Here is a 273,532-nt window from a genome sequence, read left to right as displayed (position 1 = left end):
AGACGCAGTGCCAAAGGAAGGGGTGCTGTGAGTGAACAAAAGGGGGAACGGACGCTGGGCTGATAAAAACAAACCCCAAACATATCCATCTCAACCAGAAAGAAAGAAAGGAACCTACCTTTAACCCCTTTCAATATTAGGGAGGAAAGCCTTCTCCCTGGCCAGATAGAGCCCTCGGAGTCACAGAGAGACACCCAGAGTGAGGCCCGAAGAGTCTGTAATGAGGAAGGGAGGGAGAGATGAAGAGAGAACATTTTTATTCCGCAGTGAGGCTGATTCCTGTACAAGAAAGAGCTATACTTGAGGGATGAGCGAGATAGTGGCAAACTAGAACCTAGAGAAAATTGATATTAAAACAAAGCTGTTTTCAGAGTTTGGCGGTATTTCTTTTTATTTTTTAATTTTGTTTTTTATGCCAGGTGAACCATTATTTCTAGGGGAAATAGAGGGTTAGGTTCCTGGGAGCCTCTGGTGACAACGCTTTTTGTCAACCAGTCAATACATAGTGGTAGTATTGTTTATTAAATGAAAAACACATTCCTAAATAAAAAGAATGTTGACTGGTAAGAATTCAACCTCAAACCAATAATGACAGAAAAAGTATGAGAAAGATCTGATGGGAATTTTGTTTCGGGAAATGAGAAAATATCCTGTGAAAGGACAAAGATGAAATGTAGTGAGTGAAGCCTCTCCTGTGAAAATTTTAATCATCTCTGAGCATATTACGGGAAGATGTTGTTAATTAGGCTAGCCCTGGCCGGCTGCTCAGTGGTTAGAGCACCAGCTGTGAACTGGAGGGTTACGGGTTCAATTCTGGTCAAGGGCACATACCTGGGTTGCAGGTTCAATCCCCAGCCCTGGTTCGGGAGGCAACCAATTGATGTTTCTCTCTCTCTCTCTCTCTCTCTTTTACTCTCTCTCTCCCCTTCCCCCTCCCCCACCTCATCCCTTCTGCTCTCCTCCTCTCTCCCCCTCCCTCCCTCCCTTTCTATCTGAAAATCAATGAAAAAAATGTCCTCATCCTGGCCAGTTTGGCTCAGCGGTTGGAGCGTTAGCCTGCAGACCAGAGAGTCCCGGGTTTCGGTTCCCGCTAGGGGCACATACCCTCCCCCGCCCCAAAAAAAATGTCCTCAGGTGAGGATTTAAAAAATAATAATTATAATTAGGCTCTGCAGTGATAAGTGAAAGGGTTGAGCTCTAAACTAAAACTGGATTTGTTTTTTGTTTGTTTGTTTGTTTTATCCTCACCTGAGGACATTTTTCCATTTTTTGTTCAGATAGAGTGGGAGGGAAAGAGAGGAAGAGAAAGAGAGAGAGAAACATCGACGTGAAGGGACACATCGAGTGGCTGCCTCCCGCACAACCCAACCAGGGCCGGGAACAAACTGCAACCGAGGTACGTGTCCTTAGCAGGAACCGAACCCGGGTCTCTCTGGACCGCAGGCTGATGCTCCAACCGCTGAGCGAAATCGGCCAGGGCAAAACTAAAACTGGATTTGATAGGAAGGTTATTTATCTGACGAGGCATCTGAAGAGAGGACTTTTACTTCAAGTTGGAGAGGAAAGAAGATATTTCACTGTAAAGGATTGACTAGAGATTTAGGAGACCAAGGTTTAGACATGGCTCTGTCCCCAGCTATGTGACTTAGGAAAATCATTTATTCTTTCTGAAACTCAGTGTTTTCACCTGAAAATAAGGTTATTAACCTCCCATTACTACTAATAATAGGTTCTACTCCACTTCAGTGAGTTGCTTGAAGATAAAATAATACATGTGAAAGTGTTTTGGAAAGCTAAGGTGCTCTTGGCAGTGACAACATTAGTATGCCACGAGAGGAGCTCGGAGCTTGAAGTGGGGGAAATTGCCCTGAACTTGCCATGAAAGTGGGAGGGGCTCTGAATGGCCCAGATGTAGAGAACATTCTCACGTCAATATGGAGTCAAGAACGCTGAAGAGTCATTGGAGGAGAGAGAAGAGAAGAAAAAAGAGAAGAAAGAGTGAATGAGAATGAATTCTCCTGACTGTACCTAAATTATAGGAAGGAGCAATGGCATAATGGGTGCCTGAAATAGACGGAGTGAGTGAGAAACAAATTGAAAGTGATTTCGTTGCTATAAACAATAGGAGAAAATACTGTCTTTAAAAAGAACAGAGCAATAATTCTGTGCTGGGCATGATGATGAGGTGAGGATTCAGAAATGAGAGTACTGGCAAACATACCCTTTTTGAGGGATGACCTGGGTTTCTTTTCACCTTTTGACAACTTCCCCCCATTGGTTCTGTATTCAGAAAGCTGAGTAGTTGACCTGATCAGTAGTATCAGGAGACTCAGTGCCCTGAGAGTGTTTGGGAAGTAGTTGGGAAGTGTGTTTTGCTTACCTACCTAGCACAGTCATCTTTGAAGTAGAGGGAAGAGAAGTCAGAATTGAGTGAATGGGGGAGAGACTTCTGGTCGGTGGATAAGAAAGACTCTTAATTTTATATAACTAGAACAGCAGGGTGGATGAAGGATGGCACAGGGGCCCTGTGAGTTCCTGCAGCTGGGATCTAAAATGATTCTCCACTCCTTGGGTGGTTTTCTGTGCCACAACCCAGGCTACCATCCTTGGTGCCCACAGCTGTAGGATACCCTTCTCTAGATGGTATAAGCCTGGTGGTATTGATCATTTCTACTGGAAAATACCTTCCATGGGTTCTTTGGCTCTTGATTTCTTCTCCAGTCTGACCAGACTCATTATCAAGACGGGGCTTCTCTGTCTCGAGCTGCATCCCTTACTTTTGGAAGGAAGGCCCCATGCAAGTGCATCTCTGCAGCCCGAGCGCTGCTCTCTGGAGGGGGATTCATGCCCTGGCACGGACTCTGGGACTAATTGTAGTTCAACTCTGGTCATTTCTGGGTTTTAGGATAATAGCATCCACCAGAATTCACATGAACTCTGGATGTATCCTAATAACCAATCTGCCCCACATTATTCCCCCTGGACAGACGCCAAGCTTTATTCACAGACTCTCGACTTACCCATAGGGAATAAGTTGAAAATGCAATATACTCTTCTATTACCAGCAAGAACATTTTCATACACAAAGGACAGAGCCTTTCTTTCTGTTTTGCTTACCTACCTAGCACAGTCAAATCATTTCCCATTTAAAGTTTTCCTTTTGCTGAAATTATTTTCATTAGAATCATTATTTCCCATGTAAAATTTCAAAGATGTCTTATTTTGTTGATCAAGTTTTTTTGTTTGTTTATATCGACCAGTTATAGCATCTGCAGTTAGAAATTTACTTTATGGACATGCTATCTAACAAGTCCAGTTATTCTAAATCAAATTTTGCCAATGAAAATTTTATCAAAAGATTTGCTTCTGTTAATTTTAAGTCAACACATTTTTCTATGTGTAATTTTTGTTTTATTTGATTTGATTATATTTACCATTAATATTCATTATAGCCCTGGCCGGTTTGGCTCAGCGATTGGAGCGTCGGCCTGCGGTACAGAGAGACCCGGGTTCGGTTCCCGCTAAGGGCACGTACCTCGGTTGCAGTTTGTCCCCGGTCCTGGTTGGTCGTGTGGGTGGCAGCCACTCGATGTGTCCCTTTCACATCGATGTTTCTCTCTCTCTCTCTTCCTCTCCCTCCCTCCCACTCTATCTGAACAAAAAATGGAAAAATGTCCTCGGTTGAGGATTAAAAAAAAAAAAAAAATTCATTATAAATTGGATAAAAGGAAATGGTTTGCATTTATTTCTTAGCTAACTCATGAGAAAATAATAAGCTGTTTCAGGATTGCCTTATTGTAAAGGACTGGGCTACTGTATTGCTCCTTCAGTTCTGAATATATTTCTGTCACTTACGTGTTACATTCTAATGCTCCACTGTTGGTGGAGCAAAGAGTAAATGGCAGAGCCAAAATGTTTGTTTTGCTCCAAATCAGTGGTTCTCAACCTTCCTAATGCCTGACCCTTTAATACATTCCCACATGTATGTTGTGTGTGGGTGTATCTGCATGTGGGCGGACCTACCTGGAGATGGACAGAGGAGCCGTGTCTCGGTTCCTAAGACCCTGGGAAATATGTGTTTTCCGATGGTCTTAGGTGACCCCTGTGAAAGGGTCGTTCAACCCCCAAAGGGGTCGCGACCCACAGGTTGAGAACCGCTGCTCCAAATGCAACAATGTTTGGATAAAAAAGGTAGGGTCGGGTTGTGTTTTGTTGTTGTTTCTTTAATGTTTAGAGAGAGAGGAAAGGAGAGGGAGAGAGAGATGGAAACGTTGATGAGAGAGAACATCGACTGGCCCCCTCCTGCATACCCCACACTGGGGATTTGGCCCACAATTTGGGCATGTGCCCTGACCAGAATCAGACCAGCAACCTCTTGGTTCATGGATCGAGGCTCAACCACTGAATCACACCAGGGGCGTATAGGGTTATGTTTTTCTTTTTCTTTTTTAAAGCTTTTTGTGCCCTTGTCAGTTTGGCTCAGCAGTTAGAGTGTCAGCCTGTGAACCGAAGGGTCGCAGGTTTGATTCCCAGTCAAGAGCTTGTACCTGGGTTGCAGGTTTAATCCCCAGCCCGGTTGCAACCAATCGATGATGTGTCTCTCTCACATTGATGTTTCTTGCCCCCCCACTCCACTTCAGCTAAAAATCAATGGAAAAGAATCCTTGGGTGAGGATTAACAAACAAAATGAATAAAAAGCTTATTGCTATTTTATCTCTCCATTATCTCTCTTCCTTCTCTAAACTTTTAGCCCCTTCAGTTTCTCTGACTTATTTAATTTTTCTGCCCCTGTGTCTACCCCACTTCTCTCTTGCCCACTCCTCTTCTGCCTGCGTGTCTTCTTCCACTCCTCAGTCTTACTGTCCCGGACTCTCATTCAGTTGTATTTTCCCCTCTTGGTTGCTTTCTTCTTTGCCCCACCCCCACCTCCTTGTAAGAGTTGCTTATCAGAGCCCTCAATGTCATGATTATAAAGGCTCAGAGAGCAACTCTTACCCCTGCCGCTCAGCATCCCACTGGGATCAAGTAACCAAGAGAGGTTGTGAACCTATGCTTCTTGTCTGGCTTTAAAAGCAGCACTGAGGGTGGCCCGCTTATGGGGCCTTGATTTTATGGAATCTGTCTGAAGACAGAGGGATGGATGATGTGATCTCAGGAGGGCCCTGCCAGATCAAGGAACCTGGGAGCCTCATCTCAGTCATCATCAATTTAGATTTATTGGACACCCCTTGAGTACTCGGAGCTGTGCTAAATGATTTCATCTTTCAAGCCCTGAAACCCAGTTTCTGCCTTTTTAGAAGCTGTTTAAAACATTGTAATATTGGGCAGAGTTTTTACAAGCTTTTGTTGCTTTTTTTTTTGGTTATTATTTACTGCAAACCATGTTTTAAAAATTAGAAGTTAGAGGATTTAGTAATGATGTTGGAGAATATCCTTCATTTCTTTTAGCATACAATTCTATAAATTCCTACTCCAGATGGGTTCCTCTCCAGCTACTGTGAGATCTGAGGGCAGGCTGAGTAGTGGGTAGGACACCATTCATGGAGAGGATGTCTTGCAGACACTGGAGCTGGGATGGGGTGGTTGTGTTGTGGGGAATGTCTTAAGAGAGGCTTGGGAAAGGAAGAACAGGGAGAGAATGAGACCTTGGGAATAGTTCTTTTTTTAGTCAATAAGTATTTATTGAGTGCCTTTTCTGCAGGTAATTTTTAGACGCTAAAGATACAGCAGTGAAAAAATATACTAAGACTTTCTACCTTTATGGAGTTTATATACTAATAAGAAGAGAGAACCAACAAAATAAGTGAATAAAGTTGGTGGTTTTACTATAGCCACAAATAAAAGCAGTATTAGGGGGTACTGGGAGTTTTCGTTTTAAAAAGGTGATAAAGAGCCCTGGCCGGTTTGGCTCAGCGGTTAGAGCGTCGGCCTGCGGTCCTGAGAGACCCGGGTTCGGTTCCCGCTAAGGGCACGTACCTCGGTTGCAGTTTGTCCCCGGCCCTGGTCGGTCGTGCGGGTGGCAGCCACTCGATGTGTCCCTTCACATCGATGTTTCTCTCTCTCTCTGTTCCTCTCTCTCCCTCCCACTCTACCTGAACAAAAAATGGAAAAATGTCCTCGGGTGAGGATAAAAAAAAAAATAAAAATAAATAAAAAGGTGATAAAGTAAAAATCTAAGGAGATAGGAAATGAGCCAGTGCAAAACTCTAGGTGATAAGTGTGTATAGTATTCCAGGGAGCAGACCCTGGGGGAGGGAGAAGGCCGAGCAGAGAGACCAGTTTGGAGAAAGTGTCAGCGAACCAGGGCAGACATGATGGTGACCTGGACTAGTTGGAGACGGAGGAGGTGGCGAGAAGAGGTAGGATCTGGGTGTATTTTATTGTATTTATTTATAGTGGCTGTTATCTGCATTTTATTTTTTTCACTTTGTTTTTTTATTGTTGAAAGTATTACAGATGTCCCCCTTTTCCCCCATTGACCCCCTCCTCCCCACTTTCACCCCCTTAATAAATTGTATTTATTATTATTATTTTTAATCCTCACCCGAGGACATTTTTCTTTTTATTTATTTACTTTTTTTTTTATCCTCACCCGAGGACATTTTTCCATTTCTTATTCAGATAGAGCGGGAAGGAGAGAGAGGGAGAGAGAGAGAGAAACATCGATGTGAAAGGGACACATCGAGTGGCCGCTGCCCACACGACCCAACCAGGGCCGGAGACAAACTGCAACCAAGGTACATGCCCTTAGCGGGAACCAGACCTGGGTCTCTGTGGACCTCAGGCTGACGCTCTAACCGCTGAGCCAAACCGGCCAGGGTGACATTTTTCTATTTATCTTCAGATAGAGTGGGAGGGAGGGAGAGGGAGAGAGAAAGAAACATTGATGTGAGAGGGACACATTGACTGGTTGCCTCTGACACGACCCTGACTGGGCTGGAGACAAACTGCAACCAAGGTACATGCCCTTGACCAGAATCGAACCCGTGACTCATTGATCCGTGGGCCGATGCGCTAACTGCTGAGCCAAACCGGCCAGGGTGGTCTGGATGTATTTTAAAGGCAGCAACAATACCAGGACTTGCTAGTAGATTGGGCCTGGGTTGTGAGAGCGAGTAAAGGTTTGAACAACAGGGAGGATGGATTTACCATTAACCAAGATGGCAGAGACGTGGGTGCAGATGGGGAAGAACTAGCTTGGAAGGAAGGTCACAAGTTCAGTTTGGGACATGGAAGTGGAAAATGGAAATAGTATGAGGAAGCCCTTAGTGAAATGAAGGAAACCAAGGATGTGAATCTTGCAGAAAATAAAATGGATTTGGCTAGGGATGAGATAAGGGAGAAAGCATGGGGTGATGAGAGGTGCATGTTGGTGGAGCACCTTGTAATACAACAGAGCTGGGTGTTCTGAAGTGTGGCCGGCTGTGAGGGAGGGAATGGAGGCCGCTTGCTGGTGAAAAGCAATGAAGAGTCGCATAGGAAGCCTAGGCGAGCCTAACCGGGGGTGTGCCACACAGGTTTTGAGAAAGTTAGATAATGAAATACTATTGCCCTGGCTGGTGTTCCTCAGTGGTTGGAGCATCTGCCTCGCACCTAAGGGTCTTGGGTTTGATTCCCATTCAAGGGCATGTACCCGAGTTGCAGGTTTGATCACTGGCCCCAGTTGGGGCGTGTGTAGTAGGCAACCAGTTGATGTGTCTCTCTCACATAGATGTTTCTGTATCCCTCTCCCTCCCTCCCCTCCCCTCTCTCTAAAAATCAATGGAAAAAGTATCCTCAGGTGAGGATTCACCACCACCACCCAAAGCACTACAGGGAGAAAAGGTGCTGGCCCGGGAGATAAAAATACCCTGGAGGTGTGAAGAAGCTGATTGAGGTGGAAGTGGTGATCTAGATGTGGGTCAAGGATTCTGGCCTCTAAGGGTATCAAGGTGGTTCTTATGGAAAAGGAACAGGTGTAGATTGCATCAGTGAAGGGATAAGGGACAATTCTGGGATGGGGAAGGGGATAGGAAGTTGCCAGGCTGCTCCTGGAGGCCCTCAGAGGTTCTTGCTGGCGTGAAGACGATGGAGAGGGCTAGAGAAGAGCGGCGGGTACGCTCCAAGTCCCGGGAGGGTTTCTAACCGTGTGTACACGTGCAAACCCCTTTTTCTTACACAGCATTTCGCCGTTCCCTGGAGTTAGATGGCTTTGGGTTGTATTCTCAACCTCGCAGTGTGCTTATGAGTGTACCTGTGACAGGTGGTGGGTGTAGATACATGCGCTCCCACGTTTGTGAAGTGCCCCCACCTTTACACATGGAACTCTTTGGGTAAGGAGCTAACTTATTAGTTTACAGATTATTCATGTTCTCCTCTTTCCTATTGGTTGGTTTTCTTTTTATATTGTTTGTTTGTTTGTTTGTTTTACTACTTATTGGTCTTTTGGGCAGAAAACAAGGGATTTTGTAAAACTCAAACACTGAAAACATTTATAATGCATTATTTGCAGTATAAGAAGAATAAACATGTCAGGGGATAGAAAGAATAAAACCAATGGTTTAATTAAATTTCAGAATTATGTATGGGTTAAAATGTTTATATGGCTGTGATTACAAATAATCAGTAGTAATCTACTAAATGAGTCAAAATTCCTTTTTCACCATCTATATTTTCCCTTGTTGCATTCCTATTTCTTCCCATATTCACTGCATGTTCCCAGCTGACATCAAGCTCAGGGTCCTCAGGATTCTGAACTTAGGCGGAAAGCAGATGTTGGTGCTGCTCAGCAACCTTAACGGGAAAGAGGGAAGGCGGGGAAGCAATCACATCATTTTTAAATAAAGAAAAGGACTGAGAGGAGCCTACGGGGACTAAGCAGTTCAAAGAAAAATCTGGTCACTGATAAGGTGGCATGTGGCTGGGAGGGTTCCCCATGGAGGCCTGGGGGTCTGGTTAAGGAGAATTGGGAAGGGGGTGCAGTAGGGAAAACTTCTGACTCCTAGGTCATTGGATAACACTTCTTGGACCCAGATTTTGGAGATAAGGGTAAGGATGGGGAATCAGATGACCCTGAAGTTCCCATCTGGAAATGAGATTCTAGATTCTAGATCTAAAGAAGAGAGAAAGAGGGGAGAGAGGTCAACACACAGCTCTTCCCACCGGGTCGGTTAGGGTTCCTAGAATAATGGAGGCCAACAGCCCCCCTTTCCCCCGTGTCCTGCGAAAGTATATTCTCCTATATCGCTCACTCCTGCCACAGTAACTGAACGGATCCTAAACCAGGTCCCATACTGCTTTACTCGGGCCTGAGGCTGCGTGATCTGGGTTTGGAGAAAACTGGGAAAGTAGTGGGTAGGCAGAATGAGGTGGGGTGTGGGAATGTTGAGGGGATACAGTCCTAGGAATGGGGTTCCTTTGACAGACACTTGCTGCCTGCTCCACTTGGCTGTAGTGAAATCTGTGCTGGTTAATACCTTTCTTCCCATTTCTTTGTCTTCCTGAACCTCTTCTCCACCCCTCACCCTCCCTCCCCATCTCACCCCTCCACATCTGTACCTCTGCCTGCTGTCATTCTGGCCATGCCTGGTCATGGTTCCACGTGCCTTCTCCCCCCCCCCCATCCATTGGTTTTCGCCCCCCACAGAGGGGAAGGTGTACAGCTCAGATGAGGAGAAGCTGGAGGCACCAGCAAGAGACCCAGCAGGCAGCGAACAGGAGGAAGAGGGTTCAGGCGGTGACAGTGAGGACGACGGTTTCCTGGACAGTTCTGCTGGGGGCCCGGGGGTTCTCCTGGCCCCTAAACCGAAGCTAAAGGGGAGCCTGGGGACTGGAGCTGAGGAGGCAGCCCCGGCGGCAGCAGGCGTCACAGCTCCCGGGGGCAAGAGCCGAAGGCGCCGCACGGCGTTTACCAGTGAGCAGCTTTTGGAGTTGGAGAAGGAGTTTCACTGCAAGAAATACCTGAGCCTAACAGAGCGGTCCCAGATCGCCCACGCCCTCAAGCTCAGTGAGGTGCAGGTCAAGATCTGGTTTCAGAATCGGAGGGCCAAGTGGAAGCGCATCAAAGCTGGCAATGTCAGCAGCCGTTCTGGAGAGCCCGTAAGAAACCCCAAGATTGTCGTGCCCATACCTGTGCACGTCAACAGGTTCGCGGTGCGGAGCCAGCACCAACAAATGGAGCAGGGGGCCCGGCCCTGAAGGGGCTCTGGAGGACTTCAGAGCCTGCTCTGAGACTGGATCAGGGTCCTGTGGACAGGAGGGGCTACCACTGTGATTCTGCCCTGGCAGGGGGCTCAGTTGGCAATTCACTTAGCTCCAGGTGTGCTCTCCTGGCAACCTGAGATGTGGGCACTTGACCCTGAGCCTATTCCAGAGACCTCAGGACTGAGGCTCAGGGTTAAAGGGGCTTGGGTTCTTTCTCATTGCCCAGGAGCTGTTGCGACTGAGGTGGACTCCGGGGAGACTCCTGGGAGGCAGTGGGTTCTAAAATGCCTGGGGCCTGAAAGGTTCCTGGAATCATTTCTGACAAGGGTGGGGAGGATCCAGGGTGATGGCCAGCCAAGCTGATCACAACTCCTTATTTATTTTGTGTAAAGTTTGTATATACGGACATATCTGCGTCTGTCTGTCTGTCTGCCTGCACCTGAGAGGGCCTGGGAAAGTTTCCTCAATACTCAACCAGAGTCTAGTTCCATCTTAATGCTCTGGAGTGGTTACCGTCTTGCCTGTCTATAATACAAGGACATGCAAAGAAACGAAATGGAACCGTCACTAGCTTCCTTAAAAACTCACAACACACCGCCCTGGCCGGTTTGGCTCAGCGGTTAGAGCGTCGGCCTGCGGTCCGGAGAGACCCGGGTTCGGTTCCCGCTAAGGGCACATACCTCAGTTGCAGTTTGTCCCCGGCCCTGGTTGGTCGTGCGGGTGGCAGCCACTCGATGTGTCCCTTTCACATCGATGTTTCTCTCTCTCTCTCTCTGTTCCTCTCTCTCCCTCCCACTCTACCTGAACAAAAAAAAATGGAAAAATGTCCTCGGGTGAGGATAAAAAAAAAAAAAAAAAACTCACAACACACCACCTCCTCTCATCTAAACTACCTCCACGTCTGTCCTTTCCCAGCTGGGGGTCTGCCCACTGTGCACCTCTAGACCTCATGCTCCTAATGTGGCAATTTTCTCTCCACCTATTAAACAGGCAAGCTTCGTCATCTCTGCTTTGTTCTTGGGAAGAGTTGGCAGACTTCAGGATAGAGGACTCACATTGTATTACAAGGGGAAATGAAGTACTTGGCCATAGTTTAGCTTGGGTGTGTCCAGGCCCCCTAACTAGGTAGAGGTTATTTAGCAGTTTGAGTTTGTTAGTGACTGGGGCAGGCCAGGGGCTCACCCTCATCACCTGTGAGCTCATTAATCTTTGTTTATGTAGAGGACACAGCAGCTTAGTGCACCTGCCATCACTTGTGTCCCAGACACAAGGGCCTGGAGTTAGACACATTCCCAATTGTTTATTATGGCATTCACTGTGGTCTCTGTCTCCCTGCCACAGTGTTTATGAAGGTCGGGATACCAGATTGTCTTCTATTGAGATTGGTTGAGAAGGCCCACAGCAAAGTGGAGGAGGCAGGAAAGAATCTATGATGGTTCTGGAAGGGTATGTACTATGGGGGAAGCTATGGAGATAGGAATGAGGCTTTGGGGTTGAATTTCTTTTTTTTTTAATCCTCACCCAAGGACATTCTTTGCATTCATCTTCAGATAGAGCGGGAGGAAGAGAGAGAGACACATCAAGTGGTTGCCATCCACATGACCCCAACCAGGGCCAGGGACAAATTGCAACCGAGGCATGTGCCCTTAGAGGGAACCGAACCTGAGTCCCCCTGGACCGCGGGCCGATGCTCTAACCACTGAGCCAAATCGGCCAGGGCTGGGGTTGGATTTCTAGGAGCAAATTAAGGACTGGCATTGGTGGACAAAGTTAGGGACCCTAACTTAGCAGGTTCTCATCCTTCATCCTTCAAGAATAGGTATGGGGGGGCTTCCCCTAGATCTTCTTTCTGGCATAACTAAGGGATAGAGGGAAAAGCAGAGGCCCTGGATTCTGCCCGTTTGGCAAGATGGTGGGCATCAAGAGGACTCTTCTGCCATCAGTGACCTACCGCCTCCCCTCCCCTCAAAAGCAAAGGCACTACTTCCCAGACCCTTAGGAAGGGGGGCAGTGCTTACACCCTCTCTTTGAGTGAACTTTGGCCAGCACAGGGCGTGGCAGGAGGTTACTGGATGAAATACTGATGAAGTAAGGCTAGCTGGACGAGTCCTGGGGGTGTGTGCGTAGAGAATGCTGCAGGAAGCTTCCAGAGCTCCTCCTGTCCGGATCCACGGCCGGTGCTGCTGACTAACAGTGCGCCCACAGCAAGAGAGGCCGAGAGACTCACATGGAAGGCTGGGAGACGGCTGGGCCCCAGACTAACCGAGAGGACAGACAGCACAAGCGAGAAGACAGGGCCATGAGGGACAGGAGAGAGCATTTGGGAAGGGCAGAGACATTCAAGGGGGAAGCAAGACCACACACTGTCTGGTTTATTGGCTCATCATACACACACACACACACCAAATATGTACACAAACATAAATATTCCAATGTACAAATTTACATGAGACCCACAGATCCCCCAACCCCCCAATCTTTTACCCAGCACCCCCAACCTGTGCTTTCCAGGTTCCGCTTTGGGATGAAGGCTCCCAGGGGGCTGGCACTCGAGAGCAGGAATCGGTAGGAGGGAGAGGCCCTGCTCCCCTCTCCTCAGGCGCCTCCAGAGGGTCCTGTCCGTTCTCACGGGCACCGCAGGGCAGAAGGCGAGGCCTCTTCAGTCCCCTTGCCAGCTCAAACCCCAGCCACCCCCGCCTCCTGCTCCCCTCTCCTCCTTCCTTCCTCGCGTCCCTGCTTCTCAGTCTCCTTGTCTTCGCTTCCCTCAGTGCCTGCAGGGAGGAGGGCCCGGGGTCTGGAGTCCTGGCCTCTCCGCCCTCCTCCTGTGCCTTAGAGGAGGCTGGGGCTTCGGTGCAGCTCGGCGGAGGCAGCGGTGCCGTTGGCAGGCTCTCTGCTGGGGGTAGGTGCTAAGCCCTCCCCGGGACAGCCGTGCTGGATCAAAATGTCTGCGCACTCCTGGCTGCCGGCGCGGCGAGCGTAGGCCAGGGGAGTCAGGCCCCGGGCGTCCCGGCTCCTCACGTCCACGCCGTACTGCAGGAAAAAGTGTGTTTTCACAGTTGGCATGACAGAGACGTTCTTGGGGAGACACAGGAGAGGTGGCTTCCAAAGGGCTGGGGTGAAACGGGTGTCAGGCCAGGCCGGAGAGGCCGGCTGGGGTGGGGCTGGGAAGGCGAGGGGGGCGCGGGACTCACCCAGATGAGCAGCTGTGTGAAGACGACATTGGCCATGGCGCTGGAGAGGTGCAGAGCTGTCCGCCCGTCCCCGTCCCCGTAGGTCTCGTTCACCTCCTCCTTGGACCCGTGTGCCAGAAGCATCACCAGCAGCCGCAGGTCGTCCTCCACCACGGCCCGGAGCAGCTGCTGCCCCAGCGGCACGTCCGAGCTCGGCAGCGGGGCCAGGAAGAGCTTCTGCTCGTACTTGGCCCGGATCCAGCGCTCCTTCTCTTCTCTGAAAGCACAGGTCCATCGAGGCATGAGCGCGGGCGGGGCCGGGAGGGTGGTCAGGAACGACATCAACATCCAGAAGGGGAACAGGGAAGCAACGGCGGGAGAAAGTGTCAGGGCAGAGAAAGAAGCCTGAGAGATGGGGCACACGGAGGGGCAGTGGGCACGCAAAGGTGTGGGAGAAGCTGAAGGGAGACCGCTGAAGGGAGGCCCCTGGGGGCAGCAGGGATGTAGGGGCGGAAGGGCAGGAAGATTCCAGGCAGGCTTGTGTGGCGGCTTATCTGGCCCTGCTAGAACAAAGGGGACAGGAGGCAGTGCTGGGGGCCACCACCACCCTATCTACCACCCATTCTCCCCATCTCGGAGCTCGGCTAGGGCCTTCGCACCACAGTGCAGATAGGGCCCTGCGCATGCGCCTCCTGCTGGCCCCCTGACCTGCTGATAACAACTCAGAAAGGGCCTGTTGTTGTGCGGCGCCTGAGTGACAGGCAGAGAGGGGGAGGGGAACCCCAAGGGGCCAAACTGCCAAGCACAGCAACGGCCAGTTTTAACCCTTCTCCTACTGTCACAGCCACGTGGCACCATTCCCGATCATCCCCAAACAGGAACACTGATGTCCCCTCCCTCCCTGGTCAACTTCAGGGTGCCATGTACTCACCTGCACGCATCAGGCCCTGGCTTCGCATATCCATCCAGGGCTCCCTCCCAGACACTATTGGCCAGGGCATTGCCCATGGCTGTCATGACGGCCAGCAGCTCAGGTGGCCAGTCATCAAGGTCAAGGGAACGGACCCGGGACAAGTGAGCCCCGAGATGTCGGTGGGTCCCTGAGCACTCGATACACATCAGGGCACCCAGGTTCAGGCTGGCCCAGTCTGGATCTAGGTAAGGAGAGGAAGCACAGTGAAGCCCACAGGCAACCCGTGAGACCACCCGCGAAGTCCTCCTCCTCCTCCCTGCCCTCCTCCCGGGCCCACCGGAAGCCTCTTGTCAAGCCTTCTCCAAGCCACCCCAGGCCCAGCCCGGCCAACCCGGCCCTGCCACTCACTGGGGGCGTCGCAGTCGATACAGAAGCTGTTGCCACGGACGGTGCGGACGGCCTGCACGGCCAGAGCCGCATTCTGGTGCCCCAGTCGGGTCTGCCACAGCGGGAGAGACAGGGGTGGCCGGTCAGACACGGGGCCACCTCTGGATCCCACCCCACTCAGGCCTCTGTGCCAACCTTGTCCTTGGCGCTGCGGCAGCCCTGCAGGCTGGCGAGGATCTGGGCCTGCACGCTCTGTACCCACAGCTCCCGCTCCTCCGCTGTCGAGGCCTCGAAGTGCCACGTCTGCCCGGTGAGGGACACCACCACAAATTCAAAGGACTCCTCCGCCTCTGTGGGGGACGCAGCATTTACCACCGTCACAGCAGGCACACCCCAAGACGTGCCACAACTCCACTCACCCCCTGCTTTCCTGGCATCCACCTTCCTTCCCCCACCCCAGCCTCCAGGACCGCGTTCTCCAGGGCAACCTGAAAGGTGGGAGGGAGTAAGCTTGCCAGAGTTTGTGGTGCCTCCGCCCTCCATTCCTAACCACCTGTGGAGCCTGGGTGAAAACAGAGGGGGGCCCAAGGTTTCAGCACAGCAGCAGTGGGGCTGGGGATCAGAGAGGTGCTTCCTGGAGCAACAAGAGCCGAGTATCTGGAGAAGGATGCGGTGGGGTGCGAGGCAGCAATGCTGGGAGAGGGTGGGCGAGGCGGGTGTGGGCACTATCCGTACATGTCAGCTGCAGCCGCCTCATTTTGCAGCTCATTAAACCCAATATTCCTGATGGCGTCAGCGTGGGGCTCCTGGGAGCTGGGCCCCTCCCCCACTCCCCTGGCATACACAGACAGGAAGGGCAAGTGGATGGGGAGAGGAGAGGTTTGCGCTACGAACGGGGATGTGTGAGCAGACAGGGACCTGAGGACATCTGCAGTGACAGCACTGTGGGCTGGACTGTGACCTCAGGCAGTGTGGTCCAGCTGTTCCCAGTTCTCCCTCAGAAGACAGCCACAGGAATCTCGTTCCCAGTGGTCACTGCCCCACGGGTGAACAGTTCCTAACAAGCAGTGAGAATGTGTTGTGGGCTCTGGAGAGACAGCTCGGGGACCTGTTGGAGGCCCAAGGCTGAAACCATGGCCACGTATTCCGCCCAGGGCAGCCTCTCGCCTCACGACACATGCCCTAGAAGACGTCTGCTGGACCCCTGCTGGGCGCCCTGGACAGAACTGCCTTCCTAGAAGACTGCGCCTTCTCTCCCTGCGCTCAGTTCCTCCTCACCCCGCCTTCAGCCCAGCCTTGGAGTTGTATCACTGCCATCCCTTGGGGCTCAGTTCCCTGGGACAGGTGGACCCTTTACATGAACGCCAAACATCATCCATCGCACACCGGGGTGGCTGGCAAAGGTGGCTCTTTCCCACAGAGGTCGTCTGTCCACTTACCCACACTCCTAACCTTGACAATCAGAACAGAAATGACAGACTAGGCGTCAATGTCAGAGAAATTCCAACCACTGAGTAGAGGGACGTTCTGAAGACACTTTAGGAAAAACCGGAGAAGTGGTACTAAGATGGACAAAGGATGATGTGAGAGGGCCTATGGAAGATGAGGAGCTGGGATCCCTTAGCCTGCAGCTGAGGAGAGACTCAGCCCATCGGTCCACATGTATTAAGCACCTACTATGTGCCCAGCATTCATTAAACTCAATGGGTGATACAAGAGACACAGAAAACAGGTCCCGCTTTTCCGCAAGTCTTGTAAGAGCTACTGGAGTAGCCGCCTGTGGTCTTTACCTTCCACGAGAATGAGAGGCAAAAGCAAGCTCACGTCTTCACAGAGAGGGTGAAGTTAGGCAGCAGGAAGCGTTCCTGACACCAGGTGTAGATTACCAAAGGAAGTGGCGGAACTCTCACGGGGACTCACTAAAGTGCTGAACCTAATACTTTCAGGGTACTGTCCCCAATTCCCACTGCCCACCTCCTGTGCCCCAGTTTCCCTCTGGGTCCCCCTAACCTTCGGCAGCACTGTTGGGGCCGTCTGGTCGGGGGGTCCCGGTGCTCTTTTTCCTCCAGTGCTTCTTCCGGTTGGAGTGGGGAGATGGGGGAGGCTCCAGCTTGGGGCTGGAACCGAGCACCTCAGCTGGGCCACTGGCTGGGGAGGGGAGAGTTGGAGAAGTGTGGGCAGAGGGGAGTGTGGGGGCAGGGCAAAGTCCTGCCTCGCGCCCCTAGGAGCGCCACCCTGGGTGCGCGCCTGCCCAGACAGCCCCCAGTCTCACAGCCTGCCAGCCCGGGGGAGGAGAAGGTGGGGAGAGGAGAACAGGAAAGGCAGGCAGAGCAGAATAAAGGTGAAGTGGGAACGTTGGCTTCTGCGCCTGGAGGGGTGGAAGGCGGCCCAGGGAACTCAGGGAGCTGAAGCCCCAGCAGCTCCGCACCAAATTTATCCTCAATCACACTCCCCGCTCCTCACAATTAATAGCAGAATTAGAAACAATCAGGGAGCTGCCTAATTACTGTCAATTAGAGCGCGCTAATCAAGCTCCCGTCTCCCACACCCCGCCCGGCGCTCACCACTAAATGTCAAACTTCATTAAAGGCAGACACGCTCCCTCCCTCCCTGCCTTCCTCCTTCCAGACTCAACAGAGGGGCCCCATCAAGGCCCGGAGAGGCCCGGGGATGGCGACCGAGGAAGGGCTCTGGCTCCCTTCTCAGGCCCTGCACTCCCTCCCTCAGGGACTGGACGTGGGTGGAGCTGGAGCTGGACGGATCCCCAGTGCTGTGGGTGCCCACTGCCTTCCTCAGAGCCCAAGCCAGGGGGCAGCACTTCCCTGGGATGGGCAGCCCGGACAGGGCAGCCCTGCGAGAGGCCGGCGGGAGGCAAGTAGGGGGAGAAGTCAATGCACAAGGCACTACTGCCCAGTGGGGGTGGGGGGCAGGGGGAGGCAGGTTTGCCTGGGCTGCTGCCCACCCCCTGGCGGCCTGGGGTCTCCTCCCTCTTACACCCTCACTTGGGAAAGGAGGGCAGAGTCGCACCCATTTTCCTTGAGACCTTCCGAACTGCTCCCAGGATCTGTGCCCAAAGGCTTAGAATACGGAGAGAGTAAGGAGAGAGAGGGGCTGTGTGTGTGTGTGTGTGTGTGTGTGTGTACCACGCGCGCGCACACAGAAGAGTTGAGATGCAAGCAAGGTACAAAGATGGACAGAGGGAAGAAAATAAAGAGCCAAGGAAAGAGGAGGGTGGAATGGAGGAGAGGAGGGTGGTTTTAGGCAGGGCGAGGCCTCAACCTGTCCAAAGAGGAGAGGGGACGGGTGGGGACACTACCTGTCTGGACAACTCCCTGGATCCTGTCTGCGGGGGACCACCCCCCTCCCTGCCGGCAGTTGCCACCTTCAGAAGATGTTTAAAGGCCCCAGCCTTCAACCTCCCTACTCAGCCCGCTTCCCTGCCCCCCCGCAGTGAGGCTGATGAGCTGGCTGCGCAGGGGGCTGATGGGCTGCGGAGCTGCCACCAGCGCTGCCTGGGGCCAGCGGCGGGCCGGCAGAGCCGCTGCAGAGGGAGGGTCTTCACCTGGGGCAGGAAGCTCACTGGAGATGGGAGAAGGGTGGGGCCTTTACACAGGCCCTGAGGGCTCCGCTGGGCCCCGCCCCTCGCCTGGGCACCATCCAATCAGAGCCACCCAGGCCAGACACAATGCATGCCGCCTTCCTCTGTCCCCTGGCCAGGTGCTGCATACCTGGGGGCAGGGCAGCGGCCTCACTCCACTGGTCGGCGCTGGAAACGGAGCAGGAGCGCTGGTGCAGCCCCTCGGGGCGCGGGCCAGCCCAGGCCGGACTGCTGGCTGAGTGGGGGGCACCTGGGGAGGGGGAAGGGTCAGACTGGGAGGGGAGGCCAGGGGAGGTGCACATAGACTTTCCTGGAAACAGGGCTGTGGGCACAGCCCGAGACACTCCAACCGGAGGCTGACCAGAAATTAAGGGGTCTTGGGTCCCAGGTATGGGGCCAGGCTTAGTGGGGAACTGGAGGCATCACATGGGCCCTCCGCGCCTTAGGAAGCAGCCAGTTCCAGACTTCACGCCCCTCCTCTCTGCATGCACAAGGAGATGCACACCTGTCCCTCCCTAGCACCCAGAAATGTGGGCAGTGGTACTGACACCCCCATCATCTAGCCGTGATCCCCAGCCCCTCTCTCCTGGTGAGAGTCCTGCACCCTACATTCTAGTCCACACATGCCATCTGCTTTGCCTCAGTGTTGCTGCCATTCTGACGAGAAATAAGTGTATCAGATTCAAGTAATTATGTCTAATTAGTATTAGTAATTATCCTGTTGGGCTGGAAAATATTAATCTCTCGTTCCCCATCAGGGAAGAGCAGCAGAGCCGAGGGGAACCGAAGGCTCCAGGAGTGCAGGCCGGGCAGGTAGGCCACACGCGCCTCAGACACAGTGCCTTCCCCCAGGCACTGAGCCACGTGGAGAGACTGCTGGGGACAGCCCGGGACCTCAGAGCCCGTGACACTAAGGGGCCTCCACAGCCCTCTTGCCTCGGTCCACCTAGGACAGGCTGGGACAGAGGCCAGAGGGCAGAGGCTGCAGGAGGTCTCAGCATGAGTGGGCCACACCCGAGGGGTTTGACGGAAAGCAGGACCTGGTTAGGTGTTGGAGGTTAGCATGGAAGCACAGGGCCTGTGAGCTGGACAAAGCTAGAGAGAGCAGGCAGCAAACACAAGGCCGCAAACCAGCCCTGCGAGCACACAGGCTGTTTCTGGAAACCTGGGGATGGGAAGGTCTGAGCAGAAGCCACTAGAAGGAGAAGGGACAGACCAAACACCCTCGTCCTCTGGGGACAGCATGACACCGAAAGGGCACGTTTTGTGTTTCTCTTGTATGTCATAACACCCAAGGCAGGACCAGGCACACAGTAGGTGCTTATTAATACACACGTGGCGCTGAAACTGCAGTTTCCAGGCCCCCCAAGGCAACGTGCTGACCTTCCTGTTCAGAATCCCGCCCCCTCCCGCTTTGGCTTCAGGTCCCTGCAAAGCCTTTCTCAGGGTCAGGAAACCTTCCAGGGGAGCAGCTCAGTTCCTAACTTCTCAGACACCTTGCTTCTCCCCCACCTCCTTGGTTCCAAATCTTATTCCCTCCTCCCCAGCCCCACCCAAAGATCACAGGCCCACCTTCCCCAAGCCCCCAACCCAAAACCCCAGGGAGGAAAAAGTACTCTCCCTTTTCTTTGTTAATTCTCCCCTCATTACGCCTGCAATCCCACAATCAGTGTGCACTGTAATTGTCGAATTTGATGCTAATGATTAATGAATTAAACATGGAGCCATCAATTAGTCCTCGGAGGATAATTCTGCATAAAGCAGCGGATAATGTAATTACAGTAACAAAGATAATGAGATGTTAACATCGCCCGGTGAGCGGGAGACATGTGTGAGTGTGCACGAGGTCGGTGTCAGCGTGCAGCGGAGGGGACGCGGGCTTGGGTAGATGCTGGTCCACGTGTTCTGGGGATGTCGGCAAGGGGCTGTGGGCGCTGGTAATGATGCAGGTGAGTGTGATGCGTCTCCCTTCTGCTCCCCAGGCGAAGCTGTCAGGGCTCAGGAATGTGACTGAGCAGAGGGTCTTGTTTTCCTCTCTTTGCGGTAACAGCCCAGCTTCTTTTGCTACCTGCCTTTAAGGAAAGGTTCCCCGTCGGGGCACTTACACTCCCTCCTCCTCTGGTACCATGTGGGAAACCCTGAGCCAGAGCACAGGCTGGCACTCACTGTCCCCAAGCAGCTCTGGGAGAGCTCCTTGGGCCTGACCTCCAGCCCCCTCCCCTGCAGCCAGGGATTCCCTGCAACCCTGACCTACCCTCCAGGCACTGCACTGGGGCTGCACATGGCCTCCCGTCTTTACCATTGAACCGGACGCTCCCCTAGTGCACCCCCACAGGAGCCCCCCCCCCCATGATGAGTGCTTGTCTTGCTTGCCTTAGCTTCCTTCCTGCCTTGTCCACTAGGGCTCCCTCTGCACAGCTCAAGGGCTTCTTTCGCTCAAGGGCGGAGGGCAAAACATAGCTTTTCAAGTCAGGAACACAGTTCAAACCCCAGCTCTCCCCCTTACTGTGGGATTTCAGACAAGTTTTGTAACCTCTCCGAGCCCTTATTTCCTCACCCGTAAAACAGGATGACCTCAACTTCACAGAGCTGGGAAACAGGGTGCAACATAGACTTCCTGCCCCTGGCTCTCCTCGCTTGGTGGACGGACGTCAGTGCCCCCAGCCCCTCCCAGGGCAGGAGCCCGGTGCTCAGGACCCTCACCTCAAACGAGGAACAGACTCAGGAGACTGTCATCCCACCTACTTCCCTTGATCCGAGTTGCTCAGTGTGAGGCCTTATCAGCACTTTGAGTGGGGCAACTCTTCAGGCTGTGTCCCATCCATTCCAGGGACTAAGTGTCCCAGCCCCGTCTACTGCATGTCCACTGTGGCCAGCGGAAACACCCACATCTGTGGGGACGGCAGCTCCCCCATGCTGAGAGCTAACCCTGGGGCAGGGACACAGCGGCACCCAGTAGGTCAGGACAGCCGGTTCCTAGGCCAATGACCTAGACCAACACTAGGGACAGGCCTTGGGACGCAGGGTCCAGAAGCCAAGGTAGGTCTGGGGCGAGCGGGGGAACCCTCCACAGCAACGTGGCCTACAGCTGGAGGGCCGAGGGAGGCAGACGGCATCTCGCCGCGCCCACAGCGCCACCCGCAAAGGGGAGGACAGGCCGAGGAAGAGCTGCCCCCCCCAAGCTCAGACTCTGGGCGCTAGCTCTCCTTTCCAGACCGTGGCCACGCTGCAGTCTGGAGAGACCCCACCTCTAGGCTGAGGACACTGCCAGGTGGGCCCAGGCAGCAGCTCTGTCCCCTTCCAGCCCCCCCCCCCATGGCACGTGTGCCCACGGTCCTGCCCCCACCATCGCCTGCCTTGAGACAGGGTCCCAGGACTGCTGAAGCCACCGGTCAGCATGAGGCTCTCTGGCTGCATTCTGCCCTCCCCATCGGCTGCTACCTCTAACTCCACCGGGCAGCGTTCCCAGACCCTCTGGGAGCCCCCAGGACCCCGCTGAGGAGCGAAGCCCCCGAGCGCCCTCCCCAGGCCCCGCCCACCCACGCAGCCCCCTCACCTGTGCCCCCGCCCAGCTGTGTGTTACTTCGATCCAAGGCCAGCCCGTTGGCCCGCGGGCTGGTGCCGGGGGCTGTGGCAGGCGTGGCTCGGGGCAGGCGCTTCCCTGGCACCTTCACGGTGGTCCGCAGCAGGTCGATCTCCTTGCCGTGGATGTTCTGCATGTAATCCTGGGGCATGTGGGCGGGACAGCCGGCCGTTAGGACAGGTCCTTCTTCGGCAGCTGTGTGTCTGGCACCGACCCTCTCGGCTCCTAGTCTGTCTCCACTGAGCCGCCTCGGGAGGCACAGGGAGGGACAGCTCGGGGGTAAAGAGGACTGAGTCCCACGGAATATCCCCAAGTCTGATGACACCTACATCGACATGCTGACCGCATGCAGCTTGGGGCTCAGCCAGGAGCGGGGCAGAGTCAGGGGAGAGAGAGGGGTCTGGAGCCAGGAGCTGAGGCTCAGGCCCCCTTCGGGGCGATGGCTCGGGAGACAAAGCAAAGGAGGCCAAGTATTGGACACGATGGGATTTAGGGCCAGAGGGCCCATGTGGTCAAGAGGAACCGACAGACTCCCCAGGAGGCAGGTTCCCCCGATTCTGGGTGGCTGGTCACCAAGCACTTCTGCCTCGTTTGCAGAGGCTCGCCCACCGCTTGAGCATAGAGAACCTTCACAGTCCAGAACAGCCCCAGGGCTTAGAACAGCGCCTCACAATACTGTCGACCAGTTCGGGGAAGCCTTGGCTTCTCTCTGCTGTTCTTAGAAACAGACAGCCCATGGTGTCACGGATGCGGGTGGGCCCTGTCTACCAGCATAATGAGGACACCATCATCATCATCACACCCCTCCCGCCGGGGGCCAGGCAGCCACTGTGCCGTAACTCTATATTATGCACCTCACGTAACCTCCACACCACCCACTCTACAGATGAAGACACTGAGGCTCACAAAGGTTGATCTGCCCCAAAGTCGCACAAGCAGAAGGTGGTGGAGCCGAATTCAAGCCCAGGCTTTTCCGATTCCCAAGGCTATTCACAGAAGGCAACTGCCTTCCACTCTGCCTTCCAGTCAGACCCAGAGGGACCCGGAGAGGGAGCTGCTTGGTGCTCGGACCCCTCCATCCCTGCTGCCGCCACCTCGCCCGGGCGCCCCACGGGGGAACGGCCACGGGGGCTGCAAAACAAGCCCTGCCCCTGGGTCTCCACTGGGCCCAGCTTTTCCCATTGCTCTGGTCTCTTCTCCCCGACGGCAGGTTCCCGTGTCCTCGCACAGGGGTCCCTGAGAGCAGAAGCCAGGTGCAGACTCCCCTTGATTAGGCTCGGCATCAGCGCCTCTTCCCTCAGGAGCACCTCTGGGACGCTTGCACCCGGAGAGCGCCCCCCGGCAGCACAGCGCCGTCTCAGACACGGCCTCGGGGCCCACCCTCCTACTGTGCGCCCGCAGATCTCTGTCCCTCAGGCCTTCTCCTGTCTCCTCACCTCTCAGCTCCAGGGAAGAGCACAGTGTCCTCTGCTTTAAAAAGAAGAAAGACAGGGGTGCTGCCTCAGGGAAGCAGGGGCTGCCACCACTCTGGGAATGACTGAGAGGACATCCAGTGGAAAGGGGTCACCCGGCCCCAAGGAGCCAAGAGAACGTGGGAGTTTCCAGTCAGGAAGAGGAGAACAAGGAAACTGCACCCAAGGCCAGCGTCCCTCCTGCGCTTCTGTCATTAGGCTGGATGTCACTACAGGATGGGGACCAGTGGGGGGACCATGGGGAGGCCTGGCTGGCCTGTGGTCACCTTTTATTCTCCAAGCAGCTCTGACCCCCTCAGGGGCAGATGGCCTTCGGAAGGCCCGGAGGGGCCTGGCCGGCCGGGGAGGAGCAGCCCCCTTCCCTGTAGCACTGGGCTGAGTACATGCCCTCTTGCTACCGCTCAGTCCTGTGCGGGACGGTGCTGCCCCCAAGGCATTCGCTTCACGCCTCAGAACCACGGACGATGTCACTGAGCAGTCTGCACCCACGGAACACCCTCTGACACTCATACCCGGCTCTGCTGAGTGCTGCCAGGCGTCTGTCCCCAGCACTGAGCCTCGCCACGGTGGCTGGGAAGGCAACGAACTCAGGAGCCCCTCTGCCCACTCTCGTCCCTTCTCCAGCAAACTCAGCCCAGCGTCCAGTGTGTGGCTTCACTGTCTCGGCCCTGCCGCCTCCGAGCCCCAACACCCCACCGACTCGGCTTCTGCACATACTGACCGAGTCCCCTCCTGTACTCATCCCGGGTCCCTGCACACAACCACATCTTGGACCCGCTGCTCCAGACAACTGTCAACAGCTGGCTGGGCCAAAGCCACAGCTGCAGTCCCTGTCCTTGGGGAGGGGCTTGGTCTGCTCTAGTTCACAAGGAGGTCACAGCAGCCGCAACGGTTTTCAGGCCCCGTGACAGCCTTGAGATGCCCGGGCTGGGACGTGGCAGGAGAAGCTGACCCTGTACGCCAACTACAAGAGCTGCCCGAAGGGACTCTTCGAGCCAAGGAGCCAGAACCTGCCGTCATCTCCGCCTCTGCCCACAAGGGCTCTCTGCGCTGCCAGGCCGGCTCCCGGGCCATGCCGCGGAGAGCCGAAGCCGGAGCGCGGCCCCAGGAGCAGCAGGGACAGAGCGTCAGGGCGGAGCGGCGGCGTTTCCCTCCGTCAGCAGAACGGGGAGCGCGGCGGTGGCTGTGGCGGCGGCTGCTCAGGAGAGCGGTCACCACGGCTGCCTTTATTACCCACCATCAAACAGCAATTTCTTCCCCAGCCTCCTCGCTAATTACCCAGCCAGCGTTCTCATCTCGTTTTATTACTGGAATTAACAACGAGTTCAGAGCGTGGAAAGCTATTAAGATGTGTGATTAAGCCACATTCAATTAGTTTCTACAAACAATTTAATTGATGTTGCAGATAGAATTAACAGAAGGTGATTGTGTGAATGGCTCCGCTGGCTGCAAAATGGGGGAGGCTGTGGCGGGCTCTCTTGGGCCAGGCAAGGATCGGGCACGAGGCCCGAAGCTTGCCCACCAGCCTTCCTCTGCATGGCCGTCCCGACTCCCCAGCCTCCCTGGCCTCCTTCAGCAGGAGAGTCCAGCACGGCTGCCTGCGGGTCTCAGGCAAGAGCTGTCCTGGGGGGAGCGGGCTGGAGTCCCCAGGGGTCCTTCCTCTGCAGAGCTCTGGGAGGGCGGCGCCCAGGGAGGCAGGGTGCCCGCTCACTGCTGGCAACCAAGAAGCTCGCTCAGGTTGGGGAAGACGGCGAAGGGGAGATGGAGGCAGGTGAGCCCGCCGCACGTGCGTCTCACGGCAACCCAGGAAGGAAATCAAGACGCAGGAGGGGTGGCCCGAAGGAAGCAGTCTCTGCTAGGACCAAACTCGGGCCCTGTTCCCGCAGCCGCACGCGGGGCCCTGCCTTGGCTGTCACTCAGCCTCCCACCATCACCACAGTCCTGAATCTCATTCGTGTCTTCTGAGCGAGACGAGAAGTGCCTGCAGGACCACCTGCGTGTGCCAGCTCCTCCTGGCATCCAGGGTAGGGGAAGGACAGGTACTCTGACCCCAGAGCCAAAGGGCAGCCAGTGAAGAGCTGACAGCCCAGGCTCTCAAAGGAGCTGCCCACTCCACCTGGTCCCGCAGCGGGGACAGCAGCAGCCTGGCTGAGGCCTGGCGTGCTGGGCCAGCACCGACACGGGCCAAGGAAGCAAGGACAGGACGGTGAGCCCCTGCGATCCTGTCCCAGGGCCCTGAACACTAAGCTACACACAGTTCAACAAGCATGGTGCTGGGAGGGGCCCCCACCAGCCCGGCCCACCTCCTCGGGGCGGTAGGTCAGGGCAACACTTGCCCAGATGCGAACTTTCAGGCAACTTTCTCAGCCAGCCCCGAAGGGACGTGCTTTTGGCTCAAACACACAGCCTGGGAGTCCTCTAGTCCAAGTCCCGGACCCAAGGCTTAGCTCAGCCACTGGCCAGGGGACTGACCATCCAGCGAAGCCCCCTGAGCCTCCGAACAAAAACCACTCCCTCACGCCTTCACCCCACCTTCCCAACCCAAACCCTGCACCGCACCCCCCCCCCCCCGGCTCCCTCCACAATCTGGGGCCTGGGGACAAGCATAGGGGACAGCACAGTGCCAGCTAAGGCAGCATGAAGCAGAGAAACAAGTAAGAACAAAGCAAAGGGGACAGGCTAAGGGCCCCCGCCCCACCCCCACACAGGTTCCGAGCGCATCTCCTGGGGGCTCAGCCCCAGCCTGGGCCTCTGTCAGCTGGAGACTCTGTACCTGCAGCCGCCCGTGACTTTCTGAGACCCCGTGCCTCAGTGCCAGTGCTTCCCTAGTAACCCTGTGCACTCTGGTGTCAGCGGCTCAGCGGCAGGACCAGGTCTGAGTGTGAGGAGGAGGCCGGAGTGGGAAAGGAGCCTTCATACTAAATAAATCCCCACGGACACCTGAGTGTGGCCCCTCCTCCAGCCGCCAGGCCTGCTGGCGCCGGCTCTCACCCTGTGGACTAAGGGAGACCAGGGGCAAATGGTCTAATTAGTGCTGTCCCCTGGGCCAAGGAGAAGGGCCAGTGCCAAGGACTCAAATATGTGCCAGGCTGGGCTCCAGCCAGACCGGAAAGGGACTGCCCCCCGGTCCTCCCCACGCCGGGCCGCCTCCACGTGCTTCAGGGCCCGGGGACCGCCAGCCCCTCTCGGCTGGGGCCTCCCTGACGCCCTGCACAGATCCAAAGGCAGGCGAGGGACCCTCTGGGGCAGGCCCTGGGCCTCTGGGCCGGGGGTGGGGCCGGCCCACATGCTGTGCTTGAGGAGCTTCACAGGAGAACTCATTAGCCCCACAGTGGGGTGGTGACAGAGATGGATTCTGGTGACAGCTGTGTGCTGGAGCCACGCAGTGAGGGGAGGGGGAAGAAGGAAGGGTGGGGAGCCACAATCCACAGTCATCGCAAACCCCCACCCCGCAACAGGCCATGCACCTTCCAGGCCCCTCTAACCACAGACAACGCCACCTCCCTCTCCTACCGAGACGACCTGGCCAAGTCCCCACGCCATTCTCCAGCGCTGCCTGCCCTGCCCTCTAGATCTGCAGCCCCAAGACACCTGGCTGGCCCAGTCGGCACCCCCAACTTTAGCCACTCTGTGTAAACTGACCCCATCAGCTCTTCAAATCGCTAGAATATAGGATACAGGACCTGAGTGCCCGCACCAGCCCAGCCTGGGTTACACGCCCAGGGGAGAGTTCTCTCCAGCAGGCTCAGCCACACTCAGAGCTTCAGCCCAGGCCTGGGTCTTGGGACCTGTGCAGTTCCCAGACCACCAAGGGGAAGTCCTCCTCAACCCAAGCAGGAGTGCACCTGAACTCACGAGGGTCCCTCCGTTCCTGCCCCCCCGCGCCCCGCCCCCCTTGGACTCACGTGCAGGCTGGGGTGGTAGGTGAGCAGCCCGTTGTCACAGAGTGTCACGTACTTCTTCTTCCACTCCTTGTTCAGGGACTTGCCACTCCGCTTCAGCAGGATGCCCTGGGGACAGAGGGTGGATCAGAGGCAGGTGCGGCCCCCAGCTCCCAGAGGGAGAGGTGTCCTTCCTCCCTTCCCGCCCGCCAGGCCTCTCCAGGGACACCGACACTTCCGGTGGGCCCTGGTCTACCCTCTGTGGTGGCCCCAGGTTAGGACAGAAAACTCCCCTAACCATCCCCAGAATGCCCAACTCCCCATGGTAGGCAGGGGGACACCCCACCCTAAAGGCCAGCAACCCGGTTCCCTGTGGAGGCAGGTGGGACACTGAGCACGGAGGTCACATGAGCACGAGGACGGATAAGGGCTCAGGAGAGCAAGGACTGCTGTGCTGTGTTCACTGACACTCAGCACCGCGACCACGCCTGGGACACAGCAGACACCCAGGACGCCTCTGGCAGTGGGCTGGGGAGAAGCCAGCCGCGGCTGGGAGCGGGACGGGAAACCACATACTCAGGCAGCCTTCGCTGCCGTCCTCTCAGGCCAACCCTGAGGGCGCCCGGACCGCTTCTGGCTCTCCCTGAAACAAGACTGTGAGGGGGTGAAGGCAGCAGCTGGGGTGGGGAGAGGACAGCGTGGCCCTGAGTGCACACAGGTGGCAGATTCCCCGGGACCAGCATCGCCCCCGTGGGCCACCTCCTCCCGAACTCAGGAGGGCTGAGAAGAGGCCGTGCTCTGTAGATGCCTGGACGAAACTCCTCCAGGGGGACAGCCACAAAGAGCCACAGACTGGGGGCCACGCAGGAACGAAGTAGGATCGGCGCGGCTGAGAGAGCAGAGAGCAGGAAGCACTCTGCGTCTATCCCAACAGGTGTCAGAGATGGGGGGAGGGAGGAAGAGAGACAGACAGACAGACAGACACTGTAAGGGCTTCTCCTTTAGGAAGGGAGGGCCCTGCTCTAAGACAGGAAAGTAGGGACTAAGAGATTCAGGTGTGATGATGTCACTTACGTGTGGAATTTAAGAGAAAGTAAGCTAACAGATCAGATACAGAGAACAAAGTAGTGGTCACCAGGTGGGAGGGAGTTGGGGGATAAGTGACAAAGGCAAGGCGTTAATAAATAGTCACAGGGATGTAAAGTACAGCAACCATATTGTAGTAACTATGGACGGTGTCTGGGAGACACGAGAAAATATCATCTTTGTAAGGTATGCAAATGTCTAACCGCTATGCTATACACCTGAAAATTATTTAATACTGAATTTCAACTGTAATTGAAAAACTTAAAGAGGTTCAGGTGTGAGAAAGCAGGGGGTCTCTCCAGGATCAGCTATGGCCCTGAGGGAAGAGGCGGGGGTGAGCCCGGATCCCATTACATCTCCCCTGAGTTCCTGGGAGTACAAGGCTCAGAGCAAGACCAGCAAACTGGTGATCTGGGATTTCCAGCCTGACCTCTCCCCCGGGGGGGCCAGACCTAGGCAAGGGCCCTCCACTCGCCTCTCACTTTTCTTTCTTTAAAAAGAAAAAGATCCTCACCCTAGGATATTTTCCCATTCACCTTCAGATAAAGTGGGAGGGAGAGAGAAAAAACATCGATGTGAGAGAAACACATGAACGGGTTGCCTCCTGCACCACCTGACCAGGGCCTGGGACGGAACTGCAACTGAGGCGCGTGCCCTTGACCCGAATTGCATCCGCGACTCTGGTCCGTGGGCTGATGCTCTAACTGCTGCGCCACACCGGCCAGGGCGGTCCTCCCACTTTTCAGTAGGCACTTCGCATCCTCGGTACCGCTCCTTCCTCCCTCCTCCTCCTGCTGCGCCCCCAGGAGACAAGGTGGAGGACCGGCCACCGGAGGACACGCCCTGGTCCCCATCGGCCTGAGACCCTACGCTCACAAGGTGCTTCTGAAGACACGCGGCGGTGACGGGGCCTTCACACCCTGGCAGGGCGGCTGGAAGTCAGCCTGGGAGGCCTTGGCAACCTGCATCTGGGGGTGGCACCCGTCCCCTCCCAGGCCTCCCCTGCCTCCCAGCCCTCCCCCCAGTCTCATCCTGCTCCCCTCGGGGAGGGCTGGGAAATGGCCTCCCGGCTCCCCTGCAGCTTCCCCCTGTCCCCCAGCCTTCGCTGGGAGGTCCCGCAGTGGCCTGTTCTCAAATTGCGAGAACCCAGGCCCTGCCCTCTCTCCCGGGTCCAGCCCCAGCCGCCACCAAGGGAAAGGGAGCGGGCTTTGCCCACCCGCCCCTGCTGCCACCAACCAGTCCTTAGTATCGAACAGGTGATGCCTTTGCCTGGGCCTCAGTGTCCCCTGCAGCGCGGATCACGCACGGCAGCCCCCCTTCCTCCGGGCCGGAGCCCGGGAGTCCCCAGGAGGCCTCCGGGGAGGGGCGGTAATGAGCTCGTTAGGCTGCAGCCGGGGCGTGGGAGGAGCGCCCGGCTCGCGGAGAGAAGCCGGCGAGGCGGGGCCCGCGACCTGCCGCCCACGCCCCGCCCCTGCCGCCCGCGGCCGCTCGGCGGAGAGCAGGGCCCGAGGCCCGCTGCCCCGGCCGCCGTGCGCCGTGCGCGCCGAGGAGGGAGCCGGAGCGGCAGGGGTTCCCGCTCCCGCCCGGCCGGCCGGCTGCGCACGGCGGAGCAGGAAGCAATCTGGGGCGGAATGGGAGCGGTGCGGAGGCGACAGCCCCCAGAGGACCCGTTCCCGCCGCCGCCTCCCTCCCAGCTCCGCCAGCCGGCTTAATTGCGGAGTCCGGATTGATTGGGAATGCAAATGGCAACTGAAATGCAATCTCCACTCCCAGCAGGAGCGGGGGGGAGGGGAAGGCGCGCGTCGGGAGACCGACGGGACGCGGGAAGAGGGTTGGACGGCCCAGGGCAGGGGGGGGGGGGAGCGGAAGAAATGGCCACCCACGGGGCTGGGAGACGCCTCCACCCCAACGGCAGGCACGCCCCCACAGGCCCGGCGGGATCCCTCGGCGTCTGCGGCACCTGCCTCTAGCAGGCAGGGTGGTCCAAGGCCCGGGACTGTGCTGGGCTCTTTCCCCGCAGGAGCCGCCCTCCTGCGGGACCCTGAGGTTTAGGGGACCTGTAACACCCAGGCGACCTAGCTGACTGCCCGGGTCCAGCCCAGGGGCCCAGGTGCCTGTTCACAGGGCTTCCCCTCCATGGGGGGGGTTCAGGGAACAGACACATCACTGGCCACCTTCACCCTAGACAGGAAGGGCTTGGGAACCCGTTCTCACTATTTATTAAAAGTTTGTGTGTACACACACTCAGAAAACACCTGTCCCCAGGCAGGGAGAGCTGGTCCTCCGGGAGCCCCATAGCCTGGCTAGAGCCCCACCCCTCCCCAGGCAGGCGCTTGGTTTCCACAGCCCCAGGGACAAGCGATCACGGGGCAGCCAACAGGTTTGTGGGGACCTACTGCTGCTGCCGCTCCTCTCAGCCTTCTAAGCTGCCCCCCTCCCCCACTGACCCAACTAGAGCCCCGACATCTCAGGAGGGCTGAGGCGGAAACAAAGGATGTTGAGCCACACAGTGTCCCCATTCTGTCCTCTGAGACCCTGACACACGCCCTGGGCTCTCCATTCTAAATGGACCTTCACACATGAATTCTGGTCACACTGCTCATGGGCCCCAGGAGCCCCAGCCTGGAGGGTCACACCTGACCACGGGGCCCTGGCCAAGCTGAGCTCTGGTGCTCTGACCACACCAGTCTCCTCTGTGGTCAGAACCTGACAACACGCCCCCGCAGACACGACCTCTCTAATCACCGGCTACAGGGTACAGCAGACTGACCACCAGGCCATGGCCCCATCCTCATGGGCACCTCACCCTGCAGACTCCTGCCCAAGCTCCGGAGGGCCACCTCCTGACTCCACCCTTGTCCAGCCAGCAGTTCTAGAGCCCTGCCCAGCACACCTCCACCTCTGCACAAAGGCACCCCCAGCATTCAAATCCTTTCCAGCAGAGGGACCCACAACAGGAGGTCTGGGGGCCCTGACAGGCAGTGACTTAGAAAGGAGTTAGGGAGAGACACCTCAGCTATGTTTTTTCTTTACAAATGAACAGAGATTCGTATGGGTAAGATTGCCATCAACCTAGGGGAAGCCCAGTCCTCAGTATGCCCTTCAGTGTGTAGTCAGGGCAGGCAGTGTGTCTCTTCCTCCAGGTCACCCAACTCCCGAGCCTCCAGCAGGAGCGCCACCGAAGACGGCAGGTGGTTTTCTGCTGCCCCCTGGTGGCGGTGAAGAGGTACCGGCGAAGCCCAGAGAGCGGGCTATGCCCGCTGCAGGCTAAAGCCACAGTCTCAGACCAAAGTGCGGCTCCCGCTCCCCTTCTCAGAGGTTAGTCCTTAGCAGAACCCCGGGCCTGACAGGAAGAGGTGCCTGCCTCGCACACCATCGCCCCTGCCCCAGAGTCCCAGAGAAGAACCACCGGCTAGCGTGCCCTGGGCGAGGGGTGCTGACCTGTTTAATGGGGATGGCCCGGCCACTCCCGATACTGTCCACCTTGCACTCGGCGGCCTTTTTCTCCCGTTCCAAGTCGGCACCCTTCCGAGACTGGAAGAGAAAAGAAGAGGCATGTTAAAGGGGCCCGGGGCTGCAGGGGACAGCTGCCCACCTGGGGCCCCCAGCCCTCCCGCCCTCCCTCGGCCTGGACAGGTCCTAGCAGTGGGGCAGGGCCGGGGCGGCGGGACCGGGAAGGAACTGAGACCACGAGTGTTCCAACGGGTTTATTCTTACACACGGCACCACACAGAGCAGCACAGGTTACTGAGCCGGGACCGCCCCTTACAAAAGAGCAAGGACACGGAATACCGAGGGCGCGAGAGGCGCACAGCCCAGGGGCTGGGGTGTAAGAGAAGGGAAGGGGCCAGGAGAGGTGGACAGTGGCACTGAGGAGTGGCCAGGAGCACAGGGCACGACAACCGGGGAGAGCAAAGTCCAGAAGTGAGCGGGCAGCGGCCCGCCTGCGGCACAGACACCACGCGGCATGTGGCACCGAGCTGGTCGGCGTGGCCCAAGGGGCACAGTGGATGGAGAGAGAGAGGAGAGAGGCCAGAAGAGGCCCTGCACCCCTGCCAGGCTGCTGGGGCAGAGCCGCCCCAGTGCGGATCCTAGGAAACGGGGAGCCAAGAGGGGAGAGGCAAGCGGGGGCGGTGCTGGCGTCCAGAGCAGAGCAGGAACGCAGAAGTCCATGCAGGAGGGAGCAGAGGGGGAGGGGCGGGAAAGCTCCCCCAGGAGCAGCTGGGCCGCGGGCGCTTGGACACCCCGCCCCTCTGGGCCTCGTTGCCGGGCTGGCGTGGGGCCGAGCTCCCTTCTTGTCCATGCAGCGAGCCTGGCGCAGCGTCCAGCCGGGCCTGGTCCCCGGCAGCCCCCAGCCGCGGGCTCCAGCTTCCTAGCCTTCCCTGGGGGTGGGGGTTAGTTACAAAGGCTCCTGTGGGTCTCTGGAGTGGGGAGCACGGCGGCCGCTTCTCATCTGAGAGCAGTCCCAGGGCCCGGCCCGCCTCCGGCCCCGCACAGGGGAGAGTCCAGAGGTGCTGTGTCACCACCTGGTCTTCTAATTTGGAAGGAGTTGGAAAGGCCTTTTTGTTGATGAAAAGTTGGAAACAGTGGCACATATCTGCAAATATCGAAAGAATAAAGATTTTGGCAAGTTATACTCAAGCCCCGCATAAGCTGGTCAGCGCTGGTGAGGGCAGAGACCCAGGTGCCTGGGGAGAGACGGCAGCGGGTGAGAAGGAAGAGGCGGGGAGGGGGCGCGGTCCATCCGGGCCGGCCGTGGGGATCCTTCGGGCCACGTCCCTCCTGTTGGTCCCTCCTGTTCGTCTAGGCTGCCAGGAGCCAAGGACGCAGGGGGGCAATGTTAGCAGCACAGGGGGCACAGCCGAGGAGCAGGGAAACTGGGCCCAAGGCCACCGCCTGGACTCCGTGGGGGCCACGCCCTCTGCCCCTTGGGCCCAGGGAGAAGGAAGGTGGACGGGATTGCTGCCCTGGGGGGTGCAGCCTGCCCCAGCCAGACTGGCAAGCTGAAAAGGCCCCCAACCACCAGAGGGTCCCCGGGAGCCCAGAGGGGCACACCCGCGAGGCGGGACCCGGGGTGAAAGTGGCAACCAAAATGGGTGCATGGAGTCATGGGGGCACTGGAGATGTCAGCAGCCATGGCCTGCGGGGGGGTCGCAAGGGCACCAGCCCCAGAGCAGGCGTGGTTCTGCCAGGGAGATGACGAGGGGAGGTCCCGAGACACACCCTCAGAGACGGGGACATGTCTCGAAGCTGCCTGGGGACAATGGCGCAAGGGAGGTCACCATGGAAACAATGGAAGGGAAAAATAAGGCCGCCACCGTGAAGATGGAGAGAATGAAGGGCCCGCGGAGGGTGGCAGGCGGAGGCAGCACCGTGCAGCAGGCAGCAGGGGCACAGGGCAGGAAGCACGACGGGGCCACGGCGAGGCGGCCGGGAGCCGGGCATGGCGCGGACAGAGGCGGCGCCGGGCGTGCGGGCCCAGCAGCAGAGGCGGTGGGAGGTAAGAATGGTGTCAGGGAGCAGGCACGGGGTCACCGCCCACACGGGCACCCACGGGCTCTGCAGGGGCGGCGGCAGCAGATGCGGCACAAGCAGGCAGCCCAAGGCCCTGGGAGGCTCGATGGGTGTGGACAGAAACGAGTCTCGGCAGGGTCAGGGCTGGGAAGTGCAAAGCGTGGACAGCTGTCAGCAGAGGGTCTCGGCATGGACAGGGGGAGCGCGCGGCAGGCACGGGACAGAGGCAGGCAGACGGACTGAGCGGAGGTGCGCTGGGTGGGGCGGAGGCGAGATGAATGGGCGAGGCCTGGCCTGGGAGCACTGGCCCTGCTGGGCGGGTTCTCGAGAGCCTGGCTGGGGCGTGGCCGGGCAGCAGGACCCGGCCAGGCTGAGAGCCAGGCCCTGACGCTCAGAGAGAGGCGCATGGAGTGACGCAGAAGGGCAGGGCGATCTCCTGAGAATCCACGCAGCAGCTCACCCACCTGTGTCTGACCCAAGATCCTGGAATGGTCCAGCCAAATCCCAGCTGGAGTGAGCCCTAGGGGTGGGCTGTGTCAGATGCTAGGTGGTGGTCCTGACAGACAGCAGGCTCAGGACACCTAAGAGCTTAGAGCTGGGCCAGCAGTGAGAGGCACGTGGGCCCCGGGCCTGAGGTCGGTGGCCTCTGGGGGTTGAAGGCGGGTGGTGAGGCACAGGCTGGGGCCTGGGGAAGGCGTCTGAAGCTTTGCTGGACTGGCCGCGCGGAGGGCGGAAGCATGATGGAAGACAGAATGCGGACAGGAGGCCTGGGCCCTGGCTCTCGCTCTGCCGCTCGCCCTGTGTGGGGCCCTGATGCGCAACATCTGAATCCAGGGTGTCAGGGCAGTGAGTGCAGACGCCCCAAAGCCTGCAGACTGGCCGAGAGGCCCTGAGGTGGCCAGGGAGAGGATCGGTGTGTGCGGCAAGGCGGGCGGGTCCGAGGGGTGTGCTGAGGGCTGGGGGCAGTCTGGGGGAGACTGGGGCACCCTCAGAGCCTGTGGAGATGTGTGTCCGTGTGGATGGAGCTGCGGCGGGGTGGAGGCGGTGAGGGGCGGAGCACGGGCACGTACCGTGAAGATGTTGGACCGCCGCTTGGACTGCTTGCGGATGGGTGTGGGGGTGGAGGCGGCAGCGATGGTCTCGATGCGCAGCTCCCGCTGGCTGATGCTGGGGGTGGAGGGGACTGAGGACGAGTAGTCGCTGAAGGCGCTGCCGCCGCCGTTCGAGGCCTAAGGACAGAGAGGGCTGCTGAGGACGGCTCTGCGTGGGGTGCGGGGCAGGCAGCAGGCGGGAGCCCAGTGTGGGGGGAGGGGGGGCTGCCGGGGTTCACGGAGCAGCAGGGGGCCACGAGCCCCTGCAGAGGACACTCAGGAGGCAGCACGGCCAGGAGGCCGGCGGGATCCAGCCATCACCGCGCGGGGCTGCCAACTGTGCCAACCAGGGAACTCATTGTGGGCAACAGCTAGCAAGTCAGTCAGTGGCTGAGGGAGCAAGTGAACTGTGGAGTCTTGGCTCACGGGGGGTGTGACACGAGGTGGCAGGTCACCCTGGCTGGGACATATGTCAGGGACGTGGGAGACCGGGGCTCGTAAGGAGTGTGTGTGACGGGAAGGGACGGAGAGAGCTGCGGCCAAGCACAGAGCAGAGCTCAGACCACTGTCAGAGGCGGCGGCAGGAGGGGACAGCGCCGGGAAAAGGAGGGAAGGCAGAAGAGATGACGAGATGGGGACAGAAAAGTGCAAGCCGGTGTCCGCGCCAGGGGTCAGGACCTGGTGCCCCTCGCACTCTGACCTCCGCCGGGAGCAAAGGAGCTGCTGCGCCCCCACCCACCAGAGCCCCCCGGGCAGGCCCGGTGCATCGCGTGGGCTGCTTCAGGGACGCAGCCGGGCTGCCCTCTAAGACGCCAAGGGAGGCATCTCTGAAAAAGCAGCCAGGCTGCCAGCGGGAATGGTGGCCAGGGTGGGCCCTCTGGACCACTCCACCCGCTGCGCCTGTGATGGCCCGGGGCTCCCTGCAGCGCAGGGGACAGAGGGGAAAGGCACTCACAGGAGGAAGCCCTGGCCCGTAGGCCAAGGGCCGAAAAATGACCAGGCAGTAGGCCGGGAGGTGGATGGGCGTCCAAGTGGAATTACGAGAGGGACGCTGGCAGGACCTGGCTCAGAAGCACCGCCCGCACCCAACCTGGCGCAAAGGCCACTGGTCCCTCCGGGGCAAGCACTGCCCCTCTAAACTCAAACACTGACAGGGCCCACGGGGGCCGCTCACTCCCGGTTCTGCCCAGGGCTGGCCCCCAGCAGGCCCACAAGAACGCCTCTGCCTCCTGAGTCTGCTCCATGGGCAGCGGCTCCGGAAACAGCCCTAAGGGCGCTGACCGCAGCGGAGGGGCTGCAGGGTGGAGGGGGGCGAGCAGGGGTGGGTGCTAGCAGGAAGGCAGTCACCACAGGGGTGCAGATGAGGCCAGGCCAGTGGCACAGCTGCAGGGAACCCTCTCAAGCCCTCCGCAAGGCAGGAGACCGGATGAGAAGGGGACAGGCAGGCAGACAGACAGCATGGTGAGGCAGGGCCGAGCGCGAGAAGGCGGCGGGACACGGGGAGGCTGGCCGCACCTGGTTGATGTGCACGGACGGGATGGAGGCGGCGGACACTGCCGAGTGGCTGGGGGAGTTGGGCAGTGACTTGCAGGGCCCGATGGCCAGCTGCTGCTTCTTCCGCAAGGCCACCACCTTCTGGGCCACTGCAGGGGACAGCAGAGTCAATTACCCCTCTGGGGAGAAGGGAGAAGCCCAGCTTAGAGCCGCCCCCCCCAGGGCACACAGCCCCGCCGCCAGAGGGCCCTCCTGACCGGCTCGGGGAAGCCATCCCGCCCGGAAGTTACCGTCCTGGAAGACACGCTCCACATTGAGCCCGTAGGTCGCGCATGTCTCATAGTAGGTACAGCGCTTCAAGTCTGTGGACAGCTTCCGGGCCCTGCTGTCATCGATGACCCGGGGGTTTGCAGCGCTGATGGCATCTGTGGAGGCGGGAGGGCGGGGACTCAGCCTGCAGAGAAGCTGGGGTGCTGAGGGGGAGGGCCTCTGGTCGGAGGGGTGAGCACAAGAACACAGGAGGCTGGCCTCGGTCCAGCTGCTCAGTTACTTCATCTCAAAACACATGGACCCGATCGTCCCAAGGATGGCAGAAGGCAGCTGGGGCAGATGCGGGGGTATGGAGCCAGGTGGAGGTGCCCGTCCAACACGGGGCAGAAGGTGGGGGCTGGGCCTCCTCACACCTGCCCACCGGGGAACCAGGCCCGCGGGCGTGCTCACCCTGCGTGCCCACCAGCACCATGGGCACCTCGCTGGCATTGCGGAAGCTGCAGAGGCGCAGGAAGTAGTTGTACACCGTCTGGAAGCTGATCTCATCCTCCAGGCTGAACACAAACACCACCGCGTCCACCCAGGCAGCAAACTGGGGGGTACCGAGCACAGTTACCAGCCTCACCTGGTCACGGGCGAACTCTCTCCCCCACTCCCGCGCACACACCGTGGCCAGGGCTCGGCAGGAGGCTCACCTGGAGCTCAGGTGGGCCTCCCTCGTCCCGGATCAGCAGCAGGTAACTCTGGCCGTCCACCACAATCTCCTTCTTAAACCGACCCCCTAGGACAGAGGGCACGGTCAGGCCCGAAGCCAGGAGGGGCGCCCGAGGGCCACCCAGGGAAGGCACAGCTTCCCAGGAGACAGGCGTACTGAAAAGGGGGCTCCAGCCCCCGTACAGACAACAGAAAAGAGGGCAGTGTGGCCAGCCTGTCGCTCACCTTCAGGGGACTCCTCCTGGACATAGGTCCCCGTCAGATAGCGGTGCACAAGGGCCGACTTCCCACTAGACAGGTTCCCCACAATGCCCTGCGGGAGAGGAAGGGGGGACAGTAGCGGTCAGAGGACACACAGGAGGGAGACAGGGCAGGAAAGGCAAAAACCCTCAGGACTGAGAAGGACCAGTGCGGAGGGGGGAAGGGGGCCAGAGGAAAGCAGCCCAGGCGGAGCCCCGCCCTCCCCACCTCACTCACCACTTTAAGCTCAGGCACTGAGCGGCTCAGGGTCCACTCCTGGCTGTTCACAAAGGAGTCTGCAGGAGAGAAGGCTGCCTGTCAGGACAGGTAGCACCCACCCCTGTGCTGCCTGCTGCCAGCTGTCTCCTGCACTGCCCCTTCCTGGGCCCAGGCCAGAGGCCAGCACTGGCCAGAGAGGACCCAACCCTCACCCCTAGGTCCCTAGGGAGCAGAGGGAAACGGAATGGAGTGATGACAGTCCTCAGGGAGAGGACTCTGAGGGGTGTGGGCTCGGTCCCCTGGCTAGGACGTAGGTCCCTCCTCTTACTGCTGCAACAAGTAGCTCCCACCTTGAGCCACACCCAGCCCAGTGCCCCTGGGGCCCAGACAACAGGCCCAGGTGAGAGGCAGCTCCAGCAGGTCTCAGCCTAGACCCAAGCGGGGTTGGGCACTTGGCAGCTGGGCAGGGGGGCCAACCTCCTGCAGCGAGTAGGAACAGCTCCCCTGTGCAGGGTGGGGCCACCCACCGCATTCCTGCCAGGGTAGAGAGGGAGGAGCCCTTACCTGGCCCTGTTCTGTGACAGCCTTCCACCCCCAGCTCCACCTGGTGGGGGAAGCCACCACCCTGTCTCCCCGACACCTGCCTCCCTCCTCTTCCGTCCACTCTCAGACCAGAGTGGCTGGCCTGACGCTGGCACTGTCCTGGGGAAGGGGAGCCCTGGGCTGCCCAGGGCCCTCTGGGGGCTTGTGCCACCTTCATGTTCTAGGCCGCAGTGGGCCCTGCTGGCTGCCCCGCCCCAGGCTGTCTCAAGAGTTATCCAACCGACCGGGTCCACAAGCAGTCCCCAAGTCCATCTGCAGAGGCAGCCATAAGGGACAGCTCCAGCCCCGCCGGGGGCTACACAACAGAACTGTGCTCTGGCCCCGCCTGGAGCCAGCCACTGCATCTGCTCCGCTGGCCCTCAATGCTGCACGTGCCAAAAGCCAGGGGGGGCATCTTCGGCCCTGGCCTCCTATGCCACCAGGCCGTGGGCCGGCGGCAGCACTGGGACCGCCCAGATGCCCCCTCTGTCGGCCACGGCAACCTTCGGGGCCGGCGGCGACCCCAGGGCCTGCCTGAGCGCTGCCCTCAGCTGGGCAGCCTGGCTGCACCCCGCCCTCCCGGCACGCCCACTCGCCCAGGTAGGTTCCAGGTTTCCCACCCGCTCTCAGCCGACAGGAAAGGACCCGCAGGAGGGGCTCTTCCCTTACCGCTGGGCGCTCCCAAGAGCCGGGGGGCCGTGGCCGCCCGCCGGCTCCACAGCGGCTCTGCGCGCGCGGGCGCGGGCTCGGGCTCCGGCTCCCTCCGGCGGAAGCGGCTGGTGAGCAGCTTCCAGAGGCCGGCGGCGGAGCGGGGGCGGCCGGGCTCCGGCGCGGCGCGCGGGGCCTCGGTGCCCAGCAGCAGGTCGCGGCGGCTGGGGAAGGTGCCCAGCGAGCTGGTGTCGCCGTCGCTGCGGGTGCGCGCCCGGGGCAGCAGGCCGGACTCGGCGCGGCGGATCTCCTGGCCGCGGCGCAGGCGGAAGCTGAAGCTCTTCTTCAGCGCCGACAGGCCGCGCCGGGGGCCTGGGGCCACGCGCCCCCCGCCGCCGCGCAGCACCTGCCAGCGCTGGCTGCTCCAGAGCGAGGCGCCCCGCAGGAAGCCGGCGCTGCCCGCGCGGCCCAGCCCGGCGCCCGCGCCCGCGGCCTCGGCCTCGGCCAGCTCCAGGCGGTTCACCTCCAGGAACGTCATGCTGGTGGGCCGCGGCCGCGGCGCCTGGGCACCCCCGGAGCGGCGGCGCCGAGCCGGCGCAGGGCTGGGCACCGGGCTGGACACGGCGGAGCCGGGGAGCCCCGAGGGCGCGGGCCCGGGGGCCGGCGGCCGGCCGTGGGCAGGGCCCCGGCGGCCAAAGCGCGGGCGCAGGAAGCCGAGCAGCAGGCTGCGGGCGCCGGTGGGCGGCGGCGGCGGGGGCCCCGGGTCTCCCGAGCACACGCTCCGCGGCCGTGCCGACGGCTCGCGCCCCACGCACAGGGCGGCCTGCAGGGCGGGGGCCGCGTGGTCGGCCGGGGCGCCGTGCAGGTCCAGCGAGTCGCAGACGCTGAGGGCGCGGCGGCAGGCGGCGGGCCGCTCCCGGCTGTAGGTGTACCCCGCCGGCCAGCCCTGCTCCATGGTCAGGGCCCGTAGGCAAAGGCCAGGCCCATGGCGAGGGGCACGGGGCGGGGCCCGGGCCGGGGCCGCGGCCGGGGCGCACGGACCTCCGGCCTCTGGGCACCTGGCGTCGGCTGGCTGAGGCCCACAACTCCTCCACCGCGCGCCCGGCAAGCCCAGACCTGGAGAGGCCGGGAGCCAGCCCAGCAGAGAGAGAGGCGGCAAGCCTGGCCTGGAACACCCTGGACCGGCGGCGCTGGGGAGCGAGCCTGCTGGGGCAGCCCGTGCAGCCCTCAGAAAACAGGAAATTCCAGCCCAGGGCTCCTCCTTGGATTGGGGCAGGTAGGTGAGGAGCTGTCATTAAGAGCAGGCCAAGTAAGTAACAGTCCTTACTGGGCCGGGCTTTGGACAGAGGTGGGCCACTCTTCCCCCAAAGGGAAAAGCTAAAGGTGATACATTAGGGCTGGAACTAGTAGGAGTGTAAAGTAACAGTCAGGCAGGCAAATCGTTAGCTCTTTCTAGGCCTCAGTCTCCTTATCTGCACAATGGGAAGCCCACATGGGGTGATCCTGTCTTCCTTGGAGGCTCAGGCATTCTGAGACCCGGAAACTTGGAAATCAGGGTTGCTGGGGTGTGCAGGGGCGTTAGCTGTTCTGTCGATGATGGAGCCTTTCTTCGTTGGCGATTATAAAATCATCTGGACTGGGTTAAGTGTGGTCCTGCCTAAGGGCAGTGGGAAATCCAAAGATAACCTCTGGGCCTGGACCACACAGTTCTAGACAAGGGACCTGACTTATCAGTCCCTGAACTCGCTGGTCTACAGCTCCTGGGTCTCACCTCCTGTCCAGAGGTGTGCAGAGGTTGACTGGCTGAGCAGAGGTGAATCGTTGGCTTGCACGACTGGCTGGAGCCTGATGCGCACTCCCTCCAAGCCCTTTGGATTTGACCAATGTCGGCTGCACCACTTATTAATGGCTGGGCTCTCCCAGTCTTCCCCAAGGCCCTGGAGACAGCCAGGAGACAGTCACCGTAACCCACAAGGGCCGCAGGCAGATCAGGAGAAACCAGTTCTGGCAGTGGCAAGGATGAGGGGACTTGCTTTTTCCTTTACCAAGGTAATGCTCCCAGGTTCCTGCCACGCTCCCCCACCCAGTCCAACCCAACTCCCTACTTCCCTCTCAGCTTGAGAAAGCCAGGGTCCTGGTCGGAACAAAGTACAAGATAAAAGTGGCACATTCCACAGGGGCTGGAGTGGGGGATGCCTGAGGAAGGCAGGGCCTCTCCATCCCGGGTCCAGCCAAGAGCCGGAGATTCCCAAGTCCTGGGCTGGATTCCCCGGAGCTCGAGGGGTGAAGTCGTCTTCCCCTGGGACTAGTCATTGACAGTGATGAGGGGTGCGCAGTCTTCACATAATAGATGGTTCAGCCGAAGGGCCTTTCCCAGGATCCTTCGGGCATGGGGACGAGCGTGGCCCAGGAATCCTGACTCACTTTTCCAAGTTTACAACTCCCACACTCAACTTCCCTATCTGCACATCTGTCTGCCTGTCTCTCTCTCTCTCTCACACACAGGGAATTACCCCTCCCCCAAAGAAGGCTGCTCACCTCAAACCCTTCCCCCAGCCAATGAAAATGCAAGCAGAGGACAGCAGTCTGGGGGCCCTCTGGGGACGGAGGAGGAACAGGGTATTCGAGGGGGGATGACCTGCTTGAGAATCTGACTGGCCCCTGGTGGGAGCAGCAGGAGGAGAGTGGAGGGGAACGCCCCTGCCCCCGACACAAACACTGGCACAGGAAGGCGGCAGCAGTACCCAGTCCCACGGGTAAAAGGACATCTCCCGTTCTTAGAGGACCGGCGCCTGGAACCAGCCCAGGCCCAATGGTAAATCAGACCTTCCTCTCCCTCAGCGGCTGCCTCCTTCCTACCCCTTCTTCCCAGAAACTGCTCCTGAGGGTCAGAAATGGAGCAGAGAAGGGCATCTGCCCACACATCAAAGCCCCAGAACATGGAGCGAGCTGGAGACCCCAGGAAGGAGCACAGGGCTGGCTCACAGCTCTTCCTCACTGGCGTCAGCCCCAGCCAGGGCCAAGGTCTCCGTGTCCTTTCCGACAAGGTTCTGCTCCGAAGAGAAGCGACAGACACAGTTCTGCTCAACACAGCCTGAAGGAACCAGGGCGGCCCCCAAACCTCCAAGCTGGGCCTTGCAACAGCACAGAAAAGTCCAGGAACAGCGCCGCTCCTATCAGCTGTCTGTCAGCCCGGAAACAGCAGGCGAAACCTGTCGCTTGGGGCTGAGAGCCACCAAAGCAGCTTCTGGGAGAACTCGAGGTGCAGTGTCTTGTGATGCCTGCAGTGAGCACTGGGTGAGGAGAGACAGGCCAGTCCCGGGGGCTGAGGGTGCAGAGGCTGAGCACACCAAGCCCCTCTGCTCCGAGTGTCTGAAACTCAGGACATGCTGAGTCTAGCCGCACACACAGCTAGTGCCGGGCCTCTGTCGTCCTGCCCTGGGCGCGTGTCTACGGCATCCGGGTAACTAAGGTGACGAGAGAGACCCCGGAAGGCCTGCCATGTAGGCACCGCATACACAGAACGCCGGTCCTGAGCAGGGCAAAGGGTGGCCTTGGGCTCAGGAATCCCGCAGAACCTGCACCTGGTGTCTCCGCTCCAGTATTTGCTGGGTGACCCGCTGATAAGCTGAGGTGTGCCCAGCTGAGGCCACACAACCCACAGGGCGCTGCGATGACCTTCTCCGAGAAGGGAAGAGCTCACTTCCTGTTGACACCAAGGTGCACGTGGGCGGCTCAGGGAAAGGCTTCAGCTTCTCCCTGCGCCCGGATGGTCCCAGAATTACACAGCCTTCAACGGCGCACGAGGTTCCTCTTGTCCACAAGGTGGCAGCAGAACATCTCCCTGCGGCGCTGGCCACCTGTGCAGTGAGGAGCAGGCCACCCCAGCAACAGACTTACACAGGTCTCCAGCCCAGAGAGAATATGGAGGAGACCTGGGGCTGCCCTCTAGGTCCCTGCTTGCCCAAAGCTCCCCCAACAACCCGCTGCTCATGACGGAGGCCTGCGGGACTCATGAATCTTTACAAGTGTCAGGGAAGTTTGTTGCAGCAGCAGCAACAATGAACCTCCAAATTCCATCCCCAAACGGCTCACCCCATGTTCTCCAACTTAACCAATGCACAGCCAGGAACTTTCCAGGTGCGATCCTCCGTTGCCTCCTCCTCCCTACCCGCCACCCAATCTGAGGTCAGCCCTGTTGGCTCCGCCTCCTCAAGGGGTCCCAAGTTCACGTCTCACCACCTCCTTTGCACAGCCAAGGCAGGCCGCCACTCTCGCCATCCAAAGCCCCCACTGCCAATCCAGAAGGGACCTGAGCCCTCCCCAGCCATTGGCCCCCAGTGGCTTTCCACTTGGTGCAGAATTACACCGAGCTCCTTATCATCTTCCAATGCCCGGGGTGCCTCTTTGAGCTCACCTCCTGGAGCTCTCCCCCTCCCACCTCCAGCAGCCACAGAGCCCTGAATGGCAGGGCCTCTGGGCTTGCTTGTGCTTCTACTCATCCGGGTCCCTTCCCCCACCAGCTGGGTGCCCAGCCCCTCTCCATCACCACCATCCTCCAGCACATCACTCAGATATTTTTCTGTGTGTTTCACCTGCCCCAGTAGAACTCGCAGGAGGTGTGCGATGACTGTGAATGAATGAATGAATGAATGATTGCATGCATGAATGTCTTTGTGAGTATGAACTGTGTGCGACCTTGCGGGGAGGGAGGTGGGCTTAGGAGAGAGAGTCCCTAGTTGGGAGAGTCTGTTGAGGCAATAAACCACAAACCATTCGCACAGACCTCAAGTCAACAAGCATGGCAGTGCATTGGCAAGACACTCACAGACTCTGGAGTTGAGGGCACTGGGTTCAAATTCAGCCTTAGGACCTACTAGCCGTGTGCGGTCACCTTCACTTCGCTAGGTCTCAGGGGTCAGTCTGTAATTTAGGGATAGTCCACCTTGACAGCTGGACAGTCACACCACACCGCCAGCGATGTGACTGGCAGGTCGGGCACGGTGCCTGGCTCACAGCAGGTGGTCAGCCAGAGGAGCCCGCACTGCTGGGCAAGAAAGCGTCAGACACACAGAGTGAGTTACGCCAGTGCCAGCTGTCTTCAGACCAGACCTGCAGCTGGACGCCTCAGCAGTCCGTCTGCGCGGGCCTGTCGGCGACAGGTCCCTCCATCTCTTCCCCAAGGGTGTGCAGTCTGGACCTCAGGGTCCCCAGGCCCAAGTGGCTCCCGTCTTCCTCTGAAGGTCTGCTGACGGCTGCTCGGGGCTGGAAAGGCAGATCCTTGCGGTGCAGCCCTCAGCCCCAGGGCCGACCTTAGAATGTTGCCTTATTTGGAAACAGTGTGGCTGCGAGTGTAATTCGCTGAGATGAGGTCACACTGGAGCAGGGTGGACCCCTAATCCCATATGACCGGTGTCCTTATGAAAAGGGGAAATGTGGACCCAGAGACAGTCATGCAGAGGGGAAGGTGGCCATCTACAAGCCAAGGAGAGAGCAGGGAACAGACCCTCCCTCGCTCCTTCCCAGCCTCCAGAGGGAGCCGGCCCTGCCAACACCTGGACTTCAGACTTCCAGCCTCCAGAGCTGAGAGAACCAACCCCCCCCCCCCCCGCCCCAGTTTGTGCTGTGGTTGTTACAGCCACCCCAGGAAGCACACAAAAGCCATTACAGACCCAAAGGGGCGGGCTCCAGCCCCCCCCAGGTGTGCTGCACTGGAACCTGCCCCCCAACCCCATCTCAGATCACCCCCCAGGGCTGCCCAGAGGAGCTGGGGAATTTTGTCCCCCATCTCCCACTCACTCCCCAGGGGCAGTGGCCCCTCCCCCCCACAGTAAAGCTGAGGGGATCAAAGGGGCCAGGTGGGGGTGGACAAAGGGAGGAAGCCCAGAGCATCCTCTGGGAAGCAGCGTCAGCCCAGCCCGGAAATGGCCTTCCAGCCCCAACGTAGCTACTCGGTAATGGCCTCTTCGTATCTCTCTCGCTGCTTCTTTCTTTGTTGTTGTTGTTGTTAGACCTCTCCCGAGGATATTTTGCCATTGATTTTTAGATAGAGTGGAAAGGAGGCAGAGAGAAACATCTATATGAGAGAGACACACATCGATTGGTTGTCTCCCTCATGATCCCGGCCAGGGCTGGGGACAGAGCCTGCAATCCAGGAACGTGGCCTGGACCAGGAATCAAACCTGGGACCCTTCAGTCTGCAGGGCCCATGCTCTAACCGCTGAGCCACACTGGCCAGGGCCCTCCGTTTCTCTTTCTTTTTTTATCCTCACCCGAGGACATTTTTCCATTTTTTGTTCAGGTAGAGTGGAAGGGAGAGAGAGGAACAGAGAGAGAGAGAGAAACATCGATGTGAACACATCGAGTGGCTGCCACCCGCACAACCGACCAGGGCTGGGGACAAACTGCAACCGAGGTACGCGCCCTTAGCGGGAACTGAACCCGGGTCTCTCCGGACCGCAGGCCGACGCTCCAACCGCTGAGCCAAACTGGCCAGGGCCGTTTCTCTTTCTGTCCACAAACTGTGCTGGCACGCTGGCGGACCAGGACAAGACCGTCCCTGGAAGACTTGGCCCCTCCCCTGGGACTCCCCGCTGGCCTCTTGACCCCCATTCTGACACCCTGAGCAGGCTGTGCTGCCTCCTGCCCAGACCAGAAAATATCCACGGGGCCAGCTGAGCTCCGTGGGCCCTGCACACCGCACCGGAAAGTCCGCCGCTTTCCACAGCTCACCCCCGAGAGAAAGGGGAGCCAGTGTGGCGAGACCCCACGCTGCCTGCCCCCTTACGGAGGGGCTGCACTCGGATGTAAGCGAGGGGACGCTCCTTGACGCACTCTGCTGCCTCACCCCAATTCTGATGCGTTTCCTGCATTTCCTGTTTTTAAGATTTTTTTTCCATTTTATTTTCAGACAGAGTGAGAGGGAGAGATAGAGATAGAGAGAGAGAGAGAGAGAGAGAGAGAGAGAGAGAAACATCGATGTAAGAGACACATCGATTGGTTGCTTCCTACATGAACTGCAACCCAGGTATGTGCCCTTGACCGGAATCAAACCTGTGACTCTGGTCCTCAGGCCAATGCTCTAACTGCTGAGCCAAACCGGCCAGGGTGCATTTCATGTTTTTAAATGGTCCAGCTGCCCCGGCCGGTGTGGCTCTGACTGGGCATTGTGCCGTGCACCAAAAGGTTGCTGGTTCGATTCCCGGCCAGGTCTCATGCCCGGGTTGCTGGCCGGATCCCCGGTGGGAGGCGTGCGGAGGAACCTGGGAGAGTTTATGCTCTCACAGTGATGCTTCTCTCTTCTCCCTTCCTCTCGCTTCTTCTCGCTCTAAAAATCAGTCAACTGCTCTTTAAAAACAACGGCCCAGCGTCTGTCCCATGCGCTAAGACTGCTTCTTCCAGCCCCATGGGCCCTGACAGACATGCGGTGCTGCGATCCCCGTTCCTCAGTGGTGCCTGTGCTCTGCTTTCGTCCTGTTTTTTGTTTGTTTGTTTGTTTTTTAATCCTCACCCGAGGACATTTTTCCTTTTGTTCAGGTAGAGTGGGAGGGAGAGAGAGGAACAGAGAGAGAGAGAGAGAAACATCGATGTGAAAGGAACACGTCGAGTGGCTGCCACCCGCAGAACCGACCAGGGCCGGGACAAACTGCAACCGAGGTACGCACCCTCAGCGGGAACCGAACCCGGGTCTCTCAGGACCGCAGGCCGACGCTCTAACCGCTGAGCCAAACCGGCCAGGGCTGCTTTTGTCCTGTTTTTACAGAAGTGAAGGATCTGGTCTAAGGGAGGATGGAACAGAGTATTCAAATAACTGCACTAATTTCCCTCCGAGGCGGAGGAGCTACAGAAACAAAGCTGCTGCCAGGTGACCCCCCTACCACCACCTCAGGGCTCAGACGCACAAGTTCAGGGTCTCACGTAAACGGGGCTGAGGCTGGGTGCGTACACACACGCGCGCGTGCACACGACAGGTGGTTTAAGGGTCTAACGGACAAATGTTTAAAAGCGTCTGAATTCTCATTACAGATTCTGAAAGCAGGGCAGCCACCTCCCCGAGGGGGAGGGGCCTATACGAGCCCAGGCCCAGCATCCCACACACAGGCCCTGGGCCTGGAGGCCTGGGGAAGCCGCAGGGCAGGGCCCAGGTGGACCAGCAGGACCTGGACATGGGGGCTGCCTCCTTCTACCCCTGCCAGCTCTGCGGCAATCCTGTCAACCCTGGCTCATGCCTCCGGTCCCCACAAAGCCCTGGGGGGGGGGGTCTCTCAAACTTGCCAGCCTCCCCTCAACGTCCCCGCTCATCTCTCTGCTGTAGAAGCTACGATCCAATCTGCCCTCAGTGTCTGGGGCTCCTGGCCACGTGCGGATGACAGACACCTGCCCTGGAAGCTCAGCCCACCTCTGGCAGCCCCAAGGACAGCAGGGCCACCTCTGGTGCCCCATACGACCAAGGCAGTGGCCATGGGGGACCCTGCTGGTCCCTGGAGAGTAACAGCCACTTACTGAACGTGAGAGGCCCCGCTCTGGGCACTTTACTCACATTGACCCACTGAAGCCTCACCATAACCCACTTTACAGATGAGAAAACGGAAGCACAGGCACCAAGCAACTTGCCTAAGGTCACCAGCTGGCACGTGGCTGGCATTCCAACCCAGGCTGTCTGGCTGGCCCCAAGCCCTTGGGTCTCCCTGGCCCGGCGAGACCTCTGCTAACACGGGGCCACCTTCCGCCCAAATTTCATCGGAGATGGCCCCCACCTACCTTCCTTCCCTCTGCCCTGGTACCCACAGTGGGGCAGACCAGATGGCCTTCCTAGCTGGGGCCCTCCTTCCAAAAATCCTCCCTGAAGTTCCTCCTCACCCAGCTTCCAAACTCCTGCCCCCACCCCACCCCCCTCCCGGCCCTGCATCAGTGCGAGGGGGCTGCCCTCTCGGGGACCTGTGGCACTTGCAAAGGAGAAAGCCACCTCGGATAACTACCTCTGACAACAAAAGGGAAACCACCAAAGGGCGGATGGGTTCCTGCTATGCAGACAGAGCCACAGGGCAGCGGGGCAGGCCCACCCGTCAGGGAAGGGAGCTTGGGACTCACAGGGCTGGGGTGGGGCACCGGGCTACCCGAGATGTGCCGGTTCACTATGCAATTCCCTGCTAAGCAAAACCACACGCGGTCGGCCCCAAGTTTTCCCACAGGACAGAGCCCGCGAATCGGATCAGAACCTCAGGCACCTGCCGACTGGGTTTAGACTTAGACCTTAATTCCACTGTCATTGGCCTTGAGCCTGATGACTGCGGCCTGGGCCAGCCCACCAGCTCTCAGGCAGGGGCCCTATGCCACGCTATCACTGTGAACTGGGGTCAGGTGACCCTGGTGACCGCGTGGGGGCCCACGGGAGGACAGAAGGAGCCCTGTGGCTGACAGAGGCCGGCCCTCAGCTTCTAGATGAGAAAGGCCAGGAGGTCTCTGGGCCATCTGGAGCCACTGCCCTCTGGGACTTACAGGGCCAGAGCCAGCTGACCAGGAGACCCCTGGCAGGACCCCTCCCTGAAGAGGGAAGAGACTGGGTCCTGGTGTGTGTGTGGCCAGTCTCGGGGCAGCCAGGCCCAGTGGGCCAACGACAGGCAGTGGTAGAGGGGGCGGGGTCCCTGGTAACTGTCCGCAAATGTCTGTTCACCGCATGGGAGACAGGTCTCTTCGGGCTCCCCTCCCCCACCGTCACCTGTGCTCCTCTGTGCGCCCTCTTTCCATCCTCCCCGCCAAGGCCCTGCTGAGCCAGCACCCTGCAGGAGGGCAGCCCCGGGATGCCCCAGACAGGAAGCTGTGCGTGGCTGTGGGAAGGAGTAGGCAGGAAGTGACAAGGCTCGCTGGAGTCACAGGACAGAGAGAGGATCACCAGCTTCAACTACATAGAAAGAAAAAACGCTGAACCATGAAAAACAAAACAAAACAAAAAAAACGCACAATTAAAGCGAAATCAAACCTGGGGGGGGAAAGGGACCGTGTCACTAGGTCATCAGTAACACAGGCAGGCCTGGTTACCGCCCTGTGCAGCCTCGTCCTCATCTCCTCATCGGAAGACAAGCCCTCAGGCGCCAGCACAAAGGCTTGACTCCCTGAAGGTTCAGGTGAGGGTTGGCATTTTAGCAATGAAGTATTTTGCAAACATGTTTTTATTGATTTTTTTAGAGGGGGAGGAAGGGAGAGAGAGATAGAAACATTGATATGAGAGAGCAACATCTATTGGCTGCCTCCTGCATGCCCCCCCCCACCCACCCACCAGTGGGGATCGAGCCCAAAACCTGGGCATGTGCTCCGACCAGGAATCTAACCGGCGACCTTTTGGGTCCACGGGACGACGCTCAACCACTGAGCCACACTGGCCGGGCAAGCAATAAAGTATTTTTTAAATTAAGGTATGTACTTGTTTAGACATAACGCCGTTGCACATTTCACAGACTGACTACACGGTAGTATAAACGTAACTTCCATGGGCACTGGGAAACCAAAAATTTGTGTAACTTGCTTTATTGCAAGATTTACTGCGAACAGGGTAAAACAGCAACAAAGAGAGTCTTTCAAGGTGGTCATTTTTCAAAATAAAAGGCTGGGGAAAAAACCTGCCAGACTTTTTCCTCTATAAACCCTGTCCGGCTTAGAAGGGTCCCTCTCACCCTAAGATGAAACAACACTCTTCCAATTTCCTCCCATAATTTAAATCTTTTTTCTCTTTTCTGTGGTTACCATAGTGCCTGCCAGCTCGGAACGTGGCCTCGGAGACCAGACTCACTGCCTCTGCCGTCACTAGCCAGCACCCTCGGACAATGCCTTCACCCTCCGTGCCCCTTCTCGGGACTGCTCTTCCCGAGGCCCCGAATCCGATCCTGTCCCCTCGGGATCCTGCGACGCCGTCACCCGCCAGAGCTGTCCATCTCGTGACGTCTGCAGCACGGACACCAAGTGCTGGAGTGTGGGGTGGCATGTCTGAGGAGTCTGAAAACACACTATGCCGACAATTTCCAGAATGAAATCACGACTCCGGGAACGGTGTCTGGGGTGCCACCGAGGCAGGCACACATTCGTTCACAGCGCAGGCCAGCCGGCGCCACCACGGACACCAGGCTGTGTCCTCGGCTCCTGACGCGCTTCCGGTCAACACGCTGTTTCTTTGGTGTCAGCTCACAGTGACCCGGCCCCCAGTCTCCTGCTCAGAGAAAGGGCCACGCTTCTGGGCCCTCGGCTGCCTGGGGCAGTCCTGGGACCTTTCCCCCCTGCAGCAGAAACCAGTTTTCCCGATGACCAAGCTTGGGGGGCAGCCTGGGGAGGAAAGGCTGAAGCCAGCCCAGGTGTGACCACTGCCCCGGGATCGGAACTGAGGGGGACGTCACCCCGCCCCCTCGGCTGGTCGCTCAGCGCCCTCTACCTGGACCACACCCAGTGCACCCTCACTTTCAAGACAGGGGGGCTGGGTGCCCTGGCCCCACTCTGGAGGACGGATTTTCTTTTGCTGCCATGAGGGACCCCGTGCGCATCTTCCCCTCACACCGCAGGTGGAGGAGACACCACACTCTGGGCTGGCCCACATGGCCCCTCCACCCCTCGGGGGCCTATGTCAAACGGTTTGGACTCAGGCAGGGTCTCATGCCTGTGCCACTGGTGCCCCCAACCTGGACTCCACACAGAGGGCCCCTCGCTGAGGCCCAGGCTTCCCCCCCAGAGGCAGCAAGGCTCACCCGCACCCCCACCCCACAGCGAGGGCCACACACCTGGGCCAGTTCACAACTGCCTCCTGGCCAGGAACGGGCTCCTCACCCACGTCCGCCCCCTGGGCCCTGGTGGAGGAAGGCCACTCACTGCCCGGGGCAGCCTGCTCGCTGGACAGGTCGGAGTTTTTACGGCCTGAGCCAGCTGACCTGTCAGAGTCTGAGCCAAAACGCAGGACTCCGGTGTTTCCCGTGATCAGCTCTGACCCAGCTCTGACCCCTCGGGGAGGACTGGGAACTCCGACGGGAAGGACCGAGAACTTCCAGCGCCAGCAGCTGGGCCAGCCAGAGAGCCAGCATGTCTGACCGCAGCGGGAGGCACCTCCCCACCCTCCCGCCGAGGGAAGACACAGGCTTGCAAAGAACATCTGGCCTCACCGCGAACGGCTCCCCTGCCGGCCCCGAGCACCTGCGCTGGCCCTGCTCCCTCGGGCACCTGACAGCCCACAGCCCCACCTGCCCCTGCACCTGGCTGAGAGGGGGCCCCGTGGCGAGTGTGGCCCTGGGGTGGGGCAGAGCAGTGGGACACGGGCAGGAAAGCCCCCCAGCACCAACAGGGCTCCTGGCTGGGGACTCGGGCTCAGCGTCTAGAGGGGAAGCAGACGGCAGCTAATGACAAATGCTCACGGGGTGTGGAGGGGTGGGCACCGCCTGCTGCAAGCCCCACGAGGTACCAGGCCCATGAAGGCTGGGGTGGGGGCACCCACCAGCCCTGGCCTCGAACCAGAAAGGTGGATGCCGGGGCTGGACTGAGCCAGGTTGAGACCCCAGCTCATCGAGGGCCTGGGTGGGCCACTCTTCTCGCAGATAAAGGGCAGGGACGCCCGCCCTGGGGGCTGCGATGGGGCCCGGGCCCGATGAGAGACACACTAGTGGAGGAGGACATGCAGGCCACCGCTGCAGGGCGATGGGGACCCAGGCAGGGACGAGAGCCTGTTAGCACAGGTTCAGGGCAGCAGTGACGAGGCCAGCGAGAACGACAGCTCTGTCTTCTCTGGGTTGGCTGGAGGGGCCTCAAGATGTGCCATCCAAGAGGTCACAAAGGGCACGACAGAGGAGAGGGCTGCCTGACCCAGGCCATCACAGGCTCCCTGCTGGCTCCCAGGACAGGCGTTAACACGGGGGCTTGGCCAACGGGATGGGCATGTATCGCTGCCACACTAGGGGATGCTCCTCCTGGCCAGGGCCACAGTGACGCATCTCCAGGCTGGGAGACGGGAGGAAGTTCTGATTTCAGTGCTGGGAAGGGGCTGAGACAGGGCCAGAGGCCAGCCTGGGGCTGCCTTTGGAGCCGTTTCCCAAGAGTAGGTGTATGTTCACAAACTTCCTGCTATTTTATGAATACGCGAGTTAGCGTAAGTTAAAGACAAAACAGAGCAAACAAAAATCTTATAAAAGCCACCCCTGCCTAAAATGCCCGGATGGGGTGAGGGGATACTGTGACATTTGCCGGTGACATGTGGCATCATGGGTCCAGCTGCGGGGAAGGTGGCTGGCAGGATCACCCAGCCCACCTCTCCGCTGGAAAGAGGTCACCAGGATATACCAAGCCCTGGGGGCCAGACGGGGCCCTGCCCGGCATCTCGGTTGCAAAACCAGCTCCCGATTCCATCTGCACCGCCCTACCTGTCTGCATCACGTGAGCCAGCTCATCTGAGCAGTGTGCAAAGCCGATACGCAGAGCCAGCCAGTCCACCGTGCTGTCCACACAAGTCTGCCCACCCACAGGCTCGAGGCTGGTCCAGCCCAGCAGTGGGCGGGAGCCGAGGGAACCCACATGGCCTTTCCCCCGCCCACCTTGCTTCCTCTCACCCTGATGCGAGAGCATCTCCAGGGAGGGAGGGGGGGGAGGGGACATGAATAAGGGATGAAACTGCCAAAGCAAAGTGACACGAGCCACACTGAAGCCAGTGGCCTACCCACTGGTGACAAAGACGCCGAATAATGGGGGCCCACAACATAGTTCCCCAGACATACACACTCTCCTTCATCTTCTTGCAAGAGTGGGACAAAGGGAATCGTGGTTCCCAAACTAGAAGCGTGGGAACCAGCTGACATGACAGAGTTTTGTGGCCGACCCTTCACAACAGTAGTTGTGTTCCCAGGTTTTAAGAAAATCCACAGTGACGAAAAGCTACTGTAAATTCAGTAACCATCTTCTCCTTTAAAAATTTTTTTTTCCTTTATTGATTTTATTTTATTTATTTTTAGTTTTTTATCCTCACCCGAGGACATTTTCCCATTTTTTTATTCAGATAGAGCGAGAGAGAGAGAGGAAGAGAGAGAGAGAAACATCAACGTGAAAGGGACACATCAAGTGGCTGCCATCCGCACAACCCAGCCAGGGCCGGGGACAAACTGCAACCAAGGTACATGCCCTTAGCGGGAACCGAACCCCGGTCTCTCTGGACTGCAGGCCAACACTCTAACTGCTGAGCCAAACCGGCCAGGGCCCTTTATTGATTTTAGAGAGAGGAAGAGAAGGCGAGAGAGACAAACATCGATGAGAAAGAAACATCGTTTGGCCGCCTCCTGCATGCCCCCAGTGGGGATCGGGCCCACAACCTGGGCATGTGCCCTGACCGGGAATCTAACCAGAGGCCTCTTGGTGCAGGGTCGACGCTCAACCACCGAGCCACACCGGCCGGACTCGGTAACCATTCCCCATGGATGTGTCTGCAGGCGGTCGCCACGGCCTTACCGGGTACTCGATCAACGAACGCTTGCGGAATGATTGACTGAAAACGGCAGCACGCTGTGAAAGGTACATCATTTAAAAATTTTAAATATGCTACTTTAGTAAGGTGAATCCAGACGGTGAATACTCCTGTATTCGATTTTTAAACCAGGTATTCTTTTGTTTGAAGCCAAAACGAGAGCCGTTCTGATAGCACAGCTGCCGGCCATGTGCGACTACTAGCACTTGGAACGCAGCCAGTCCAAACGGAGGCGCGAGGGTGTGAGGCAGAGCGGGATTTGAAGACTTACTATGAAACCAAAAAAAAGGTAAAGCATCTCATCGAAAATGTCTATATTGATTACATGCATAAATAATACTTCAGATATATGGGTTAAATAAAATACAGTATTAAAAACCAATTCCATTTTTTTTTTTTTTTAATCCTCACCCGAGGACATTTTTCCATTTTTTGTTCAGATGGAGTGGGAGGGAGAGAGAAAGAGAGAAACATCGACGTGAAAGGGACACATCAAGTGGCTGCACAACCCAGCCAGGGCCAGGACAAACTGCAACCGAGGTACATGCCCTTAGCGGGAACCGAACCCAGGGCATTTTTTAACTTTCTTAAGTGTGGCCACCTGAACTTTAAATTTGCACATAACTCACTGGGTGGGGCAAAAGTAGGTTTCCAGTTGTGAATACAAGAAACACAGAGTTTATGCTTGTACTATTAGTTATTAATTCTTACATCACTTTCCATATAAACGACAGTAAATCTACTTTTACCCCACCTTGTATGTGCTGAGTTAAAGGAAACACTAATCAACAGGCACACAATCAGTCCCGCCGCTGTGGCTCAGGGGTTGAGTGTCGACCCTATACCAAGAGGTCTCCGGTTCGATTCCCAGTCAGGACACGTGCCCAGGGGGACATGTGGGAGGCAGCCGATCGATGTTCTCTCTCATCGATGTCTCTATCTCCCTCTTCCTTCCTCTCTCTCTAAAATCATTCAAGGGAAAAAAAAAAATTTTTTAAAAACCAGGCAAACAATAGCCCTGGCTGGTTTTGCTCAGCGGTTAGAGCATGGGCCTGCGGTCCAGAGAAAAACCAGGCAAACAATCCATGAAGGCCATTCTGGCGGCTGTGCGACACACCCTTGCGACAAGCTGTGGTCCAGGGTCCGCGTCCACCAGCTGGAACCTCAGACAAATCCCGACTTGGCACCCCTGCCCCAGGACCTGTGGCACTATGCCAACTGACCCCCAACTCCTCCAGGTTCTGGCTAGGGTCAGGAAGCACCCCTGCGCGAGGCCCACTCACGAGCGCACCCTCACTTGGTGCTCACGCCACCCTCCACGGCAGCTCAGCTGCTCGTTTACGAAAGGGGGACCAGAGCTGCCACCTGTGGACACTTCCTCCAGGCTGGCGCTGGTCTGAGAGCTTCTTGTACCTGAACTTACTTCATCCTCCCACCTATACCATGAAACGGATGCTCATTAACCTCATTTCAGCAACAAGGCAGGCAAGGCACAGAGAGGTGAAGGAGCTCACCCAAGGTCACACAGCTGCAAAGTGGTAGGTCTGGGATTCAAGTCCAGTCAGCCTGGCTCCTGAGCTGAGATTGTAACCACGACCCTGCACAGGCTCTGACAGAGGAGGGGTAATGCCCAGGCTCCATTCCACCACAGCACCCAGTGCAGAACAGCCTAGAGGCAATAACCAGGCAGACCGGGGCTTTGCAGTGACGGAAAGCCACCAAACCTTCACAGCTTTTTACCAAAGGCTTTTGGGCCTTCATTTAGCGATGGTTTAACAAAACAGATCCTCCTGGGTCCCTCCCTGGAAGAGAGCAGGCAGACGGGGGGCTGGGAGCGCCCGGGAGCAGACAAGCACCCCTGCTCCACCACCACGCAGACACGCACACCCCGAGAGGCCACGAGTGGGCTCAAACCCCACTCTGGAGTTTGGGCTCCGGGTTTGCAAGCCACCAAGACATCAAATGAAAGGCGAAAGTAAAGCTGCTGCGGCAGGCACACCACAGTGGCCAGGGGTTGTAACAGGAGAGAGAGAGAAAACACACACGACGAACGGGCACAAACCAGCACAGGCACCCTCCCTCTGGGACCGTGCAGTGTGGGGTCACCCTTCTCAGGGCCCCAGGCGGTGCTTACCTCCAGCAAGCGGAAATACACACTTCAGAAAAACCCGTACTGAGAGATTACAATTGTCTTACATATAATAAGAAAAAGGGAAACAAACCAAAAAGAAAAGAAATATAGAATATAAACAGAATTAAACAAAATACAAATAACCCCCCCCAAAAAACCAGCAATGAAAATTATTCCATCCCTTTTTTAACCAATCCGGTGGGCAGCTGGGGGCCAGAGAACAGCTGGAACCGGGGGGCCTTCCAGGAGGGCAGTGTGGCCCTAAAAACGTGCACACCCAGAAGTCTCACCATTTTCTTCTTGGGAATCTCTCCAGAAGAAGTAACCGGACGAGCATAAGATCTACGTCCAGGAGATGCCTAATAAACTGACACCCTTACACAGGGCACAGCCGTGGAAAATGACGGGCATTCACTGGGTGCTTACCCCGTGCCAGGCACTGCCGAGAGCACCTTACTTGCACGACGCCTTCACACCTCGGCACACCCTACAGGTAGGTTTTGTTATTGCCCCTCCATCTCACACGAGGAAACTGAGGCACGGGGCCTCTTCAATTGCCAGCTCCTTGAGAGACCCCAGGCAGCACGTCACAGAAGCCAGGCTGTGTGCAAGAAGCCAGGTGCAGAATGTGGCAGAGACCGGAGCCTGCACCCCTGGACCAGTGGGACCCAAGGCCAGAGAGCCAAGACCGAGGTGGTTCAGATGCTCCTGTGCAGGGTGACAGCGAGCTGCACAGAACCACCAGAACCCTACTCGAGAAAGACAGGCCAGAGTGGTTGTGCGTATATGTACGTGTGCGCGTGTGTGTGTGCATGTGTGTGCGCGTGTGCCTGTGCGCGTGTGTGCATGTATGTGTGTGCATGTGTGTATGTGTGTGCATGTATGTGTGTGCATGTGCGTATGTGTGTGCATGTGTGTGTGTATGTGTGAGTGTATGTGTGCGTGTATGTGTGTGCATGTGCGTATGTGTGTGTGCGTGCATGTGTGAGTGTATGTGTGTGTGTGTGTGCATGCACATCTTGCCCAGGCTCCCATGGCCAGTCATCGGCAGAACAGGAATGAGGACCCAGGAATCCAGACTCCCCGTCAGGGAGCTGGCGGGTGGGAGGACAGACCCCGGGCCTTTCGTGAATCCGTGAGTCTCTGGTTCCTCTTCTCTGGCAGAGGGTTTTCCACGAACCCGCCCCCTTCCCTTGCTGTGAAACACCAATAACCTCACATCTGTCACAGAGCAGCTGACAGCAGGTGTGTGGGATGGAAAACGGACAGGAAGGGCGCACATCAGACAGTCGACGTAGGTACCTCTTGGGGGGGAGTGTGGTACACACATCTCTCCTACTTTCCTGCACGTCTGAATTTGTCATTTCAACATAAACTTCAACTTTAATAATGGTCAAATATTTGAGGTGTTTCTTGGTCAAGCATCTACTGTGCACGCTATCCACATCCAGGCCGCCCACGGAAGGAAGCGGCAGCCCCAGGAGCCACTGTCCAGCTGGGGAATCAAGACACCAGAAGACTGTGAAGCAGGAAAGAACCCTACACCGCCCTTAAGTTACAGTCTAAACGTTTCCAAAAGTTAAGCTCAAGGTCAAAAGCATCCCTGAGAGGCACCTCAGAAGGGCTGACCAGGGCCCAGCGTGGCCCCCAAAGCCCATCGGTCCACCCCTGAAGGGCAAAAAGGAGACTGGAGCAGGAAAGCCAGGTGGAGCCCCTGGTTCCATCACTCCTTGCGTAGCCTGAGGGAGTCCCCTGTAAGACCTAGGCTAGCTCGTCTGCAAGTGGGGAGACAGTCAGAGTTCCCAAGAGCCTGTGAGGGAAGAAAGGGGCCTGCAATGCTGCAAAGGCCGCCTGGGGCTCTCGGCAGGCAGGAGGATGCGAATCGGTGCAACTCTGCAGAGCAACGTCTCCACCCTCCAAGCAGGTGTCCCAGGTACCGCCCTTGCCCACTTCCACAGCCTCATGCTCAGCTCCACGCTCCAGCAGCCTACCCCGTACCCCCTGGCCTGCACGTGGAAGCAACTGAGGGTCAGGAGGCATGCAATCTGGCTGAACTGACTTCAAGTCACCTGCATAGTGAAAAGAGAACAAGCCAGAGGGTCCAGGTGGGTGTTTAGGAGAACCTCTTCGGGCCCTGTGCCTCCCCCAGGCCTCAGCTCACTCAAGCTAGTCTGCTTTTCAAGAAGGGCATTTTTGCTTCCTCCCCTCCTGAGGTTCTGAGGGCTCACAGTGCACGAGTCCACTTCCAACTGCCTGGTCACCTCTGATCCGCCCAGCATGGCATGCTCTCCAGTGCAACCCTCCCGGGACAGCCTGTCTCCTGAAGGATTAAGTGCCATCTAGAACGGTCTCCTGGAACATGGGAAGGTATAAATGGGTAACACAGGATGAAGCATTAAAACCCCTGAACTAGGGCCCCCTGCCCATCCCCCATGGACTCAGTACCCCAGCCTGCTGCTCCTTAAACATCACGCTATACTTTTACCCTCCCCTGCCGCCTTTGCAAACCTGTTCCTTCTCCTGGACCCCATCCATGCCTGGTATTCACATTCAGTTAAAGATACAAATGGTGGGCACCGGCCACGGGGTAACTGGGAGCAAGGACTGTCTTACTTGTGTGGTGTCTCCCGCCGTGCAGTGAATGAGGACTAAATGGGGAGAGGGGTTCCCCCTGCCGCCTGAGGTCAGGCTGGGCGGGTCTCTTCATCCCTCTCCTGTGACCTTAAGGAAAAGGGTCTTGAGAAGTCTTCCCCAGTACCTAACTTTCGCCCCGATTTTTTAAAACATCTGGGTTTGTTCCTGCCGATCCCAGATCCCAATCTGGTGTGCCACCTCCTGCAGGCTGATTCATTCACCTGGCTCTGGAGAGCCGCGTGCCCCTCCCCCCTCCCTTCTGCATTCCAGGGAGCTAGGTGCAACTGGGCCACACAGTAGGAGCTAAATAAATGTATCTGGAACACGTTCGGCTCTCCCTGGCCACCAGCACCTACATGGATATCCTCTTTTTCAGAATTCCTAGAGCTCTTCCGTGCCAAGTCATAAATAGGCAGCCAGCCCCCCACCAGGCACTCATTCGCTAAAGCAGCTAATTACCGGAATGGCCCCGGGAAGTTCCAAACACAGGTCCAGATCCCCACATCCTAGAGCCCTAGGAGGGAGCCTCGGAAACTGGTACTTGAGCAAGTTCCACAGGTGAGCAGCATCACCAGATGGCGAAGCCCCCCCCCCCAGCCGGAAGGGCCAATTACCTCAGGAAATAGCTTCCCTGCCTCCAAAGCGGATACACTTAGTCTCCCTGCATCTCGGGACTCTTGCCAGATCTAGCCACAGGACACACAGAGACAGGGGACAAAGGCCAAAGCCCCAGGCAAGCCTGCTAGGAAGTGTGGCTGCTGAGCCCCATTCAGCCCCCACCCCAGCACCCCTCTCTCTCTAGTCTAAGACTTGAACCAACAGAAAAACCCTCTTCAGAATGTTACCAAGCCCCCAGCCCACCAAGGCGGGGGGGAAAGTTCCTGGAAGAGCGAGGAGAGGGTGCGAACCAGCCAGCCAGCCTCTGGAATGCCTAAAGGAGCGTCGCCTGAAAAAAGACCCTACGGGGAAACAAGGAGGACAGGGACACGTCGCCCCGTGGACAAAGCCTCGTGGCACACCCATGGCCAAGGTCCACTTCCAGGCCCTCCCTGTGGACCTTGGGAGCCCAAGCCTGCTTGGGGGAGGAGGGGACACATCTCAGGGACAAGCTTGCCGTTCCAGGCCGCCTGCTGGGACCCCCAAGGGCTGCTTCTCCCAACAGCTCACCCGGCTCTGGCTCACATGGACCAGCTCCCTGAGTTCCAGGTGCCCAGGCTGTCCCCCATCTGGCCTGAGGCCCAGCTCCTCTGCAGCCTTGTTTCTAAGACACACAAGAGACCCAAGCAAGTGCCCGGGGCTCCTTTCCCTGATGGAGCCAGCCTGAGGCCCGGCCTGATCAGCTTGGCTCCCTCTCTCCTCTGATCCTCAGTTTCCCCACCAGGGAGGTAAGAGCCGCTCAGCGATTCTGCACGTGGGGACCCTTCCATCCTCGTCCCAGCTCCTGGTTATACTCCCTACATTCCTTAAGACCCTGAGGTGGACACGTTTTCTCTTTCTATGGCCTTTTGTGGGAAAAAGGAACTTCTCTGCCCTCACTCAAATCCTGTCCTGAAACCCCGAAGAGATGAATGTCCCTCGGCCCCCTCCTGCCCTAACCGCGGGTCAGAGGTGACCGGGAGCAGCAGAGCGAGTACAGGAGGGCAAGGTGCCACTGTACTTCCTCCGTCCCGGACGGAGCCCGACTGCATCTCCCAGGTCACCTTCAGAGCTGGGACACATAAACCCTTCACTTGAGTATTCCCAGAGTGAGGCGGAGGCTTGTTATACACCAGGAAAATGTCATTCCTTCCCACTAAGAGACTCATCCCTAGTAAACACAGGCTCTGCCTCCCAGGCCAGGAGTGTGTTTATGTAACAGCCGCAACCCAGGTCTGCTGGGCCTTGGCAGGGGGGGCTCGATCATGCTCAGAGTGAGCAGGGAACCGCCCGAGAAGCTGCTCCCCTCCCTCCGCCAAGGAAGGAGGTGGGGACGCTGCTTTGCAGGACAGCAGCAATATGGTTTGGCAGATGGAGAGAGAAAAGATATAGGGCAGAAATTGGAGGAGTTTTCTGGGTTTTTTTTTTTTTAATGCCTGCCTACAGCAGAAAAGCTGGGGAGACAGAAGTGGGAAAGCAGGGGTGAGGTGGGTAATAAAAATGGGTTCCAGGAAAGAGGCTGGGAGAAAAAGGGGGAGAGAGAAAGAGGTGGGAGGTCTTGCCAAGAAGGAACAGGGAAGCAGGGATCAGGGGAGCTGAGAACGGATGTGTGAGGAGCAGCTGGGCCTGGTGACAATGAGACATCAGGTCCCAGGATTCACAGGGGTAATACCAAGCTCCCGGGCTAAACAGGAACATGGGGTACTTCCGAACCACAGTGGGGAAGTTGGTCGGGGAGAGCTCTAAAAGGGGGATTTGCCTGTTGCGGTGAACTTAAACCTGGGTGAGAACCCAAGAGCTATCCGCCATCATGGCCTTTACATCCCAGAAGATGATGGGCCAGAGACTTCCTGAGCTGGGGGGCAGGGTTAATCACGGCTCAAGGAAGCGGAGTTAGATGTGGAGGCCAAGAATCCTGCCTCTCCCTGCTCTGGGACAGGCTCTGTGACAGATGTCTTTTCTGGCCCCTTCGGCGGCTATCCCTCCAAGACTTCACCAAAAGGGGTGGGGGTGGGATCTTGGAGCTGATCAGGGACTTCTCTTACTCCCTCCAAAGGACACTGAAACTGCAGGGAACGGTTGTTCTCCCTGCCCCACACCACCCTACCCCACCCCCTTCAGCTCTAGGAGGAAAAATTGGTCATCTCTCTTTGGGGCCCCAGGCTCACATAAATGCCATCTCCCAGTCCCCAGCCACAACGGTGATTCAGGCCATTTACTCAGATCCATGTTAATGAGTTTTTTTTTTCTGTCATCTAATTAGTTCACAATGAACTCAGCCTTGAGAGGAAAGAGGCTAGAGAGAGCTGGGGAAAAGACAGAAGGCAGTCAGACTGGGATGTCACAACAAAAGGGCAGGACCCCAGCTCTAATGGGGTCCCTTACTCCCCATAGACCTAATGCTCCTTCCCCAGCTACAGGGAGCTCCGAAAGCAGAGAGGGGGTGTTCAGGGGAGGAGCCCCCAGGCCTCACACACAGAGATGAAATGAGAGTTGGGCCCTAACTGTGAGGCTCCAATAGTGGACAGGCCCCTGCGCACAATTCCATGTCATCAGCAAAAGGCCCGGCACGCTCCCTGCATTTCCACTAAGGGCGGACCTACCACCTGCTGGTGGGCGTTCCCCTTCAAATGGAACCCGAGGAGGAAGCAGATGGCCCAGGGCGAGGCCCATCTGCCCACTGGGCACTCAAAGGTCACCATGCCACAGGGTGACTGCGGGTGGTGCCAGCCCCCACCACATCAGGGGTTGACGGGCATATGCCAGCAACTTGCACCCGCTTCCTCTGCCCCTCAACAGCTTAAGTCCAGGGTGGGTCCAAGAGGCTAGAAAACGGAGCGCTGGGCAGCACAGGGGCGCGAGCTTCAGTCACTGACGCCCGGCGCCGTGTCCCTGGAAGTTGGTCAGTGCCCCCAAAGAGGCTCCTTGGAAAGCAGCAGCAGGTCCCGGCGCGTGGGGCCCGACAAAGGCGAGAATGGACAGCCCAGTGCCTCCCACGCGATCGAAACGCCCAAGCCCCGAGCCAGGCCCGGCTCTCCGGGCCTCGGCAGCTTGCGGGATGTGCGTCGGGAGAGGGCGCGTCGGCGAGCGCCACCCTCCTCGGCCTGCGGGCGCTGGGCCCGGGAAGACTGCCATCCACTAACGGGAGGCTCCAATCCCCCGCCCCGTCGCGGGGCAGATCGCAGGCAGAGGCCGAGACGCCTCTCAGGCAGCGGCCCCACCTCCCCGCCCGCCTAGGCCCTCTGCCGCGCCCACCCTCCGGGCCATGCCTGACCAGCCCTGGCCCAGCCCCTCCGAACCTCTGCGTCTCCAAGGTTCCCGTCCCCGGAGACACTACCCTCGAGCCCTAAAGCTCTAAGAACAGAAACACACGCCGGCGTGGGGCTGGCCCCCAGCCCCAGAGTGTCCCTAGACGAGACATGGCGAAGCCCGGACACCGGCTCTGCAGCGCCAGCATTCAAAAAGCCGCGTGGCCCGGCCCTGAGGCGCGCGCGACCCCCAACAGGGAAAGCGTGGCCAGGCCCGACCCGTAGAATCCCGGCCGGAGCCGGAGGGGCCACCACGCCCCGGCTCCCGCAGCCCCGGCCCCGCTCACCCTCGATGGAGATGACGTGCTCCCGGATCTGGTTCTGCAGCGCCAAGTCCTCCATGCGCTCGATCAGGTCGTAGATGGCGTAGATGTTGGGATGCACGGACTCGAAGCGCTGGATCTCGGCCCGGATGGCCGCCGAGTTGGAGAGCGCGAACTGCTGTGGGGGCCCGCCGGCCAGCTGCTGCGAGGGGCCGCCACCGCCCCCGGCCCCCGGCCCCGCGCCGCCAAACTGCCCGCCGCCCCCCGCGCCGCCGCCGCCGCCGCCACCACCTCCTGGCGCCGCCAGGCTCGGCTGCTGCTGCGGGCTCTGTCCTCCGCCCGCCTGGAAGTTCATGTCTCCGGAGCCGCGAGGCCCGAGGCCGGGGCGGCGCGGCGGCGGCGGCGGCGGGTAGACACGCGGGGCTGGTGCGGCTGGGACTACGGTGCCGGCGGCGCGGGACTAGTGCATGGGGTCGGGGACCGGGGGCCTTGGCCGGGAGGCGCCGCCGCGCACTCTGGGGCCACCGCTGCCGGGCGCTTCCCGGCGCCGCGATCCCGCTGCCTCGGAACAACCTCCGGCGGCAACAACAACGGAACCGGGAGCGCGCGGCCCGGGCCCTCCCCCCGCGTCATGCGCACGCACTGCCACCCCCGCCGGCTCCTGCACACGCAGCCCGAGCCCCCCTCCCCGCCGCCCCCGCCCCTCCTGCGAGCCGGCCCCAGCGCCCCCGCCCCTCGCTCGCTGGCTTTGCAGCCTCCACCCCCGAGCGGCGCGCTCCAGCTTGGGCTCCGGCCCCTCCTACCACGCCTCGGCCCTTCCGCCTCCTCTCCAGCCCCCACCCACACCCGCCGCAGGGGCCACTGCTCGAAGGGGACAGTGGCCCTGGCCCCCTCGGGCCCGACACTTTCGCCTTCCTGAGCTGGTCTGGGTGGGGTGTCCGATCTCTGGGCACTGCCCGAACAGGGCCCTGCACCTGAGGGTGCTGATGAATGCGGTCGATTGGCCGAGGAAGGCCGCCAGCCCAGGCCCAGCTGCGCCTCCCTTACATCGTCCTGCCTTCCGTGCGGCACAGGCTCCCCTGTCCCCGGCCCGAGGTCATCCCTAGAGACCACAGCTCCCCTGGGGTTCTCTCTCTAGCCCTCCCCTGGACTCTCCACTGCCGGCTGCAGCACAGAGGCTGAAATTCTATTTCCGGTTCTCTCAGAGCTTCATTGGCAGGGGCTCTTGGAAATGACACTTTGAACAACAATGTCCCCACTCCTATCTTACAGCCTCTCCTTAGAAACCCTTCTGCTGAACAGGGGAGGGTTCCCAGACCACTGCCACACCCCACAGGTAGAAAGAAAGAAAGAAAGAAGAGGGAGAAATCAAATATTATGTCTTCTTCCCCAGCTCACCCCATTCAAGAGACAACATGACTCTCTTAATGTTCCTTGTCTTCACTCCTTTGTCCACCCTGTATTCCTGTCCACTCTTCTGGGGCCAGGAGCTCCCTTCACTGTCCCAGTCCTCTGCGTTCCCATTGCCAAAGCTGTCTGCACTTCTGCTGACACCCCTCTCAACAACCATTCCTAAAAGCCACAGGAGATGGCATGTGCAGGACACTGGCCCAGCCAATCAGCCTGCCAGGGCTGCCTCCCCCTCAGCATGTCTTCTGGCACAGCTGACCTGTGTTATCCTGTTTAAACACAATTCCACTTCCCAGGCCAAGCTAGGTCTTTTCCCAGCATAAAGCTGCCACCCACTTGGCTACCAACACAACTCTGCCCGAGTACCAACCCAGCCACCATTCCTAAGTGTCTTATACCTTCCAAAGAACCAGATGCAAGCTAATCAGCATTGGGGGCTCCTGAGAGATGTGGATTCCATCTACCTGTTTGACCTTCAGGACGTCTTATACATTCTCTGGGTTTCATCCGAAAAATATAGTAGTTGAACAGAACACCTAGCTCTGGTGTTCTGTAATTCTAAAAGCAATATCTAACATCTCTTTTAGTGCTTAATTAGAATCCACAGGAAGAAGTTGCCACCAGGTATCTCCCAGGAGAGATGCCGAGACTATAGAGCTTCTGAAATGTGTTGCCCTGCAGCCAGCACACACCTACTGTAGCACTGGTATGCTGCCTACATGTGTGCCCGCTAGGAGTATATGAGCCCCAAGAAGGCGGGGACAGTGCCTTATACATGCCTGGCATATATTTAATACATGTTTGTAGAAAAATGGGTGAACGGGAGGGAAAGAACTAGACATGTTAGTTCTCTGTGTTATAAAGCTACACTGACATTCTTAAGGCAATACTTGGAGTACTTGCTCCCACAAGTAGGTATGTACTATAGGAACACAAGGGTACATTACTTTTAAATCAAGGCTGGCCTGCCCAGGCCAGTTTGGCTCAGCGGTTAGAGCATTGACCTGCGATCCAGAGACACCCGGGTTCGGTTCGCCCTAAGGGCATGTACCTCGGTTGCAGGTTGCAGTTTGTCCCCAGCCCTGGTTGGGTTGTGGGGATGGCAACCACTCGATGTCTTTCTCACATCGATGTTTCTCTCTCTCTCCCACTCTATCTGAACAAAAAATGGAAAAATGTCCTCGGGTGAGGATAAAAAAAAACAAACCAAGACTGGCCTATAAAATCCAGGATGTGGGATCTCTGTGGCTATAGGAGGCCAGAGTAAGGAGGGAAACCCACAGAAATTGGCTGGCCTAGGCCAGGCTGGGGATCAAATCAACATCCTCTACACAGTAACATGTTAAGAACTCAATTTCCACGCCCAGATTTGAGTGGAGGGAGAGTACTAATACTAGTTGAGCAAGTATCTACCCTGAGACAGATCCCTTACATCGTTTTCACGTTTATTTAACAAAACATCTAATTTCTTCCTTACAATTGCCTTATGAGGGAAGTTTTAGAAATGAAGAAATTTAGGTTCAAAGAAATTCAGTAACGAACCTAAGGTCATTAAGAGATAAGGGATCAGCATTGTGTGGGGTTCCAAAGTCCCCGCTTCCCTTGTTCACAGTCTTGCAGGGGCAGGGCAGAAGAGGGGTCCAGGGAAGCAGGGCAGCCCAACCCGCGGTGGCCAGCCCTGGGGACGGGTATACTCAGCCAGACTGGTGGGGCCGCCCCTGGTTACTGGGCTCTGGGCGGAAGAGTCAACCTGGGGGGCGGGGGCAGCCGAGGTACCTTCTGGCGTTCACCTGACATAAGAGTAGGCCGAGCCACCTGGGTTCACCAGAGCGGCATCTCGGAACACAGGTGCTCTGACGTGCTCCAGCTGACGTCGGTTTCTGCAGTGACAGATGCCCTGGCTGCTGGCGGGGGGGAAGGACGGATCCTGCTGCCGCCCAGACGTCTGGGGGCTGTCACAACTCCCAGACCTGCCCTGCACTTCCCTCTGCAACTTGAGGGCACCGGAACCAGTCGGCCGAACCCCGCACGTGGGTCCGCAGGGCGGAGGGCGGGAACTGCGTGCTGCCAGGACTACAAGTCCCACAATGCTCCCGGCGGCGGCGGCGGCGGCGGCGAAGGGGGTGGGGGTGTCTTCAGGTGGCGGCGACCTCGGCGCCTCCCGCCCGGAAGTGCCCGAGGGTCCGCTATGGAGCTGGCGGAGCCGGGCGGTGAGTCCCCGCGCCGTGACCGCGCCCACCCCGCCTCCCCGAGCCCCGGCCGTCAGCCGCTCTCCGGTCCCAGAGTCGCCCGTACCCTCCCACGTCTCGGGGGGGCGGGAAGATGGGAGGGGTGATGGAGTTGGGATGGGGAGGGCGAAGTCCCGGATTCCCGAGCGGGATCTGGGGTCCATCAGGGGGCTGGGTTTGGAGAGGCTTCCAGAGGAGGCGCGGAGTCGGGCCGCGGGGTGGGGCCGAGTTGGGTCGGGGGGGCAGCCTTAGGAGGCTCCCAATTGCCGAAGGGCGGAGTTTGACGTTTGGTGTAGGGAAGCCTGGGGGAGCCGTGCTTGTGGGTGGGTGGGGTTTGGGTAAATGTAAAGGGGCGGGGGCGGCATAGAGGCCCATTTTCTTCCCCCTCGGAGAAACTTCAGCGACGGAGCAGGAGATAAGTTTGGGGGCAGATAAGCAGCTTTGGGGTGGAATTGGCGAAGGAATAAACTTTTGGGATGAAGTAGACAGAAGAATAGGTAAGATTGAGGGTGAAGTTTGGTGGGGGTTGAAGTTAGGGGAGAGGTTGCTTAGAAGGTCAAGGCCCTGATCTCTGGGGTAGGGTTTGGGTGAATTGGGGAGCTGGTTAAAGACCTAGAACTCAGGTTACAAAAGTGAGGACTTGGAATCTGGTGATGGGAAGTGGCATTGGAGGCAAGTTTGGGGCAACGGGGAGTCAAAGCAGTCTGTGCCCTGGGCTGGGACTTGGGTAAGGGGACAGCGGAGTGAGGGCTGTGGGAAGTTGGGGTGGGGTAGGGTCAGAAGCCTGTTGAAGTGCAGAGAGCCGTTGGCCCCTGTGAGCCAGCCCCTCAACACCTCATGGGTTCTTTGTGCCTCTCCAGCGCAGTAGTGCAGCGGGCAAGGCGGGTGCCATGGCCCTGATTGAAGGGGTGGGTGATGAGGTGACTGTCCTTTTCGCGGTGCTTGCCTGCCTTCTGGTGCTGGCTCTCGCCTGGGTCTCAACACACACATCGGAGAGTGCGGACCCACTGCCTCAGCCGTCAGGGACCCCAACACAAGCGCAGCCCAGTGAAGCCATGGTGGTCACCGACAGCATCAGAGGGGAGGACCCAGGAGCCGAGCCCCCCAGCCTGAGACACAGAGGCCAGGCTGCACACCCAGAGCCTGCCACAGGGCTCCCAACGACGCCGCCACCCCCGGACTCCCCCCAGGAGCCTCTGGTATTAAGGCTGAAATTCCTCAACGACTCAGAGCAGGTGGCCAGGGCCTGGCCCCACGACACCATTGGCTCCCTGAAAAGGTAAGCTGGGATACGGGGAGAACTCAAATGCTGAGGAGGGGGTGGGACTGATCACAGACCTGGAAGGACCACCGGAGACACCTGAGACTGACCCCTCATTTTAGATGAGGGATCTGAGATGCCCAAATCACACACTGTATTGATCCCCTGTAGCGGCAGGGGATCCCCTTGGGGGCCACGGCCGGGGTGGTGGCTGGGTGCAGGGCAGAGGTAAGGGGTGGGAGTGTTATTCTGGTCAAGGGACTAGAACTGCTGAGACCTGCTCTATCACCCAGGTCCCTCTCTCCTCAGGACCCAGTTTCCCGGCCGGGAGCAGCAGGTCCGACTCATCTACCAAGGGCAGCTGCTGGGAGACGACACCCAGACCCTGAGCAGCCTTCACCTCCCTCCCAACTGCGTCCTCCACTGCCACGTGTCCACAAGGGTCGGTCCCCCACACCCCCCCTGCCCACCGGGGTCAGAGCCCGGCCCCTCCGGGCTGGAAATCGGCAGCCTGCTGCTACCCCTGCTGCTGCTGCTCCTGCTGCTGCTCTGGTACTGTCAGATCCAGTACCGGCCCTTCTTTCCCCTGACGGCCACCCTGGGCCTGGCCGGCTTCACCCTGCTCCTCAGTCTCCTGGCTTTTGCCATGTACCGCCCGTAGTGCCTCCACCGGCCCTGGGCAGCGCGGCTGGGCCCTCGGGACCTCGCTCCCCACCACGCGGCGGGAGCTGCTGTCTGCCCAGGCCCCCCTCTCCGGCCTGCCTCTTCCCGCTGCCCTGGAGCCCGGGCCTGCGCCGCCGAGCACTCCAGGGGCAGGCGGAGGCCCCTGCCTGTGACCTCCACGGCTCGGAGCCGCCTCCCGGGGCTGCTGGCCCCCGGCCACCACGGACAGTCGGTTCCTCCCGTTCCTCCGGGTCAGCCAGCTGCTGTCGCTGCCTGGGCCCCGGGCAGAGCGGGGCCACACCCCTGGGCCCCGCTTAGTGTCCTGCCCGAGGCCCCAGCCACCTCTGGTCCCTAATTGCTCCTTGTGCTGATCTGGGGACCCAAGGACCGTGGGGGGCGGGGGGCGAGGGAGCTCTCTGGAACTTGTGCAGATTAAATAACTGTGAAGTTTTCACTCTGGGTGTGTGTCTGGGCGTGTGGGCCCGACAGGGCGGGGGCCCGTGCCCGCCCACAGGAAGGGAAGGAGTGACGGGCACAGCCCGGGCCCTCCGCCCGGCCCAGCGCTCCCAGGCTGGCAACGAACCGCCCTCACCTTTCCTCCACCTCGGCGCCCGGCTCCTCGGCCCCGCCCCTCCGCCCGGCGCCGCGCGCGCAGCTGCCCAGGCGCGGGGGCGGGGCTCGCGGCGCGCACGGCCTGACGGGAGCCACGTCTCTGCTGGCCCAGGACTGAGCGGCGATTGGCGTCCGGGGGCTGCTGGGAAGATGGCGGACTCGGTGGCCGGCCGATGAGGAGGCCGCGGGGGGAGCCCGGCCCCCGGGCCCTGAGACCGACTGAGGGAGCGACCTGCGCGGGGCCTGGGGAGTCATGTAGGGGGGGTGCCTGCGGGGCGGGCCGCGGGAGGGCGGCGGGAGTTGGTGTTGGCGACCCCGACCACGGTCCCCTGGCGTCCCCGGCCTGGGTGGGTGTGGGGGCCCCCGGCACCGCCGACTCCGCGCCCCTGCAGACCTGCGCACTCGGGCTCCACGGCGCCCGCCCAGGTGGGCGCCGCGCGCTCGTTTCACGGGCGAGGAGGCTTAGGCAGAGAGACGAAGCCACTTGGCCAAGGTCACGCGGCTGGTAAGTGGGAGCACCCAGCGTGGAACCCAGCGCCGCGCGGCTGCGGAGCCCGCGGTCCCCCCTGTGCCGCCGCCGCCTCCTGCGGGAGGGGGAGGTGGTCGGGAGGGCGCCTCGCTGGGCGCGCTGGGCCCAGGCTGGGCGCCACCACTAACCCGATTCGTGACCTCGGGCTTAGTAACCCCTTCAGCTCTCTGGGTCTTGGTTGCTCCTCCACCTGTGAAATCGAGGTAATGCCAGCCCTGCCTGCCGCCTCCCAGGCGTGTAAGGGGGGTCGGAGAGGCAGATGATGCATGTGGACTTGCTCTGTAAATGCCCCGCACTGAGGACGTGAAGGATTGTGGTTGCAGTTCAAGGATGGAAGGAGGCAGAGAGCGGGGCGGGAGGGGAAGAGGACCAGAGCGGTCGCAAAGGAGGGTGAGCATGAGCCTGGCTTGCTCTGACCCCAGGCCCTCTGGATGGGGAGTGAGGCGAGGAGTCGATAGCAGGCTTTTCTCCTCTTTGGAGAAAACCTCACAGCCTTTTCTGGGCCGCCCCTCAGGGTCTCCATCACCCAACTCCATGCTTCGAGTCCTGCTCTCAGCCCAGGCCTCTGCTGCTCGGCTGTCTGGCCTGCTGCTGCTCCCGCCAATACAGCCCTTCTGTCTGGGGCCCAGCAAGTGGGGGGACCGGCCTCCTGGAGGAGGCCCCCATGCAGGCCCTGTGCGGGGGCTGCAGCGGCTTCTGGAACAGGCGAGGAGCCCTGGGGAGCTGCTGCGCTGGCTGGGCCAGAACCCCACCAAGGTGCGCGCCCACCACTACCCTGTGGCGCTTCGTCGTCTGGGCCAGCTCTTGGGGTCTCAGCCACAGCCCCCTCCTGTGGAGCAGGCCACACTGCAGGACTTGAGTCAGCTCATCATCCGAAACTGCCCCTCCTTTGACATTCACACCATCCACGTGTGTCTGCACCTTGCAGTCTTACTTGGTGAGGAGGGTGCCTGGGGGTGGGTGTTAGTGAAAGACTAGAGGAGAGCAGTAGAGGATCCAAGGCCACTGACAGAATTCACCTCGTAGGCCTTGCCAGGGATGGCTGTACCCCGACCCACTGCTGCTCCCCCACATCCACAGCAGACGTCAGGAGTCAAGTAGCATCTGTTGCAGCTCAGCGAGGGTCGTACCCCATATTCCTTCTGTCACAGTGCTCTAGGAGTCACCACGACTTGTGACCATTAGTAAGAGATGACAGTGTATTTGCCAACTTTGTGTAGGGCCTTCCCCACAAACTGGTCAGATCCCTTCGTTCACGTGGTATTTCACATTTCTCCAGTTTCCACTTACACTGTAGCAACTCTTCCAGCCCAGAAAATGGAGATGAGAGAGGTCGGGGAGCCACTCACAGCCCCAGGACCGGAGCAAAGCAGAGCAACTCCCTGTGATCAGGACTGCCTCCTTGACCCTCTCCCTCTCAGGCTTCCCGGCAGATGGGCCCCTGGTGTGTGCCCTGGAGCGGGAGCAAAGGTTCCGCCTCCCCCCGAAGCCGCCTCCCCCTCTGCAGCCTGTCCTCCGTGGTGGGCAAAGGTTGGAAGCTGCTCTGAGCAGCCCCCATTTCCTGCGGCATCCACGGCAGCACCTCATCCGAAGCCTGGCAGGTGCTGGAGGGGGTGAAGGCAGGCTGGGGGTCGGGCTGAGGAAGAGGCAGGCGGTGGGGTCTGGGCTCTGGCAGACACTAGTCTGGAGGTCTGGCCCGAGGGTCCAGGGTGATAGGCTGTTCTTCACAGAGGCCAGGCCAGAGGAACTGACTCCCCACGTGATGGTGCTCCTGGCCCAGCACCTGGCTCGGCACCGGCTGCGGGAGCCCCAGCTTCTGGAAGCCATTGCCTACTTCCTGGTGGTCCAGGAAGCCCAGCTCAACAGCAAGGTGGGATTGCCTCCCACGCTTCTCAGCCACCCAGTCAGGCCCAGCGCGGCCAGCTTGATTGGCTGCTGCAGCCTACAGCAAACAGCCAAGCCAGGCCCCGTCCCCAGGTTTCCATCTTTGCTCACACCCTCAGCTTCTTCACTTCCCAGAACGTGCTTGGTTCTCTGCAGTCCCCCGAGCACTCTTAGCACTGTCTTAACTTGACGGATCCCGCTCCTCCAGGCCTTTGGGGCTAGGCCCCACCACGGCATCTCCTCCACTTGCTTGGTGACTGACTGCATGGGGCTCAGAACACTGCTTATGCTGAGAACCTCTGGTGTGTGTCAGGCAGAGGGGTGGTTCTGCTTTGCAGTGACGGTCTAAGCTTGCCGGCCGAGCCTCCCTCAGGCTCACCTCATCAAGGGTCTTGGAGACTGTTTCGTGCCTGGCAGGTGATGGCTGCTCTCCCTCCACAGGTGGTACAGAAGTTGGTCCTGCCCTTTGGGCGGCTGAACTACTTTCCCCAGGAACAGCAGTTTATGCCCTGCCTTGAAAGGATCCTGGCTCGAGAAGCAGGGGTAGCCCCCCTAGCCACTGTCAACATCTTGATGTCACTGTGCCAGCTGCGGTGCCTGCCCTTCCGAGCCCTGCACTTTGTCTTTTCCCCAGGTTTTATCAACCACATTAGTGGTACGCAGACAGGAAGGCTGGCTGGGACTCGGAGGGCTGGTGGGCAGGGCAGAGTGGGGCGGGGGGTCTGCAGCTCAGCGAGCCTCCGTCCCCTTGCCCACAGGCACTCCTCATGCCCCGATTGTGCGGCGCTACCTCTCCCTGCTGGACACGGCCGTGGAGCTGGAGCTCCCAGGATACCGGGGTCCCCGCCTTCCCCGAAAGCAGCAAGTGCCCATCTTCCCCCAGCCACTCACCACTGACCGTGCCCGCTCCAAGTACAGGTGGATGGGGCAGCCTAGGGAGGGGATGGGACCAGCCCGGAGGAGGCAGAGCAGGGAAGCCAGGGCCGGTCAAGGCAGATGTCCTCCCAGCCGCCATAAAGAAATGGGCCTGCCCTGGCTGGTTTGGCTCCGTGCTTCGAGCAAGGGCCTGAGGACCAAAGGGTCTTGGGTTCGATTCCCAGGCAAGGGCATGTACCTGGGTCGCAGGTCAATCCCCGGCCGTAGTTGGGGTCATGCGGGAGGCAACCAATCGACGTCTCTGTCTCACATCGATCTTTCTCTTACTCTTTCCCACTCTGACTAAAAAGTCAGTGGAAAAATACCCTCATGTGAGGATTAACCAAAAAGAAATGAGCCCTGCCCTGGCCACTGTGATTCAGTGGGTAGAGTGTCAGCCCAAGGACTGAAGGGTTGTGGGTTCAGTTCCCAGTCGGGCAGGTTGCAGGCCTGGCCTCAGTTGGACATGTAAGAAGCAACAAATGTGTCTCTCACATCAATGTTTCTCTCTCTCTCCACCCCCTCCCTCCCTTCCATGCTAAAGATCAATGGAAAAATATCCTTGGGTGGGGATTAACAAAAAGAAAGAAACAGGCCCTGAGGCAGCAAAGACATTTGCTCAGGGTTGCAAAGCTAGGGGGAGTGAGCTAGGACACGACCCCTGGGCCTTTCCACCATGTGGCCCTCTCCCCTCTCAGTCACAAGGATATAGTGGCAGAGGGGCTGCGCCAGCTGCTAGGGGAGGAGAAATACCACCAAGACCTGACCGTGCCTCCAGGGTACTGCACAGGTGAGCCCTGGGAGACGTGCCCTCCGGGCAGTGGGTGGGCAGTAAGCTGAGGACGTGGAGCCGGGTTAAAGCCAGTGGCCCTTTGTCATCTTCGACCTTTCAGACTTCCTGCTGTGTGTCAGCAGTTCTGGTGCTGTGCTTCCCGTGAGAACCCAGGACCCCTTCCTACCGTACCCTCCCAGGTCCTGTCCCCGGGGCCAGGCTGCCTCTCAGCCCACTACCCGAGACCCTGCCCAAAGGTAAGGGAAGAGGGTGGGAGAGCCTCCCCGGCTTCAGGGACAGTGACCCTGAGCCACAGCCCTCTCTCCAGGGTGGTGCTGATGCTGCGCGAACGCTGGCATTTCTGCCGGGACGGCAGGGTGCTGCTGGGCTCGCGGGCCCTGCGCGAGCGGCACCTGGGCCTGCTGGGCTACCAGCTCCTGCCGGTGAGAGCCTCCCCGGCCCCGCCCGCCCTCGTGAGACTGCCCCAGCCCCCCACCCACAGGGCCTGTGGGTGACCCGCCGCCCTCTCCCCGCAGCTCCCCTTCGAGGAAATGGAGTCACAGAGAGGCCTGCCCCAGCTCAAGAGCTACCTGAGACAGAAGCTCCAAGCCTTGGGCCTCCGCTGGGGGCCTGAAGGGGGGTGAGGGGATGCACATGGGGTTCACCATGGCCCCCCTATGGGGGGTGGACAGTTTGCACTTTGGTTCCCTCTGTTTTTGTTCATTAAAGTCCCTTTTGCTCCCCATCGCACATCTTGTTTCTGGGACTGGGAGCAGGCTGGGTCCCCCCCACCTCTTCATCCCTGCCCCACCCCCACACATAGACAGACAAAGGCCAGGGATAGGTGGGGGCCGAAGCACTTTACTGCAGGGGAGGGGAATAAGGGGACTTTAAATTATTCACTTAAATAAAAATAAGGAAAGGGGATGGGAGAGCATCCCCAGCCCCTGTCCCTCTGTCCATCGTCTGTCCCTCAGCTGTCCGTCCGGCAGCAGCTACACAGGCATGGGCATCTCATTGTACTCGTCCACACCCTCCCGCTCATCGAACACGGGCTCTGCCTCATTGGCGTCCAGCTGTGGGGAGAGGACGGAGTCAGGAGGCTTGACCCCCACCAGGGCTTTGCAGGGACCACTGGGGGACTGGGGAGGAGGGGCACGCAGTCTTACGCATTTCATCTCGCGCTCGGTGAAGATGCGGGTGAGCACCACCATGCGCAGCGGCACTGTGAGGATGAGGATGAAGGGGAAGGCCAGGGAGGCCGCCGTGGACATGACAGCCCAGAGCAGGGCCAGGCAGAGCAGCTGCAGGGCTGTGAACAGGTGCATACGGAGGGTCCGGACCTGGGGGTGGGTCGGGTGGGATGAGACTGGTGAGCCCGGGCTCCTCCCCAGCCACCGAAGGCCCTGGTCCCTGGTGGGACATCTGCTTCTGCCACATCAGAGGGAAGATGACCCCTTTCCCCTCCACGGGGGCAAGGACAGAAATGCCTTCCTGGGAGCTCACCAGAGTGGGGTGTGCACAGGCTGAACGGTGGCTGGGGGGCTGGAGGGTGGCCCACGAAGCCCTGGAGCAGGGAGACACCAGGCCTCTCCGGGTGGGGGGTGGCTCACCTTCTTCACGTAGGTGACGTCTGGGTGGTGTTTGGGCGGCATGAGCAGCAGGTGCAGCCGCTCATAGAACTGGATCCCGTTAAGGGAGGTAACTCCCATGTACAGGAAAATCCCAAAGAGCACGGCTAAGGGTATCTGCCGGAGCAGGTCCCCGATAACCATGGAGAGGCCTGGGAAGGAGGAGGAGAAACAGTTGTCCCCAGGGCTCCCACCCTCGGTGGACCTGAGGCCCCCCCAGGACAGGCAGGGGCAAGAAGTGAACATACCCACGAGCACGGCAACTAGCAGCCCCGTCACCCGCTGCTCCTTGACCTCCTGGATCTTGGGCTTGTCCCCGGGCGCCACAGCCTTGCTCATGACAGTGAGCGCGTTGGCGTGGGTGACGGAGCGGACGGTGGCGGCCGCCAACCACGGCAGGCCAAAGAGGGCGCAGATGCCGCCCATGGCCACGATGAGCAGCAGGTCCAGGTGGAAGCCAGAGCCCTTCTGCAGCATGCGCTCCTTCTTGGAGATGATCAGCCTGAGCGGGACAGGTGCTCTCTGAGGCCCAGGGCCGGCTCAGCAGACGACCTGGGCTTTCCAGAGGGCCCAGTCAGTTGCCTCTGTCTCTGGAACCTAGCGGTCCCCACCGTTCCATCCAAACAAGAGCTCCACCACGGAGCTGAGCCCCTTCTGCACTGCCCCCACCCTCCAGGACAGCTCCCCCCCTGAAATGGGCCCGTCCCAGCAAAGCCAACTGGATCTTCGGCCATCTACAAAGCCAACTCCAGCAGCCAGCTCGGGGTCCGGGGCTCCCCTCACCAAGGCAGGCCCTGGCCCGGACTCGGGCCCATCTGCGCACCCTCAGGCAGCTCTGTCTGCACGGCCCACCCCCTCAGCTAGGACCGCTCACGTGGTGATCTGCGTCTCCATGAAGATGAGGATGAAGACCAGGACGGCAGGCAGCAGGCTGGCCACCATCATCCACACGGGGAAGTTGTTGTTCTCACCCAGGGGGTTGATGACCCAGCCCCTCTTTTCGGGGGCTGTCACCGAGAATCCAGTGGGCACGCTCAGCTTCTGCAGGGCAGAGGTGGGGGCTGGTGAGCCTTGGAGGGAGAGCCCCGAGGGTGTGCTGCGGAAAAGGCCCATGTCTGCCCCGTTAAGAGTCAGCTCTGGGGTTGGCCACAGAGCAGCTTTCAGAGCCTAGTGCCAGGCAGCATGTCCTCACTGCTGCGTGTGCCGTTTTACCTGGGTGTAGGTATCCTCGATACTGTAATCCACAAGCACCATGACGAGGATCGCGATGGGCACCCCAAAGTCCCCAATCACCCGCCGCACCTGTGGGCAAGCGCTGTTCTCAAACCAGAGGCCCCTGCCCCGATCCGGACAGGCGTGACTCCTCGTCACCCACTCCTGCCCCCAGCTCCTGCCTCCCTCGGACCCCCAGCCCACGCACCCGGCCGGGGAAGAACCGGCTGTTCTTGAATTTGCGCAGGAAGAAGGCGATGAAGAAGGTGCCCGCCATGAGCACCAGGGACAGCAGGGCTGTGTTGGGCTCGCCCCGGGGCTTCTTCTGCCCAGAGGGCCCAGCCAAGCTCCCGTTGGTCCCTGGCCCCAGCGTCACTCCTGCCCCAGCCCACGTGACATTATCGCCGCTGTCTATTTTGTCACTGTCTCCTTCAGAGCTGTTGGAGACAGAACAGCCGTGGAGGGGATGCTCCTGGAAGATCTAGGGAGAGGAGAAAGGACTCCATCAACGACGCTGGCGAGGTTTCCGGGCCCAGCTGCATGCGTGAGACAAGCGAGAGGGGAAAGCCAGCCTGTCCTCAAGGAGCTTGTCTTGCAAAGAAAACAACCCAAAACACCAGGGCAACTGAGGGTTAAGAGAGAGGCCCTGGGCCCTGGCCAGTGTTGCTCAATGTTCAGAGCACCAGCCTGCACACGGAAGGGTCGCGGGTTCGATCCGCTGGTAGGGGCACAGGCAGGAGACAACCGGTCGATGAGTCGCTCTCACGTCCACATTTCTCTCCCCGCTGCCACCCTTCCACTCTCCCTACAACTGTAATGGGAAAAAATATCCTCGGATGAGGATGAACAAAACAAGGGAGACACCTGCTCTGACTCAGGAAGGCAGCGGGAGGATCGGGGGTGGGGCGCGGAGGACTGAGGGCTGACTGACCCCGTGCGTCCTCCCAGGGCCTTTCGCTTCATATGATTCTGAACTGTGTGCCACTTTGACCAAGGTTATTAAAGGTATGTTTTTAAGACTGATCACAAGCCCTGGTGTGTGGATGACCTGGCAGGACTTCCGGGGAGGCCGGAGGAAGAACCAGCCCGACTCTGTGGGCTCCCTGGACTGTGGCTGGGGGATCTCACAACCAGGAGAGAGAAGAGGGGCGGACCACACCCTGGCGCCGCACCCCCCCCCCCCCCGCCTGAAGCCCCGCCCCCCTGGCCCAGCACTCCGTGAGACCTGCGCACCTTAATCAACTTGAAGAAGGTCTCGTAGATGAAGATGAGGGAGATGAGGAAGGCAAAAATCTCCTGGGTGAAACGGGAGACGAAACGCACCAGGAAGCTCCCCTCCAGGGCCACCATGAGCAGGGCCAGGAACACCAGCCAGAAGCCAATCCACACGCGGCCCACCAGGTACTCCAGGTTGTTGCTTTTGCAGAACTAGGGGCAGGAATGGGGCAGGTCCAGTCAGGTCCCGAGCCTGGGGACTCCCTGGGTGGGCATGTTCCGGAAAGGGGAGGGGCAGCCCCCGTGGCCTGTGGACCCTCACCGAAAAGAAGGCCTCCTCGAAGACCAGCAGGGGCCCCGAGAAGCCGATCACCAGCAGCGGCTGCGCACCCAGCAGGCAGAAAACCACACCCTGCAGCGCCGTGGACATGATCAGCTCCGACACACCGATCAGGTCCTGCGTCTTCTCTCCTGGGGTGGCAGGAACCAGCTCAGGGGCTGGCGGCCGAGCCCTCTGTATTCCCCGCCCCCACCTGAAGCCTCTCCTTACCCAGCAGCCCCCCGAAAGTGATGGCAGGAGACAGGGCTGCAAAGTAGATGAAGATGACCGCGGCCAGGCACTGGGGGTCGAGAGCATCCCGGAAGTCGCTCAGGTAGTGAGGGTAGCGGCGCCGCACATCTCGGATCAGCCCCCCGAAGGGGCGGCCCGTCCTCCGAAGGGGATCGTCTTCCACTGTGTCAGTCACCTCTACCATCTGCAGGAACGCTGCAACCCGGGCCTCCATGAGGGCGCCTGCCACAGCCCCCCCGCCCACCCCACTCTCCTCCGGAAACAGAGACCATCGGGCTCCTGCCCAGGCAGCCCTGGCCTGCACTGGCCCGTACCCTTATCTTGGGATGACTTGGGCTCCAGCCCTGCCCCCGGGGGCAGCAACCGGCCCTGCTCCTCCCTCTTCTTGAGCATCTGGCGCTGGAAGTGAGCGACGGATCTCAGCAGTTCCTCGCCCTGCACTTCTGAGGGTGGCAGCACCACGCTGCAGTCCAGGAAGGCGTTGATGGCAGTCAGCAGGTCCTCCCGCTCATCTGCCAGGTAGGCCGCCTGGTGGAATTGCTGCAGGAGCAGGACGGGGCAGGTGAGGGCACGGGCCGGGGGCCGGGGCCGGGGCCGGGGGCCGGGGGCAAGGCTGGGCTCTGGGCCGGGGCGGACCTTGTCGGACATGAGGGTGGAGATGGAGCGGCCGATCTCGTGGTAGTCCATGTTGGCGCTGCTCGGGCCCAGCAGCAGGAAGAGGAAACGCACAGGCACAGGCACCTCCAGCACCGCGTCCAGCTCCACTGCCTCCCGCAGCCGCACGAAGGCCATGGTGGGCCGGGAGAGGAACTCCACGCAGCCTGGGGGCACGGGGCTGTCGTGGGCAAGGGCAGGGCACAGGCCACCTCCCAGCCCCAAGCCCAGGGGTGGCAGCGAGGCAAGCCTGCCTCCAGGACCCCGCCCCCGACGTGTCACACATACCCACGAGGACCACCGTAGCCTCAGCATTCTCGGGGATCTTCTCCAGCAGCTTCAGCTCATGCTTGGACTTGGAGCGCGTGATGCCAGCCGTTGGGGCGGGAGGCGGCAGCTCGCGCTGGGGGTGCAGGAGAAGACGCTCAGCCCACCCTGCCCACAACCTGCAGCCAGCTGGGGCGGCCAGACCCAACCACAGGGCCTCCTTCTCCCCTCACCTCTCGCTCCACCTCCATCCTGGTCTCCGGAACACCGCCAATGAGAGGCTCGGTGACGTGAGGGTCACTCTCAGCCCCCTGGACGTGGTGATGCCCCAGCAAGGAGCCCAGGGAGCCCGCGGAGATGTTCCGGGGGAAGGAGAATTCCTTCTCATCACTCGGGTGGCTGGCGGGGCAGAGGGTGGTGCGTTAAGAAGGGTGACGACGGGCGAGGGGCAGGTGGGCAGGGTGCAGCGGGCGGGCCTCACCTGTGTTTCAGCAGCAGGGCCCGCAGCACGTTGGCTCTGTCTTCCGCCTTGATCTGGTCAGAGATGACCATCTGCTCCACCACCTGGTGGGCCACCCCGGGCAGGGTCTGCTGGTCCAGATCCAAGAGCACAGCCCCTGGAAGAAGGATGACGTAGGGGGACCCTCATCCCCAGGCAACAAAGTGCCGAGCCAGGGGAGAGCCGGGGACGAGGGTGCAGCCAGGTGAGCACCGTTCAGGGGACAGCGCGCTGTGCTTGAGACCCAAGTCCGACGGCCTCTCTGACCTATTCCTGCCCATCCCCTCTCCCAGGAACGTTGTGGGCGCAGCAGAGGCCTTGGAACCCCCGCTATCAGAGTGGGCACCTGGGCTGGGGACTGCCCAGACACCCCTTCCAGGAAGCAGGCAGCCTCTGCTGGCGGCCCAGGCTGCCCACTTGGGCCAAACCACGCTTCCCCGTGAGAAAGTTCCTCCTCAGCGAGCCGCACGCCGCCTCCTGACATCCACTCTAGGGTCCTAGCTTCGTCCTCTGGAGCACAACAGAGCTGCTGTGGCCTTGTCCACCCGGCAGCCTTGAGCCATCTGAAGACACGCCCTCCACCTGGCTCTTCAACATCCCCACCTCCAGCAGGTGTTCACAAGACACCCTACAGACCTCTCCCCACGGGTCCCTACGCTGAGCTGCCATTTCACAGAGAAGTGCAAGTCGTTTTAAAAGCCACTGGGTCAGCCCGGCCGGTGTGGCTCAGTGGTTGAGCATCGACCCATGCACCAAGAGGTCTCAGGTTCGATTCCCAGCCAGGACACATGCCCTGACCAGTCCCCAGTGGGGGGCATGCAGGAGGCAGACAGACAATGTTCTCTCTCATCGATGTTTCCATCTCTCTCTCTTTCTAAAATCAACAAAGAGAAAAACAGTTAAAAAAATAAAAAATAAAAAAGCCCCCAAGTCCTGTTTCTGTCAAGGTCGAATTTCAGAGCGCAGACCTGAAGAACAATAGAAGCAGAAGCCCCGGCGTAGCCGGAACCGAGCTCGCAGAGCCCGGCCACCAGGCTCCCACACTCGGCACCCGAAGCGCTCGAGCCTAGCTCACAGCTATTTGCGTCTCGTTTGGAAAACGAGGTTCCCGGTCCTTAGCAGCTCAGAGGCAGGCCTCCTGACAGCTGCCGGGAGTGACCCCCACCGCGGGAAGCAAGAACCGAGCAGAGAGTAGAAACCTCGGGCGCAGAGCCGAGCAGTCCGCCCCGTGGTCGTTCGGGGAGGTCCAGGTCCCACAGGTCGGACCGTTTTGGAAAGCTTCCCGTCAAACCTAAGGCCATGTTAGCATCCGGAGCATACCGGCTTCGGGTATTTGAAAATGTCACTTAGACAAGCTGCCAGGCAGGAGAGAGTAGTGTCAATCCCGCTCGGCGACCACCCAGTGACAGGGGGTCCCGGGGAATGGCAGGCCCTGTGACATCACGAGAAGCCGCTTCCTCCTAGCTCTGGTGACAGATCAGTGTTGCTCAAGACACAGGTGGGGCCGTGTGGCCTTTTGGTCCTCAGAGAACTGACTCAGGGGAAGGGTGTGTCCCGGGGCGAGGACAGGCGGTGGGGGGACAGGTACCGTGGGCCAGGGTCCTCCGGAGCTCCAGGAGGCTGCGGAAGGACAAGGAGGCCACATGGGGCTTCCCCCAGCGCTCCGTCTCCTCCTCCACGTCCTCTTCAAACTTGATCCAGCGTGCCGTCTCCCGCCACTGAGGCTCCTGGTTTTTGTCCAGCATCAGCTCATTCAGCTCCACAAACACCTTGGGGTGAGACGAGAGGGCATGGCAGGGTCAGAGCCGCCGGGGAGCCCCAGGGACTGCTCTCAGACCAGCGGCGTCAAGGTGGGGCCGTGTGACTCTGGACAGCACAGGGCACGGGGTCTGGGGGAGTTCCCATCCCATCTGAGACTCTCTTTCCCTCATCTGTAAAATGGGAGCAAGACCACCCACCTCAAAGGGCCACTAGGGGGATTAAAAGAAAAAGCACACAAAACACTGAGCACAGTACGTGACTCATGGTAAGTGCTCGGTGAACAGTGGCCACACACGCAGGTGTGTATGGTTCCATGTACATGCATTCAAGAACTGGCAAACTGAGAATAACAGGAGAGCAGGTGCCGCTGAGGGTACTGACTGGGCGGAGGCGTGGAGGAGCCTTCCGTGTGCAGAGAACATCCCACGTCTCGTGGGGTTAGCCAGCTGTGTCCGTGTGCACAAAGCCATTGAACACTCATCCCGAGTGTGCTTTACTGTGTGTCTATTATACCTCCATAAAGTGGTTTTAAAATCCACTGTCAGGGTCAGGGTTCAGGGCCAGAGCCTTGGCGTCTAAGAGGGGCAGCATCGCGAAGTCACTGAGTGACCTTGGCCAATCACGGCCCCTGATTTATGGCTGACGCCACCTGGGCCATCATCTTCACAGGTTGTGGGAGGATCAAATGAGTCAGAGGAAACTGGATTCTGGAAAGTGAAGGTCACAGCTCCACACAGCTGCCTCTAGTCCAAAGGGTCCACAGAAAATGGCCACAACAGAAATCAACAGCGTGGAAGGAAATGTTCAGAACCGCGGTGATGCCCCCAGTGCTGGGGAGACACGGCTGGTCCGAGAGGCAGGGGCGGGGGGACACGGGGAGAGGACGGAAACCACGTGAAGCCGGGAACCTTACCTCGTGGGGCTTGTGTGGGGCCCGGGGCCGGCCCCGAGGCGTGGGGCCGGGCTCGCGTCCTTCCCGGCCGCTCTGCCCAGACCCTTTGGCGTTCTTCCGTACCAAGTGCCGCCGAACCCCAGGAACATCCTCAAACCGGTGACCTGGGGACACAAGGGCACGGTCAGGCTCCCCTTCTTTCTCTCTCTTCTTTTTAACCCTTTCTTGAGGATATGCTTTTTATTGGTTTTAGATAGAGAGGAAGGGAGAGGGAGAGAGAGAAACGCTGATGGGAGAGAGAAACATCGATCGGTTGCCTCCTATAGGCACCTGGACCAGGGATCGAACCCAAAACCTGGATATGTGCCCTGACTGGGAATCGAACCCACAACCCTTCAGTGCACAGGAGGGTGCTCCAACCCAATGAGCCGCGCTGGCCAGGGTGGCTCCCCCTTTCTCTGAACCCAGTTCCCAGGAGCACGGGGCGGGGCCCCAGCACTCACTCTTCATGAGGTCCAGGTCAGCCGTGGCCAGCGTCTGGGCCTCGCTCTCATCCGTGGGGACGCGGGGCAGCAGGGCCTGCTCGGCCCCCGTCATGCTCCCGATGCGCCTCCTCTCCTGCAGGTTGTAGCTGCGGTGCCCAGGCTGCGCTTTGGTCAGGGGGCGCCCAGCGGCGCCACCATCGTCACCGCCCGCTGTGCCACTGGTCACTATCACCACCTCCTCCACCGAGACCCTGGACAGACAGAGCAGCCACGACACAGAACGTCGGCCCCTCCCCTCCGCCAGGAGCCATGCAGGAAGACCCCACCCTCCGAGCACCCCACTCTACGGAGTGCGGGTGTGGACGATGGAGGGTTCTGGAAGTAGACTGCAGCCTGTACACGTGGTCCTCGCCTCGACTGGCCACATCAGCCCGCTCGGAACACACTCCTCAGCAGTAAAACCGAGAGAGGCAACTCTGGGGTGGGGGTGGGGCCTGGAGCTGCCGCTCAGAACAGTGCTGGTTCCCTCCTCCCCTCCCAGGCACATCCCTAACCATGGACCCAAGAGGGTCACAGGGCCCCACATGTCTGACCCAACAGGGTCTAGTCCGTGGAAATGAGCTCTGGGACTGCAGACAGCCCCCTGCAGCCACAAGGAAGATATAACTCCTCATCCCGTACAGATTCCAACTTCTGCTCCTGTCCTCCGAACCAGACGTTTCCCTTTCTCTCCGCCACTGCCAGCGTGCCCTGGTCCCTGTCACGTCATTCTAACCTCTGTCCTGGCATCTAGCGCCTCCCACCGCATCAGGCCCATGGCCAGAACCCCCACCATCAGGTTTTCTCTGAGGCCCCCCACTTCCTACTGGCCATCCGGATGCCCACAGGCCAGTGCCTGCAGTGCAGACCCGGCTGGGGACCCAGCGCCACCTGCACAGCCCGCCTGTGCACACACTGGAGGGGCACCATGCCCTTCACTTCTCCTCAGCCCTTCACGCTGCCTGGCACCCAGAAAACAACAAGTCCGTGATAGTAGTGACCTTGAGAACTAGTTCAAAGTGATTTCCTCCAGGCAGCCTTCTCTGGCGAACACCCCCAAACTCCAAGCACCTGCTGGTGCCGACACCATGCCTGAACCAGGCCATTAGGCGTAGTAACTTGTCCTGGTGCCATTTCCTGAGACGACAACCACGGTGGACTGGTGCAAGCTCCCCAAATGTAGGAGGGGGTCTCCGACTTCTCTCACACTCTTAGGGCCTCGAGAGGTGCGTGGAGGTTACCAGACCAGTCCTGACCCCGTGCGTCCATCTGCAGCCTGGGACGAGGGGATGGCAGGGGTGGGGGAGGCCAGCTCGGACTGCACATCTGCTCCCTGCCAAGCTAAACCGTTCTTCAACCTTAACTCACTGCCCCGCTTAATCCCTATGACCACCTTGTGAGCAAGGTTCTGTTATTCTTGGTTCACAGAAGGGGAAACGGGCTCAGAGAGGTTACTCGCCCAAAAGCTCTCGGGGAGCAGGACTGAGAGTTGAACCCCAGTCTGATGATGCCGAGCCTCTGCTTCTTTTCCCGATCCTCGCTGATGACAGCAGGGAAGGTCCCTGGGAACACTCACCCGGTCTGGGCCCCTCTGGTGGCCCGGGCAGCTGCCTCCTGCTGGGGCACCGGTGGAGGGGGCGAGGGACTAGTACCTTCTGCCTTCCGGTCAGTGCCTTCGTCCTCCTGGAGAAAGAACTGGAAAAGGGACCCATGTAGGCAGATGAGGCCAGGCCCGGGACCCCACAGACACCCCCCAGGAGCCCTGCCCCAACTCACCTGCACGGAAGGTGTGGAGGCAGGGGACGGCTGGGTGAGTGCCCGGGCCCCCTCGGCCTCACTGGCCTCATCCTCATCTTCCTCTCCCTCCTCAATGGTAGGGGTCTCCCCAGTGGGGGAGGCTGCGGGGCGCTTTCGAGACTTCCGCCCTGGGCCCTGGGGTGTCTTGCGGCGGCGGGTGTCCGGAGGCAGGTGGGTGGACAGTGGGTGATGGATGTGGTGGGAGGACTGGCGGTGGTCTGCAGGGAGAAGGGGACCTGGCTGTCGGCAGGCAGAGCTTCACTCCCCTGCCATCCTGGCCCCAGCCCAGGCCCCTCCTGCTAGGCCCCTGCCCCCTCTGCAGGGTGTCCCCCTCACATTCAAAGTCTTCCTCCCCATAGCTGCGGCCTGGCTCCTCCCCTCCTCGAGACCCTGCCTCCTGGAGGATCTCATCAAACCGCTCCACGCCCAGGGTTCGGTGAAGTTCATCTTCCTCTTGCTCTGGGAACCCAGGTGCTGCAGGACCCACGCTCTCTGGCTGTGAGGAGGGATAAAGAGACCACACAAGCTCACCAGGAGCTCACCCAACACCCTACCCTGCCCAGTGCTGGAGATCGGGGACCCCCCAGCACCCTATTCCCTAGGTCCAGGCTCTCTGGATGGCTGTGCCCACCCGGACATTTAGCGCAGGCGGAAAGGGGCTGCTCCGGAAATCTCCTCGGAAATCATGTGTGTGCCGCCCCTGGCAGGTCCTGTAAACCCAGCAGCTCCCGCGGCTGACCCTGAACACACTCCCTCTGGCTGAGGCAGCTGCCCAGCCTGAAAAGTAACTTCTGGAGGCGCCCAAGCTAACTGACCTGGCCTGCGGTCTGAGTCAAACTGAAACGCAGACCCCGCACAGAAATGCAGCTTCGCCGGGTCACCGGAGCCCCCCAGACGCCACAGCCGCACCCCCGGGGGCCCCTCCGCGGCTCTCTGGCCCCGCCCCTCCCCCACTCCCCCCACCTGAGTCATACTGCAGGAGCGCGGAGCAGCAGGACTGCGGTGCTGCTCTGGAGAGCTCAGCCCAGCTAACTAGCTATCAGCCTGCTGCCTCGCCTGCGGCCTTGGTCCAGCCCCCCACCCACCGCCTGCCGGTCTCAGCTCCAAGCGCGCCAAATATTTGCTCAAGAGCATCTGGACCTGAAGGGCATCAAGATCTCAAAGGGCGGAGTATGGAGTCCCCTCCGTGGCGGTGCTAGAGCAAGGAAGAGCAAGGAAGAGCAAGGGGAGGGGGCTGGGGGGAAGGGCGGGTCTTGGGGAAACTCCGAGGTGGGGACAGGAGCAGCTGGGGTGGCAGAGATACTGGATTCAAGAGGAGGGAGGGGACAGGGGGCTGCTTCTCCCCAGCCCATCTCAGCAGCTCTAGCCCGCAACCCCCAGGGGCCAGCCGCCCCACCTCACCAGAATTAGCACGCTGCAGGGAGGAGGGCAGGGGGAGGTGCTGAAGCCAGGGAACACCGGGAGCTTGCAGGGGTGAGGGAGGGGGGTCGCGAATCCCTCCCACCTGAGGGCGCAGGAGGAAGTCCATGGCCGGCAGGGGTGAACTTGGGAAGGAGGGGGAAGGGACCTGCCCGCGCCCCTTGTTAGTCACATGCCCGCTGGGCCAAAGTGACCAATAACGGGATGATTATGGCACTCGGGGTTAATCATTAGACTTCCCAGGAAAATCGGGAGGGGGCCACGTGGGGTGTGGGCCACATGGGTGGGGAACCACGTGGGTGGGGGCGGGGCCGAGGGCGGGCCCTGCTAGTGAGCTCCGCCCAGAACCACTGAGCACAGACTGCCCAGGTCTCTAACGCCGGTGTGGGGGGTGGTCATCGCTTGGTTAGAGACTCAGAGTCCCCAAGGTCTCTCTCTCACTTAGGTTACCATTCAACCTCCTCCCCAGGGCTGAGAGCCCATTGACCCCTCTCAACCAATATCCATCTCAGACCCCTAGCGCCCCTCAGGAATCTATCACAGGTTCCCCTCACTTCCAAGCCTGTGGGGCGCGCGGGCACACACACACACACGCACACACACGCACACACACGGAATCCTCAGGAGCACCTGTGGCTTGAGGAGGGCAGGGGGTGGCCAACTCGGCCGGCAATACTCACAGTTCGGAAAGAATCTGCGCCCGAGGCGGGGCGCCTGGGGGCGCTGCTCATGGCCAAATCTTAGCCCTTTTCACTGTCGCTGCGGCTTTCAGGGCAACAAGGTGGCGGCATAACCTGGGTGGGGGAGAGGACCCATCACCATGTGAGAACAAGGCCAGCCCGGCGAGGGTGCCCCGGGCACTGCGCAGCCCTTCACCGGGCCCAGGAGAGGACAGGATGCGAGGCTCCCCGCTGGCTGGCCACGAGGAGTCTCCTGGCTGCGCAGGATCCTCCCAGGTCACCAAGGGCCTCAGAGTGGCCCTTGGAGGCGGCAAGAGCAAAGAGAAGAGTTATTTATAGGAAGAAAGGAGAAGAACAAAGAGAAAGACAGGCAAGGATTGGGACCACAAAGGGCCAAGAGACTGAGGAGGAGTTGGGGGTAGAAAGCAGAAGGTGGAAGAGGCTGCAAAAAGGGGGGGAGGGGCGGTGAGAAAGGATTCAAGGCCCAGACCTGGAGAGAAAGCAGCAGAGATGAGCTTGTGTGTGGGGTGAGACAGAGGAGGGAGGGAGGGAGGGAAAGGACAGGGTGAGCCAGAAACAGGGGCAGTGACCTAGTGGTGGCATGAGGGAGGGGTATGCTGGGGAGTGTGAGATACCCCATGGAGCACGGACGTAGGGAGGAAAGGAGGGAGAGAAAGAACTCTGGAGAGAGTCCAAAAGAGCAAGCAAGGGGGTCCTAGGAGACAGCCCAGAGCAGGGAGGGGGAACCTGACTGTGCCCCCTCCCCTGATGAAAACCTGGCAGGGAGGGATGCAGGCTGCCTGGGGGAGGGGCAGGAGCCCAACTCCACTCACTCAGTGGGAGGGAGGGAGGACTGAGGCACCGAGGAGGCAGAGTTTTATAAGGGGGGAGGGGCACGTGACGATGTTGGAGGAGGGTGGGCACAGAAACCCTTAGGTTCTGCCTTGAGGGGCAGTCCTGATCCCTCCCCTCCCCTCCAGCCAGGAAAATATGAGTGGCAGGGCTGACGCCCTGCCCTCCTGACTATGACCGTAGGGTGTCTGGGGAGAAACACGGTGTGGTGAGGAAGAAGAGTTGCAGTTAGGGAACCTGACCAGTGCCAATCGGGGTACCCATGCACAGTGGGGGAAGCACAGGGGGGCACCCAAGGCTCTCCAAAAGTAAAAGTACTGAAACTCTCCAGTGCGTTGTTGGGGTCTACGGCTACCTCAGGGGTAAGACCGGCCGAGAAGGGTCAAACAATATGGGGGGGGGGTGTCAGTCCAGGATGGGGAGCCTGAAGCGACACATTCCTGGCAAGCACTCCAACTCAGCTGACGGCTCTCTTCACCTCCCCCAGCAGGCCGGTAGCCAGGACACGTCTGACGTGGGCGAGAGGAGCACCGGGGTGGGACCCTGGTCTGGGAAGCCTGTGGAATGTCCTGAGCACCTGCATGTGCCCCACTCTCGCCTCCAGGCTGTGCCCTCAAAATGCTTCTCCATCCTCCCTCCCACTTTAACACCCTCCTGCCCCCCCATCGACATCCTAGAACACAAAGCAGCTTCTGTCCAGAGCATTGGTGCCGATAATCCGGGGTAGGGACACATTCCGGGGACCAGCCCCGACCGGCCCGAAGGATTAGCATCTTTCCCCCTGCCCAAGGGATTAGCACCCCGGACCTCCACTTGGGCATCAACCAAGTGAATTCGCACATTCCACAGCTCTTCGAGGTGGGGTTGGCTGGGTGGAGGCTGGAGGGAGAAGGATAAAGTGGACCCTGGATTTCAGGCACCACCGCCCCCCCCACACACACACACCCAGCGTGGAGCTCCTCACCCCGACAAGCCAGCCCCTCTGGAATCAGGTCCAACCCTCGGGGCTCGTCTTTTTCATCCCCACCCAGTTGCTCCCTCTCCTACCTGACCCCTTGTCCTTACCTGACCCGCCACCCCCCCTTCTCGGCTCTTCCTCCCAACCCGGAGGTTGGAGGCGAAGGCCCCGGGCAACCCCCAGGCTGGGTGCCCTGCACAGGCCTGAAGGGTAGAGTAGGGGGTCGCAAGGAAGAGGTGTCGTTTGGAGCCCGCCCAGGAGTTGGGAGGGTGGGCGGCGCCTCCCAGAGACTACTCCCTCGTGGTGGCAGGGGGCGCGGCACCCTCGCCTTAGGGAACTCTGAGGAACAGACCCGGGATCCCGCTGCCGACCAGCGTTCCCCTCGCCTCCCCATCCTTCTCCCCAGACCTCGCTTCCCCGCGCCCCAGTCTCCGCCCTTTCCTCCACTTCCACTCCCTCCCGGCTCCGAGTCCCGAGTTCCCCCCTCCTTCCCCTCCCTTCCTCCGCGGCCCTGGCCCTCCCCCGCCGCCACCTCTTCGCTCACCCGCTTGCTCTGGACTTCTTGCCCGGGGGGTCTAGGGGTCTCTCCCCCTTCTTCGGCGCCTTCGCGCGTTCCCAACGACTCCCCGGTGCCCACCTCGGGGCTCGCCCCCGCCGCTCCCAACTTCTCCCAACTCAACTTTCCCCCGCGCCGCGGGCAGGCCAGTCCCCTGCGTGCGCGCCCCCCGGCGTACCGTGCGCGGCCCCGGCGCGAAGGATGGGGAGGCGGGGAGCGGGGGCCCAGACCCGCGAGCGGAAGCGCGCTTCCTGGCACAGCCAGGCACCCGAGCCCCGCGTCCGGGGGGCGGCCCCCGCTCTCGTCCGGGGGGCGGCCCCCGCGCCGGGCTTCCCCGCACGGGGCTCGGGCGCCTCCGGGACTGCGTCTCTTGGCCCCATTTAGGCACCTCTGGGCGGAAAGGAGTCTGCCTCACCCTGAGGATTCCAGGCAGGAAAACGGATGCACGAAGACGATAAGGAAATTCGGACGCAGAAGTTGAAACATAAATGTATCGGGGTTAAGATTCTCTCGCGCCCGCCGCCACCCCCTCTCCAGTAACCCCCAGTACCTCCAAGAAAGACCCTGACTTTGCCTGGGGGAAAGGGGCGGAGCGGGACGGGGGGCGGGGGGCAAGAGAGATGTTGCCGGCTGGGGGGTAGATGCCCATTGCCCCGAGCTGAGCTCGGCTTCCCAAATGTTGGGGGACTTCTGACTGGGGGGAGATCCTCTGCGGTGACCTCCCTCCTTGAACCCAATTCATAGTCATCACTTATCACTTAAAAAATCTGTGTCCGTCTGGTTTTCTCAACTAAATTATACATTCTTCCAGATAAGGAATATACTTCTCGCTCCTTGTCCGTTGTCTGCCACTGGGTGAAGCACCCAATCGTGGATGCAGAAAACGTTCAGATACGAACGAGCTAGTTAACAAATGTTTAGCACCAGCACCGACGCTGGTTCCCCTGCGCTGAGTGCAGTTCGGGACCGTTTTCGTCCAGCTCACTGCCCTCGGAAACGCAATCATGAGACAATTAGAGAGCAGCGCAATAAAATCTATAATCAACTCCTTAAGTGATGAGGTCAAGGCTGCTGTGAGTGTAGCCGTCTGTCTGCTTCTGTCTGTTGAGGGCGGTAACCGACCTGCCAGCCCTCGGCCACACCCTGGCTAACTCTCGTGGGCGCGGACTCTGGAGACTGGCAAGGGGTTGGGGGCGGGGGAACGACTCTCAGGGCTCCAGCCAGCTTGCCTCCAGATGTCAGGGTGAGGCGGGTGGGCTCCAAGGCGACAAACGGGGCCCAGAGAATAGAATGCTCTCTGGCGTTCGTTAAATCCAGTTTCAAAGGGAGCACACCTCTCTCCCGCGCTTACGGTCAGCTGGTCCCGTAGTCATTATCAGTAAGGGATGGCTCGGAGTCATGCCCCCATCAACCATGGGGTCACCAGGTGGCCTGGGGAGGGGTGGAAACCCGTGCCGAGATTGTCACGAGGTCATGGGGACCTCCACACCATCAACCCTGTCGAAGCCGGGCCACCTGGGCCCGGGAGGTAGGCCACCAAACCCCAAACCTCGGAGAGCGCCTCAACTCCACCCCTGCCGCACCCTGGAATGTGTGCTCCCGGAGAGGCCTTTTTCAAAAGAAGGTGGTGGTCACAGAAAGAACGAAGAGCGGAGCACACTGGGAGCCGCGGCGCTACGCTGGGGCCCCCGGAAAGCGGACACGTGATGCTTCCTGGGACTTGAAGTCCAGGGCTTGCCACCGCGGTGGAACCGGAGTCCCGGGAAGCGAGTGCTGCAGAGAGCCTGAGCGCAGCCTGCTGGGGGTTGTAGTCCGCTTGTTGCCTGGGTCCTCGGGCATCACTGGGAAACCTGGGCTCTTAGGACTACAAGCTCCAGAAGCTCAGGCGCAGGCAGGAGGGCGGGGCGGGGCTGGAGGCTGGGGTGCCGCCTCCTCTGCATCGCCGGGGCTAGAGTATTAGAACCGAGGGCCCGCGAGGGTCCCCGCGGCTGCCGCGATGCAGAAATACGAGAAACTGGAGAAGATTGGGGAAGGTAATGGGACCAGGAGATGTTCTTGCAAGATCTTCTTCTGCATTCCTTGTATCTCTGGCTCCTCTACCATCAGCAATGCCCACAGACTCCGACCTTAGCCCTGGCTGCAGCCTCGGCCCAGAGCTCAACACTCCGTGCAGCCACCAATCCTCCCGTTAGCATTTTCTGCAGACGCCCCCTCCCAAACTTAGCACTCCCTGTAGGCCCGACCTCCGGACCTCAACACTTCCTGCATTTTCTACCTCCAGCCTTTGCACCACTTACAGAACCCCACCTACCCCCAGCCTCAGTTCTGGGAGCAGACCTCCAACCTCAACATTCCTGCCAGCCCTCATTCCTCTCCCACACCCCCGCTATTTCCGGCCCCTCTCAAAGCACCGCCTTCATTATAGATCTACCTGGCAGCCACCGCTCTTCCCTGCTGCAGACCCCCCTGAGCCTCTGCAGGCCCCTTCTCTGCCACGTCGGCACTCACAAAGGTCTGCCACGCCTGGCCTTCACCCTTACTCCTCCGGGCATCAGAAATCACACACGCCTGTGATGCCTCACCCCCAGGCAGGGACGTCTTGGGGTGGGGAAGGGTGCCCCATCCTTTTCCTCACCCCTGACCTCCTTCCTCTAGGCACCTACGGAACAGTGTTCAAGGCCAAAAACCGGGAGACTCATGAGATCGTGGCTCTGAAACGGGTGAGGCTGGATGACGATGATGAGGTAGGACTGGGACATCTGGGCCAGGGGAGGGGCTGAGGGCCTAGGCTGGGTGGGATGTGACGTGGTCTGCCCGGCCCCCTCCCCCGTGCAGGGAGTGCCGAGTTCTGCCCTTCGGGAAATCTGCCTGCTCAAAGAGCTGAAGCACAAGAACATCGTCAGGTGTGTAGACTGGCAGGGTCCCCCTTGCCTGGGTGGCCGGTTGGGGGGGGGGGCTTCGGAGATGGACGGGGCTGCTATCGTGGGGTGTTAGGAGCACACGTGTGGACCTGCCTGGCTAAGCCCTTTCCTCTCCTTAGGCTTCACGACGTCCTGCATAGTGACAAGAAGCTGACTTTGGTTTTTGAGTTCTGTGACCAGGTGAAAGGGGGACTTGAGGGACAATAGCCTTGGGAGGGTATAGGGGCCCAGACTGAGGTTAAACTCTGTCCCATTTCCCCACCCCCATTCCTCTTTAGGACCTTAAGAAATATTTTGACAGCTGTAATGGTGACCTAGATCCTGAAACTGTGAAGGTGAGGGGGACTGGTGTTCTGGGGCCCCATGGAGGCTGGGGTTGGAGTATATGTTCAGCGTGCCTACTGCTTGAGCACCAAGTTCAGGCCCTGAACAGGGACACTCTGAGCGTCAGGGACCGAGAGGATCCTGTTTCTGCTCTCTGGGAGCATTTTCCCGCGATCTCCTTGGCCTGACAGTAATGCTCTGGTCTCAGTGTTATGATTTCCTGAGAGATGAGAAAATGAGATTCGAAGAGATGCATTGTTCATTCAACAAACACTTACTGAATGCTTTGCTGTGCGCTGGGCACTGTTCTCGGCCCAGGACCAAGTGCCTTGTCCCAGGTTCCAAGGGAAACAAATGCTGAATAATAGTACAGCACAATATATGTACATGTTAACAGTTACGATGTGCATGTTCTAATGAGGCGGGGTAGGGGGAGGTCAGTGTGGGCTGGTAAGGTAGGAAGGCCCACTAGACTGTAAGTTTCAGAACGGTGGAGACCAAGGCCCCCATTCCCTGTTCACTTCTAATACCTAGCATAATATAAAGTAAGTCCTTGATAGTAAATGAACGGTGTGTCGCTGAACTTGGTGCTGAAAGGTATCTGGGTGCAAAGCAAAGCAGAGGGTGCAGAGGGAGTGTGAGCCATTGCTGGGCACAGCCTCCTCTGCAGAGGGTCTGATGCCCTCTCCCCTGCCCCTCTCCCAGTCATTCCTCTTCCAGCTGCTAAAAGGCCTGGGATTTTGTCACAGCCGAAACGTGCTGCACAGGGACCTGAAGCCCCAGAACCTGCTCATAAACAGGGTATCTCTCGGGGAGAAGGTGGCAGACGGGGGCGGCTAGAGCCAACACTGACCGGTGAGAACGTCGGGCTGGACGGTGGGGGTACAGAGCTAGCCATGACGCTGTCCGTCCCGTCTCCCTTAGAACGGGGAGCTGAAATTGGCTGATTTCGGGTTGGCTCGAGCCTTTGGGATCCCTGTTCGCTGCTACTCAGCTGAGGTGAGCTGGGGGTGGTGGGTTCCTGGGGAGAGGGAGGGCTTTTCCAGGGAGCCTCTCAGCTCCTGCTTCAGGACCCAAAACATCTCCTCTCTGAGCCTCCTCCTCCCAGCCCTCTAAGTGTGTGTGTGTGTTGGGGTGCCTGTGGGTGGGGTCTTTTCCAGGTGGTCACGCTGTGGTACCGCCCACCGGATGTCCTCTTTGGGGCCAAGCTGTACTCCACGTCCATTGACATGTGGTCCGCCGGCTGCATTTTTGCAGGTGACATGCTGGGGGTCTGCAGAGGCACGTTCCTTCCCCTTTGAGCTGACAGGGTTTGGAGGGTCCCCTCTGGGGCAAGGAGCAGGGCCCTTGGGAATGGGGTGTCGTGGGAGTGAGAAGTTCTTCATGTGTCAGGTCCTCTCATCCCTTCCCCATTCTCCCAGAGCTGGCCAATGCAGGTCGGCCTCTCTTCCCCGGCAATGATGTCGATGACCAGCTGAAGAGGATCTTCCGATATTCTTCCATCCCTCTTTGCCTCGAGCCCTCTGCACGGGGAGTAATGAGCCTTGGAGCTCAGAGAGCAGGGGTTGAGGGTGGCGGTGGGCTGGGCCAGCGTGGGAGGGGCTGTGGGCTTCTGAGGGTCAGGGGACAGAGGGCAGAGGGTGGTGGACACCCCTGGTTGTCATAGGGCAGCTGCATGCAGCCAGCTGGGGCGAGTGTGACATGTGGACAAGGAGGGACCCCTGGGGGAAGATGCTAAGCAGATGCTCCTCCAGCTGCGAGGTGACTCAAGGACCAGCAGGGGGATCTGCGGGAGTCAGGGAAGGCTGACCGACCCTTGGGGCCACAGACGTCAGGGTTCAGGTCACAGCGGTTAGTGTGTGTATCTGTAGCACCTGGCCCAGGGGAAACACCACACAGAGGGGACTGAAAACGAGAATCGCATGTGCCGGGGCCGCTGCTGTCGTGAGCTGGGGGATAAAGTGAGGAGGGCAGAGGTGAATGTGAGGACCCCTTCCTGGGAGAAGAGCTTCTTACCCTGCCCCTTTGCACTGAGTGATCCTTGACTCCCTGGACACACTGCTGGGGACACCGACCGAGGAGCAGTGGCCTGCCATGACCAAGCTGCCAGACTATAAGGTGTGACGGGTGGGGGTTCATGGTTCGTCAGCGGTCCCTCTTTATTTCTCAGCCCTAGTCCCATGCCCCACAGCCCTGGTCTGACTCTCCGCCCCCCACAGCCCTACCCAATGTACCCGGCCACCACATCCCTGGTGAACGTCGTACCCAAGCTCAATGCCACCGGCAGGGACCTGCTGCAGGTGACCCACGGTGGGGGCCCGGGGAGGGCGGGGCTCCAGGCAGCTGGCCCGCCTGACCCTGACCCTGCCACACTTCCCTTCCATGCCCCCAGAACCTTCTGAAGTGCAACCCTGTCCAGCGCATCTCGGCAGAGGAGGCCCTGCAGCACCCCTACTTCTCCGACTTCTGCCCCCCCTAGACTCTCAGACCCTGGCTGCCAGGCTGGGGCCTGCTTCAGCCCCTCCAGAGAGGGGGGAAAGCAAGGACGCACGCGGTGTGCCGCGCTCCAGCGGTGCTGGGCCCACCAGGGTGGAGGCGCCCTCACCTGGTTCTCTCTCCCTCCACAGACTGTATTTAATTTCATAAATCGGCTCCTTTCCCACAGTCTGGCTGATGTGGTGGCGGGTGGCTCTGAGAGAGGGTGGGCTTGGGCGGCGTCTCTGCTCCACGTCACCGCCCTGTGCAGCCCTGGGATACCGCCCAGCTGTCCTGTCCCCCTGTGCTCTGAAGCGGCCCGAGGCTGGGGGCTGGAGGCTCTCTCTGATGTTCACCCCTGTGGCTGGGCTCAGGGCAGAGCTGTACCCACACATGTGCTTGTGCACCTGTGCACACCCCTTTCTCTGCCCAGGGGGGCTGAGACCGTCCAGAGGAATCAGGCAGCCGGTGTCTGAAAGCTCCCACCAGAACAGGAGAAAAGGGCAGGGCGTTTCCTTGAGGTTCTCCACATCCCGTGGGTACCCACCCTAACCCTTCCCCCTCCATCCCCCCATGCGTAGGCCAGCAGGCAGGCACGGGAGAGACGCAAAGATGTGGTTAGACCAGGAACACCTCCCCCTGCTCCCTTATCTGTGTTTTCTAACATTTGGGGTACAGAAGAGGACAGGAAAGTGGGCTGGGGCTGGATCCTCTGTGTGTCCTTACCAGCAAAAGTGGGAAAGGAGGCCCCCCTCACCATCTCAGGCTGGGGCCTCTGCTGTTGTAGGGGGGCTGGGGAAGCAAGAGCTATTCCCGTGGAGACAGCTTGCTGGAGCTTGGTCCCAAATGTGGGAAAAGGGCAGGACAACAGTTGATGTTCTTGGAAGTAGGGAAGACCCTCTGTCTCGATGTTCTTGGAAGTAGGGAAGACCCTCTGTCTCCTCCCTGCCTGCTCCCCACTTCTTGCCAGGCTCTGAGTCATAGTCTTTTCCCAGCCAGTCCGTTATAGTCTCCCAAACAGGACTGCCCTGCCAGGGACCCCTCTGCCTGCACACCTGGCTTTGGGCCCCATTTACTCCGAGAGGTCGGACTGAAAAACTCATTCCCACTGAGGTGCAAAGGACGGATGCCCTCTTATTGCTCTTCTCTCCCAGAGAAACCTCTGGAGGTTCATTGGGAAGACACCCACATTTTAGAACCGTGTTCTCTAGATGATGGCTGGCAGAGGTCTTCTTGTGCCTGAGTAGGGCTGAACTTGGCCTGTCTAGTCTGCCTGTAAGAGGAACAGATCAGGCTGGTGCATAGAACTTTATTTGGGATAAAGACAGCAAAGCCATGTGCAGTCAGGGCATGTCCAAGATGTCAAGGTTCAGCCCTGAAGACAGACACCAGGTCTAGAGCCGTGTGACGAGGTAGCAGGTGCGATGGGAGGCGGAGAGAGTCCTGGTGACGGCACAGGGAGGGGTGGGAGGCCTGCTGAGACACAGACCACGTTGCTGGGACAGAAGACCTTGAACCAATGCCCTGCTCCTGCCTTCCTGGACCTGAACTTCACCCTCTGGACCAGACCTGCCCCGCCTCCCTTGACCTTAGGGGGACATTCTGTGTTACCTGGGGCCTACGCTGAGGTGGGGCACTTGGTTTCCATGGCTGCCCAGCCCTTCCTGAAGCTGTGGGAGGAGGGAGAGGGTCAGGAGGGGAGGGGTCCTCCCACCAGGGACTCTCCAAGGTCACTGCGTGCCCCTCCCTGCCACTATTTTTTCCCAGCTGGGAAGAGATGGTGTTCCAGGCTTCAGGGGCAGATGGCAGGGGAGGGCGAGGGGCTGTTACCAGGTTGGTGCTGGAGTGCCTTTGGGAGCGCTTCCGTTTCCAGAAGTATCCCAGGACCCTGTCTAGGAACACCTGGGGGCAAGCAGTGAGGGAGGTGGCCAGCGCGCACCTTTCCCCGGGGTCCCACGACTTGCTCTCCCCGCGCCCCCGCTGGGGCCCCAAGCCCACCTCACAGAGGTAGTCCAGGATCTCAAGGATGGTGAGAAGGCTGGCCCCGATGAACAGCCCCATCTGGCCCCCAATGTCGCCTGCGGAGACGGGATCACTGGTCAGCTCACAGCCACCTGCTGTGTCCACACCTCCCCAACCCCTGGGCCATTCTGCACACGCGCGCGCACCCACCAAGCAGCTCCGACACCTCGTAAGCCTTCTTCTGCTCCACCGTCTCGTAGTTGAGGGCCTCGAAGAAGATGTCCAGCACCAGCACGTTCTCCCTGGAGGAAAAGAGGCGGGGTGCTCCCTGGACACCCGCTAGTGCTAGGAAACAGGTGTGCACTCCTGTCTCTGATCCTTTCCAGAGCCCTAGAGGGGCATCACCGCCCCCTTTTGCAGAAGGGCAGCAGCAGAAATGTTAGGCCGCTTGTCCAGAGTCCAGAGCGCCGTCCTGACACGCAGGCTGGGGTCCTGCCGGCACAGGCGCGGGCAGGCCTGGCCTGGAGGAGGGCCCTGCTCCCGGGCCCCGCCCCCGCCCCGCCGGTGGGCTCACCCGAGGTAGGCCTCGCTGCGGTTGTACTTCCGGGCCAGGTAGCGGGCAGAGGCGCGGCTGGGCATCCGCACCATGGAGAGCTCCTTGGCGTAGCGGGTGATGGCGCACGGGTTGGGGCAGACGCAAGCGTCCTTCCGCAGCATGGCGTCTGCGGGCCGCAGTGCTCGGGTCAAGGGAGCCCACCCCGAAGCGGGGGTCCCGGGGTGAGCAGGGTGGGGACGGGATGCGGGACACTTGCCCCTTACCCAGCGTCGGGTTGGCGCAGTCCTTGTACTGCTGGGGGGTGCACACCGGTGCGCCACCTGGGGGCCGGGTGGGGAGCGTGTGTGACAGCTTCGGGGCTCCTCCCAGGCCCCGGCCCCTCCCACCGGACCCCTCCTCCTTACCAGGCATGTGCATCATTCGGCAGCCGCACTTCCGAGCCACATAGCGGGTCTCGCAAGCCAGGCGACACCCCATTAGACTATAGGGAGGGCTGGGGCTTGGGCTGGGGCTGGGGGGACCCAGGGGACCAGAGGGTTCCGGCTCAAAGTCAGGGTCTAGAGATGCTGAGCTGCAGTCGCCCCAGGGTGGTGGCAGGAAGCTCAGCTGTAGAGGGACTGGTTAAGGAGGCTTGGGGAGAATATGAGAAGTCGCTGGGGGGCAGAGGCCCCCGGGACAGGCCTGAGGAGCTGCGGGGTTGGGGTCTGAGGTGGTGTGTGCTGAATGAAGGAGGGGGTTGGGAGCCTCGGTGGGGGGAGGGGGACTGGAGGCCCAGGTGAGGATACTTGCTGCTGCTGGCAAGACACAAAAATCTGGTAGCCGGGGGCCGCCCCAAAGCCCAGCTGGTCGATGATGGGTGGCTCCTCCTGGGAGTGGATCTGCACTCGGACCCCCACCTCAAATGGGGTTTCTTCTGTGGGGGGAGGGGGACCTGAGGCCTGGGTTCCAGGAGGCCCTCCATGCAGCGCCCTCTCCCCAGGGCTGATAGGCCAACCCCCGCCCCCGCCCGCTGCTTCCTTCTCATGAAGGACAGGCTTCAGGTCCCTCCCAGCATCTCCTCTCCTTCTCAGAGCCTTTTGCACCCCAACCGTGCCCACCCCAGCCTCCCACATGCCCCCATACCCGTGTCCTTCCACACGGGCAGATACTCATCCTGCTGAACGTCCAACATGACCTCCAGCCCGTTGCCCGTGCCGCCCTTGGGGGTGGTGAGAAGCTCGGCCCCATCCGCCCCAGAGTTGAAGGTGTAGCACTGGCCCATCCGGGTGAAGATCTGCGGGTCGGCAGATGGGTGCAGACCTCGCCAGGGAACAAGAGGCCCAGCCAGGCACACACAGGGCTCCGGGACCTCTCTCCTCCCCACCCTCTATTTGGATCTCTCTGAACACTGAGGCCCCCATCTCCATGTCCCCAGCCCCTCCCTCATACAGGTGCACGTCGTTGGACCCTCAAGGGCTCCCATCACTTCACCTTCTCCTCACCCTCTATGCCCAGCCAAGGGCTCAGCCCACAGGGCAAGTGTTTCTTTGGAGACTGGGCACTCGGACCCCCACCTCAAATGGGGTTTCTTCTGTGGGGGGAGGGGGACCTGAGGCCTGGGTTCCAGGAGGCCCTCCATGCAGCGCCCTCTCCCCAGGGCTGATAGGCCAACCCCCGCCCCTGCCCGCTGCTTCCTTCTCATGAAGGACAGGCTTCAGGTCCCTCCCAGCATCTCCTCTCCTTCTCAGAGCCTTTTCCAGGACTGGCAGAATGTTAAAGAGGCAGAGGGAAACCAGCCCCTCCCTCAGCAGGGCAGGGTCTTCTGCCCTGGAACGGTCCCACTTGTGTCCCCCACCCCCAGGGCCAGGGTCTCCGTAGACCTGAGTCTGGAGCCAGCCTGGGTGAGTGCCCCGAGCTGGAAGATGTGACCTTGCACAGTCTAATCCAGAGCAGACCCACGGAGGACAGCCTCCTGAACAGAAAGGTGGGGTGGGAGCCCGCGGCCTGGCTGGGAAGGAAAGGGTCCCAGGGCATGGGTGTTAAGGTTCCTGGCTTTGGGGGAGCCTGGGATGCCAAGGCTGGGATGACACGTCCTGGGCAGGGACTGGCAGGCTCTCCTGGGTCTCTGATAGGACAGGGTGGGTGGCCAGCTCACCACAGTGAAGTTCTCGGGTCCGCATGGTTGACCGCGGTAGCGACAGTCTAGCAGCATGTCCTCCAGCGTGTGCCCAGCCCGGGCATAGAGCCGGGCCATGTCGAAGGTGGGACTGGGCATGAAGCCGGGTGGTGTGGGGGGCTGGCCCAGGGCGCGCAGGAAGGCTGCGTGCTCTGAGGGCTCCAGGCCCAGCAGTGAGGGCCCGGCCCAGTGCAGGTCGTTGGGCGTGAGGCGTGAGCGGCGCAGCGGGTTGATGTTGCACAGGGTGATGGCCGGGAAGGTGAGCTGGGGGCTTTCGCGCTCGTCCAGAGCTGTCTCATGGTGGAACTCCCCGTAGTAGCGCACCCTCTCTGCCACCTGGTAGAGGAAGGCAGCCATGGACAGGAGCATGGCCACGGCCCACAGCCCCCGGCGTGGGGTCAGGCTGCCTGGGCCAAAGACGTGGCCCAGCCCGTGCAGCGTGCAGCTGCTGGCGAACACGCTGATGTCCGAGGCCTGCCGCCGGGCCTCCTCTGGCCCTGAGGGGGGCTTCATGGCCTGCTCTAGGGTGAGGGTACAGAGAGGGCAGGCTACAGAGGCTTAGAAGGAGAGGGTCAGTCTGAGGACTGGGAGGGGCTGGCCAGGCAGGAGAGAGTGCAGGTGTGAGGCAAGGAAAAGAGCCAAACCCAAGAGGGAGGTGGGGAGGCACTGGCCTGGCTGGGTTGGATGCAGTGACCTGAAGGGTCCAGCTGGCCTTGGGCAGGAACAGGCTGCGGCTCCACGGGGCTCGGTGCTGGGCTGGGGGTTCCGCAGCAGGAGCAGATAGGGCGCAGCCTGCGTGGCAGGCAGGCTGGTCTGCTGCTCTGCTGAGCCAGGGCTGCCGCAGAGGATTGGGTTTCAGCAGTGAGGGGGCCAGGGGGCTGGCAAAGCAGCCTGGGGGTGGGGAGGTCCCTGGGGCCCCAGGCTGAGCCATTAGTGCATCATGGGGGGGGGGGCAGAGGCGCCAGCAGGAAACCACAGCAACCCTAGTTGGGCTTGAGGGGAGCCCAGAGACAGTCAGGGCTGGGGGTGCCCTTGGGGCCTCTAGTCTCCCAGCTGCAGCCCCTGTATGTGGGGCTGAGAATCAGTCACTGGCCCTTGGCCTGGCTCCTCCCTCCTGTCTCCTCCCCTCCTTCTAACTTCATCTTGGGGTCATTTTGCAAAGAGCAGAGTTGGCTCTTGACCAGGCTGGAAGGTGGTGGGGCGTGTAGGGCTGTCTCCTCCTTCTGAGCCCCCAGTGTGCCAGCCTACACCGGATGGCCCGGGCCTCTGCAGGCCCCACGTCCTGGGGGTCTGCCTCTCCAGTGGCCCTATTCCCCCTGCACCCACTCAAGCCCTCCTGTCTGGGAGGTTGCCCTCTATCACCGTGAATGGGGGCTCACCTGCCACGCTCCCAGGTAACATAGTTCAGCTCAGGGACCCAAGGAGCAGGGGACAAGTAACAGCAGCAGGAGGGCCGGGCGGCTGAGGGGCACAGGAGCCAGTCCACATCTTTTTTTCACTTAACATATTCTGGGGGCCATGCGATACCAGTACCAGGAAAACGTCCCCATTTTTCAATGGCTGCAAACCCTTTCGCTGTGTGGACACACCCTGTTGATGTCACCCTGTGCCTGAAGCACTCGGGGGTTCCCGGTCTCCCAGGACACAGTGGCGCTCTCAGTGACTCCGCACAACCGCTGGGTCAAGCAGCAGCTGCGCGGGTCCCTCGATGCCACCGAATTCCCGGCCGTAGGGGTTTGTGTCATGCTCCCAGCATAACAGGAGTGGGCCTGTTTTGCGTGGGCTTTTTTTAAAAATCCTCACTCGAGGACATTTGTGCATTTATCTTCAGATAGAGCGAGTGGGAGGGAGGGAGGAAGAGAGAGAAACATCGATGTGAGACACATCAACTGGTTGCCACCCACCCGACCCTAACTGGGGCGGGACAAACTGCAACTGAGGTACATGCCCTTAGCGGGAACCGACCCCGGGTCTCTCTGGTCTGCGGGCTGATGCTCGAACCGCCGGGCCAAACTGACCAGGGCTGTGTGGGCTTTCCTAGAGGGAGACAGGTGCCCCGAGTCGGCTGGGGTGCCTGGGCCGCGGTGCTGGCACACTGACTGAAGAAGCCTCAGAGGAGCCAGAGCCGAGGGGCGGGGGGGGCTCTCCCAGCAGCTGCAGCGGACGCCTCCAGGAAGCAGAGCATGGCCTGTGACATCACTGCCAGCTGGCCTGAGAGGGGCGAGGGCGTCGTGGGGACCCAAGGGGCAGGGACAAGTAACAGCAGCAGGAGAGCTGGGTGGCTGAGGGCCACAGGAGCCAGCCGACAGGCCCGTGGAGGACAGCGCCCGGGCCTGGTCCCCTTCTCAAGCTCACCGCCCACCCCTGCCCGGGTAAGGGAAGTGGGGAGATGCACTGCCTGTCTCCACTGACTCACTGACCCGCTTCTACTCCATCTCTTTCCGAGCATTGGAGGCCGCTGGGTTCGTGTTGGTGGGCTCTTGGCTGTGCGCAGGCTGCAGCCTGTCCACTGTCTGTCCTGACGAGACTGCAGGCTTCACGGGGCAGGGACGTGACCCCATCACGGCGCAGGACATGATGGGCGCTTCATGAACACATTGCGGACAGAGTGAGTGGTTTATTATAACATGGTTTATTGCCCAGATGTGACTACCTTTGGGGGCGGCAGCCCTGTGAGTTTAAGTACTTAACCAATTAAACGCTCGGGATTAAGCACGGCCAGGCTCAGGATCCATGTTGAAGCCAAAGAGCCAAAGTCGAGGTTCAGGCGACAGTGCCAACCCCGTGGCCTTCCAGCTGCAGGCGCACTCTGGGCCTCACTGCTCCCCTAGTTTAGCTGGGGGAGGGGCCACCCTAAAGGGGTAAGGAGAGACCTGGAATCTGGTGCCAGGCTCCAGGCAGGAGGCTCAGGGAGCTGGAACTGGCCCTGCTGGCTCTCCTGAGGGAGGGGCCGGGCAGGCCAGCGCGGACGGAGCCAGCCGGGCTCTGCTCGGCCGAGGCCACACTGGGACCTCTCACCTGGCAGCCAGGAAGCGGGGCGGCTGTGGCCTGGGATACTCTGGGTGCGTCCTGGCCCTAGGCACACCTGGAACAGGGGGTGGCGCTCACCGGGCTCGCTGCCTCTGCAGGCCGGCCCCCAGCTGGGACCACTGCCCCTCCTGCAGCTGCTGCCCCGACCACCGCCTCACCCTCTGCACCACAGGGCGAACCCAAAATGCTTGGTCGGCCTTGGAGGTCTGGCCCAGGCAATTCCTCTTCCCACCCAGGGAGTGAGCCTCAGGGAGGACCACAGGCTGGCATGGCTGTGGCGAGCCGGCTGCCCGGTGGGAGGTGACAGGACGGAACTGAGGCGGGGGCGCCCGCCGGGGCTGGTGGGGAAGCGTGCGTGCTCCTAGGCCCTCGCTTGCAGCTCTGGGGCCACGGCTCATGCTGGTGGGCAGTTGGCCAGTCCTGTTTCAAAGCGGGGCTCCAGTCCCGTCCTCTGGTCTGGCAGCCACAGCTCCTCCTTGGACTGCGCCTGTATTTCGTCAGCCCAGGGGCTCAGCATTACCCTCCCTCATGGTCTGGTGACTGCCAGTGCTCCGTGCCCCGATTGGGGTGTGTCGGCTCTGCCCTTTTAAAGCTGATGTCAGGTAGAGGGGTGTCTACAGTCACCAGGTGACAGACTCAAGGTGTGGCTAGGACAGGGTGAGAGCCGGGTGGGACAGAGAGTACCCGCCCCTGCTCCCCTCCCCAGGGCCTGGGCATCTGTCCTGTTTGGATGGGGGAGGGTGAGATCTAATAAGCACTGTGTAAGGAAAAGAAACTGTTCTGAGAATGGACTGTGGGCTAGAGGGCTTGGCCCAAGGGGGAGTGCTCCTTCTCCCAGGGCCCAGAGAGGCAGTGGGGACAGAGGCGTGTGGGGTCAGCCAGGAAGTGAGGTCTGGCCTGGGTGTGGGAGAGAACCCCGCTGTGAACTGCTTCTACTCCCTGACCCTGAACGAGTCTCCTTAGAGCTGAGGCCCCAACACCTTTAGGTGTCAGGTAGGGGAGAGGCTGGCGGAGTTTCTGAGAGGGGTGGGTAGGGTCTGGGCAAAGGAAGGACACAGAGCAGGGCCCGGACTCTGCCTCCTCCCTGTGCAGGAGGGAGGCAGCCTGGGGGGTGTGGGGGGGCGTGGATGGAGGCAGTCCCAACCTCCTCCCAGCCCAGGGCTGGTCCTCAGTTTTACTGTGAGCTGGGGGCAGCCCACAGCCCGTCACATTGGCCCTCTGGGGGCTGTCCTCAGCCCTGGGCACTGATGCTTGGCAGTGACCAGACTGCAGCGGGCTGCTCTCAGGACTTGGGGTGGCGGTTCCTGGGGCCTCTGGGGGCCTCAGGGGGCGGGGCATCCAGGGCCTGTCTCCTGATGAGCTCGGAGTAGAGCCCGCCTTTCTTCAGGAGCTCTTCATGGGTCCCCGCCTGGAGGAGGGAGGGGCCGATGGTCACCATGCAGTTCCCAGCAGGGTGGGCTTCGTGCCAGCAGCCGGGCGCTGCCCCCTACAGGCTTCCGGGGCTGCGAGACCAGAGCAGCCAGACGCACTGCACTGTGAGCACCGCCTCCCCGCTTCCTCCAGGCCGAGAGCCCGCAGACCCAGCGCAGGCCAGTGTCCTCGAGGGCCCTGCAGCTTTTGCTTGAATGGGCCCCACACCTGCCTCCGGTGCTGGTACCGGCTGGGCCCTGGTCAGGGTCATGCTGCACTTCCCTGTGAGCCTGGGAGCTGCGCCCCGGGGACAGAGGGAGACACTGGGCCTACCTAAGGCAGGCGCGTCCGAATCCACATAGGGTGCTGCTTGTAGAAGCCGGTCCCAAGCCCCCAGGGCCAGGCCAGGCCCTCACGCAGCTCAGCTGAGCCACCATTCCACTGTGTCTATGGCTCAAGCTGTCCCAGCTCACCCACCCACCGCCCTGGGCCCCCACTGACCTCACAGACTCGGCCCTGGGCCATGACGACGATGTGGTGGGCCCCCCGCACGGTGCTGAGCCGGTGGGCGATGACCAGCACGGTGCGGCCAGTGCTGGCTCGGTCCAGGGCCTCCTGCACGACCCGCTCAGACTCGGAGTCCAGGGCGCTGGTCGCCTCGTCCAGGATCAGCACTGCTGGCTGTTTGATGAGGGCGCGGGCGATGGCCAGGCGCTGCTTCTGGCCCCCAGACAGGGTTGCACCCCGCTCACCTGGGGAGGAGGCGGACAGAGCAGAGGCCTGAAGCCAGCCGCAGCGCTGCACCTGGGGAGGCCCTGCGAAGGGGCACCGGGCCTGGCCCCTTGGGTGCCCCTGGCCTGTGTGTGATGGGCCTGCCTCTGTGAGGGCAGCACCCGTCAGCACTGGCGCGAGCGCCCTGTGCAGATGCACGCACGCTGGACACGGGGATTGAGTAGTGGGCACGGTGGGCTCCGGGCTCAGAGCCGGGGTGGGACCTGCGGTTCTAGCCACCTTCCCCGGCCTCCCGGGTCCCTGGTGCTTGGGGACATCCAGGACCCCGATGTCAGGGTGTGTAACAGTACAGTGGGATTCAAAGCCCACCCAGGCATTCTGGGGAGGACTGCAGGGGTGGCAGCCTGGGAGCCAACGAGAAACCCAGGTGACGCAGTCACAGAGCAGGGGGGCAGGCCGAAGGCCCCGAGAAGCCGGAAGTGTGCCAGGTCAGAGGGACAAGGACGGTGCTACCCAAGAGAGCTGGGGAATGTGAGCAGTGAGCACACCAGCTGGGTCAGGGACAGAGCATGAAGGACGGCTCTGGTGGGCACCACTCGGGAGGTGGAGCTCAGCTAGACGGACGCACAGTTCGAGAGAAGAGTTGAGAACCTCAACTATGCCTGTGCCTGGAGACCTGCGGGGACGATAAACTGGCCCCTGGGGTCCCGAAAGGAGCATGCTGCCCCATGGACGCTCCAGTCAGTCTAGAGGATCTTCCAGAACCACCAGAGCCCTGTCCTGGGTAAGTCGGGGGGACCTGGTCGCCCACTTCAATCCCATGGCAGCCAAGGAGACTCCTGCAAGTTAAAGAGTAGGAGGGGCCAGGAGGGGGCCCGATGACGATGAGATCACACCCACTGCCTCTGGGCGGGTCTCAGGGCAGAGGACCCCAGGAAACCGCAGGTCCCCAACATGCCAGCTCAGAGTCCCTGCCCACCTTGCCGTCACGCCTACTTCACGCTGGAACACACGCTGGAACACACGCTGACATGCGTGGTTGGGCCACGTGGTTACTGTGCAGTCCTGGAGGGTACAGCCCACAACACCCTTGGCTGCACGGTGCACCCCGCCCTGCGCGTGGCTCTCAATGACCAGGTCATCACGCGGCCCGGACGCTGACTGCAATCCCTGTTGTGCGTCTGTCTGCGACTGCTCGTGCCTGGACCCCCTGGGCCACCTGTCACAGTCCTGCTCTTCCTGGACGCAAGGCCTGTGTCCCCGCCCCCTCGGCCTCACCCCGGGAGCCCCGCAGGCCCAGCAGGACGCTGTCCTCAGCACTCACCGACCACAGTGTCGTAGCCCTCGGGGAAGCTGGTGATGAACTCGTGCGCGTTGGCCTCCCGGGCAGCCGCGTACACCTCTTCGTCAGAGGCTCCCAGCTTCCCGAAACGGATGTTCTCCATGATTGTCGTTCCAAACAGGACTGGCTCCTGGGGGGGGGGGCACAGGAAATGTGCTGACTGGGCCCAAACCCCCGAAGGGGGTCCGGAGAGGCTATTTTGGCCAAACCAGGACCCCCTGGAGGGCAGGAAAGGACGGTTCAGCTACAGGTCAGATGAGAGGCGGAGAAACAGGCCCACCAAGCCCGGAGGCGGAGCTCCCCGCAGGGGTGAGTGCGGAGGGTGTGCACCGTGCGTCCTCTGCCGTGGAGGCAGGCCCTGTGGGTGAGCAGGTGCTCCCGCAATCCATGCCCAGCGGGAAGTGGGTCCTCCCCGGACGGCACCTCCTCAAGCAGAGGCAGGGTCGGCCTCTCAGCGAGTGGGCGGCTGCCGGCAGCACCGCTCGGCACCTCTAGACCTCAGGACACCACAGCTCGTCACAGAAGCCAGGGGCCCTAAAACAGCCACCCAGCCCCATCTTCTTGGTTGTCATCAAGAAAGCCATTCCTGCTAGTGAGATGAGGGCGGAGCTGTCTGTGGTGGTCAGGGATGTGGGAGCCTGGGCCCCAGGAATGCCAGGGGACCAGCAGAGAAGGCCAGGCCTCCCGGAGGGGGACCAAGGCGGCTGGCAGCTGGGAAGGAGAAAAGGCCCAGTGCCGTGAGGGGGAGAGAGGCAGGGCCTGGAGGGGGGAGGCTGGGCTGGGCTGGGCTGGGCTGGGCGGTGAGGAAAGCCCTCTCTGCACCTGGCTGATGAAGCCAATGACCTGGCCCCGGAGCCAGGAGGGGTCGAGGGTACGCAGGTCCCGCCCGTCCAGGGTCACCATGCCTGCTGTGGGGTCGTAGAAGCGCTCAAGCAGAGAAGCCACAGTGGTCTTTCCTGGGAATTGGGGTTAGGGAGACGGGGCAGTTAGGGGAGCACAGGGCTCTGGAGGCAGTGCCAGGAGGGAGGGACCGTGGTGGCAGTGGAGGCTGGTAGACTCCTTACCTCCACCAGACTGGCCCACGAGGGCCACGATCCTGCCAGGGGGCAGTGTGAGCGTGAAGTCTTGGAGCACAGGGAAGCCAGGGCGGCAGGGGTAACTGGGAGGAGCCAAGACACCATGGTCAGATCAGGTTCCGGGTCTCTGGTCGCCCCAGTCCCTCCTGAATTCTACTGTACCCCCAGGGGCTTACTCAGAGGGAGACACTGGCCCACAGGTCCCAGCCTGGAGGAACGGCCCCTGTGCCCACCCACTGACACTGACCTGAAGCTGACGTTGTGAAACGTGATGGACCCACACAGGTGCTCCCTGGGGATGCAGCCGCCGCCAGACAGTGGGATACACGGGCTCAAAGTCATGTACTCAAACACCCGGGCGCCCGCACTGAGCCCCCGCACCACCTGGGGGGGGTCCGGGGATGAACGGGTGGCAGTGGCAACAGCATCGCCTGGTCTCCCACCCGCGGCAGGTGCGGCGTCCCTCTGCCCGACACCTGGTGCCCGCAGCACACAAGTGATGCTGGTGGCTGACCAGACCCTCCCCACTCTGCCACTCACCTGGCCAAACAGGATGGAGAGGTTGGCCATGGACCTGTGAGGAGGAGAGGGGCTGAGAAGGCCGGCACCAGAGGGAGGCCTGGGTCTCGGCTGCGTGGGGGCTGTGGGCCGAGGCAAGGGCACAGGTGGGCTGGAGCCAAACGCAGGTGGTCCCGGAGTCTGCAACCCCGGGAGCCCGGGGCCAGGCCGCTCACAGGACGGGTCCTTTCCCCTTTTGGAGCCTCGTCCTTTCCCTGGAGAAGGAGGCTGATGATGGTCACCACCTCAGGACTGGGGACTCCAGGGTCAGTGGGGCTGGACCCCTCAGCCTGCAAGGCAGAGGCTGGCTCCCACGCAGGGATGGCACCAGCGCCATCAGCAGTGACCAGGTGGGGATCAGATCTAGTGCTACTGACCCAAGGGGGCCAGGGCTAATTAAGGAAAGTGGGTGCTAGTCCTTTCCGAAAGAAAACAGAGCACGGGGTTTCCAGTCAAGACGGCTGGTAGGCAAACGCGGTCTCGCCTCCCTCACGACCACATCAAAATGACAACTAACCCACAGCACCACCATGCTTCAGAACCGCCTGACATCGAGCTGAATGGAAGGCCTACAACTACGGAATTAAAGGAGCAGCCACATCGACTGGCAGGAGGGCAGAAGCGGAAAGGCTGGCCCCACACCCACGTGTGGCGGATAAAAATTAGGAGGGACGTCTAGGTTGGGAAGGTCCTTCCTGAGGGGTCCTCGTCTCACCCCAGGCCACCAGCTCAGGGTTCCAGTGCCAGGAAGAGAGTCCCCATCACTTCTGGCTGTAAAACCAGTGGGAACTGAGGCTGAGGGAGGCTGAGGCAGCTCCTCTTAAAGGGCCTGTGCACTTAGACTCGCTCCCTCTGAGCTCGGAGGAGAGGCAGCTTGAAAGGTATCAGGGACGCACAGGGAAGAACTGAGCTGTTTGGCCTTGAGAGGAGAGCTGGAGAGGGGGCTTTCTCCGGGACAAACGTGCTGGCAGAGGCCTTTGTTCCTTTGGCGAGCCCTTCCCTGGGGCGGCAGGTGGCCATCATATCTGGGACTCCAGCAACCTGGCTCACACTGTTGGCCCGCCCTGGTGACTCCCTGAGGGCCTGCCCCACCCAACTTTCAGGCCCACCCAAGCTGTTTCCAGAGGCTTTACCATAGGATTGGCCTGTCTTGGATCCTGCTTCAGAGTTTCCTAAAATCTCTCAAACAAGCAGCATCTGGTTTCAGGGAGCCCCATACCTCTTGCCAAGTGGCCCCAGGCCTGGTACTAGCAACAGTAAGCGTTGGTTCACAACTTGGCTTTTCCTGGGCACCTCCAAGCCCAGCACAAGAAGTAGCCATTTGCAGATCACTTTGTAGGTTATGCCAGTGGCCCCAGACAGAACACAGGCAGTGGCTGACCTTACCCCAGAGCCAGCACACCCAGGGGACAGCTTCAGAACACATCAAAACACCACCACCCAAGCACCTCCACAAGTGACGCACTCAGTAGGTGGACTCAGTGGGTACCAGAGCCTGTTGAAGTAAGTCTTGCTCTGTCTGGTGGGCCCCTACACAGCTGATCCTCCAAAGGAGTCAGAGGCCAGTGGTCACTGGGCACAGCCAGTCCTTGCTGCTGAGCAGCCTGAGTAAAGCCCTCCCACTGACGTGCCAACAACAATCAAGACTCAATTACAACAGAATGGCACACAGTCCACACTAGGGGTACACCTTGAGGGCTCAACTGTGCTGATCAGGGAGACAGTGCCACTGGATCCTACAGGACACCTACAACAATAGGCCACCCTTTGAAGCCTAGGAGACATAGCAACTCTACCTAATACATAGAAACAATCACAGGGAAGCAGCCAAAATGAGGAGACAAAGAAATATGTCCCAAATGAAAGAAAAGAATAAAACTCCACAAAAAGAACTCAACAAAATGGAGATAAGCAATCTAACAGATGCAGAGTTCAAAACACAGGTTATAAGGATGCTCAAGGAATTAAGGAGAACTCCAAGGAACTTACACATCAACATCATAAAAAAGGACCAGTGAGAAATGAAGGAGGCACTAACTGAAATAAAGAATAATTTACAGGGAATCAATAGTAGAGTAGGTAAAGCCAAGAAGCAAACCATCAATTTGGAATATAAGGAAGCAAAAAACACCCAATCAGAATAGTAAAAAGAAAAAAGAATCCAAAAAAATGAGGATAGTGTAAGGAGCCTCTGGGAAAACTTCAAGCGTGCCAACATTTGCATCATAGAGGTGCCAGAAGGAGAACAAGAGAGAGAACAAGAAATTGAAAACCTATTTGAAATAATAATGACAGAAAACTTCTCTAACTTGATGAAGGAAACAGACATACAAGTCCAGGAAGCACAGAGAGTCCCAAACAAGATGGACCCAAAGAGGCTCACACCAAGACACATCATCATCAAAATGCCAAAGGTTAAGGACAAAGAGAGAATCTTAAAAGTAGCAAGAGAAGAGCAGTTCATTACCAATAAAGGAACTCCCATAAGACTGTCAGCTGATTTCTCAAAACAAACTTTGCAGGCCAGAAAGGAGTGGCAAGAGATATTCAAGGTGATGAAAAACAACCAAGATTACTCTATCCTGCAAAGTTGTCATTTAGAATTGATGGCCATATAGTTTCCCAGACAAGGAAAAGCTAAAAGAGTTCATCACCACCAAACCAGTATTACATGAAATGTTGAAGGGTCTTCTTGAAGGAGAACAACAAAAATATGAACGATAAAATGACAATTAATACCTACCTATCAACAACTGAATCTACAAACAAAATGAGCAAGCAGAACAGAAAGAGACTCATAGATACAAAGAACTTTTTGTTGTTTGCCAAATGAGAAGTGGCTGGGGCATTCGTGAAAAAGATGAAGGGATTAAGTACAAATTGGTTGTTAGAATGATGAACCTCAAAGGGAAGGGGGGAGGGAGGGCAGAAGAGATAAACCAAAAAAAAAGAAAACAGAAGACAGTGCGCCACAGGATCACCCCCACACAAAACTCCCTGGAGACATTACACTGTGCGACCATCCTCTGCAGGGGATGGTGCGAGTGTGTGTCTGTCCCGACAGCAGGTCGCCTCCTCCATCATGGGGGCTGCTGGCTGCCGGGAGGAAGGTGAGTCACTGCTTCTGTCACGAGGCCTGACTGGCCTGGGCGCCCAGGGCGTGCACGCGTGCCGTGTGCAGGGCCTTCCTGAAGGGAGGAGAGACTGACTCCTCAGCAATCTCACTTCGAGCACCGCGGGGGGTGGGGGACAAGCCTGCAGTGAAGTGGCTCGAGCAGGCTCAGAGCCACCAGCACTTGCCGAAGGGAGCAGGAGGCATTGAGCAAGGAAGAGCCAGGGCAGCGAGTTATCTGTGGATGAGGAGGGAGAGACCTGGAAGCCGTCAGTGCCTGGCACAGGTGCGGCAGCAACTGAAAACCAGACGCACATGACTCGCTGGTGAGCGACGCCCTTGGCTCTCCCTGGAGACCTGGCCTGGGGCAGGGGCAAGACCATTCCCAGTAGGGCCCAGACCTGGATGAGCACCAGGTAACCTGTGTGCATGATCTCTCCAGGGGCCCCAGCGCCACCCAAAAGAATACCTGGATGGGGTCCAAAGGCTGGGACTGCTTGAAGGCAGGGCAGCTCTGCTCCTCTCCCCTCCCCTCCCATTCCCCTGCTGTACCCCATGAGGAAACACACCAGCTTCTTTAATAAAATGAGACCCAATTCCTCCAAGGTGGGTGGCGGAAATCCCCACGAGGTAAGGGGCCCCCAAAAGGATGAGCCCAGGGCCTACGGCCGTGGAAACAGCCCCACCTAGCAGCCTGAGAGAGACACAGAACAGGCGATCTCTGGGGCCTCCTTGTGTGTGTCAAGAACTCTGCTAACGGGTTGGCCGGGAGGAGCAGGGAGAGGAGGGAGGGTCTGCCGGTCTGTGCTCAGCTAGAAGCAGGGAAGGCCAGTCTGAGGGAGGAGGCCAGGCCTGGAGAACACACTTCCCTTCCCACCAGGATTTCCTGCTGCTGTTCCGTGGAAGGTGGAGGGGTAACGGCACGAAGGGAGCCAGCGGGCTCCTAGGGTCCTAGGGACTAAAGTGAGAGGCCAAAGGTCGGCCTGGGGGAGGGGCAGCAAGGGAGACCCCAAGTCCCTTCCCTGTAACAGCAGCCTTAGCCTGACGGCCACCAGGGAAGGGCCCTGGCTGGAGGAAGGATGAGGACACCTAGGACCGGAGAGGGGCTGAACAGGCCCAGATTAGAAAGCACCGGGCAAAAACGGGCCAGGATGGGGTCCTTCCCACCTGCCCGTCTCTGCACTAGCTTCTTTCTGCCCGGGACAATGATCAGGCTGACAGTGAGGGATTCTGTGAGAAACGGCTGGGAAGACATCAAGCAGGGCCGGGCCCCAAGGGCCACCAGAATGGGGAGCAATGGGGACGGGCAGGAGGGGCCCTGGGGTGATGCTCCTTCCTTGACGGGGTAACACAGGTCTTCACTCTCCGTGACTGCTCACACCATACTCACCCTTCAACTCTTCATCCTGGCACGTATTTACGTTTCACACAGTTCTGCGCACACAGCACATTGGTGGGGGACAAAGTGGAGACATGCAGAGGTGCTGCTAGTGTCGCCGGCAAGGGAGACACAGGGAGGGGCCTGGGCCAGCTGGTGGCAAAGTCGACCGAGCTCTGGGCTGCCCAGGCCGTGGGGCCCAGGGGAGCAGGCAGACCTCAGAGCATAGCACGGGAGCCCCAGGGCGGGGCCGGGGAGCACGCCAAGCGGGGGTGGGGGGGCAGCACTGAAAAGCCGTGTCAAAGCTGGTCTATCCATACACAGAATCTCATTCGGCCCCCAACAGGGAGAAATTCTGACATCGGCTACGTCACGAATGAGCCTGGAAGACGTTTCGCTGAGGGACATAGGCCAGTCCCAGAGGACAAATCCTGTGACCCCACTTACAGGAGGCACCCAGCACAGTCCGACTCACAGAGACAGAGTGAGGTGGGGTGCCAGGGGCTGGAGGGGCCATGGGGGTTACTGTTTAATGGGGACAGAATTTTAGTTTTCAAGATGAAAATGTTCTGAAGACGGTGGGGATGGTCACACGTCAACATGAGTACACATGACACCGCTAAGCGGCGCAGTTAAAAACGGTTACGATGGTAGATGTCGTGATTTGTGTACTTTACTATACTCAAAAAATGTTTCAAAGCTCCTGAGGTGTTTGGAAGGCTGACCGTGACAACTGCATTTCTGGGTGCAGTCAGCGAGGCAGGCCAGCGGGCCCTGGCGGAGGGTCGGGCACCCTCTCCAGCCCATGCTTCCCTGGGGGAGCGGTGGGCGCCCCGTCCCTCCAGCCCGGAGGACTCCTTAGGAATGGGAGTGGCCCCACACTCACCTCTGCACTGTCTGGGAGGCCACCAGGAAGGACATGAGGTCTCCTCCCTTCAGCTGCTGTCCGGCCACAAGGGAACCCCCGATGAACAGGGTGCCCAAGACCATGCCTGCATGGGGAACAGGACGGGGCTAGGAAGGAAGCAGTGGCCAGAGCCTGGCCGCGAGGTAGTCCCCAGTTCCAGCCCCTGCTGTGCCTCACTGACTGGAATTTCGGTGAGTCACCTGTCACCTGAATGGTCTCTGTCTATTTCCTCATTTGGGAACAAGTGGTGGGGGAGGGGCCCGTCCATGACTCCCTCCTGGGCAGCTCCTGGGCATGCTCCACAGAGCTCAGTTGTGACATCAGCCCACCTGCCCACTGCCTGCCTGCACTGCTGGGCTTGGCTCCTGCACTGGAGGACATCAAGTAGGTGAGAGCTGCCCTGCTGGGACCTGCCCTCTGCTCCTCCCGGCCCACCCCCGCGGGCCTCTGCGCACTCACAGTTGAAGGCGATGTTGGACAGCCCCTGGAACAGGGCGATGCCTCTGCCCAGCGTCTCTGCCTTGTGGCGGGACTCCTCCAGCTCTGCTCCGTAGCGTCTGGGGACAGAGGCCGAGCCCAGCCCTCAGGAAACAGCCAGGCCCCGGTGCAGGTGCACGACGGGAGTACCTCCCAAGAGCCTCCCAGCAGTGGGCCTCACCCCTGCCCGGGACTCACTCCTCCTCCCGCTGCTCCATGGCGAAGGCTCGCACCGTCCGAACGTTCCCCAGGGCCTCATCCGCGACCCCCGTTGCCCTGGCTATCTGCAAGAGGGCCGGGGACGGAGTCAGGCTGGTGATGAGAGAGACAGGGCGGAGAGGGGGTGCGGAGGGGGAGGAATGCCGGTACCTGCTCCTGACACTGGCGAGACAGTTTTCGCAGAGCTGAGCCCATCAAGGTGCCAACTCCCATCAGGGCGGGCATAGCCACCATCAGCAGCAGCGTGAGGCGCGTGGACAGCATGGACAGGGACACCAGGCAGCCAACCACCTGGGTGCAGCTGCGCAGCCCCTGGGTAGAGAACAGGAGGCAGGAAGGCAGTTTGGCACCAGCACCACGGCATGGGGGTGTTGCCAAGGGTCAGCTGGCTACAGCTCTACACCCACAAGGCCCAGGCTAGAGGTCTGACTCCTGGGAGGCCGACTGGCAGTCTACTGGCCACAGAACAGAACCCTTTCTGACCAGCAGGCATGACGGGGCTGGATGGGCGCGTCTGTGGGCACGCATCCTTCCCGACAGGTCCCGGTCTGCTTCTCTTCCCACTCTAGAAACTGCAAAAAGACTCCGTGTGGAGGCCGTGGGGCGGTGTCTGCCAGGACCCAGCAGCCACGGTGCCAACAAGCTGGACAGGAGAGGACATCAGTAACACAGTAAGGTCATCGCCCACTCTCAAGGCTGTCCGTGTGCCAGGCGTTCTGGGGGCCAGGCAGGCCAGGGCGGTTCCGCTCTTGGCAGGCCGGGCCAGGAAAGGCTCTTGTCTGAGTCCTTGGGAACGCTGTCTGGGGAGGCAGGATTTCAGAACAGGAGAGAAACAGCTTATCCTGACCTTGGACGCTGCCGCGGCGCCTCCCTCCCGTGAACTTCCCTGGTCCTTCACCCACGCCCTCACCAGGCTCGGGCAGGGTGGCCTAGTGCATCTGAAGTGGAGGGCATGCTTGTGTGAGTGAGTGGTGGGGGGAACCTGGGGCACTGACCTGGGAGATGACAAGTTTGAAGGATGACTTAAACTCCTGCACATCAGTTGTCAATCGGCTCACCAGCTGCCCCGTCTTTTTAGCGTCAAAGAAAGCAATGTCTTGTCTGGCAGAGAGACACGGGGCAACAGGTGGGGGAAAGGAGAGACGTGACTTCAGGATGAGGCCCCACGTCCAGACACTCACTGGACGCCTGTGGGGCCCATCGATCACCCCACTGCCCCCCAGTCCACACCCTGCAGCAGGCAGTACCGGAGCAGGTTGCTGAAGAGGGCCCTGCGCATGTCCACGGCCATGCGCTCGCCGATGCGGGACAGGAGCACCAGGTACCCAAAGGTCAGCAGTCCCTGGGAGAGAGGATGGGGCACTCAGGGGGGCCCGGGTGGCTCCTCTGCCTGCCCCCAGGCCCTCCCTCCTGCCCGTACCTGGAGGCCATAGAGGAGGAGCAGGTGGGTGCTGAGATGCCGGGACTCACTCAGGAAGTTGCCCATGTGGTCCCTTGTGTACTTGGCCACAATCTCCACCAGCTGGCCCAGGAGCAGGGGGATCTGCACGTTCACCAGTGCTGCACCCAGTGCCAGCTGGAGGGGCACAGACACTGAGAGGGAGCCACACTCTTCTCCACCCCCGCCCTGACCTCGAGCCTTCCTCTCCTGCTGCTGCCCCTGCTTTGGCTGCTCCTGTGCCTCTTCAGAAGGCAAAGGTAGGCTGCCAGGCCTGGGGACCCCAGAGCCCTGCATGTCCAGCCCTGGCTGCTTCCCACGGTCTCCTCTGACACTCCATGAGGCAGGCTGTCCCTGCGTGGCTCTGACTGGGGCTTCTGCAAACCCTGGCCGAGTCTTTCCCTCTCCGTTTTTAGGGGTGTGGGGAAGAGCTCACCACAATGGCTGCCCCCAGGACCAGCAGGTGGGGGCGCAGAAACTGCCAGAAGAGCTTCCAGTTAAAGTGAGACTCCACATCACAGGGTCTGGGGGCAGGAGGGACCTCTTCTGCGTCACACAGTGCCACAAGGCAGAGGCGGGGGCACTTACTCAGCACCACGGGGCACAGGAGGGCCCCCCCCACCCAGCGCCAGGTGGAGGGGCTTCGGCCGGGGGGTGCTCGAGGGAGGCGAGCCCGGAGCTGGGACCGCAGCTGGGCCACAGCCCTGAGGAGGTAGGAGCCGTGGCGGCCATCAGAGTGCCTGTGGGAAGAGAATCGCATTGACGGATCCAGGCCGACCGTCCTTCAGCTGAACACGAGCCAGCCGAGTCCTGGCCGAGCCTCTGGAGAGCGGCCCTTCCCTCTGCCTGGCCCTCCACTGCCTTCCTCAGGCTGCTCTTAGCGCCCGTTTCTGAGACAAACAGAGGCAACGTAGCTGAGGAATGAGACAGGCAGTGTGAGGAAGTCCTAAAGGTGTCCCCCGTGTGGTCGCTCAGCCAGCCAGGCCCTCGCAGCCTCGGGAGGCACCTCTGGGCCAGCGAGCGGTTCCCACCCACAGTCAGATCCCAGGACGCCAGAGCTGCAGAGCACCCTGCACAGCAGCTGGTCCATGGCGCCCCCTTCCAGCAAAGGACACAGAAGTCCCGAGTGCACAGGGCTGAGAAGAGGGGACAGCACCCAGCTGGTGGCCGTGGCTCCTCCTCAAAGTGTTAACCTGCATTCGATCCTGAATCCCTGGGAGGGAGACGCCGTGATTCTCCCTTGACAGACGGCGTCCTGGGATCTGACTGTGGGCAAAATCATGTGCGGCTGAGAGCGCTAATAATTTGTCCCCAGGCAGCAGAACTGGGACTAGAGGAGAACCCAGAGTCTAGGCTCGCCCTACTTTGCCCTGCATGATGGGCCTGGACCCGGGTCTTCTGACTACTGGTCATTGCTGATTGTACCCCATCACCCTGGCTCCTCCCAGGCCTCCAGTGCTCATGCACGGAGGGGAAGGGTGGCAGACCCTGTCTCCACCGGCTGAAGGGAAAGAAAGAAATAAAAATCCAAATGACAGCCCTGGCCAGTTTGGCTCAGCGGTTAGAGCGTTGGCCTGCGGTCCGGAGAGACCCAGGTTCGGTTCCCGCTAAGGGCACGTACTTCGGTTGCAGTTTGTCCCCGGCCCTGGTTGGTTGTGCGGGTGGCAGCCACTTGATGTGTCCCTTCACGTCGATGTTTCTCTCTCTCTCTCCCTTCCTCTCTCTCCCTCCCACTCTATCTGTACAAAAAAAAAAAAAAATCCAAATGACATGTCCTGTCATCTCAGATAGACCAGGATCACCTCCTCTTTCTTGCAGTTCCCGTATCTACAGACGGCACCGCAGGGCTGGGTGCCGCCTGGGCGCAGCACTCGGCAAGGAGGCACAGAGAGCAGGAGCAGAACAGGAGCGCCCGCGTGCATACCCGCCTGGTGGTTACACTTTAGTGGCGGGTGACGGACAGCGCATGGCAAGGCTTGCAGAGCGTGGGGGGACGGGAACCACGGGGCTCCTCCTGGCTGAGGGAGTCGGGAAAGACAGCAGGGGGGCAGTAGCCACAGTTTTTATCAGGCAGCGGGACTCTGGAGGGCAGTGAGGATCGTTTCTGGTTTTTAGGCTAGGGTGTGACATGACCAGATTTTCATTTAAAATACCATAGCCGGTTGCTCAGTGGTTAGAGCGCTGGCTGGAGGACCCAAGGGTCTCGGGTTCGATTCCCGGTCAAGGGCATGTACCTGGGTTGCAGGTTTGATCCTGGCCCCGGAGCATGCCAATCAATGTCTCTCTCTCTCTCTCTCTTTCCCTCCCTTCCACTGTATCTAAAAATTAGTGGGAAAATGTCCTCGAGTGAGGATTAACAGGAAAATAGGGGAGTGGCTGGAAGAAGATGAGCCTGGCTACAGAGGCCTGTTAGCAGAAGTCACCTGGCCAAGAGTATATGGCCGGATGCTCAACAGTCCAAATGAGATTACTGATGGTGAGAGGCAGCCAGTGAGAGGTTCTTCCTTTACTGTGATGTGGGTTTTTTTAATCCTCACCTGAGGACATTTTTGCATTTATCTTCAGATAGAGCAGGAGGGAGAGAAGGAGGAAAAGAGAGAGAAGCATCGATGTGATGTGAGAGAGACACATCGAGTGGTTGCCACCCACAGGACCCCAACCGGGGCCGGGGACAAACTGCAACCAAGGTATGTGCCCTTAGCGGGAACCAAACCTGGGTCTCTCTGGTCTGCAGGCCGACGCTCTAACCGCTGAGCCAAACGGGCCAGGGCTACTGTGATGGTATTTTATATCCTCAGACCCTCCTAACTATAGACTTTACTGTAACTTCCCCTTCCTTCTGGGAGGCCCATGCTTCTTGCCACCTGTATGTTATGTTCCACCTACCCCTTTCCACCTGCCTGGTTTTTATGTCTTTTTTTCCACAGTGTACTTTATGTATGTTCTAAGTTTTAAATAAGGGAAGCTCACTCTCTTTCTACCCTGTGTAATTATCCAACTTCCCCATTAGGTTATGTATTCCTTAAGAGCAGGAAATTTATCTTATTCCCCATTGTATCCTCAGCACTTAGCAGAACTCTGGAACATAATAGATGTTTTTTAAATGTTTGTTGAATGCACGCCCTCATCAGAAATGCAGAACAACTTGACCTATCACACTACTGCAGTGTTTGCAAAGTTTCAGATTTACTGAGGCCAACAGTAAAAAATACATTTTACATTGTAACCCAGTACAACAAACGTATATATGTCACACCAAGTTGAAATGTTTCACAAAATGATACTTTCTCTTTTTTAAAAAATATATATTCTATTTTCTATTATATTCACTTTTAAAGGGTCCCAACTCAGTAAGTTCATTTTATGATCTACTGTGTTGTGCCTTGGACATCTGAAAAAACACTGCACAAATGAATGCACGAATATTTGAATACTACTGGGTCTCTATCCTTGGGCGTCTCTCTGGCTTAAATACTACTAACAACTTTACTCTTTTCCTAAGGATTATTCAAACCTTTTAATAATTCACCATGGACACTTTCCAATTTTCTCATCTTCTCCAAACTGAGGCTCTAAGCAGGGCTTGTTCACTGCCAAGAACTGGCAGATTACTTCCCAGCACCGGTACTTCCGGCTCCGGCTCCAGTTCTGCCCAGCTCTTACCCTGTGTCAACTTCCAAATGACACAAGTCCACATCCACCCACCCTGCGAATCTGTCGCCGGTCTGGCCCTCAGGTTATTCACTCTAGGATTACAACAGAGTCAGCACCTTCTCATAAAGCGTTTACACTGGAGTCTCAGAGCAGGGGTGGGAAACCCCTCTCTTCTTAGACCAAGGTATGCAGAGTGAACATACAAGAACACGCAAGGGCAACTTACTAGACTGAGAATCTCTGCTGAAAGTACCCACATCTAGGAACCATTTTTGTTCAGTTCATTTTGGATCTTGGCAGCAACAACAACACTACATGTCTCTGGACACGAATACTTTTTTTCCCCTCCACAAGGAAATAAGATTCACTTCTACAACTTGACAAGTCAAAATAAAATAGAAATGAACCGTGGAAAAGCAAACAAGACCAGCAGTCAAGACTCGAGGTCAGTATTTACCGCAGCCCAGGCTGCAGCAGCTGCGTCACTGGGGCAGGACCTGGGTCTGCCCAGACACTGCGTCCAGCTCCCGCCCCTGGTCCCTGGCTAAGCCTCGTCAGTCAGGTCCCCAGGGTTGGTCTGGGGTCCATTCTGAACCTCAGAACTTGAGGCTGAAGCCAAGGCTTGCAGTCGAATAATTTTTATCCAAATCGCCAGACCATTTCCAAGAAAGGCCAACACCTGTGCAGCTCGGCGCCCCCTGGTGGGGAGGAGTGGTCGCTGACCCAGAGCGTTCCCTCAGTCCGCCCACGCGCGGATACAGACGCGCGAGCCTCCTGTTGGCACCTGGCTCGTTGCTATAAATAATTGAGGCCAATCCTCCGGGGAGTGACATTCCACCCCTGGCTGGGTCCGCCTACAATTCCCAGCAGGCCTTGCGCGAGCCTAGGCCTCCATCTCCCGGCAGCCCTCACGCTCGGCCAGCCGGTCAATGGCCCCGTGTTCCCAGGTTTGTCTTTTTTTTTTTTTTTACCTGACGGCCGAGAATGGCTGGAAGCGGAGGGGGAGCAGCGGCCTGCCTAAGACAGGGCCTTCCCGAATCCCGACCCGAAATAAGTGCACCAACATGATGGGGCGGGTGAACAGGAGCAGCCGGCAACTGCAGTTTCACCCTTATCCCATTGAGGGCTCCATGTTGGCTCCGGCCCCCATCCCGACAACCTCTTCGCGCGTCCCTCGGCGATGATTGGAGAACAGACGCATCAATGTCACTGCAGGCTATGATTGGAGAAGCCTTGTCAGTGCTCCTCCCTCCAGAACTGTGATTGGAGGGAGCTGCGTGCCGCGCCCCAGCAGTGGGCGGGGCCGAGCAGGAAGGGGCACTGCCTTCCGCCCGCTGCCTGACCTGGCTCTGGGTTGACGTTTTGCGAGTGCGTAGGGCGTCCCCAGCCCCGGGGCATCCGTCGTAAGGCGTCAGCTGCTGACCTCCCTGCCATTCTATCCCGGCTCCTGGCGGACTCTAGAGGTCCCAGAGTCTCCAGGGGTGTAGAGCGCCGCTGCTTCCGGGAAAAGCAGGGACAAAATCTGCTGGGGAGCCTGGCCAGTGTGGTCAGTGGGTTGAACCTCCTCCCAGGCACCAAAAGGTCACCTGTTCCATTCCCCGCCAGGGCACAAGCCCCGTGCAGGTGGCAGCCTACCGATGTTCCTCTCCCATTGATGCTTCTCCCTCTCCCTCTCCCTTCCCATCTAAAAATTAACTTAAAAAAATTTTCAAAAAATTGACTGGGGGAGCTGGAGGGGGGTGGGAGTGGGGAAGAGGGGGTCAATGGGGGGAAAAAGGGAGGACAGCTGTAATACTTTCAACAATAAAGATTAAAAATAAAATTTAAAAAAGGAGAAACATCTGTAACAAAAATAAAATAATTAAAAATAAAATAAAATGTCAGCTGGGGAGTTTTATTTTCAAAACAAGTGCACATGCCTTGCCGCCCATCTCGCTCTCCCTGGCTGGTCTGAGCTCAGGGGACTGCAGCCACGTATAATTGAGATAAAACTCCGGGGGTGAGTCTGATACGCTCCCCCTACTCAACGATTGGGAACCACTGGTATGGAGGTCTGGTAGCTTATCAAGCACAGTTCTTGAACCTCTCTGTTTAGCACTTACTTCTTCTGTGTAATTGTTTGCGTAGCTACCTCCCCCGCTGGCTGCGACTTCGTTTTAGGTAATGGCTCTGTCTCGTTCATCCGTTCCCCCATCCCCTTCAAACGCCTGGCAGGAAAAAGTGTGCCCTTTATAACAAATTGACTTGAACTGGGGGTGGTGGTAGGACGGCTGTAAATGGATGGCTCTGGGTGGAACTGGGTAAGAAAATGTGCCAAGATTAGTTTGAGGTTGGGTTGGGTATATGGGGAGGGGCCCTACAGTGAGTGTGGCAGAACACTGAGGTAGGTGAGGTTGAGGGACGATCAGATAATACCCCACATAACCTATATGGACAGATGTCTCTGAGAGTTCATGGGAAATCCCTTGTCCCTCTACAATGTGGGATTCGATTTTGGGCTCTAGGATGACATCTCCCGAAGGAGTGAGTCTTCCTTTCATAGTTCTGCCTCCTGATCAGGGAGAAAACTACGCAAGTCTGGGGCTCGGAAGACAGTTCTCTTCCTCCCAGGAAGGAGGCACAGGAGAAAGGGGCATTTCTGGACTCATTTTGTGGGCACTTCTATGATTGCTTCCATGTTCTTCCGGTGACCAGTCTGGGAAGCACTCTGTTCCTCTCTCCATTTCATGGATACTGGCCCCTATGTCAGCCATTGGCCTAAATGCAGGAGGCCTGACACCTGGGTGGCTGAGTCAGCATCTCAGGCATGCGCTTCAGTAGGAAACCTGGTGATTCAGGGCCTCAAGAATGGCGTTGGACAAGCCACTGGACCTTCTGCCTGGGCCTCCTCCTCCTCCACCTCCTCCCCCTCCTCTTCCTCGTTGACCTGGCAACAAGGAACTCAACTCAGTCAGTTCATCCCTAGGCATCCACATTTTCGGTCCAAATCCCTGACCCCCAGCCGCCCTCTGCTGGTTCAGTCCTGATGCTTCTCAGGAGCCTCCAAAAACTGGATCAGGACTTGAGGAGAGAGTGTTAGGGTTTAAGAGGATAAGGAAACACAATGGAACACTAAGCAGCTGTAAGAAAGAAAGATCTCTTAACCTTTGAGACGACGTGGAGGGACCTGGAGAGTATTATCCTAAGTGAAATAAGCCAGTCAGAGAAAGACAAATACCACATGATCTCACTTATTTGTAAAATGTAATGAACAAAATAAGCTGATGAACAAAATAGACATAGAAGTAAGGTACAGACTGACAAACCTCAGAGGAGGGGGGTTGGGGGGGAGATAAATAACTTATGCATATAAGCATAACCCATAGACAACAATGCTGGGGGTGGGGGTGGGAACGGGAGGAGAGTGTCAATGGGGGAAAAAGGAGAAACATCTGTAACAAAAATAAATTAATAAAAAAATAAAGTGATGCATCTAGGGGAAAAAAGAGGATAAAGAAGTAAACATAATGGAACATCCAGGGAACCCCACTTTTCTACTGTAAGCGCCCAAACCCGCTTCTCACACCTAAGATAGCTGCCTCTCCTTTCTTCCCTTCCTTCCTTTCGGTTCCCCTCAACCTGGATACAAAGTCGGGCAGTCTCCCCTCTTCCCTTCCTGATTACTGCCAGACAAATCGGCACCTTTTCTTTCTCACTTCCTGTTTTTGATCCTAAAGCATTTCTCTGTTGAACACTGTGTGTGTGTGTGTAGGGAGGGAAGGCATGATTTTAAGAAATCAAAGATTTAACATCGTGGCCCCATACTCCTGTAATCCTTTGACAGGGTTTTCTTTTGGCTTTTATTACTGAGGCTGCTCCTCTCTGGACTCTTCTTCAAATCCACTAGAGGTCTGAAGGTGGGACAAGAGGTGTCTCTCCTGGCCTGTTCTTCAACCTCCGCCTCTCCAGATGACGCCCCGCCCAGGCATGGGGGCGGGGCCCTGAGAGCTTCAGGTCGCAGGGAGCCTGGAAGGGGGTGTGCGTGCTTAGGCAGGTGACTGGGAGCTGGGACGCCTGGGGCCTGCCCCAACTGAGTCACTGTGTTGTTGTCACTGTCCTGTCGAAGTCCCCGCTCAGCTCCTCAAATCTCTGTGGGAACAGCAGCAGCTCCCAACCTTCCAAACTTTGAGGAGAAGCTGCCGACCTGATGGTGAGGCGAATGGGCTGGGGGGGGAGCAGGAGGCAGCTGGGGCGGTGGGGAGACCTGGGGCCTGGATCTGTGCCTCTCCTCCCCATGCCACTACCTCCTCTTCCTCCTCCTCCGTGCCGGGGGCCTGGGGTCGGGAGGCTCTCAGTCTTCTCTCTGTCCCCTGCTCCTCACACAAGAAGTGTGCCTTCCTCAGTTCTTCCCCCAGCTCTGGGATCCCCCTGCCCAGCTGTGCAGGTCCCAGGGGCTTCTCAGACTCGACACAGTGTCCTCCCCACCCCAGCCACAGCCCCAACACAGGCAGAGCCTGTGATGACACCCATCTCTGCTCCCCCCTCCTGGGGTTCCCATTCCACCCCACCCCTGGCCTCGGTGACTGCCCCTCCTTCATGCCGGTGCCCCCAGGACAACCCTGGGCTGCGGATAGGCCCTCTGATCCCTGAGCAGGACTATGAGCAGTTGGAGGACTGTGACCCTGATGGGTCCCAAGATTCACCCCTCCATGGGGAGGAGCAGCAGCCCCTGCTTCATGTGCCTGAAGGGCTCCGGGGTGAGCATGTGGGTGTGGGGCCGTGGGAGGAGGGGAGGGCCTGGGGGACGAGGCAGGAGGTTGCGGGTGGGTGTGGAGAGCTCTCACAGATAAGAGCTGAGTCCCAACGCTCTTCCCTCCGTGCCCAGGCTCCTGGCACCACATCCAGAACCTGGACAGCTTCTTCACCAAGATATCCTTCGTGCTGGGCCTGGCAGGGTGGCACAGGAGCGCCCCTGGGGGCAGGGGGCCTCTGAGGGTGCAGTAGGTTGGGGGGCTTGTCAGTGGAGTGAGGGGGAGGCTCAGGAAAGCCCCATCATGCCTCAGGTTTGTTTCTTGACACATCTGCCACACCTACAGCTATCACCAGCGGAACGGCTTTGCCTGCATCCTTCTGGAGGATGTCTTCCAGCTGGGGTGAGACGCTTGTCCTGGGGTGCCCGCTGCTTCTTGTCCACCCAGGGCCTCCCCAAGAAGCCAGGGGCTCGGCGGGTGGGGAGGAAGACAGAGCTGGCCTGGGGGCTGGGCAGCAGCCCACCCATCTCACAGGCCTGACCACTGAACTCCCGGCTCTCCAGACAATTTGTTTTCGTCATTACCTTCACGACCTTCCTCCTTCGCTGTGTGGACTACAACATCCTCTTTGCCAACCAGCCAAGTAACCGGACAAGACCTGGGCTGCCTCACAGCAAAGTGACTTTGTCAGATGCCATCCTACCCTCGTCCCAGTGTGCCCAGCGGTGAGTGACAACTGGTGGGGGGGGGGGACGAGCAGACAAGAGCCACCCGGCTTTTGTCTCTAGGCTAGATCATTGGTTCTCCAAGATTTGAGTCTCAGGGTACCTTAACAATTTTTTTTAATCCTCACCCAAGGATATTTTTCCTTTTTTCTTCAGATAGAGTATGAGGGAGGGAGAGAGAGAGAGAGAGGGAGAGAGAAAGAAAAAAACATCGATGTGAGAGAGACACATCAAATGGCTGCTTCCCACATGACCCCAACCAGGGCAGGGGATGAACCAAAACCGAGGTATGTGCCCTTGACCGGAACTGAATCTGCAACTCATTGGTCTTCGGGCCAACACTCTAACCACTGAGCCAAACTGGCCAGGGCTCACGATACCATTTTTTAATTTTAATTTTTTTTTAAATTTTTATTATTTTTTTTATCCTCACCCGAGGACATTTTTCCATTTTTTGTTCAGGTAGAGTGGGAGGGAGAGAGAGGAACAGAGAGAGAGAGAGAAACATCGATGTGAAAGGAACACATCGAGTGGCTGCCACCCGCACGACTGACCAGAGCCGGGGACAAACTGCAACCGAGGTACGTGCCCTTAGCGGGAACCGAACCCGGGTCTCTCAGGACCACAGGCCGACGCTTTAACCGCTGAGCCAAACCGGCCAGGGCTAATTTTAATTTTTTAAATTGATTTTAGAGAGAGAGGAAGGGAGAGGGAGAGGGAGAGAGAGACGGAAACATCAATGAGCGAGAACATCGATTGGTTGCCTCCTACATGCCCCCCACTGGGGATCAGGCCCACAACCTGGGCATGTACCCTGACCGGGAATTGAACCAGCGACCTCTTGGTGCATGGGTCGACACTCAACCCCTGAGCCACAGCGGCTGGGCCAGGGTACCTTTTATACACTTAAAACTGATTGAGAACTCCAAGAGCTTTTGTTTATGAGAATCATAGTTTCTATATTTACCTTATTAGAGATGAAAGCTGAGGACACACTCCATTGGCTGTCAGTGTGTTTTCACGTAGCCTCTGGAAAATTCTACATTCATGAGAGAATGAGAATAAAAACGGCAGAAACAGTATTATCTGAAAAAGTTTTGAACTTGCAGACATTTGCAAGGGTCTCGAGGACCCCCAGACACCACACACTTTGAAAACTGCTGGTCTTGCTGGATCCCCTCCATGACTTTTCCATTGCTCCCAAGTCTTGTCTCCCTCTCTATGGGGGTCCCACTTCCTTGCTATGTGTCCCCCACGCCCCCTTCCCCAGGATCCGCTCCAGCCCCCTGCTGGTCTTCCTTCTGATCCTGGCTGCAGCCTTCTGGCTGGTCCAGCTGCTTCGCTCAGTCTGCAACCTCTTCAGCTACTGGGACATCCAGGTGTTTTACAGGGAGGCCCTGCGCATCTCCCCGGTGAGCTGGGTGGGTGTGTCTGTGTGGAGGGGTGCTGTGTCAGGGGGCAGAGGACAGGGCAGGAGGGAAGGCTGCACTAGAAAACGGACAGAAGGCCTCATTGACTCCTACCCTAGGCCCCGAACCGCGTTAGGAGGTCGGGTACCACCACTGATAGATCATGGTCCCTACCCTAGTTGATTTAGATGGGTTACAGAAGATGACTTATGGTCACACGCTTGTGATAGTTGGAGGAGGGGCGGCCACCTGACTTTACAGAGCAGGAGGAATTGGGATGGGGCTGGGAAGGACAGGAGGTGGGGAAGCAAGCCAAGCCCCGATGCAGGGAGGGGGAGGCAGTGAGCCTCTGTGGGCAGCTGTGAGGAGATCAACCCCCCCCAGCCTGCAACTGAGTGTTCAGGCCCCGTAGGGTGACCCCACTCCCCCTTCTGGCTTTGCCCCGTTTCGGTCAGCGACTACGTGGACCCCTTCACTGTCCCAGGGTCCTGCTTTGCCCTTTCTTCCCTCCTTGTCTTGCTCATGCTCCTTGCTTTGTACCGAAGTTCTTCCTTTAAAGCAGCGCTCTAAAGCTACCTCCTGCAGCCGGCTTCCGCTGCTCCTCTTAGAAGTCTAGAGCCTTCTGCATGTCCTCCTGCACAGCCCGGGCCAGAGGCTCTGGGCAGCCGCCTTGAGTAGGGAGCACTAGGCGTAGCGCAGGGAAGAGCAGGAGTTAGATCACTGCCCCCTTTTCTTTCTCCTCCTCCCTTCACTTCCCTCCTCCCGTCTTCCTTCCAGGGGAAGGGGGAGACCCTGGGATGGACTGGAGAGGCTGGCCCGGAGGGACTTGACTAGGCTGGACTGGGGCAGCTGGGTGAAACTGGGCTCACATGAGGTCTGCAAAGGAGATCCAAGTGAGGTCCGACAGCGACGCGGACACAGCCAATGTCTTAGGAAGGCCACTGCGGGGCTGGCATGGGATGGGGCTGGCTGTCCGAGAGCATGTGAAGGCAGGAGGTGCTGGTGGGCACCTGTGTTGGCAGGCACTTTAGGAACGGTGGCTGCTCGGTGTCTCCTCAGTGTGTAGGACTGTGGGGGCTCAGGAAAATCTGCTCTTCAGGAGCTGAAGTCAAATACCTGAGGAGTTTAACTTATGAGGTGTGGCGGGGAAGCACATGACTCATGGCCTCAAGTGGAACAATCAGGATGGGATGAAAGGAAGTAGGAAGTGGCCCTGGTTAAGGAAGGGCAAGGAGGGCAGGGAGCGGTGATAGGTTTCCCACCTGAGGGACACTGTTGAGAGTGGGGAGGAGGCGCTGGGCATGTAGCTCTGGGCACGGGGCATTTGGGCATCTCCCGTGGCTGGCCCTCACCCACCCCTGTCCTCAGGAGGAGCTCAGCTCCGTGGCCTGGGCGGAGGTGCAGTCGCGCCTCCTGGCGCTGCAGAGGAGCGGGGGGCTGTGCGTGCAGCCGCGGCCTCTGACCGAGCTGGACGTCCACCACCGCATCCTGCGCTACACCAACTACCAGGTGGCGCTGGCCAACAAGGGCCTGCTGCCGGCCCGCTGCGCGCTGCCCTGGGGAGGCAGTGTGGCCTTCCTCAGCCGCGGCCTGGCGCTCAACGTCGACCTGCTCCTCTTCCGAGGGCCCTTCTCTCTCTTCCGCGGGGGCTGGGAGCTGCCGGACGCCTACAAGCGCAACGACCAGCGGGGCACCCTGGCCGCGCGCTGGCGGCGCACTGTGCTGCTGCTGGCCGCCGTGAACCTGGCGCTGAGCCCGCTGGTGCTGGCCTGGCAGGTGCTGCACGCCTTCTACAGCCACGTGGAGCTGCTGCGGCGGGAGCCGGGCACGCTGGGGGCGCGCCGCTGGTCCCGCCTGGCCCGCCTGCAGCTGCGCCACTTCAACGAGCTGCCCCACGAGCTGCGCGCGCGCCTGGCCCGCGCCTACCGCCCCGCCGCCGCCTTCCTGCGCGCCGCCGCGCCCCCTGCGCCCCTGCTCGCGCTGCTGGCCCGCCAGGTGGTCTTCTTCGCCGGCGCGCTCTTCGCCGCGCTGCTCCTGCTCACCGTCTACGACGAGGACGTGCTCGCCGTGGAGCACGTGCTCACCGCCATGACTGCGCTCGGGGTGACGGCCACTGTGGCCAGGTGCGGCAGGAGCTGCCCAGGGAGAGGGCCCTTCCTCCGATCCCGAGTCCCCCGCCCCCCAATCCCGACCCCTCCCACAACCAGCGCGCCCCCTCCCTGCCTCCCCCATCCGCACATCCTCCTAACCAGAGGCACCTTCCCCGCCCGCACCCCTGCGCTCCAGGTCGTTCGTTCCGGATGAGCAGTGCCAGGGGCGTTCCCCGCAGCTCCTGCTGCAGTCGGCCTTAGCGCACATGCATTACCTTCCCGAGGAACCCGGTGCTGGCGGCAGGGCCAGCGCTTACCGGCAGATGGCGCGGCTGTTGCAATACCGAGCGGTGAGGAATGAGACCCAGGGGGAGCTGCTCCCGGCGGGAAGCCGTGCAGTCGCCTGGTCTCGGAAGGGCGCGGGACAAATAGGCTCGGGACTGGCTATCCTGGGAATGACTGGGCTGGAGGTTTCCTGCCTTGGCCAGCGTCCCTGGGGGCCTCTTGGTCCTGGTCACCCTCAGCAACCCTTTCTGGGTTTCCCCACTTCTTCCCCAGGTCTCCCTCCTGGAGGAGCTCCTGTCCCCCCTCCTCACCCCACTGTTCCTGCTCTTTTGGTTTCGCCCTCGTGCCCTGGAGATTATTGACTTTTTTCATCATTTCACTGTGGACGTGGCTGGGGTTGGTGACATCTGTTCCTTTGCCCTTATGGATGTGAAACGCCATGGCCACCCTCAGGTTAGAGTCCTTCCCTGGATGTGCAGGGTGGTGGTTAGATATGGGTTTGCACCCCAGTCATTCCCAGAGGGAGGGGCTTGCCACCTGTGACCTTGAGCTAATCACTTCCCTTCCATGTGCCTTAGTGTCCTTGAGGACAGTGACTGCAGCCAGTGCTCAGGGCTGTGTGAGGACTATATGACACGATGTGTGTATAATCCTAGGGCCAGTAAATGGAGGGAAGGCCACCAGAGAGGCTGAGAAATGGGCTGGTCAGTGGATGGGGCTGGAGTAAGACCGGCCTTCCCCACAGAGGCCTCAGGCTGGCCCTAGGGTCTGCTGTGTGTACAGGTTGGCGGAACAGTGAGCCCGGGCCAGCTTCCAGTGCTGGGCCTTGACCCAGGTCCTTCTCTGCTGCTGTGTTTTTGGGTGAACTTGAGCAAGTGTCTGTTATGGCCTCTGTTCTTTCACTGAAAACGGGGGCTAGTGTTTCCTTTCGCGCCTGCCCCACAAGGCCCCCCTGCAGGTATAAACGCAGTATCCATGGCTTTTTCTTTCCCTCAGTGGCTGTCGGCTGGGCAGACAGAGGCTACACAGTCTCAGCGTGCAGAGGATGGCAAGACCGAGCTGTCCCTGATGAGGTTCTCCCTGGTGCACCCACAATGGCGTCCCCCAGGGCACAGCTCCAAGTTCCTGGGGCAACTTCGAGGCCGCGTACAACAGGATGCAGCCGCTTTGGGCGCCACTTCGGTTCGCAGCCCTCCCACCCCCGGGGTGCTCAGCGACTCTTCCTCACCTCTGGTGAGTCAAGCCTGGACTGCCCTCTGCCCTCACCTCTAGCCCCTCCCATCTCGCCTCCTGATTCCTCACCTTTTGTGTTAACCTGCTCACTCATTGGTCCAGCCTGCTCTCCTGCCTTGCTGAGAGCCCCTTGCTCCCCTTCAGTCCTCTCTTCTGACCCCGTCTTATTTGCTCACAGCCAGAGGCCTTCCTGGCTAACCTCTTGGTGCATCCCCTTCTACCCCCGCGGGACCTGAGTCCCACAGCCCCCTGCCCGGCTGCCGCCACTGCCAGTCTCCTGGCCTCCATTTCTCGAATCTCCCAGGACCCCAGGTGAGGGGTTGGGGCCTGAGAGGCAGAGGAGCAGGGGTGGTGGGCTGATCCTCCAGGAGAAGGGTGCAGGGTGCGGGGGCACGGGGTTATTAGGAAGGGGAAGTCAAGCCTGGCCCTCCCTGTGGGGTGCAGGGGGAGGGGCATGCCTTTGGTCTGTTTCACCCTCTGTTCTAGCTGTGTGTCCCCTGGGGGCACTGGGGGCCAGAAGCTGGCCCAGTTACCAGAGCTTGCTTCTGCGGAGATGAGTCTTCATGCCATCTACCTGCACCAGGTGAGTAGGGAGGTGCAGAAAAGGGAAATGTGGGGAGAAAGCAACTGCCCAAGATGGAGGCTGAGGAGGCGCAAGGAAGTACCCAACAGGAGCTGGCAGGAGGTTCCAGAGCCGTCTGCACCTAGCCCTGGGCCTGGGGCAGGAGGGAGTCCGCATTCCTCTCCCTTCCATTTAGCTCCATCAGCAGCAGCAGCAGCAGGAACTGTGGGGCGAGGCCTCAGCCTCCTCCCTGTCCAGGCCCTGGTCCAGCCCCCCACAGACACTCTCTCCTGATGAAGAGAAGCCATCGTGGTCCAGTGACGGTGAGGGGTCAGGGTGTGCAGGGGACAGACCCTGGGTGGACAGCAGGCCTCAGGGCACTGCCCAGCTGACGGCTTTTCTCATTAGGCTCCAGTCCTGCCTCCAGCCCCAGACAGCAGTGGAGAACCCAGAGGACCCAGAATCTGCTCCCTGGAGGGTTTCAGGCGGCCACGGACACTCAGACGCGGCCTGGCCAGGCCCACAGCACGGACTGAGAGGGCTCCTCAGTGTCAGTATTGTTTTACTGGGGTGGGGGAGAGGGGTGACTAGGAAAGTAGGTGGAGCCAGACTTGGAGGGATGGGACCAGTGGTGGACATTTGGGGTTGAGAGGACAGTCATGCCTGGAACCTAACTAACCCCTGGACCACTTGCCAAGAGCCCTCTTCTCCCTCAGGTTCCCCAGCTTCTCCAGCGACAGGAGATCAGAAGAGGTGGAGTGGAAGAACACACTGAGCCCTTCTTAAGGACCCCCAGAGATGCTTTAGTTGGGCAGGACTTAGGGGTCAATGACGAACTCGCCCCAGAGAGCAGAGAAATGAGTAGGAGAGGAGATGCTAAAGGCATCTGGAAACAAGCTTTACAGACAATCCCCACATGGAGGGGAGAAGGGGACCCCATCCCCAATGTGCTGTTGTGGAGCGGTAGCCTGGGAAGAAGTCCCCAAGTATCTTCAAGGTGGGGGGCAGGGCCAAGGCGGAGGCCAAGCTAAGTGTAAGGGAAACAGTGAGGAACACCACTGGGAGGGAGTTGGTTCCTCGCTTCCCATGGGATTTGTGGAGGGGGGCCTTGGGGACTTGTGAGTGGAAAGACTAGGGAGGGCTGATGTTTTTGGAGTTCAGCATTGGTATGACGTCTGAGGAAGTGGGTGTGGCTCCCCGCCCTGTCTTAAACAAGCAGTAAATGTTGCTCATGGCTGCAGTTGCTCATCATTGTGACCTCGGTCTCCAGCATCCCCATTCCTGGCAGCAGAGGGCGGTACCTGCTTCTCCATCAGGAGCCAGGGAGCAGCTCAGGGAACACAGGCTGTGCCTGGCTGGGAGCCAGGTTCCTAGAGTGCTGGGTCCGAGTGGAGCGTGCTGGACTCCTCTCAGAGAACTGCCACCCCCACACCTGCCCGAGCTAAAAGACAGAGCTTGTCATTCTGCCATTTTAATCCACAGGGCTGGGGTAGGCAGCTCAGTAGCTCTCACAACACCTGGTCCCGTCTCTTAGGGTGAATCCTCAATAATAAATATTTGAATGGTTTGGAAATTAGGTGTCAAGATAAGATACTCCCGAGGGAGGTAAGGGAAATCTAAAATTCACCTAAAGAACTCGGAAAGGGTGACAGGCCTTGGAATGCCACGGCTGGGAGGGGCCGTCCAGGTTCAGCCAGCCCCGGGGCAGGGAGCAGGCCCAGAGGAGAGACACTTCGCTCATCCCCGGGGTTCGGAGGGTTTCTGCGGACTCTGGACAGACTGGGAAGGCACCTCGGAGGGGAGGGAGAGCGGCCGGTCCAGGGCTGACCGAGAGGAGACCTGCAGCCTCAGCGTGGACTGCCGGCCCCTCTCCGGGAACTGGGGTGGACAGCAAGGACCAGGGCTCTCAGGGGCCGGGGGTGTCTAGGCTGGGCGGGTCGAACGCCCAGGGCACCGCGCTCCGCAGATGCTGCTCCTTCAAGGAAAAGCTCTGGGTGCGGATGCGGCTTGTCACCTCCTGGGTGCGCAGCGTGAGCCCGAAGATGTCCTCGTGGTAGCGTTGCTGATCCTGCGGCGGAAACAGCGGATCAGACCCGGAGAGGGAGAGGCGCACGGAGCGTGCGCGCCCCTGCCCGGACTGGCGCCGCGTCCCCCCCACCCCCTCCGGCCGCTCCCGTCGGGACTCCGCCCTCGCACCCGCAGCACGCCGATGACATCGCCGGCCTCGTCCAGCTCCATGCCGCCCTCTGTCGCCAGTATGCGCTGCACCGTCTGCAGGACGCTGGTTGCCATGGTGACATCGCCGCAGACGAACATGTGGCCCCGTTCCAGGCACAGCACGCGGTGCACGTCAGCAGCCAGCTCTGTCCGAAGGATGTCCTGCACGTAGGTCTGGGGGGCGGCAGGGGGAGGGGCCGGCCCAGGGGGGCCAAAGTGAGCTGAGCTGGGGTCTAAGAGGTGCATGAAAGGGCGGCTCGGGTGAAGGTGGGTGGGACCCAAATGGGCCTTGGGAATGAGGTGGGGGCGGGGCGGTGGGGACGAGTGGGAGCAGGTGCCTGAGTGCTGGGTGGGAGCAGAGGGTCGGGGCGGAGGGTGTGCACCGGGCGGGCCTGGGCCTGTGTCCCGGGCCTAAGCGCGCATCGGTCCTTCCCACGCCCCTAGCTTCAGGTTACCCCCGCGCCCTCAGCAACCCGCACCTTAGGGCTGTTGGGTTCCCGGGAGAAGGCGGTGAGGACGTGGCCGAACACCCCGCGCTGCTGGGCGTCCTGCACCTCGTCGCGGTAGAGGTGGTCAAGCTGAGAACATCGGCAGCCGAACACCAAGGTCATGGGGGCGGGCTGCAGCCCTGCAAGCAGCACTGTGTTTGGTGGAGCCCCCTTTCCGGTGCGCAGCCCTGGCGGCACTCCTATTGGCTACTCTCGTCCAGGCTGACAGCCCAGCCTTTGGGGCAGAAACAACCACTCTGGGCTCTTTGGCCTCTAGGAGGGTACAGGACGCATTTCTGAGACCCTGCCTGGTCCTGACTCACAGGGAAGCCAAGCTCACGGAGGTGGTGTCTTTCCTGGGTGGAACGGCCGTGGTGGTGCCAGCACGTGGGCTGCAGACTCAGAACGGCTCTCCTTCGCACCTGCGCTGCAGGTCTGGGACTCTATCTGGCTCCTCCCCTGCTCCAACCCCACATTCTCCCGCACCTATACCTTCCTCTCAGCCACAGCCTCCTTCTTGAGACTTACCAGCGGCCCTGGGCACCTTGTGCCCAACCCGAACACCCTGTAGCTCTTGGGTCCTGGACTCACCTAGGTGAGCTTGGCACAGTCCAGAGCCCTCCTGGGCCATTTCTGTCTCCTGAGTCTCAGCCCCATCCTCTTCAGACTTCCAGTTCCCTTTGTCCTTAGTCCAATCCAACCCCAACTGTGTGCCCAGCACCAGGAAGCCAGACCTACAGGGCACTGCCCTGGCCTCTAGGCCTCCCCTCCCCTTGGTCTAATATGCTCCTTCTAACCTTTGTGGCCCATTCTTTGCCCTCTTTCCTACCTGGCTCCTGCACCCCCGCCCCCGCCCCTGTGTCCCTAGATATCATGACTCCCTCCTGCCTTCCAGTCATTCCCTTGGCCCCCAGCCTCACCTTTGCTCTCAATGTCATGAAGCCGCTCCTGCCAAAACCCCCGGAAGGGGGCGATGCCAGTGCCCGGGCCCACCAGGATGCAGGGCAAGCTGGGGTCAGGTGGCAGCCGGAAGGAGGGAGCCCTAGCAGAAAGACATTTCGTTAGCCCCCCTTTGCTTCCTCAGCTTCCCATTCTTACCACCCCTGGTGGGGCGGAGAGAGAACTCAGCTTCTGTTGATAACCGAGTTAATCTTGTCAAGTGCTTACGACGGGGTCAAGTTCCCAGAGAGCACGGTGTGTTTAGTAAAAGAACTCTGCCGCCAAGCAGAAGCGCCCTGGGCCTGCGGGTTCCAGGAGATGGGTCAAAGGGAATCCAGTTCAAATCTGAACGGCAGAACGTTTTAATGTCTCAGTGTAGGAGATTTAGAAACTGGGGGAAGGGAAGGCCCGTCTCTTGGTTTATTTATTTATTTTTTTATCCTCACCCGAGGATATCTTTCCATATTTTGTTCAGATAGAGTGGGAAGGAGAGAGAGGAAGAGAGAGAGAGAGAGAGAGAGAAACATCAACGTGAAAGGGACACATCGAGTGGCTGCCACCTTCACGACCCAACCAGGGCCGGGGACAAACTGCAACCGAAGTACATGCCCTTAGTGGGAACTGAACCCAGGTCTCTCTGGACCGCAGGCCGATGCTCCAACCGCTGAACCAAACCGGCCAGGGCCAGTCTCTTGGTTTATAATGAGTTCACTGAGTGTGTTTATTTTAAGTCATAGCCTCCATATTGATATGTGGCTTGTATTCAGTAGATCACAGCGTATTTGTAACTGAGCCTCCTGGATGGGCTTGGGTCACTAGCCGGTGCCATCCTGGGAACCCTTCATTGTCCCACCTGAGACCTTTGGCTCCTGGCTGCTGGATGGAGCAAGACTCACACAGCATGGCTGAAGGGTACCGAGTCCTCCTCGACTCTACAGTCACCTACCTAGTTCTTCCTGGGCTCAGGGGGGCTTGTTCTGGAACAGGCACAGTGCCCAGGCGCCATCCCTCCCAACATCAGACTGACCCCAAGGACGTAGCAAGGGACACAGTGCATCTAAAAGCAAAAGGCCTCCTGACTGAACCCCAGCCCTGTCTCCAGCCCCCACCGTTTCAGGGCAGGACGCTGCCTCCACATTGGTGGAAAGCCCAAAGCTTAGCCCAAGCTCTGAAGTGGCTTCGCTGGATACCGCATCCCCGATACGTGAACTGGGTCTTCCCTGCTCCCAGTCACATCCCTCAGCGAAGCGTCCACCCCTGTGCGACCTCCGAGTCCTCCGTCTGTCCCGGCCTTCTGTGCGGCATTCTCTGCCCCTGCCTAGCCCGACATTCTTGTCTCCATGCCCCTTCTGCCTCCAGCCCCCGAAGCTCACTCACCCCCTGATGAAGCAGGGCACAGGGTCTCTGGCCTTGAGCTGGCTCAGCCAGGTGGAGCAGACTCCGTAGTGCAGGGGGCCCAGCCCATCTAGTGGGGGAGGAGAGAGAACCAGTGAGGGGTCCACTCCCGGGTCACTCTGGCCCTGGCCCTGGCCCGGCTCCACCCCCAGCCTCACCCTGGGTCCTGTATGCCAGCACGGCCACTGTGAGGTGGATCTCCCCCGGGTGAGCACTGGGTGCTGAGCTGACGGAGTAGTACCGGGGCTGGAGCAGGGGCAGCTGGGTGAGGAGCAGGGGGGCGGGCAGGGCCACCGACGGGAACTGCTCCAGCACCTCCAGCAGCGTGGGGCAGCGGAACCACTTCCACTCCTCGTAGCGCCGGGGGTCCTGGCGGGGGCAGGGTGCGGCGCTCAGAACCTCCCAGCCCTGCCTGCTGACCGCCCTGCTCGACCCCGCCCGAGCCCAGCCTTGGGAGCACCTCTGTGCCCAGCTCTCTCAGCCCCTGAGCATTCTGACATGAATGAGAGCAGCTCTGAAGCTGGGTCTTAAAGCCCTAGTGCATGTTAGCCAGGGGGGCTCCCCTCCCTCCAGCTCCTGCCACTGGCTGGCCCCCGACCTGGCTGAGAGTCTCAAGCTCCTGCTGTTCGCTGGGCTCATCAGCCAGGGTGCTGAGCAGTCGAAGGAGGCGAGGGCTGGGCGGGGAAGTGATGTCCAGGAAGAAGGTGAGAGCCTGGCGCAGCGTGCAGGGGGGCAGCCGGGGGTCCCGCACCCAGCCGGGGGGAGGGCCACCTGGGGGTGGTGCACAGGGGAGCTCTGAGGAAGGCGCCAAGCCAGACCTGCGTCGCTGGGGTGATGCCTGCCTCCTAAAGAGTACATGGGGACGGACCGCGCCTCGTTTTACCCGTGACCTCGGCCTCCAACAGCGGTGCTGGGCCTGCCTGGACAGCCCCCCTGAGTTCCTTTTGCACCCCCCCTCCCGGCTGGATTGGGATGGTCTGGGCTCCTTTCCTTCTCCATTCAGCTTATTTTAACCCCAGGCTCTGGTGCAGCAGAAGGTGGGCCCCATGCCAGCCACAGAGCAGGCTGGGTGGCGGGGGGGGTGGGGTGGGGGGCCTTTGGGAGGGTCCGGAGGAAGGAGCCACCTTTGTGATGTGTGGGGACAGGTTCTGAGAAAGGAGCCACGCTCTGTGGACTGTCCAGCCGAACCCATGTGGCAACCCTCTGCCTGGTCCTGAACGCAGGGGACCCGGGGCCACGGCGGTGAGCAAGCTCTCAATGTCCTGCCTCGGGCACACCCCTCACCAGGGCTGCCCTTCTCCAGCTGCTCCACTGCCACGGGCTCGCCTGGCGGGGGCGGGTCCTCCACGCGGCTCAGCAGCGCCTCCACGAGGCCCGGCCGGTTGGGTGGGCAGATGCCTATGTGGTCCCCTGGCTGGTACTGGAGCCCCTCCTGGCCTCCAGTGTCCAAGCGCACCAGGATCGTGGCCCGGCTGGGGGCGAGGAGAGGGGACAGTTACCGCGGTGGGAGGCAGAAGCGGGAGGAGGGTGCAGGTCTGGGGAAGGAGGGGCTGGGACAGGTGTGGGGGTGTCTTGCTCACGTGGACTTGCTGCTCTGCAGGTTTTCCACGGAGAGGACTGTGGCCTGGAACATCTTCCTCCGGTGCACGTGGATCAGGCCTGGGGGTGGGCAAGGGAGATGGAGCCTGAGCTAGGGAGCAAGGTGCCAGAGAGCTGGGCCTGGGACCCTGGAGAGTCCAGAGGGCCAGCGGACTCCGGGGGAGGTCAGGGCGCACCTGGCAGCAGCTGGAGGCCCTCGGCCTGGGCGCTCAGCCGGTACCTCTGGCGCTTCCAGCTCCGTTTGGGACTGAATATGTCTCGGGCAGCAGCCTTGGCATCTTCTCCCACGCAGAAGGTCTCACAGGAGGCCTGAGGGCGCAAGGTGGTAAGGGCTGGGGAACTCAAGGGGGCTGATGCGGGAGGGGAGCTGGCCTGTTGGGCCCTCCGTTGCCACCTCAGGGACTGTGGGAGCAGAGGGGCCGGGAGTGGGAGCATCGTCCGAGGCTCCCAGGCGACTGTGGGGTTGGCTGCCGTAGAGGCAGGAGGGAGAACGGGACTGAGACGGGCTGAGGCTGTGGCTCCTCGCTCTGCCCCGTGTCCTGCCTTGGCCGCCGTGCTGGCTAACCCTGTGCACAGATTTCGGTCACAGCCACTAGTTACTTTGTCGGGAGACTGTTAGTCTCGTGACCCGAGGAGCATGTGTTGGGACATGGCAGAACCCAGTGAACGCGTCTGCTGTTCCATGCGTTCAGACCTGCATTCAAGTTCTGCTCCAGCCCTTACAGTAAACTGCCTCAGTTTCCCTGTCTTTACACTTCCTTAGGTCCCAGTGAAGATGAAATAGATACTTATGTAAAGCTGTTAAGAGCTCCTGGAGTGGGGCCGCAGAGGGGTCTCAGGCAGGTCTCTGCACCGTGCTCTGGGGCTGTAGGGCCCCTGGGGCCTGGCTCTGGGAGGGGGCGTATTTCATTTCTTTCTGCTCAGGCAGAAGTCTTTGCAAACCACGTGGCCAGTCCCCCGAAGCTGGCAGCCTGGGGCTCATCCAGCTGGGTTTGCTCCCTCTCTTCCCACCCCATATCACCAGTCCTGTTAATCTTTCTTTTGTGTGTGTGCGAAGTCTTATATCTCTTCCTTCCTTCCTTGGCCCCCTCCCTTCCTTCCTCCCCCCACTGCTACCACCCCAGCCAGCTCAGAGCCTTCCTGCTTCCAGCAGGTTGCTCCTCCAGCTGACCCTGTGCCTCTAGACTAGGTCCCGCAACTTCACATTGTGCCCCTTCCTGCTCTTGGCCCGTTCCTGACGGCCAGAGCTTCCCCGTGTCTGGATTCTTTAGTCCTGTTTTCCATGCCTCCCTGCTCCTCCAGGCTGAGCCTGTTCTCCAGCTCGATCCTCTCCCCAGCAAGCCCTCCCCCTGTGCCAGGTGGCCTCCCCCTCCCCAGCTCCCCTCCTCTCCATCAGCCCACACCTGCTGAGCTCCAGCTCTCGAACCCCAGCAGGGCTAGCACAGGTCAGAGCTCTCAGGGCTGGGAGGGCGAGCCCCCTTCAGGTCCAGGCATGATCCCCAGACCAAGCAGAGCTGCCTCCGCAGGGAGCCTGGCTTAGAAAGTCAGCCCTGGGACCGGCCCCTGGCACTGCCCCAGCCTGTCCGGGCCTGGGGCTTCGAGTGTCTGTGCTGGCCTCAGCTGCAGCTCGGGCCTCTGACTAGCCCTCTCTGGATCCTTCCCCTCCCCCCCATCCTGACCACCGTCATCCCCTCCCTGTGTGCACCCACTCAGGGCCCACCTGCCAGGCCTGTCTGCTCTCTTTTGCCCGGGCCAGGCTCCTCCGTGTTGTTAGGGCCCTCAGTCCACTACTCAGGACTGAGCCAACATGAGGATGGACTTTGGAAGGGACTGGGAGGGACCAGAAAACCAAAGAGAATCGGGGCAGCGAGGCCCTAGTGTCAGCACTGGAGGGCTCAGCGGGGAGGTGTCCGGCTGCAGTGAGAATCGGGCTGGGGCGGCGGCGGGTCAGAGGCCCGGACCGGCCCGGGGCTCACCTGGAAGGTGGCCTGGGCCCAGCTGCGGAAGGCCTCCTCCTGGCCGCACAGCTCGTCCCCCTGGCCCAGCTGCAGGAGCCGCTCCCCGCCCAGCTCTTCCAGCCGTGTGTCCACCGCGCGGGCGAAGGCGCAGAAGTGGGGGTACGCCCGGGAGCCCAGCCCGAACACGCAGAACCTGGGGGGCAGGGAGCTGTCACAGGCGCCGCCCCTTCCAGCCCTGTGCCCAGGGAGCTTGCCCTCCTGCGCGCCTCCCCTCTGGGAGGCCCCCAGACCTGAGGGTCCCCAGCGCGCCGGCGCTGTCCGTGTTGCTGGACTCCTTCCTCTTCCGCCGCCAGGAGGACACCAGCGGGTCGGAGCAGGAGACACTGTTGAAGCGCATTTTGTAACTCCTGGCAAGAGAAGACAAAGACGGGAGTGACACAGGGGATGGAGACATGGCCCAGGCCCAGGCACAGCCAGGGGACAGCTTCAGGGTCCCTACATGACGGACAGAAAAGGCCCTGCCCCTGGCCTGGGCTTTGCCCTCTGGAGCTGTCTTGGGAGGGAGGCAAAGGGACAGCATCCAGGGGTCTCCGGGCCTCTGGGCTCTGATCTGAGTCCCGTCCCTCTGAAGGGTGGAAGGGCCTCTTAGAGTCCTGGCTGCCTGTGGGCGGCAGTGTGGGCTGGGAGGGGGGCTCCAGCCTGTTGGAGGCACAGTGGGGGGAGGCTCCCAGTGCCTCGCTGCCCCACCCCCAGGGCTCCCCCCACTCACTTGTGCTGTTCGGGCCGAGGGGAGCTGTTGTAGGGGCCGGACATCTCCATCAGGGCGGCGGCGAAACTCTGTGCGGGGAGAACGTTGGCACCACAGTTAGTTTTGTTTTAGTTCAAGGTTTAGAGAAGGTTCGTGCTGTAGTGGGCTGGACCGTGTTGTTATCGCTGACTTTCCATTTTAATTTGTGGTGAAATTTTCAAACTGGCTTTTTGATAACATTCCAGAAACGCGTAAAGTAATAAAAGAGAAAATCTGCCCGGGTCTTCCCTCCGGTCTCACCCCTACGGCTCGTGCACACTTGGCAGGTGTCAGACTCCAGCCCTGTCCCACTGTCCTTACACACACATGTTCAGTTTTTGTTTTTAGGGTGAATACGAGGCCCGGACGGTGTGGCTCAGAGGTTGAGCGGCGACCCATGCGCCAAGAGGTCGCCGGTTCGATTCCCGGTCAGGGCACATGCCCAGGTTGTGGGCTTGATCCCCAGGGAAGGGCATGCAGGAGGCAGCCTATCCATGTTCTCTCTCATTGATGTTCCTATCTCTCTCTCCCTCTCCCTTCCTCTTTCTCTACAATCAATACAGAAAAAAATAAATAAATAAGTGAATATGAGACTAAACTGTATTTACCTGCTTCTTATCACTAGCCAGGCATGGACCTCCCTCCAGGTCAACACGCTGAGACTGAATGGCTACACAGTCTCCCATGACTCCCGCCTGGCCGTGGACATCGGGGGGTTCTATGACCAAGGTTCAGACGCTTATACACCTGCTTCCTCTTTCACACGTTTCAGTGGGGTGGGCCTTAAAAGAGGACTGAGAAGCCTACTGGGTAGTCAGGTGGTCCTCCCAGCATCAGGGCGGGGGACTGCTCTTCCCTCACTCCCGTCAACACTGGGTGTCATCAGTCACTCGGTCTGCCTGCATCACCCTGACCCCTGCTGGCGCTGACATCTTCAGAAGGCTGGGCCATGTCACGTGGTGCCATGGAAACAGCTTAGCATGACGCAGAACAGCCTCCACAGGAGAGAAAACGCGGCCAGGCCATGGCATCCAGCGTTAACTGTCGATGTGTTTCGGCAGGGGGTCCTCCAGGTTCACCGGAACCAGCCTGTCCTACCTTACCTGTACGTTCTGAACGTTTTGTCGAAGCGCCACGTACAGGCAAAAAAAGCACACACATTGTACACGTACCGCTTTCCAGGTTTTCACAAACCGAACAGACATGTGTAATCAGCATCCCACCAGAAAAACCACCAGCAGCCTGGACGTCAGCTTCGTGGCCCCTCCCAGTCACCAACCCATCCCAAGGGGACCAACTACTCTCCTGGGTAAAGCTGCGCACAGTCATTTCGCCTCTTTGTGAAGTTTATGCAAAGTGACCCCTTTGGTGTGTATCCCTTTGTGTCTGGCTTCTTTCACTCTGTGCTGTGTTTTGAGTCTCATCTATATTGCCGTGTGGTTGTGGTCGGTCCCCCTCACCACTCTGTCGTGTTGGACTATACCACAGTTTGTTATCCAGTCTTCCGTTGACAGGGATTTGAGTTGTTTCCGGTGTGGCCTATTGCGAACAATGCTGTTATGAATATTCTTGTTCGTGCCTTTAGTGAATATCCCCCCTGTTTTCTGTGGGGTATATTCCTAGGTTTGCACCATTCTTTTTTTAAAATTCCAGGTAAACTTTGCATACATTGAAATGCACAGAAAGTAAAGGTGCAATTCAGTCCACTCAGCTGTTTGGCAGTTCGATCCGTTCAGTTAAGAAACAATGCCCTGACCGGTTTGGCTCAGCGGTTAGAGCGTCCGCCTGCGGTCCGGAGAGACCCGGGTTCGGTTCCCGCTAAGGGCATGTACCTCGGTTGCAGTTTGTCCCCGGCCCTGGTTGGTCGTGCGGGTGGCAGCCACTCGATGTGTCCCTTTCACATCGATGTTTCCCTCTCTCTCTCTTCCTCTCTCTCCCTCCCACTCTGTCTGTACAAAAAATGGAAAAATGTCCTCGGATGAGGATTAAAAAAAAAAAAAAAGAAACGATTAAACATACATCTGCCCGATGACCCAGCAACTCCACTTCTAGGTATTGTTCTAAGAGGAGTGAAAACATCAGCCCACAAAAGTCCTGCACAAGAATGTTCAGAACAGCTTCATTCACAATAGCCAAACACTGCAGCCGGCCCACGTGTCTGTCCACAGGAGAAACACGCCGGTGTGTTCACAGTGCGGCCGCTCGGCCGTGGACAGGAGCCCACGACTGAGACGCCCAGCCTCGAGGTGGCCTGGAAACAGGCTGCTGAGAGAAGCCAGAATACCATCCGGTCCCCTTTCCTCCGGACCGCATGCCGCCGCTCTAACCGCTGAGCCAAACCAGGGCCGGTCCCCTTTCTGTGCCTTCCTAGAGCCAGTGAAACTAACCCAGGTGACAGGAGTCAGAACGGCGGCTGTTTCTGGCGAGGAGATTGACCCGGAAAGGGGTGCTGGGGGGAATCGACAAGGGAACTTTCAAGGGTGATGGAAATGTTCTAGGTCCTGGTAGTGCTGTGGGTCACCTGGGTGTAAATACTTTTATACTAAACAAAAGTTAGTGATTCTACCTTTCTTTGAAGGGGCTAAAGCGGGCAGCATTGTGCTTTAGGTGCCAAGGGGCATTTATCACCCGGAGGCCGGACACCGGCGGCGCGCAGAAATGGACGGAGATGGAAAAGCTTGAAGGATGATGGTCAGCCATGAAGGCTGGTGGTCCTCCGGTTTGCTTGTTTCTTTCAGGACTTGTTCAGAAAGTGAAGTTACTAACCTCTGCTGACATGTGAGCAGGGTTCTTTTCTTCTGATAAGAAGAAAAAGCTGAAACTGTGCGTTAAGTGGAGTGTTCCTGTTTTTCTCATTAGTCAATGTCCCAGAGCATGTTAAACACTTGCACTGGGGATTGGAAATGACTTGGGAACACATTTAAAGAGAGAGTGTGTGTGTGTGTGTGTGTGTGGCAGCTCATGGAGTGTGGCTCGTGTAGGTGGCACTCTGAGGGACTCTCATGCATGTCCCCTTCCCACCACGGGGCAGGGTCCTGCCCAGCCACTCTGGAGTTGACTCTCCCCTCATGCCCAGTGGTCCCTTTCTTTGAGGCCTCACCTCTCCATTCTCTGGGGGATCGCCATTCCCAAATGTGCTGGTCACCACCAACACCAGCGTCTCATGCTCAAGGGACACCACGTCGTACTCATCCATGCACAAGACCTGTGGGCGAGAAGACAGATGTCCTCACTGCCTGGTGCTCCTCACTCTGGCCCTCTCTGGGAGAGCCAGACTCAGGCTCCATCTTGGTCCCTGACTCCCTGTGGATCCCCGGGATCCCTGTGGGCCCTGGCTTGAAACCCTCTCCTCTCTTCCCCCACCCCGTTCCAGCTCCCCGATTCTCTGGGCTCAGTCCTACCCTGGGGTCAAAAGCCTTCCGGAAAAGCCTCCCCAGCTGCTGTGCGTAGCTCTGCGCCCGGCCGGTCTCGGAGCCATACAGGATGGTCGCCTTCACGCGCTTGGCCATCACAGTGCCCATGAGTGAGGCAGAGATCTTCACCGCACTGTGGGCGAGGGTGGGGTGAGGGGATCCCAGGCACACAGAGCCAGGGCTTCCCCAAAGTGCACGGTCCAAGCAAGGTCTTGGGGCACTGAGTGGTGGGTGTGGAGGGGTGGTGCCCAACCACCACTGGGGCTGGTCCGGGTGTGTGTGTGTGTGTGTGTGTGTGTGTGAAGGGCGGCACTCCTAGGACACCTACTTGGCCACTTCCTTGAAGGTCTTCTTCCTGGTGATGCCGGCGCCCTTGGCTGCACTCCCCTTCCAGGGGTCCGGCTGCAGGGGGTTGGAGGGGAAAGTGAGTCAAGAAAATGGAAGTTTGGAGGCCCCTGGGAGCTGCTTCTTTTGGAAGGCAAAGCCAGTGGCATGGGCACCTGGTAGCGGAAGGCAGGCGTCAGGAAATAGTTGACCATCTCCTGATGGAAGACAGGGGTGAGGCTGCCCGAGATGGGGGGCACGATCCAGGCCCAGTCGGCAGGGCAGCCCCCCCTCGCCTTCTGCTCATTCTCCAGGTGCTTCATGAAGGAGGAGGTGGCAGCGTGGTGGTCCACAATGGTCACTTTGGCCAGCTGGGGTGCGGTAGGGAGGGAGGGGATAGGCTTAGACTCAGCCTACAGGCCCCACCACTTGTCACCCCAAACCGTAGTGTGCCCTAGGTCATCCCAAACCTAACATATACAGTGTTCTCCCCAACCACGTGTGACCCCTGCCTGCAGCATGCGTGGTCATGCTCCAAGCTCAGCTGCTCCCCCCACCCCCAACGCAATATCTTAAACTCCTCAGACCCTGTAGAGGCATACAGTAGTTACAGGTGCCTCCGGACCACAGTGCTCAGCATGCTCTCTGGAATGAGAATGTCCAGAATCCAGTGGGTCCCCCAAACTTCAATACCCAAGGTGCCCCGGGCCCAGAATTACTGAGCATGTACTAGTTAGCTGGGTTCCCAGCACACACAGGCCCTCATATTGCAGGACCTAGAATAGTATATGTACTGTGTCCCCGAAATGCAGGCCCTGTGCACCCCATGACACTTGGACTGTGGAACTCCCTCCCGCTGTTTCCAACTCCCGTCCCAGTGTCTAAGCGCTTCCCTCTCTTCCGGCCCTGGCCCTGGCCCTCGCTCTCCTGGCCAGTCTGGTCCTGTGCACCTGGTAACTGTGCAGAACGGCCAAGTTGATTTCCACCGCTGCCTTGTCTTTCCACAGGGACGAGGTTGTCCGGGTATCCAGGTCCATGCAGACAGCCACGTCCTGGGAGCAGAGGCACATGGCATTGGTAGGGACAGGGCGGCGGGGAGTTGTCGGAGAGCATCTTTGTCTCAAACTCTCGAAAGGAAGGAAGGGTTAGGGTGGCGGGTGGCCACTGGAGGGCTGCCTGGTTGCCTAGCGTGGGGCTGGCTCCGGCTCTCCCTTGCAGAGGCACCACACAGCAGAGGGGCCCTGGGCCAGTCACTTGTCAGCTTTTGGCTTTAATGTCTCATCTCTAAAATGGATCTTAACATTTTTTGGGTCACGGTCCGTTTTGAGAATCTGATGAAATTTGTAGAACGAGATAGATTCTGTTGCCGGAAAAGTAACTACACACAGTTGACCCTTGAACAACGGGGGTTTGAACAGCGCGGATCCACTTAGACGCGGGTTTGCCCCACTGACCGTCAGTTCCAACCCGCGCTGCCCGAGGGTGGCCTGCGTTCCTGCGCACGCGCGCGGCCCCGGCGCTTCCAGCTTAGGAGGCCGGGCGCTCAGCCTCCCTCTTTGCTCACGTTCTGTGGGTCTGTCTGCGACCCCGCCACAGCGGGCGCTCACCTCCAGGATGTTGTAGCGGTGCGGGTCACACAGGTTCCGCATGCCGATCTCCGTGCTCATGTACCAGCCGCTGAAAGGGGCGGCGGGGAACTCCAGGCCCCCAATTTCCAGCAGCATGTTGGACACGGCTGGGAGGGCGTACCAGCGCAGGCCCAGGGCCGCAAACCACTCCAGCCTGGGGGCACAGGCGTGGGGTCAGGCCCCCTGTGGAGCCTTGCCTGCCTGGCCACCCTCTTGCAGCTCCCTCCTCCACCCGACCCAGTCCCTCTTGTGCTCACGTGGGGTGCTCCAGAGGCACCTCGAGGACTAGCTCGGGGGGCAGAGTGAAGAGTTCTGGGGGCTCATCTGGGGCCTGGAGCAGCAGGGGCAGCACGTCGAAGCGGCCGTTGCCTGGGGTCCAGCCGTGCTGGATGCAGAGCTGCGGGGGGCCCTTCATTAGCCAGAGCCCGTCCTTCAGCCCAGGGGCCCTCGGCGGATCTCCCTGCCCACCCAGGGCCCCTTCTGTGCTCATCCTTCATTTCAGCGAGGTCCCCTCTCCCTGCTTCACTGACCCCTCTATGACCGCCCCCCTCCCTGCGCCTCACCCAGGAGCCTTCCCTGGATGGCTTCCCCCTTCTCTGCCTCTCTGAGCCCACCTCGGTGATCTCCACGTTGGCTGGGTCCCCCCGCACGGAGCCGTCCTGCTGCCTGTAGCCCGCATAGCGCACCAGTTGGCTGTTCCAGATTCGGAAGTCTCCGCGGCCCGGGGCGCGCTGGGGGAACACTGTGATGGCGGAGCTAACACGGGAGAGAGCTGGTCAGAGCCCCAGCTTCTCTGCCGCCTGGAGGTGGCGTGGGTCTGGCGGGGTGGGGGCACTCACCGCAGGTTGCCCCGGTTGGTGGCATACTTGATGTGGCTACAGATGTAGGTGAACATCTCCTGCGCAGAACTGCAATCCCGGGCATCGAACACCTGAGCCGAGGAGGCAGGGGCACAGGAGGGGGACCAGTCTCGAAGCCAGCCCCATGAGAGGGTTTGGAGGCAGGAGAGGGAGTATGGACCCCATCTGCAGCCTCCGGGGAGCCTTCCTGGCCATTTGCAGCCACACTGACCCCTTCCTGCCCTGTCCTCCACACCCCTAAACAGCCTGGCCTGCTCCTTATCTCCTTCCCTACAGAAGCAGACTCGGCAGCTGCTGCAGAGCCCGACCCAGTCGCTGCTGAACTGATGTTGGGGAGGGTACTTAGAGATGGGGAGGCCACCTAGAGGTGTGGGTGGTGAGTGCCCCGCCAGTCACCCAGCTCTCCTTGAGCACACTGGCGACGGGAAGGGTGAATGGCTGCACCGCTGGCCTCCGGGGACTCTGCCCATCCTGGCATTCTGAGGGTAGGAGGAGCCGTATGAGAGACTGAGTGGAGGCCCCAGCAGGAGGCTGGGAGGTCCCTTTCCTGGCAGAGGGCGGAGGAGGCTTGTGTTGGTGACGGGGCAGGAGGTGGCAGGGGCCGGCCCCAGGGCGAGGGAGGAATATAGCAGTGAGTGGGGTCGAATCTGGAAGCTCTCATGGGCGCAAAATCGAACCGGAGCTTTGAACAGTTCAAAGGGCTGTGCAAGTGTCCAACAGGACTGTTCTTGTTGCGCTGGAGGCTCCTTTGGGATTGGCCAAACGTGGCTTTATTCCAAATTCGTTGGTGGTCAGTTAGAGTAAGGAGGCCAAGGTCATGGGTTCAGTTCCCCTGTGGGCCAGCTTGCTTCTCTGAGTGCCGCGGGCGGTTCCAGGGGCCCAGGCTGGCTCTGACTCACGTGGCGGGGCTCTGAGGGAGGGTGTGGGCTGAGGCACGGGGGAGCTGGAGGGGAGCAGTGCGTTTGGGGTGAGGGGTCTGGGCTGGGCAGTGAGGCCCGCGTGGAAGAAGAAGGCAGGGCTTTCCCAGAAGGCTGCCGCTGTAGCTCTGCCAATACCCCCGGGTCACCGCTCAGCTATCCTCACCCGCACGGCAGGCTGGTGCTTCTCTGCTACAGCTCTGCTGTGGGGCTTAGCTGGGCCAGGGCTCCCAGGGGTTCCGGTCTCAAAGGGAATGGGACCCTCCCCCCAGGAAGCATCAGAGGCTGCCTGCACCCCTCCTCTCCGTTTTTGTGCCCCTCAGCCCCCAACCTGGGTGCTTGCTAGCCAGCCACACCTGCAGCTTCCCCCACTGGATCCGGCCCACGCAGCGCGGGGCATTGCGCCAAGCCTGCTTGGCCCCGAACACCAGCTCGCTCTCCCGAAGCTGGTAGGTGCCTTTGGCCGCCACCTCGGCTTCCACCTCCTGAAGCCGCTGCTCATGGGCCTGGGAGCCGGCCCTGCGGAGGAGAGGGGGGCAGAAGGAAGTCTAGTGGGGTGGGGAGGGTCCCCAAGGTCATGTTGGTCTGTGGGCACTGAGCTCAGGCCCGTGTCCATGTGGGTGGTATCAGGATGTGGATGGGAGTGGACCCTGGGGAAGGACGGTGGGCTGTGGGTGTCAGGGCAGGGTCACACCTCTTAATGGAGCCGTAGTACTGGTTGATGAAGTCCCTGGCCTGGCTCAGCAGCTGCTCCGGGGCTGGAGGGTTCTGGGAGGGCCGGCTCTGCAGTTTCCGTGGGAACACCAGGGAGCCCAGGCAGCGTTGCGGGGTGCAGGGCCCGTCCTGGGTTAGGATGGGGAGCAGAGGTGGAGAGAACAGGGAGCACACGGGTCAGAACCAGGTCAGGGTGTAGGGGCCAGGGAGGGGGGCGCAGAGGGAACTTGAGTCTGGAGAGGTGTGGGTTCAGGGCCAGGGCTGAGATTGGAAATAGGGGTGAGGTTGGGCCAGGTGAGGGTAGGACTTTGAGACAAGGGCTGGACGCTGAGTCACCGAAGTCCCCTGCCTGTCCCTTAGCCCCTCTGGTTCTTTCCAGTCTTGTCCTCTGGCCAGTTAAGGAGGGGCCAGGCCTCAGCCCTCCTGACCCCAACTTGGAGTGGGGGACTCCCCCTTACCTTCTGTGCCTGGGCACTGAGGGTGTCATAGGTGATGCTCCCCACTTCCCAGTTCTTCACACGAGGGAACTTGGGTCCCTCCGGGGACCGGGTGAGTGGGGGGCTCTTGGGAGCAGGAGGAGTGTTTTCCTTTGGATGTACCCCAGAGACCCTGCTGACGGCACCGAAAGTCCTGTTGGTTTGTTGCTCGCCTGCCACATGCTTCTGACACCGTGTCCCCTCCCAACAGCCCCAGCAGGCAGGCGATACGAGCAACCCGTTCTCAGACGAGGGACCTGAGACTCAGCGGAGCTAGGAGCTGGCCCGTCCACACGCAGGCCCCTGACTTGGGGCTACTGGGCCCCCGAACCCGTGGCCCAAGGCTGGGTCCTCATCCCCTGCTGGGCCCACCTTGCCTCCTCTGGCCCCGGGGTGTGCAACCCCCCGAAGTAGCGATGAGCCCCATCTTGAGAGAGTAGAAGCCCGTGTCCAGCAAGGATCCTCAGCCCAGATTTCCCTGCTCACTCACACCCCTCCTGACGGTAGCCATCGTGTGAAGGGAAACCTCCGAGGCCTTATCACTTCCTCCCAGAGCCGCCGGGCCAGCCTCCGGGAGGAAGGGAGGGCCTGGGCCTCGGGTCCGCCTGTGCACAGACCTTCCCTCCGAGCTGCCTGCAGCCTCGCAGCCCTGCCCGGCCTGGCCCCCCACCTGGCCTCTGGCTTTCCTCTCTCCAGGGGCCTCTGCTCTAGGAGGCCCCTTCTGGGGGCTGGGGCTGCCAGGTTAGTTATGGGCATGATGGCCACTGGGAGGAAGGGCCTGGGGCAGGGGAAAAAGACCTACCGGCTCTGTCTTCTCAGCCTTCCAAGCCAAGGACCTGTGTCCCAGCTCTCCCCTTTCCATGAGACCTGCCTTCTCTCTCTCCTGTAACTATCCCCCCACAACTTCCTTCCCTTAAATAATCATCGCTGCTTGTGGAGGGCTTGTCGTGAGCTAGAAACTTGCAACCCCACAGAGTAAGTATGCTCTATCCCTATTTTACATAAACAAAGGCTCAGAGAGGTTAAGTAACTTGCTCAAAGCCAAACAGCTCTTGGTGGCAGAGCGGCGCTCAAACCCCGTAAGCGCTTACTTCCGACTTCCACCTGTGGCCTCTGGCCCTCATCTTGGCCTCCTGTGTGAGCCCCTATCCCCGACAGTTATGTCTGTCCACACTGACAGCCCCTTTGTGTTGGTGACCTGGCCCTCCTGGCTGGCTTGCAAGCTCCAGCCCTTCTAGGCCCCCCGGGGTTCAGGCCTTGACACCCGCCCTCCTGTCACCTGCTCCTAGCTGTGTGGCCCTCACCTGGGGTCTGGCGCAGGCTGGGGTGCGGGCACTGGTGTCCAGCTGTGCTCAGATGCCGGGGAGGGGGAGGCTGGGCCTTGCTTGCCGCACAGGCTGAGGCCCAGCCCCAGCCCCAGGCCGCAGGGTGGCCCCGGCTCCTGGCCCACGCTCTTCAAGTTGCCCATGTCGACCTCGCTTCAGCTCTGCCGCTCCGAGCAGAGCCCGGCCTTTTCCTTAGGAAGGGGAGGGGGCTCTCCGGTGCTGGCCCTTGCCCCGCCCCTGTCCCACACACAATGGGACAGGAACAAGGCAGCTGGGAGGCTCTAAAGAGTCGGCTCCATGCCCGCCAGCCCACAGGGTGGGGAGCGGACGCCTGGGTTCCGCTCCAAGGACTAGGGCTGATAAGTGGGAACCCAGGTGTCCAGCAGTGTTCGGGGGCAGAGGTGCAGGAACTGGGATGCAGGGGCAGGGGAATGGCAGGGTGACAACCAGAGGGTCAGAAGGGCCATTCTGTGGCGTCTGACCAGGGGAGGCCTTCCGCCTGGCCTTTGCTGACCATGCCCTGAAGGGTCCCGCAGAAGGTGAGTACTGTGTCAGTAACAAGGGGTGAGTCTCAACCCTTAGTGACCACAGGGACCTCTAGCCCCTCCAGCCCCCTTTATCAACTCTCTCTATACCCATAGTGCCTCTGACCCAGCCTTTGAGTCCTTTTGGGTTCTTAGGGATATAGGCCCAGCAGAAATGCAGTGACCTTTTGTCCTTGAGTCTGGCATTAGGGCATCCCTTCCCCTCCCAGCCCCAGTTTCCTGGAACCCCCCCACCCCTTGTGACTCAAGTGGGGGACACAAAATTGCAGGAAGCTGCCATCCAGGGCCTCCACCCCCCACCCTGTCATCTAGTGACGTATGCTTCCCTGGGGGTGGTAGGTCAGCAGATAGACCCAGAAGTCAGGGCCGAGGCAGGGACTGCCCACTGGGGAGAGCTTAGAGCTCTAGCAAGAGACTGGGGATAGGGAAACTACAATCCCCAGAATGCAGATGGTGCACACCAGCACTCTTCAGACACCTCAGAGAGCAGTGCATGCTGGGGTTTGTAGTTCTAAGCCATCTGGGGGCTAGAGAAAGGCCATGAGCTGGGGCCTCCGGATCTACAAGGGTCCAAGAGACCTCAGAGGCTAAGAGAAACTTCAAGAAAGAAACGGAAGTTGAGAGACGGGACAGGCAGAGACTAGGAGGGGCAGACAGGCAGACAAACAAACATGTGGATTTGTGTTGGCTGGACTCCTTTGCAAAGCGGTGGAGGATAAGATTGGGGTGGGTCTGGTGTGGGGGGGGGGCTGGCAGATCAGGCGGAAGGAATGGGCTGTGCTGTGAGCTCTGGGGTCACACCAAGAAGGTAGGGTCTGCCAGTTTGGAGGGAGGAGGGTGAGGGGACTTGTAAATATGGACAAGTCTGAGCTCCTAGGCTTCCGGAGAGCTCTCCTGCCCGACTCTCAGCACAGGGCACGTGGGAGGCAGAAACACTGGGTCTGTGCTCAGTCCAGACCTGGCGCCCTGATCCTGGAGCCTGACTCCTCACCCCATTCACCCCTCTTTCCCTTGAGGCAGGAGGTGGCCTCTAGGTGCCACCTCTCAGACATTTTCAACCCCGATGGCTGAGGCAACAGACCCCATTTCTGTTCCTGTTCAGCCACCATCTAAGTGTGCGTGACTTTTCCCAGATTCCAGTTCATGGCGCTGTGGCTGGTCTCCTCAGGGACAAGGCGATGACAGGCCTCGGACGCTGAGGTCCTCCTCACCTCTTCATGCACCACTGACCCCTGCCTCTCCCGTGATCTCTCCTGACTTCGGGGCTCCCCTCCCTTCTGTGCTCCACCTTGATGTCAGATTCATCTCAAAAGTAGGGGTTACCGCATGCTTTGGCTCACCCTAAGATCTTCAATCCAAGGCCAAGGCCACCCCAACACATTGGCCTGGCCCTCACTGTTCCAAGTGCACTGCTCACACACTGTTTTAGACAAATGGGCTTCCTCGTGGATTCCCAGAGTCCTTGCGTTTTTCTGCCTCTGGGCCTTTGGCTCTACTGACCTCTCCCTTTGCCCTCTGACTAAAGGGCATCTTTCTTCCTCTTCCTCGTGGCTCAGCCTTGGCAGCTCTGGACATGTCCTGCCCAGATCTCCCTTCAAGAGAGAACCTGCCGCCGGAGGTGCCGGCGGCGGACAGTTCCCAGCCGCAGTGCCTTCAGAATCTGCCCAGCGCACAACCCACGGCCATGTGCTTCCCCGGAAGCTGCAGTCCCTGAGCCCGGGAGGCAGGTGGGCTCACCGTGTCTGCCCAGCTAGGACTCCTCCGTGGCAGCCTTTCTGCCGAGTCCCTTCGGCCTGGCGGAGAGCTTCTCAGAGCTCACTGTGGTCTGAGGCTCTGCCCACCTGATGCTCCTCCTTCCCGCTCTCCTTCCATAGATGTCAGACCCGCATCTTGTTCCAGAGGCTTCCCCTGCCGCCCTCCATCTTTCACGGGCATGACCCCACGCTGCTTCCTCTGGGAGGCCTTGCTCAGCACCCCTTCTCCATGCGCCCCAGCCACAAGCATCACTCGCTTGGTTCCTCCTGGTGGTTCCGGGGCAGTTTGCTCCGTGTCTGAGATTTCCTTCCCAGATGAACCTGTGTCGTGTGTGCTCTGCAAACAGGTCAAGCACTACTCCGCTGGGATCCTGCCAGGTCCCAGGACCCCGCACTGAGAAGGAGCTTCGTGCACATTGGCTTGCTTCACTGCAAATGTGTTCTGGAGGCAGTGGGGACGGGCCACAGAGAAGGGAGTCGGCTGAGGCTGGACAGGTCTATGTGGCCAGAAAGAAGGGGTCAGTCTAGTGAAGGTGATGGTTCCACGAGGGGACATTTTCTGGCCACAGGGAGGTTTGGGACAGTTCAGCCCAGCCACACTGATGGCGAGGGCCAGTTAGGCCTGAACTAGTGGTGTTCTGGGCAGAGGGAGCCACAGCCCAGGTTTAGGAAGCAGAGGAGAAAACCAACGTAGAGGCAGAGAGTTGGAGGTGGATGCTGTCACCACAGGGACTTTTCCTCCTCCCACTTGTCCTGGGGCTGTGGCCACGTTGCTGCACGTGTCCTAACAGCCATCAGGAGACTGTGGCATTCCTGACAGTTTTTGATTCTTCCACCTCTGGGATGGGCTTTCTCTCCCTTCCGTGGGGCCCTGTCCAGTTCTCTCTGTCTGCCTTGCTCTCTATCAGCCATCCTGCTAGGGAGCTAGGCTCCTGTACCCCAGTGGCCGACTGCTCTTATTAGCAATTACATTAAAATTTTTTTCTTTATAGATATTAGAGAGAGAGAGAGAGAGAGAGAGAGAGGAAGGGAGAGAGAGATAGAAACATAGATGACAAAGAACATCAATTGGCCTCCTCCTTCATGCCCCCCACTGGGGATTGGGCCACAACGTGGGCATGTGCCCTGACTGGGAATTGAACCAGCGACCTCCTGGTGCATGGGTCGACCCTCAACCATTGAGTCACACTGGCCGGGCAGCAACTGCATTTTAAAGAGTAATTTCTGGGAAAACAACAACACCAAAACCTTCAAGACCTGCAGATTTGAAGTCCCGTGGGTAGGGGAGAACCTGAACTTGAAATGGCAGGATTTCAGCTGGCAGGGGCTCTGGAGAGGATCTCTGAGAGCCCATCCCCTTGGTGTCTGACAGTGGCTATGTCTTCTGTCACTGGGGAGGCCAGCCTAGACCCCAACCCCATGGGCCCTGGTTGGTGAGGGGGACTGTGGGTGAAGTGTTCCCTATGAGGGTGGCACCCCTTGCTCCAGCCCTCCCTCCAGAGCACAGAGCTGTGCAGTGCTTGAGGTAGGATGCCCTGACCTGGGGGGAGGGGAGGCCTTGGCCCCAGCAGTGTGTGTAAAGCCAGGGGCTGTGGAGGGTGCCGGGTGACGGGAGCGGAAGGCCCTGACTCTTTATAGCCCAACCCGGGGTTGTTCAGTGTGAGCTGGAAATGCCCCACCCTCCCCACTATGAGCCGCTTCCTTCCTGCCTGCTGGCAAGGTCTGGGTGGGGAGCCAGGGGACAGGAGGGAAGGGAGGGGGAAGTGGGCAGAGGGGAGGGGGGCAGCCCTCCGCGACTCAGGATATAACTCATGCTGTATTGGGAGGTTGGGACCAGAAAGGTTTGCTCAGCTTCCAGATTGCAAGGCGGAGCTGGGTGTTCGGGGAGGCGCTTGGGGCAGGGTCTGGTGTGTTTAGGGCTCAGGCAGCGGAAGGTGCTGCCTATCTGAAAGGGGCCCCTGGCTGGTACTGTGGAGTCATCCAGCAGCCCCTGCCATTACTGAGGGAACCACACAGGGGCAGCAGAGAGCCAAAGAGAAGAGCTAGGAGCAGAGGCCTGGCTCAGACGCCTAGAGACAGACAATGAGATCCAGGATGACTGGGGGTCAGTGGCCTGTGCCTCTAAGCCACGTTGGGGTGGTAGGTCAACCCTAGCCCTCTAGGACCCTGAAATGGTGTTCACATAAGCCTGAAGTTCCTGATGATGACCATGTGACCAGCCCACCCCAGAGGAACAGCAGTGCCTTCCCTTGAGAAACCTCCCTGCTTTTGCACAGACCACACTGGGTAAAGATGCAGGGAGCCATGTCCAAGGCAGCTGGCTGCGGGGGAGGCGTGGGAAGGAGTGCAGGGGCCCCTGTCCCACAGGTGGGCTACTGAGGGCAGACGGCCCTTGCTCTGGACACTCTTCTGCCTCCTGGTCTGCAGCCTGGTAGCAAAGTTCTGGGGCTGCAAGGCTTCTGAGAACCCCAAATCCTTGCCCTGGGAAGATGGGTGACTGCTGGCCAGACCATGGGAGTCTCCAGGCCTCGAGTGTCCTGAGGGTTAGCCTGCCTTCTGAACCACATCCTGAGCAGACCCTGGGCCTGTGGGGTGTGAGTGTGTAAGTTATGTGTGAGTGTGTATGTTTGAGTGTGTATATGTCTGTATGCATGGGTGAGTGTGACAGTGTACATGTATATGTGAGTGTGCATGTCTGTATGTGTCTGTGTAAACACACATGTGTGTGTGCCCCTGGGCAGTGTGTCCTGCGGTTCATTGCTTAACCGGCTTCCTCATCTGGTCCTGCCCCTCCAAAGCTAATTCGGACCAGAAACACTGTGTGGATAGGAATGTTTCCACATCCATGGGGACTTGAAATTGTCCTTCATTCCTGGGATCCAGAGTGTAAATGAGGAGATTTTAGGGTCGGGTGGAGGTCTCCTGAATGCTGACTATGGGGGCTCCTGTCTCAGGCCGTGGGGGCCCTACATAGGAGGCCACAGTGTTCAGTGATCAGTCTGACAGGCCCTGCCCCCCTTCCCTCTTCCTCTCCTCCTCTTCTCTCTTTCAATCCCTGCGGCTGGCTCAGTTTCCTGTCGTGGTTGCTGTGGTGCTGGGTCTCTTGGGAACCAGGGCTTTGAGCACCAAGTATGCCTGGCTTGGAAATTCTGTAGCAACCATCAACCATCACTGGGGATTGGCAGGGCAGAACCCCATCCCCTGCTTCTCAGGTGTCCTGGGAAGGGCCAGACCCTCTCTCCAAACCCTCTCTCTAGGGTGGGGGGGAAGTCCTTAGATCCCTGTACTGATTTGTGAGATATGGAGACCCTGATCCCAAACCCTGATGTCACTTCAGTCATTGTGTGGTCTTTTTCCTGCTTTACCAACTGGGTTATAAGCCCCTTGACTCCCAACAGCCAGCAAGTGAGATATTCCTGGTATATTTGCTGCTGCTGATTATCTTGACCTTTCCTGGGGTCCCCATTTTGCTGTCTGGTTTTCTAACTCCAGCCTAGGCTGCTGGACTGGCAGACCCCAGCTCAGAGGATCCCGATTTAGATGGTGTTGTGCCACATAGATCCAGAAGGGGGAGCTCTCCAAACCTTTCTTTTGCAGGAGAGATTCTTCTCTTCTTGGACAGTTTGGGCCCCTGCACAAAAACTGGCCTCTGCTTCCCCCTTCACACCCTCAACAGTTTTATCTCCCAACAGGAAGGCTCCACACTGGGCTCCTATTCTCCAGAGGCACTGGGAGGAGGTGTCCTGACCTCTCTTCACTCAGCCAAATTCCCCCTAAACCCTGCTCCTTTGTAAAGACTCCACCCTTTCCAGCTTTAAAATGCTGAAGTCAAAACATTCCTGGTATCTGGGATGTAGGCACTTCTCTGTTGGCTCCTACTAGTTGTACTGGGTTCTTGTACTATAGTCTATTCACGTGTGAGCATCTTTTCTTTCCAACTTATTGCGAAATTTTAAGGCCCAGGGGCTGGATTGTATGCCTCATGTTCCCCTAGGGGTCCCACACAGCTTGGGGCACATGGAAGGTGATGGGTGACTGTTTGTGAGTAGATTGGGGAGATGATGGACTGGGGGACCTGGTGGACCTGAGTTCCCTTTTCTGGTCCTTCATGTTGGCTGGTGATCCATAGGGTGGGGTAGCTACATGCAGGATATGAATCAGTGTTGGGTTAACGTCCACATGCTCATTCCCCACCCAGGCTGAGGTGGGCTCTGAGCTCTTCCTGATGCACTTAGCAGAACGAGCAGGGCATAGTTCTGGACAGCCGAGGTAGCCACCTCTGTACTTAGAGATCTCTGGGTCTGCAGAGCTCTGAATCTTTTTTCTTTTTCCTCTAAAAACACAGAAGTGTTTCATTCTGGCTCTAATATTTCACAAAGCAACAGAAACCCCCAAGGGAAAGCCCACGACTTGCAAGTGTAAAGTTCAGGGGGAGGAATCATATCTTGTTCTCAATGACTTTGGTGGGGGTGGAGGGGAAGGCACATTCTGGACATATGGAAGTGAGACCTCAGACTTCTCAGCACCGAGTGGCAAAGCAGGCTCTTGCTTCACCATATGCTGCTTCCTGGAGCTACTGTCCACTTCCAAAAGCGTTTTCATGGTTTAGGGTGACTGTCTAAGCCACTGTGTCCCAAGGACAGCCCCATTCTTAATCACCTGAGCCGCCCTCCCTGGTTTCCTGCTGAGCTTGGCAAGAAGGGCTTTCAGCACCCTGGACAGGGACAGAGCTCCAGCTCTGCTGGACCTGAACAGCCAAGACAGCTGGGACCTCTTTCCGGGCCAGCTTCTTAGGCAGAGTGGCACCGAAGCGTGGCTTGCACCTTAGTATCTCTTCAGTCCCTCCAAGACACCCTACAGTAAAGTATCCTAGTCTTCCTTCTACTCAATGACTCTTATATAGTAATCCTGGAGCTTCAACTCACTAAGTTCTGGAGAGCCCCTCTTTGTGTCTGAGGAGGCTGAGCCCCATTCTTAAATCTAAAAGGCAGATAGCTGCTCAGTTCTCAGGCACTTGGGAGTAAGTATATCAGTGGGAAGACTCCCCCCCCCCCCCCCCCGATCCTTCCTGGGATTTTGCCTTAGGAAGATGTTCACTCCCTTCCTCTGGGCCTGAGAAAACCCTGCCAGGAAGCCCTCTGGCTGCCCCAGGCCACTCAGAGCGCCCCTCCTCCGGACGCCCTGCACGTATAGTCAGTTACGCCATCACGCCAGATTGTCTTCATGATATTTCATGCCTGTGAGTTCCCTCTCCCCAGTTAGATTATGAACTCCCTGCAGGTGGACTCCAGACCACGTGTCTTATTTCAGGAGACCGTCCACTGACGAGCACACCGCAGGATGGAGCAGGATGAGTCTGGGGGTCTTCTCACCAGCCATGGAGGCTGTGTTCCTCCACTTTTAAAATTCTAACATAAAAATGTAGAATGGACCAGGTGCTACCCGTAGAGTAACCATTGGCCTCAAGGGCACCTAGGATCCCAGACAGAATCATAGGTGCCCACAGAGACGGGTGTGGGGTAGGGGGGTGGAGATGGGTATTGAGGGGAAATGGAGGAATCGTTGGTGGGTGGGAAATGTGACTGTGTAGCATTAAGGAATCACTCACTGTTGGAGCTGGAAGGGATCTGAGAGATCAGCTTGTGTGGCCTCCTCATTTTACAGGTACAAGGAAAGTGACATTTAGCAATCCCTCTAAAGTTACACGACAAGCAGGCCCCTTTCCATCACCTCTAACCTGGCTCAAGTCTTCAGCATCTCTCTCCTGGTCTGCTGCATAGCTCCGTGTGGCACATTATATTTTTCCGAGACCGTTGTGCCAACAGACCCCATCACACACGCTTTTCTTATACTGTGTCAGTGACACGCCTTCATTTAGAGGCGGGGTCTACGTTCCTCTCGTTGAATCCGATTGGCCATGCTTGTGGCAGAAGTTATTCTATGCAACTTTCAAGGCTGGGTTATTAAAGGGGGTGGGACAGCTGTTGCCTGGACCTCTCTTGGGACACTTGCCCTTGGAACCCAGCCACCATGCTGTGAGGAAGCCCAGCAGCCGTGAGGAAAGTCTTCATGTGGGTGTCCTGGCCTCAGTCCTAGCTGAGGTCTCAGCTGACAGCCAGCATCAACCACCAGACGTGAAGAGTGAATGAACTTTTCAGTCCCGAGTTGAGTGGAGCAGACACAGTGGTTCCAGCTGCACCTACCCAAGTGGCAGACCCATGAGCAGAATGGATTCTGCCGCCGAGTTCAGTCATGGGGTTTGGCGTGGCTGTAAGGCAGCCAGAGTAACCGAAACACCTCTTACCTGCCTCAGTGTCTCCAAACTACTACATGTGTTCCATTAATTCAACAGACCTTCATTAGGCACCGACTGTACAAAGACAGACATTCCTGTACTCATACACAGTATATCTCAGCTACCAGCACTGTCGTTTTTGCACACAGAATAAAAACCAGACTCCTCAGCCCTCCACTAATGGCTCCAGCGCTAACATCACACCAAACTGTTTTGTCCCCAGACTCAGTCTCTGTGCCTTTGCTCATATTGTCCTTCCACCTGCTGTGCTTCTGCCCGGTCTCATCTCGACCTTCAGGGACCTGCTCTGAAACCTCCTCTCCTCACCAGGCCCCTCCGGGACTCCTCCAGTGAATGTATTCAACACCTCCTGGTCACCCCACAGCACTCAGCACAGGCCATACAGTTTTGCCTGCCCGCCCCTCTCTCAGCCTCAGTAGACTGAGTCCCCGGAGCAGAGATTCTGGGTTACTCTCTTGGCCCTTCTCCACCCACTCCCAGTGTCTGGCACAGGGATCAGTACACAGGAGGCCTCCAGTCAACATCTGTTGACGTGACTAGTAGCAGAACCAGAATTAAAAGTCAGGTCTCCCGAGTCTCAGTCACTGGCTTATCTTATTAGCTGTCACTGCAGCAAGAAAAAAGTCCCACCAATGGTGCATATCAGGTTGGTGGGAGAAGACCTGGATTATGGCCCTGGGTTTGGTGGGGGTTTGATGGGTCGCTGCATGTGGGGCTGCAGGTGGCAATGAATGGAAGGAGCATAGGCTCCTGGCTATGGGTTTGAGGTGGGTTCCTTCCTCCCTCTCTCTCTCCCTCCTGTTCTCCTTCCCTTCCTCCCCTTCCCTGCTGGCCTTCAGCAAGGCCCCACGGTACAGCCCAAGCTGGCCCTTGCACATGGAGGGGTGCTGTGTTCCTCCCTGGGTTTCTGAGGAACCATTCCTCCTAAGCTGCTTCCCAGTCCCCTGTGACTGTCACTTGCTCTCCTGAACCAATTTCGGCTGTCTTGCCTGGCCCGCTCCTTGGGGGTCCACAGTAGGGAGGCTGTTTATTCCTCCCAGGATGTCCTGACTCCTTCACACTGAGCAGGAGCCGAGGGTGGGGTGGGCAGGATGTCCTCCACAGACTCTTCTCCTTAAATCGTCTCTGGGAGCTGGGAGGAGCCTAGCATCTCATCGTCTATACAGTGAGGGTCCCTCCGCCACAGGCAGGGTGGGGAGAGCTCTTTCCAGGCGTGGTCCCCGCCAATGGTTCTGTGAGCTGAAGTTGGGGCAGAGTCTAGGTGTTCCGGGTGTGAAGGTTGGGCACTTGCCCCTTTCTCCTAGATCTGGAAGAGATGGAAGGTGATGGGCAGGGAAGCTTCAATTCATCTGTTGCCCTTCACCTTTGGGCGCCTGACACCTGTGGGCCAGGAAGGATGCCTTTGGGGAGAGCTTGTCCCCATCTGACAGCCTCTCTTCCTTGTCCCAGTTCTTGGCTGTGGGGGTGGCTCAGTGAAACTGCTTTCAGGCTCTCCCCTCAGCCTCCAGGAAGAGAGAGAGAGAGAGAGAGAGAGAGAGAGAGAGAGAGAGAGAGAGAGAGAGAGAGGCAGCTCTCCCCTGCCTGCCTCTATGCCCCAGGAGGAGGGCTACTTCAAACCTTGTCTTCTGTCTTTTGGAAGACCAAGGGCCCCTCCGATTCCTTCATTCCCCCCTGGGATGAGAGCATAGGCCTGCCCTGGGAAATGGGTACGGAAGTGTGGACAGCGGGTGGGACCAGATGAGTAGCTCCCTCCTCCCTCCCAGCCTCCTTCAGCTTGGCTCTCTCTCACCCTTGGTCTGGAGAGAAGGGAATGCTACCTACAGATGTCCCTTTCATGTCCTCTCTCCCTACGCCCATTCTTACTGCAGGCCCTTTCTCACTCTCTAAATCCCCCAATCCCGAGGGGAGCACACACCACTCAAACGGGATCACCCTGGACTTAGAGCAGGTAACCCAGCATCCAAGCAGTGGCTGCAGGTGGGGGAGGTGCAGGGTCAGTCATAGGCTGGGTTTTGCCAGCACCCAAGATGGGTGGATGTGCCTGATGCTAGGCACAGAGGAAAGGGAGTTTGTGCCACCAGAGGCTCGGGGAATCTTGGAGGGTCAGCGAAGATACGGGTGAGGAAGCTGCGGGAGGCGGAGAGGACCAGAGGGATGAGATGACTGTACAGGCAAGAGCCTCTGGTCTCTAGCATCAGCTGGTAAAGCCACCTCCTTCTCTCCCACTGGCTGCCTCCCTGAGTCACTGCCCACCCACCAGCAAATAAAAAAGGGGTGTCATCTGCTGGCCAGTGGTCCCATCTGGCCTCAGTGCTTGCATCTTTTTGCGCCTGTGTGACCGGCGAGAGTCTGGGTAGGGTGGTCTCACCAAGACCTCTTCCTCTGGGCCTTTCTCCTTCCAGACTCTGCTGCCTTCTCTGCCCTTTGTTCCTCCCCTCCCCCCACATCCCATGACGGTTCTCCCTGGTGACAAGACCCACCCCCTAGCTCCAAGGACAGAGGCAGCTGCAAGCTCTCAGGGGCCCCCACATGGCCCCATCCATCTAGGCGGGTCTCTGATCCGGGCTGCAGGGGAGGGGACCCGGCTGGCTGCTCAGCTGCCGACTCATCCCTGCCTGCCGGCTCAGCTGTCAACACATGCCTTCCCAGGGCCCTGCCTGGCTGCTCAAGCCGGGGACACCGTGCCCGAGACCCTCACTCAGACCCAGGCAGCAGATGGGCAGGCGGCAGGCAGACACCCTGCCTGCCCTTGAGCATCCTCAGGCCTCCTTGCCTAAATAAGGGAGCTGCAGCTGCAGCAAGCCAGCTGGCCGGGGGAGGGGCCGGCGGCTAGGCCAGGGTTTTCTGAGGGGCTGGGCCGCCGCAGCGCCGCAGGGCCCCGAGCCCTCCGATTGGGCCTGCCTCCTGGCCCCGCGCTGCAGACGGAGGGCGGGCCGCTCGCACAAGGGGATCCCCGGGCTGGAACTCGCGCTCAGGGGCTTTTCTTTGATCCCGCAGCTAGGAGGCTGCAACTACTGTCAAATGGCCCTCTCTGTGCAGGAGGGCCCCAAATAACCCCAGAGAGGGGTGTGTGTGTGTGTGTGTTGGGGGTGCGCCCCGCTCTGGTGCGCTTCCTTCCTAAATCTCACCCACTCTTAATTCAAATCTCGGTTGGCCTGGGGCCTCCAGATCGTCTTGCCTTTCACATTTCCCAGGTCTCCCCTAACCCTGGGCTCGCCCTCCCGGGGCCCAGGCCTCGCCCGCCCGTGTTACCTACAGCAGGCACTGAGCGCATGCTGTGTGTACCCAGCCGGTGTTTGGCTTGCTGGGGGACCAGGGCATAAGGGGCCCGCCCCCTCCCTTCAAGTCAGGTTCCCCAGACCTTTTAGTTAGGGGAGGGGTTGAGGAATCCCCAGTTCCCTCCCAGGCCGGCTGTCACACCTGTCCTCATCGTTCCCCTACATAAGGGTCCCTTCCCCCTCTTCGGGGACGCGAGTCCCGGGGGGCTCCAGGGCTGAGCTAGGGGCTGGGTGGGGGGGAGCCCTCGGCGCGGCTCAGCCAATGGGAAGAGCGGGCGCGCGGGGTGTGTGTAGGGGGGGTGGGGAGAGGGCGGCGCTGCAGCGCGCGGCGGGCGGGAGGGGGCCGGGAGGCGGGGGCCGGAGCTTGAGGGGCGCGCGCCGCGTTAACCCTTCCGCGGCCGGGCCGAGCCGCAGGCGCAGCCCGAGCCGCGGGCGCCGGAGCGGCTGTCGGCACGGCGGGTGGGAGCCGGGAGCCCCGAGCTCGGGCGAGCGGAGCGCATCGCGGGGACGCGGCGGAGCGGGGCCCGCGGCTCGGCGGGGGCCGGCAGACAGGTGTGCGGGCGGCCCGAGCTCAGGCGGCTCCAGGCCGGGCCCGCGGTCCGGAGCCGGGAGCCGCGCGGGGTCTCCGCGCCCGCAGCCCAGTCCCGGCCCCGCCCTTGCTCTGCTTGGCCGCGGGGTGCGGGGACCACGGCCGGGCAGGGCTACCCAAAGCCTAGTATTGGGCCGGGCTGGGCCGGGGTGGGTGGGGGCCCGCCCGGCCCGCCCATGGGCTCAGGATGCCGGTGCGGAGGGGCCACGTCGCGCCGCAGAACACCTTCCTGGACACCATCATCCGCAAGTTTGAGGGCCAGAGTGAGTGGGGGAGGGGCCGGCGGGGAGGGGGCACTGGGGGGGGCGAGCTCTCCTGAGTGTGAAGGGGGGGCGTGCCTGGGCCGTGTGCATCTGCCAAGTGCTTGTCAATGGGGCCGATATCCTCTCGCGCTGGCCAGGGGCTGCAGGGGCCAGGCTCGGTGCTCGGGCTGTGGGCTTGGGGCCAAGGGCCTGGAGTTGGGGCGCAGGGCGGGAGGCTCAGCTCAGTCTTCTGGGATTGGGGAGTGTGTGTGATACTCCGAGTGTTCAGGGCAGGGAGATGAGATAGGAGTGTGCAGGTGTCCTTAAGTCTGGGTGCCCTGGTGTGGACGGAGCTGTGTGGGTGCAAGGACAGGAGACAGATACGGCCCAAACTCTGGACCTCAACAGGACAGTGCAGGTACCCACCTGGACTGGACTGTGGGGGACTGAAAGCCAAGCCCGTAGGGTCAGTGCCTTACCTCCCTTTGGGCATGGGGAGTGTGTATGTCACCCAACAGTCTGACACGGCATGGGCAGTGGGGAGGTGTCTGAGACAAGGCTACAAACTGTGGGCCCTGGGGTAGGAGGGTGTCATGGGCTGAAGGCTGGTTTTGAGAGTTTAACAGCCTCAATGCGGTGCCCCATGTTGTGGATTTTCCTGTCTTGAGCCCCGTTTTGGGGACTACAGCACCCCTGACCTGGCCTGGTAGGGGAGGCCTCCAGAAATGTCCCAGGCTAGGTCAATGTTCTGGGTGTGGGCTTTGCACTCGCCCAGAATGCATTTGTCTGTCCCCAAGGCTGCATGTGCCATGGTGGGTGTGACTGCCAAGGGTCCTGGGAGTGGGGAGCTGGTGACATTCCTTGCCCATGACCCTGTGAGCACAGGACAACGTGTGCTTTTAACAGGGGTGGGCAGAGGGAGGGGTCAATTTGATGGACAGCATTGTCTGAGCAAGGAACAATGTGATCCTAGGGGAGGAGGTGGACATGGTGGAGGGCCACCGGCAGGGCTTTCTTTCCCACAGTCTCCAGGAGAACGTGCAGGCACCTCGGCTGGGATCTGGGGGTCTGGCTTCTGGCCCCACCTCTGCCACTGGTTGCCATGTGACCTTGAGCGACTCTCTTCCCTGTCTGAGACTCAGTTTCCACACCTGGGAAGAAGGGTGCATGACACTGAAGGAGCCTTTCAGGTTCCTTCTGTCCCACATTCCAGGAGCTCAGTGCAGGGGGTGGGGGTGGGGCCTGCCTTCGAAGAAACTCACTTTTCTCTCCAGGCCTGGTGGTGGGGGCCAGGTGGTTTTCCCGCTTCCTCCGAAGCTGGTACTCTGTCCTGCCCGGACTCAGGTGGAGATGGAGGCGAGTCAGGGGTCTTTATATGTGACAGAGAGCCCTTACTCCTAGGGCTGGTCACTGCCTGGTCATTTTGGGGGGCCTAGGGAACTGACCTAAAGATGACCCAACTTCAAAAAGTAACTTCCTGGAGGTCAGGGGAAGGGACGGCAGAGGAAAGCAGGTGGACGCCAGACCCTGATGGCTCTGCCCACCTCAGTGAGGCCTTGCCCCTGGCATTGCCCAGGGCTGTGCCCACTGGGAAGGGGAGGGGCAGAGTTCCCAATGCTACCGAAAGCCCCAGCATTAAAGGCCAAAGTGGCCGGAAACTTCTGTGTTTATAAAAAGCTCTTATCCCGGGAGCATCTTCCCTGGCACCAGCTGCCGCCGCCTGCCTGCTGCTTACCAGCCAGCCCAGCTCTCAGGGCAGGCGTGGAGGGGGTGAGCCAAGTCTAGCTAAAATGGGTCCATTGGGGCACCTCTCCTTGACAGGGCAAAACTGAGGCAGCCCTCACAGCCCCGCAGAGCTCCCCCTTCCTGAATCTTACAAGTGGGCCATTGTCCCAGGCCCGCCCTGGGCTCCAGGTATTTCCAGGTTTGGAGCTGCAGGAGTCCCTGTTCTTGCTCCCTATGACCTTGGGCTTCTGCCTGAGGCACCCACCTTATTCCTTCACCTTCTGCCAGAACGGGGTTCAAAAGGTGGCTGTCATTTACAAGCCGCAAGCTGTGGGCACGGCTCTGAACTTCTATTGAGCCCGTTTCTTTAATAAAAGGATGCCTACCTTGTGGAGTTGTCAGTATTACATGAGATAAAACATAGCAGGTGCTCACGTGGTACTTTCCTCATCATTAGCCTGCCCACTCCCCAGCCCCTGACTGCCCTTCCGGGAAGTACTGATACTTGGGCGAGTGAGTCCGTAGGGACCGCTGGGGTAAGGAGTGTCCAGGGGTCGCCCCTGGTCTGGAGAAGGGGGCCAGGAAGAGAAGCTGAAGCAGCCGGGCGCAAAAGGAAGGCTGGCCGCCATCTCTGGCCCTTCCCAGGCTCCCTCTCCAGGCCCAGTGTTTATCCCTCCGCCGCGGCTGCTGACACGCGTTGCTGACACCCGCCCAGTCTGGCCCCGGCCCCAGGCGCGGAGGGGGCGGCAGGCCTCTGGCAGCCTGCCCGGGGGAAGCCACGGAGCCAGCCCGAGGGCCGGGCGAGGGAGGGGGCGCGCCGCCCGCCGGGAGGGCCGAGGCACCTGTGTCGGGGCACAGCTGCATTCGCCCCCTGCTGGGGACCCCAGGCTCCGCTGTGCCCCCTGGGGCGGGGAGTCCCCGGGCAGGCGGCAGTGTGTGACGAGAGAATGTAGGTGAGGGCTGGGAGCCCTCGAGGCAGGGGTCCCTGCTCACGTGCCCGCTCATCCCCGCCCCCCCGACTCCTCCAGGCCGCAAGTTCATCATCGCCAACGCTCGGGTGGAGAACTGCGCCGTCATCTACTGCAACGACGGCTTCTGCGAGCTGTGCGGCTACTCGCGGGCCGAGGTGATGCAGCGGCCCTGCACCTGCGACTTCCTGCACGGGCCGCGCACTCAGCGCCGCGCCGCCGCGCAGATCGCGCAGGCCCTGCTGGGCGCCGAGGAGCGCAAAGTGGAGATCGCCTTTTACCGGAAGGATGGTAGGCGGGGCCGCGCGGGGCGGGGCTACGGGGGCGGGGCCGTGCGGAGGGGCGGGCCGCAGGGGCGGGGTCACGGCGCGGGCGGGGCCGAGAAGGATGGGGAAGGGGTGGGGACAGTGGGATGGGGGCGGCTGGAGAATGTCAAGAGCCTGGGCGGGTGCCACAGTGGCGTGACCCCAGCTGGGGCCATTGCAGTGGGCCAGGTGGGAGACGAGGGCTGGGCACTGGGGCCACAGGGTGCTCTCAGCCTCTTCACCTCACTCTGGTGGGATGGTTTTTCCGGGTAGTCAACGGGCTGCTTGGCCATGGGTTTGGCGCCTTTGGTTCCTTCCTCCCTGGGCAGATGTGGGCATGTTGAGCTAGGTGGGCTGGAGTTTGACCGGGCAGGTGCGTGCGTGGACAGAAGTAATAGGTCAGGTTGGCGGCTGGGCGCTGACCCCCAGTCACAACTTCTAGGTACCCTAGCAGCACCTGTCATGTCACTGACTGGTCTGGGAAGAAGTCACTGAGGGCCAAGGTGGGGAGGGCTGCAGGACTCTAGTTCTCTGTCTGCTGCCCCTCACCTGCCCCCTTTCTCTTCTGCACTTCAACTGCACCTGGAATGAGGTGTGTGCCTCTCCCCAACCTCAGTTCCCTTTGTCTCATCTGTTGAGGGCCCCGCCCGCTGCCATCCCTTCCTGTGCCAGGTGTCTCAGCTCAGCCACAGCCTCCTAGCCCAGCTGCTCTGGGCTTCCGGAGAGGAGATCGGAGATCGGATAAACAGAGCTCTGGGTGGGGCTGTCCCCTCATGTGCCGGTCCTGGTGTGGTGGGCTTTGCTCTGGGAGTTCAGTGCAGCAGGGCCTTGGGAGGTCTGCAGAGGGCTGGGGTTGGTGGCTCCAGAAGGTGCCGCTGGACTGCCCAGGGGGGCCCAGACCTTGCTGCTCACCAGTGTGTATCCAGGGAGAATTTACTGATAATCAAGCAATACATGAGGTTTCTGTCCACAGGGAGTTTACCTGCTCAAGACAGCATGCTCTGTCTCTCTCTATCCCTCCCTGGGGGTAGGTAAAGAGAGCCCGCAGCCCCGAGTCCTGCCTTTCAGAACCTCCCCTATCATTAGAGGGGGCACTGTCGCTGGGGCCCTGTGGAAAAGGATTTGCTCACATCACGTGAGGGTTTTGGCTAGGAGTCAGGGGCTTCGAGACTAGATGGAAACTCTGAAGGTAGGGCCTTCTGTCGGCTTCTTCACTGATGTCTCCCAGAACCTCAATCAGAGCCGATTTGCTTCTTTATCTGCCTGGCCATCTAGTACGAGCTGACTTTGGTGGGTGGCTTCTATGTGCTGGACACTGTGCTAAATGTTTTACTTACATTATCTCATGGAATCTTCACAACAACCCTGGGAGGTAGATATAATTTTTTCTCCATTTATGGATGAGGAAACAAGTTCAGAGAAATTAAGAAACTTTTCCAAAGTCACATACCTAGTAAGTGGCAGAGCTGGGTGGGAATGGAACAGAGCCCTCCCCCATCTGCTTGGCTGTCATATATTAAAAATAACAACAGCTAGTTCCAGGGGTACCTGTAGGTGCATGTTACTTCACGTACTATTTTATTCTGAAAGTTGCAAACCACTGGTGTAATGAACAGAGTGTGAGTACGTTAAGTCCTGGGTTCAGGTGCAACACCAGGAGTTATGCAATATGGGCCAAGTTGGTTACTGCCTTGAGCCTGTTTCTACTTCTGGAAAATGTGCCCGCTCGGCCCCTTGGCCTCAGGAGCCTGAGTGTTTTGTCTTTGCTGTAGTGTGTGGGGAGCTGGCCTTCCCTCCTTCCCTAGGCTGGAACCTTTGGGAGAGAATGGCCAAGGGACCCCTTCAGCAGAGGTACTATTATGGAATCTTGGTGACCTTGGAGATCACTTAATCCAGCCCACTCGAGTTACAGATGGAGAAACTGAGAAGCAGAGGTCCGGTTACCAGCGAATCAGTGGAGGAAGTTAGATTAGAACCCAGGCCCCTTGCCCAGGTTCAGTCTCTTGGCCCCCTTCAGGTTACTGCTCCAAATGGGACTGTGACCCAGAAAACCATGTGTCAGCGATCTCTGCCTGTCCCCCTCTCTGCTCTCAGGTAGTTTCCATGGGATCAGGTATCTCCTGTTTGCCAACAGGCTAGCCTGGGCCCTCAGGTCATGTGGATCCTCACCTGTGCTGGCACTGGAGGCCTAGGAGGCAGAGGAATCTGCCTCCCCTTCCTCCGCTGTGAGATGCTCAGTCTCTCGGGAGGCTCCCTGGGGCCTGACTGGGTGTGTGTGTGTGTGTGTGTGTGTGTGAGGAGGGGCATGTGTGTGTGCACAAGTTCACACTTTTGTGCCTGGGCAGAGCAGGGAGGCAGAGGTGTACACTGCCAGGGCCACTTCTTGTTTCTGCCCAGGCCTTTCTCAGGGTCTCTGCCTGGGCCAGCCATGGGGGAGTGGGTCCCTGGGCTCCAGCCCCAGGGAGGTGGGTGGCTGGGCAGGAGGCGGGGCCTTTTGCTGGCAGGCGCCAGTGTGGACAGCTGTGCCGTGTCGGTGCCTCTGGCCTAGCTCTGTGCAGTATCAGGGCCTGGAGCCAGACAGCTCCGTTATTTAGTTGCTGGGATTGCTGGGAGGCAGGGTGGCTGGACTGGAGGGATGTGGGCTGGAGGGAGAGACATGAGGTGCCAGGGACCTGCTAGCCCTGTGTCCATGCCCTGATGTCAGGCCCAGGAGGAAGGCGACATTGGGAGCAGAGTGGGCAGTGCGGGGCTGGCAGGCGCGGAGCGTGGAGGCAGGGCCCTGGGGCCGTGCCTGGGCCGCAGGTGCTGTTGGTGTCCATCTGCATCCCCACATTGCTGGAGGGGTGGCCTGGGGTCCCTCTGAGCAAGGCTCCTCCTCCTCGTTGGCTGCCCTCTCTGCCAGGCCTGGCGGACATCCCCTGCTCTCTGCCTCTTGAGGTCTCTCTGCTCTTTGTTCCGCCATCTCTCTGGCCCCGCCCCCTGCAGCACTCAGCCTGGCTGCCTGTGCCCGGGGTCTCTGCTGCTTCCCTCTCCCCAGGGCTCCCTCCCTGCCGACGCTCTGTCCCCTTGGTCTTTATCGCCTCCTCCCTGCATCTGTCTCTCTTCTTCTTTCCACTAGCCCCCCGAACCTTTCTCCCTCTGGGCTGTCTGGCTCCTCATACCTCTGCCTATACTGGTCTGGTCTCCATGTCCCTGTGTCCCCAGGAGCCCATGCGTGGGTGGGGATGGGGGTGTCTCTAGAGAAGAGTCTGTCTGCTTCTCTGCTCCAGCTGCAGGCTGGTTGCCATGGTAACAAGGTCAGAGGGCCCCCACTGCAACAGCTGAGCTGTGGGCTGGGGGAGGGGCGGGGACCAGCAGTCCAGCCTGTGCTCTGGTGCCCCCAGTGCCCGTGGGGAGCCTGAGCCCCAGAGGTGGCCCCGTACCCACCGGTTTATGGTCCTGAGACTCAGACCTCAGCCTCCAGGTGCTTACTCAGGCATTGCTGCCACCAGCGGTAGCAATGGGTCTCCCAGGACCCCTACACCCCAGGCCCTTTCTCCATCTCCTCCACTGCCCCTCCTTCTCCAGCATGGCTGACCCCTCCCCGAGCTCAGACACCCACTCCTCTCCTCTCCCCTCTGCGGAAGCCCTCCGGTGGGCTGCTGGCGAAGCAGCCCCTGGGTAGATTGAGCTGGGCAGGCAGGCAGACAGAGGTGTGCCTAGGTGTGTCCTTGAGATGGGAGCAGCCTGGAGTCAACACTGGAGGACGAGGTCAGGCATAGGGAGCCCTGTCCTTGAGGGGCCGAAGCCATCAGAGGCTCCCTCCACCTCGGGCCTTTGGAGGCTGGCCGGTGAGAGGACCTGCACTGGCCGGGAGGCCAGAGGGGTGCCCAGGGCTCCCCACCCAGCCCCTCTCCTCCGACTCTCCAGGGCTGGAGCAGGCTGCCCTGGGCTGCTTGGAGGCTTCCTGTCCCTGGGGGCAGAAGCGAGGAGGCCTTCCAGGTTTGAGGGGTGTCGGCCACTCCTGGCCTGCTCCGGGGTCTGGAGAGTGTCAGGAGGGCGGCTCCTCCGTGTTGTGTCTGCTGCAGCCCCCAGAGAGGAGCTATGTAAATATTTGCACAGAGCCGGCTGGGATGGGAGCAGAGTTTGACAGTGGCCTTGGGCTCTGGGGAGGGGGGCGGTGGGCAGCAGGAGGGCCAGCGTGGGGGCGGGGGTGCAACTGGTGAGACAGCCTATTTTCTGCCTGGGGTGGTTTCCAGGCTGGTGAGACTTGACAGGTTCTAAGAAAGCCCTTTCACACTTAAGTATCTCCCCCGAGGGTGCCTGAAATACCTCCATTAGAGAACCTTTCGCTTGGGTGGAGGAGGAGCTTTTTCCTTAAAAACACATTCTCTCTCATCACATGCAGGGAGGAACATGGGATGATCCAGCCCTTCTTGTGGGGAAGTTTGACAGAAACGTTCTCTTCGCCACGGGCGGAGGGCCCTGGGGTCAGGGGCAGAACGGGGGAGTGGAGGAACACCTGGGGCAGGTGACCAGTATGGAGAGGCCCCTCTTGTCTCCTGCAGAGATCTCCCTGCTGTGAACTGTGGTTGGCCTTGCATGAACCTGCTGAGGTGACACGAAGCACCTTGAGGGCTCGGCAGTGTCTTCTCCTCGGCCCACCGCCATCTCCCTTACTCAAGGTTCTGGATGAGGTCGCCATGTCCGAATCCTCACAGTAGATTGTAGGCTCCGTGAGGGCAGGCAGCAGTCTGTCCTGTTCTCTTTGGAATCTGTGTGTCTAGTGCATAGTGGGAGCTCAGTGCATGCTCGCTGGCTTGCTTGCTTGCTGAATGAATGAATGAATGAATGAATGAATGAATGAGGTGGGCAGAAGCCCTATACCGGTGTCAGTGACTTGAGAGCAGTTTCTGGCTCAGCTCCAGAGCTGCTGTGTGACTTCGGGTGAGCCACTCTATCTCTGGGCCTGTTGCTCCCTCCGGGAAAGCCTTCGCTTAATAGGATGCCAGGGCCGAGAGGGATGAGGGCCAGGGGAAGGCAGGCCAGGGAGTCCTCCAGCCCTGCTGTGTGTGGGGGACATTGTGGGGTGCAGGGGAGGTATCTGGGACTCCCAGCCTCCCGGCACTCAGAGATGGACCAAGGAGGCTTGAGTGGAGGAACAAAGTGGGGGGAGGTGGCGGTGGCAGCTGCCTGGGCAGCGCTCGCGGGCACAGCTGTGGTCATGTCACTTCTAGTTTGGAGGCTGGGGTGCACGCTTTCTGGCAGGTGGTCCTCAGGGCCCTCTCCGAGGTAGGCCTCCTCTCCGTCCTGTCATAGGAGGGAGACTTTTGCTTAGAAAGGCTAGGGGACTTGCCCACGTTGACCCTGCTGGTGGGCACCAGTTTTCCTCTTTCTGCTCTTGAGCCCTCCCCAGCACGGACTATCGCCACACAGAGGGCCCTTGGGGGCGTGACGGGCTCAGGACCCCAGGAAATACGGGGTTCAGCTCAGTTTCAGAGGCGCAAGTCCTCATTCGCTAAGTGGGATCAAACCGCTGCCCCTCCCAGGCACCGCTGGAGAGGTGCTGAAAATCAGATGGCAGAGGCCAACCGGGCAGAGTCGAGTGTCAAGGCTCATTCTGCCTGCCGCGACCAGGCAGGGTGTCACCCATGTGGCCGCAGTCCTGGCCAAGCGGGCTCTCAGCATCCCCGAGCCCCATGGTGCTCCTCCTGCCCTGTGTCCTGCAGGGGACCCTGCCTACCGCGCTCCCTCCCCAGGCTCCTGATGGCTGCAGACCTTGCCTCCCCCTACATCATGGAAACCACGATATTTGTGTTATTGTTTTTTCACTCGGTCTTTTTTTCTTTTTCTCTCACTCCCCAGTCGCATGACCCTCCCCTTAGGCAACTATTCAAATGTACTTCCTGCGAATGTGCTGCTCACATATGTTCTTGCAAAATGTGTATTTTGTCTGCACGCAGACAGGTTTAATTTATGTAAATGGTATATGCTAGCTGTTGTAGCCTGGTGCTCACTTTTCTGACACAAGGGTGTGCCTGTAAGTCCACCCAGGCTGTTACTTGACATCTCATCTGTAGCTTCATATTCTGTGGGGTGGACCCCCCTCATTTTCTCCCAGGGAGGGCCGTCCAGAGCATCTCCATGAATAATGCTGCAGTGAGCAGCCTCACCCATGGCCCCTTTCGGACGCACATGAGAGTGTCCTTGGGATACATACCCCCCGGGGTGGAATGGCTGGATCTTGGGGTCTGTGGACACTTAATTCAGCTAAGTATTGACTGTGTACTTAGCAATCACCTGCCTACACAGGGCAGGCGGTTGCTGTCCTGCCGTAGCTCTGCCACACCTGGCATTATCTACCTTCCTAAGTTTTGCCAGTCTAATAGGTGAAAGTGATATCTTGCTGCTCGAATTTGCATTTCTTTGACTTCACGTGAGTCCCAGCATCTACCTGCTCGGCCGGAGAGCCTCTCGGGTTTACTTCCCTGTCAATCACCTGCTTGTGTCCTTCGGTCACTTTTCCAGGGCAGCCGTGTCTTTTCTTCTCAGTTGGCAGGGGTTGTGTATTCTAGAGATGCAAATGCACGCAGCTAAATACTTCAGCACCTCTACTCTGGATATTAATTTCTGCTGGATCAAGAGACTGCAAATATCTTCTCTCATTCACTTGTCTGTGAAATGTATCCAACAAAGATGCTTCACTGCGATACAAACAAATCTATTGAGTCTTAGCGTTGTTTGGTGGGAGAAACTCTTCACCGTCCTGAGGTTGCCAAGGTCTACATTTTCTTCTATTTAGTTAATTGTTTCACCTTTCCCGGTTGGGTCTTTGATCCATCCTGATCCTACCTCGGTCTGTGGTGTCAGGTAGGGATCAAGTTACATTTTTTTCCAGGTAGTGAGCCAATGTTCCCAACACATCTAGTAAACAGTCTGTTCTTTTCCATTGGTTTGTGGGGCCACCTGTGTCACCGGTTAGCTACCCATATGTCCGTGGGTCTGTCTTTGAACTCTCTGTTCTGTTCCAAATACTTATTTGTCTGTTCTTGCATCAAAACCACATGAAAAAGAAAAACATAACAACACTGACATTTAGTATATCTTGTATCAGGAAAGACAAAAATCTCTCTTTATCCTTTGCTCTGAAAGTTGACGTAGGGATGGGTGGGCCTCTCTTTTTCTTTATAGACTTTAGAGAAACTTTTTCAAGTTCCTGGAAAGACAAACCCATCTAGCATCTTGATTGGGATTAGATTGGTTTTGTAGATGAATCTGGGGAGAACTGACGTCTTTATAAGATTTTTCCCATTCAAGAGCCTGGATTGTCCCTCCATTTATCAGATTGTTTCTGTGTCCTTCATTAGTTTAAAGTTTTGTTTGTTTGTTTTTCCCGGGTAAAGGCCTTGTGCATTCTTGGTCAATGGCTAGATTTTATCATTCTGTTGCGGTTATGAAAGAGGTCTTAGTCTGGACTACCTGTCCTAACAGCTTTCCGCTGGTGGAGGGAAATGCTGTCTATTTTTGTGGGTTGACCTCGTCTCAGGCAGCTTTCCTGAACTCCGTCGTTAGTTCTAATAGTTTGTCTGTTGATTTGGCTGGTTTCTTGAGGGAGATGGTCCTGTCATCTGCACATAATGCCGGTTCTCTCTGTTGATCGGGGCATTGCCATATGTTTTGACGTCCGAATGTTCCATTGGACTTTTCAGCAGGCTTCCTTCCAGGTGCGCCTGTCTTTGTTGGTACACCCTGGTGTCCTGCGAGTCCCGGGGGATCACAAATCTCGGCTGAACGGATGAGAAGCTGTGGCTGACAGAGAGCTGGAATTGGGGTGGGGTGTTCTCCAGGCACCCTCCGGCTTTCTGGGGTACGCTGGGGTATACCCTAAGGTGGGGCACCGTTCTAGAAGCTTGCTGAGCCCTGGGGGAGGGCAGTGTCCCTGGTGCCCCCTGGTGGACCTGGCTGTGTGGGGGTCATGGAGAAGCAGGCTGGTAGGGCCTGGGGCTCAGAAACCCCACAGCTGGGAGGCTCCTGCCCCGCTGCCCCCTGGGTTCCTGGGTGCTGAGCTGTTTGCCATGTTCACTGCTGACCAGGTTGCCTAACCCTTCAGCAAAGACACCTTCATTCCCACGGTGGTTCCGACCGGTCTAGACACTGGCTGGCTTGAAATGGGCCAATTCTGTTGTGAGAGGGCAGGTGGTACCCTTGGATCTGAAAGGAAGCATGGAAGGTGGGGAGATGGCCCTGTTCACACACATCTGTCCCTAGAGCAGGTCACTGCCCACGTCCACCATCAGTCCCTAGACACCTGCTTACTCCGTACCCCCCGTGAAGCCAGCCCAACCCTCACCTCAGGGGGCGGGAGAGAGCTCACCCCAGAAGCCGGCATGCAGTTCTCTCTCCAATTAGGGGCGTGGTTTTAGAAGAGTTCTCCATGAGGCATCCATGTGGGCCGGATGGAGCAGCCAAGGACACCTTTGCAGAGGGTCCTGCAGGGCCTAGAAGGACAGCAGAGGTGCAGGGAGGAGGGGTGGGGGCTGTGGGGAGCGGGAGGCAGGGGGCAGCTGGGGTGCACGGGAGGCCAGCCTACTCATGTGCAGGGGTGGAGGCTGGCTGGGAGGGCAATCTGAAGGGACCGGCGTGGTCGGGATAGAGGACCCTGAAGGATACTCAGGGGGACCAGACTCCAGGAAGTCAGAGGAGGGAGGTGAAGTGTGCAGGCCTCCAGAGGACGGAGGTGGACCTGTGAAGACAGCTTTCTCTACCTGAGCACGGCCTTGCTTCACCTCCCCAGGGCTTCTGGGGAGCAGGGCTGGTGACTCCTCTTGACAGACCAAGAGGCTGTGTCCCCGAGGGGTCGAGTGGCACCCGGCTGATTGGCTCAGGGCTAGGCTGGACCAGAGCTTTTCCAGAAGGAGCTGTTCTCTTGAGACTGCCACTTTGGTTGGGGACGGGGAGATGACGCAGGCAGGCCACATGCAGTGGGTTTGGGGGTCTAGATGACGGCATAGGCCCCTTGAGACCCTCTGTATGGACCTGTGAATCCCTGGGAAGGTGTCAGACTGGGAGGGCGGTGGAGGGTCTGTCCGGGGATGCCCCTTCTGTGTGAGTCAGGGTCTGGATTGTGGCTCCCAACTCCTGCCCTGCAGAGTCTTCCCTGGGGGGCATCTGCATCATGTAGCCCCTGGAGTCAAGCTGAGAAGATGGTCTCCCCCCCCCCCCCGCCTTGCACACACACTCATTCACTGGCTGGCCTCTCAGGCCTCCCCACTCTGTCCCCTGGGCCTGCAATGTCCCTGGCTTCCCTCGGCCCCTGGCTGCCCATGAGAGGCGTGTTAGTGACACGGTGGCCCCCGTCCAGGAGCCGCTCCTGCATCTTCCTGTCGCCGCCACCAGGCTAAATATAACCTGACACTGCACAGCCCTGGGCTGCACGGAGACAGCGTCTCTGCCTGGGGGCGGACAGGGCTGACTGGGGCCTCAGCCTCCTGCCCTCAGTGTGACTTTGGGCTCAGCTCTTCCTGCTGGGAGCGGGGTAGGGAGGGGACCCGGGCTAGGATGGCTGCCTCCCCGAGGTCACCTTCCCCGCAGGGCCCCAGCACCCTGTCTCCTTACAGCTCTGGATGCTTCCACAAGGGCCATCTGTCATCTCATCTGGCAGTCAGGGCAGGAATCACTCATCCCTGCAGTACCCCCAGAGGGTCTGATGCTCAGAGAGGTGAATGACCTGCCCACAGTCACACAGCAATTGCCCAGGTCTCCTGAGGGTTGGGCAGACCAGCTCTGTTCCCCAGGCCCATCCCTCTGCCTGGGTTATTCTCTCTTCCTCCATCTTGCCTGGGCTTAGAATGGGGGTCCTGTTGACTCCCTGGTGCAGTGAGGGCAGGCACCAGGCCTGTGTTGTTCGTGCCCCAAACACTTCCCGTGGGTGCACTCAGTGAGCATGCGTGGGGGATGAAGAAGCCTTGCTGGCACCTGGCTTGCAGTCAGAGATCTGGCCTGGATGCTGGCTGAAGGACACTCGGAACCCCTCTTGGCCCCTCCACCCCTGCCCATGCTGCCCTGATTGGTAAGGCTTGGCAATGATAAAGCCGGGGCCAGGGGTGCCCAGGGGTGGGAAATCCGGTTGTGATTGCAGATGGGAGCCCAGATGATTGGGACACTGGGCAGGGATGATGCCCCTGGGGTTGGCACCCGATGAAAGCAAGCCAGCGTTGTGTTCTGATGAATGATGAAGCCCTTCCCTGGTCACCTGGAAGGTGTCCAGGTCTCCAAGGGCTCTGCCCGCTGTCCCCTCGCCCTCCCCACCTCAGTGATCCTCGGTGAGCTGCACCACTGCGTGTACTTCCCTTGTGTCCATCTCCACAGGTCCCAGGGTGCCCCGAGCCCCAGGAGGCAGGCCAAGGCTGGGCACCCAGCCTCTTCCCCCAGAGACACGTGTCTTCAGCTGGGGCTGCGTTGGGGGTGGAGTGAGGTGTTCTTGACAGTGGCCACATGAGCCGCGTGGCCCGGGGCCTCTCCATTGCTGCGACCCATCCACCTGTTCCTCCCTCTCCTCCTCCCTTTATCAGGACCTTCCCCGAGTTTGCCTTCTGCTTCACACAAATCTTGTCATTCATCCCTCCAGCTTCGAGAGGTGGGCGTGACCTACCGGTGGTGGGTGCTGCACACAAGCACCCTGGGGCTCAGGGAGGGGAGGTGACTTGCCCAAGGTCATTCTGACACAATGAGCAAAAGGCCACCTGACTCCACAGCCCCCTGACCCGCCCTTTTGCATCGAGGAACCCCACAGCCTATTTGTGGGCAGAGCAGGGAGCCGGGGTGGGGTGGGGGCTCCGGCTCCCCTCCACCCTCCCCTACGTCCCGCGCTCGGCGCTGGCTGCCTCGGGAGTGTGGGCCGCGCCTGCCACGGTGTGGCTGTCCGAGGAACTGCAGCCTCAGCTCCGTGTCCACAGTCTATGCCCAGGTGGGGCGGCCCTGGGGCAGGGGAAGGTCAGAGGGAGAAGAGGAGCGAGTGACCCGCAGGAGCGGGCTGGTGGGGTCGAGGCACTGTGTGTGCAGGTGTTAGCGTGGGGCTCCGGGAAGCAACTCAGCCACCCTCTGCCAACATCTGTGCTGTGTGAGGGTCAGAGCCCACCTGCCTGCAGGCTGGAATTTGTGCCTGCTGTCCCTGTGCCCCACCCTGGCCTGGCTGACCCTCAGCTGCCCTCAGGGACTCCAGCCCGCCATACTCCCAGTCAGTGAAGGAATGGGGTCCCCTAGTAGATCTGGACGGGCCGGGAGTGGGGAGTGTGCCGCTCACAGAAAACCCCACCAATCCACAGGGGGTTGGGGGCAGAGCCCTGAGTCGGGCCACCTGCCTGCCTTCCTCCCATGTCCCCTTGAAAATAGCAGCTGGAGCCTCCCCTCCTCCTGCCACTTCCCGCAGCCATCAGGCAGGGCTCCAGGTCACATTTTTGGAATAAGCTGGGCTTTGACAGGGTTATTTGAAAGGAAAAATTCCTTGGATGTCACGGAGGGAGAGGGGGCTCAGGGGGCTGCGTGGGAGTGTGCGCCCAGGGACGGGGAAGCCTGAACTACAAGGGGGCTTCTGTTTGGAGTGTCTGCAGCCAGGCGGGGGTGGGCTGGCAATTTGGGACGCTGGGGTCCCGGGCTGTGGGCTGCATGGTGCAGTTCTGACCTCTCGCTGAGAAGTCTGAATGGAGTGAGCAGGGTGCTGAGCCTCAGGGTCAGAATCCCCAGTCGTCTTGACAGGTTGTGCTCCTCTGGGACCCAGACTTGACTTCTCTGGGACAAGAAGGTCAGGGGCTTGGATCACTGGGGTTCTGGGCATGGGCATTAGGGGTCTCCAGGGCTAAGGTTTCCTGGTCTTTGGCCTCTCCTAGGCCCTGCTCAGGCCGCTGCCGGCCATCACCATATTAGGACATAAACTCTAGGCGGGCTGTCTGGGTGCCAAACGGTCTCCAGCTGGGTCCGGCCCCCTGCAGCTCCCAACACCACAGCTGTGCTTCAGTTGGGCCATGTCAGAGGGCGGAGGTCAGGGGACAGGAGAGGCTGCTGGTGGGAAATCCAGACAGAGCCCTCAGCTTAGGTTCTGAGGGCCGAGCCAGAAGGGCCTGGATGAGGTGAGTGGCCGGCCCCTCCCCTGGTCCAGCTCCCGCCCTCCCCTCACCCCAGTGCCATCCTCTTTCAGTTGGTTTTAGAGGCTCTCCTTTCACAAGGTGAACACCACAGCTGTCAGAATTGCTGGTCTGCAGGAATCGGGCCCTTCACGCCTGGTCTGCTCAGGTGATTGCCACCGCACTCCCCAGGGCCCAGCCCCCAGGGCCTGGTGGCAGGCATCACACACCATCCAGACCCGCTCCAGGTTCCCGACCTCCCCCTGGACTCAATTCACCACCGCCACTTCTGCACCTCTCCATCCTTGGCCCCTGCCTCACCATCAGCATTGCCCCATCACTAACCCCACTGGCCAGGCCTGCTCCCTGGTGTGCTGCTCTAGGTGCTAGGCCCAGCAGAGGGGACAGACCCCGGCCAGTTAGGCCCCTGAAGTCCAGAGAAGACACATGAGCAGGGGGAGTGATGCAAGGAAAGAATTCTCTGTCCCGAGAAGAAAGGGTGGTAAGGGACAAGCCTGTTGCCCACACGGTCCACGGAGAAGGAGGACAGGATGTTAGTATGTGCGTCAGGGTCTTTTTCAGAAATCAGCAGAGAGGAGGGTGAGGGACTGTGTGCTGGACGGGGAGCAGAGGTGGACAGGGGACATCTGGACTGGAGGACTGGCCTCACCTGCTGGCAGGACAGAGAGAGAGACTGGGGAAGGAAAGAAAGACAAGGAGAGACAGATGCAGGAGCTAGGAGCAGCGCTGTACGACTCTTCGGTGCAGGATCACTTTATTTCTAATATGTCACAGGCCGACACCTTTGTGAAATGCAAAGCCACACGCTCGGATAGCGTGGCGATGTCACATTGCGGTAAAGGTTTGGAAACTCTTGCTCTCAACACCTGCGTGTGTCTTGTGGCCTGACCCGAGCGGAGGCCTACTGCAGAGACAGCCAGGACGGGACAGGGAGGAATCCCTAGCCCGTGTGCAGCGCTTGGTGTAGGCCAGGCATTGCTCTGGGCACTCAGGACAAAGATCTATAATCATTCCCATTTTATAGACAAGAAAAACGAGACACAGGGAGGTTGAGTGATTTAAGCATAATGCATAAGCAGCAGAGGTGGGGTGTGAACCCAGGGACCCCGGGCCTAAAGTCTGCGGGCTAAGTCACCACACTACACTACCACGCATGAGGGAGAGCAAGGATCCACTGAGGGGCCAGGAAAAGGGAGATGACAGGGTGGAGGCAGAAGGAGCCTCAGCCACCGCGAGCGAGAAGGCTCGCGAAACCAGACAAGCGGAGAGAAAGGCAGAGCCTGGCCAGCAGCCAGCTGGAGGGGCAGGTGGTCGGAAGCCGCCTGGCAGGCACAGGCAGGCACAGGCAGGAGGCGGAGTGGGGCAGGAGACCCTGGCAAGGCACAGGCAGAGCTGAGAGGGAGGTGGAGGAGGCGGAAATGGTTTCTGCGCGGCCCACCCAGGGCCTTGGTGCCACGGCGGCGGTGTCCCCCTCTCCACAGGGAGCTGTTTCCTGTGCCTGGTGGATGTGGTCCCCGTGAAGAACGAGGATGGGGCTGTCATCATGTTTATCCTCAACTTCGAGGTGGTGATGGAGAAGGACATGGTGGGGTCCCCGCCCCTTGACACCAACCACCGAGGCCCCCCCACCAGCTGGCTGGCCCCAGGTAAGTGTAGCTGCACTCTGGCTGGTGCAGGAATAGGACATCTCCCTTTTCTGGGGCCAGGAGGCTACCCAAAGCCATTGACCTGCAGGAAGGAATGTGTGTGGGGTCCCTTCAGAGGTTACCAAGGATGTGGCCCGGTTCTGTCTAGCTCAGGATGAACGGACAGAGATGGAGTGACAGCCGCACAGGAGGCAGGATCACACCTGGTGTCCGAGCTTTACCTGCTCGGGTTGCTGCCACAGCATCCTTCTGGAGTGGTCCTCTCTGCAGCCCCCCCCCGGGGGGGGGCATTCACCCACCCAGACAGCCGTGGCCTCCTCGGAGCTGCTCATCAGAAAGCCCCGTCACAGGGACTCAGATGTCCCTCTGGGAAACTTCTGTCTCTGGTCTTTATTCCGGGACTGGCCAGCTCCCGGCTGTGGCCTGGGCTAATTGAGAAGAGGATTTGAGGGGAATGCTCACCATGGCTGGAAACATGGAGGCCTCACCTCATCCCCCTGTGACTCAGGGTCCTACCCCCCTCCTCCCAACGATGGCCTCTTCGGGTTTAATTCTACCCTGTCCTTTAGAGTCACAGCAAAGGAGTCCACCTCATGGTTTCCCAGCTCTAGAACCGCAGTGTTAACGCTGGGGCATTCTGCAAAGCAGCAGGGTACGGCTGGAAGGTTGGCATTGCTGCCATAGTCCGAGGCCCCACCATGGCCTGCGTGGCCTCCAGGAATCACAGGGCTCATTTATACCTGCGTTCCTCATGTCTGCAATGGGGGTAATGTTGCCCACCAGCGCAGAGGTGTTGCCCATGGTCTATGGAGAGCCCACGGTGGTATGTGGCTCAAGAAACAGTAGTTTATTATTTTCAGAGCTTTAGATAAGGTGGTATTCTAGAATTTTTATTATTTATTATTTATTTATTTATTTATTTTATCCTCACCCGAGGATATTTTTCCATTTTTTGTACAGATAGAGTGGGAGGGAGAGAGAGGAACGGAGAGAGAGAGAGAGAAACATCGACGTGAAAGGGACACATCGAGTGGCTGCCACCCGCACGACCAACCAGGGCCGGGGACAAACTGCAACCGAGGTACGTGCCCTTAGCGGGAACTGAACCCGGGTCTCTCCGGACCGCAGGCCGACGCTCTAACCGCTGAGCCAAACCGGCCAGGGCTGGTATTCTAGAATTTTTTTTTTTTTTAATTGGTTTTGATCGGTTTTAGAGAGAGGAGGGGAGAGGGAGAGAGAAACATCGATCAGCTGCCTCCTGCACACCCCTCCGGGGGATCGAGCCTGCAACCTGGCATGTGCCTGGACCGGGAATGCAGCCGGTGAACTCCTAGGGCACGGGAGGACCACGCTGATCCAATGGCCGCACCGGCCAGGGCTAGAATTTTCTTAAGACCCGAGTTCTGTGCAGTGGAAGTCAGGGTGGAGGGGTGCCCCCCGTCCGTCAGTGCTCCCACGTCCTCACCTTCCTCTGCTGGTGGCAAGGGCTCCAGCTCCAGGCCCTGCCCACTTCGGGCTGCTCGCGTCCCCAGACCACACAGCGCCCCTCTCCCCGCAGGTCGCGCTAAGACCTTCCGCCTGAAGCTGCCTGCCATGCTGGCTCTAACTGCCCGGGAGTCATCGGTGCGGCCCGGCGGAGTGGGTGGCGCAGGTGCCCCGGGGGCCGTGGTGGTGGACGTGGACCTGACGCCCGCGGCGCCCAGCAGCGAGTCGCTGGCTCTGGACGAGGTGACGGCCATGGACAACCACGTGGCGGGGCTCGGGCCTGCGGAGGAGCGGCGCGCGCTGGTGGGCCCCAGCTCCCCGCCGGCCTGCGCGCCCGGCCCGCACGCGTCGCCCCAGGCGCACAGCCTCAACCCCGACGCCTCGGGCTCCACCTGCAGCCTGGCCCGGACTCGCTCGCGAGAAAGCTGCGCCAGCGTGCGCCGTGCCTCGTCGGCCGACGACATCGAGGCCATGCGCGCCGGGGCGCTTCCCCCGCCCCCGCGCCACGCCAGCACCGGTGAGGGCGTCCTTCCCCTTCAGCCAGGCCCGCCCCATCTCAGGACCTCCGCTTCCTTCGTCTCCGCCCTGTCCTGGGTGCCTGGGAGATGGAAATCCCATCAAGCTCTTATTTAATCCCACTAAGTGACCTTATACTCCATTAAATGTCCATCCATCCTAGCGCATTCTGGAGCTCTCAGACCCTGCCCGGCCATGCAGCTGGCCTCTCGCGGTGTCCCGGAGCAGGGACGGCCACAGGGTGTGTGAAGGGCAGGAAGGGCATCGGGGCCCTGCCCCACCTGGCCCTCTGGCTGGGTCTCAGTGCCCTGGAGCAGACCCTCTGGGAGGCTCTTCCTCTTCTGTGGTCTCCGAGTTGCACACGGGGGGGTGCTCCCTGTGCCTGTGGCCTTGTTTCCCAGTGACTCTGCCCCGGCTCCTGAGCTAGTGCCCATGACACACTGACCCCAATGGACTGGCTCCTGCAAGGCCTGGTCTCCACTTAAGTTTTATGTCGGCTCCTGCCTGCCACTATGACCCCACTTCCCCCCACCCAAGGGGCTATGCACCTTCTTTCCCCTGACCCCTGGGGCCATGCACCCCCTGCCTAACACCTAGATCCCACTTTCTGCCACCCAAGGGGCCACGCACCCCCTGCCTGCCACCCTGACCCTGCGTTCCCCCCACCCAATGGGCTATGCACCTCCTTTCTCCTGACCCCAGGGGCCACGCACCTCCAGCCTGCTGCCCTGACCCTGCTTTCCCCCCATCCAAGGGGCTATGCACCCCTTTCCCCCACCCCAGGGGCCACGCACCTCCAGCCTGCTGCCCTGACCCTCCTTTCCCCCCACCCAATGGGCTATGCACCTCCTTTCCCCCACCCCAGGGGCCACGCACCTCCAGCCTGCTGCCCTGACCCTGCTTTTCCCCAACCCAAGGGGCTATGCACCCCTTTCCCCCACCCCAGGGGCTATGCACCCCCAGCCTGCTGCCCTGACCCTGCTTTCCCCACCCAATGGGCTATGCACCCCTTTCCCCACCCCAGGGGCCATGCACCCCCAGCCTGCTGCCCTGACCCTGCTTTCCCCCATCCAAGGGGCTATGTACTCCTTTCCCCACCCCAGGGGCCATGCACCCCCAGCCTGCTGCCCTGACCCTGCTTTCCCCCACCCCAGGGGCCATGCACCCCCTGCGCAGCGGCCTGCTTAATTCCACATCAGATTCGGACCTCGTGCGCTACCGCACCATTAGCAAGATACCCCAAATCACCCTCAACTTTGTGGACCTCAAGGGCGACCCCTTCCTGGCTTCGCCCACCAGTGACCGGGAGATCATAGCACCGAAGATAAAGGAGCGGACCCACAATGTCACTGAGAAGGTGACCCAGGTAGGTGCCCAGTCCCTGGATCTTCCCTCAGCGTGAAGGGACTTGGAAGGGGTGGGTGTGGGCTGTGGTCGAGGGGGGCGGGGAGAGCTCCAGTCAGTGAGGGTCTTGAGGGTAGGCAGACCTGCTGGCTGAGCACGGAGGTGGCGGTTTCAGAGCTGGGGGAGAGGACAGTCTGGGAGGTCCTGGAGAAAGGGAGGCTGGAGGGGAGGCGGCCTTGGGACGGGGTGGGTACCAAAGACAGATTGATGGGGGCACAGGAGGGCAGTGCAGTTGGGGCTAGGCGCCTGAGAGGGTCAGGGTGGGTGGGAGAAGGCAGCCACAGGGGCATGACACAGTCTGCTCTTAGGGTATGGTGAGGGGAGTAACGGGGGTCAACCAACAGGAGGCTTTGAATTAGAAGAGGCCACAGAGGTCAAGGTTGGGGGGGGGGGTCCTGATTCTTCTGGGCCAAGGGGATGGGCCAGGAAGAGGCCTCATGGTAGGACCAGGGTGGCCTGGAAGTGCCCACCCCTGTTCCCCAAACGCATCGGGAGGGGAGGGTATGGGGGTGGGTGCACAGATAGGGAGGGACCAAGTCCCTGACTCTGGGGGCACTGCCCAGCACTGCCAGGTGGCAGGGCCAGCCTTGTCTCCTGCCCCCTCCTGGCAGCAAGATGGCCTGCACCACCCCCACTGCCCAGTCCATTCCAGCTCCTTCCTCAAGTACTGGCAGAGGGTGAGAAGCCCGGGACGGGGGGGTGGGCTCCTTGCCTGCCACGCCTCAGTCCCTGTGGCTGCCTCCTGCCCCTTCCACAGCACCCCCCCTCCCAAGTGGGCCCGTGAGAGAGCCGCCAACACCAGCCTCTTCAGCCCTCCTCCTGGCCTTGCTCCCACCGCCTCTGGCTCTCTGGGTCCCTGCCAGGTCTCCAACCCCTTGGCCTTGAGTCCAGAATGTTCCCCCACACCCCAGGCCCCATATCTGGCTGCCGATGCCTCTCTCCTCTGGCCCGTGGCTCTGCTGTTCCCACCTGGAGCCCAGGCGTCTGCCCCTGCTCTGGCGCCTTGCTCCTGCGCCCACATCGTGCGCTTCTGTGTGCTGTGGTCTGTGTGTGCGTCTATGTGCTAGTGCGCGCGTGTGTTCCTGGCTCTGCCGGCCTCTCCATCTCTGGGTGTCTGTCTGACTCTGGCTGGCTGGGCACTGGACCGGCGGGGCGGGGGTGTTGGGGAGACCATTAATCTGTGGTGACAGACCGGGCTGCTGGGGGAGGGGTACGGGCTGCAGGAGCGGCTGCAGCAGGAGCCCAGAGCGGCTGCGGGGGAGGGGGCCGCTGGCCGGGCTGGCGGGGTGGGGGTGGGGACCTGGGAGGAGGAGGGGCGGGCCGGAGGAGCCTAGGTTCTGACCGCGGCGCCGCTGCTGGGCTGGCGGCAGGCAGAGCGCAGCACCCTGGCAGCGGGGCCTGAACCAGGGGGCCATGGGCAGCCTGAGCCAGGCGGGCTGCCATCTACGCTCACCGCCAGGGTGACCCCAGCCCTGGGGCCCAGCCCCAGCGACCCTGGCTTCATTCCAGAGGCTGCCCTGGGAGCCAGGCCGCCAGTCTCTGGGGCGCAGCCTGGGCTGGGACTGCTGCTGGGGCGCAGGTGAGGCGCTGGCTGGGCTCTCGGGCCCCAGGGCAGGCAGGCTGGGGGGAGCCGAGTCCTCCATGGCGGGCCCCGCCAAGAAGGCGAGCGGGACTGGGGCTCTGCAGCCCCGGGCCCAGAAAGGCCGGGTAAAGCGGGCCGTACGCATCTCCAGCCTGGTGGCCCAGGAGGTAGGTGACCCCCAGCCCCTCCCTCTCCCTTCCAGGGCTGGGGCACTGATTCAGGTCGCAGCCCAGAGGACTCTGGCTCCAGGCCTGAGAGCGCGTCTGAGAAGCAGGGCCGTTTGGGGAGCCCAGGGGGCTGCAGCCCTGCTCACCCCACTCCTGGCTTCAGCTCGCTCTTCCCCAGGCCTGCTGGGCCTGGGCGGACAGTGTTTGTCTTGCCAGGACTTTCCTCTCTGAGGGCTCCCGTGGCCCACTGTCTTCTAGCTCAAAATGTTAAGGGAGGAGAGGAAGACAAGGAGTAAAATGGGTGCCCAGAGAGGATGGTGGGAGATGGGGGAGGAGAGGAGGTTGCCTCCCCCTCCTGCCGCACCACCCGCAGTGGGCAGTGGCCAGGTCTGGCCTGGAGGTCATGGGCTCCACTGCTTCTGTTGTCCACGTGCCGGGGGTGGACCAGTGGTGGCCCAGGGAGGCGTGGGTTGCCGCGGGGGTCCAGGTTTCGGGGCTGGAGTCTGAGGAGGGTGGGGCCAGAGGCTACTGGATGGTGATGAGGGTAGCTGAGCTGAGGCCCCTGGGTCACTTCTTCCAGGACGGCCTGAGGTGCTGGTCGCTGCCCTGTGGTCCCCTAAGCTGATGACTCTGTAGGTACCTCCTGGGAGCCGCCTCTTCGCCCCATGTCGGAGAGCCTGGAGCAAGCTGGGGGAGGGTGGCAGAGGGGGTGTTGGCGGTGGCTCAAGGGTGAGTCTGAGAGTCCCAGTGCTGCCACCTGCACCTGGCACCTGAGTCTCAGCTTTGGCTCCTGTGCTTCTCCCAGCTGGGGGCCAGTCTGGGGAGGACCCTGCCCACCCACAGGTGAGAACCCAGGAGTCGGCTTAAATGAGCCTCAGTATTCTGTGGGGCAACAGGTCAAAGGAGGTCACGCACCTGGTCCGAGGCCATCTAGTGAGCTGGTGGTTGCAGAGCTGGGCTTGGCTCGGTGAGATGAGGTCTGCGGGTCCAGGTCTTGCATCCAGGCCGTGTGTGTGTGTGTGTGTGTGTGTGTGTGTGTACGTCTGCGCACTGAGGTGGCCCTGGCCCGGCTGTGGGCAGACTCAGGAGCCGATCACTGTTTATCAGGCGTGGTTTAGCCTCTCAGGCGCTTGCAGGGGTCCATCCAGGGTGGGCAGTTACCTTCTTCTGTCCCTTGTCTGCAGGGGCCTTGGTCAGTTACTTTTTCTCAGTCCCCACTTGATTCCCGAAAGGCCGCTGCCCCGCATGCTCTGCCTGAAGGAGCAGGCAGCTTGGGCTGAAGGCAGGGCAGAGTGGGGACCTGGAAGTCACACACTCCCTCCCCTGCCCCAGGCCCCAGCTTCTCCCTCCACCCATCATGTGCCTTTGGACCCCTGTGGCCAGCCCAGGGTGGACAAACCCCTAGCTATAGCCTGTCTGAACTTTCAGTTACTTCTAAGGCGATGTTCTCCAAACAGTCCCTCTGGTGAGGGTGGTCCAGGGGATCCCCAGCTTGAATGTGAGTGGGACTCTGAGGCTCCATCCGCCATGGCCCTCCCCAGCCCAGAGGCCTGAGGACGAGGGCCCTGGCAGCCAGTGTTGCCGGGAGCAAGGCCGGCAGCCTCGGCTCTTGGGGTGGGCCAGACTGGGAGGCTTGGAGAGGGGGCTTGAGTTGAGTCAAATGTCTGTGGGAGAGGAGGCCACAGGGAGACAGGCAGGGGCTCCTGGGACAGTGTGGAGCTGGTCTCAGCTCTTCCTCGTTGGGTTCGGGAAGAGAGGGGCGTGCCCACTGCCCCCTGGTCTGGATGTCTGCCTGTGTGCATGTCCCCCTGTGCACATGAATGCACACCTGTGGCTGGGTTGGGTCTTCTGTGTGCCTTTGTAGGAGTGTGGGAGGGCTGCCCTGGGCCAGCGGGAGGGGTTGCAGGAGCGGGGTGGGAGTGTTTCCGTCTCTCTCCCCGGGGGCCACGGAGCCTGAGTCGGGATGGCTGTATCCCTGGGACAGGGGCACGGACTGAGGCCGTGGTGTGTGGGGAGGTGTGAGCTAGATCAGATGGTGGGAGGCACATCCCCAGGCAGGGGTCTCGTTGCTGGTGGGGGGCAGTACTTCTGGGTGTCACTGCATGGTGCCCTGGACTCAGGGTCAGCTGGGAGGCTCCTGTGCTGCACGAGGAACTGTGGGGCCCTGACTGAGGGCCCGGGATGGGCATTCCGATGGAAACATTTCGGCCCCCCCCTTATTCTGCTCAGCCTTTTCTCTGGAGGCCCCAACAGAAATGTCACCTGCTCCCACCCTGGAGGTCCCATGGCTGGTCTCCCCCTGCTCCCGGCTGCACCGGGACGTCACCCCTCACCTCCAGCTCCTCTGCCTGTCCAGGTCCTGTCCCTGGGCGCGGACGTGCTGCCGGAGTACAAGCTGCAGGCGCCGCGCATCCACCGCTGGACCATCCTGCACTACAGCCCCTTCAAGGCCGTGTGGGACTGGCTCATCCTGCTGCTGGTCATCTACACGGCCGTCTTCACGCCCTACTCGGCCGCCTTCCTGCTGAAGGAGACGGAGGAGGGCCCCGCGGCCCCGGACTGCGGCTACGCCTGCCAGCCGCTGGCCGTGGTGGACCTCATTGTGGACATCATGTTCATCGTGGACATCCTCATCAACTTCCGCACCACCTACGTCAACGCCAACGAGGAGGTGGTCAGCCACCCTGGCCGCATCGCCGTCCACTACTTCAAGGGCTGGTTCCTCATTGACATGGTGGCCGCCATCCCCTTTGACCTGCTCATCTTCGGCTCTGGCTCGGAGGAGGTGGGTTGGGAGGGAGACGGGGAGAGCAGAGGCCTGGAGGGTGCTGGGGAGGGGTGAGGAGGTGGTGGGGCAAAGGGGTGGCTAGAAAAAGGGGGCTGCAGGGGCCTGGAGGTGCCCCAGCTGACTTATGGCACTAACTGGGTGCAGAGGTCCAGAGGGGGTCTTTTTTTTCTCAGTTTGTCTCTCCAAAGAGGCCACTGTCTTCTAATTCACACAAAAGTGCCCTGGGAGCTAGTGGGACCTCTGGTCAGGCACCTGAGGGTGGGTGTTACTCCTTTCTTTCTTTTTAAAAAACCCTCACGCAAGGACACTTTTCCCTTGATTTTTCAGATAGAATGAAAGGGAGGGAGGGACAGAGAGAGAAACATCACTTGGTTGCCTCCTGCATGACCCTACCCGGGGCTGGGGATCGAACCCATGATCTTTTGGTTGGTGGCTGACGCGCTAACTGCTGAGCCAAACCAGCCAGGGCTGTTGCCCCTTTCTGAGCCCCAGTTTTCTCTATCCTCGCCACGGAGGCCAGGCACCCTTTGTCACAAAGCTGGTGCAAAGATGAACAGATCGGGACTCTGTGCTGGGCTCAGTGTGTGGGAGGCGCTTTAGTTATTAGGTTCTGGGAGGACGTCCTTGGGGACTTTCCTCTGATGCCGTCCCCGAGAATGCTGCAGTGCCTCTGTTTTTAAAAGAAAATATGTTTTTCTTGATTTTTTTTTAGAGAGAGAGGAAGGGAGAGAGAGAGAGAAACATTGATCGGCCTCCTCCTGCACGCCCCCTACTGGGGATCGAGCCCACAACCCGGGCATGCGCCCTGACTCGGAATTGAACCTGGACCTCCCAGTGCTTGGGACGCTGCTCAGTCCACTGAGCCACGCCGCGGGGCATGCCTCCACTTTTTATTTGCCCCACGTGGACTGTCTCCTCCATCCCCAGCTGATCGGGCTGCTGAAGACAGCGCGGCTGCTGCGGCTGGTGCGGGTGGCGCGGAAGCTGGACCGCTACTCGGAGTACGGGGCGGCCGTGCTCTTCCTGCTCATGTGCACCTTCGCGCTCATCGCGCACTGGCTGGCCTGCATCTGGTACGCCATCGGCAACATGGAGCAGCCGCACATGGACTCCCGCATCGGCTGGCTGCACAACCTGGGCGACCAGATCGGCAAGCCCTACAACAGCAGCGGCCTGGGCGGCCCCTCCATCAAGGACAAGTACGTCACGGCCCTGTACTTCACCTTCAGCAGCCTCACCAGCGTGGGCTTCGGCAACGTCTCCCCCAACACCAACTCCGAGAAGATCTTCTCCATCTGCGTCATGCTCATCGGCTGTGAGTGTGGGCGGGGCCGTGGAAGAGCCCCAGGTGGAGGCGAGGGTGGGTGCTGGAGGGGCCAGCTGGGGCCCTGGAACTTAGAGACTCAGGATGCCTGGGGTGGGGGGAGTGGGCGCACAGGCAGAGACCAAGGGCGTGCATGCCTGGGCGTCTGTGTTTGCGACTCTGGTGGGTGTGCTCCCATGGAGATATGCTTGCATGTGTCCTTCCCTGGTGCAGGGGCGGGGGGTCCCTAGGATGCTGACAGCCCCACTCACCCCTGCCCCCAGCCCTCATGTACGCCAGCATCTTTGGCAACGTGTCCGCCATCATCCAGCGGCTGTACTCGGGCACCGCCCGCTACCACACGCAGATGCTCCGCGTGCGTGAGTTCATCCGCTTCCACCAGATCCCTAACCCGCTGCGCCAGCGCCTGGAGGAGTACTTCCAGCATGCCTGGTCCTACACCAACGGCATCGACATGAACGCGGTGAGGCCAGCGGGCTGCCGGAAGGCTGGTGCCGGGCTGGAGGGAGCCGCGTGGCAGTGGGGATGCCCCTAGGGTCTCAGGTGGTCATGGTTAGTGCTTAGGAAGACCCTGAGAGGTGTGTCCCCCCCTTTGGCCCCGGAGCTCATTTGCTGGGAGAGCTCTCACTTTGGGGCAGGCAGTGACCAGGCTCTTGTAGGGAGGCGATTATGGTTAATCCTTACAACAGCCCCCCAGGAAATGGTCTCCACACACACCGTACACATAAGTAGATGGGGGCCTAAGGCCATGAGGTGGCGTCCCCAAGGGTGCCCAGCTAGGAGGGGTGGAGCCGGAATGGGCACCCAGGTCCTTCCCCCAAGCTCCTCCCTGGATCTCCGGGTGGGAGTGGGTGGTCCCGGGAGGCACGCTGAGCCGCTGGCCCCGCCCCCAGGTGCTGAAGGGCTTCCCGGAGTGCCTGCAGGCGGACATCTGCCTGCACCTGAACCGCTCGCTGCTGCAACATTGCAAGCCCTTCCGGGGGGCCACCAAGGGCTGCCTGCGGGCCCTGGCCATGAAGTTCAAGACGACACACGCACCGCCAGGGGACACGCTGGTGCACGCGGGGGACCTGCTCACTGCCCTCTATTTCATCTCCCGGGGCTCCATCGAGATCCTGCGGGGTGACATCGTCGTAGCCATCCTCGGTAGAGTGGGGACTGGGGGCTGGGCCAGCATGTCTATCCGCCAAGGCCTGGGGAGGTCCAGGCCCTTTGAGGACACAGATGTGGGGTCTGGGACCAGGGACTGCTTCAGGGAGGGGCTCCTTGAATTCACCCAAGCTCCGGCCCAAGGGGGCAGCAGAAGGGAGCCTCACAGGGGGCAGGGTCGCTGAACTCTAAGGGTTCCCAGACTCTGTTTCCCTTCAGGATCTCCCCACAGGCAGACACCTGCACCTTCCTTAAAGAAGCACCCAGCCCTGCTCCAAGGAGGGAGGTTCTGCATCTGGTTTTAACCAGGAAACTTACCTTAGCTTCCCGCAGCCTCGTGTGATACAACAAGCCCAGCCACACGGTCTGCAAAGTAAAGGGAGTCCTGCCCCTCTTCCCCTTTCGCCCCTTCCTCCCCACCCTACCTGTACACCTAGGCAGGTGCGCCTGGGCAGGGGGCTTCCTGCCCTCTGCCTGTCCTTCCCTTGGCACAGAGGGCCATTTTCGATGTTTATTTCTCAGTTCACAAACGCCCCCAAACACAGCGGAAACCAGTTTGTCTACACAAGGCTCAGCTCACTAGGTGTTTCCTGTGCCGTGCTGGGCTAGTCTGTTTTCTTCCAGAAGCCAAACTGTGGGTCCAGAGGCCCTACTTGTTCTGATCTGTAGTCTGAGAAACCCTGTGGTAGGGGTGCAGTGATTGGCCAGCGGGTGTCTGGGACAGGGGTTTTGGGGGAGAAGTGGAGTTAGAACCTCAGGAAGCCTGGGCCCTGGGCAGAGAGGGGCACCCGGCCGATCCTGCTGGCTGGTGGTTGCTGGGAGAGCCAAGGTTCCTGCCCTCCCCACCCCCCAGGCACTGCTGACCAACTGCACAGCCCTGCCTTTGGGAGCTGGGGTGGGGGTGGCTGGCTGAGGCGACCCTGGCTCTGTGGGGTGGGGGCCGGGTGTTGAAAACGGGTGAGAATTCGGGAGGATGGGTGCCTGCTCTTTGCTGCTGCCCCAGGCTGAGCCCCGCTCTCGTGGCCTCCAGGGAAGAATGACATTTTTGGAGAGCCTCTGAACCTTTACGCGCGGCCTGGCAAGTCCAACGGGGACGTGCGGGCCCTCACCTACTGCGACCTGCACAAGATTCACCGGGACGACCTGCTGGAGGTGCTGGACATGTACCCGGAGTTCTCCGACCACTTCTGGTCCAGCCTGGAGATCACGTTCAACCTGAGAGACGTGAGTGGGCTGCCCCTGCCCGCTGCACCCCGGGGGGCCGCCCTCAGGCTCTGTCCCCCTGCCTGTCAGATGGCGCAGCTTCAGACCAGAGGTGAACGTCCCGGCCTCAGCCTGCGTCGAGGCCGAGGTGTCGGTGCCGGAGCCCTCACCTGGGCGGAACTCTCTGCGCCCCGCCCCCCGCCCCGGCTCCATTCATGAGGGGTTTAGTCTGACCCAGGCCGGTGGGTGGCGAGGAAGGGCCCTGACGCCTCCCTTGGTTCCAGACCAACATGATCCCCGGCTCTCCCGGCAGCGCGGAGCTGGAGGGTGGCTTCAACCGGCAACGCAAGCGCAAGCTGTCCTTCCGCAGGCGCACTGACAAGGGTGAGGTGGGGGCGGGGCCGGGGGTCCAGGTAAAGCCTGCGAGCGGGTGGGGGCGGGTCCAGGTGGCCAGGAGGAGGGCGGAGCTTGGGGTCCGGCTGCGTCTGCTGGATCCGGGCTCCACAGACATTCCTGCCCCTGCCTACCCTCCGGGTTCCCCACCCCTCCCCCAACTGTCTTTTCAGTCCCACCTGGGGCTGTCACCTCCTCCGGGAAGCCTTCTGCCCTCCACAGCAGGGGCGTGCCTGAGCAGGGCTGGTGTCTGGGTGGGCCCTGCCTTGACCTGAGGGGAGGAGAGACAGGACAAAGAGGGCAAGGGGGCCGGGGGTCCAGAACCCAAGAGGCCCGCCCAGCATTGCCCGGCCCGCGCGTGGGCAGCCGGCGGTTGGAGATGACCTGGTGCTGTTGCCTGCAGTTCTCAGTCCCCTGGGGGGGGGCGATGGGAACAAGACACAGCAGGGTGTCCTGCCGCAGCCTCTCCTAGGCCTGCTCTGATCCTCTCCCCTCCCTGCCCCTCCTCTCTGCTCTGATGTCCTCCCTGCCTCCCGCCTTCTCTGAGGCCCTTCTCTGTTTCCCACAGACCCGGAGCAGCCAGGGGAGGTGTCAGCCTTGGGGCCTGGCCGGGCGGGGGCAGCGCCAAGTGGCCAGGGCCGGCCTGGGGGGCCGTGGGGGGAGAGCCTGTCCAGTGGCCCCTCCAGCCCTGAGAGCAGTGATGATGAGGGCGCAGGCCACAGCTCCAGCCCCCTCCGCCTGGTGCCCTTCTCCAGCCCCAGGCCCCCTGGAGAGCTGCCCGGTGGGGAGCCCCTGACCGAGGACTGTGAGAAGAGCAGCGACACTTGTAACCCGCTGTCAGGTAGGGCGAGGGCCGAGGGGCAGAGGGGGGCGTGGCATCTGTCCTGGTGTCCCTCACCCAGCTCTCTGGCTCCAGGGGCCTTCTCAGGAGTGTCCAACATCTTCAGCTTCTGGGGGGACAGTCGGGGCCGCCAGTACCAGGAGCTGCCTCGATGCCCCGCCCCTGCCCCAAGCCTCCTCAACATCCCTCTTTCCAGCCCCGGCCGGCGTTCCCGGGGCGACGTGGAGAGCAGGCTGGATGCCCTCCAGAGGCAGCTCAACAGGTGAGGGCGGCCCGGGTCCAGTCTGACCCCCGCTGTGTGTGTGGGGAGGGTCTGTGGATCGTGTGGCCCGGGATACTGCAGTGTGATCCTGGGGTTCCTGGCAGTGTTGTACGGAGAATGGAGAGTGTGCTCCGTCTAGGCCTGCCCGTGTGTCTGGAAGTGGGACCCTCTCCTTCCACTCGGAGCTGAGCCAGGGTCGCCCCACCTGGGATGAAGAGTGGGCCTGGGGTTGACCAGCTGGCCCGTCTATAGAGTGTTCCGAAGTCACAGGTACTGGTGTCTCCACTTCCCCGAGACCCAGAACATCCTCCTCCTCCTTGCCCCAGGCTGGAGACTCGGCTCAGCGCGGACATGGCCACCATCCTGCAGCTGCTACAGAGGCAGATGACGCTGGTCCCGCCTGCCTACAGCGCTGTGACCACCCCGGGCCCCGGCCCCACCTCTCCTTGCCCTCTGCTGCCTGTCAGCCCCATCGCCACCCTCACCCTGGATTCGCTTTCTCAGGTACGTTCCGAAGCCCCCTTGCACCTTGGCACCCAGCCGTTCTGGGCCAGCTCCTCCCAAACCTGCTCTGCTGCCCTTTGCTTGGCCCTGGGCCCCAGTATCCTCCCAGCCTGTCCTGGAGGAGGGCTGCCTGGGAGCAGTGGGCACAGGGCAAGGAAGGAGAGCCCCCAAACCAAAGCCCCAGACAGCTGGGCAGAGGCACCAGCAGTCTGAGTGGTGCGGGCTCCCCCGTGTCACCTGGATGGCCCTGTCTGCCCACGGTGCCTGTCGTGATCACAGGTGGTCTGCAGGGGGCACTGACGGAGCCCGAGGCCTGGCAGTGCTGCGTGCACTGAGCCTGTTGGATGGGGTCCTAGGTTCCCGGTGTGAATGGCACCCCTGACCTGACTGCTACCAGCCAGTGGTGGTTGTACTGCTACCCTGCAGGGCTGCCCTGAGGACTTCAGCTTGTTCCTAGGGTAGCACGTCTGGCCCATCTTCTGCTGGCCATGGGCCTCTGCTGCCCTTCGTCCTCTCCCGAGTGGCCTCCTGACAGGACAGCGGTGTCTGGGCCCCCTGGCTCCCAGAGGCAGCCTGGGCTCCGTCCCCTTCCCCTGGCATCTGCCGCCCCTCCCACATGCTGCCTGCTCCTGTTTGCAGACACAGAGCCCACGTCAGCAAATGTGCCAGTCTCCCTTCACAGCCTCCCCCGCCGGTCTCACCACACTCGTCACACCCGCACACCCCCTCCGCCGGCCCTGGCACGCTCCCTGGCCTGCGGGGCCTGGCCGCCAGCCTGCCTCTGCATTTGGTTCCTGAGTTCTTTCTCCATTGGAGGGAGGAAACTCGGTTCCCTTTCTGTCCCAGCTTCTGCCCTAACTCGGGGCCCCTTGTCCTGGGTTGGTTTGCATTCCGCTGCCTTGTTGCCTGGGAAGGAAGTGGCGATGGCCTTGAGTTCTGCTCCCTGTCGGGAAGCTCCCCCAGCTCCCACCTGCCCGGCCGGCCCCTGCCCACTGACAGTGTGCTCCTCACTGCCATGCCCAGAGCCTCCCTTGTGGCCGTGTCCTGTCCTGCTGTCCTCTGTCACCCTCCTGACCCTCTCCGAACTCCGACCTTCCTCTCTATCCACTTGACTGACCCTCCGTCCCCTCCGAGGGCTCCTTGGCTCTTATACTCTCTGTTCTTTGCAGGTTTCCCAGTTCATGGTGTGTGAGGAGCTCCCCCCGGGGGGCCCGGAGGTCCCCCAAGACGGCCCTACACGACGCCTCTCCCTGCCGGGCCAGCTGGGCGTCCTCACCTCCCAGCCCCTGCACAGACATGGCTCAGACCCAGGCAGTTAGTGGGGTGGCCCGGTGTGGACATGTGGCTCACCTAGGGTTCAGCGCACTGCCTGAGCCCCTCTCCTCGGAGGCCCTGCCCAGGAGGCCCTGGCCACTCAGGGGAGAGGGACTCGAAGGCTCAGCTCATCCCCAGCTCTTGGGACCATCTCCTGCAGTCCCCTGGGCCCCAGTGGGAGGGGCAGGGCCAGCGCCAGGGCCGGGCAGTGGACTGGGGGGTCTGTGGTCCCCCCACTGCCCTGGGGGCAATAGCTGGTCTAACTGCCCAGAGACACCCGGCCCTGGGCCTTAGGCACCTCAAGGACTTTTCTGCTATTTACTGCTCTTATTGTTAAGGATAATAATTAAGGATCATATGAATAATTAATGAAGATGCTGATGACTATGAATAATAAATAATTATCCTGAAGAGACTCCAGTGGTGGTGGGGCGGGTGTGGCGTCAGCGAACCATGTCCCATGTTCATAGTCACACGCGTGCGTGCACTGGGCTGGGAGGGGTGGCCTCGACATTGGTGTGGGGCGTGTGCGGTGGTGGGTGCTCCCCGGGGGGACACAGGTTGCTGCCAGGGCTTCCTGCCTCTGTGGGGCCCTGGACTCAGGAGAACAAAGAACCAGTCCTAATGGGATGCAGGCCACCCCCTCTGGGCCATGTCGCTCCGCTGGCTGGTACTGGTTCCCCAAGCCAGCCCCACACTGCCCACAAGTGCAGCCCCCAGTGCAGGCGCTGATGTGTCCTCTACATAGTTCTTGAACCCAGCCCACACCGGCTGTCACCTGCAGCCATATCTGGCCTAAGTCCTGGCCCATAACCCCCAAGCCCCGACTCGGCTTTATCTTGACCTTAACCCAGAGTCGCATGGGCCCTATATAACTGGGCCCCTCACCAACCCACCTGTGGGCACACGGGTTTCCTAGCCCTGACCAGAGATCCCCCGGCGTCTGGCTGCAGATGGGGCCCACCTTGGTCACCTGATCACCTGTGATCCTCGAGTCCAGATGAACTGCCTAAAGGGGGTGGCTCCTCCCCATTCCTGGGGTCATGTGTCAGAGCAGATGTCCCGGGGCCAGTGAAGGGTGGTGCTCTCAAAGGTGCCTGTGTGTGGGTCAGCAGGTGCACCTGGGCTGCTGGTCTTACAAGGACACCTGGCCTCCCCGAGGAGCGGAGGCAGTGGCCAGCTCTGCTGGTGGGCAAGGGTGCTGCCCGGGGCAGGCAGGAGAGAAGGAAAGAATCCTCCTGACCAGATGGTTGTGCACCAGGGCATAGAGACAGCAGAAGGGTGAGACCCTGAGGTCTGGGGTAGAGAGGGGTGACAGAGAGGTGGGCCAGGCAGAAGGGGTGACAGGAGCCTGTGAGCCTGGGAGAAGGGTGCCTAAGGGGCCCACCATGCAGCCACCCTGCATCCCAGGACAGGCCCCTGGTCAGACCGCGGGGCCGTGTCCTCTCCTGGCCAGCAGGCGAAGAGATGTGGCCTGTCAGCTCCACGAAGCTGGGGCGCAGTGCCACCTCTGGACTGTGCTCAGTGTGAATGAATGAATGAATGAATGAACGCAAGCATGCCCTCCCTGGGACAGAGACCCTTGGGGTGGACAGGCAGGGCTGGGGACGGCCTCCCGTGGTTGGCGGGAGCAGAGAGGGGCGTCTTCCCAGGGCTCTGGCCCTTCACCCCGGTGACCATGTTCCCCGTGTCTGTCTTCACGCCTGCTCCAGACCTGCTCCCGGGCCTCCCCTGTGACCCGGGCTCACAGAGCCACAGGGACTTTGGTGGTGTGATAGGGCAAGGCTATAGCGTAGTCCTCTTCTTTCATACGGCCGGGCACCCGACCGGGCACCCAACTGCTGGGGCGCTGTTGTCCAGAACGGAGGGTTCTCCCAAACCGTGAGGGCCGGCGAGGCCGGGTGGGAGCTGAGGGGCTGCGTTGGGCAGGGAAAGGACCCAGCACCCAGGAAGGGCTTAGAGCTGGACCGCGGTCAGGGGTTGGCGGCTGGAATCAAAGGGGCAGGACCAGGCTGCTGCCCCACCTCCCCCTGCGCACCAAGGGCCCAGGAGCTGAGTGAGCCTGGGGTGCGTTCCGGCCTCCTGACTCAGCCACCACCCACGGTCCAGGTGCGAGCTCGCCTCCGCACCTGTCCTCACCTGGACTCCTGCCCCTGCTCAGCCCAGCTCAGCTCTCACATTTCATTGACAAACAGCAGGAACTGACACTCAGCACATCTTTTGTGGCCAGCGTTATTCCTGTTGCCTGAAACCCAAGCCTCAGGCTTGCCAGGACAGAGCTGGAGAGAACCAGACATCTGAGCCACCACCTGCCGGCTTCACCCTTGGGCACACGGCCTCCCTTGCTCAAGGGACAGTGACGGGGAGCTCTTCGCAAGGTTCTGGGATTTTTAGAACCTTCTCTCCCCTGCCGACTTTTGTCCCTTCTGCTCCTTGGCCGAGCACCCTTTGCTTGAGGAATTCCTACTGGTCCTCAGTGGCTCTCCCAGGAAAGGCTTGGCGCTCCCCTCCCTTGGGCTAGGAGCCCCGTGGCGCACCTGCCCCCCTCTCTGCTCTCCCCACCCCGTGCTCAGTATCCGGGACTGCTGGAGCTGGGAGCTCACTGCCTCTGTGCTACACTCTGTGCCCCGAGTGCTAAGCACAGTGGCGCCCCCTGAACCAGCAGTCAGCAACCTACCGAATGCACATGTCTGGGTTTGGGTGGGGATTGGTAGTGAAATCCTGAACATCGAGAGGTCCTGTGAGATAGGCTCTGGGGGGGTGAGGCTGTCTTCCTATGCAGCCAGGGTTGGGGGTGAGGGCTGAGGAAGGGTCTCTGGGCTACCGGCACTCCCGAATCTCCCCTTTGATAGGCAGGTGTGGGGTCTGATACCCCAGGCGGAAGGGCCCAGGCTGTTTATATCATCCGCCTCGTTCTGTTAACTGAGCTCAGCGTGTGGGGACTGGTCCTTGCTCTGAATTATAACTGGGGGCCTTGTCTGGTGCCCTCTGGGGCTGGAATCCCCTCAGGACACAGCTGGACATGCTGTGATGGCCAGTGCTCACCTGAGCCCACCACCCTCTCAGATGCCGAGTCACCAGCCTGGCTGTTCCTCCAAGGGCAGCCCCTGTGCCCCACTGACTTCCAGGGTCTGTCCGGCCGCAGCGCCGCGGGAGGTGGTCTGCGCCAGGCCCTTTCTGCCACCTGCCTGCCTATGGTGCTTGAGCAGATAGACCAGAGTAGGCCCAGGTCCTGAAGGGACAGGTGGCTCTCTCCGTGCCCGCAGGACAAAGCCCTTCACATGAGCTTGGTGCAAAATTCTCCGCTTTCTCTCCCGACTCACCCTTTCCTCTTGCTGCGCGCCAGCCCCTCCAGCCACACCAGGGCACGCCCTGCTAACTGCCCACTGTGCCTGCTCCTCCCGCCCTGCCTTTGCCCGGTGTTTTCCTCTACGTGCAGATTCTGTTCTTCCTGGTCTAGAGACACCCGTCCCTCCTTCAAGCCCCTGCTCAGATGTCACCTCCTCCAGGAGGACTTCTTTGCTCCTCTGTAGATCTAAACCTCTTGTAGGGCTCAGCTCAGATCTGTGTTAGAGCAGCGCCCCGCCCCGAGTTCCCCACTTCTCTCTGTCCTCTGTCCTCTTTGTGTCTCCTGAGACACACCTGTGCTGTGGAGCCCGGAGAGGCAGGCACTTTGCCAGTCGTCTCGCCCAGTCTGTCTCCGGCTGGCCCCTTCGCGGAGGCTCCTGCTCACTGCCAGGTGTGGCTGCTCTTTTGTCCTCGGATGGCTTTCCTGTTCCACCTCCGGTCTGTGGGGCCCACCTTTCCCCAGGTGGTGGACAGTCCTGTGGGAGTTGAAAAGGGCTGGGCCTGCTGCCCCGGGAGGCTGACCACGGACACACGGGAAGAACCTTTGCCTGGCAGGCGTGCTGGCGCTCTGACCGCGTGGGACCGCGCGGGACGCTCTGACCGCGTGGGACCGCAGGAAGGACGCGCACAGAGGGCCCACCGGCTGGAGCGCTCGGACATCTCGAAGTGACTCTGAAGCACAGGGTCTTCCAAGGGGACTGTTCAGAGACATCTTTAGATACTTGTGTATCAGAAAAGGTGGTCGGTGTGCAAACTAATGAGGCTTTAGTAACAGACTGAACTGGGATAGTTTTCTTAAAGCTACACAGGTGCGTGATAGGAAACTGCGAAAAACTCAGTTTAACTCCATCATCTCATTGCAATTTACATAAAGTGATTCTTGATAGTCCAAGCCCAGAGCGAGGTGGTTTTTTTTTTTTGTTTTGGTTAACTTTGTCTTCTAAAAAAAAAATGTATTCTGAAGCATTTGTTTAAACTATCTGCTTCATTATTTTATAATCCCAGCTCCTGAGTGACTTGGAAGTCTGCAGAGCCATCGCTAAGAAACCAGAGCAGGAGAATTTAGCACCATGTCGGACCATTATTTTAAAATTAGCACTCGCGCAGGGTCTGGCTGCAAAAGACTTCGATGCTAACCAGCCAGGAAATCAGTCATTAGGGACACAGGCTGCACCGGGCTCGAACCAAGAGGCGGCCCACGTCCTGGACATGCTTCCTCTTTCAGCTCCACCGGGGCCGGAGCCGGAGCCTTGGAGGCACCCTGATGATTAGGGACAGCAGGAGGGTCACATGAGGCTGTTCTCCTGGTCTTGAGTGGCCTAAGTGGAAGAACCCTTAGCAGATGGGAAAATGACCAAGTGCTTTATTTAGTGTAAACTGCCCCAGGCGCTCCTGCTCTGCCCCCCTTCCGTCTGGCCAGTTTGGGGGCTCTGAGTAGCCTTAGAGAAGAGCCCCGCTGGGCTGGTGACAGGCACGTGGGGGGACGAGGACTGGGATAAACAGCGATTAGGGACAGCCGGCCTCCACCCTCCAGCCCTGGGTGGGAGGCTTCCCTTGGGGCACTGAGAATCGGGTGGAGTGTGTGTGCCCAGTGCCTCCCTCATCTGGAAGTGTGAGGACAGAGACTCCTGTTCTGGGTCCGTTCCCTGGGACTTTTGTCTCTGCAGCTACCTGTCCCCTAAGCCTGCTGTGGCAGCTGCCACCCCTCGTCCGTGCCATTCTGACTCCGCCTGGGCACCCCCACCTCCTCCACATCCCAGAGCTCCACTACCACAGGCTGTGGCAGTCGGGGGGACACCGTGCATGCTGGGGTAGTCGGCTCACAGCCCAGCCCAGAAAACAGCCTCGGAGAGGATCTCAGACATTCCAGCCCCAGATTCTTGGCTGCCTCCCTGACAGCGCGTTCTCACTGGCTGACCTCCTTCCTCGTCCTTCCAAGACCCTGTTGGTCCGTTCCCATCTTTCTAAAGACCCTTCTCGGCCTCCTCCCCACCCCCTAATTTCCCTGGCCTGTACCCAGACACTCGGATTTCCCCTTGCTGGATGGACAGGTCCATTCAAGGTTTTCCAGGCTGTTCTCAGCTGACCTTGCCCAGGACTCTACCCTCCTTCATTTGTCCCCCTTTCAGGCTAGGGGGACGTTATCCAGACATGCATCCGATGGACCCAGAACTAACCATGGACGGGAGCAATTCCTGGGGCAAAGTTTTCTCCCTCCCTCCCTCCTCCCTCCCTCCCTGTCTCTCTTTCTCTCTTTTTCTTTCCATTAGTAGGTACTTTCCCCATAATAATGAGACAGGTGATGGGAGCATGGGGCAGGTCTGGGGACAGCTTGGCTCCATCCTTCCTAGACTATCCTTCCACGGACGTCGTCCGCAAGGGCACAGGGAGGGGTGCTTGATTTTGGGCAGAGCTGTGCAACCCAGGTCTCAGGAAAACCCATTCTGAGCACTGGGCGTCTCTCCTGCAGCCGCACAGACTACTGCTCTGTGGCCTCGGGCACTGGTGAAGGCGCAGGGTGGGAGGGACCGGGCACTGGTGAAGGCGCAGGGTGGAAGGGACCGGGCACTGGTGAAGGCGCAGGGTAGAAGGGACCGGGCACTGGTGAAGGCGCAGGGTGGAAGGGACTGGGCACTGGTGAAGGCGCAGGGTGGAAGGGACCGGGCACTGGTGAAGGCGCAGGGTGGAAGGGACCGGGCACTGGTGAAGGCGCAGGGTAGAAGGGACCGGGCACTGGTGAAGGCGCAGGGTGGAAGGGACCGGGCACTGGTGAAGGCGCAGGGTAGAAGGGACCGGGCACTGGTGAAGGCGCAGGGTGGAAGGGACTGGGCACTGGTGAAGGCGCAGGGTGGAAGGGACCGGGCACTGGTGAAGGCGCAGGGTGGAAGGGACCGGGCACTGGTGAAGGCGCAGGGTGGGAGGGACCTGAGCGCCAAGGCCCATAGACCCAACTCACATGAGCACAGACGCCTCTAGCTGTTTGCCAACCGACTGGCCAGCAGAGAATGTTCTGGGTAACTGGCAAATTTGTGGTTTGGAAATGACTAAAACATAGAAAAGCTGCAAGTGACTTTGTGAAGGGGCAGCTCCTTGGACTGAATGCCGGCAAGTTGATGCTGCAACGGGACGAGGGCTGGTCTCTGCCCACCGTCCTCGCCCTCCTCACGGTCCTCGCTGTTTAGGGACATCACTGGAATGTGGGCAGAGTTGCCCTCCTCAGTGAAGTCATGTCCAGTCCCGGCTTCTTGCCTGGACACGGCACATTCTTTCAGCCCTTCTGCATGGGGGGGCTTCCCTGAGGGGCCTCCATGGGGGGGGACTTCCCTGCAGGGTCTCCATGGGGGGGGGGCAGAGGCCAGCTGTCTAGACAAGAGCGGGCAGGAAAGGGCTGCCACCCCCCTGGTGCGCCTCACATCCAGCCCATCCACAGCTTGGCTGTTCCCAGCGTCCTCGACTCCCGGTCTTCCTTGGTTGCAGAATGCCCTGCTCCTTCTCCAGCTCTGTGTTGGTCAAGTACAGCTTATAATTTGGGGGGGATGTGCACTCTTTCTTCAATAGCCGAGGCTCCCCTCACTGCGATGTCTCTGGTCCCAGTCCTTGGGATCCTTTCTCCCCACGACAAAGCGGGAAGTGTCCCACGGGACAGGGGTCTGTGTGAATTAGAGTGTGGGCCCTGGGCAAACGCCTTTCAGTGCTGCCCGGTCACCCGAGATTTCGATCTCACCTGTGGCCCCGGTGACTCTCGAAAGGACTCCCCCTCCAGTTCTGACGGCGAGACCAGCAGGGCGGAGTTTTCCTGACCGGTGCGCGCTCTTCGCTCCAAGGAGGCGTAGAAAGGGGGCCTCGGTAGTCACAGAAATGCCACGTCACAGACTTGTCTTCACTTTCGGAACTTTTCAAACACAAAATTGCCGCACCTAGGGGAGGATGCACGTGGTCTCGTTTGTCCCCTGGGTCCTCAGACAGGGCCAGTCTGGTGACCATTCAGCTGAAGTCATGCACGGGCACAGGACAGCCACCTGCACAGTTGTGAGTGGGTCTGGGTTGCTCCAAGTCAGGCAGGGCCGTGGCTGAGAACACCGGGCACGAGTCCAGCCCCGGTGGGTGCGAAGTGCCCGGGTGCGTCTCAGTCCCTTCGGGCGGCTGTAAACGATACGACAGACGGGGCGGCTTATAAACAACAGACATTTATTTCTCACTGTCTGAGGCTGAGAAGTCTGGGATCAAGGCACCAGCAGATGCTGTGTCTGGTGAGGACCCACGTCTGGGTTCGTGGACGGAATCCTCACCTGGCTGAGAGGGGGAGGGAGCTCTCTGGGGTCTCCTGAGGGCACTAATCCCATTTGCGAGGGCTCCACCCTCATGACCTAATCACCTCAAAGGCTCCACCTCCTCATAATCACGTTGGGCATTACGTTTCAACATATGAATTTTGAGGGGACACAGAAACTCAGTTCATAGCAGAAGGGACCGACCACAGCGGGATGGTCGCTTTAGACCAACTGACATACCACAGCGAGATGGTCCCGACAGCCACGCTCTCCTTGGCCGGAGGGAGAAGAGAGCGTGCCCAGAATGAACTACGAATGATGGATTTGTTCTTCTGGTATTTTAGAGTAGAATTTAAAAGCTCACATCAAGGGTTATAAATTATGAAACAGGCCCGGAATAAACCAAGTTATTTTGGGGCTGTATTTTGCTGGTCGCTGTTGTGGAGAAGGTGGCATTTTTCACCTTCGGCAAAATAAAATAGAAATGTGTGCCAGTCTCGACTTCTCAGCACTGTATAAAACTGCGCGAAGACAGGGCAGAGACTGGGGTGAGGGGCCGTCTGAGAAAGTCTCTCACCAAAGGAGCACACGGAAGGGCCGTGCTGCTGCCGACTCCCGAGTCCTTGTCCCTGAGTGTAGTAAACAGGGTTAGGGTTAGGGGCACAGGCCTGGGTGACTGAAAATATCAGGGTTGGAAAAATGAGCTGTTGGGGAAACAACAAATGATGGAGAAGTAGCAAAATGGAGACTGGTTGTGTGGGGCCAGAGGTCAGAGTTGGAAGATGAGAGCATTTAGCTGCATCCATTCATTAGGAGACCCCCAGAGGGCACGCAGCTCCAACAGCTGAGCCACCCCGGCCGGGACTGGACGAGGACTCTTAGAAGGAAAGAACCACAATAACATTATCACACCTAAAATATACCAATTTCTTGATTTCATCAAATCTCCAGTTGGTGATTAAACAATTTCTTCATTTGAATCAGAAACCAAATAGGGTCCATACATTACAATGGGCAGATAGAACTCTCACATACCTTTTAACCCAGAGGACTCTCCTCCGTATATTTCCCTAGCTCTTTTGATTTTCATGAAAGGTTTGAGGTTGTTTATCTTTTAGAGTTTTCTCCAACTGGATTTTGCTCATTGCATTGTGTGATGTAGCTGAACTAACACTGTGGTGACCGACCAACCCAGTTCTCAACTCCGGGGAAGTCCTGAGCACACCGGGAGTGTCACTCACCCTACGGTGTTCTCTGTCACCTATTTGGTAATGAACTCCAGAGCCCTTGTCTACTCCGGTTTAGTTTTCTGGCAGGATTGTTCCCTAGTTGGTGGTGCGTTATTACAACAGGAGGCACACAATTAGCTGGTCGTCTTTCTTTTGTGTGGTATCCACTGCTCTTCATGACCGTCGCTTGAATCCATTCATTCGTCAGGGGTTGTAACATGGTGATGTTCTCATTCTTCCTTCTCTTTCTATTTGTTATCTGGACTTCTTTTTTGTTGTGATATAATTGACATATACCATTATATTAGTCTCAGGTGTCCAACATAATGATCCACGTATGTGTAGATTGTGAATAATCTCTAAATCTACTTAACATCCATTATCACACAGGGACACCTTTTTTATTGCTTGTGGTAAGAACTTTTAAGATCCACTCTTTTTATTTTTATTTATTTTTTTCCTTTTTATTGATTTTTAGAGAGAGAGGAAGGGAGAGGGAGAGATAGAAACATCGATGAGAGAGAACATCGACTGGCCGCCTCTTGCAGGCCCCCACTGGGGATCAGGCTCACAATCTGGGCCTGTGCCCTGAACTGGTGACCTTTTGGTACAAGGTCGATGCTCAACCACTGAGACACACCTGCTGGGGGAGATCTACTCTTTTAGCAACTTTCAACTATAGTATACAACATAATTAACAATACCCACCATGTTTGTACGTACATCCCCCGAGGGCTTATTTATTCTATAACTGGAAGTTTGTACCTTTTGACCCTGTTCACCCATTACCCCTACCTTCCAGGTGCCTCCGCTGGCAACCACCAATCTGTTCTTTGCATCTATGAGTTTGATTTTTTAAAAAAAATTTTACATATAAGTGAGATCATATGGTATTTGTCTTTCTCTGTCTGACATTTCACTTAGTATAATACCTTTGAGGTTCACCCATGTTGTCGCACATGGTAAATGATCCTTCTTTTTCATGGCTGAATAATATTCCATTGTATATATACCACATTGAAAACCTCCATTGACTTTGGTTGTTACCATGTCTCGGCTATTGTGAACAACGCTGCAATAGGCGTGGGGTGCATATCTCTTTCTGAGTTAATGTTTTCATTTGCTTTGGATAAATACCCAGAGGTAGGCTTCTTTTATAATGAGAAACTTCCAGTAACTCTTTGGTTATCCAGAGGGAGCTACAGTTCATACAGTAAGGGCCATGTCAGCGCTTGATTCTTTCTTTATCAGCTTTTCAAAACATCCTTCCTTGGCAGGGCCCCCGAAGCGAAGGATAAGTTTGCTCTCATAGCCGTATAAACTCATGGATTGAAAAAAATTAGCATTCCAGTCCTCCGTAGTTATTACCCTCATCGGTACTCACGTTTCCATCTTGGCCAATGGGGACTGATTCAGGTCGGTTCCTCAGTTATTTTGACGTGACCTAGCAGTCATTTTAAATTTAAATTTAATTTTTTTATTTATCCTCACCCGAGGATATTTTTTCACTTGATTTTTTAGAGGGAGTAGGAGGGGGGGAGGGGGAGATAGAGACATTGATGTAAGAGAGATGCATCGATTGGTTGCCACCTGCACGACCCCAACCGGGGCCAGGGGACGAACCTGCAACTCAGGAATGTACCCCTTAACGGGGAACTGAATCCATGACTCTTCCATGTATAGGCCTACGCTCTCCACTTAGCAACACCAGCCAGGGCTTGACCTAGCAGTCTTGACAGCTTTCTTATGTTATGATTTGACAAGATGTTTCAAACCCAATTATTTTGTACATTCCTATCCTGGTCTTGGAAATAGCCATATCTCCAGTGAGTCCTGGTTCTTTTTCATGGAAAATATAATTCTAAACAGGGATGCTCATTGTCACTAAACTGAGACTGGTTATTGCTGAGACTGGTTATTGTTTCTAGGTGTTGCAGTGGCGATTGCTAGAAAATATGTATTACTTTAAAAAAAATTAATTTATTTTTGTTACAGATGTTTCTCCTTTTTCCCCCACTGATTCCCATCTCCCCCTCTCTTCCCGCCCTGTCCTCAGCTTTGTTGTCCATGTCTATTGTTCATGCATATAAGTTCTGTGGTTTATCTCTCCCCCACCACTCCCTCTTCTGGGGATTGTCAGTCTGTACCCCACTTCCACGTCTCTGGGACTACCCCATTCCTCAGACTGTTATGTTCATTATATTCCACAAATAAGTGAGATCGTATAATACTTGTCTTTCTCTTTTTGGCTTGTTTTGCTTAGGATAATACTTTCCAGGTCCCTCCATGTTGTCTCAAAGGATAAGAGATCTTTCTTTCTTACAGCTGCATAGTACTCCATTGTGTATATGTACCACAGCTTTGTTATCCACTCATCTACTGATGGACATTTGGGCTGATTCCAGATCTTAGCTATGTGAATAGTGCTGCTACAAACACTGGGGTACATATATTCTTCCTGATTGGTGTTTCAGGCTTCTTAGGGTATATTCCTAGAAGTGGGATCACTGGATCAAATGGCACTTCAATTTTTGATTTTTTGAGGTAACAACATATTGTTTTCCATAGTGGCTGCACCAGTCTGTATTCCCACCAGCAGTGTACTAGAGTCCCCTTTCTCCACACCCTCGCCAGCACTTGTTGTTTGATGATTTGTTGATGGAGGCCATTCTGACAGGTGTGAGGTGATACCTCGTTGTTTTAATTTGCATCTCTCTGATGATTAGTGATGTTGAGCATTTTTCCATATGTCTCTTAGCCATTTGTATGTCCTGTTTGGAGAGGTGTCTATTAGTTCCTCTGCCCATTTTTAAATTGGGTTCTTTGTCTTCCTTTTGTGGAGTTGTATGAGCACTCTATATATATTGGAAATTAACCCCTTATCAAATATATCATTAGTAATTATGCTCTCTTATACAGTGGGTTGCCTTTCTATTTTGATGATTGTATATTTTTCTGTGCAGAAGCTTTTGAGTTTGATGTTGTCTCATGTGCTCATTTTTTTCCTTTGTTTCTGTTGCCTTAGGTGATGTATCAGTGATAAATTCTGCTGCGTATGATGTCTGAAATTTTGTTGCCTACAGTTTCTTCTAGGATTTTTATGGATTCATGAGTCACATTTAAGTCTTTTATCCATTTTGAGTTTATTCTTGTGTATGGTGTAAGTTGGTGGTGTAGTTTCATTTTTATGCATGTAGCTGTTCAATTTTCCCAACACCATTTATTAAAGAGGCTGTCCTTACTCCACTGTATGCTCTTGCCACTTTTGTCAAATATTAATTGAACATATTGCCTTGGGTCCATTTCTGGATTCTCTGTTCTGTTCCACTGGTCTATATGCCTGTTCTTGTGCCAGTACCAGGCTGTTTTGATTACAGTGGCTTTGTAGTATAACCTGAAATCTGGTAATGTGATTCCTCCAACTTTGTTCTTCTTTTTCAAGATTGCTGTGGCTATTCGAGGTCTTTTTTGGTTCCATATGAACTTTTCAAGCATTTGTTCTAGTTCTGTGAAGTATGTCATTAGTATTTTGATGGGGTTTGCATTGAATCTATAGATTGCTTTGGGTAGTATGGACATTTTAATGATGTTAATTCTTCCAATCTATGAACAAGGTATGTGCTTCCACTTTTTTATATCTTCCTCTATTTCTTTTTTCAATGACCTGTAGTTTTCTGCGAATAGGTCCTTTATTTCTTTGGTTAAGTTTATTCCTAGGTATCTTAATTTTTTTTGCTGTGATGGTAAATGGGATTGTTTTTTTAGTTTCTCTTTCTGTGAGTTCATTATTGGTGTATAAGAATGCCATTGATTTCTTGAAGTTAATTTCATATCCTGCTACTTGCCAAATTCATTTATTAAGTCTAGTAAGCTTTTGGTGGAGTCTTTGGGGTTTTCTACATATAGCATCATGTCAACTGCAAATAATGACAGTTTAACTTCCTCCTTTCCAATTTGGATCCCTTTTATTTTTTCTTCCTGTCTGATTGCTGGGGCTAAGACTTCCAGTACTATGTTAAATAAGAGTGGTGAAAGTGGGCATCCTTGTCTTGTTCCTGTTCTTAAGAAAAATGCTTTATTTTTTGCCCATTGAGTATGATGTTGGCTGTAGGTCTTTCATATATGTCCTTTGTTATGTCGATATATGATCCCTCTATTCCCACATTGCTGAGCGTTTTTATCAAATATGGGTGCTGGATTTTGTCGAATGCTTTTTCAGCATCTATTGATATGATCATATAATTTTTATCTTTCATTTTGTTTATGTGGTGTATCACGTTTATTGATTTGCGAATATTGTACCAGCCTTGCATCCCTGGGATGAATCCTACTTGGTCATGGTGAATAATTTTTTTGATGTATTGCTGGATTTGATTTGCTAGTATTTTGTTTAGGATTTTGGCATCTATGTTCATCAGGGATATTGGTCTATAGTTTATTTCTTTGTAGTGGCTTTTTCTGGTTTGGAAATGAGAATTATGCTGGCCTCATAAAATGAGTTTGGAAGTTTTTCTTTTTCTTGAATTTTTTGAAATAGTTTGAGGAAAATGGGTATTAGTCCTTTTTTGAATGTTTGGTAAAAAGTTTTCTGTCACTATTTCTTCAAATATATTCTCTAACCCTTGCCCATTTTCTTCCTCTTTGGGGACTCCTATGATGCGAATGTCATTACGTTTCCAGTTGTCCCACAGTTCTCTTAAGCTGTCTTTCTGTTTTTTAATTTTTTTTTTCCTTTTGGTGTTCTGATTGGTTGATTTTTTTCTACCCTGTCTTCTAATTCACTGATCCGATCTTCAGCTTCCTCTACTCTGCTGGTTAGTCCTTCCAATGTGTTCTTAATTTCTGCTATGTCATTCTTCATTTCCAGTTGGTTGGTTTTCAATGTTTCTATATCTTTACTCATGGTGCTAATGTCCTTACTCATGCTGTTGAGCTTCCTCAAGATCATGGCTCTGAACTCTACCTCTGATAATTTGCTTAACCTCATTTCATTTATCTCATCTTCGATAGAGTTCTTTTGTCCTTTCATTTGGGATTTGTTTCTTTGTTTCACCATTTTGGCTATCTCAGTGGGTTTTGGAACCTGCCAAATTTTCCCTGTGGGTGTTGGTGTTCTGCTGTTTGTGGCTCCCTCTACTGGGTTTGGATGAGCCTGGGTGGGCCCATGTTAAATACCACTGTCAAGTCTTACTTTCCTGGGTAGATTTGCAAGCCCACAAAAGGTTCAGTTATCCTCTAGCTTTTTCCTGGAGTCTAGTAATCTCAGTTATTCAGGGCCTTGGAATGTAGTCCTGGTGTTCTGCATAAGAAAATTTCCAGAGGGTGGGATAGATGCTGGTTGTTAATGAGCCTCAATTTGTATTTCTTTGCCTCACCTGGGAAAGGCGGACTCTCGGAGGGGAGGAGGGGCTGCTGCTTTGCCCCACAGCTTGGGGAAGGAGCACACTGGCCACCATCCTCTGTGGCTGCAACTCAGCAAAAACTCTGAGTGCCCTCCAAATCCCAGGTGTCCCCAGAGAGTTCCAGCCCAGTCTGCCCTCCCTCTGCTGTAGCCCCCAGGTGAGTGGCAGTGGCTATTTTAGCTCTCTTTCCTGGCTCTCTGCATTGTGGAGTGGGCTTGGTCTTTATTCTCCAAGGGCGCTGCTCACAGCTAAGACTGCTGCTGTCCGTGGGCTCCCAGCCTGCCTCTCTCTCACACCAGTGTCCCTGGTTATATGGTCCTGTCCTGCTGCTTTTCTGTTGCTTTTTTCTGAGGATTTGTCTTTATTTTAGTTGTAATTCCTGTTTGGTCCTGGGAGATCATCTGCATAGCTTCTATTCACTCTGCCTCCATTTTGACATTCTCTATGCCTATCTTGTGTGCAGCTGGGTCACACAGGCCTTTCTGGTGCCCCAGTACCCTGCAGGTCCCTCAGGTAATTGGATGGCACAGTCCCTGCTGGGTCTCACAGGCCTCTCTGGTGCCCCCGTACCCTGCAGTTCCCGCGTGTGGACCGCTGGATCGCACCAGTCTCTCTTGGGCTCTGGCTTCCCACTGCTCTTGTGAACTACTGGACCGCACAGGCCTCTCTGGAGCCCCAGGTCCCACTGCTGGTGGCTGGGGGTGCTGCTGGTTTGTGGGGCTCAACTCCTGCTCAGCTTTTGTTGTAGTTTTTGGGGATGGGTCTCAGCTGCTGGTCTGTGCTTCTGTTGCCTGGGGATGGATGTCTGCTCCCCAGCCTCTGTTGCTGGGGGTATATCTAGACTCTGACTGAGTTGTTACTTTGGGGGATGGTGCTGGGCTCCGGGCTGTCTGCGGCTTCCACAACCAGTACCTTGGGAGCTCCACTACTGTGAACTGGTCAGTGATGACACAGAGTGTCCATTGCTCCGATGGTGCCAGGTGCACTGGTGGGCTCAGGTTGCTGGGCCCTAGCGGCTCCCACTGTCTCCTCCCAGGGAAGACCCGGGATCTTCCAAAATGGTGGGACCTCCCCGAGGTGCAGGGAGAAGCGCCTTGAAGGGCCGCTCACTGCGGTAGCCGGCTGCTCCGTCCACAGCACAGGAACCTTCTGCTCCGTGTCTCTGCACTGCTCGGGTTTGGTCGTCCACCTTCACATCCTCTCACTCTCTCACACACTCACGCTCCCCTCGGTCCTGCCCGCTGCCATCTTCAAATATGTATGACTTTTAAGAGATATAATATTTAGGGTGTGTTCATACTGATCTTACTCGTTGAGATTCGGAACTACAGAGGTTTAATTGAACCTCATCGACCTCCATCTTTATTTCCTTTTCCCACCACCGAAAATCCTGACTCTTTATGGTACCAACATAATTGCTCATTTGCTCCATCCCACAACAAGCATACACACCAGTCTCAGAGTAACGGTACCAACTGCTACAGCCAACAATGTGATTGCAAGAAACAGCGTGTGACATTTCTGAAGTCCTTTCTGTTCTGAGAGTGATTCCCACTGGGGATATATAGTCAAATTACGCTTGTTTAAGTTCCTGGGAACAATTCCTGCTCAGGTGGTTGTGTTACCAGCTGGTGGTTTTGTTACATAATCACGGACCATTTGAATAATTTCCCTTTTCTTTTCTAGGGCTTGCTTTTTAAGTTTAATTCATTCTGAGGCTGAGTCTACAAAACAAGTATATTCAAAGTAGTCTAGATCCTCTCCCTGTCCCCTCAATTTCATTTCCTTCCCCTTATTGATAACCATTCAGGTTTTTTTTGTCCTTTCATTGTTTTTTTAAAATAAGCAAATGAATGTATGTATCTAGTTTCCCTACTTTTTAAAAGATGAATTAAAGTGTTCCAGGCACATTGTTGTTTTTCTTGCTCTTCCAACTTGCTATCTGGGGAGCACCCCATGTCACTATGAAGAGATACTCCTCATTCCTTTTCATAGCTGCATAGTACTCCATCAGGTGGATGTACTGAGTTAACTTAACCATTCCTTTATTTGTTGTCTTTTGTTTCCAGTCCTTTGCTCTTATGACAAAATTGTGCTACAAGAAATAGCTTTGGGCACACATCTTTTCATATATGTATTAGTATATCTTTGGGATACATTCCCAGATTTGCTGGGTTAAAAGATTACTGCATGTATCATTTTGTAAGCTAGGACTACGTTTCCCACCAACAGAAAAGGAGTACTTCTTTCCCTAACCTTGCCCAGAGTATACTGTCTCACTGTTGGCTTTATGTCCAGTTTGGTAGGTGAGAAATAGTATCTCAGTGTATTTTTAGTTTGTATGTTTCTGTCACAGACTCAGTCCCTGGAAGCAGACTCTGAGACAGAGACTATCATGCAAGAATGATCTTTGGATGAACCTCTGTGGAAGGGATGGGAAGGAGGCAGGATCCGGTAGAGGAACAAGTTGAACAGTCTCAACAGAGGACCCAGCCAGCTCATAGGGAGCTCAGGAGCTGGGAAGGTCACTCTGAGTTGGGATGACTGTTCCCACGACAATCCATCCCTGGATGTGGTCTGACCTTGGACGAGGCAGTTCTTCTGCTGAGGGCCATCTCCTGGTGGCACCTGCTGTAGTAGGTGGAGGATTAAATCTTTCACTTAATGGGTGTCACTCCACAGCACCCACCTTTGTCTCTGAACTTTGTTTTTGTTAGATCTACCTTAATGATTTTGTTTTTTAAGCTTTTCACAGGCAGCTGGTTTTTATCTGTCTTACCTATCTCCGTCTGTCTGTCTGTCTATCTAGTTGATATGTCTTGGTTTGAGATAGATACATCAACTTTTCTTGTTTCTGTGAAATGTCTGTCTGTATATTTCTCCTGTCATCTCCTCCAGTCCCTGCTCTTGCTAAGTCATTGAGTGTAGAAATAGTAAGTACTGATACATCTTTATCGGGAGTTGCAGAGTCCTACTTAGTCTCACTTCGTGCCCTTTGGCCTGAATTCCACCTCGCTGGATGGCAAGATGGCAACTCTTGGCTTCTTCCTCATTAGTGTTTGCCTGTTATATCTTCTAATTATTTTAAGTGTTTTGTTCTATCCTTTTGTTGACCTTTCTGTCTCTCTTTGTAGCAGGGGTGTCTCTGATATGTAGCACGGTATTCGATGTTGCCTTTAAAGCCAATCTGAATTCTCTTCTCTCATAGCTGAGTTAAGCCCAATTACACTGATTGATTCAAGGGATGTGCTGGACTTCAGTCTGTCACCTTGTTTTATGATGCATAGGTCTCAGTGTGACCCATTTTATGTGTTCCGGCTCGGTATTCAGGAAGTTTTGAATTATTTTCATGAGTGCATTTGTTCTAATACCTTTATTTATTCTAATAAAACTCAGGATACCTTTTGTTCCCTAGTTTTGCTCATTTTCTGTAAGTTCCCCGCCAGGAGCAATATTAAAATGAGCCGGTCACCTTTGCTTCTCCCTCCCCTCTGTCTCCACAGCGGATAGTCGGAAACAGCCGCCTTTAATTCTGCTTCTACCTCTGAGGCAAGGAGCAAACTGGTTGCACTGTTTCTGTCCCTTCCCACACTCTCCCTCCACCCGGGTTTGACGGCTGCCTTATATTTACAGCGCCAGACACGGCCATTCCCTTCTCTGTGGCCTCTCATAACCATCACTTAATCTTGGCACCAAGCTTGCCCCTCCTTATCCTGATGGCTTCAACTCACTTTTTGTTGATCGGAGCTTGTCCTCTGGTGAGTCTTCAGTAAGAGCTCATGAGAGTCATTGTCCCCGAGTTCTTGAATGTTTATAGCAGCCAGTCCGTGGCCTTTATACTTAGAGGTTGGCTGGCTCACATTTTCTTTCCTTGAGTATTTTAAATATTTTTCTCCACTGTCTTCTCGGCATACAGTGTGGACATTGGAGAGTCTAGTGCAGCTGGTGTTCTTTCTTTATAAGAGATGTGGACTATTTAACCAATGTCCAAGGACATTTTCCTCTGTAGTGTCCATTTGTCTAGCAGGTGTCTTTGTCTGCTGTGCTGGGATGCTTTTCCTGGGGGTCCCGTGTGCCCATTAAGTACAGTTTTACGTATTTTTATTTCAGTAAAAAAAGGTTCAAACTTTTAGTTTTGAGTATTACCCTGTTCTAGAGATTTGGTTTTCTTCTTGGGGACTCTCGTCTTTGAATATTTATTTGACCTTCTGCACCTGTGTCCTGTGAGTTTCTCCAAATTCTTGTTACTTTCTAATTCATTCCTTTGAACTAAAACCTTTTCCTTTCTCCTCGTTGATTTCACTGCAGGCGTCACCCACTGGGTTTATTTGCAGTTGCGATTCTTCTAGCTTGGTTTCCATTTCTGAAATGGTTTTTATTTCACATCTAATCCTCCCCTCTCTTTTCATAGCCTTCCCTTTCTCAGTTACTTCCTTTTGCAGCTTTTCTGCTCCGTGATGTTCTTTCCTAGTTTCTGTCATTTTATTCAGTTGAGCTCGTTTTGGACTGTGAAGTGACTGGCTCTCTCCGGTGTTCCGGCCTTGTCGCTGTCTGTCTGTCTCTGCTGGCTGTACGGATGTCATGCTGCCCAGACCTCTCGTCTCTGGAACCTGGGATTGTTTTAGGGCAGTTCTTCCAGCGGCTGGTGTTTACGTGCAATGGGTTTTCTGTACTTCTGCAGAAGGCTGGGCCGAGGTAGCTCTTTTAAACTTCATAACCACAGAGCTTTCGTTTCTGTTCTTGTCACAGGGTCTATAAAACAAGAGTCCCGCCTTCTGGGATGTCTTCTCTGACCCTGCCCCCCGATGGCTGGGCCTTCTTTTCCCTTTGCCCCTCTTGGCCGGGACCTGATGGGTTCGGATTTTGTTCTCCGCAGTGTTTCCTCAGTGCTGGGTTTAAATGTGAACAGGGCCCTGGCTGGTTTGGCTCAGTGGTTGGAGCCTTGGTCTGCGGTCCAGAGAGACCCAGGTTCGGTTTCCGCTGAGGTTCCCGGTTGCAGTTTGTCGCCGGCCCTGGTTGGGTTGTGTGGGAGGCAGCCACTCGATGTGTCCCTTTCACATAGATGTTTCTCTCTCTCTCTCCCTCCCACTCCATCCGAACAAAAAATGAAAAAATGGCCTCAGGTGAGGATTAAAAAAAAAAAAGTGAACGGGTTTCTGCTTTGTTAGTTTGAGGGTTCCCGGGCCTGGGTTGCTCTGCACAGTTCCATCATGTGGGGTCCCCTGTTCTCACCTGCGACTTGGAGTCTTGGAAACCCCCTCCCAGTGCTGGCTGCTGTCCTCGGCTTGGCCAGCGGCGTGCACCTGGAGGAGTAAGTACCGGGTGAATTGTGTTTCCGTGACCCTCCGACCCCCAGAGAGCTCCAGCTGCCTCTCTCATCTTCCCCCTGAGACTTGTGTCTATCCTGCTGCTCCCTTGGCTGTTGGCAGTTTGCCCTCACACGCTCGTATTTGGGGTTCGTGGGGACACATTGTCACTGTTTTTCTCACAGATGTTGGCCATGAGGTTTTGGGTTTGCTTTTCTAGTTCTGTTCACTTTTTATGAGGAGATCTGGGGATGTTAAAAAACAAAACAACAACTATGGGCCATTAATATCCATCTCCTATTTTTTTTATTAATTAAAATTATTAAGAAACTTTAAGTGGAATGTTACTGGATAGGGACCAGGCCCAGTGCGGGTCTGCCTCAGGCCAACCTGTAGTGTGTGGGTTCTTGACTTCATGCAGGAAAGATTTCACAATATGAGTCCAGGTAATTTTGAGACTATGTTTATTCAAGCTGGAGAAAGTGAAACAGAGGAAGGGCTTCTTCTGAAGCAACAGGAGAGAACCAGGCAGGGCTGCTTTGGCTCTCTAGATAAGTCATAGGAAAGAAGTGAGCCACACTGGGCTGCGTGGATTCACTGAGAAGTAAAAGTCAAGGCAGGGCTGCTTTTAGCTCACTGGGAAGTCAGATAAAAAGGAGGGGGGGCTTAGAATATGTTCAGAGAGTTAGCCTGTGACGACTGCCCCTGCCTGATGCTCCCCTGGATGCAAGTCCCATGGAGACTGGTAGAGTTTAGGAGAAAGAAAGTAAGAAGTCCATGTTTGAGAAAAGGTGTGGTTGTGCCCCAGAGAGTGCCTGCTGGGTCCTTCATCTTGAGGGTTTTTACCTCTCTTCTAGGGGTGCTAATCCTAAAAGAGATCTCAGGAAGGATCTTAATAGAATATTCATTCGTTTTCTGGGTGTGTCCTTCAATGTGTTAATTAATCAAAATGAGTGTATAGAGGGGTCAGGGTCATTTTCTGGTTATCTTTATTTTTTTATTTATTAAAAAAATTTTTTTTTATCCTCACCCGAGGACATTTTTCCATTTTTTTGTTCAGGTAGAGTGGGAGGGAGAGAGAGGAACAGAGAGAGAGAGAGAAACATCGATGTGAAAGGAACACATCGAGTGGCTGCCACCCGCACAACCGACCAGGGCCGGGGACAAACTGCAACCGAGGTACATGCCCTTAGCGGGAACCGAACCCGGGTCTCTCAGGACCGCAGGTCGACGCTCTAACCGCTGAGCCAAACCGGCCAGGGCTATCTTTATTTTTTTTAATTATTTATTTTTTAATCCTCACATGAGGACATTTTTCCACTTTTGTTCAGATAGAGTGGAAGGGAGAGAGAAAGAAATCCACGTGAGAGAGACACATCGACTGGTTGCCTCCTGCACGACTCTGACCAGGGTCGGGGATGAACTGCAACCAAGGTATGTGCCCCTGACCAGAATCGAACCCAAGACTCATCAGTCTGTGGATTGACGCTCCAACGGCTGAGTCAGACCGGCCAGGACAGTCAGTTTTATCTTTGAAGAATGTCATTGAAGAGGGACGGGGGTGGAGGCGGATCCACCCCAACATAGTCTGGAATGTGTAAACCATTCGCTCCCGAGTGTCCTTGGTTAGGGAAGATAAGACCTTGTGATTCACTAGCTGGCTGTACATTGCTCAACTGTTTTGGCCTTATTTAATTACGTTGTCTCGGTTTCCCTCGTCAAGGGATTTTCCCAGCTTCTTATCATCCTGCCTCACAGTGTGTATCCAGTGGTGGGAATGAAATGCTAACCAAGCACCGCAGCCTGTGTGTTGGAAACGTCCTGTTCAGGGCAGAGTGTCCAGAGGACACGCACTGAGCAAACGGAATGAAGATGTAGGGGTTGTGTTAATTCCCTAGAGCTCTCATAACACAGTACTCGGTGGCTTCCAGCAATAGCAGGTGATTGTCGCACAGTTCTGGAGGTTGAGGTGTGGGCAGGCCACGCTCTCTCGGAAGGGTCTAGGGACGAACCCCCGCCTGCCTCTTCCTGCTTCTGGTGGCAGCCAGCAATCGGTGGCTCGTGCCTCGTCACTCCAATCTCTGCCTCCGCCTTCACGGGGCCTTCCTCCTGTGTGAGTGTCTGTGTCTCTCCTCTCCTTCTGAGGACATTGGATTAGGGCCTGATGCAGTATGACCTCATCTTAACTTGATTGCATCTGCAAGGACTCTGCTTCACAGGAACAGGGTGGACATGGGTTTTGGGGGGACACTATTTAACCCAGCGCAAGGAGTTAGGCTAGATACCTGTATACCAGGGGGATTTCCTAGATAAAGAGGAACAAAAGTATCTCCAGGAGAAGAGAGTCTGAAGATTTCAGCCCACTTCCTCCCAGTCTTGGTCATCAAGCTGGAGGCATGTGCCCCCTCCGTCAGCCAGGGCCACGGTGACAGATTCTTCCTGAGGTCTCACGTGGACCTTGCACCAGACTGGAGGGTAAGTTTGCGTCAGAGGGAGCTTACTTCCCTGCCATCCCTCAGGAGGCCCATAACCTGAGAAGCTGTCAGAGAGATGCGCTCTATCTCCAGACCCAGTGGGTGAGAGAAGTGTGCTCCCCATTCTAACCATTGAATTAGGATAAACGAGCTTCTTTTTCAAAGCCTGAAACCCTCACACCGATGGAGAAGGAAACAAGGAGCCATCATAGGTGCCAAGAGCTATAAATGTTCTCTGTCTGTCTGGGGCCATTATTCCATTGCCTACAGGCACTCACTTGGCAGCTCAGAGCAAATCAGTCACATTTACCAGGCCAGGTGGGCGCACTGGTTATTTAATTAATTGGATGCACATAGTTCAGGGTCCTAGCTGTGGCACGGGGCCTCTGCCGATTTCTCAGTAGTCTAGAAATATCCCAAGGAACTTTTCTGACTTGTAAATAGAACCATTGTAATCATACCTCTCTTGTTCTACCTCACAGCCAACCCCTCGTCAGTCTATTTTAACAACGGCAACTCCACCACGACTCACCATTTCTGGACACTGCATCTCCTTAGAGCAGCTGCAGCTGCTTCACAAGGAATACGAGGGAGTCTCTTAGCTTGTTGACATGGTCTTATGCCTGAAGAATGTGTCCTTTGCCTTTATGAATCATTTTTTAAAGGATTTGAGGAGCTTTTCCAGGGACATAAATTCCACTGGAAATCAACTCTGTATTATCTTTGCAACCTTTCTGCAAATCTAAAATTATCCCCAAATAAAAGGTTTATTAAAAAATACATCTTTATGCCCAGCTGGCGTGGCACAGTGGTTGAGCATCAAACCATGGACCAAGAGGTCGCTGGTTTGATTCCTGTTCAGGGCACATGCCCGGGTTGCAGGCTTGATCCCTAGTGGGGGGCGTGCAGGAGGCAGCCGGTCTATGTGTCTCTCTCATCAATGTTTCTATCTCCTTCTTTCCCTTCCTCTCTCTCTAAAAATTAATAAAAAAATATATTAAAAAATATATCCTTAAAAGAGGAAAAAGTTAAGCCACAGAAGGGAAGAAGGTATTTGCAATGCATATAACCTACAAAATACTCAGATTTAGAATATGCAAAGAATCCCTACAAATCAATAAGAAAAAGACAAACAAACCAACGGAAAAGTGGGTAAAAGAATAGAACAAGCACATTACAAAAGAGGAATTTCAAATGGTCATTTAAGAGGAAGAGTGCTTTATCTCATCTGGGACATGCAATGAATTACTCCTTTAAGTATTTGTTGTTACTTTGTTTTTCCTGTCCGGACACTCCAATTATGTGTAAGTTGGAGCTCTTTCACCTTCTCTCACCTGTACCATTTTCTCCCGGTATTTTTTTTATTTTTGTTAATTCTCACCTGAGGATATTTTTCCATTGATTTTATTTAGATAGAGTGGAAGGAAGGGAGGGAGAGAGGGAGAAACATCTATGTGAGAGAGACACATCAGTTGGTTGCATCCTGCACACGCCTGATTGGGGATCAAACCTGCAACCCAGGTACATGCCTTTGACCATGAATCGAACCCTTGAGCCTTCGGTTCGTGGGCCAATGCTGTAACTACTGAGCCAAACCGTAGAGGGCAACTTCTCCCTGTATTTGCTGTTTGTGTTGCTTGTGCTTCTCATTCATGTCCTCCTTGTCCCTTCCTGTAGTCACAGATGTCTGTTCTCTCTTGTGCTGTTTCCAGTGTTGTCTTCATTTCTGGGATGATTTAATTTTTGAATCTACACTTTCCTGAGTTTTTACAACTTGGCTTTTCATATCCTTCTGTTTTCTCACCATCTTTTTCTTGAGCTGTTGCTTCATTAAGTTTAACAAATTCATGGCAAAATATTTGGATACAATTTTTATCTGCTCCTTGCAACACATTTTTTGTGAGTATTTTTCATCTGCCATTTTCGTCACATTTTTTTGGGTAGAGATTTTGTGTAGCTCTAAATATTATCTGCATTTGAAGCAGGCGAGTTTTTCCTGAGCCAGATTATTTTCAGAAGGCTCATGAGGGTTAGGGTCAAGGGCCATTCCAGGCTAGCAAAATTAACCTTATAAACTTTTTAAAAATTTGAGTTTAATTTTTACTTTTCCCCACTACATAGATACAGGAAGTTGTGGAGCTGGACTTAGGGGAAGAGAAGGAATTCCCAGCAAACAAATCAATTGGGGACTTCACTCTTTTAAGAAAGGGAGTAGTGGAAACATTAGCTTTGGAGTTGGACAGGTTTGGGTTCAAATTTGAGCTCCAGCCTGGCCAGTGTGGCTCAGTGGTTGAGCATTGTCCAAACGTGCCTGGCTTGCAGGCTTGGTTCCTAGTAGGGGGTGTACAGGAGGCAGCCAATCAATATTGATGTTTCTTTCTCATCAGTGTTTCTATCTCTCTCTCCCCCTCCAGGCAGAACAGCCCCTAACATTTCCACCACTGCTTGTAAGATGTAGTTCTGAGATGTTGACCACCAAAGGCACTGCAGCCTTCACTGCTGGCCTGAAGGTACTGGTTTCATTAGCCTGCAGAGCTTCAGCCCTGGTGATCTCCGTGGGAGGTGGGGATGTAGGGTCCCTCAAGACTCTGAAAGCTTTATTGATAAAATCAACACTAATGGTAAGAGACAGTGCACCTCTGGGCCAAACATAAGCCAACGAGATGTCATTAACAGAGCTAAAGAAGTAATGTGACAAGAAAAAGGGGGATTTGGGCAGCATAAATTAGGGAGTCAGAGAGACGCAAGTTGACAGTGTCTGTCCAGTACAGTCTGGGGACTGGGACATTGAATCTGAGTGACATGAGCAATCAGGTCACGGTAGAGCTGGTCAGCTTGGAAAGAAGAGTCATCAGGGTTCATGGGTGGGGTAAAATAGCCTCCAATATCAGCCACCTACCTGCCTTGGATCTGATTCTATGTTCACTAAGCAATGTTTAGATTATTTTCCATACTTTCACTTCCGGTTCCCTGATACTGGGGAGAAGAATGTTCTGGTGGGAAACATGAGAATTCTGGTCACTGAAATGGGTTCCTGTGCACTGACAATGAATACATTGGTGTCTGGTTAATATCTCAGTTCATTGTAAATTGGGAAATATCAACTGTTCCCTGCTAGAATGATTACCCATGGATATTGTGCATCACTGACACTGCTATCCAACTATTTTCCATTCTTTCTTATTAATTGAGTCTTGTGTGTCCAGGTAAAAATACTCGATTCCCTTGCAGCTAAAGGAAGCCATGCACCACAGTTCTGACCAATACAATGTAAATGGGTGTCCCTGGGAAGTGTGTTTCTTTTCCAGATAACAAAAGTAAAGCCTTACTGGAAGAAAGTGTTCTTGCCTTTTTTCTTTCTTTTTTTCTTCTTTATTGGTATGTGCCCCTAGCGGGAACTGAACCCGGGACTCTCTGGTCCGCAGGCCAATGCTCCCACCACTGAGCCAAACCGGCCAGGGTGCCCTTTTTTTCTTCTCTTTACCTAGAACATGGATGTGAGAGCTGGAAATACAGCAGCCGTTTTGTCAGTAAAGACAAAAGACATACCCAGGGATGTCAGAGAAATGAGATGGAGGGGATCTCGCTCCTTGATGACATCCATGAGTAGCTGTACCAGCCCTGAATTGCTTCCTTCTGGTCATTGTTAGAAAAACGAGCCTCTATCTGTTTAAGCCAAAGTAGGCAGGGCTTTCTACTATGTATAGCAGAACCTATTCTTCAGGGACACAGGTTCTAGGTGGATTTTCTGAGTTAGCAACACGGAGAACAAGACTCTAGAATGTGGCTAATAGACACAGGGATGCATTTATGATGCTCTTGGGAGGTCATCTGTGGAGATCCCTCTCAGTTTTTTCTGATCACAAATATAACACACATTTTGTGAAAATTCAGATGAAATAGTAAAATAGGAAGAATAAAGAAAAAAAATTTCTCTAAAGCCCACCATCCAGAGATAACAATTGCTTACACAGTAGTAAATGTCTTCACAGACATCCATGGGTCTATTTAAGTAATACATTTTTTACATAAACGGGATTGATTTTGTAACTTGCTAGTCACTCAACAAATGTGGACCTCTTGGCAGTGTTTTTTGTGAAGAAAATCTACTCTGACTGCTGTCTGATTAAATATGGATCTACATGTTTAATTTTAGCTATTTTAATATTCAAATACTATTATTTAATTAGGGAACTTATAATTTAGCCAGTCAATTGTCATCTGACTTTTGAAATTACGTACAGGGTTGCAGTGAAAGGTCTTGGGTAAACATCTTCGAGAGCTTTTCTGATGATTTCCTAAAGTGAATTCCCTAGAGGTGGGCTCATTGGCTCTGAGGGTTATGCACCTTTTTCTGTGTCTCCCACGGGCCCTCCAGGCCCCACTGCTGCCCACTGTGTGACCCCTGCATTGCAAGGTCATTCTGGAGACGTCCCAGGTCTGTGCTGCTTTGCCCTTCCCCATGTGTAAGCTGTCTAGTCTCCGTAGACCCTGAGATAGCTCAGCGGGGGTTTAACCACTGCCTTTCCTCTGACACATGCCCACAACAGCTGTTCTAGTTTCCACATTTCTTAAACTCCTAGTATGGGCTGAATTCTGTCCCCTCCTCAAATCCATGTGTTGAAGTCCAAACCCCCCAATGCCTTGGAATGCGACTGTATTTGGAGAAAAGACCTCTAAAGAGGTAATTAAGATAAAATGAGGTCATATGGGTGGGCCCTGATCCAATAGGACTGGTGTCCTTATGAGAAGAGGAGGTGAGGACACAGACACGCGCAGAGGGAAGACCATGTGGGGACACAGGGAGCAGCTGGCTGTCCACAAGCCAAGGAGAGAAGCCTCAGAAGAAATCAACCCTGCTGACACCTCGAGCTCTTCTTCTAGCCTCCGGAATGGAAGCAAATAAAATGTAAGCACCCAGTGTGTGGGACTTTGTCGCGGCGGCGCTAGGAAATGAACAGAGACCCCCATCCACCTTTCTGGAACCACACTGCGGGGAGGGTTTCTTCTTTGAAGTTCCAAATTAGGCTCAATTTGGGCTGTCTTTATAAGGTAGTCAAAAAGGTTCAGCTTTCTAAGGGAAACAATAGGATAGATTTTTTTTTTTTTTTTTTTATCCTTACCCGAGGACATTTTTCCATTTTTTGTTCAGATAGAGCGGGAGGGAGAGAGAGGAAGAGAGAGAGAGAGAGAGAGAAACATCCATGTGAAGGGACACATTGAGTGGCTGCCACCTGCACGACCAACCAGGGCCGGGGACAAACTGCAACCGAGGTACATGCCCTTAGTGGGAACCGAACCCGGGTCTCTCCGGACCGCAGGCCGACGCTCCAACCGCTGAGCCAAACCGGCCAGGGCAGGATAGATGTTCTTAACAAAACCCTTTTATTTTCCAATAAAGAATACGTTGACTAGTAATCAGATGCCCCCTCATTGGTGTTCAGCTTCTCTCTTGAAGACGTTCTCTCTGTATAGTTCTGTACTCCAACAGAAGGTGGACAAAAGACGTTGTCTGCAGGCCGCCTGGGGCTGTGTCCACACCAGTGCTTTTCTCCAGTGAAGCTCACTTCTTCCTGCCCAAGTTCATGGACAGTGAGAAAACAGACTTCAGTGTCCTTGTCCTCACTGGAGGACTTGGGAAGAAGGCCTCCTCTGTTCTCTCACATTGTAAAGTACCCAGCACGCAAAGTTTTCTGATGAAACAATGTAAGACATGAAGACTAAGGAACATGCAGGTCCTCCTATTTATTCCCTTGTTATCACCTACATTAAGTATCTTGTGGGGCCAGGACATCCTAGGCCCTGGAGTATCAATCTCTCTTAGTGACAGTTTTCAAAACCCGAACATTCACAGGTGAAGGTAACACTGACAAATGGCCAAGGGCTACCTCCCTACCTGCCACTTGCAAAGGATCACCCTACTGTCCCTGGCACATCAACTCTTTTATTCCCTCCTGGATAAGAGGAAAGGGAGGTATTTGCATTTTTTTCTTTTAAAAAATTGTAGTAAAATGCACAGAACATAAAATGTATCATTGTAACAGTTTGAGTGTACAATTTAACAGTATTAAATACATTCACATTGTTGTGCAGCCATCCCCACCATCCATTCTTATAACTCTTCCCATTTGGTAAAATGGAAACTCTATCCCATTAAATAATAAATCCCTGTTTCCCCCTCCCCTGGCAACCACTGTTCTACTTTCCGCGTTTAGGATTTTGACTACTGTAGTACCGCATGTGAATGGAATCATACAGTATGTGTCTTTTTGTATCTGACTTATTTCGCTTAGCGTAATATCCTCAAGGTTCATCCATGCTGTAGCAGTTGTCAGAATTTCCTTTCTTTTTAAGGCTGAATAATATTCCATTTTATCTGTTTACCACACTTTAATTATCTAGTTATCTGTTAAAGGACACTTGGGTTGCTTCCGTGTTTTAGCTTTGTGAATAATGTTGCTACAAACTCGGGTGTGCGAGCGTCTCTTCGCGACTTTGCTTTCAGTTCTTTTGGGTATATACCCGGAAGTGAAATTGCTCTACCTCGTGGCAATTCCATTTTAAACTGTTTTAGGAAACACTATACTATTTTTCATAGCAGCTCTACTATTTTACATTTCTACCCAAACTGCACAGACTTCAGTTTCTCCACATCCTTGCCAACACTCGTTTTCTGTTTTTTTTTTTTTGTTTTTTTTTTAAGTGGGTATGTTGTGGTATCTCATTGTAGTTTTGATTTGCATTTCCCTAATGATTACTGATGTTGATTGAACATCTTTTCACGTACTTATTGGCCATTTGTATATCTTCTTCTTTTTTACCTAACAATCTTTATTTTATTATTTTTTTAATCCTCACCTGAGGACATTTTTTCATATTTTGTTCAGATAGAGTGGGAGGGAGAGAGAAACATCGACGTGAAAGGGACACATCGAGTGGCTGCCACCCGCACGACCCAACCAGGGCCGGGGACAAACTGCAACTGAGGTACATGCCCTTAGCTGGAACCGAACCCGGGTCTCTCTATACCGCAGGCTGACGCTCCAACCGCTGAGCCAAACCGGCCAGGGTCTTTACCCATTTTTTAATTGGGGTATTTATTTTTTAGTTGTTGAGTTTTGGGAGTTCTCTATATGTTCTGGATATTGATTCCTTATCAGATATATGATTTGCAGTTATTTTTTCCCATTATTTTTACTCTGTTGATGGTGTCTTTTGATGCCCCCAAATTAAATAATTTTTTTCCCTAAAGTCCCATTTGTCTATTTTTTGTTGTTTTCTTTTGTTATCTGCACCTTTGGCATTATATCCAAGAAATCACTGCCAGAGTCCATGTGTGAAACGTTTCCATTTTGTTCACACATTTTCTTGACTTTCTCCACATCCTCCTTTAGTCCCTCAAGCACCTTCAAGACAGTTGTTTTAAAGACTTTGCCTAGTATGTTTGCCATTAGGTCTTTTACAGGGACAGTTTGAGTTGAATTATTTTTATTCCCGTTGAATGGACCATACTTTCCTGTTTCTTTGTATGCCTTATGATTTTATTGTTGAACGATGGACATTTGACTCTAATAATATAACTTTGGCCATTTCCTCCTTCCCTAGAGTTGGCTGTCTTTCATTATCTGCATTATTATTTTCATTGTTGTAGGCGGTCTGTGTGTCCAGGATCAGCCTGAGGAGCAAACTGAATGTCCTCTCGGGTCTTTTCCGAGCCTTTCCCTGGGCATGTGCGGTCACTTTCTAATTCCCTGTATTTGCAGTTGCTTTTTTTCAGTTAAAAGTTTTAATATTTTAAAATGTTAAGTGTCTTTCTTTTATAAGTCATATCAATTTATAATTCACTTATAAGATTTTGTACCAAAGTGTCTAAATGTGAGTTTTTACAATGGATTCTTTTAAAAATTATTATTATTATTATCATACTTACCAGCAGGGGAGATACCATGATCACCAAGGTGGTTTTCCCAGGGTGAGGCTTATCCATTGCACTCCGGATGTGCTGATCCTGCGATCTCCCCAAATGTGGGAAACTCAACTGCATCATTTGTGGTAGCGGGGGACTGCGTTCGTGCTCTCGCCTAAGAAAACTAAAAAAAAAAAAAAAAAATTATTAATTTATTTTTGTTACAGATGTTTCCCCCTCTCCCCGCAGACATCCTCCTCCTTATCCCACCCCCCCACCCCCCAGCATTGTTGTCTATGTCCATTGGTTATGCATATAGGCATATGAGTTCTTTGGTTTATCTCCTCCCCCCCTCGCCCCCCCGCTTCTGAGGTTTGTCAGTCTGAATTTTGTAACCTTTTCGTGTGTCTATAGGTGATACTCCTCATGTGGGTTACGAATACAGTCACTGACAGTTACTAGTCTCTGCTAAATGTTTTTCTGGATTTTTTCATGACAACCTACCATGTGGCTTCCCCGGGAAGTAGGGATGGTTATTTTCCCAATTTTCTTTCTATGTCTCTGGGTCTGTTTTGTTCATCAGCTTTTTTTGTTCATTATATTCTACAAATAAGTGAGATCATGTGGTGTTTGTCTTTCTCTGACTGACTTATTTCATTCAGCATAATACTCTCCAGGCCCCTCCATGTTGTCTCAAAGTATAAAAGATCTTTCTTTCTTACAGCTGCATAGTACTCCATTGTGTAAATGTACCACAGCTTTTTTTATCCACTCATCTACTGATGGACACTTAGGCTGTTTCTAGATCTTAGCAATTGTAAATAGTGCTACTATGAACATAGGGGTACATATATTCTTTCTGATTGGTGTTTCAGGCTTCTTAGGGTATAGTTCTAGGAATGCAGTTGCTGTTTAATGTCCTCATCTTTTCAAATTTATTTTTTATTTATTTATTCTCACCTGAGAACATTTTTTTTTTTTTTTTTTTGCATTTATCTTCAGATAGAGCTGGAGGGAGTGGGAGGGAGAGAGGGAGGACTAGAGAGAGAGAAACATCAATGTGAAATGACACATTGACTGGTTGCCACCCACATGACCCCAACCAGGACCAGGGACAAACTGCAACCGAGGTATGTGCCCTTAGCGGGAACCGAACCCGGGTCTCTCTGGTCCACAGGCCGATGCTCTAACCACTGAGCAAAACTGTCCAGGGCTGTTATCATCTTTTATGATGGGCTCCTGAAGGGGGAAAAGTCTTATTTATGAAGTCTTTCCTGAATTCAATTTCAGGTATCAAACATATTGATGTATGTTTTTTCCTCTTTGTTTACAGTTATATCTTTCCCATTTAGATTTTTTTTTTTTTATCCTCACCCGAGGACATTTTTCGATATTTTGTTCAGATAGAATGAGAGGGGGAGAGAGAGAGAGAAACATCGACGTGAAAGCGACACATCGAGTGGTTGCCACCCGCACGACCCAACCAGGGCTGGGGACAAACTGCAACCGAGGTACGTGCCCTTAACGGGAACCGAACCCGGGTCTCTCCGGACCGCAGGCCGACGCTCTAACCGCTGAGCCAAACCGGCCAGGGCCCATTTAGATTTTTAATTCACCTGGAACCCACCTTTGGCTATGGTGTATGGCAGGACTCCAGCTCCCACAATATAAAGAACTGCTTCCCCAACAATTATTCACTAAACATGTTCTTTCTACACTGACTTGTGGTAACTTATCTCTGATGAACCAAACTCTTGTATGTACAAGGGTCTATATATGACTTCCCTATTTTGGTTTATGGTGCAAGAACTTTACTGTTTTATTACTATGGCCTTGGAGTATGTCTTTATATCTGATAAGATCAATTTCTTTTGCTCTTCTGTTCTAAAATTATCTTAGTAATTTGGGAACTTTTGTTCTTCCTTATAAATTTTAGAATAGGTTTAAATTCCTAAAAAAGTACAGTTGGAATTGATTAGGATTATAATTATGATAATGCTTGGGTGGAAGTGACATTTTTATATTAAGTTGTCCCATCTAACAACACAGATTATTCCATTTACTCAGATCTTCTTTTATCTCGTATAATAGAAGGTGAACATTTCCTTCATTGAAGATGATGTATTTTTTGTTATATTTTTAAGGTTTTGTTGCTATTATGAATGGTATCCTATTTTCTGTTATGTATTGTAGGTGGTTATTGTGGTCTAGAGAAAGTGCTATTGATTTTTGTAAGTTGGTCTTATATTTATCCAATAACCCTTTTATTTTAATAATTTGTCTGCTCAAATTTCTGTGTAGATCATCATATTGTTTACAAATAATGACATTTTTATATCTTTCTTCTCAATTCCTATACCTCTTATTTCTTTGTCTTGTTTTATAACATTGGCCAGGACCTCTAGTTCTTTGTTACATAATCACAGTGCTAATAGGCATTTTAATCTTGTTGCCAATCCTAATCAAATGTTTCTCAAGTTTCTCCATTAGGTATGACATTTGCTGTGGGTTTTGATATACAGCATTTAAAAGCTGAGATGGTTACATTCAAATTCTAGTCTTTGGAGTTACTCAGTGACTTCATGCCATGGACTGTCTGTCCCCATGCCCCCAACCTACACAGCGTGGCCTCACGTCAGCCATTGGCTCCATACTGCAACTTCATGACTTAAGAGTTTTTAAAGTAAAATGGTGTTTTACATATAGGATGCCCCTACTCATGAGAAGCATCCTCTCTCATGACCCTGGAGGGACGTTGCTCAGCCCAGGTGGAGGGTGGTGACAGCTTCCTGTTACACACAGACATTGTCTGGGCACACCCCTGTGGGCTTGGAGAAAACACTGACCTTGAATCAGGCTGTCTGGGTTCAAAACTGGGACCTGCCACTTACTAGCTGTGTGGTGATGACAAGTCATTTAACCTCTCTAAGTCTGAGTTTCCACATTTGCAAAATTGGGAAAATAACCATCCCTACTTCCCGGGGAAGCCACATGGTAGGTTGTCATGAAAAAATCCAGAAAAACATTTAGCAGAGACTAGTAACTGTCAGTGACTGTATTCGTAACCCACATGAGGAGTATCACCTATAGACACACGAAAAGGTTCACAGAATTTTTAATGACATACAAAATGCTTCTGATACAATGTTAAGTGAAAACTATAAACAGGCTAAGTCAACATTTGTTGGGAAACGTCTTGAGTCTGGCTGGTGTGGCTCAGTGGTTGAGCATCAATAGACCCCATGCACCAAGAGGTCTCCGGTTCAATGCCCGGTCAGGGCACATGCCCAAGTTGTGGACCCGATCCCCAGTGGGGGGCATGCAGGAGGTGGCCAGTCGATGTTCTCTCTCATCAATATTTCTATCTCCTTCTCCCTTCCTCTCTCTCTAAAAATCAATAAAAAAATAAAATAAAATAAAATAAAATAAAATAAAATGTCTTGAGATCTGTATAAATAAAGGACGAAAGAGAAATATATTGCAACGAGGGATTGCAGGTGATTTGAAATGATCTTTACATTTTTTCTGTTTTCAAATTTTTCTCGAATGAGCACAGAATGACTTTCATAATCTTTAGGGCGTGTTTTATGGAAACAAAACACTCAGTGTGACCCAGCTATGACCAGGCTGCCAGGAAAGCCAGTGCCATCTTTGGCTGCCCCAGGGGGAGAGTGCCCAGGATGGGAGGGGCGGCCTGCAGTGTCCGCACCGGCCAGACCCTGCCCAGATCAGCGTCTTGTTTAGCTCTGGGCATAGGTAACCATGGGGACATTAAATGTCACGGAGGAACAAAAATGTGGCGAGTGTGTGAAGGCCCCACCATCTAGAGGCAAACACGGCTGCAGAAGCAGGGAGGGAGGGACAGCAGTCCGGGAGAAGCAGAAGAGCCCCCCTTGGGGTGTGGGGGACAAGGAGCTGACACATGCGGATTGGGGTGAGGGGAGAAGAGAGGGAAGCAGAGATGGGGGAGGGAGGGGGGTTGAGAGGGAGAGAAAGAGAGGGAGACCTGGAGGGGGAGATAGAGAGAGACAGAGAGAGGGGGAGAGGGCGGGAAATATCAGCGTGGGAGGGGCTTCTGTAGGAGCCCAGCAGGCCCTGGGGCCCATCCACTGCCTTCCTTGTGCCTGGAGCCTAGCACGTCCTTCAGGGCACTGACCTTCCCCACCCCCCAGGCACTTGACTGCGAGCAAAGAGTTCATGCACCCTGCCTACTGCCTGACGGTGCTGATCCAAAGGTCTCCCGGGGAGCTTGCAAACTGGCCCTGGGGACAGAACCGCCCCTCTCAGGTGAGGACAGACTCAGCCTGGAGGCTCAGGCCTGGGCTGGACACTGACCTCTGGCGGTGGCCAGTCCTGGGTCCCAGCAGACCGGTCTTCCAGGGCCTGGCCCTCTAAGCCGCCTGCCCTGGGAGCGGCCCGCACAGCAAGCGGTTCAGAGCAGATGCCTGTTCCTCAACCTCCTGCAGGCTGCGTTTTGTCACTGGAAACCAGAGAGGTCCCGAGGGACGCAAAAGGACGGATGTTGGTGGAGAGGAGCTTGCACAGAGAGGCTCTGGGAGGAGGTGGCCCGCTGAAGCCCTTGTGCAGGACGTGCCCCCCCTCCCCCCCCTGCCCCGGGCCATGCCCGCTCACCTGCCTTCCCAGCTCTCTCTCCGCCTCTGTCTCTGCCTCTCTGCCTCTGTCTCTCCAGCTCTGTCTCTGTCTGTCTCTCCAGCTCTGTCTCTGTCTCTCTATCTGTCTCTGCCTCTCTGCCTCTGTCTCTCCGCCTCTGTCTCTCCAGCTCTGTCTCTGCCTCTCCGCCTCTGTCTCTCCGCCTCTGTCTCTCCACCTCTGTCTCTGCCTCTCCGCCTCTGTCTCTCTCTGTCTCTGTCTCTCCAGCTCTGTCTCTCCTGCTTTGTCTCTGTCTGTCTCTCCATCTCTGTCTCTGTCTCTCTGTCTGTCTCTGTCTCTCTCTGTCTCTATCTCTATCTCTGTCACTCTCTGTCTCTGTCTGTGTCGCTCTATCTACAACAGCCCCCCAGGTCCCTGGCACCGTCTCACACCGGGTCTTGGAGCCCTGCAAGCTGCTGCCTCTCCTTCCCCCTCTCCCCCTAGCTCAGCCCAGTGCTTTGCCTTCTGGATTGTTCTGGAATGTGGCTCTCGGTTCTAACCCCCCCCCCCACCCTGCCCTGATTTAGTGTCTTATCATCTCTGTCATGAATATTTCCAGAGTTTTAAATGGTGTCTCTGCCTCCACTCTGGTTCCTCCCAAGTCCACCCTCCTGGCTGTCACCATGGCAAGCTTGCACAGTCACAGATGGCGTGGCGCCCTGCCCTGCAGAGGGCCCTGCCAGGGCTCATCACAAGGAGTGGATCTCAAGGTCGTGGCTCCCTCCTAGCCTGAGCTAGCAACTCCCTGCCCGCCGGGTCCTGCTCCCATCCCACTGGGGGCCGCAGCTCCCTGCTCCCAGCATGACCAGCATGACATTTCCCTTCTCTGGGTCTCTGCTCCAACTGCTACCCCCTGGCCAAGCCTTTCCCTCCCTGCCTGGCCCACTCAGTTAGGCTCAGTTCTCTGCCAGACGCCCTCCACCTCCAGCCGCACCCCTGCCACACAAAAGCCCCCCGGGTGGGGTCTCTGCATTTCCACATGATTTCCAGTTATTCCTCAGCGACCAGCACTTCCCAGTGAGGCATGGTGCATGGAGGCTGGCCCCTGACCCCCCGCAGTGTGGTCCAGAGCTGGGGCGCTGCAGAAACAAATGTCAAAGGAGCCCACGGGTCAGGCACTGTGGGTGGGGCTGCAGGGCAAGGGTGGGTGGGCTGTCCGTGTCGGTACCCGTCAACACTGCAGGGCTTTGCCACTACAGGCGTGTCCTGAAAGTATTGACAAATAATGTTAATAGATTCAGATATCCCCCCCAGGACAGTGGGGAGCTATTGAGGCTTTAATCAGGAGGGTGATATGGTTTGATTTGGGTTTTAGCTCCATCCGTCTGGAAGCAAGGTTGGGGATGGTCTGGGGAGGGGAGACCAGGGGACACCTCAGGCCTAATATGACGAGCAGGAGGTTAGCACGGGAAAGGGAAGCTGGAGTGGACGCGGGAAGTGTTAAGAAGTGGGATCTACCGGGTAAAGAGGGGGTGCCCAGGAAGGCTTCCAGTTTTTGGCTTAGGTGGCAGGGACATGATGATGGGATCCTGGAGATGGGGTGGTGGTGAGCTGGCTTGGAGGTGTCGCATGTGAGATTCTCGAGGGGCACTCAGGTAGGCGTGTGGGTCTTGGCGTTTAGGAGAATCTGGACATGGACATAGATTTGGTAGTCATATCAACCAAAGGGGCAGCGAGGGAGGCCCTCAGCCAGGGGCTGGACACGATGCTGTGTGGGTATGAAAAAATTTTTAGGGACCAACAGTGCAAATTGCCTTCAGGTCTCCATTTTCACATTCTTCTTCCAAATGGAGCCCTGAAATTATTTGGGGGGTAGCAAAGCTCAGGTAAAAGACTCTGGTCCACAGTCTTCCTCTCTGGCTAATGACTGGTAAGTCGAAGTGATTGTCTGAATTGTGGGAAAGCTCCTTAGAGTGTGGACCATTTCTCCTTTTCTCTATCCTACAGCTTGATACTCAGACGTGATGGCTGGAGCTCTCGCAGCCGCTTTGGGCCAGGAAGCTGAGGGCCACATCCTAGGCAGCTGTGGTGAAGAGGAAGGAGGTTGTGTCTTCAAAACTGCCCTAGAGCTCCTATACCAGCCCCAGGCTGCTTTTTCACACAACCAACCTTCTCTCTTGCTGAAGCCACTGTTTCATGTTTCTGTTCAATTCATCTGGACTTAGTCCAAATGAAAACACTGATTCTGTGATGTCTGGTCAAGCCACAGCCTGGCTCCCACGGGCCTTTCCGGGCGCTGCTGTGTTCATCTCGCGTGGGTACCAGTGAAAGGCCAGCTGACCCAGGGAGCTGAGGGCTAAGGTGTGCTGCGCCACCTGGTGGACACGTGGCAGACAGCATCCCTTTCAAGGAAGACACAAGGCAGCTAGAAGCGGGGGCTGCTCTCCCGGGCTGCCCGCTTTCCCCAGAGATCTGGACTCTAGTTTGCTAATTTGACCTCAACTCTGAGCCATCATTAACCAGTTACAAAATGAGTGTCCCAGGGTCCTGAATGTGCGTGGACCTCTGAGAACTCCAGGAAGTCCCCCTGTCTTGAGACGCTCAGAACCAACGGGGGTGGGGGTGGGGGGTGCTAGCTACCCCTGCTGGTGGGGCTCCCTCCCCCAGGTTGAGAATTTTGCACTAAGCAAAGGATTCCACGTGACCCCTCAGAGCAGCAGAAGGGGAGGGAGGGGATGACTCACAGCCTGGCTGAGCAGGAAATGAGCACCCGGGAGCCTAACCTGGCCGAGCCTGGGACCCACGGATGTGCGCTCATCCGAGCCTCGTGAGCAGTGGGCTCTCGTGGGCGGCTGACCGCAGGCACAAACCCGACACGTCCAACAATGTCCAGAGTACAGTTCAGAGCGTCAAAACCAGTCTTGGAGTTTTAGAAATTCAAGAGGTTTGGCCCTGGCCGGTTTGGCTCAGCGGTTAGAGCGTCGGCCTGCGGTCCTGAGAGACCCGGGTTCGGTTCCCGCTAAGGGCACGTACCTCGGTTGCAGTTTGTCCCCGGCCCCGGTTGGGTTGTGCGGGTGGCAGCCACTTGATGTGTTCCTTTCACATCGATGTTTCTCTCTCTCTCTGTTCCTCTCTCTCCCTCCCACTCTACCTGAACAAAAACTGGAAAAATGTCCCTCGGGTGAGGATAAAAAAAAAAAAAAAAAGAGGTTTGGCGGAAAGACTCCTGGCACCAGGGCACACACGTGTACCTAGCCTGCCACCCACGTGGGTGACCGGTGCCCACCAGGCTCCCTCCACCTGGTACACCTTTCAGCCCTGACGTGGTGTCGCTGCCACGGCCTCTGTGGTTAGCGTGGCCTAAGTCACGAAGGCCGGCGAGCAGAGGCTTTTGGGGAGGAGGGTAAACAGGAACCCAGGCAGAGGACTGCTCCAGCCTTTACCCCCAGCAGAGAGGGAACACCTGCGAGTCTGCGGTGTGTGTGTGGGAGGCCTGTGTTACTGGAGGGGGGGGTCAGCGGACTCATGACCGTCCTTGGTTCTCCCAGGTGGGACCTGTAAGCCTGCGTGGGGGTGGGAGGAGAGGCAGAGGCAGAGGCAGACTGAGCGCCGGGCTCAAGGGCAGTGGGTACTGAGAAGTTAGAGCTGGGGTGGGAGCGGGGATAAACAGCACCCTGGTCCCGAAGCCACGCACCTCCGCCTGCAAGGAAGGACCTTCGAGTCAACCTGCCGATTGAGGGCAGAAGAAACTGGGTCCCAGAGGTGGCGTGAGCTGCACGGGTTGGTGCCCGGGTGACTGGCAGAGCTGGGTCAGGCCAGGCCCTCCACCTGCCCAGGCCGCTGCGGTCCGAGTCCTGCTGGCCTGGAATCAGCACCCAGGCAGTGGGAGAGCCTCGGACTCTTCATCCGTACACTTCAGATGACAGAAGGGTTTCCACGTGTTGGCAGGTAAGATGGTCGCTCCATGCCCCTGTCCTGTTTTCCCGAAGCTCCCCTGAACTCGACACCCTTCAGGAATGGCCTCTGGACTCAACAGGTTCTCGGTTCCCGGGACTGTCTGGCTTCCTCTTCCTCATGCAAAGCACTGGACGTCTCTCAGCGGTCCCCTTTCACGTCTCCAGCTGGAAGCCAGCCACGACTCCACAAAACAACATCCCGTGTCACCTGGGGGGGGGGGTGCTGGGCTGGGGGTGGGAGAGGGTGTGAGTCCTGTGTCTCTCTCCTCTCCCTCCTCTGCATAGACGTTTCGGGTGGGCCGGGCTGCCATTCCCACTCAGAGCCCAGGCCAAGCTTCTCCTTCTGCCCCCCTCGCTCCCACCTTCGGCATCTCCGCCAAGCCTGGCTTGGGGGGGCGGGGTCTCACCAGCGTTCTTTCAGCCAGATTGGGAGCTGGGATTTTGGCCTGTCTTAGGGGGAAATGCATAGGACCCCCACCCCCTTCCCAGGTCGGAGCCTCTGGCAGGTATGGGTGGGCAGAGGTATGTGTAACGAGGGTCTCCCTCCCGGTACACCGTCGACCCATCACCAAACACACAGAGATGTCCAGGCAGCCTCGAGAGTGTCCCTGTGAGCTGCCCCTGTGAGCTGCCAGAGGAGTGGGTCAGCCTGGCCAGGTGAAGGCGCCCATGACCCAGGGGGAGTAGTCTGCTCACCCCGAAAGGCGAGGTCAGGCGTCCTCCTCAGGGGATTAAGCCCTGGGCTTTGGGTCCAGACCACCCCAGCATTGCCTGAGCACTGTTTGTTCCATTTCCTGGGGCCAACACAACCTTGAGTCCATTTGCTGAACAGTCTGAGCTAGATGGGGTGCTAGAGGTCCCCCCTCTTCCATTCTCTGCTGTTCAACCTGCCCCACACTCCAGCTGAGTACGCCAGGCCCCCACAGCCGGGGACGGGGGCGGGGAGGGGTCCGGCCTTCACCAGGGAGCCTGGTCTCAGGTCAGGGGACAGCTCTTCCTCCCTCTGTCCCTGCTCCTGGCTGGACATGGCCCCCGCTGCCGCCGTCTCTGGAATGCCTGGCCCCTGTTTGCTTCAGTGATTTTTAATATATTCACAGAATTGTGCAATCATTGCCACATTGAATTCTGGAACATTTTGCAGAGAGGAGGACGGTGGCGTCACTCTGCGTTCCTGTACGGTGGCTCCTGTTTCTCCACACGCTCACCAGCACTTGTTGCTGTCTGTCTTTCATTCCGCCCTCCTGGTGGAAGTGAAATGCCATCCCTCGGTGGTTTTGATGTGCATTGCTCTACTGAACAGTAATGTTCAGCATCTTTTTATACGCTTATTGGCCATTTTTGTATCTTCTTAGGAGAAATGTGTATTCAAATGTATCTTTTTACTGAATTGTGTGTGTGTGTATCTCTTCTCTGTTTCTGTCTGTCTGTCTATCTTTTTTCTTGTTGTTGTTGTTAACCTAATGGTTAATCATAGAATATGTCAGATGTTAGAAATTATGTTAGGATGTGGGATGCTATTAATAGGTATACTAGCTAATGTTGAAGACACTTCTTTTAACTCAAGAAAAATAGGGTCAGAAAAGAAAAAAATTTAAAAGCACAGTGACTGGCTTTTTTTCAGTAAGGCTGAAGGTCAAAATTAAACAGTTTCAAAGCAAATACATTTCCTGGCTCCTCTTTACAAGAAGTCATTGTCTACTGAACCACTAACCCTTTTTGTTTAGGAAGATTAGATTTTTTTTTTTTTTTTTTGCCCTAATGCTAAAAGATTTGCTAGTTCCCATTCCTTTTATGGACATTCAAAATCCTTTGTCTTTTAGTAGTTCCAAAGCTTTGAAACAATGTTCGGATGATTTCAAGAATTAAAAAAAGAAATCACCAAGATAAAAATTGTCGATGTTTTAAAATATTGTATCAGTTGCTATAAAAGTGCTTTGTTTAAATCCCAGAATGTTTGTCTTAACGGTGTGACGATAAAAGTTTGAAGGTTCACCTTCTTACTGCCCCACAAGAAAAAGCTCTTCAGACAGGTTTCTGGAATATGCCGCATAATCAAAAGTTTATTTGCTTAATCAACAGCGCTTGGAAACCAGGGCACCCAGAATAACCCTGTCCCAGACCATGGCCACACCTTCCCACAGAGTCCCTAAGATGGAGAAAACCAGGAGCAAAGGCAAGGGCAAGCAAGGTCACATGGATTGTCATGGGGGGGTGGGCCCCAAGCCTGGTGAGAGACCCCACACAGCTTCTCTTTAGGGGGACAGCAGCAAGTAACAGAGGGCTGCTCTGTGCGCCCCCCCCAAAGCCCAGTCTCAGACTTTCCCATCTGTGGATGCCTGGAAGGGAGAGAAGGGAGTGACAATGGGGGTGCTGGGCTAGTCCCCCTCCCTCCCCAGTTTGGATAGATGATAAAGGACAACAATGGGAAGGCAGGCCAGCTCCCAGGCTAGTGAAAGCACTAACTCTTTGCTGGGAGGTGTGGTGAGAGGGAGGAGCGAGCTGCCTCTTTTCCTGCGTCTCTTTGAGAACAGAGTAGATCTGGGGAAGATGGGGATCCAGGAGGAAGCCGGTTTCTCCTCTAACTTGCATTTTCCATCTTTCATTGTCCCTTGTTAACCTATTGAGTTTGGCGGCCAAGTCTGCTTGGCCAGGGGTCTGGATGGTTGCAGGAGAGTTTTGCCTGTCACTTCTGAAAGCCTGTGATCCTGGCCATGGCCCCTGGCTGTGCCCCAGGGACCAGCGAGATGGGTCCTGTGCACGTCACACCATGATGCCCAGTTAGTTCATTGCAAATCCAAGCTCCCACCGTCCAGTCCTCTTCCGGTAGGCCAATTGCATAGCCAGTCTGTTCTCCCTTTATGCTTAAGCTGGTTGGAGATGGTTCTGTTACTTCAAGTAAAGACAAGCGGAGACTCATCTACAGAATTAAAATTAAAACACATCGTGCTTTCCTTGCTAATAAGAGAAGCATCTGTGCTTTTGGCTGGGTGCTCTTTTGTGCAAACTCATTGCTTGCCCTTCTGATTCAGAAGTGAACCAGCGGGGGTCTGAGACAAGCCAGAGGTTTGAGACAAGAAGGTGAAGGCACAGTCTTCGAGGGCCTAGAGATGGAGAAATAGGGCAGGAAGAAGTCAGGGAGTGGAACACACAGATAAAACATGTCGGTGCCTGGGGCTTTGGAGCAGATACGCCCTGCAGGAAGGCAGGCTTCTGGCCACTCTGTCTTTAACCTCCCAGCCCTCCCAATCCTCCCGGGGTGCACCTGTCTGGACCCTGAACTTGGACCCAGTGGTGCAAACTGCAGGGCAGCCTAGGAGCCTCGGTTCTGGCGGGAACCGAGGCTGGTCGCAGCAGCGCAGGGGCGCCACCTAGCGCCCAGCCGGCGGCAGCGCTGGGAAAGCTCAGCGCCTCCTTGCAACAAAGTAGCGAAGACAGGGAGCCCAGAAACAAGAGGTCCCCGGTGCCTGGCAAGTCCTGGGAGAGGAGGGCAGAAAAGTGATGAGGAGAACAAGCATAGGAACAGCCTGAGTCCCTTTCTCTTTTGACATATACCCTTGGATTCATGTGTCCTTGTAAAATATGGTTATTCGGTGCCTGAGATTTTAAAATAGTGCTTTCCCCCCCCTCTTTCCTTCTTTAGGGTCGTCGTTAGTCTTACTTAACTAGTAATGGCTGGATTGCTTAGATGCAGGGTTTTGTTCTTGTGATCCGGGTCTTGAGTGTGGAAAGCTGAGAGTTACTGAAATATCTCCACCATGTCGTACCCCTTTCTTTCTTTTTAAATCTCCATTTCACAGGTTTTATTGAGATATAATTGACATGTAACATTGTACTAGTTTTAGATGTATGATGATATGATATATGTAAATATTGCAAAATGATCACCACAGTAAGTCTCATTAACATCCATCACTTTACCTAGTTACAATTTTTTCCCTGTGATGAGAACTCTTTAAGATCTACTCTCCCAACAGCTGTCAGGTATATAACACAGTATTGTTGACTACAGCCACCATGCTGTGCGTCACATCCCAGAGTGTATTAGTCTTTTTTTTTTTTTTTATCCTCACCCGAGGACATTTTTCCATTTTTTGTTCAGACAGAGCGGGAGGGAGAGAGAGGAAGAGAGAGAGAGAGAAACATCGACGTGAAGGGACACATCGAGTGGCTGCCACCCTCACGACCAACCAGGGCCGGGGACAAACTGCAACCGAGGTACGTGCCCTTAGCGGGAACCGAACCCGGGTCTCTCTGTACCGCAGGCCGACGCTCCAACCGCTGAGCCAAACCGGCCAGGGCTTTTTTTTTTTCTTTTTTCAGAGTGTATTAGTCTTATCCCTCTGACCACCTTCATCCACTCCTGTTTCCGGCTGCCACCAATCTGTTCTGTTTCTATCCGTTCCGAGTCCTTTTCACACGATGTACAGATAAAGGAATAAGAAACTGGAAAAAGTAACAAGAGTTTTACTCTCCTTTGCTTACGGATCGGTACATGTATGTTTTCAAGTAAAAAAAAAAAAATCCTTTTGTTTTGAAATAATTATAAACTCACAAGAGATAGCAGAAATAGTACCTGGAGTCTAAGTCCCCTTCCTCCTGATCTCCCCAATGGTGACATCTTACAGTGCTGTGGTACAATGTCACACCAGGACCTTGATGTTGGTACACTATTAACTAGACCCCGGAAGGCACTCAGTTTCCACTATGTTTATGTCAGATGTGGACTCGGGTATCTGCCACCGCAGTCGAGATACAGAATCCCTCCATCACCTGCTCCCTCTTTTATTCACCCCCAACTCCCACTTACTTCTTATCCATCTCAGCGATTTTCTCATCTCCAGGTGCTGTCTGAATAAAGCCATGCTGGATGCGACATTTTGCACTTGGCTTTTCCCCCCACTAAGCATGGTGCTGACCGGGGTCCATCCCGGCTGTTGCATGTATCAGAAGTTCCTTCCTGCCCTGGCCAGTTTGGCTCAGCAGGAGAGTGTTGGCCCTCGGACCAAAGGGTGGCGGGTTCGATTCCGATCAAGGGCACGTACCTCGGTTGCGGTTTGGTCCTGGCCCTGGTTGGGGTCACGGGGGAGGCAACCAATCAATGTGTCTCTCTCAGGTTGATGTTTCTCTTCCTCTCTCTCTCCCACTCTATCTGAAGATAAAAATGGAAAAAAGTATCCTTGGGTGAGGATAAAAAAAAAGAAGAAGTTCATTCCTGTTCACTGCTGACTGGTGTTCTTTCAGCGAGTCCTCCACGGAGAGACATTTGGGTCGTTTTCCAGACCGCTATGATGAATCATCCACCGTGAACATGTTCAGGCTTTGTGTGAACATAGGAATCAATTTCTCTGGGCTAAATGCCCAAAAGTGAGATTGCTGGTCATGTGGTAAGTGCAGGTATTAGTCTTATCCATTTTTCTAAAATATAAATCAGGCCCTGGGTGGTTTGGCTCAGCACAGTGTCGGCCTGCAGACCAAAGAGTCTCAGGTTTGATTCCAGTCAAGGGCACGTACCTCGGTTCCGGTTTGATCCCCGGCCCTGGTTGGGTTGGTTCAGGAGGCAACCAATCAGTGCGCCTCTCTCACATCGATGTCTCTCTCTCTCTCTTCCTCCCTCCCACTCTATCTGAAAATCAATGGAAAAAGTGTCCTCGAGTGAGGATTAAAAAATAATAATAATAAAATAAAATATAAATCAGAAACTCCAGATTATGGGAAGTGGATTTGGAAGTGGCCCCAGGACAGGGGATCATGCGAGGCAGTGGAGCTGGTCACTTACGTCATGTGCGGTAACAAGTCACGGGCACTGTGCCCTGACTTGGAGAGCAGAGACAATGGAGAGGAGAGATTAATGCGACAATTCCTCTGTGTGCTCTGAGAAACTGCCTGCAGCTGGCCAAGAGTTTAGGATTCGTCCTTGGTCAGTCTCCTGTTGAGAAAAATGTTTAATCGTGTCCTTGTAGCAAAAAAAAAAAAGTTTACTCCCATGATAACTTAGGGTGGAGTGTGTAATTGCTGCAATTTGCATACACTCGAATTTAGTTAAAACGAAATATTCCGGCAATGGGCATATTGATTGAATATGTGTTTCCTGTTGGGAGGCAGAGACGCCTTGCAGGTCCCATGCTGTGGAAGCAGCCTGCGGCTGGGCATGGCGGAGGCCCGCGGTGAGCGCAGGCGGCGGACCAGCTCCCCGGCGCTTGGCCTCAGTCTGGAGGGCCCACGCTCAGTTTAATTCTCTGTTGTCGCCATCTTCAAATTTGTAAACTGTGAACCAGGGGCCTGCGTTTTCAGTTGGGGCCCGCAGGTTATGTGGCTGGTCCCGGTGGACAGTGGTCCCAGCAGGCCGGGCTCTGGCTTGAACGTGAGCTGAGACCTATCACACACGAGGAAGGACAGTGGCTGGTTCTGGAAGATGCGTAAGGCCACAGGGAAGGCTTGGGGGCACCCGCAGGCCAAGGAGGACAGCAGTGGAGGCTTGGTCCACAGGGGAACCTGGAGATTAGGCGAAGGCCACCAGCACAGCCTCGAGGAATCAGCTCCGAGCCCCAGGGTGTCATGGTGACGCCCTCTAACTTGCTCCCCAGCTGCAGAGACCTGGTGCTGTCCGTGCTGCCTCCAGGCCCCGTGAGCGCTGGCAGGGTGCTGTCAAGAAGTTGCGGTCCCTTGGCGGACCGGCCCGGCCATACCCTCCAGCTGGACTTGGGCTTCTCGGGGGCACCTGTGTTTTCAGAGGACCATTCAGACTGGTCATGAGGATTCTGGGGTCTCCCCGCCTGGAGTCAGGGTCAGGGCTTGGTGGGGGACACCTGCTGTTTTCCCTTCTGCCACCCGAGGAGGGTCGTCTCCCCGGCCCGGGGCACTGCACACCTGAATGCTGGGGTCACACTCAGGCTGCAGGTCAGACCAGACTTCCAGTCCCCAAAACAAGGTGACCGTCTGAGGGCCCTCAGATGGCACTGCCCTATCTCTCTGGCCTGTCTCCCCAGTGTGACCATGGACGTCTGAGGGCCAGGGCTCTATCTTCTTCATCTTTGTGTCCCTTTGTATCCTGGGTTTGCATCACTGGTAAAACGAGGAGGAGCAATGAGAGAAATGTGGGGAGGAGGCGCCAGGGACTAGAAGGGAAGGAGTCGGAAGCGGTCACCCGCGAGGACCACCAGGGACCGGAGCTCATGAGGGGGAGAAGTGAGCTCTCTGGGTTTCTTGGGGTTACTTTCTCAGGGGTGAGTCTCAGGTTCTCTTTCCATGTCATTATGGTGGAGACAGTACTGTCGCAGCCAAGGGAATGAATAGCCAAAATCATGATTAGGGCCAAAAACTGGACAGGATGGGGGAAGGGAGGGTATAAGGAACAATTTGGTCGTTTTTTTGTTTTTTTTTATCCTCACTTGAGGACATTTCTGCATCCATCCTCAGATAAAGAGAGAGGGAGAGAGGGAGGAAGAGAGAGAGAGAGAGAAACATCAACGTGAAAGGGACACATCAACTGGCTGCCACCCACACGACCTGAACCAGGGCCGGGGACAAACTGCAACCGAGGTACATGCCCTTAGTGGGAACCGAACCCGGGTCTCTCCGGACCGCAGGCCGACGCTCTAACCGCTGAGCCAAACAGGCCAGGGCTCCCACGTTTCTGCTGCGGTGCCCTGGGACCGCACTGGGGGGGGGGGGTGTAGTGTTCGGATCTGCAAGCTCTCGCCCTTAGGCGGACATTGGGGTTATCTCCAGACTTTGCCATTACAAACAGCACGGCCACGAGCCAGGTGTGCACGTCTTTTTCTGTGTTTGTAAGTAGATCTCTGGGACAAACCCCGAGACAGTGGATCAGTGTGTGGAAGGGTAAAGGTGTTGGCAGTTCTGCTAGATTTCCCCATAGTGTCTCCCTCCGGTCTGACTGCTTTGCACGCTCATCAGTGATGGAGGGGCGTCCCCCACAGACTCCCAAAACAGAGCAGCCATCCTCGGACTTTTCAAACCAATCTGATAGGTGAACCTGGTAGGCTAGTGGGCGTCACTTGCCTGAGTGACGGAGGTGGTTTTGGGGGTGGAGTAGACCACCCCAAATGGAGGCCAAGGCCGGGTGTGTCTCACCCACTGTGCCCCCCAACAAGAAGCAGCACTTGGAGCTGAGCCCTGGTGGGTTTATTATCTGTCCTTGGGTAGGATGGGGGACTCAGGCTCCTAGCAGGGAGTTAGCTGGGGGCGGGGGACCCTTCACACAGGCGTGTAGGTCCCGTTGTAGCTGAAGGGGGTAGGCGCCAGGCACACCCTGCTCTCCTCAGGGAGCCATCGCTGGACATAGTTGGGGCCACTGTCCTGAGGCCACACGATCACGGTGTCTCTGGATGCCACGGATGGGTCCTCTCGGAAGAAGTTGAAGGGGCGGAGCAGGAAGCCCACGGAGTTTCCCGGGGTGGTTGTGTTGGGGATGTCCTCTGAGTGGGGGATGTGTAGGAAGCCGACCGTCACCCAGGCCACCAAATCCTGGGGGAGAGAGGGGTGGGCCGTGCTGAGGAGGCTCGAGAGGAGGGGGTGGGCGGCCCCCTCGAGCCCCCTTTGTAAGCAATGGGCAGGTCTGGTGACCACTGGGCTTGCTCTCCGCAGAGAAAGCTGCCTCTGGTCGTAGATCCCGGGCCGGGGCACAGGCTGGTCTTGGGCGGGGGCTGGAAGGCAGGGCCAGTACCTCATCTTCGATGTTCTCATTGTTGCGGAGAAAGTCCTCGAAGACCACAGGCGGGTCCCAGGGGTCGTTCTGGTTATAGATGCTGCTGCTGCACAGCTCAGACTCCCGGTACTTGGTCACTGCCAGGGGGTACCTGCCAGGCAGAGAAGCCAGATGCTCTGGGCACTGGGGGCTTCACCTGCAGCGTCAATATGTGGCTTTCCCCCAATTTCGAGATCATCTCCCAGGAGTCAGTCAGACTGCCCGAGTGTCAACTGGGGCTTGGGTGCTCAGAACGGGCCCTCTGCTCCCCCTCCCAGACACAGAGCCACGGCCTGGATACACACAGCAACACAGACACACACGGGCACACACATCCGGACACACAGGCTCAGAGTCTCACAGACAGACACACACACGCCAGACACAGGGAAACACATGGAGGGGCCTCTAGCCCTCCTCAGCCCCCAGGCCCCCTCACCTGGCCCAGGTGACAGCCTGCTCCTCCTGCCAGCCCGGGGGCAGCACCTGGTCGGCCATGGAGTGGATCTGCAGGCGGTAGCTGCGCTTGTGGCCCCAGGGGTTCTCCTGGGGGCTGGTGAAGAGCAGGTACCTGGGCAGAGTCCGCCCAAAGCGGAAGGCCGCCTGGCGCTCCGAGGGGTGACTCTTACGCTCCAGAGTCGGCTGGACCAGCCGGTGTTTCGGGCTCCAGGGGTTGGTGATGTTTTCTAGCTTCATCTGCAGGGTCTGGAAACTATTCTTGGTGCCTGCAGGTGTGCAGGGAGACACAGAATGAGGACCCAGGCCCCCGAAATGACACCTCCCCCATTCTGCACCGGGATCTCAGCCCCAGACCACATCCAGCAACGAAGGGGGTGTCAGGGGTACGCATGAGCCAGCTGTGGGCGGAAGGAAGGGATTTAAAACCAAAACCAACAGAGGAGCCAGGAGGCAACTCCGATGGGTCATGGCGGCTGCAGTGATTCCAGCGCAACCCTGGGCACTGCCCTCTGTGCCCAGGAGGGGAATGGGGCTGAGCTGGTTGGGGAGGGTGGGGGCAAGCAAGGAAAACCACCTATCTGGTCCTAGGGGACCTATTTATTTATTTTTTTAATCCTCACCTGAGGATGGTCTTTGCATTCATCTTGAGGGAGAGAGGAGGGAGGAAGAGAGAGAGAAACATCGACACGAGAGAGACACATCGAGTGGTTGCCACCCACACGACCCCAACCAGGGTCGGAGACAAACTGCAACCGAGGTACGTTCAGCAGGAACTGAACCCGGGACTCTCTGGTCCGCAGGCCGACGCTCGAACCGCTGAGTCAAACCGGTCAGGGTTGAGGGGCCTATTCTGGCATGTGATCTGATGTCAGGCCACATCCATCAACCCGGGAGACGTGAGCACCCCCACGACATTGCTTCTACCTCCAAGTGCCAGCAGCGACACTGCTCTCGTTCTGAGGCATCATCCTCTCCTCTACCCTGGGGGTACCTTTCTACCCAACCCACCAGTGGTCAGTGTAGCCCCTGGGGGACAGGATCCTTGCTGCACCCAAGGGAAGCAGGGGTCCCAGCCTTGCAGGGTCCAGAAGCAGGCTGGGCACATCCTCCTGACAGTGCCCCCCCAGGCCAGGAGCATCGTCTCCCCCGAGTGGGAGTCAGTGCTCAGACGTGGGGTCGGCCTGGAGGGGTCCCAGCCGAGCCCCACCTGCCACGTCCAGGTCCACGCGGTAGTGCACCAAGTGGGTGTGCATGTTGCCGAGCAGGTGGGTGTGCAGGCGAGTCCCGTGGCGCTGCCCCTCGGGGGTGTAGAAGGTGGCGTGGACATAGCCGGTGGCGTGGATCTTGGCCTCCATCACCCCGTTGGGGTAGAAGATGAAGTCCCAAATGTAGTCATAGTTGTAGACCGTGGATGTTGTCCGCACAACCAGCACCTGGCCCTCGAGTCCCGCGTAGAAGTTGAAACCGCCGCTGAAGTTGGAGTTGAAGTGACGCCGAACGGGCACCCCCGTGGGCATCTCGAAGATGCAGAGGGCTCGGGAGTAGTGGATGGGGTCGTCGATGTCGTAGTAGTGGAGGGCATCCAGGAAGGTGGCCGTCTCCGGGCAGTCGATGCCAGGGGCCAACTCATAGGTGACGGTGCCCAGGCCCCAGCCCACGTCGATGTAATTGGTCTGCATGCCCGCGGGTGTGTGGCCTCCGTACAGGGCCACGGCCTCCTGCACGCTCACCTCGTAGGCGATGCGCTCCCCGCCAAAGTGCACGTCCAGGATCTGCAGCCCCGTGGAGGAGCGGAGCCTGAAGGCAAAGCGCCAGCCTCCGTAGAGCACGGCGTTGCTCTCCAGCCTGTAGCGGGGGCCGTTGGGCTGCACCAGGTGGGGGCCCTTCCTGGTGATGGGGCTCGGGAAGTCCCCTCGGGGCTGGTAGGACGAGAAGAGGGGCGGCCTCTCCATGCTCTCTGCCTCCTGGTCCTTGGGAAGCGGGTCCTCCAGGACCACCACGTCCACCTCTCCGTCCTTGTACTTCTGAGCCAGTTCTTCTGGGCTTTGGTAGAACTTTCCATTGTACCAGACCTGCTCCACCACCCAGTCCTGGGCGTCTGTGCTGCCGTGGTCCATGAGGAGCTCCAGCCCAGTGGGGTGTAAGAAGAAGCCTTCCACAGAGCGCTGCAGGATGAACCAGGTGCGGCGCTGGCCCGAGGCCAAGCCGCGAGGGGCCACGTCCGTGAAAGTCAGGCAGCGGCTCTGGCAGTCGTGCAAGGAAAAGCCTGTGGTGTCAAGGAAAAACTGGTGCAAGGGCTTGGTGGCCTTCTGCAGGGCGCGGTGCAGGAGGGCGTACTCCACAGAGGTGATGGGCCTGGAAGCCCAGGAGATGCGGTGCCCCGGCCTGAGGGGCAGCTTGCGCATGTAGTAGGGCCAGGGCAGGGGCCCCACGGCAAACTCGGTGACATTGGGCTGCTCCTGGGATCCGAAGAAGATGACAGCACGCGCCTCCCGCACGGGCCGCCTGTGCCCGTGGTCCAGGAATTTCAGCACCTGCTGCTTCTTCGGCAGCAGCATCTCAATGAGGAACACCGAGTTCTTGGCCAAGGTCTGAGCCTTGGAGGGCTCCAGCCTCAGCTCCTTCTGGGACCAGAGGAAGCTGCGAACCGCCTTTATCTCCTGTGCGCTCAGGTCCGCAAACACCCCAGCCTTGCTGCGCAGGGCCCTTGGGGAGTGGTTCGCCCCGGCCAGCCTCTGCAGCGTCAGGACGGCAGCTAGGGCCCAGGTGAGGGCCAGCGTCTCTCGTCTCATGACTCTAGAATGCACGAGAGATGAACTTAGTTGTTTTATGAGAGGACAGGGGTTTCCCGTAATGGCCTCTGGCCCCGTGATTTCCCTACAGACCTGGCTTCCTCCCTGGGCCCCCCCAGAGGCTATCCTGGGGCAGCGGGGGCCCCTGTTGCTCAGACCTGTGCTTTTCCATTGCTTTTTTTTTTTTTTTTAAATCCTCACCCGAGGACATTTTTTCATTTTTTTGTTCAGACAGAGCGGGAGGGAGAGAGAGGAAGAGAGAGAGAGAGAAACATTGATGTGAAAGGGGCACATCGAGTGGCTGCCACCCGCATGACCAACCAGGGCCAGGGACAAACTGCAACCGAGGTACGTGCCCTTAGCGGGAACTGAATCCGGGTCTCTCTGGACCGCAGGCCGACGCTCTCACCTCTGAGCCAAACCTGCCAGGGCTCCATTGCTTTTAATTCTGCGCTCTCCTCGATCTTCTGTAAGCCTCCTTTAGTCCTGTGGATTTTCTTACCTACATCACCTTCCTGTTTTCCCTTTGTCTGTGCATTATCTCAGCTCAGCTATACCTTTAGGGACACTCACCCAGAGCCCGTGATTCAGGGTACCCCTCCAAATGCCACCGAGCGCTGCTTTTGTCCTGGGTGTGGACGAAAGGGCGTGCTGTGTTACATCATAAAGCCCACCTGGGCAGGTCACGGTGCGTGGTCATGGTCCAGGCCTGCACCTTCTTTGATGAAAAGGGTTAAGCCAGCCCTACCCACTTTCCTTGTCCATCTAGGTTAATACCCCTTTGGCACACCAGAGTGACCCTCTTTTTAATCCCCTCGGAGGTGTAACCACCCTCAGGGGAACACAGTGTGCTGCCGGGGACCCCTGCCCTCACCCCCTTGCAGCGGCATGTCCTCTCTCAATGCCAGTTGTGTAACTGAAACCACAAACTCGTGCTCAGACGGATTTGAGATCCCGCTTCCTGTCACTTGTCATCAGTTTGGGCTCAAATAAACTCATAAAAATTATCGACAGCCCTGGCCAGTTTGGCTCAGCGGTGAGAGTGTCTGCCTGCGGTCCGGAGAGACCTGGGTTCGGTTCCCGCTAAGGGCATGTACCTCGGTTGCAGTTTGTCCCCGGCCCCGGTTGGTCGTGCGGGTGGCGGCCACTTGATGTGTCCCTTCACGTCGATGTTTCTCTCTCTCGCTCTTCCTCTCTCTCCCTCCCACTCTATCCGAACAAAAAATGGAAAAATGTCCTCGGGTGAGGATACAAAAAAAATTACCGCCCTGGCCAGTTTGGCTCAGCGGTTAGAGCATCGGCCTGCGGTCCAGAGAGACCTGGGTTCGGTTCCCGCTAAGGGCACGTACCTCGGTTGCAGTTTGTCCCCGGCCCTGGTTGGTCGTGCGGGTGGCAGCCACTCGATGTGTCCCTTCACGTCGATGTTTCTCACTCTCTCTTCCTCCCATTCTATCTGTACAAAAAATGGAAAAATGTCCTCGGGTGAGGATACAAAAAAAAAAAAAATTGCCTACAGGTTTGGGTGTTTCTTCTTTCGCCATGGGTATGAATAGCAGAGCTACACGTTTGAGACAGCAGAACAATTTTCATGCAGCTAAACTTCGACATGTAGTACAGAAGGTCAAAGAGTGGGCTCTGGAGTCAGGCTGCCTGGGTTCAAGAGCTAGTGTGTCCCACCAGCTGTGTGACCTTGGCCAGGTTGCTTAACCTCTCTGGGCTTCCATGCTTGCAATTGTACGATGGTATTAAACAACCACAGTACCTGCCTCCTAGGGTTGTTGCAAGCAATCAGTCGTCAATAAAATACCGTGTTTAGAATCATGCTAACCTTGTAGGAAGCACTCAGGATCCCTAGCTACTCTTCTATTTATTTATTTACTCATTCATTCATTCACTCATTCATTCATTCATTCAGTGTTAGTCCTCACCCAAGGATTTTTCCCATTAATTTTTTTTGGATACAGTGGAAGGGAGGGAGGGAGACAGAGAGAGAAACATTGATGTGAGAGGGACACATCAATTGGCTGCCTCCAAAATGAACCTGACGAGGGCTGGGGATCGAACCAGCAACCCAGGTACGTGCCCTCAACCGGGAATCGAACCCGTATCTCTTTGGTCCTTGGGCTGGCTCAAACTGCTGAGCCAAACCAGTCAGGGCTAGAAGCCAACCCTTGTCCTGGCTGGTTTGGCTCAGCGGTTAGAGCGTCGGCCCGCGGACCGGAGACTCCCGGGTTCAGTTCCCGCTAAGGGCATGTACTTCCGTTGCAGTTTGTCCCCGGCCCCGGTTGGGGTCGTGTGGGTGGCAGTCAGTCGACGTGTCTCCCTTTCTTCGATGTTTCCCTCTCTCTTCCTCCCTGTCTCCCTCTTGCTCTATCTGAAGGTAAATGCCAAAAAAATGTCCTCGGGTGAGGATTAAAAAAAAAAAGCCAACCTTGAGGAGACGCTCAGTGCTACCGGAAGATGGAAGATGAAAGTGATGTAGACGGATTTCACTGAGATTAGGCTGTAGGCTGCGGCTTTGAGGGTGTGGACCAGATGGCCAGTCTTGCTTGGGCTGCTTTGTCCCCTCTGGTGGGGCACTCAGGTTGTGGCCACTTGACCACCCATGGCTCCTAGGAGGGCACCTCAGGGTGGGGTAACCCCAGGTGGTGATACAGGGAGATGCCCTTTCCCTTCCATTTTGGGGGTGGATGTGGTCAGGGTCTTCACCTCATAGCCCACCCCCCAGAGCAGCCAGTACAGCCCCCCGTGCCTTGTCCTGTCCCCCGGCCCTGGTGCAAAGGCGGATCCTCACTTGGCTCCTTGCTGCCCAGCCTGGAGCAATGGGGGAGACATAGGGGCACCCGGGAAAGCCCGAAGGATATGGGGTGAGCTCTTGTCTTCCTATTAATTTTGGCTCAGCTTCATCCCCCCCTTTTAAATTGATTTCACTTTTTAGAGCAGTTCTAGGTTCCCCGCAAAACTGAGCACGAGGTGCAGAGACACTCCCCGTGGACCCCCTCCCCCCGGACCCCCTACCCTTCTGTGCACAGCCTCCCCCGTTATCAGCAGCCCCACCACCGTGGTATATTTGTTACAACCAGTGAACCCATATTGACACATCGCTATCACCCAAAGTCCATAGTTTACCTCAGGGTTCACTTTTGGTGTGCGGTCTACGTTTGCACAGATGTGCGTGGCATGGAGCCGACACTGTGGTACCGTACAGAGAGGTTTCACTGCCCTACACATCGTCTGTGCTCAGCTACTCATCCCTCCTCAGGCCAGCCCTGGCACCCCCCCGGCACCCCTGGCACCCCTCTTGCGACAACACTCCCATCTCCCCCGGCAACCCCCAGCAACCCCCAGCAACCCCCGATCCTTTGCTGCTCCGCGGTTTTGCCTTCTCCAGGCTCACCGCAGCCTCTCGAGCTGGCTTTGCTCACTCAGGAATATGTATTCAATCCCTAATGTCTGCTCATGCTGGGCCCCCATTTCTATAACTGCGCACCTCCAACAGTCTTTCCGCTCTGGAGAGGAGGGAGATGACTTGGCCATTCCTTTAAGCTTGTGTTCCCCAGCCCAGGCCAGGGCCGTGTCCCGGTGGGCAGCCCTACGTGGACGTTGGCACTGAAGCCGCAGGAGGGGAGAAGCCAGTGCTCTGCTCATCTGCCCCGGAGAACAGCATCCACATCCTCCCTGCGCCTTTCCCATCTCGCCCCGGGGCGTTGCCCCTCGCCCTGGGCCCTGCCTCTCGTGTCTTTGTTTGTCCGGCCCCTCACTCCATCAGGCCCTTCTTTCCTCCCCAACCAGGCAGTTCTTTCCAGACCCTCCCGCGTCCCCCAGAGGTACCTGTCTGCTCCGCACGCCTCGGCTGCAGCCTTTGACTTGGCCTCCTTCTGGAGCTTTATGGCGTTGAGAGACCCGCCCTGGAGGGAGGGACAGGGCGAGGGCCGGGCCGGCCAAGGTGGGGACCCACGGAGGGCTCAGGGGGCTCCACAGCGGGCAGGGCCGCCGGCCCGGGACGGCATGGCTCTGGCTGCTGCAGCCCAGGGCTTCTGCTGCCCCTGCAAGTGCCCAAGGTTGGAAGCACCCGGTCGCCCACCATTCAGCTGCCGGGTCGCGTCTGCTCCTCCCAACAACACAGGTGTCCTAGTGTCTGTCTCCCAACATGCTCCTGCCTCGGGGACGCCTTCCATGAGCGCTGTCTGTGGAAAAACTGCGGGGAGCCGTGGGAGCCGGGACACCACAATCTACTCCAGTTCATGTTGAGGTTCAAAGGCCGGAGATAAGGACCAGGGGAATTTACCAGAAAGCAGCCGCAGCTGAAGCGGATATATGGACAAAGGCTGGTAGGGATGGACACTGGCATCACAAGCAGAGAATCTGAGCCCTGGCCGGTTTGGCTCAGTGGTTAGAACCTCGGCCCGTGGACCAGAGAGTCCTGGGTTCGGTTCCCGCTAAGGGCACGTACCTCGGTTGTGGTCTATCCCAGGTCCCGGCTGGGGTCGTGTGGGTGGCAGCCAGTTGGTGTGTCTCTCTCACATTGATGTTTCTCTCTCTCTCTTCCTCCATTTCTCCCTCCTGCTCTATTATCAGAAGATAAGTGCAAAAATGTCCTTGGGTGAGGATTTAAAAAAAAAAAAAAAAGCCCTGGCCGGTTTGGCTCAGTGGTTGGAGCGTCGGCCTGCGGTACAGAGAGACCTGGGTTCGGTTCCCGCTAAGGGCACGTACCTCGGTTGCAGTTTGTTCCTGGCCCTGGTTGGTCGTGCGGGTGGCAGCCACTCGATGTGTCCCTTCACATTGATGTTTCTCTCTCTCTCTCTTCCTCTCTCTCCCTCCTGCTCTATCTGCACAAAAAATGGAAAAATGTCCTCGGGAGAGGATAAAAAAAAAAAAAGCAGGGAATTTGACCTACATATAGAATGGGGAGCCAGAGACAGAGCAGTTTGGGGAGCATGAAGTCACCCAGCTGAGACTCTAGAAGAAGTCTTCTTTGCATCTCTGAGACCCTGGCAGGATTTGGAAAGAAGAGAGGAGTTGGCTGGGGATAAAAGTCATTTGGATGGCTGTGGCAGGGACCAATGAGAGAAGAAGGGACGGAGAAGGGACAGGGGCTGCGGCGTGGGACGCCGGACCAGGCATCTGTGCAGGGAGGGGACCCAGTATTAACATGGCTTAGTTAGATGACAAGGACCCACCCGGGCAATGGAGGGAAGGAAGGGGCTCAGGAATAACGCACAGCTTGGAAGAAAGAACCAAGACTTATTTATCCCCTTAGTCACCAAGTCTTCTTGCCTATTCTTGTGTTGTTACATAACTTTCTTATTTCTTTTTTTAATCCTCACCTGGATGGTGTGGCTCAGCAGTTAGAGTGTCAGCCTGTGGACCGAAGGGTGGCGGGTTCAATTCCTGGTCAAGGGCACTTCCCTGAGAATGTTTTTATTGATTTTAAAGCGTGAGGAAGGGGGAGAGAGAGAGAAGAGAGAAAGAAGAGAGAGAGAACTATCGATTGATTACCTCCCCTATGCACCCTGACCGATGACTGAACCTACAACCGAGATGTGCCCTGACCAGGAATTGAACCAGAAACTTTTGGTGCACTGGCCAGTGCTCCAACCAACTAAGCCACATGGCCAGGGCGGACTGTTGCATTTCTCATCATTAGCATCCTGCTGTTTGCACTGCAAGGGATTTCAGTCTTTATTGGCAGACAGATAAAGGAAGGAGGAAAGAGTTAGTCCACCCGGTACTTGTTTGCAATTCCAGAAGGACCTGGGAGTCTCCAAGAAAGGCAATTAGCTCTAAAGGCATAAAGGATTATAGACACAGTGACGGACTCATGTCTGTCACCCTCAGTCATGGGGTCACCACGGAGACTGAGGAGGTTTGGATCCTAAGAGAGTTCTAGGAACAACCTGACATTGAGAAGTGCAGTCTGTTTCTCTTCTACAAAGGACATCACAACCAAATTAATGGGGTGAGGACAGACTGGGAGAAGATACTTATAAAGATTAAAAGAGAAAGGGACCACACGCAAAAGAATGAAGTTTGACCCTTAGCTCACGCCATACACAAAAATCAACTCGAAATAGATCAAAGACCTAAATGTAAAAGACAAAACTATAAAACTCTTAGAAGAAAACATAGGAGTAAATCTTCTTGACCTTGGATTTGGCAGAGGATTCTTCGCTATGACCCAAAAGCACAAACGACCAAGGGAAAAATAGATAAATTAGATTTCCTCAAAATCATAAACTTTTGTACTTCAAAGGACACTATCAATAAAGTGAAAAGACAACCCTCTTTAGAATAGGATAAAACACTCCCGAATCATAGATTTGATAAAGGAGTTGTCTGTAGAATATATAAAGAACCCTTACAACTCAATAATAAAAGGACACACAACTCAATTTAAAAATGGGCCATGGTTCTGAATAGACATTTCTCCAAAGAAGATATACAAATGAACAATAAGCACATGAAAAGATGCTCAACATTATTAATCATCAAGGATGTGTAAGTAAAAGTCAGAGTGAGAACCCTGGCTGGTGTGGCTCGGCGGTCAGAGTGCCAGCCTATGGGCAAGGGTAGTGGGTTCAGCTCCTGGTCAAGGGCATGTACTTTGGTTTCAGGTTCCACCCCTGGCCCCAGTCAGGGTGTGTGCAGGAGACAACCAATCGAACCAGTCGATGCATCTCTTTCACCCCCACCGCCAACTTCCCTCCCTCCCTTCCACTCTCTCTTAAAAAAAAGTAAATGGAAAAAAATGTCCTCGGGTAAGGATTCAACAACAACAACAAAAATCACAGTGAAATACTACTTCACACGTCCTGGGTCGACTAGAATCAAAACGCCATTCAGATAACAAGTGTTGGTGAGAACGTGGAGAGATGAGAACCCTAATACACCACTACGAGGATTGTAAATGGTGTGGCCACTTTGGAGAACAGCCTGGCAGTTGCTCAAACAATTAAATATTGAGTTCCCACAGGATGCCGCAATGCCACTCTTAGGTAAATACCAAGAAAGGGGAAAACTTATTTCCACACAGAAACGTGGACACACACGCTCAGAGCAGTGTTATTCATAATAGCCCAAAGGTGGCAACAAGCCAACTGCCCATCACTGGATGAATGAACAAAAAGTGACAAGGGACTGTCACTTGGCCTTGAAAGAATGAAGCGCTGATCTGCTACAATGTGGCTGCACCTCAAAAACATCATCTTAATGAAAGAAGCCAGCTACAAAAGACCACGTTATGTAATTTCATTGACATTAAATGTCCAGAATAGGCCAATCTATTACGACAGAGAGTAGTTAATGGTTGCTTAGGGCAGGGTTGGGGGGTGAGAGGTGACGGCGAATGAATATGGGGTGTTTTTTGTGGTGATGAAAATGGTCTAAAATCGACTGTGGAAGGTTGTGCACACCTGTGAGTGTACCAGAATCCACGAATCATTCACTTTATGGGCGAATTGTGTACTTTGGGACAGATAGCTCAAGCTAGTTGTGTTTTTTTGTTTTTGTTTTTTAATCTTCACCCAAGGATTTTCCTCTACCTATTTTCAGACAGAGTGGAAGGGAGAGAGAAAAACATGGATTGGCCGCCTCCCGCAGGACCCCGATGAGGGCGGCGGACGAACTGCACCAGAGGTACATGCCCTCAACTGGAATGGAACCCCTGACTCTTTGGTCTGCAGGCAGACGCTCTAACCACTGAGAAAACTGGCCAGGGCAAGAAAGCTGTATTTTTTAAGTGAGAGATGAGTGATGTAAAACACAGCACAGGGAACTCAATCAGTGGTATAGTGATAACTGTGTATGATGCCAGGAGGGTGCCACATGCGGGGATCACTTTGTAAGTTCTATAAAGGTCTGGGTGCCAGACAGGGGATCCCTTTGTAAGTTCTATAAAGGTCTAATCACCGTTGTGCTTCTGAAACTAATATCATATTGTACGGTAATGGAAAAAAATTAAAAATGTAAATTAAAAAAAGTAATTATGATGGGAAAATAGTGAGAGAAATGAACATCTAGAATGGCGGGAAGTCCTACAGATCAGCCAGAAGGAGGAAGCGATCCCGGGGGGGACACGCGAGCCAAGGACCCCCAGGCCGTTCCGAAGAGGAACCCAACGGGGTCACGGACACGGGAAGGAGGCTCCCACGGAGCTTGTCAGAGAACTCTGCCAGGACCAGCCCCCAGCAAGGCTGGCCGCATCCCGGCTGGAGTAGAAGGCTGGATGGGGCCCTGGGCGAGCAGCGACCTGGGGAAACGGAGCCCCAGCCACCGCGTGCGGGAGCGGGGAGAGTCCTGAGCTCCATCCGCCCGCAGTGGGCGCTTCTGGGCAGTGAGGGAGTCGCATGCCCTGCAGGACTGTGAGGCCGCAGGAGGCGGGAGCAGACAGCATTGCTGTGGTTGTGGGGAAGGAGGGCTGGAGGCACCGGGGTGCGTGTCCATCACCAGGAGAGGAGTCAGTGCTCGCTGGGGGTGCTGCGTTGAGCCCGCACAGCAACACGTCTGCAGAAGCGGGGACGGGATGAAGGAGGGAGCACAGTGCCCTCACAGGAACCGAAACAGCCCACAGAGTGACCTGACAGGTTTCCAAGAACAGATACAAATGAGAAGATGATCCCCAGCCGGTGTGGCTCAGTGGGTTGAGCGTCATCTCATGGACTGAGAGACCCCAGTGCGATTCCCCGGCAGGCGCATGCCCAGGTTGTGGGCTCCATCCCCCGTAGGCGGCATGAAGGAGGCAGCCGATGGATGTTTCTCTCTCACATCGATCCTTTCCTCCCTCTTTTATTTTTTTATTTTATTTTTTATTTTATTTTTTTATCCTCACCTGAGGACATTTTTCCTTTTTTTGTACAGATAGAGTGGGAGGGAGAGAGAGGAGGAGACAGAGAGAGAGAAACATCGACGTGAAGGGACACATCGAGTGGCTGCCACCGCACGACCAACCAGGGGACAAACTGCAACCGAAGTACGTGCCCTTAGCGGGAACGAACCCGGGTCTCTCCGGACCACAGGCCGACACTCTAACCGCTGAGCCAAACCAGCCAGGGCCTTTCCTCCCTCTTAAAATTCAATAAAAACATATTCAAAAAAAAAAAAAAAGATGGACCCTAATCAATACATTAGAATGATTGCTTGGGCAGGGTGGCTATGAGAACACACATGCACATACATACATGTAGACACACATACACACACACACAAGAAAGACAAGAGAGGCCTGGTATGGCCAGAGATGGCGATGCCCATGTGTGGCGGTCCCCGGCCAACTCCATGCTGCAGCGGATGGCCGGAGGACAAGGACTGAGTGTCTGTGGGTCACACGCAGGCCACACCTGCGGGTGACGGAGGGTGAGGGCCAGCAGTGCTCTGTTGACTCTGGCTGGAGGAGCACGTGAAATGCTTATAGAAAGAGCAGTACCGCCCTGGCCAGTTTGGCTCAGCGGTTAGAGCGTCGGCCTGCGGTCCGGAGAGACCCGGGTTCGTTCCCGCTAAGGGCAGTGATACTTCGGTTCTCGAACATAATTCGTTCCAGGAGGACGGTCGAGAACCAAATTGTTCGAGAACCGAAGCAATGAAACCCAATAGGAAATAATGGAAACTGGATTAATTCGTTCCAAGCCCCAGAAATGCCTATTTACTGGCCTAATTTGTATATAATATGTAGAAAAACATAAGTCTCAACAAGAAATAAAAGTGTACAGTATGTCTAAGGGTTAAATTCAGTGTAATGCGTGACTCTCTCCACAAAGCGTGACTCTCTCCACAAAGTGTGACTCTCTCTCTGCACTCACACTGGTGACGCAAGCAAGGCGCGCTGGGCCGAATGAACGCCATTCGGCTCCACTCGGCTCATCTCGGAAGTTCGAGTTCCAAATATTTGTTTGGATTCCAAGACAAAAGTTTCTCGAATCTCCTGGTCGAATACCGATTTGGTCGAGAACCGAGGCGTTCGAGAACCGAGGAATCACTTCGGTTGCAGTTTGTCCCCGGCCCTGGTTGGTCGTGCGGTGGCAGCCACTCGATGTGTCCCTTCACGTCGATGTTTCTCTCTCTCTGTCTCCTCCTCTCTCTCCCTCCCACTCTATCTGTACAAAAAATGGAAAAATATCCTCGGGTGAGGATAAAAAAAAAAAAGAAAGAGCAGTACCATTAGGAGGCAGTGCGGCCCAGGTGCAGTGTGAGTCCCGGCCCAGGGTGTGTCCTGCAGGGGTCGGGAGATGACCCCCAGGACCTCGGGCCCCTCGAGGCCAGGGGCTCTGTCTCCCTGTGTTGGACTCCCAGGGCTGCCCTCACAAACACCCCACACTGGGCGGGGGAGGCTTCAAACAACAGAAATGGATTCTTTCACGGTTCTGGAGGCTGGAAGTCTGAAACCGAGGGGTCCTCCATGGCGGTGCTCCCTCTGAAGGCTCCAGGGTGGGACGGTCCTTCCTGGCCCCTTTCAGCTTCTAGCATTTCTAGGGGTCCTTGGCGCCCCTTGGGTCCTTGGCTTGTAGACGCGTCACTCCAGTCTCCGAGTCTCTGCCCCGTTGTCACATGGTGTTGTCCCCTCTATATCTGTACCTCTGAGTCCCCTTTTCTTCTTACAAGGATCTGGACCCCCCAAACTCAGGCAGGACTTCACCGTGAGTAATTACATCTGCAATAATCCTATTTCCGAAAAAGGCCACATTCTGAGAGTCTGGGAAGGCTGTGAAGTTGGGGGGGACACTATCAAACCCAGCACACCACTTCCTGTGAGCCCCACCTTGCAGATGGCTGGCCCTTGGCCCGCAAGGGAATCCAGGGGCCTGTGCTCCGGGCTTCTGCTGCGGGGAGGGCTCCGCAGGGAGGACAGGTGGGAACAGGGACCGGAGCTGAGGTGGGCAGCTTGCGCCCTGGACACTGGGCAGAGTCGGGGTCCTAGGTGGAGCTGGGTGGTGTCTCAAGGAAAGCAGAGATGGAAAAGGTGTCTGGAGAAGGCGGTTAGAGAGCGGACCCCTCTGTGCACTTCTGTGAGATGGGGAGGGAGAAAGGGGACTTGAGGGAAGCCACGGGGGCCGCAGAGAAAGAGAAGCTTTAAGAACGACCCTGAGGACACTGGGACAAATGTAGCCGTTGGGCAGAAATGCTGGGTGAAGCCATTGTTTTTGACTCAACCACCTGCTGTTTTTCCCAGCTCACCACCCTCAGGTCTGGCCCTGGTCCTTGTTATTGTAGGTGACTTTGATTTCTGAGGTGCAGTCTCCTCCCTTCCTGGGGTTAATGATTGGTGGCTGTTACAGATAACACTTGGGCAAAGGCTGTGCCCTTTAACTTCTGGGTTGCCTGCCTTTCTTAAAGGGGCCGAACTGGTGGCCTTGGGGATGAAGATGTCGTATGCAACAGGTAAGACCTCCAGTCTCGTGGAGGGGGCAGCGTAAGGTGTGAAGACAGATTCAGTGTCTGGGGTTACGGTCCAGAGACCACAGCTCAGCTTCCCCATTGCCGCGTCGTGATATTTTGTTTTCAGAAAGTCACAACACATCAGAGATGATTGGAATCATCTAGAAGTGATCTTGCTTTCATGGAACCATGGGGAAGAAGGATTCCCATGTGTGCCCACGCTGAGGCTCCCCGGGGCAGGTCAGAGGAGACACTCGATTCATCTCCCTGATGAAGAAGTCAGTATCATAGATTCCATCTGGGACAAGGAAGGACTGATAACAACGGGAGCGCCCACCATCTCCAAAGCGGAGCCACTGGTCCCGAGGGGCACTGGAGATGTTTTCAGCCTGACCACTCTTTGTTACGGGACTGTGCCTTTGCCAGCAATGGCTGAGTAGTAGTCCATTCTATATATTCACCACCTCCTCTTCTTTTTAAAAATTGTTACCCTCACCCAAGGACATTTTTGCATTTATCTTCAGATAGAGCGGGAGGGAGAGAGGGGGGAAGAGAGAAACATTGATGTGAGAGAGACACATGGACTGGTTGCCACCTACATGACCCCAGCCGGGGCAGGCGGGGGGTGGGGGTAAACTGCAACCGTGCCCTTGGCGGGAACCAAACCCAGGTCTCTCTGGTCCGCAAGCTGACGCTCTAACCGCTGAGCCAAACCGGCCAGGGCTCACCACCTCTTCTTTATCCACTCATCTATCGATGGGCACTTAGGTTGCTCCCGTAGCGTGGCTATTGTAACTAATGCTGCATGAACATAGGGTGCCTGTATCACTTTGGATTCGTGTTTGTTTCCTTCAGATAAATGCCCAGAAGTGAAATTGTTGGGTCGTATGGCAGCTCTACTTTGAATTTTTTGAGGAATCTCTTTTCTGTTCTCCACAGCGGCTGCACCAACCTATAATCCTACCAGCAGTTCACAAGGGTCCCCTTTCTCTACATCCTCGACAGCACTTGTTATCTGTCGATTTTTAAATCACAGTCTTAGTTCTGTCTCTTCTACCACTTCCTTGAAGGCAGGGGCTGTATGTTTTATATTTTTATTTTTCTTTCTTTCTTTTTTTTTTTTTATTGATTAATTTTTGTTACAAATGATTCTCCTTTTTTCCCCCACTGATTCCCCCCTCCCCCTTCCCTCCCTGCCCCTTCCCCAGATTGTTGTCCATGTCCACTGTTTATGCATACATGCATATAAGTTCTGTGGTTCATCCCTCTCTCACCTCCCCACTCCTTAGGGGATTGTCCTCAAACTGTTATGTTCATTATATTCCACAAATCAGTGAGATCATATGAAATTTGTCTTTCTCTGTTTGGCTTGTTTCACTTAGGATGATACTTTCCAGGTCCCTCCATGTAGTCTCAAAGGATAAGAGATCTTTCTTTCTTACCGCTGCGTAGTAGCCAGCTAAACTCTCCATATTTTTATTTTTTTAATCCTCACCTGAGAATATTGTTTCATTGATTTTTTTTTTTTTTTTTTTACATAGAGTGGGAGAGAGGGAGGAAGAAAGAGAAACATTGATGTGAGAGAGACATATCAATTGGTTGCTTCCCTCATGACCCCTACTGGGGTCAAGATCGAACCCACAACCAAGGTACAGGGAATCGAACCTGAAGCTCTTTGGTCTGTGGGCCAGTGGTCTAACCACTGAGCAATCGGCCAGGGCAGGGGCTGTATCTTAATTTCTTCAAGCATACAGAGACCAATACAGCGCCTGGCATGGTTGGGGTGTTTGTGTCTTATTTTTAGAGTAAATGAATGAACAGATTTTGTAGACGAGGGAGATGGAAAGGATGTTAGGGACCCAGACGTGAGAAAAGATTTGATTAATTGCTGTGTGGCATTCTAAGAAAAAAACAACGGGCTTGATAGCAAAGCTTCAACCAGTTTCCCCCCAGCTTTACTTATGTAATGGACTCATACCTCTGTGTAAGTTTAGGGTGTGGAATGTATTGATTTGATACTTACATGTTGCAGTATGATTCCTACTGTAGCACCAATACCTTGGTCATATCACATAATTGCCATTTCCTTTCTGTGGTGAGAACATTTCAGATGCATTCTCTTAGCAGCTTTCATGCATATTGTACAATATTTTCATGTATAATCAGGAAGCTGCGCATTCAATCCCCAGAACTTTTCCATCTCTCACTGCGAGTTTGTACTCTGAGCATTATCGCCCCCTACCCCCAGCCCCTGGTAACCACCATTCTACTCTCTCTACAGTTTTGCTTTTTAACTTCCATAGGGAAGTGAAATCATACAGTATTTGTCTTTCTCTGTCCGACTTAGTTCACTTAGCATAATGCCCTCAAGGTCCATCCACGTTGCTGCAAATGGCAGCATTTCCTTCTTTCTCACGGCCGAGGAGCACCCCACTGTCCACACCACATTTTCTTTATCCAGTCATCTGCTGACAGACACTTGGGAGGTTAACATGTCTTGGTGTTGTGAATAATGCTGCAATGAACATGGGCATACAGATATCTCCTGGAGGCTCTGTTCTCAATTCCTTTGGAAATATACTCAGAAGTGAGTAGTTCTAGTTTTAATTTTCTGAAGACCCTCCATACTGTTTCCGTAGTGGCTGCATTGATTTACATTCCCATTAACGGTGCAGGGGGTTCCCTTTCCTCAGTGCTTATCCCTTGTCTTTTTGATAACAGACATCCTAGCAGGAGGGAGGTGACTTTTCACTGTGGCCATGACTTCCTTTCCACGGTGATTAGTGACATGGAGCACCTTTTCACGTACCTGTTGGCCATTTGTGCGTCTTCTCTGGAAGAGTGTCTAGTCAGTTCCTCTGCCCATTTTGTAATCAGATTGTTTTGTTGGCTGTTGAGTTGCATAAGTTCTTTACATGTTTCCGATAATGAACCCCTTATCAGATATATGATTTGCGAATATTTTCTCCCATTCTACAAGCTGCCTTTTCGTTTTGTTTCTTGCGCTGTGCAGCGTGGTAGTTTGATGTAGTCCTTCAATGAGGTTGCTATTAAGATGGCCACATAAGCTGGGGTACTGGGTGATCAAGTAGGGGAAGGGTCTTTCACAGGCCCCTCAGGGCAAGGACAGCCACGAGGGGTGTGAGTCAGCTGGTCTGCAAGGGTGAAGGACCTCTGTGGTCTCCCAGGACCCCCATTCAGAAGGGCCCACAGTTTAATGCTCTTTCATCACTGTCTTGAAGTTCTTAACTTCTGAATAAGGGGCCTCACATTTTCATTTTATACTGGGCTCTGCAATTTATGGAGCTGGTCCTGGCTTTTTAGAAGGTCAAGGAGGGGGAGGGCAGGGAGACAGGGTGGAGGGCAGTCTGGCCAGCCTGAAGCAGGGAGTGAAGGTAGATGAACCGGGCTGATAACATCACAGGGTGAGGCTGAACCACGGGGGCCAGGGGCCAGGGATCAAAAGAGAAGCTGCAGGCAGATTGGAGGCAGCAGCAAAAATGTAACAGATAATTGAGGCCGAAGTCTCAGATGTCTGATTCTGGGCACAGCCCTGCCGTCGCCTCTTCCTTGTCTACAGTTTGCTCTCCTGGCGCGTTCCCCTGAGCCAAGGGCAGCTGCACCAGGGCTGGTTTCTCTGAGAGCAAAAGCCCACTTGCTGCGACAGCACCGGGTCTGGAGGGAGGTTGGGGACTTTTGTATTATTCCAGCACCAGAAGGCAGGACGCCCTGGGGCTATTAGAAAACCCACACTCTAGTCTGCAACCAGCACCATGAAATGCAAGGGCACCCACGCCTCCGAACGTGTGCCCGGGTGCTTCTTGTTCAATTTGGGCTGTTGCTGTCGTTCATCATCATCATCATCATCATTGTGTTTTGCTAAAGGCTGTGGCATTTTATAAATAGCAAAACAAAAAACAAAAAAAAAACATATATTATTATCTCTTATCCACATCAGTAGAGGGATGGATGAGGCCGGGCAAGTAGCTCAGATAATGTTGTGGCGCGACAGAGTCAAAGAAAGACCACTAGAGAATTGAAGTCCAAGTAAGAGCCATTTATTAGCCGGCTGGCAGCTGATTCCGAACACCCCTGTGACAGTCTTTGGAATCAGCCCTGATATGCTTTATTACATGCCTTTTATACCTTACAGCAAATAGGATCTTTTTTTTTTTTTTATCCTCACCTGAGGACATTTTTCCATTTTTTGTTCAGATAGAGTGGGAGGGAGAGAGAGGAAGAGAGAGAGAAACATCCACGTGAAAGGGACATATCGAGTGGCTGCCACCCGCATGACCAACCAGGGCCGGGGACAAACTGCAACCGAGGTACGCGCCCCTAGTGGGAACCGAACCCGGGCCAACGCTCCAACCGCTGAGCCAAACCGGCCAGGGCAGATCTTCTGGATAGAATGCCCAGGACCACAGTAATGCTGAGTAGAATTAGTTTGCCTTAGGAATAACAGGAACATCCAGGCACACCCAGGTATTTCAAGGTACATTGGATCACACTTAGCCCCAAGCTGCACAAACACAACGCAAGCCTGATTCCTTGAGATTGTGGGGAAGGTCCAGTCTCTGACTCAAGACCTCCAGGCTCCATGGACTCTGTCAGACACATAGCCGGCTCCCAACAATTTCTTGGTTCTGGGAGTATTCCAATTTACTGAGGTTATTTTGACTAAACAGTTTCAGCTAAAGGGCACACAGTGACTTTCCCAATCACCAGTTATAGAGCAGCACAATCATTTACCAATCATCAATTATGGGGTTATAAACATGCCAGCACATTCCCCACTGTTTTTTTTTTGGAGGAATCAAATCATTGATTCCTCATCATTTCCAGTACAGATATGTTAGTGGCAATAAAGTGTCCATCATGGGTCCGACTAAGGCTACTGAGTTGGCTGGTGGGGATTTCCCCAAGTCAGAGAAGCAGAGGTCCCAAGTAGCAGAGTCAGGATTGGAGTGATTTTACCTTCAAAGGGTCATCTGTCCGTTGAAGGGTTCGTTTTTCTGGCATCTGGCTGGGGTGTGCCTTCTTTACCTGGGAGTGGTGAATCCAGAAATGGCGATCTGCTACTTTAAGGGTCGTCAGAGTGGTGAGGATCACAGGCAGGGGACCAGTCCATCTAGGTTCCAGAGAAGCAGGCTGAATTTTCTTGATCTAGATCCGATCTCTGGCCTGAACATTGTGGAGATCTGAGTCACCTGGAAGAGAAGGCTGGTACCATTTGACATGAAGCTGTTCCTGTCCGTGTAGAGATCGGCATCTGGGTCTGGCCTGGGTGTGTCTCTGAGGTCCACTTGAAGATCAGCCAAGGAGTCCAGGACCTCGAGGGAGCCATGAACAGGTTCCGCTAGGTCATCATCAGGCAGCAAGGTGGCAGGGCCTAGGGTATAATTCAATCTTCGGGGTGTCCAACAAGAGCACCTGACACTGGACAACTCTGGCATGGGACATAAATCTTGCCTCTGGGTCAGCTTAGAGGCTTCCTTAATGTGCAGGGCTGTAGCCACTATAGCCCTTAAGCACTGTGGCCATTCGAGTCATATAAGGTCCGTAAGGTCCCAGAGCTTACCGGGACATTGTAGCTTTTTGACTGAACTTTTGAAATCTTTAAAGTTATCTAATAGGCATTGCAATAGAGTTTTTGTACCAGATTGATTTTGGCTTATGACAACAAAGGGAAGTGCAACCAGACAACAGACAATCAAGAGCGTCAATAAACAAACAGAAAAAAATACAGACAGAGCTGCTGAAACAAAAGTTACTGAAACCCAAAGCACAGACAGAACTGACTGAAACCGAAGTTCCCTGTGACACCTCGCTGGAGAACCTGGCCAGGGAAGTAATGCCGCGTCCAGCCTTCTCCCTTGCCACTGAAAGGTGCCTACCAGACTGAACAGAAAATAGTACTCACCAGTGAGATTCCAGATGACTCAGATGAGTCCAGACGCTCTCTCAGAATTCAATTTAGAGCAGGATTTGAGACTGGGCGAGGGAAACCTGGGAGGGCAGGCTTAATCTTGAACGACGTCTCTCCAAGACCTTCCCCTAGACTAGCCCCTCCCCTTGCAGCTTCTATAGCTGGTCTAGTGGTCTGGTCTGGTCTGGGGCTTCCTTGTAAGGGAAGAATCTCGCTGGGGCCTCCAAATGTTGTGGCGCGACAGAATCAAAGAAAGACCACTAGAGAATTGAAATCCAAATAAGAGCCATTTATTAGCCAGCTGGCATCTGACTTCTGAACACCCCTGTGACAATCTTGAGAATCAGCCTCAATATGCTTTATTACATGACTTTTATACCTTACAGCAAATAGGATCTTCTTGATATAATGCCCAGGGCCACAGCAATGCTAAGTAGAATTAGTTTGCCTTAGGGATAACAGGAACACCCAGGCACACCCAGGCACACCCAGGAACACCCAGGCACACCCAGGAGCACCCAGGAGCTCACAGGTATTTCAGGTATTTCAAGGTACCTTGGGTCATACTTAGCCCCGAGCTGCACAAACACAATGCAAGACTGATTCCTTGAGATTGTGGGGAAGGTCCAGTCTCTGACTCAAGACCTCCAGGCTCCGTGGACTCTGTCAGACACATAGCCGGCTCCCAACAATTTCTTGGTTCGGGGAGTATTCCAATTTACTGAGGTTATTTTGACTAAACAGGTTCAGCTAGAGAGCATACAGTGACTTTCGCAATCATCAATTATTCAGCAGCACAATCATTTACCAATCATCAATTATGGGGTTATAATCATGCCAGCACAGAGTGAGCGGCTTCCTCTATAAGCAGTGTATCCTGAGCCCCCTTCCAAGTCTGTTTCCAGAAAGGAGTTTTGTGTCTTTGCTGGGATGGGTGTATGAGAAAAAGGCCCACTATGCTAGTAGAAGCATGCCCACACCTTTGCTTATATACAACTATAAAAAATCTTCAAATATTTGTCAATGTAAGAAACATTCAAAACTATAAAGCATTTTTGTGAGTTTATTTGAGCCAAACTGACAATAGCTGGGAAGCAAAATCTCAATGGATTGAGATAATGCTCCAGAGAAGGGCAGTTTACACCTTATTTTGCAGATTGCAATAAAAAGAGAAGACGCAAGCGGGTTACATGAAATCTACTAGTGATAGATCAGGGAGGTGGGAGAAAGCACAGGAGGGGGACCCTCTGAGATTGGGTAAAAAGTAAAATGATAGACACATCTTTTACCTAGGTGGGTACAGAATAGTTAGCAGTCAATAATTAACATGATAAAACTAACAATGAGAGGATTTATGGTCTCCAGGGGTGCATTTGTCCTGCCCTGAGGGGTCTGGAGAAAGGGGAGTTACCCTGACATTCCAAAGGAATGTTCTGGTAGATGCAAAAGACAATAGACAGGCTCAGTTAAGGTAAAGATGGACTGTTGTCAAGAAAGATTCTAGCCTGAGACGCGACTACCTGACATAGACTGCTTTTAGTTAAAAATTTTTCATTTCAGATCATCCTTTGTGGTTACTTAAGGTCTCTGAGTTTGCACGGCCGCCACACAGGCCTCCCCTGAGCTTGTCAAGTTGGCACGTGGCCCTGTGTCATCCACACAGGAGTAGGTACATTTTCTCCTGCAAACTCAAGACTCAACTTTAAGTACTTCACTCTTATTTTTGTCTTCGCGGCTGGCCACATGCTGCGGTAGGAAGAAGGCCCATAAATCAAGTTTCTAGGGCAGAACCTAATTGGTTTCCACATGTTCTATTCTGAGTTGCCAAATTCAACCCTGCAGGCAGAAAACATCATGCTCAGAATCTTGGGCACGACGAATCTGCAGGATCTGGAGTCCCAGGGGGATTCTGTGCCACCTTGGATCTAGCAAGAGTTCTCCTCGGGTAATGGATGACAGGGAAGCCTAATTCTGTTCTGAACAGGCAAAGGGAACTGGCATTGCCCCAGGAGTTCGGTGGAGCTGGGTAAGGTTTAAAGGGACCTGTTCTCAGGGACATCCTCAGGTGAGAGGAGGGGAGATGCAGACACACCTGAGCCAGTCCTGACTTCAGGGGGAGGGAAGGCAGCTCCAGAGGAAACTGTGTGTAGTGGGATGGGGCTTCCCAGGCGAGGAAAGCTCGCCTACTTGAGAAAGGGTTGTAGACACTCGGGGTGGGGTGGGGGGGACAGGTCTTTGACTCGAGGGGTGGGCGTGATGCACACATTGCAGCACAGGCTGGACGGCCCAGCGGGGGCCTGGCCCCAGGTGCTGCAGGAAGGGCGGGGGAGGGGCTCCTGGGGCAGCCCTCGGAGGCTGGGATCCAGACACCCGATGGGGATGGCTTCGGGGTGAGGGCCCCTTAGAGGCGACACCTCCGCTAGTCTAGGGGCTCCCACGGTCCCGCAGTCGGAGTTCAAAGCCCACCGCACGTCAGGGCGTGTCCTCTGAGGCGGTCAGAGCATAGCTCCCTCCTCATTGGCTGTTAGAGAGTGAGTGGCGGGCAGGTTGTTCGTTGGCTGCGAGGATATGGCCGCCGCTCTCAGCCCCGCCTTCTGTTTGCTTGGCTGCGAACAGCGCCACCTTGTGTCCGGGTAGCGCCACTTCGGAGAGTTTGGAAGCCCCTGTTCTGGTTTGGGACTCACTCAGCCCATGTCGGACGCGTGTCCAGGGGGGCACGCCAGGGAATGACTGATTTTCCTGCATGGCAGGGACGGACAGACATCCCTTAAGCCCTTGGGGATAGCAACACCCTTCTAAATTCTTCCCATCTGTTGCTAGGCCTCCAAACCACCGCGACCCTTTGTGAATTCAGCAGTGGAATTGTGAGTTCGTACCCTGGGAGCGGTCTAGCCATCACATTCCTTTATTTCATCCAGGCCTTAGGTTAGCCTCAGCTTCTTTGACTGCATTTGCGATTATTTCGGGCTTCAAACGTTTCTGGAATTAGGGGCATCCTCGATGTTGGTTTTATTTTCTTCTTGAGAGTGCTGCTAGACATGAATTCCTCTTTTTCAGGTTGTGCTCCCCAATTTTCCGGAACGCGTTTGCAGCTTGCTGAGGCTTCCTAACAAAGAGAGTACCTGGTTGGGTTGTGTCTGCAGTCATGTCTATGACAGTAAGGGATACCTGTGCCCCTAATTATAGTCCAAAATAAGAACTTTACAACTTGGAGGAGGTGGGCATTGAGCTTTCTCTCAGATTTGGGTTACAGTTCTAATTTCTGAGTCAGATTATGATCTGTACTCCTGCCCAGGTCACTACACCACTTCAGTGAAAGTTGTGTTCCTGTTGTCCTTCAGGCTTGTCTGAAGATCTTTGAACTTGGCAGAATTTTGAGTTCTTACTTTTCTTGTTTAACTGTAAGATATAATATATACAAATGAACATTAAACATATAAGTATGGCTGTATGATTAATTATAAAGCATATATATATGATGAGAGAGAGAGAGAGAGAGAGAGAGAGAGAGAGAAAGAGAAATAGTTCATAGCATAGCCCTGGCCGGTTTGCTCAATGGTTAGAACGTTGCTCCCGGGACTGACAGGTTTTGGGTTTGATTCCTGGTCAAGGGCATGTACCTGGGTTGTAGGTTCGATTCTTGACCCTGGTCAGGGTGGTTTGGGAGGCAACCAATCAATGTGTCTCTCTCACATTGATGTTTCTCCCTCTCTCCTTTATACTCTATCTTAAAAAAAAAAAAGAAAAATATCCTCAAGTGAGGATCAACAACAACAAAATACCTCGAGTCCCAGAAGCTCCCCCAATTACCCTCTCTTTCTTCTTCACTCCTCAAGGGACCCATATAATGGCTCATGTGAAAATCACCTCTTTGCATTTCTTTTTTTCCCCCCATTTTATTTTTTCTATTAATTATTTTGTTACAGATGTTTCTCCTTTTCCCCCCATTGACACTCTCCTCCCCAACCCCCTGCCCCATCCCCAGCTTTATTGTCTATGTTCATTGATTATGCGTACATGCATATAAGTTCTGTGGTTTATCTCTCCCCTCTCATCCCTCTTCTGAGGTTTGTCAGTCTGTTCCCTGCTTCTGTGTCTCTGGGCTAATTTTGTTCATCAGTTTGTTTTGTTCATTATATTCCACAAATACGTGAGATCGTGTGATATTTGTCTTTCTCTGCTTGGCTTCTTTTGCTTAGGATAATACTCTCCAGGTCCCTCCATGTCGTCTCTAAGGATAAGAGATCTTTCTTTCTTACAGCTGCATAGTACTCCATTGTGTATATGTACCACTGCTTTTTTTTGTTTTGTTTTTTTTATCATCCTCACCCGAGGACATTTTTCCATTTTTTGTTCAGGTAGAGTGGGAGGGAGAGAGAGCAACAGAGAGAGAGAGAAACATCGATGTGAAAGGGACACATCGAGTGGTTGCTGTCCGGTAGCCTGGGGACTGGCGCCAGGCAAAGTGCTCGACCATTGTCTCCTTGCTCAGCCTGGCCTCCCACCCTGAACGGCCTGCCTCGAGCTTGTAGATTAACTCCCATCTTGCTCATATTGATTCACATTCCAGAGGCTCCATGCATAGCCCCCGCAGGGCCAAACCCTAAGGGACAAATTCCAGCTACAACAGGCAGATATAAAAGACACAAGCCCCTACATTGAGTGCGGCTTCTAGGACTCGACCCCGGAGTCTGTGAACCCACCCGGAGTGTACCCAATAAAGCCTGATCCCTGTTTATTCGGCTGATTGGCTCTCCAGTCCCTTCTCTGTTTTATTCGGCGGTGCCCCCGATTCCTTACAGTTGCCACCCGCACAACCAATTAGGGCCGGGGACAAACTGCAACCGAGGTACATGCCCTTAGCGGGAACTGAACCCCGGTCTCTCCGGACCGCAGGCCGATGCTCTAACCACTGAGAAAACCGGCCAGGGCTGTACCACTGCTTTTTTATCCACTCATCTATCGATGGACACTTGGGCTGTTTCCAGATCTTAGCTATTGTAAATAGTGCTGCTATGAACATAGGGGTGCATATATTCTTTCTGATTGGTGTTTCAGGCTTCTTAGGGTATATTCCTAGAAGTGGGATCACTGGGTCAAATGGCAGTTCCATTTTTAATTTTTTGAGGTAACAGCATATTGTTTTCCCTAGTGGCTGCACCAGTCTGCATTCCCACCAGCAGTGCACTAGAGTCCCCTTTTCTCCACACCCTTGCCAGCACTTGTTTGATGATTTGTTGATGGCGGCCATTCTGACAGGTGTGAGGTGATACCTCATTGTTGTTTTAATTTGCATCTCTCTGATGATTAGTGATGTTGAGCATTTCTTCATATGTCTCTTAGCCATTTTTTTTTTCCTCCATATTTTGTTCAGATAGAGTGGGAGGGAGAGAGAGAGAGAGAGAAACATTGATGTTAAAGGGACACATTGAGTGGTTGCCACACGCACGACCCAACCAGGGCCAAGGACAAACTGCAACCGAGGTACATGCCCTTAGTGGGAACCGAACCCGGGTCTTTCTGGACTGCAAGCCAATGCTCTAACAGCTGAGCCAAACCGGCCAGGGCTGTCTCTTGGCCATTTGTATGTCCTGTTTGGAGAGGTGTCTCTTTAGGTCCTCTATCCATTTTTAATTGGATTGTTTGTCTTCCTTTTGTTGAGTACTCTATGTATGAGTACTCTATATATTTTGGAAATTAACCCCTTATCTGATGTATCATTGGCAGTTATGGTCTCCCATATAGTGGGTTCCCTTTTCATTTTGATGGTTGTTTTTTCTCCTGTGCAGAAGCTTTTTAGTTTGATGTAGTCCCATGTGTTCATTTTTTTCTTTCTTTCGCTTGCCTTAGGCATTGTATCAGTGAAAATTCTGCCATGTATGATGTCTGCAATTGTGTTGCCAACATTTTCTTCTAGGATTTTTATGGATTCACGAGTCACATTTAAGTCTTTTATTCATTTTGAGTTTATTCTTGTGTATGGTGTAAGTTGGTGGTAGCTTCATTTTTTTGCATGTAGCTGTCCAATTTTCCCAGCGCCATTTATTAAAGAGACTGTCTTGACTTCATTGTATGCTCTTGCCACCTTTGTGAAATATTTTTTTGTTTGTTTGTCTTTTTGCAGGGTTATATGATTAATGTCTAACTCACACTAAATTGTGAATGACATAAAAGCAAATACTGTCTGTGTCTGTTCTGTTTATCCTGTTATCCTAAGTAGTGAGTGAGTGAGTTAGGAGATGTTCAGTAACTGTGTTTTTGGAAAAAATATATATAGTCACTAAGGAAGCTTCCTCAGTGCTATGAAATAAACTGTGTCCCTCCCTAAATTTATGTGTTGAAGCCCTAAGTCCCAATGTAACTGTACAGTGAGATGAGTTTTTGAGGTAATTAAGGGCCCTGGACGGTTTGGCTCAGCGGTTAGAGTGTTGGCCTGTGGACCAGAGAGATCTGGGTTTGGTTCCCGCTAAGGGCATGTACCTCGGTTGCAGTTTGTTCCTGGCCCTGGTTGGGTCGTGTGGGTGGCAGCCACTCGATGTGTCCCTTTCACGTCGATGTTTCTCTATCTTTCTCTCTCACCTTTGTCAAATATTAACTGAGCATCTTGTCTTGGGTCAATTTCTGGGTTCTCTGTTTTGTTCCATTGATCTATATGCCTGTTCTTGTGCCAGTACCAGGCTGTTTTGATTACAGTGGCCCATTTTTTTAAGTATGTTTTTTTTAATTGAGTTTTTTAGAGAGAGGGAAAAGAGAGAGAGAGAGAGAAACACCATTGTGGCAGAGAAACATCCATCGGCTGCTTCATGCACGCCCCCTACTGGGGATCGAGCCCACAATCCGGGCATGTGCCCTGACCAGGAATCAGACTGGGACCTCTCAGTCCGTTGGATGATGCTCTATCCACTGAGCCACACCAGCCAACATGGACAGATCTAGAGGGCATTACGTCAGAGAAAGAAAAAGGTTAGAAAAAGGCAAATATATAATTCCACCTATATGGGAAATCTAAAGAACGAAATAAACAAAAAACAAAACAGAAACAGACTCATGGATACAGAGAACAAACTGAGGGTTGCTCTTCTTGGTCTTTTGATTCTGTATCAATCTGAGAATTCCCCAGCCAATGTGGCTCAGTGGACTGAGCGCTGTCCCACGGACTGAGAGTTCCCAGTTTGATTCCTGGTCAGGGCACATGCCAGGTTATGGGCTTAATCCCCAGTAGGGGGCGTGCAGGAGGCAGCCGATGGATGTTTTTCTGTCACAACGATGTTTCTAGCTCTCTTTCCCTCTCTCTCCCTAAAAAATCAATATAAACGTATTTTAAAAAGATCTGAGAATTGGCTAATAAAATACTAAGAAAACTCTGTTTCGATTTTTATTGGAATCATATTGGATTTAGGCATCAATTTGGAGGGTGATACCATCTTTACAAAGCTGAGTCCTCCGTTCTGTGGACAGGTGTACCTATTTCCATTTATCTAGGTATTCATAAATATTTTAAATAATGTCTTAAATGTGTAAATTTATTCTTATAGTTTTGTTGCTGTTAGAAATGGTTTAATTTTTTTTTTCCGTTTTAAAAACTCAGCAAGAAACTAATTTTTCTCATATAAAGATATTAAAAGGTGCCCGGCCGGTGTGGCTCAGTGGTTGAGCGTCGACCCATGCACTAAGAGGTCAATGGGGGAGAGGAAGCACAGATTCTCTCCTCTAAGGCAGCTTAGTTCTAGAGCCAGCCAGATCCAACATCCTTCTCATGGTACCTAATGCAAAGAGCCCCAAGGTCCCACCATGGGTATGGATGTCCCTGGATTCCGGGGTCTTTGGCCTGATAACTATGTGGTCAGGGACAGGGCCTCTCTGGGCTGGGTGACCACTGAGGTAGAAGGACAGGCACGATGTCCCTTGGGTCTCACTGCAATGGGGCCTCTCCTCCTGCCCAACCTTCCACTCTCCGTTCCTGTCTCCTAGCTGCGGAGCTGATGCCCCAAACACACAGGCACACATGTTAGGGGCTCGCCTCCTCGGGTTGGAGTCTTCTCCAGCAGTGCGGACACTCAGCAGCATGGGCTGCAGAAGCAGCAGAACCCAGACACTCAACAGCATGGGCTGAAGGCCCACGGACAGGGCCTGGGGACAGAGCAAAGCTGCAGGCACCAGAGTGATAGCTGTCACCTGTGCTCTGTCCCCAGCCTCCTCACCAGCAGATGTCACCCTCCATCCTGCCATCCCCAAGTGTGCAGCTGCAGTGGGCGGCTGAGGGGGGAGTGCTGAGTGTCGGTCCACAGCACCCTGAAACCCGTCTCCTTGGGCCTCAGCATCCTCATCTGAACAGGGACAGGCTTGGGCCATGATTTGGTTCCCCAGCCGCCCCAAACTTGAGAGCAGCCGGGGTAGATGGCGGTGATGGGGGTGGAGAAAGCTGCAGGGCGAGCAGCGTCCTCAGGGGGGCCTGCGGTGAAGAGGAAACAGACACCTCGGGATTCAGTCTGTCTTGGGGACCAGCCCTGGGAAAGGTGTGCAATGGGGCTGGAGGCTTGGCGCGGCCTCCAGCTTCTGCCCTTCCCCGAACTCACCCAGCAGACGCCACCCCATTTCTTGTGAATGAAGACGACGCCTCCAGCCAGTACAGCCGGGGAGAGACGGCCGTGGCAGCAGGGTGGCCCGGGACACGGGACACGGGACACGGGACACGGGACACGTAAGCCCTCCCGGCTGCCTGCTTCTCTTCCCCTGTGTAGCTCTCGCAGGTATGGTCCGCGGAAGCCGGCCCTGCCTACAACAGGTGGAAGCGAGTCGTGAGCTAAGCCCGTTGTGTGCGCTGAGGCGCGGGAGGGCGTGGAGGCCGGGGCCAGACTCCTCGGGCTGCGGGACCCTCTGTTTCAGGACGGTGAACAGTGCTGGCCCACCAGGCGTGAGCCCTCTCTCCCTTCTCCAAAGCCTTCCTTTTCAAGTCGGACCGGCTTTCTGAACGGTCCGGGCAGAAGACCTAGGCTGTCGGACAAGCTCTCAGTTCAGGATGAGTCTGGGCTGCCGCTGGTGGGCGCCCGTCCCGGCACTGCGCTGGTCCCTCCCGGTGGACCGATGATCACTTTGACCCCTCTTTTCTTTTTTTTTTTTTGTACAGATAGAGTGGGAGGGAGGGAGAGGAAGGAGAGAGAGAGAGAAACATCGATGTGAAGGGACACATCGAGTGGCTGCCACCCGCACGACCAACCATGGCCGGGGACAAACTGCAACCGGAGTACGTGCCCTTAGTGGGAACCGAACCCGGGTCTCTCTGGACCGCAGGCCGACGCTCTAACCGCTGAGCCAAACTGGCCAGGGCTGACCCCTCTTTTCAATAGGGATGTTTTGCCGTTATTCTGTGAGTGTGCGTGAGTTTGCCCGAGGGCCTCAGTCCTACCGTGACCTGCCCACCAAGCTGCTCCTGCTGATGGCTCCCCATCTGTTGACATGAACGCTGTCCTTCAGTGACACCCGCTGTGGCCCCACCGTGCAGGACCTGTGAGGGCAGTACAGATGACCAGCTCCTTCCCTGTGGCCCATTCTGCCTCCCCATCTCTATGCAAGTGTCTGGGGCTGAGCCGGGTCCTAGATCCTTAGTTGATATTTGCTGTTGAAAGTGGGGAGAGCCCAGCCGGTGTGGCTCAGTGGCTGAGCGTCGACCCTGCACCCAGAGGTCGCCGGTTTGATTCCTGGTCAGTGAGGGGCCTGATCCCCAGTGAGGGGCATGCAGGGGGCGACCAATCGATGTTCTCTTTCCTCGATGTTTCTATCTCTCTCTTCCTCTTCCTCCCTCTCTCTAAAATCAATAAAGAAAAAAATAAAAAAGAAAGTGGGGTGAGGTGGCCGGCTTGGTGGGGGACGCCCTGGGCAGGGAGCAGGGAGAGCTAACTTGTACCACCCCTTCCCAGGGCAATTTTCTGAAGAAACAGGAGATGGGCCTGGAGAACTTAGGGTGTTTTCGGTTGCTAACATCCTACAGTGCCACACGGATGGTGTTGATGGTGATGGGCAGACATGTCCACTGCCCCGTCCACCATCCTCTGGCCCCACTCACCGCAACCCCTGCCCAGATGCCAGCCGTCCACGTGGTCAGGAGAACATGATGCAGTCAAGTCCTCCCAGGACCCCATTCAGCAGCCCCAGCACGATTTGTACCACCCGAAAGATCGAAAGCCTGAGAACCCGGCCCCCAAGTCTCAGGAAGCTTTGAGGACCTGCCGCTCCGGGTATTGACTGTGAGAACACCATAAAAGAGAAGGAGAGAAAGACTGAGAAAGGAAGGTGGGGGAGGGAGAGGAGAGGGGAGGGGAGGGTAGCCCTGGGGAAAGGCCGGACGCAGGGTTCCACCAGCTGGGACTTTCACTGGTCACCTCTTTAGCCCACAGTGTACCCTAACCTACAGCTTTATTTATTGACTTTATTTATTTTTATTAATCCTCACCGAAGGATATTTTTCCATTGATGTTTAGAGAGAGTGAAAGGAAGGGAGGGAGGGAGGGAGAGAGAGAGAGAGAAATATCAACGGGAGAGAGACACATGGATTGGTTGCCTCCTGCACAAGCTCCCTGACTGGGGCTGGGATCAAACCTGCAACCCAGGTACGTGCCCTTGACAGGGAATGAAACCCGCTATGCTCCTGTGCACGGAGCCCAAGCTCTAACCACTTAGCCACACGAGTCAGGGGTCTGCAGCTTGTACTGAGAAGGCCAGTGAGGGAGGGAGAAAGCCAGACACGGAGCCCAGGGGAACTTGGTTTCTGGGTAGTAGATAAAAGTGACTGGCTGTCCTGCTCAGACTGAGGCTGGCGGAGAGTGGGTGCGACAAGAGAGGGGTCTTCCCTTTCCTGACAGAGGGACCCTGGGCGCCCTTCCTGCAGCCCTACTCACCTGGCCACCAGCAGCGGTCAGGGGTGGTCTGGGGATGGTGTTGGGGACAGCCCGCCGCAGCAGGAAGTCCAGGTTCAGCACAGGCTCCTGGTGGAGGTGCACATCAATGTGGGTGGGCTGGTGGGCCCCAGGGCCCACCTCACCCCGTCTGCTGTCCCCTTGCCCGTGGACATCTGCCTGGAGGAGACGTTGGCAGGGTGTCACAGATCCCACTGGAGCTGAGGACTGGTCACAGAGGCCTCCTGGTCACAGAGCAGCAGCCCAGCCCCTCCGGGGTGAGGGGTGTGGTGACCCGGAAGCCCACCTTTGCTGAGCCCCTGAGACCTCCCCTCCCCCTGGATCTGCTCTGGGCCCCCATCTTCCTCCCAGGCCGCAGGGTCTGGACCAAGCAGTGCCTGCATCCCTCACCTTCCACCCTCTGCTCCCTTGTTGCCGGCTGCCCCACCCTGGCTGTTCTCCAGGCTTTCCTCCAGGGCCCCCCGGCTGCCAGACAGGACCCCAGGCCCGCTGCCTGTTGAGCTCCTGCTGCTGCAGTTGGGCCCCTGGACACCCCTCTGCGGCTCAACACCTCCCTCTCTACCAGGGGCCACTCAGCCTTGGGCGGCCTGGTGGAGTTCCCTGTCCCCACAAGGGCTGCATTGTGGTGAAGGTGGAGGTGGCAGGCCAGGCCGGCTTGGCATCAAGCAAGGACACACCTGGCATCTGCTCTTGTCACCTTCCCCGAGTCACATTCTCTATGCAGTGGTTGGTCCCTCCCTCTCTCCCCGCAAGTTCTGAGGCCTGTGATGGGGCAGGAAGGATGGAGGTTCCCCCATGGAGGGGCGCTGTGAGCGGGTCTCTGGGCCAGGGCCAGGGCCAGGGCCGGGGGCTGCCTCACCTGCGCTCCCCGGGATCAGAGGCCAGAGGAGCAGGGGTCCCAGAGGATCTGAGCTGCTGAGACCAGGCAGAAGGAGGGGAAGCTGATTGATGGGCAGGAAGGTTGGGCTTCGTCATGTGCTTTCTCAGCAGCTGGCTGGGACAAAGGGGCCCCTCTAGGGTGTTCCCCCCACCAGCGGATCACCAGGAGCCTGGTGGGTGACCTGGGGGACCATGAAGCTGAGCAGCCCTGGGAACGTCTATGGGACCGTGTCTCCCCACCCCTGGGCAGGGGCTCTCTGAAGAAGGCTGTGCCTGCGCTGAGTTGGGTCCCCGTGTGTGTTGTCTGAGTAGGTACGGGTGCCCGTATGCTCGCCTCCTGCAGCCAGTTCTGATTTCTGCTCCAGACAGAACACCCAAGAAGGGCCCCTCTGCCCAGCTGTTTTCCGGAAAGGTCAGACCCTCCCTCCTCTCCCCCTTCATTCTATTCTCCCTCAGCTCCAGGTCAGCCTCCCCCAACCCTTCTCTGTGGGGTGCCGACTCCCAGGGGACAGCAGGTGAGCAGGACCCTCACAGCCCATGTGGCTGCTCACTACAGGATCCTTCTCTATCTGAGTCCCCCAGATCAGTCCCTGAAGCCGCATCCTGTCGCACAGGACGCCAGTCTCCGCCCATTCCTGGTTTCCAGAGGATTGGCTGGGGAGGTGGGGGTGGGCAGGTGCTGGGGGAGAGGCATGCTGGCCTGGTAGCCTGGTGCTCCCTCTCCCATACCAGTGTCTCCTGCCTTCGTTCTGGGTGGGGTGGCTGAGGCTCAGGCGGTTCACTTCCTCCAGAGTGAAGTACAAGGTGGGGAGCCCAGGGTGCTGAGGGGATCCTGGTTCTCTCTACAGCCCTGGGGGGATCCTGGCCCTCTCTCCCCAGCTCTGAAGTAGATCCTGGCCCTCTCTCCCCAGCTCTGGGGGGATCCCAGCCCTCTCTCCCCAGCTATGGGGGGGATCCCGGCCCTCTCTCCCCAGCTATGGGGGGATCCCGGCCCTCTCTCCCCAGCTCCGGGCGGATCCTGGCCCTCTCTCCACAGCTTCAGGAGTAACGGGGTCGCAGGGAAGAGCCCACAGCCTGGAGTCAGGGAGGTGTGGGTGGGGAATCTTCGTGGGCTGGCCTGGTTCTGAGGAAGAGCAGGGGGCCGGGCTGATCTGGGGGTTGGAGTCTGGTGAGGTACCCAGCGGGGTCCGAGGGAGCTGGAGCCCAAGGCACATTCAGGGCTGTGACATTATGCTGACACCTGGACCCCGAGGGAAGACGTTGGGATCCGGGCTGGACTTCCTTGTGTGTCTGAGACAGAGCAGGAATCTCCTTGTAGCTCTACACCTTAGAGGAGGCAGGTGACAGTGGGCATGCACGCAAAGCACGTAGGATACAAACAGGAAGACTTTAGGGTCACTGTCACTGCTGCTGTGATTAGGACAGTTATGAATATTACGATCGAAACAGTGATACTTCTGTGGGATGTCCCCTGGAATCACCCACCGAGGATCCTTCTGGAACTGGACAAGCTGATGCTGACACGCACATGGA

General features: G+C 57.0%; 12 protein-coding genes and 1 non-coding gene across 29 annotated transcripts in view; 7 read left to right on the top strand and 6 right to left on the bottom strand.

The window, feature by feature from the left end:
* The window catches only part of GBX1 (gastrulation brain homeobox 1), a 22,931-nt gene extending 12,754 nt beyond the window's left edge, over positions 1-10,177 (top strand). The window contains exon 3 of the mRNA XM_036246208.1: positions 9,627-10,177. Within this exon, the coding sequence (XP_036102101.1) occupies positions 9,627-10,177 (551 nt within the window). The remainder of the gene's footprint in view (positions 1-9,626) is intronic.
* A 2,365-nt stretch (positions 10,178-12,542) lies between these two features.
* On the bottom strand, positions 12,543-63,082 carry AGAP3 (ArfGAP with GTPase domain, ankyrin repeat and PH domain 3). 7 transcript variants are annotated; one of them, XM_036247140.1, is made up of 18 exons: positions 62,518-62,848; positions 37,834-37,892; positions 37,582-37,669; positions 37,338-37,423; positions 37,093-37,234; positions 36,663-36,797; positions 36,394-36,521; positions 34,858-35,016; positions 31,715-31,807; positions 27,212-27,316; positions 21,808-21,976; positions 18,382-18,501; positions 16,664-16,801; positions 14,849-15,003; positions 14,675-14,765; positions 14,285-14,507; positions 13,375-13,630; positions 12,567-13,213 (listed from the first exon to the last, which is right to left on the bottom strand). In XM_036247140.1, exons 1-18 carry the CDS (start codon positions 62,846-62,848, stop codon positions 13,013-13,015), a joined length of 2,679 nt encoding a protein of 892 aa, XP_036103033.1. In that variant the 3' UTR covers positions 12,567-13,012. The 7 variants fall into 7 exon arrangements, with proteins under 7 accessions (XP_036103035.1, XP_036103033.1, XP_036103037.1 ...); XM_036247144.1 differs by lacking the exon at positions 62,518-62,848 and adding an exon at positions 39,067-39,122; XM_036247143.1 differs by lacking the exon at positions 34,858-35,016 and having other exon boundaries at positions 62,518-62,635.
* A 2,932-nt stretch (positions 63,083-66,014) lies between these two features.
* Positions 66,015-68,509, top strand: TMUB1 (transmembrane and ubiquitin like domain containing 1). Its single transcript, XM_036246940.1, has 3 exons — positions 66,015-66,113; positions 66,992-67,410; positions 67,702-68,509. The coding sequence occupies exons 2-3, from the start codon at positions 67,022-67,024 to the stop codon at positions 68,051-68,053; spliced, it is 741 nt and encodes a 246-aa protein (XP_036102833.1). The 5' UTR covers positions 66,015-66,113; positions 66,992-67,021; the 3' UTR covers positions 68,054-68,509.
* Positions 68,510-68,792: 283 nt separating this feature from the next.
* FASTK (Fas activated serine/threonine kinase) lies at positions 68,793-73,510 on the top strand. 3 transcript variants are annotated; one of them, XM_036246501.1, is made up of 10 exons: positions 68,793-68,922; positions 69,711-70,133; positions 70,618-70,797; positions 70,927-71,066; positions 71,522-71,735; positions 71,839-71,998; positions 72,694-72,785; positions 72,889-73,024; positions 73,096-73,210; positions 73,304-73,510. In XM_036246501.1, the coding sequence occupies exons 1-10, from the start codon at positions 68,841-68,843 to the stop codon at positions 73,409-73,411; spliced, it is 1,650 nt and encodes a 549-aa protein (XP_036102394.1). In that variant the 5' UTR covers positions 68,793-68,840; the 3' UTR covers positions 73,412-73,510. The 3 variants fall into 3 exon arrangements, with proteins under 3 accessions (XP_036102394.1, XP_036102395.1, XP_036102393.1); XM_036246502.1 differs by lacking the exon at positions 68,793-68,922 and adding an exon at positions 69,281-69,586; XM_036246500.1 differs by lacking the exon at positions 68,793-68,922 and having other exon boundaries at positions 69,281-70,133.
* A 107-nt stretch (positions 73,511-73,617) lies between these two features.
* Positions 73,618-88,384, bottom strand: SLC4A2 (solute carrier family 4 member 2). 3 transcript variants are annotated; one of them, XM_036246499.1, is made up of 23 exons: positions 88,244-88,384; positions 85,890-86,003; positions 84,127-84,286; positions 83,770-84,008; positions 83,570-83,688; positions 81,973-82,205; positions 81,491-81,633; positions 80,405-80,585; positions 78,799-78,934; positions 78,551-78,716; positions 78,339-78,453; positions 78,033-78,217; positions 77,711-77,936; positions 77,376-77,591; positions 77,148-77,296; positions 76,844-77,038; positions 75,819-76,091; positions 75,611-75,700; positions 75,273-75,439; positions 74,647-74,900; positions 74,381-74,550; positions 73,937-74,110; positions 73,618-73,843 (listed from the first exon to the last, which is right to left on the bottom strand). In XM_036246499.1, exons 2-23 carry the CDS (start codon positions 85,938-85,940, stop codon positions 73,763-73,765), a joined length of 3,723 nt encoding a protein of 1,240 aa, XP_036102392.1. In that variant the 5' UTR covers positions 85,941-86,003; positions 88,244-88,384; the 3' UTR covers positions 73,618-73,762. The 3 variants fall into 3 exon arrangements, with proteins under 3 accessions (XP_036102392.1, XP_036102390.1, XP_036102391.1); XM_036246497.1 differs by having other exon boundaries at positions 74,381-74,900; XM_036246498.1 differs by lacking the exon at positions 88,244-88,384 and adding an exon at positions 87,807-88,017 and having other exon boundaries at positions 74,381-74,900.
* A 1,797-nt stretch (positions 88,385-90,181) lies between these two features.
* Positions 90,182-94,164, top strand: CDK5 (cyclin dependent kinase 5). Its single transcript, XM_036246624.1, has 12 exons — positions 90,182-90,288; positions 90,911-90,999; positions 91,091-91,158; positions 91,296-91,356; positions 91,455-91,511; positions 92,206-92,301; positions 92,425-92,499; positions 92,661-92,757; positions 92,922-92,991; positions 93,558-93,618; positions 93,720-93,800; positions 93,893-94,164. The coding sequence occupies exons 1-12, from the start codon at positions 90,252-90,254 to the stop codon at positions 93,977-93,979; spliced, it is 879 nt and encodes a 292-aa protein (XP_036102517.1). The 5' UTR covers positions 90,182-90,251; the 3' UTR covers positions 93,980-94,164.
* A 1,109-nt stretch (positions 94,165-95,273) lies between these two features.
* ASIC3 (acid sensing ion channel subunit 3) lies at positions 95,274-99,164 on the bottom strand. 4 transcript variants are annotated; one of them, XM_036246942.1, is made up of 11 exons: positions 98,628-99,164; positions 97,616-97,766; positions 97,279-97,406; positions 96,898-97,099; positions 96,757-96,813; positions 96,512-96,659; positions 96,148-96,239; positions 95,974-96,053; positions 95,806-95,877; positions 95,587-95,645; positions 95,274-95,448 (listed from the first exon to the last, which is right to left on the bottom strand). In XM_036246942.1, exons 1-11 carry the CDS (start codon positions 99,159-99,161, stop codon positions 95,370-95,372), a joined length of 1,602 nt encoding a protein of 533 aa, XP_036102835.1. In that variant the 5' UTR covers positions 99,162-99,164; the 3' UTR covers positions 95,274-95,369. The 4 variants fall into 4 exon arrangements, with proteins under 4 accessions (XP_036102835.1, XP_036102834.1, XP_036102836.1 ...); XM_036246941.1 differs by having other exon boundaries at positions 95,281-95,471; positions 98,628-99,161; XM_036246943.1 differs by lacking the exon at positions 95,587-95,645 and having other exon boundaries at positions 95,281-95,448; positions 98,628-99,161.
* Positions 99,165-102,607: 3,443 nt separating this feature from the next.
* On the bottom strand, positions 102,608-119,119 carry ABCB8 (ATP binding cassette subfamily B member 8). The gene is made up of 16 exons (XM_036247310.1): positions 118,953-119,119; positions 114,764-115,067; positions 114,310-114,465; positions 114,137-114,231; positions 113,885-113,990; positions 113,040-113,201; positions 112,869-112,954; positions 112,653-112,750; positions 112,173-112,278; positions 106,779-106,812; positions 106,486-106,622; positions 106,227-106,321; positions 105,985-106,118; positions 105,145-105,292; positions 103,590-103,840; positions 102,608-103,086 (listed from the first exon to the last, which is right to left on the bottom strand). Exons 1-16 carry the CDS (start codon positions 119,045-119,047, stop codon positions 102,961-102,963), a joined length of 2,133 nt encoding a protein of 710 aa, XP_036103203.1. The 5' UTR covers positions 119,048-119,119; the 3' UTR covers positions 102,608-102,960.
* Positions 119,120-122,091: 2,972 nt separating this feature from the next.
* On the top strand, positions 122,092-130,462 carry ATG9B (autophagy related 9B). The gene is made up of 14 exons (XM_036247071.1): positions 122,092-122,717; positions 122,846-122,891; positions 123,051-123,113; positions 123,275-123,436; positions 124,707-124,848; positions 126,214-126,968; positions 127,132-127,285; positions 127,494-127,673; positions 128,217-128,453; positions 128,632-128,765; positions 128,940-129,036; positions 129,212-129,338; positions 129,424-129,565; positions 129,732-130,462. Exons 1-13 carry the CDS (start codon positions 122,168-122,170, stop codon positions 129,549-129,551), a joined length of 2,775 nt encoding a protein of 924 aa, XP_036102964.1. The 5' UTR covers positions 122,092-122,167; the 3' UTR covers positions 129,552-129,565; positions 129,732-130,462.
* Positions 130,463-130,467: 5 nt separating this feature from the next.
* On the bottom strand, positions 130,468-148,198 carry NOS3 (nitric oxide synthase 3). 3 transcript variants are annotated; one of them, XM_036247068.1, is made up of 26 exons: positions 148,035-148,198; positions 146,713-146,830; positions 146,235-146,383; positions 145,897-146,059; positions 144,603-144,694; positions 144,378-144,519; positions 144,021-144,160; positions 143,743-143,917; positions 143,086-143,187; positions 142,312-142,506; positions 142,140-142,213; positions 141,800-141,944; positions 141,499-141,603; positions 138,381-138,448; positions 137,902-138,018; positions 137,630-137,804; positions 135,830-135,962; positions 135,635-135,713; positions 135,339-135,526; positions 134,653-134,825; positions 134,213-134,423; positions 134,037-134,124; positions 132,641-132,762; positions 131,712-131,860; positions 131,212-131,406; positions 130,468-131,083 (listed from the first exon to the last, which is right to left on the bottom strand). In XM_036247068.1, exons 1-26 carry the CDS (start codon positions 148,196-148,198, stop codon positions 130,922-130,924), a joined length of 3,624 nt encoding a protein of 1,207 aa, XP_036102961.1. In that variant the 3' UTR covers positions 130,468-130,921. The 3 variants fall into 3 exon arrangements, with proteins under 3 accessions (XP_036102961.1, XP_036102963.1, XP_036102962.1); XM_036247070.1 differs by having other exon boundaries at positions 146,713-146,815; XM_036247069.1 differs by having other exon boundaries at positions 146,713-146,841; positions 148,049-148,198.
* Positions 148,199-160,333: 12,135 nt separating this feature from the next.
* Positions 160,334-192,889, top strand: KCNH2 (potassium voltage-gated channel subfamily H member 2). 2 transcript variants are annotated; one of them, XM_036246577.1, is made up of 15 exons: positions 160,334-160,800; positions 163,533-163,763; positions 177,378-177,542; positions 179,101-179,544; positions 180,698-180,909; positions 185,053-185,481; positions 186,412-186,799; positions 187,072-187,271; positions 187,702-187,954; positions 188,988-189,181; positions 189,445-189,544; positions 190,122-190,394; positions 190,470-190,656; positions 190,983-191,160; positions 192,330-192,889. In XM_036246577.1, the coding sequence occupies exons 1-15, from the start codon at positions 160,725-160,727 to the stop codon at positions 192,477-192,479; spliced, it is 3,480 nt and encodes a 1,159-aa protein (XP_036102470.1). In that variant the 5' UTR covers positions 160,334-160,724; the 3' UTR covers positions 192,480-192,889. The 2 variants fall into 2 exon arrangements, with proteins under 2 accessions (XP_036102470.1, XP_036102471.1); XM_036246578.1 differs by lacking the exons at positions 160,334-160,800; positions 163,533-163,763; positions 177,378-177,542; positions 179,101-179,544; positions 180,698-180,909 and adding an exon at positions 182,227-182,696.
* A 29,537-nt stretch (positions 192,890-222,426) lies between these two features.
* Positions 222,427-222,588, top strand: LOC118620551. Its single transcript, XR_004957465.1, has one exon. It is a non-coding gene; the product is annotated as a U1 spliceosomal RNA (small nuclear RNA).
* Positions 222,589-239,170: 16,582 nt separating this feature from the next.
* AOC1 (amine oxidase copper containing 1) lies at positions 239,171-242,911 on the bottom strand. The gene is made up of 4 exons (XM_036247476.1): positions 241,327-242,911; positions 240,100-240,385; positions 239,640-239,772; positions 239,171-239,440 (listed from the first exon to the last, which is right to left on the bottom strand). The coding sequence occupies exons 1-4, from the start codon at positions 242,909-242,911 to the stop codon at positions 239,171-239,173; spliced, it is 2,274 nt and encodes a 757-aa protein (XP_036103369.1).
* Positions 242,912-273,532: the final 30,621 nt, after the last annotated feature.

The sequence above is a fragment of the Molossus molossus genome, unplaced genomic scaffold (genome assembly GCF_014108415.1).
Source record: "Molossus molossus isolate mMolMol1 unplaced genomic scaffold, mMolMol1.p scaffold_m16_p_7, whole genome shotgun sequence".
Taxonomy (NCBI): domain Eukaryota; kingdom Metazoa; phylum Chordata; class Mammalia; order Chiroptera; family Molossidae; genus Molossus; species Molossus molossus.
This window is presented reverse-complemented; position numbering and strand designations above follow the sequence as displayed.

Excerpts from the sequence above, each read along its gene's own strand:
- AGAP3 (XM_036247140.1), bottom strand. The coding sequence starts at position 62,848 with ATGAACTTCCAGGCGGGCGGAGGACAGAGCCCGCAGCAGCAGCCGAGC. Across the intron at positions 37,235-37,337 it reads GAGGCCCACCTGAGCTCCAG|TTTGCTGCCTGGGTGGACGC; the intron begins GTGAGCCTCCTG and ends GGTACCCCCCAG. Across the intron at positions 36,798-37,092 it reads GGTGCTGGTGGGCACGCAGG|ATGCCATCAGCGCTGCAAAC; the intron begins GTGAGCACGCCC and ends CCGCCTCCACAG.
- TMUB1 (XM_036246940.1), top strand. The coding sequence starts at position 67,022 with ATGGCCCTGATTGAAGGGGTGGGTGATGAGGTGACTGTCCTTTTCGCG. Across the intron at positions 67,411-67,701 it reads ACCATTGGCTCCCTGAAAAG|GACCCAGTTTCCCGGCCGGG; the intron begins GTAAGCTGGGAT and ends CTCTCTCCTCAG.
- FASTK (XM_036246500.1), top strand. The coding sequence starts at position 69,482 with ATGCCCCGCACTGAGGACGTGAAGGATTGTGGTTGCAGTTCAAGGATG. Across the intron at positions 71,067-71,521 it reads AAGCCCAGCTCAACAGCAAG|GTGGTACAGAAGTTGGTCCT; the intron begins GTGGGATTGCCT and ends CTCCCTCCACAG. Across the intron at positions 71,736-71,838 it reads TTTTATCAACCACATTAGTG|GCACTCCTCATGCCCCGATT; the intron begins GTACGCAGACAG and ends CCTTGCCCACAG.
- SLC4A2 (XM_036246497.1), bottom strand. The coding sequence starts at position 85,940 with ATGAGCAGCGCCCCCAGGCGCCCCGCCTCGGGCGCAGATTCTTTCCGA. Across the intron at positions 84,287-85,889 it reads GCGCAGATTCTTTCCGAACT|CCAGAGAGCGTGGGTCCTGC; the intron begins GTGAGTATTGCC and ends CCCTCCTCACAG. Across the intron at positions 77,039-77,147 it reads TCGAGGAGGCCTTCTTTTCG|TTCTGCAAAAGCAACAACCT; the intron begins GTGAGGGTCCAC and ends TCCTGCCCCTAG.
- CDK5 (XM_036246624.1), top strand. The coding sequence starts at position 90,252 with ATGCAGAAATACGAGAAACTGGAGAAGATTGGGGAAG. Across the intron at positions 92,302-92,424 it reads AGAACCTGCTCATAAACAGG|AACGGGGAGCTGAAATTGGC; the intron begins GTATCTCTCGGG and ends CGTCTCCCTTAG. Across the intron at positions 92,758-92,921 it reads CGCCGGCTGCATTTTTGCAG|AGCTGGCCAATGCAGGTCGG; the intron begins GTGACATGCTGG and ends CCATTCTCCCAG.
- ASIC3 (XM_036246941.1), bottom strand. The coding sequence starts at position 99,161 with ATGAAGCCCCCCTCAGGGCCAGAGGAGGCCCGGCGGCAGGCCTCGGAC. Across the intron at positions 96,240-96,511 it reads CGCAGCGAGGCCTACCTCGG|GGAGAACGTGCTGGTGCTGG; the intron begins GTGAGCCCACCG and ends CTTTTCCTCCAG. Across the intron at positions 95,472-95,586 it reads CACCTCAGCGTAGGCCCCAG|CAACGTGGTCTGTGTCTCAG; the intron begins GTAACACAGAAT and ends CTTCTGTCCCAG.
- ABCB8 (XM_036247310.1), bottom strand. The coding sequence starts at position 119,047 with ATGTTGGTGCACTTATTTCGGGTCGGGATTCGGGAAGGCCCTGTCTTA. Across the intron at positions 106,623-106,778 it reads TCTCCATCCTGTTTGGCCAG|GTGGTGCGGGGGCTCAGTGC; the intron begins GTGAGTGGCAGA and ends GACCCCCCCCAG. Across the intron at positions 103,841-105,144 it reads GGGCTACGACACTGTGGTCG|GTGAGCGGGGTGCAACCCTG; the intron begins GTGAGTGCTGAG and ends CCTCCTCCCCAG.
- ATG9B (XM_036247071.1), top strand. The coding sequence starts at position 122,168 with ATGGTGAGGCGAATGGGCTGGGGGGGGAGCAGGAGGCAGCTGGGGCGG. Across the intron at positions 124,849-126,213 it reads AGGCCCTGCGCATCTCCCCG|GAGGAGCTCAGCTCCGTGGC; the intron begins GTGAGCTGGGTG and ends CCCTGTCCTCAG. Across the intron at positions 129,037-129,211 it reads ATGCCATCTACCTGCACCAG|CTCCATCAGCAGCAGCAGCA; the intron begins GTGAGTAGGGAG and ends CCTTCCATTTAG.
- NOS3 (XM_036247068.1), bottom strand. The coding sequence starts at position 148,198 with ATGGGCAACTTGAAGAGCGTGGGCCAGGAGCCGGGGCCACCCTGCGGC. Across the intron at positions 138,449-141,498 it reads ATCCCCCAGAGAATGGAGAG|AGTTTCGCCGCCGCCCTGAT; the intron begins GTGAGGCCTCAA and ends CTCCCCGCACAG. Across the intron at positions 134,826-135,338 it reads GCTGGAGAAGGGCAGCCCTG|GTGGCCCTCCCCCCGGCTGG; the intron begins GTGAGGGGTGTG and ends CACCACCCCCAG.
- KCNH2 (XM_036246577.1), top strand. The coding sequence starts at position 160,725 with ATGCCGGTGCGGAGGGGCCACGTCGCGCCGCAGAACACCTTCCTGGAC. Across the intron at positions 163,764-177,377 it reads CGCCTTTTACCGGAAGGATG|GGAGCTGTTTCCTGTGCCTG; the intron begins GTAGGCGGGGCC and ends CCCTCTCCACAG. Across the intron at positions 189,545-190,121 it reads CCGCAGGCGCACTGACAAGG|ACCCGGAGCAGCCAGGGGAG; the intron begins GTGAGGTGGGGG and ends TGTTTCCCACAG.
- AOC1 (XM_036247476.1), bottom strand. The coding sequence starts at position 242,911 with ATGAGACGAGAGACGCTGGCCCTCACCTGGGCCCTAGCTGCCGTCCTG. Across the intron at positions 240,386-241,326 it reads CGTGGACCTGGACGTGGCAG|GCACCAAGAATAGTTTCCAG; the intron begins GTGGGGCTCGGC and ends GCACACCTGCAG. Across the intron at positions 239,441-239,639 it reads ATGAGAACATCGAAGATGAG|GATTTGGTGGCCTGGGTGAC; the intron begins GTACTGGCCCTG and ends TCTCTCCCCCAG.